General features: G+C 38.0%; 5 protein-coding genes across 8 annotated transcripts; 1 reads left to right on the forward strand and 4 right to left on the reverse strand.

Annotated features, from left to right (window-relative positions):
- Positions 1 to 6,939: 6,939 nt before the first annotated feature.
- On the forward strand, positions 6,940 to 26,201 carry nxph2a (neurexophilin 2a). The gene is made up of 4 exons (XM_030758821.1): positions 6,940 to 7,189; positions 7,261 to 7,449; positions 7,577 to 7,726; positions 23,370 to 26,201. The coding sequence occupies exons 3-4, from the start codon at positions 7,682 to 7,684 to the stop codon at positions 24,114 to 24,116; spliced, it is 792 nt and encodes a 263-aa protein (XP_030614681.1). The 5' UTR covers positions 6,940 to 7,189; positions 7,261 to 7,449; positions 7,577 to 7,681; the 3' UTR covers positions 24,117 to 26,201.
- A 1,034-nt stretch (positions 26,202 to 27,235) lies between these two features.
- Positions 27,236 to 41,322, reverse strand: spopla (speckle type BTB/POZ protein like a). 3 transcript variants are annotated; one of them, XM_030758887.1, is made up of 12 exons: positions 41,148 to 41,322; positions 39,892 to 39,974; positions 36,491 to 36,608; positions 34,316 to 34,437; positions 33,808 to 33,959; positions 33,558 to 33,685; positions 32,461 to 32,638; positions 31,848 to 31,903; positions 31,612 to 31,734; positions 29,450 to 29,592; positions 29,293 to 29,346; positions 27,236 to 28,770 (listed from the first exon to the last, which is right to left on the reverse strand). In XM_030758887.1, the coding sequence occupies exons 3-12, from the start codon at positions 36,566 to 36,568 to the stop codon at positions 28,626 to 28,628; spliced, it is 1,179 nt and encodes a 392-aa protein (XP_030614747.1). In that variant the 5' UTR covers positions 36,569 to 36,608; positions 39,892 to 39,974; positions 41,148 to 41,322; the 3' UTR covers positions 27,236 to 28,625. The 3 variants fall into 3 exon arrangements, with proteins under 3 accessions (XP_030614747.1, XP_030614748.1, XP_030614749.1); XM_030758888.1 differs by lacking the exon at positions 41,148 to 41,322 and adding an exon at positions 40,933 to 41,104; XM_030758889.1 differs by lacking the exon at positions 41,148 to 41,322 and adding an exon at positions 40,886 to 41,104.
- Positions 41,323 to 75,483: 34,161 nt separating this feature from the next.
- LOC115801053 (histamine N-methyltransferase A-like) lies at positions 75,484 to 86,199 on the reverse strand. Its single transcript, XM_030758753.1, has 7 exons — positions 85,952 to 86,199; positions 85,699 to 85,841; positions 81,813 to 81,865; positions 79,926 to 80,033; positions 79,126 to 79,256; positions 78,609 to 78,702; positions 75,484 to 76,666 (listed from the first exon to the last, which is right to left on the reverse strand). Exons 2-7 carry the CDS (start codon positions 85,830 to 85,832, stop codon positions 76,314 to 76,316), a joined length of 873 nt encoding a protein of 290 aa, XP_030614613.1. The 5' UTR covers positions 85,833 to 85,841; positions 85,952 to 86,199; the 3' UTR covers positions 75,484 to 76,313.
- Positions 86,200 to 88,363: 2,164 nt separating this feature from the next.
- On the reverse strand, positions 88,364 to 97,293 carry LOC115801001 (histamine N-methyltransferase). 2 transcript variants are annotated; one of them, XM_030758681.1, is made up of 7 exons: positions 97,239 to 97,293; positions 94,591 to 94,736; positions 92,879 to 92,931; positions 91,923 to 92,030; positions 90,133 to 90,263; positions 89,847 to 89,922; positions 88,364 to 88,864 (listed from the first exon to the last, which is right to left on the reverse strand). In XM_030758681.1, the coding sequence occupies exons 2-7, from the start codon at positions 94,734 to 94,736 to the stop codon at positions 88,503 to 88,505; spliced, it is 876 nt and encodes a 291-aa protein (XP_030614541.1). In that variant the 5' UTR covers positions 97,239 to 97,293; the 3' UTR covers positions 88,364 to 88,502. The 2 variants fall into 2 exon arrangements, with proteins under 2 accessions (XP_030614541.1, XP_030614540.1); XM_030758680.1 differs by having other exon boundaries at positions 89,847 to 89,940.
- A 5,796-nt stretch (positions 97,294 to 103,089) lies between these two features.
- thsd7ba (thrombospondin, type I, domain containing 7Ba) lies at positions 103,090 to 218,676 on the reverse strand. The gene is made up of 27 exons (XM_030758123.1): positions 217,793 to 218,676; positions 214,515 to 214,763; positions 213,362 to 213,531; positions 204,165 to 204,323; positions 190,284 to 190,484; positions 177,118 to 177,309; positions 174,316 to 174,547; positions 168,233 to 168,348; positions 167,137 to 167,269; positions 165,796 to 165,899; positions 157,537 to 157,728; positions 147,942 to 148,208; positions 147,110 to 147,288; positions 132,030 to 132,035; positions 129,908 to 130,041; positions 128,596 to 128,746; positions 120,546 to 120,690; positions 119,381 to 119,496; positions 118,435 to 118,552; positions 116,754 to 116,899; positions 115,878 to 116,046; positions 111,468 to 111,641; positions 108,359 to 108,454; positions 107,138 to 107,220; positions 106,315 to 106,510; positions 105,887 to 105,974; positions 103,090 to 105,585 (listed from the first exon to the last, which is right to left on the reverse strand). The coding sequence occupies exons 1-27, from the start codon at positions 218,674 to 218,676 to the stop codon at positions 105,504 to 105,506; spliced, it is 4,782 nt and encodes a 1,593-aa protein (XP_030613983.1). The 3' UTR covers positions 103,090 to 105,503.
- Between the last annotated feature and the right edge of the window lie 69,682 nt (positions 218,677 to 288,358).

The raw sequence follows: 288,358 nt of genomic DNA on the forward strand, positions 1-288,358 counted from the left end.
TGTGAGAGTGGAGGATCCACTCTTGTCCAGCTGCCAAGTATTTGGAGTTGAGTACTGGAAGTAGTTTATTGGTGTGGGTTTTGGGCTGTCCTCTATAAAGAGGAGAAAAAGGAGGAACTCTGGGGTGAGAGGCAAGAAGCAATAGTACAGGAGAGTACAGGAGCAGCTGGTTGAAGTTGATCTGGATTAGAGACCTCAATTATAAAACAAATAAAATGTCTAAAAACCACTTCAAAAGGCTCAGTTGCTGTTGCCACAAGACAAATTTACAGGCACGCTGTATGCTGTCACCATAAAACAAACCATCATAAAAAATGGAATAAAACTTCATATAACTTGTACTGTGACATAGTTCTAAAGAAAAACCCTGACAACATGATGCCATGTGCCATTTTGGAATACAAGAACCCAAGTTCTGCTGGTAAACTTTGAATACAGGCATTTATTACTTTGACAGATATCACCCATGTAAACATTCTTGCAGACCAAGCACACCTTCCAGTAGTGGCAGTGGCACTCTCTGACAGCAGCACCAGTACAACAGTCTGCTGTGTCACACACTGCCCCAGAAAACGACCCCTAGACATTACCTGAGAATCCAAACTCCCTAGGTAACAATTTGATCCTGCATCTGTGGGACGCTTCAGAACAAACCTGATCCATGGAGGCCACACTGGACTCTGGCTGTGTGACAGAAGGCCGGGGCACTTGATCTTCCCTATAGGGTGAGAAGCTGTCATCCAGCGGAGCCTGTATTGCCAATCCAATCCACAAAAACTGTGAAACAAAGTACTTGGTGAGAACACTCGACACCTCTGACACACGGAGTTGTAGTGAAACTCCAAGCTGAGGCAAGTTATTGGTTTGTGATGAATCTCCCAACTAAGAGAGCTGGTGACAGATTGTCTTGGTTATGATTGTAGTGTGATCGAGTTTGCATGAGCTGAATTGTTTAGTGGTGCACTCCTCACTGGTACCTGAAAAATACAGGGGTTTGTATGCATTGTCTGAATGTTTAAGTAGTGTACACCATAGGTCACACAGAAAGAAAAATAATCAGAGATAGGAAGCAGCCAGAGTAGGCCTGCTGCAGACAGGAGGGTCCTGTTCCCATTATGCAGTGTTTGTTTTAACACTACCCTGGCAGTCTGAATTAAATGCAAAAACGGATGGAGCTGGGATTTCCTGCAAAAGGGAGCCTGAGCATCAACCAACTGAAGCATCTGAGACCTCAGTTGCATAAGTTGGAGTTAAGTAGCGCAGCACAGCATGCAGCATTATTTAGTTGGAGACAAAGCATGGATGTAGTGTTTAAGATAGACTGGGGGCCTTTAAGTATGTGGAAAAGTGAAGCAGAGAGAAGGGAAAGGCAGAAAACAAGAACCTCTGACACATCTAGGGTTGAAAGGATTGAAGTCTTGACTGCATCAACTAATACTTTATCCCTGTCACTCCGAGGAACTGAGGGAACTCAACCTGGAGTCCGTGCCTCCTGCTCCCCCACCCTACTTCACCCAACATTTAACTGTCTACACACCTGTAATGACCTGGAAGGTGGTTTGCCAGACACTAGCTGCTGTTAGGAGCAACAAGGAAGCTCCTGTGACATCTGAAGTTCCTGCTGCAACCACTGTGCCCATGGTTGAAGTGACTGGCACTGAAGGAGTAATGTTGGTGTTTAGACCCTGGTCAGTGGCTGACATGGTTTACACAGAAATAGAAAAGTGGTAGATCATGCCTTACAGTGGGATTGAGTGGGGTCCCAATTTGAGAAAAATGTACTGTTCCCTTGAGATGTGAACTAGATAATCAAAAGGTTAAACACATTCTCCTCGTATCTCCTCGTAATTTTCCTGTGGAAAATGGCAAAAACCTGCCAAAATGACAGGTTTTTGCCATTTTGGCATTATACTGAGCTCAGCATCAGAGGGTATCAGAGTGTTACAGAAGGTCTGAGGGTCCATGGCTTCAAATTATTAAGCACAGTTCAAGCTTTTTTTTTAATGCATATGAAGGAAAGCTAATGAGTAGTGTTGCAGTTGTTTTATGTCAGCCTTGTGGTAGGAGCTTAGATCTGTTGTCTGCTTCCCCTACGAGTTAGAGCCAGTAGCCTCTGGTCTTCCTCACTGGCTAACATCCTGTGATATGGTGGGTTATTCTGATGTAGTTCTTATGGTTCCACATGTTGTGTCACATATCTTAACAACACACATCAATAATTAATATCGCAGCATGTAAATTGGCTATGGGAAAAACTGCCAATATTTACACTGACTCACATTATGCATTCAGTGTAGTGCATGATTTTGGTACCCTGTGGAAGCACACGGGATTCCTCACTTCATCAGGCAAACACATCGCACATCACACCTTTTCCGCCACTGTTATGGAGGCTGTTTTGCTCCAGTGTGCTGTTTCTGGTGTTAAATGTGAAACTCATAACTCCTCCTCTGTTCCAGTTTCTCTAGGTAACACAGCCGCAAATGATGCAGCTCAATCTGGGTCCTTCTTCCCTCTCACAAATCAGCTTTCAACGCCTGTTGACCTTGGCCCGTATGCTGACCTACCCACACTTCAGTCCCTTTCTGGTCCCTCTGAACTCGTTCCAGTGAGCCTAGTGTGGATAGGGTCCTGACAATAAGCCCCCCTTGCACACGTGGTCCTTCCCATGGGACAGCTTACCATACACATGGAAGAGAGCATGTGGCAAAAATGGCTTATTGTCAGTACCCTATCAACCCTAACAAGACCACAAGCATAGGCAAGGTTACCAGAAACTACTAGATTTATGTTGCCAGATCAGACCTATTTAGTTTCTGGTAACCTTGCCTATGCTTGTGTTCTTGTTTTAAGGAGAAGACCTCTTAAAGGAAGATGCTACTGTATTGTAGTCCCTTGATTAGTCAAGCTGAAGTGAGCGTGCCCCCATCATACACAACACTGTGGAGCTATCCCTTTAGGTTCAAGAATTCTTAGCGTACTGATACTGATGTGGAACACACAGGTCCCAGAAAGAGATAATTACATTCTCCATGGTAGTAGAAAGGCATCTTAATAAATCTGTAATAGCCTTTTCCTTCATGCAGATAAAATGTGTGGGAAATTTTTAAACAAGATTGATTGGCATTAGTTTCACAGTGGAATGCTTGCAAAGTTGTGGGTTCCGAATGCTGCACTGATTTTGAAAACCATCCTCTCTGTGGCGAGTCTCCAGCAAACTTGCCAGATTTGTATCCAACCCGACTGGATTCCACCGTATGCTGACAATTCAGAGGAAGAGGATGAAGAACTAAAGAAATGTCTATGATGGACAATTGGTAATGCAGAGCTAAAGATGTGATGTTTGTATTAACATAGCAGATGTCTTGCTCTGAGAAATAGACCCTTGACATTGTATACTTGCTTAGCTTGTAAATTAGTAAATTAGGCAAGACTGTCATAAATGACAAAAAGGGAGGAAATGTAATGGAAAAATACCTAAATGAACTTTCACTTACTTAGAAAATGCAGAATCATTGTTCACCTGTACTTTGTACCCTTCTGTTTTGCGGAGATTATTTTAAAGCATAGGTTAACCAAACCAATATGTGCGTGTACCGTGGGTACTGTGTAAGCTGTGTGTTCGTGAGCTTATGCAGGTTCCCCAGTTGTCTTGCTGTAAGACCTGTCTGTCTGTAGAGTTTAGTTGTCAGACTTCTGCTGCTGTTCGGCAGTAAGAACTCAGTTCATGCTCGGCCAAAGAGAATTAATAGTTTTGACTTTACCTGTGATTCCTACTGCGACTCGTGTGTTGATGATTTTTGTATTAAAGCTGTTAAAATCTTTAATGTACTTTGTGATATTTTTATTCGGAAAAGTTAATTCCACACCATGTCCCGATGGTCAGAGCAATTTTGGCTTGGCATGAAGTGTTAGGCAAGCTGTGACTCAGTTTGTGTTCACATTATGATTTCTGCATGAAAATATATTATTTATTTGATTCATACAAATTGTTAGAATTATGTTGCATGAGAAAAAATTGCAAAAGGGGTCACTTTGATAAGTAAATGATAGTATGAGACATGTATTGCAAGCCCTATAAGACACAGAATACAAAGATACTGTGAAAATGTGTGGTAACTGTCAGTTTGCAGCCAAGTCTGTAACCTTCAGTTATAGCCACATGAATAAGAAAATAAAAAAGGATTTTGTGAAAGTTTTCTACTTGTGACATAGTGACTGACAATGACTTATGCACAATTGTGAAGTGATTCTGTTATTTACCTAAATGGCATCGTGGAAAAGTATTTAAACATTCTCCAAGGAGACGTTTTCTGTTGATTTGCTGAGCATCTTCCTGTGTATGACTAGGTCTGACCTGCACTATGTCAATCAAAAAACAGAAATGTAGAATGAAACAAATGGAAATGCTTTTTTTAGTAAGGGAATGCTACCATACGAATAGTTGGATATTCAAGAATTTTGCTAATCTCAAAATTCTAATTACAGTTTTATTTTTTCATATTTCATCATTTTATTGATAACTTTTTATAACAGGTCTGCTTTTATAACTGCTTTGAACCCTTGTTGATTAGGCAGTGTGGTTGCAACATTGTTGCTAGTTTAATGACTTAATTGGTTATAACATCTTATCAAGCAAGTGCCTCTTTAATCATAATCATTTAGAAGTGTTAGAGTCCTGCTGGCTGAAATCCAGGTCATATGGAAGGTTGCAGGAAGCCTGATAAGTTCAGTGTTTAGGAGAGTGACATTTGCTCCATTTTATGGCAGTTCATGTGTGCAGCTAGAAGACCATGAAAAGTATTTGTAGATGTGAACTAAAGACTGGGAGCAGTGTCTACAGATTGCATATGCTTTTAACATTCATACTTTGTAGATTGTATAAAGGGTCCATCCATTCTCTTCCACTCATCCTGTTCAGGGTCATGGGTGGGGCTGAAGCCTATCCCAGCTCTCAATTCAATTCAATTCAATTCAATTCAATTTTATTTATATAGCGCCAAATCACAACAAACTGTCACCTCAAGGCGCTTTGTATTGTGGGTAAAGACCCTACAATAATACAGAGAAAACCCAACAGTCAAAACGACCCCCTCATAGGGCAAGAGACAGGGTACACTCTGTACAGGTTGCCAGCCTGTTGCAGGGCTAACACAGAGAGACATACACCTGTGGGTAATATAGAATCACCAATTAACCTAACTCCAGTAACTGCATGTCTTTGGACTGCGGGAGGAAACCGGAGTACCCGGAGAAAACCCACACAGACACGGGGAAAACATGCAAACTCCACACAGAAAGGCCAAAGTGGATTCGAACCCAGACCTTCTAGCTGTGAGGCAGCAGTGCTAACCACCAGGGTTAATATGAATAATTGTGTACAGCAGGTGTCCTCTTTTTCTGCTTGCTTGTCTTGAAAGATTTCAAATCAAATGTGGGTGGATCTCCAGTGGGAGGAGTTTGATATACAAACACCAGTCATTGTTCTAAACTGTTCTCTTTTGGTTTTTCAGGGCGAGTCAATGAAAGCATGCATTATCATATGAAAAGGCCACTTATTACTAATATGTAATTCTTTGTAATGCATTTGATACTACATATTCAGTGTAAAAATGGAGAAGTGCATGCTTCCTTTTATTGTAAGAAATATTTTATGAAGAACTCAAACTCATTATGTCTGAAAATGTAGCTCAGTTGTATACTGTCAAATAAAATTAGGCCTGTAACACAAGTAAACACACCCATAGCGTCAATTTATATGCATTCTAAAAGTCTGTGTGTGGCATAGAAAAGAAAGTAACAGTAAGGTGATCCCTGCACACTGAAGTGATACTGCCTTTGTGGCTCACTCAGCAACATTTTGTGCTGATCTGTTCTTACTGTGTTTCATTCTTTCACCTTCACATTTTGACTGTAATTTCTCTGACACAAACTTTCACCTACAAAATTATTGTCACATGTTTATGGAGAAACTTTCCATAGATCAGTCTTGAAAGTATTCAGCAAGATACAAACTAAGGTTTCAAGTACAAACTAAGTCATCATTTCACCTCCGCTTTGCAGCTGCAGCCTTTTCGGTAAAGTGACATTTTTGGCTGTAACCACATGATGGCGCCAAAGTCAAAAATATTTCTATACCGGTATTGGCGATAGGAGAAAAATCTCCTTTGCACAGCGGGGTCCCAATAGTGAGGGCACTGGGCAGCTCTGTTTGACTGCTGGGTGGTCTGGCTCCATATGTGCCATCAGATAAGTTCAATGTAAATCAATACAAAGTTGTCCTGAGTGATCACCTTTTATTCTAAAGTGACAGCTTCCTGTCCAGGTGGGAGTGGTCTCTTCTAGATGAGGGTCACCAAATGGTTAGATGAGTTTAAAACTGACCTGAAATATATGCTATGGAATTTAGAGACACCAGATCTCAACAGACCCAATGACCCTCTCATCACCATCTTTAAAACATCTCAAGAGCTTTTAGAAGGATGTTCCACCCCCAGTAGAGTTTTGGAGACTTGCAATTTAATCCAAAAATGCACTAAAGATGTTTCGGTATCACGTAGTGGCCCAATACCTTAGTAAGAAACTTTTTTGTTGTTGTTTTTTTATTTATCACTCCTCTGTAGTAGCACAGCGATTGACCTTTTGCTGCCTTTACTTTGTGGTCAGGATTGCTACATCAGTTAAGTTTCCAAAGAATAACCATCTCTCATCTCTGTGCTTTTTGAAAGAGTTTTCTATATATGCTGCTAAACGCGGCTCGCATTCACTCTTATATAATTGGACTTACGTATCAGATTCATCATTCATAGCTTCCAACAAAATCACAGTATAAGTGTAAATCACGGTGGGATTAAGCATCTAAACGTTAAGGGGTTAAACACGTGCACATTATGCTGAACAAAACCGGATAACAGTGACATCAAGGTTTTACTTGTCTCCCAGATGGAGAGAGTTAGACTTCAAAGGTACATCTTTAGGTCTGTGTCTCTGAACGAATGCGCGCCGACCTTGGAGTCTCCAGACGCGCAGAAGAGGATTTTGCGCACTGAAATCAAGTAGAGCCTAAAAGCGGAGACAGCGAGCTGACTATTGTCTGTCTGACTGCAGTCCTGGCACTGGGATACGGGCACGCTTGGTTGTGTTTTACTGCGCACACTGACAACTTAAGAACAACATTGCTCCGGATTAAGTAAGGAAAAATATAGCCCACAGTTTATTTCGCTTTGCCTGGATTCTAAACTTAGAGGAGTGTTGTTTCAGCTGAACTGCTTAACGTAGACGATTCACTACAGCAGACGAGCCAAAGAGTCCCAGCTGCTCAGGGGAAAGTACCTCGACATCCTGAGAGACGTTTTGAGGGGATTTTAGGTCTCTTTGCCGAACGTGGACTGAAAGAGGATGATCCCAGCCGCCTTACCGAAATAAGTGAGGTATTGCCTTTGCGAAACGGTAAGGAAAAGTTTATTATATTTCTTAATTAATTGAATGCCGTAAGCTCGGATCTTTCCATATTTAAAAGAGAGATTTTAAAATGATTTAACAATGTAAATATTTCCACTTTTCCCCCCGCTCGCAGGTGATTATAGAGATGTTTCAGTGGCATGAGCGTCTTCACCTCTCCAAATCTTCCAGAGAGGATTTAACCGCCGCTCATCGTGAATAAGTCGACAAGTCGTTGAAGATGAGTCCTCTGCAAACGTTCTTGTTGTTTTTCCTCCTGCACCAGGTGAGGAGTGAACTGAGTGAATGAGAGGAGGCTAATTATGCAGACTCGTGTCTCTGGTCGCGAAAAAAAAAGTCGAGATGAAGCGTTTTTATTATGCTGTAGAACTTAAAGAAAATTATTTGTCCACTTGCGGTTATTGGCTTGAATTTGTTTTCTTCATATTTATTTTATGTTCCTGTCTTTTATGTAGATCTTTATCACACAGCTGTGCAAGACTTGTCTATGTTCACATAGTGCCAAATTGAATAATTTCCTGGCATGAAATTTTATTTGGCACAGTCATCAGGAGCAAATTTGTTTGCCGAGCAGAACTCCTCATTCAGTCTTACAGGGATAAGCTTAATTGTTTTATGTTATCAGGACTTGCACACAATTCAGTGAAATACTTTTTTTAGATTAAAAAATCCATAAAATAGTAAATAATGTAATACCCTTGGAAATGGTGTGATTTATTTCTTTTCTGTGCCCACTGAAAAATGTGGAAGAAAAAAAAACATTTAGTAACCCTGGAAAGACTCCAATTTTGCTTTAGCCATAATCCACATTAGGTATTCTACAATATGCAGTTAATTACTCTCTGAATTTATTATTTCTGTTTGAAAATGTGACTTTTTGTAAGACCATCAGCTTTCTCAGCAATGGAAATTTGACACTGCATGCGGAGTGTTGCAAAAGCTAATGATAGGTTTTAATTAACAATTAGATAGTATTTGCAACAGAGACACATAATTACTGAGGTAAAATAAAATCAATTTAATATTGATGATATTTTATATAACGTGCTATTTACTTCTGTGCTGGTTTGCAAACTTTAGATTTTCATTTCTTTGCCGTGTTAGTTTATATTTACTATAATGTCCTTGGTGTCTGCCTCATTAGACCTCTGTGCTGAATCCCTAACCTGTTTTAAGTGTCTTTGCAGCACTCAAATTGTGGCCAGAGTTGTTTTTTCTTCTTTTTTTTTTTCCAAGACAGCTGAAAACAATGGATAGAAATTGAGAGACCGAGGGATTTTCAAAGCTTGTACTACTGATGGCAATGGTGATGTGCCTGTTAATCCAGAGGAAATTATTTAGTATTTATCAGAGAATGATTGTGGTAAGCTTCTAGACATAATCTTTCTGTAGTCTAGTTCAGTTTTTATTGCGACAAGCACTCTGAAGAAAGTTCATGAGCTTCTGGGAAGTATAAAAACCTTTCCCCCTTTTTTCCTGTCATCTGCTGATATTGTCCCCTATAGATAGATGAATAAAGCGAGGGTATTAACGTTTTCGTCCTTGCTTTATGGATTCGTGCCATGATCAGACTTGCACAGAAAATGCCATGGGATTGAAGAAGTTCCTCACATCTGTGCCATCCTCAAAGAGGGCCTCTTTAAAGATAGCCTTCAACTGTGCAGCTGCAGCAGCAAAGTGCTGTCTGCTTTGGCTGCGGTTGTAATCAGCCTTGTGCCTTTTGGGAGCTGTGCCTCCAGAGAGAGACAGACTGCCTCCCTGGAGAGGCTCTCTTTGTATGCCTCAGTAGCTTCCCTCCCAACAGATTCACCAATGTCTGACTGGGGATGTAGTGGCCCTTATCAATATTAGCCCACCTTCTTAGGGCAAAAAAAAAAAAATCACAAATATCAGGCTGACCCTCACTAAAAGAATGGAATAAGTGCTGCACTACAACATGAAGTATTAACACTTTTTTCTTAGTGTATGATACTCAAAAGAGGCACAAGGATAACGTCCATCAGTGAAAGGCCAGATTTTGACCCAGAGAATCCCCCCATGTCAAAGGAAGCACTGCAGACACCAAAATACCCTTTGATATGAAATTTGAAATTTCTTGTTTTAAGCAAAAATCCAGAGTGTCTAAAAGTGGTCCAAATCCTCAAAGACTCCCAAATAAAACCACTCTTGCTGTCACTCCTCATACACATACACAAATGAAAAACGCTTAGAACATGAATCAAGCAGTGAAAATGTAACCCCAGACCCAGCATCTGTGCCATGCCCCAGGGACAAATAAGAGGGTCAAAGCCATCCTGGGAGAATCCATTCTTCCCCCTGACATCTGCTGCAGTTATCCTCTGTGCAATGACAGCAGAACAATGTAGATGAAGATGAAACATATTTTAGAGCCATGCTCTCTGCCATCTCCCTCAGCCTGTCCTGCCCTGCGTCTATTCCAGAGATTGCACGCAGGGAAAGTAAGGTTTTCAACTCTGCTTGGGATTAAGTGTTAGAAGACGTTGACAAAGTCTATTACGCCTTTATGTCTTATTGCCGGGGTGAGAGCTCCTCTGGTAATATTATGTCACAACACAGCATCTATATGGCCCATGCCAGGAGGATCAGTTGCAGTGTTAGATGTATTGCTACCTTTTCTGTTACCCCCCCCCAACACCACCCAGGGTTGAACTGAGCATGGAAGGGGAGAATGTCTTAAAAGATGGGTGTGACGCACTAGCGACACAAAGCTTAGCTGGTTACTAGTAAGCTGAACATGTCTTGTACTCCAGATCACGCCATGCTTTGGAGTTCATCCCTGCAACTTTGATGTGCAGTGATTTAAGGGATTAAGAGTCATTTCCCAAAGGATTTAGCATTAATTTTCTAGAGTTAAATAATTTATTTAATAATGTGTGTTTACTTATTTGTTCATATGGAGATTTAGAAAAAAATCATTACCAAAAAAAATAAACAAATAAAAATCAGATATGAATTTTAGACACAAATATTGCTGTAAAATTCTGCCAGAGGCCCCCCCCCCCCCCAGATGTTTTTTTTTTTTCCTTTTTTTTTTCCTCTGCAGTGGTAGAGTGAGACAGTGATGGTCTATTCAAAGGGAGAAAGGGCTCTGGCAAGGACAACAGTTTTATCCCTGTCTTCATAACAAAACACAAATTCGACATAAAATCCCTCTCTAAGGGCTCTTTAACCCTTTTCCCCTTCCCCACGCTCAATTAGGTTTGGTTTTATTATTTATTTATTGTATATTTAAAGGCAACTAACACTGGCAAGTGTAATAAAATGTACAGTGGGGGGATTAGGAGCAGCTCTTTAATCTCACGCTTCTGATAATACTGCATGGGCTGATTGATTAGTTTTTCAGGAAGCTTATGTCAGAAAAACCTAATCCGTCTTTGGATTGTGCCAGCCTTGTAAGGTTTTCCGCGCTGCCACTTTATCATGGCGGCGAATTACAGAGCTGCTGGGCTGTGATAAGGTCCTCGTCTCTTTTACAGACCCCACCGCCCAACCCCCTGCACCTCCCTTTCCCTCTGGACAATAAAAAAAAAAAATTGTGTTTATATTCTTCACATCCCTGCTCTGCCTGGTCTTCACATCAACCTCTCCCAGGATTTGCCTTGTAAGAAAGAGAGGGGGGGAAAAAAAGAGTGGAACTTAAGTCTTCAAAACCCACCAGAGAAATTGGGTGGAGAGAGAAAAATATGAGAGAACATGTCAGGCAGACCAGTAGAAATTTCTGTGGAAGTGATTAAACATTGGATTGACAGAGTGAAGGGGCCTTGTATGCATGCGTTGCCTTCCAGGAATCGTTTTGGAGCTTACATGGTGCTGATCTGTATCTGTGCTCATATTGGGGTCATAATCTTTCTAGCCAGAAGGCTTGACTAGATAATCCCTCATAAACAATACTGTCCGTGGCATTTGCAGTCCTCAACTTGTATGTTGTCTCAGACCTCTGAAAGAAAGGTTGCCGCTTCTCTGAGTGAAATCCCTCTAAATGCAGTTTGCAGCCACTACAGGTTGTTCTGACTGCACTGAGCCCTGCAACCTATTGCTTTTCCAATCATCAATCATAATTGTGTTTGTACTGGCAATAAATCCATGATAAAGGTCTTGAAATGAAGAGAAAGAAGCGCCGAGTGATTGATAGCTATGACACAATTGCCCTTTGCTTTGACAATAAGCCTAATCATGCTACGGTATGGCCCATTAAAGACTTTAGTCAAACAATTATAAGCAGCACTATTATTTTCCCGCTAGCTGCTCTTGTGATGTGAACTGTTTAGGATGAAGTGGAGAGCCTCTCCAGTGGTGCAGGAAACATTATGTTTAATATGATGTTGAGTTTCCTGATCTTGGTCCACAGCTATGAATTTTTATGGGCGATGTGCAGCCCGAGGCGGTGTTAGATCTAGAGGCTCTGCTACCTTATAGCATTGTCATTACCTCTCTGCAGTGTCAGAAACATCCAGCACTCACTGATGCACAGCACCACTGTTTTGAAGACTTTTGTCTGTATTGCTTTTTTACCGCTCTGCCGCAAGGAAACTAAATGTCGCAATCAATTTATACAGAGAAGAATTTTGTCTGCCTCCAGTGGGGGTGATGGAATATCATCTGAGGAACTGTGGTGTCACGTTTGCTTTTAATTAGTCAAATATTTACATTAACACTATGTCTGAACTACCACACTGGAATCACACGAAGCCGTGACTTAACAGGTGACATTTCTTCTTTAAGTAATTTCACGTTTCCTGAAAACTCTGGCATACAAACTCGTTAATTACCATCTGTGTGGTTGTTGAAGAAGGCAATCACACCTCGTGTCAAAGCTCTGAGAAATGATTGGCCTCTTTAATTAAAATTGTATTGCTTTTCTGTTAAAGGAAAAGTGTGACAGCTGTAGAGTAAGTACAATAAATCTCCTTTCTGATTATTCTCAGTTTTGCATTTCCTCCTCTGCCTCCAAGCTTTGAGCCCCCCTTTTCTTTTCAGCATGTCATTTTCAGCCATAACAAAGCACTGTCAGCTCCCCTCTGTCTTTGTATATTTCTTGTGAAGTACCTGTCTTCACAGCTACTCAGAGAAAAAGGAAGCAACGTCTTTCCAACTCTTGTTTCTTCTTCAAAGAGCCCTGTTTCTGTGAAATCATCCACGGCGCAATCTGCTCTGAGAACAGAAACATTTTGCTCTGTCAAATTTTAGCGGACGTGCTTTTGAGCAAATCAAGCAAAAAACATTTTGGAATAAAACGCTCCTATCATACGCAGCACGGATTTAAAGAGGAGAAAATGTAAAACTGAAGTTGTCACACGCTCACACACACAAAAAAAAGCTCAAAGAGAGAAACATTTAGATTATGTCTCCTTGAGATGAAAGCAGAAAAACTAAAACTAGAACTTTGAAGTATTAATTTAACAACAACACCCCATGCCTCCTTAAGCTGCAGAGTTTTACAAGCACATTTACCATTGTCATACAAAGTATAAGGTGTTAAAACCAGTCAAGAGAATGGTAATTACACTGAGTCCAATGTGCTTTGTGGTATTATCCTACTCAATCCCTATCAGCTATCAGGCATTCGGAGGTGCGTGGCAGGTGTCAGGAGCCAGCACAGGAGTTGGCGCTCTGACCATGTAAGGGGATTATGAAACTGATGATGCGTTGAAAGGTAACGCCTGCCTAAAAGTGAAGTGTTCAGGGCTTTGCAGCTGTCATATGTGGCAGGTGCTGAGATAACACAAGTATCCAGATTACCTGGAGGCTCTCGTCCCAGAGCCTCCCGTCACTCTCTCTCTCTTCTCTCTTGGTGGGATCTTTGTTAACACTTTTGAAACACCTGACATCATCGCTGAATTCAAAGTTTCCACATCCTATTTTCACCCCCCAGGTTTCATGTAGTTAATTAATAAACTGTCACAATGCATTTTCTCTCAAACTGAGTATTTTATAGCAATAATATTGTGATTTTTTATTGGGGTTTTTTTATACAAGGAGATGATTTGGAACCACAGAACGCAGTCACAGTTTTATGTATTATTTTGTCGCTAAAGTTACTAAAGTCTGCATTTAAATGCATTTTAATTATATCTTACACTAAATTGATCTTGTGGAGTTCCACATTTTTACAGCTGCAAACAGCTGTAAAAGCTGATTCAGTTTGCAGTACTTTGCTACAATTTGCAGAGCTGTAATTTTTTGCTCAAGCCAGTTTAAGGTTACTTTCCAGATTAATTTTAAGGCTGCAAGACCAACATATATGTACAAAAAAAAAAAAAAAAAGATATTTCTACATTTTAAAATATCATGCAGATTGTACAGATTATAATCTGCATGGTATAGATTGGATTATATAGTTAATAAGTGTCCATATGACCAGCATTTGATGTTAACAAATGTGTAAAAATAATTCAATTATACAATTAGAAACAATTAGAAAACAAAGGCAGTTATTGCTAAACTTTTTACTTTTCTTTTTGCTTGAGTAAAGATAATGAATACCTCAAGACTGGCTGTAAATTTATAAAATCTATGAATGTAATTTCATTCCTGAGATTAGTTTTAGGGTCCACCCAAAATGTAACGTGCATAGCCACATTTAGAAGTTTTAATTTAAAAGAGGTTTCAGTTCAGCAAATGAATAATCTAGAATTTGGATGTAAAATTATGTTTTTCTTTAAACAGTCTTCAAAAAACAATTTAACTGAACAAAACAAAAAACAAATCAAATGCAGTGTATAAAGCGCACTTAACATCTGGTAGGAAGTAAAATTACACATGAAATGCATGACTTTTTTTCAAGCTAACCCCTTGTTTAACCTGAATGACACACTCTCCATTATATTTAATAGAAATGTTGCGATTTCAGATAATTCATAGCCTTAAATATAACTTTATAGCCACTGCAAGCAAAAGGTCAGACAAGTAAGCAAACATAATGCATCTCTTGGCACGACAGGCTTTAACATGCCTCTCATAACAATCAAAATACAGCAGGCCCGAACTAACTGTGGTATAATATTGTGTAATTTGTTCAGTTTAACGGGAATCACTGAAGCATGTTTCCACAATGACACGGCAGGAGAGGTAATTGTGTATGATTTGGACAGTTTAGTACATTGCCTCCTGCAGGGCAATAGGTTGCAAGAGTAAATGTCCAAAAGAGTTGAGGCGAGGCAACATTTCAGTCCGTGTCATTTCAGATGCAGAGGAAAAAGAAAGGATTGTGTGATTGAGCCAGACAAGAACAACACTGACACTATTAACATGACTAATGGCTCACATCATATGATTTATGCTAGCCAAAGGAGGGTTATATTACGTGCTATAATTTATGCTAATCATGGTTTGCAAGCAGCCCCGAGTGACATCATGAGCTGTCAGATAATGTTTTGCCACGACGTGTGCACACAAACAGGCACAAATAATAAATTTTGGTTCAATATGCGTTAGATGTTATAATAACTCAACAAGACCAGATTTGTTGCACTGTATTTGTATGAAAGCAAAATAGGACTTGACTGGAGACAAATTCACTACTTTAAAACAAGCCTTGCTTATAATTTTTTGAAGATGAATGTGGGCAGGTATTAGAGTTGCTCTCTTTTGAGACATATTGTCCTTTCTTTTCTCAACAAAAGAGGTTAAGGGTCAAGGACAGCTATAGATCAATAGCATTACAAGGGGTGGTGATAAATGCTCGCTGATGTTAGCTCTAAAATCTAAACCTCATTCTCTGGCATCCTAATAATTCATTTCTAAAAACTGGTAGTGGCACATGACGTAAAAAAGTGATCAAACCTTATTTAATATTTTCAAGCAGTTAATATTCAGTGATGTAACACGCAAGTGAAGATATAAGTAATAGCTGTACTTCTTCCTGTTTTCCTAAAAAGGTGGATGGAGGGGTGAGTCTGAAAGTGTTATCAAAAAGTTTCATATTTTTCATTCACAAAAATATGTATCTACCTATGGGAATAGCAGTCAGATATATTATTTTTCTTTCTCCCGCTTTTTATAAGCAAAGTCTCTCAGTTTAAAACAATTCTACTATTTTCATATGCCTGTCAGTTTTTAGGCTTTGGTTACACTGCATTAAATATTGCACGCCTAAAAAAGATCTAACCTAAAACTAACAAGGATTTTTATATGGCTGGGTGCCTGCATTTTTTTTTTCTTTTTTGCTGCAGGCCAACATGAAGAAACACACAATAATAATCTGCAAAGTCACACACATCAGACTTTTTCTTTCAATTAAATCATCATAGGTTTCTGTGCACATTTCATGTGAAGCAAGAAATCCAATGTTCATAGTTATTATTAACTGTGCTCATGCACCAAAGTTGATTTTTTTTTTTTTTCCCATTTGCTCTAGAGATCCCTCTTTACCCATCCACCAAATATCCTGATAGCGCTAGCTGACTTGTTATATATTATGAAAGTGATATGATGATCCTCTGTGTTTCGGGCAAATCTGTCAACAGTAAGAAGAAGAAGCGATGAGTGTGTAGATACAGTACTGTTGATCCAGCTGGGATTATAGAAATGAAAACATCAGCACCACATCTTTTTGAGCTTGTCTTCCTGCTCTCTTCTCATCATCAACACTTGTACAAAACGTGTAGACAGCCGCAGCCTGGTCTTCTGTAAATCCACTGCACTGGTTGCAGGAGTAGTTTTACAGTCAGTGTGAAAATTACATGACCATATAAACAAAGTAGTCTATATATATAAGATGTACTACTTAGAAATGTAGCCACTAAAGAAATGCATTGAATTTCTACTTGATGCCAAGTGTACCGATATCGCTTCACCACAATGTCAGCAGTGTATGCTGAAGATGAATTAAAATTGAGATCTATAATATCTTTTGCAGGAATGTCATGACACTAGAGGCTGTAGTCTGTCTCATTCTCACAGAGGTCAGGTGGTAATGGCCTAAAGGATTATACTGGGGGGGTAGTAGATATGCTACATGCACACTCACACACTAACTGTAGCCTCCTGTGATTGGTAAGCTGCCCCCGGTGTGTCGATTTGCTGTTGCGATCCACCACAGTGCTGAAGCACCTGCCATGTGATTCCCTGGATGGCCTCTGATTAAAAGTGATGGCTTTGGAGCGTGAGGCTGTCCCAGCGATCTGAGTACCAATCTATTCTTGAGCAGAATGTGGACTCTCTCTGTGGGCTGCTTTAGCGCCTCCAGGGCCTCCTCTCATGGAACCGGCTCTGGGTGTAAATCATTACAAATGATATGCCCTGTAACATCAGGAGGAAGATGGCTAAGAAAGGATTTTGGGCAGGCGATTGCAAGCTGAGAATAGTTTTAATCTGAAACGTGCTACTTGTCATTTGGATGTTTGAAAGCAAGAGTCTGCAGTCAGTCCAGATCTGCTACATTCTGTGGTCTAATGCTAGCAGCACTGGCTGAGCAGCTCCTAATATGACAGGTGTTTTGTCGCAATAGAGCTGGGTAAGTATTACGAAAAGCAGTGGCGAAGGCGGTGTAATTTTTGTGGGGTGTCCAGATTTTTACTATGTGGAAGAGCATCAAGTTAATGAAGCTTTAGACACAGAAAATTAGCAGAGAAATGAATTGCACCACCAAAGTGAGGTCAATTTGCACAGATAAATCCATGAAGAACAGTGGAGTGCATCATTGGAACTGCTCGGTTTGCACTGATGAGCAGGTTAATTGCCCATTTTGTTTATTGTGAGAAAGATGCCTGAAACCAATTTTCCCCAGACGCATATCTCAGCCTTATGCACTGGAAAGAAAAAAAAAAAAAAAGAAGAAGAAGAAAAAAAATGTAAAACCCAAAACAGATGAGTTTTGCTTGCCTCTGCACCAATGTGATGGAAAAAGAACCAGAAAAGCAGATTTTAGATCATGAGTTTGGCCACATTGTCAGCTGTGAAAGGCTGTGAGAGATTTCCATGGTCGCCATTGAAAAAACACTGTAGACTTGCCCACGGCCCAGAAGCCATCACAACCAATCACAATGTTGCCAGCTTCTCACTCCAAATACATTTTAATGGCATCTCTTTAAATGATCCAGAAGCCAGATGTCACTGGCTTCTTAATAATGTTCTAGAGGCTAGTTCTGGTCACTATGGCAATTATCTTTATGTCAAGCCTCTAAAAGATATGTCTACCCATGGGACAAGCAGGCAGCCAACTCCATAATGCTCATTACAGATGAATGTCGAGGCTGATTCATCCTGACTCGCTGTGCGGCTCGCTGTTGCTAACTGTTACTGTCAGGATGTAAGTTTCATGAAAAGCTCTTGATTGTACTGATTGGCGCAACATTAAATTGAATTGCCTTTATCACTGAACTATTGATGCATGTTTGATTCAGCCGTGATTTTGTAAGAAAAGGTCGAGGTGCAGAAATGGCAGGTGTAACATAAAAGCCACAAATTTTGATGTCTGTAAAAATTTTACACCCATTTAAAATCTAGTCTGAGTTGTGAAGTCAAGTAAAAAGCTGGAGGTTCATAGGCAGTCAATCCAACTCTGACAGCTAGAGTAGTGTGTGTACTTTGAGGATGTGGTTGATGATTAAACCTAGAATAATAATGTGAGGCTTGTAACAGTTCCCTTCCTTTCTGCTGATATTTGTACATGTGATGCAAATTAATAATACTGTGAGATTGAAATTGAAACAAATATTTGAGAATTAAAAAAATGTGATTGCCAGTTGTCAGCTAAAATTAACTATTTAATGTAAGTGTGCAGCAAAAATAGAAGTCCCTTAAAGTTGGTTACAAAAAACGGTTTAGGATGTATTCTTTGGAGTGCCGATTATCTAACACATCAAAAGTATCTATTTCAGTATTTTCAGAATACTGATCTATAAATATTTTTTTTTATTATGTATAAGAATGCATTACTTAAACAGTCCAGTAATCTACACACAGTAAACTACACACAGGCTTCAAAATTTCCTACAGTGGAATAAAAAATTGCACATGCAACATTAACGTTAGCACAAAAAAATTACAATGCATATGCATGTCATTCCTGATATTACATATGTGCAAATTAGATTTTTACCAGTCAAAATGTGTTTGTTTTTTTTTTAAATCTCAATTCAGCGTTCTAGTCACTATACTGTGAGTGATGAAGTGTTTATAAAAAAAAACAAAACAAACAGTTGAGCTAATGAGAGTAATTAAGGTGCTCTTTCAGAGCGGAATTGCATGTTTTATGCATGACATTTGATACTGAACCGGAAATATCAGCTATTAGCACCTGTGTCAGGCCTTACTGTTTTTGCTCATCCTGGTGGATGTACATTAAAATTTCTTGCATCCATTTTTATGTTTACTGCTGTATCACTAAACATAGTCTTTTACAGGGCAGAAAGAACACTGACTGTTGTGGTGTAAAAATGTAATATCTCTGCTGGGGTGTGTAAGGTTCATGCACCTCTTTGTGTTTTAATGTAGGACACGCAGGAAAAGGAAGAAGCTAAACCACACTAGCAGATATCTGCAATGTTTGCCACGAGTCACCGTACCTTGTGCTGTTGAAACGAGGTCTGGTGTTTTCAGCTCCATAAGTCTACAGTTATTATCATAATAATGTCTTGTTTCAAGTTGCCCTGAAACGCCTCTAGCACGGCAGCGCCGATTAAGAAATCTTAATTAAGCTTTTGTAGATTCTCCTTCATCAGACCTTGCCTTTTTTTTTTTTTTTTTTTTTTTTGTACAAAACCTCAAAATCCTTTAGTCGGTTTTTAAGAGACACCACTTCTGCCTAAATGAATAAGGTGTGCTAGAGTGTGTGTTGGTGCTGTGGTTGTGCAGGGAGGCAGTGAGAGAGAGAGAGAAAGAAACCAAAGCCTATGTGTCAGTGCCAGCTTTCAAGTTCCTAGTGCTTCATCTCTCTCGGGGCATTTAAGTATTAGATATTCCTCTGCTGATCCCCTTGTTGTCACAGCAATTTCCCCAGTTGCTCATCATACTTAAACTCCTCTCTCATTTCCATTATAATCATCCTATACAAAGCTCACCTGAGATTTACACAGAAAGACAATTTGGTTTCACCTCTGAAGCTGCGCAGCATGACACCCAATGTGTTAAAGATATAACAGTTCGAGCTGGTGAGAAGACAAGTGCCATATCTTCCTTGTTCACAGCAGTAGAGACATGCTCGTATTGGGAGCCTGCAGATTTTATGTTTAGCATCATCTGCTGTTGTGATGTTATAAGAGTCAAATCAAATTAACAGCTGAGCTCACATAAGGTATTACTAAGTGGCAGTATCAGTGGGGAATAATGTCACTGGAATTGGTTGATTAAATGACTCTGGATGTGATGAACTACACGTAGGGGCATTATTACAGAGTCGCCTCATTCATCCATGTTTACAGGGAGCAACTGTCTTAATTAAGCATTGTGAAAGGTGATAGATGGGCCAGGCTCACTGTCCATGGGAGACACATTGATTTCACATTACATATCCAGATAGCCGAGCCATTACCTTCCGCTTTAGGCATTAAAGTGCTACCGCAGTCTCGGACATAAGCAGCACAGTGAAGCAGAGCTGTAATTATAAGACACAGCAGCACAGCTTAAGGTGTATGTAGCCCTGTTACATTTCAGATGGAAAGGTTTGTGAGTATGTGACAAAACAAATTGTGGTAGACAGACCTAGTTTGTTAGCTTTATACACATATGCCTCAGTTCAGCTTACAGCAAAAATATAATTAGTCTGGAAATAGTATGCAGCATCTCTGTGAGAATTCAAACAGCCTCTGCTCTGTTCTTTCAACATCTGCTTCTCTCAGTGATCCCTATAACTAGGCCTGGGGAAAACCCAGCACTACTAATTACTAATAAAACTAGCTAAGCTTATTGCTGTGAATTATTAAAGCTTTATCTGAAGTGCACCAGGAATCACTCCTGAAGCGAAACGGCTTTGAGGTACAAGCAGGGATCACAGTTCATTGCTGCATCTGGATTAGCACTTAGCACTATACTTAGCAGACTTTACGACACTACTGTAGAGGACTGTTTATTCAAGTAGGTGAATACAAGCTAAAGTACATATTCACAGAATATGTGAATCTAAGATCTAAGTTCGACTTTCCCTGAAGTCCACAAGATTTTAATAATCCTGTAATCTATGCACTTGAAATATTAGAATCTGAGTTCATCAGAGCATCATGTTATTAGTTTAATACAAATTTCTTGTTTCCTCCTTTCTGTGGTGCTCCTGTTATCTAGCAGCAGTTTATTACATGCTATTTAATTACATGTGTATGCACCTTTTCACATTTTACATTTTTATTGATGATTACGTTCTATTAATTTAGAACAATCTTTTTGCTGGTATCACGTTTGTGTTTAAGACATGCCCAGTGAATGCTATTTAACTTCTTCCACAGACCTGCCACCTCACAAAAACATCCACAACATCTATAAAGCTTCACACTGAAAACTGTAGATGACATTTTGTGGAACTGGGTTTACAGTAGTATGAGATGTTGTTGTTGAATTTTCTACGTATAATCTTTAATGTTGCACCACAGACTGGCTTTTATCCACATCAATTGCTTTGTGAAAATGAGGCAGACAGCCCTATCTAAACTTTTATCACACTAACTGGACATATTGGATTTTTTCTGTATGTTTATTTTTGTTGACAATTCAGTCACATCTCTAACACAGTGGTTACTTAATGCCAGTATAATAGTAAACTTTAGAGCTTCCGATTGGCAGATTTTATTTGGACAGAGCCAGGCTAGATGTTTCCAATTTTACATTAAATCTACCACACATATGTGAGAGCTCCATCAAAGAAAATATAATTGAATATGATTTTTTTTTTTCAAAGAATCCATGTTGGATAATTTTATGAAGACCCCCAACAAAAGATTTTAGAATATGATAGAAGATATAGGTGAACTGTGCCCACAGTGTCCATAGTCTGGTGATTTACAATTCACCTAACAAGTGAAGGATACCCAGTTTGATCCAGGGAGGAGACACAAACCCTTTGGAAGGGCATCTGGTGTAAAAATCTGGCAAATCAAACATGTAGAGCTACCTGCTGTGGTGACCCCTTTTTTTTTTTTTAAAGAAATTATAGTCAACAGTCAACACCATGGGTGAATATTTCACAGTATGCATTGCACTGCAGTAAAAACACAGATTTTGATTTCATACATAACAAACTCAAGAACCTAATCCTGTCAGCTTGTGAGGTGGAGCTTACTTAGAACTGGCCATCTTAAGGTCTAACATTAGTTATTCAAACGCTCATGCTGTCTACATGCACTCTATCATTTTAGCTCTCTGCGTCTTTGCTGCTTTTCTGTGCTTTTATTCATTATTTGTGTGTGTACTTTGCTCCTCCTCTACTCTGTTACATGTCAGTGAAGCAGACAAATGCAAAGCAGAGGAGCAAAGTGGAATGTATGTGAATGAATCTACTTGGAATTACCAAATATAAAGTTTTTAAAGAACATTTACGATCCATTTTCATAAATGCTTAACCAGCTAGGGTACAAGTGGAGGCCTGCCTACCTACCTGACACTGAGTGAGAGGTAGTACACCTTGGTCAGGCTGCCAGTCCATCACAGGGCTAACACCAAAAGACAGACAACCATTCGCAGCTAAATTCCCACCTATGGCCAATTTAGAAACCAATTAGCCTAACATGCATATCCTTAGCTGTGGGAGGAAACCAGAACCCGCAGAGAAAACCTACACAGGCACAGGGAGAACATTAAATTTCACATAGAAGGTTCCTTAGCTGACCAGGAGATTCAAACCCAGAACCTTCTAGCTATGAGGCAACCACTGTAAAGTACTTTAAAGTACTTGGGGCTAGCTGCAGCCACGTGAAAAGAAAGTTTCCATTGGACTCTGTGCAGTCCTGTGAAAAAATCTAAGTACACCCCATAATTCAGTAGCACTTTTAGCAGCAATACCTTGAAGTACTTCTACATGACTTTATTAGTCTCTTGTATCGTTCTGGCCCACTCTTCTTTACAATGTTGCTTCAGTTCATTGAAATTTGTAGGAATTAATTTATGCAGTTCTTTTATGAGATGTGCCTAAACTATTGTAGATTATAGATTTGTTAGTGTGCTTGAGATCATTGTCCTCTTACATGACCCAACTTGGGCCAACCTGTAGCTGACAGCACATTTGACTCTAAAATACTTTGGTTTACAGAGGTGGTGTAAAGGTTCTGTGGCTGCAAACAAACCCAAATCATAACCCCTCCACCACCGTGCTGGACAGTTGGCATGAGGTGTTTGTGCTGATATGGTGTGTTTGGAGTTTACCAATGATGGCACTGTGTATGGCCAAACATCTCCACTTTGGTCCAGAAAGTTTTGTGGTTTGTTGAGATGCAACTATACTAACCGAAGCCACAGTGCTGCCATGATATTTTTAGAGAGAAGAGGCTTTCTCCTGGCAACCCTTCCAAACAAGTCACACTTGTTTAGACTTTTTCTAATTTTATTGTCTAACTGTACATTTAACATGCTAACTGAAGTCTGTAGAGTCTGAGATGGAGCTCTTGGTTTTTGCAGTTTGTCAGAACATTGTACGGGATGGCATTGGGGTGAATTTGTCCCGAGAGGATTGCGGCATGGTGTTATAAACACCTGAGTGCTCCAGACCCGCAAACTGTCAAACATTCTATTTTTATAGAAGTGGTCACACTTGCTGATGACCAGTTACCCTATATTAACCTCTTAATAGCAATGGAGGCTTAGTTTTTCACAGTCCTGTGAAAACCTTTTCACATGACTGTATCTCAGTTATTGTGTCACATTAATTAGTAAGATATTTAAGCAAAATTATTTTTTACAAATGTTTCTCATGTCAGCTAATATTGTTTTTTCCCCCATCTGCCTGTGCTCTGTTTCCTATCAAGGTCTTGTGCAGGAAAGTGCATGGAGGAGTCACAGAACTCATTGAGTGGAGGGACAGCGATAATCAACAGAAGATATCTCCCACTGGGGCCAGTCCACGGATCCTCAACCCCCTGCGTTTGTTTGCCAGGGGCCCCCCCGAGTTCAAGAGTAACATCAGGGAAATGGCATATTTACACAACATGGAGGACTTTTGGGACTGGTTATCTAACCAGACAGATGTTCAGGGTGCACAGGCCAGAACTAAACGCAGACCCATCGTCAAGACTGGCAAATTCAAAAAGATGTTCGGGTGGGGAGACTTCCACTCCAACATCAAGACTGTCAAGCTCAACCTGCTGATCACAGGGAAGATTGTGGACCACGGGAATGGTACCTTTAGCGTTTACTTCCGTCACAACTCTACGGGCCTGGGAAATGTATCGGTCAGCCTGGTGCCACCTTCCAAGGTGGTGGAGTTTGAGATCGCCCAGCAGTCCACACTGGAGACCAAAGACACCAAATCATTCAACTGTCGCATTGAATATGAGAAGACGGATCGCAACAAGAAGACTGCCTTGTGCAGCTTTGATCCATCCAAGGTGTGCTATCAGGAGCAGACACAGAGCCATGTGTCATGGTTATGCTCAAAACCCTTTAAAGTCATATGCATCTATATAGCCTTTTACAGTGTGGACTATAAACTGGTCCAGAAAGTATGCCCTGACTATAACTACCACAGTGACACACCTTACTCCTCCACAGGGTGACCTAGTTGTTGTTAGTCTGCATCAGCCTTTTGTTTTATCTTCAAATAATGTCAATGTCAAGCTCTAAACTCCTTGTCCCAAAATACCTAAATACCTGAGACATGTTGCAGGAAGTGCAACTTATTAAGGGACACACACACCGGAGGGATTTGGTGAAACTTTTGTATATACTACACAAGTATACAAGTTTAACACTTCAGATAGTTAGGTGTACAGGGACTTGGCTTTAGGGGTTGGCTTGGGATTCAAGAGGTAGCTACTAACTCTGGATGAATCTACCCCATCGCAACAGCACATGTTCTCTGTAAACCACTGGTATAATTAGTATGTTGTCCAGATGTTTCCTTCAAGGCTAGACCATAGGCATGGAGCTCTCCTGAGTTGGAAGTACATAGCTGGCTTCTGCAAGAGCTGCACTCATGCCAACATTTTCAAACAATTTTCTCACCTTATTTAAACGGTAATGGGATGAAGTATGACAAGACTTTAAATAATGTTAACAATTGCAATACCTAAACATTAATAAAGCTATTCAACGGGGCATAAAATTAAAAAAAATCCCATTTGGAACACTACATTAAGAATGATTAGTCAAAATGTTCTGCTCATTGCCATTGAAGTACTGCTAACATCCATTCATACCTGTTAACAGAATACAGAAAGGACAGTGTCTATTATTTCAAATTATTTTGATCAATGGAATTGTTTCATTAACGAATGAATAATTAATATGATCGTACAACTGATCTGTTATGTTTCTCTTGTGGGGACTGAAATCAAATGACTTGATTGATTCAACCCAATTCCTAAAGTGCTCATGACAAAATAAATTCATCCAACTAATCTAATGCATAAAAAACCTTAAAGCATGTTCATATGTTACTAACATACTGTATGTAGGTACCTATCCTCGCTTAACATGGCTGCAGCCTTGTTTGCGCCTTGAAATGTGTTGGTTTTCTGCTACAATTATCATAAGGCATGTGTATGCTAAACTAGTCTGAGATCCAACATCTGTGTTTGCAGGATGCACTTTGAGGCATCAGCCTGCCTAGTGAGCCCCACAGTGGATTAATGTGTCAGGAGAGGTGGGGAGGGGGAAGCAATAATTGCAGGACAGGTGGATTTAGTGAGTCTGGCAGACAATTATCAGCACTTTGTCATGGTTCTGCCACCAGCCCTGACATTACCTGTCTTTAATAGGCTTTAATTAGCCTGGGAAATTTCATTTACCAAGAGTGGAGAAACAAAAAGGTGGGGGTGAAGGCAAAAGTACAAAATCCATCTGCAATTTTAATGAGAAGAGGGACTAAATTTGAAATATAACACATTTCCCAATAGTACAGCAGGCTTAAGTTGACTGACTTTGTGTAAAAGTGGATAACATCCACTCTTGTAGTACATGGTGTGATGTGTTTGACTCGGAAATCACTCACAAGTCAAGTTTTTTAAGGTTTTGTTAAAAACCATTCCCACATTAAATGAGAGGAGTTTTGTTATTTGGAGATACCCAGAGCTTTTAGGTTAGGGCATGTGGCACTGCAGACAAATCATTCATTTTTGTCAGTGTCATTTTATTTGATGTATTTCATGTCTTTCCACATCAGCTGTAAATGATTCTATCACCTTATACATAAGGTGAGGTGTATGATAAGGAACTAAACTCGGAGTTGATCTATGTTGATGTTTTGGTTCTTCTCCTTTGTGCAAATGCTGTGTGTTAATGTGTAATTCTAAAACTAAATGTGTTTATTAATTATGGTTTTAAAGTAAATGATGTCAGATTACCCTCATTTTTCCAGAGAACTATATAAAGTATACTGTACCTTATTTTTTGGTGTTTGTTAATATCATGTAGATAAATGTCATATTTCAGCTTATAGTTAGATTGCTTTGATTTCCATTTTTGTAACTGTAGATTGTACGTATTTCAATTCCTGCTTGCTCAAAATTGTTTCAATAGTTTCCCTTGTAAAATACGAGTAAGAGCTCTTCTGTGTATAGTGTAATTACACCTTTTATTTTGGAATATTTGATTTCAGATTTTGTTAAAATGTAACTGTAAAGATCAATTTAGGTTTTTATGGCATTAAACCTTATTTGAACTTGGCTCAATGCATACTGTCACACTGAGTCAGGTCTAGTCTGTTGGTGCTCGTAGTTGTCTCGTTTCATTCCTGAAAGGACTGCTCAACAGGATAAACACACAATTTTAAGAGGTACATTTCAGGGTAGCTTTTTAATGGGCAATAAATCTGTGTCCACAGGCGTGGATGATACCAGAGGTACACCTCAGGGAGCACATCCATTTTGCCGTGGCCATCAGGGACAGGGGTCTTTTCATTCGCTTCCATTACTCTTATCTGATCAGGGTGAGGCACCTACTCCTTACAGACATCAAGTCGCGCTAGGCTTTCCTGCTGCATGCATCCAAATCCCTTGGAAAACTACAAGGAATGTTAACATACAGTTCACTTTTCAGCATCCGATGCTCATTTCCAACAATCAAAAATAGCAGAAGAAATTTTCAATTTTGACACTGCAGGCATCTTTTCCTTTCAAGCTTTTAAAGTTAGTAGAGGAACACGAAGGAGGAAGATAAAAGGTTGGAGAGGCGTCCTAAAGCAGAGATGGTATCAGGTCTTTTCCTGGGATCTGTGCTGAGAGGGGCGGATGAGGATCAGCGAGCTGCTGATGAAGACTTCTCTTCCAGCAGAAAAGAGTGGCCTCACATTCACTTTAATTAGGGCTTGTGCCAAGCATTCACACATAAAATGAGGAAAAAAAAAAAAAGCAGGTCTTTTATGTGCTGAACAAAGGTTCAACATTTAACATGGTACTATGCTAATGCAGTTAAGCACATTTTCTTTTGATTATCACAGTAGCGTTGTTATCTAATTATTTTTTATAAAGAGACACCCCCCATCCCCCCAGGGAAGAGAGAGAGAGGAAAAAAAAAAAAAAAAAAAAATCACCTCAGCCTGATACCTTCACCCATTAGTACAACCATTAAAATAAACAGTGTGGATAATAACCATCCTTCTACAGACTGAAATCTCTTCACACTGAGCTCAACATTCTCCAGTTTAAAAAAAATAAAAAAAACATTTAAAAAATAAACCTAGGCCACTTCAGACTGCTGGAAAATGTTTTAATGGGTTAATGCAGGCATTCTTGCAGACAACAACTTCATCTTTTTTTTGCTTCCAAAGTTTCAACATCTCAACATGACGCTGAATGATGAGTAATATCATGTAAAAATGATGCTACTCTTAATTTACAAAATCCTCTGAAGTGTCTGTCACGCCACACAACATATAAGACGGACCAAATAAAAATGACAACCCCCTCATTCGAACACAGAATAACATTGCCAGTAGAACTGATGCTCAGCATCCTACAGATATCCAAGCATGTTAGAGGAAGATTTTGCACATACTCAATTAATTTTATTCTGCACAAATATGTCAGATAATTGCAGAAAAAAAATGGTTAAAAACAAAATTGGTACTTGGACACTTTCTTTTGACAATAACATGACCATGCATTAGTCTCTCCACTTTTAGTTAACCACAATATATTGAGAATATATAATATCTGCAAGTTGGCAATACTAAATAAACAAATTCTCAAAATTGAATCTATAACACTTCACAGACGTATGATCTGGAATATGTCATTCCAATGGGAGACTGAGTAAATATGTCCATATACTTCCAATGTTTTAATATATTAGGGCCAAAGTACAGACACTTTTCTGTCTTACATGTTTCACAAGGATCGACACGGTCTTCATAATGACAGATCACTATTTCCCCCCACAAATATGCAATAGGACACACTTTCTTGTACATTGGTCTTTTGAAGATGGTTCAACTGTCATTTACATAGAAATGGTGCCATCAATATGGGGCATACACATCTTTTAAAAAGTGTAAAGAACTGACCTTGCACTGAAAGTGTTCATGCTTTTTAATGTCTAGTCACAAAATGGGCTAAACATTACAAATATATAATATTTCCCATTTAGTTAAACCTTTGTTACGTTCCTATAGAACTCCATATCAAAATGACTATTCATGGGAACTAGTGCAACCTGGAGGAGGCCTGGTCTTTGTGACAAGGCAGGCACAGAGTAAAATAGACAAAGTACTCCAGAGCAGCTCCAGAGCAATGGCAGATATATTAAGGCCATTTTGAAAATTACAGGAAAAATAAAACTGTAGCAGACAGCCTGACTTGCTACCCAGTCTGAACAAAATTCAGTTCGGGTGGCAAAGCAAGCAAGCAACACCAAGTGAACCAATTCCCCCGCCCCGCCCCCAGAAATCAATTGATGTCAGTCTTTCACGTGCCAGCCTCCCCACATCCCTGGCCAGAAAAACCCCACTCTTCTTTATTCAAGTGTGTTCAGTTTTGGTGGAAATAAAGAGTGGTACCCTTGCTAGTCCTTCTTTTATAAACCCATGCTTCACACCTCCAGTAAAGTCCTGGGACACAGTCAGGCAGTCAAGACTGTTTTAGGCGCTTCCTGGGAAGACCGAAGGGTGGGCACTGTGCTGAAGCCAGGGCACGAAAGGCTTCGGCTACCAAGTGAGGATGGGACTGGATCATTGACTTCCAGCCTGCAGTCTCCATTATATCTGTAGCATGACTGTAAGCACATGCAAAATGAAGTCAGACACTCAGACATGATAATCTGCACATTAAAATTCAATAAAAATAAATGAGATTGTAATGACAAAATAAATAAGTGGAATTTGATTTGTGAGTTGTATGCTAAACTTGAAAAAGGGCCATTAGTGTTTTCCGCACACATGCATAAACTAAAATTAATAGAGCACTGGAATGCCTTTGCGCTGTGAATACAACAGACAGAAATAAGTTTAATATTTCAAGGTGTCCTGCAACACTGCACTACATCATCTGGAAGAAAAACTTCCCCACAGCGACCACCTCCCTTCTTTTTAAAATTCTACAAATATTCCATTTCCAGGGTTTATCCAGGAATGAGTCTATTAATAACTTGGATACAAAGATATGGTGCTTCAAACTGAAAAGGCAAATAGCACTCTGTCTACCTGGGCTAAAACAATGAATTCTAATGCATCTGGTTGGGGGAAGAGATAAGAGTGTGGTATTAATCTTGTGTCACATATATCAGCTAATTACATACTTGCTATTCCAGTTCTTTCCATCTTTACAGCCCAGCTGTCTCAGGACACTGCACCTATGGCAAGGAGATAAAAAGGTAAGCATTCAGGGCTGGTAAACAGAAATGGCAGGAGGAATTTATCACTGCAGTTTTTTTTTTTTTTTTTTGCGATACTTGCCTGTTGATAAAATCTATGGCTTGTGCTTTGAGCTGCTCGGCACTGTGCAAGTCAGCCAGGATGAGGGTGTCGGCTACATTCTCAACTGAAAGGCTGTTGCACAAGGCCTCTTCACACATAACCTTTAAACGCTCAAGAGCATACTGGGGTGGGGGTGTGGGGGTGACAGAAAGTAGCAATTATAGTCTACATGTAAAATAAATACCCATGGCTCAGGTTTTTGTCACACTTAGTGCAAATATAGATTAAGGCTACGGATGCAATAATTTATTGAAATGTATAATGACTCAGCAGTTCCAACAGGAATGGAGAAAAACTGACAAGGATCCAAAACGCTGAATCAGAAGGCTAACCCTAATAAGCATTTCAAGAAAACTAAAAGCAATACCTTGCAGTTGTATGCCTCTGTCAACCAGGTAAATTACAGTTTTCATCCAATTTAAACTTATGACGTATGTAGGGGAGAATGAAGTAACTGGTGCTGTGCATCTACAGTACAGCTTGGCCAGTAAAGTCGATTATAATAAAGTACAAATAAAGTGCAAAGATCTTCTCTTAAAAAAAATAATTTGAAAAAAAAATAAAAAAAATAAATCCTTACCACACAAGTGGTAAGGTTCAACAAGGACAAGTCTCAGATTAATGTCTACAATTCAATATCTGGCCAATTGTGAAATGTGGTCATAATTACCCCTTCTGTTCCAGAGTAACATCATTGATTGATAACATAACAGTGAAGACCACCTTTGAGTTTTTGGACATAAAATGCCATTTTGTCATCTGAAGCCACTAAATATTTGTGTGTAATTTTGTAATAATTACAGTTTTAAATTTCTTCATTTATAGGCAAAATCCAAGCAGCAACTTCTGGGGCTAAAATGTAAAAAAAAAAAAAAGGCCTCTCGAGGCTGACGCCAAAAGCGAGTCGATCCCCATGCAATCCTTTGTTAAAATGCCCAACTAAACACACTGAGCAGCATGTTCTTATCCTGGCTCCAAAAAAATGTTTTTGGTATCTAGATATTTTCTTCCCTTCATAACGACTGTATCGTTGGCCTGAATCAGGGGGGTGAGCTGTTTTGATTGGCAGGTATGCCGACACAGGGAGCTTTAGCCAGCAGCTGTCTGTGTGGCATCATCACCTTTGTCAATTCCAGTGACTAAACTGGATCTCTCCACCATGTTTGTGCTGTTAATGCCTGTTCAACTGAATGATTTGAAGAAGAAAAAAGTAATAATACAGCTCCTTGTGTGGTACGAACCATCTGAAAATTCCGCTTCAGTTTTGTTGAGTGAAATTTTAAGATTTTATTGACCTGCTACTTAGCACTAATTGTGTGCCTGGATGTTACACCCATACAATTTCTGAATGCAAACTGACATGGCAGTGTCAAACACACCCACACTGAAACTTCAAAATGGTGGCTACATCCATCTTTTATACAGTTCATAGCAAAATATGTTTTGTGAGGTCACAGGGAGCTGGAGCTTTGACCCAATAAGTGCATCCCTGAGTCAGAATGATGGTTTGTGCAAAATCCCATTGTGAAGAAATTCCCTTCAAGTGGCCCTGAGGCACAGTGTTTACAAGAACGACAGAAAGCTCCCTCAGTACAGTTTTAATTCTTCCAATAGTTTATCCTTTTTCCAGCAGCAACAGCCCTATCAAAATATTAAACAAATCAGTTTCAGCATAGATGAGAATCCAAACAATATTATCAATAAGTTCTGTTAAATGAGCCCTTAAAAGTTTGAAGAGCTGTATGACCTGTAAGTATGTTTTTTTTTTTTAAAGTAAATACTATGCATGAGGATGTTCAAAAAAAAGCTGTGAAGTAATAAAATATCCAGAATATCAATACTAATAATCAGGCCAACAGCTACATAACTACAGAACATAAGCCCTTAAGCCCCGCTGACTTACATACAATGTTGCATGTTCCACTCACTCAACAGCTGGAGGCTCACAAGATATAGTAATGTCCATGACAATGCTGCATCCAATTACCATTTAGCTTTCCTGTTTCACTGGTTAAGTGCTATTACTAACTCGACATAACACCAAGTAGTATCACAATAAGATTCATTTTCAGCTTTTAAAACAGAAACTGGAAGTAGATGTCTGATCAAATATTAGCAGAAGTATATTATTAGGCTCTTACTTTATCTGCAGCTGCCAGCAAATTGTCTGCCATTTTCTCCAAATTAGGTGCTTTCCCCGTATAGATGAAGCCCATCATTTCCTTAAAGACATCAGGATCTACATCACTAATGTCAACACGGTTCTGCAAAAAAAAAAAAAAAAAAAAAAAATCTTTTTAGTACATAGAACCTGGTAAATGTACATACAAAAGCAATAAACTGCTGAGCACACGTGACAATGATACTTTACTCTTACCTTTTTACTCTCCTCCATTTCATGTTCAAACATAGCATTAAAAACTGGTGACCTCGCTGTCAAAAAAATAAAATAAATTCAGCACTGACAAATGATTTGTCAACATAATACTAAGCACATTAGCTAAGCAAATCAGCTGTCGTCACTTATCAGGGCATACCAACATGTCGCATAATGAAACAGCACATAAATTACTAAGAGCTTATGAGACAGATGTAAAAAGTCCACAAAACATCTATAGTTTTAAAATAAAATGCTACAAAATTTACATTGCTGCCATTTTGCCAGCATTTCCCCCTTGAACACTGAGACTTCCACCATGTCTAATGAAGATGAGCTAGAGAGCAGAACCAGCCTCTCAATCTCCTGAATCCTATAGTCATCTGGGTCAAGCAGGGCCAAGCAGGGGTAGTGGGGTGGATTAGCACCCACTGCAGAAGTAGGCCGCTACAAATCAAGCCATGAACACGAACTGTTTGCAGCCTTTCAAGGTACTTATGGCTCTCCACTGAAGCTATTAAGAGGAGGCATAGATGTGTCTTTCTAGGGCCATTTCGAAAGCTTTTCTCTGAGTTGTTATAAACTTAAGTTGTGGGAGCCAGGGAGGTCTTACCTGCAAGGATGGATTTGTGGGCTTTGAACTCCTGCCCTCCCACATAGAGGCTGCAGTCTGTGAAGCGTGAACACTCCCACAGGTTCCCCAGGTCATCAGACAGCTGACACTCTGGTACCTTCAGCATGTTCATGTTGGACTGGCCCGAAATGTTAACAGAATCCTGGACAACACTTACCTGTATTGTAGAGAGAAAAACAAACTGAAGCTGTCGCATCAAGTCAAAACATGCTAAGAAATCCAGCAGCACATACGCAGTAAACACTGCATTAGAGACCAATCTATGTTTGATTTCTTTCAGTGTGTATTTTCCAGTCTAGAGAACCTACACTTAGGATGGCAACTTGTTTCCAAACACACAACCACTTAAAACCAAAATTAATTAACTCTGCTGACATCCCTAATTGATGAGAAGAGGCATTTTTCCTTTAATTTGAATGTCATTTATTTATCAAAGCACCGATTTTTCTGCAACTGTTCAATCCTTCTGGAACTGCTCGGTGGCACACTAATCCTAGCAGTACTAACTCAATTGCATGTACATCAAAATTCATTGCCACCTCACTTAACTTGTCCCTTGAAAGAACATTTCAGTAGATGCTCATTCTTCTTGACACACCAAATTCAATTATTTCAAAAACAAGTTCCACCACAAATGATGTCTTGATGGAGGAAGCATTTCTTTTGCCAACAGTTCAATGTGATTTGAGGCAAATACTAACAATATGTTGCAATACAACATACACTCAGCTGGTCATGTCAAGAGCCTCAATCTATTAAAAAAGGTGCACTTCAGGTATAAAAGCTTACAACAGTGTTCTAATTTTGAGGTCTTCATAAAAAATTTAACATAATGAATGGACAATTTATAAAGCCACATATAACCCAACAAGTGGTACAAAATAACCGAAAGAGAGGATAACTGGGCTCATCTAAATTAGCCAAACACAGGAAAGAACCACACAAATGTAAATTTCAATTAAATTTTGATTCCATTATTTTTTGTAATTTTGTTAAATATTAAAAAAAAAAAAAAAAGAAATGCATAAACAAAACCGCAACACTTTAATTAATTTGAATAATAAAAGACATGATACCTCACAAAACAGGGTGAGCTTGTCATCTGGTAAAAGTCCATTGGCTTCATCAAGGAGGAAATCTCTCCTTATAAATTTTTTGAAGCCCCAGTCTTTGCCTTGGACAAATCTATATGCTCTTTGGCTTTCTGCAACCAGGAGGGGGGAAAAAAAACAAAAAAAAAAAAAAAAAAAATCAGTCTTGTTATTTTATCAAGATGGTAATAAAAAGGAACCAAAAAAAAAAAATACTCAGAATAATTGCACTCACCCATTGCTTTTGTCTCCTCTCTTTTAGCATTCAACAAAGAAAACTTGAACTTTGCTCTGACTTCACTTTTTGGACAGCTAACAAGAAGTAAATACAATGACAGATAATCTTTGCTTTCATCATCAAGTCCCTTTGGATTGACTCGCAGACACCTGCCAAGCAAACAGATAACACTGTACATCATTTATCTTTCAAACTGGAGAAAATAGTACTGCTTTCATTGCTTTCATAAAAAAATAAAAAAAATAATGATGAGCCTTTATGCACAATTTTCTTGTTTTGAGCAGCTGTCTGTAATTATCACTTATGTGCAGAAATCTCACACCAAAATAAAACATACATATTTTTCATTGACATGCATGTTTATGGAAATTCTAGGAATGGAATATGTTTACAGTTACAGAACTCTAAAAGCTACTCAAGACATCAGTGATTTTCATGGCCACAGAAACCAAGGAGAAAAAAAAAAGCATCAAGCAGCAGTAAAAGGGTTATCTTAAGTACAAACCATTTCATTTTGTCATTAGGGCCAGAAGAGAAGGTTGAGCTCTTCAACACTTCTCCCATTTCCTCTCTGCAAAAACTAAAGTTGTTTATGGTCCACATGTAGGAAAACTTCACAACTTTGACCTTGAACAAAGAGAAGAAACATGCAGAACCATCAGACCCGAAGCTGAAAATTAATATACTCCCACACTAAATTCTGATAATGTGGTCAGTGTCTCAGCAGGAAAATAAACAGGTGTAAATTATGAACTTAATGTTTACTGAATTCCATTTATCTGCTTCAGTTTCACAATCCTAATGCTGTGCATGCTGGATTACTGTACTGAATGGAACTGGCATTTAACAGCTGTGCTTTTCCCAACATGACACACCAAACAGTCTGCTCTACAAAGATTAATATCATACTGAGGAAAATAAAATTTCGGAAGGAATACAGAAATATGATTTTTAAACTGACACTAAAACAATCTAAATTTAAAGTGGCAACCAAGAAGATTTGGACAGACCTTCTAATTCAGTGGTTTTTCATTATTTAAAATTTGTCTGCATTGTAAATTAATACTAAAACCATCCAAACTATGAAGAAATACATATGGAAATATTTAGTAAACAAAAAAGTGTTAAACAAACTAGAATATTTTTTATATTTTAGATTCTTCAAAGTAGGCACCTCTTGCTTAGATTACAGCTTTGCACATCTTGGCATTTTCTCAGCTTTATGAAGAAGTCACCTGGAATGGCTTTTAGTTAACAGCTGTGCTTTGTCAAGAGTTAATTTCTTGAATTTCTTGCCCTCTTAATGTGTTTGAGGCCATCAGTTGTGTTGTGAAGAGGTAGAGTTGTACACAGTGAATAGCCCTATTCGAGTAATGTTCTAATCCATGTAATGTTCTAATCCAACAAGAAGAACAACAAGAGGAAGAGAATGGCTTGGGCCAAGGAACACAAGGAATGGACATTAGACCAGCAGAAATCTGTCCTTTGGTCTGATGAGTCCAAATTTGAGATTTCTGGTTTCAAACACCATGTCTTTGTAAGACGCAGAAAAGGTGAGCGGATGGTTCCTACATGTTTAGTTCTGACTGTGAAGTATGGAGGAGGAAGTGTGATGACATGGGGGTGTTTTGCTGGTGGTACTGTTGGCAATTTATTCAAAATCCAAGGCACATTTAACCAGCATGGCCTACCACAGCATTCTGCAGCAACATTCCATCCAATCTGGTTTGCAATTAGTGGGACCATCATTTGTTTTTCAACTGGACAATGACCCCCCCAAACACACCTCCAGGCTACGTAAGGGCTATCTGACCAAGAAAGAGGGTGATGGAGTGTTGCGTAAGATGACCTGGCCTCTACAATCTCCTGATCCAATTGAGATGGTTTCAGATGAGTTGGACTGCAGAGTGAAGGCAAAGCAGCCAACAAGTGCTCAGCACCTCTGGGAACTTATTCAAGACTGTTGGAAAACCATTTCAGGTGATCACCTCATGAAGCTGATTGAGAGAATGCCAAGAGTGTGCAAAGCTGTAATCAAAGCAAAAGGTGCCTACTTTGAAGAATCTAAAATCTAAGACACATTTTGGTTTGTTTGACACTTTTAAGTTTACTACATGATTCCTTATGTGTTCCTTCATAATCTGGATGACTTCAGTATTAATTTACAATGTGGGAAACAAACGAAAAAAAACACTGAATGAGATAGTGTCTACAAACTGGTATTGTATATACACCAACAGTATTACAAATGTAGTGTCTTTGAAGACATACTTTGAATAGAATGCTGTATTATGTTACCACAAATGTAAATAAGTATTTCTTAATGTTGCAGCTTCACATTACAAGCAAACAAGTTGACTATTATTATGCCATACAAAGAGGGTGAATAGCCACTTAGATGAAAAGCTGCAGGTGGCAGGCAACACAACTTCTCATCCCTGATATCCAAACTCATGCAATGTGCATTTACATTTACAAAGGGGAAATTTAAAAAAATATTTTTTTAAAGACAATTTAATTTGCTGCCCCCAGAATTCAGTGACCTGCAGTAGATGTAACTGTATTTTCCATTACTGCCAGTGACTACATGCGAGACTTTAAATATAATTATATAAAACAAAACCGGTTCTATCATTAATATGTGCAGAACAGAATACAAAGAGTGCATTTATGCCCATACCTGTGTGTAACACCAGCTTTCTGCCACAGGTCCACTTGACATCTCCCCAGGAGGAGGAGGGGTGGGAACCCGTGACATCGCTGGCTCTGTGGTACCACTCACTCACGTCCTTAAAGCACTAACATTACAAGAAAACAATAGTCAAATATTTTTGAGTGAATTAACAGCATTAAGTTCAGTTTTTTTTTTTTTAAATAGTTTAAATTGTGTAGTCTGACCTAAATTAATACAAATCAGTTTGTCCAAATATTTTAAACATGTGTAAATGAAAATGAAACCATCCTGGTGTGTCGTGAAATGCATTCTCTGTAGTCTTTTATGTAAAAAGTGCCTGAAACTTTCAGTCACTAGTTATAAGGCCTTTTAAAAGCAAATCCCAAAAACTTGAGTAAAGCTATATTCAGTTTGATTTACTGCAAATATGATTAAGGCAAGAAAATTCAATGAAAACAGCCAAAAAAAAAAAAAGATAAATCAAAATGTTAGCTTTCAGCAGTGGTGGCTAGATAAAAAGGACCAAAACAATGTTGGCTGATTCAGAACAGCTTAAAAAGAAAGCAGGATTTACAGTTCATCTGAACCGCATGTCTAATGTTTGGACACTATCTTGAGGTATGTAGCACATAAGGTATACCAAGCCCTACAGGTAACAGCTCATATTTACCAAAGCTGAATCACAGTTTGTTTGTTTTTTTAAATGTAAGAACATTTAAGTTCTTTTTTTTTTTTTTTGCAGATTGAGGTTCAAAAGTCTCTAAAGCCCTATAAATCCTTATCAAGCTTCCCCGGAGTAACTTATTATTAAAAGGGATGAAACTGGTCCAGAATGTTTCAGAGGTTTAGACAATTGGCAAATATTACAAAACTTTACCTTACTTTATACAAATACAATGCTTTCAGCAAAAATCAAAAAAGACATTTCTCAAAAGTGAGAAGATTTAAAAGAAGACAAAATATGACACAGTTGAGACTCTTCTTCTACCAGCAATGCTTCCTGGCATGAATCGTCTTTTTGTGCCTCTCTCCTGCCATGTGCAACACAAAAATTTGCTTTCATTTCTATCCATTTCCAATACTCAGTTTGAGGCCCAAAATATTCAAATTCTCAGAATCTCCACTGTAGAAAGCAGGGCTGCAACGATTCATCAATGTAATCAATGATGTTGACTACAAAAATTTGTCAACGCGGAATTTCATCGACGCGTCGTTCTTTTAAACCCATCCATTTTGTTCCGCTTATCATGTGATTTTGTAATTTCAATACACAAAATAAGGGGGCAGCACTGCCTCTACTGTCTGCCAATAAAAACAATACTAACAAACAAGAAAGTAACAGAACAGTATAACGATGGTGGGACAGAGAGGAGGGTGGAGAAAATGAAAGAAAATGGAGACAGACTGTCAAAGGTGTGGGAGCATTTGACAGAAAACAAACATAAATCTGAATGCAGACTGTGTAAAGCAGAGCTTTCCTTCCATGGCAGCATCACTGCAATGCTGAGCAGCTGTGATGTCAGCTCGGGATTGGTACATTAGTACCTCACATAGATACCCGTTAACGTTTGTACAGTAATGTTTCTGTTAGTTTACCTGTTGGAACCAAGCTCTCATGGATGATGTTCGCTAAGCGCCGCCATTGCAGTTATGTTAGCTAACGAGTGAAGAACAATAAGAGCAGCTACACTGGCACCTATTTTTTTCCTCACATTAATATCAGCGTTCATTCTGAATAGTAAACCTCTGTATGAACTGAATCATCTGTAAAGCTTTCAGCTGTTTTGGATGGAAAAAACTTTGATTTAATTTGAAGCCTTATTTGCACTTTTGGACAGAGGCCATTTTTATTCATTTGCACATTATATTTTCATTTAAAAATAAAAATTGCATTCACTTTAATATGCATTGTTTATTTGATATTTATTGTGATGTCACATTAATGTTAAAATAATTGGATTAGTTTCAAACTCGTATTTTTATGGGTCATTATTTTAATTGTGATAAGAAACAACAAGGTGACATTAACAGGTGGGCAGGTTTGAACAGGGGAGGTAAGCTCGAAATAATTGTTTACCAATCGACTAATCGATAAAAAAATTGACATTATTTGACTACCAAAATAATCTTTAGTTGCAGCCCTAGTAAAAAGCTGATCTCGTCGCCGCTCCCATGTTTTACTACAGCATATCGATAAAGCAAACTGAAGCTTTGCATAATTATTTCAACTAAAATCTCTACATGTTCTTGCACTCCTGTATGCATCATGTGTGCTGACTTTGCTTGTCCACACTGGCCACACCATAACACATTAGTTATAAAACATGTAGTTTTATCACACAAAAAGAACATTTTGTTAATTAAGAACCAGAAATCAATCATAACCATATCATCCACCATAATACCACTATAACTATATATTAAGTTTTATGTGATATAAAAATGTCATCCTGATGTGATTGCTATAATGAGACAAGCCCAGGCATGTCTGAGGCTGACATGTGCCTCCAATGACGATTTAGTACCTAAAAAAAGGTACTACTACAACAACTTCCAACAAAGCACAGTATTCTACAAAATCTGCAAGAAAATTTTTACAGCTAAAGGTGGAAACAGCAAATGTGTTTCACCACTTGAGACAAAAATACACAATCAAGTACAAGCAGGCTATGAAGGAGGAGATACTAGCAGCTGGTGATGTGTGACCCAAAAGTAAACAAAATGACTCCACTGAGCATCGCTGGAGCACTCTCTAGCTGCACTCCATATGACAGGAAGAGCAAGCAGTGGCTGGAAATTACTGATGCAGTTACATGGAGGAAAAGCAGGGCTTTAAGCAACTAGTTAAAAAGCCTGACCCAAGATACAACATCCCAGGCAGAAAATTTTCAGTTTTATTCAGTGGCAGTATTGTTCAGCTACAAGGTTAAATTACTTTAGCTACTGTTAAACTAATGTTATTAGTTATTTTCGGTTAATCAGTTATTTTATACTTTGACTCAAAATTTCCAGGGAAAACACTACCCAGGCTACTTTTGTCCTTACATTTGAATTATAATGGGTCACTACCATTGCACTAAAGCACTGCCTTGTTTCAATAGAGCCACTTCAAATTAGGAAGTGTGTCATCAGTGACAGTAGCTCACTGGAAAAACAGGATGGAAAATTCCCTTCATTTACTTACACTTAAAAATGCTGCTGCCTGCAAGCATCAAAAAAAAACATTGGGTATTTTTTCCTTTTTCAATATCGTTAAAGTACATTTTCTTGAAATATCATGAAATAATTTTGAGGCTGAGGTGGAAGTGCTACAAGTAATCAAATTGAATCCACAAAATCAAGTCTGCACACATTTGAGCCTACTGGCATAAACAGCAAGAGCAATTAAGTCAAAGTCTTATAATCACCTCTTGAATGGTTGAAATGTGCACAGATGGGTGATTTTTAGGTTATCACAGGATCCTTCATGACCTCATCTTCATGTTACATACTAGGAAAAAAAGAAAAGAAAAACATTAGGCCTTGAACATGGACCTGATCAACCTATCTAAGAGTAACTGAAGATCCTCCGTGCCACAGAAGCATCTAGAAGACTCAGAACAAACCAAACCCGTCACATTTATCAAAATATAACTGTCAGTAAAGGGAACCACAAGAAAATAAGGGCTTTAAAATCAGTCACGAATGCCACGTTATTAAAAACTGAGTGCAGCACTTACGAAAACATATTGGTGGCTTGGATGGGCAATTTAGGCTGTCAGTATTTTGATAAATGTTAACGAAAATTTAGGAACTCTTTATATCGTTCACTCCATCCTTTAAGTAACTGCTTGGTTCACGGGTCAATGAGTTAAAGTTGAGATTCACCTGCAACTTTGTTTGACCAACATATTAGCTGGAGTTGTGCTACCTCGCCTCTAAACACAGATGATGCTATGCGGACTAACATTCAACTAGCTGGCTTGCATTAGCTAAAAGTTATACCACTGTAGTTGTACTGATCCTCACAGTTCACGTTACCCCACATGTTATTCCAAATGTAAGCGGATGCGACTACCAGTAAGTTAGTATGAAATAAAATAATAATAATAAAACTAGCAAATAAGGCAATGGCTCAATGTTAGCTCAAGTGTCAATACAAATTTCCAAACCATCATCTACGTTGCTTCACCACATATCGTCATTTAACAATAAACTTGTTTAAATAAGATCAGTCATAAAAGGAGAAGCACCAGATTTAGCAAATTTATCGATTTTAGGTTTAATGCGCATGTGGCTAACCTTTTCATTAGCAAGCTTAACTTCACTTTAGCATTTAGACCGCAAATACGGCGAATACTCATCAGCTAGCACACAACATGTTAGCAATAAATCTGTTCGCATGTTTCCCAACACACTCACATCAGTTATGTTACTTCTCATCTGCGACACAAACTAACTAAAGATACCTCAAGTTGATTCGGTGCTGTGTTGTTTAAACCCCGCATTAGCCGGCATGAAACAAAAGGGCCTTCACTGATCCCTGAGACAGGATGCTAACTAACGAAGCGCTTTGGTTCAGCCTGCTGGTGGGAAAACAACATCGGCTAACAAGCGGCTAGCCAAAGCTAATCTCTACACTGGCTGCTGGCAAAAAGTTTAAAAAGACGTGGTGACGGCGTACCTCTCAATTTCATACTCCCACATATATCGAATAACGCATAAAGCTTTGTGTTACACCTGCTCCTTTCACCGTCCGTCACTTTGAACTCTTTTTCATTCAGTCTCTTTACAAGGTTTCTTTGTCTAATTTATATCTCTGCTAGCTTACATTTGTCTAGCTGGCTGGGGTAGCTTCAATAGCTATAAAATATAGCTACTGCGCACGCGCGAAATTTGGATAACGTCCACAGACTATGATCATGTCTTCCTCCATTTCAACTATAATAATAATAATAATAATAATAATAATAATAATAATAATAATAATAATAATAATAATGTTACACTTTCAGCTAAACTCTGACCTTATAAACGAGCAGTGTTTATTAGTGGAGATTAGATAGGCCTATTGATTAGGCTATTCAGGCAATAGGATTACACTCAAACACACACACACACATAAATATGGATCTTTACTATTTTGAGACACCAAACAGTAGCACATCAGTATCCACATGGACTCATAATATTCCTTTTACATAAAGTAACAGTTAAGTTCCATGTTTGTAATTGGGCTCTTGAGACCTGGATTACAAATATGTGTACTATGAGTCAACCTGTCTTGTTTGTGCTACATAAATAAACTGACTTGACTTGGTAACTTTGGGAAAGGATTGTGCTCTAATATTTTGATATTTGACAATTGACTAAGAGGTGCTGAACAGCTGGATTTTAGACAGGTTCTTGCATCCTTTTTGAGACATTTTAGCAGTGGCGTTTGTTTTTGCTGGTGAGATTCAAATTAAGATTATACAGCATAGCCCTACAACAAAGTTAAGTACACCCTGGGACAATTTTAGAAAAAGAAGAAAAAAAAGAAATATTCTTTGGGGTTTTTTTTCTTCTTTAAAAGCTCTTTTGTGACTGTGTGCTGGAAAGGTTCTACTTAGCTTCTTAAGACTTGGTCCCATCATTTCATTCAGTATTTAACTTGCACTGATAATGCCAGCTCTTAATGAGATCGCTGCCACTATACAATCAGCACTGTAGTGGTCCTGCCCAGGTGCTAATGGTCCGATCAAGAGCAATACAAGTATGGCCATGCAAGTAATATGGTTTCTCCTATACCTTCTAGCTACTATTGTAATGATGTGTCGGCTAGGGTTCAGCAGCCAAATGCTGAGGCAGTTATCAAAAATGTGCAGCCATTTTGCAGCATCACAAGCTGAAATTGAAAAGGCTGGCTGTTCACAGATTCTTTTATAGCCTTGTTTATGTGGTTAGTCTTAAGGAGAAAGTAACACATGTAATCACTTTTATTGATGCTGTCAGAGTAAACAGATTTTTGTATAATGGTGTGCTAACTATCACAGTGAGATGGGACTTTTTCTTTCAACATTTTATCAGTATTACCCAGGGGTGTACTCAGATTTGTTAGAGTTTAGGTTCATGTGGGCTTGCTTCTTGTAAGAACTGTGTTTTGATGCAAGAGAATTAATGTATTCATTCACGTGAAACATGAGACCACCTGCAATCAATGTGTGCGTCAGGCTATTATAGTAGCCCAACATCATAGGCTAGAGACGCAGGAAAAAACATTCAAAAAAAAGAAATCTAATGTATTTACACCGTAGATGAAACTTCCCACTGCGTCTTCTCATTGTTTCTTCTTTCTACTTCTGATGTTGCTCATTTAGCAAACACAAAGCAGCTTCTGGTAAGCCATTCGCTGAAACAGAACTCTATAAAGGCTCCCTGCACGCCCGTGATAACTAATTCCCTTTCAGATGGATGGACGCTATTCTACAGAATGAGCAATAAGTGGCCTTCTTGCACCAGTCTCGATTCACAGGCAAATATGGTACAGGCTTTGAATGTTTGCACTGCATAATGAGAAAAAAAACACCTAAATATCTGAACAAGTTGAATTTTAGTCAAATATACTGTAAACACAGTAGTGAAATGTCACATTTTGCAGCTCACATCAAATGCCTTTAATATCACAGCGATGATACACTGACCCATTTTGAAGTGGAAGGGATGGATGATAAGATCACAGCTGAAGAGACGATTCTTATCGAGCATTTAAATCAGTTTAATTTAAGGGCAGAGAAACAGGCTGAGTGTGTCCACAGGCAACACAATTCAAGAATAGAAAAGCTCAAAAATAATAATTTCATTGTATTGGTGTGTTAGACTTCTAATAACCCTGACTTTGAGTTAATGGGTATGGTGCACAACGTGTGCGCCTAGTGTATTCCAATTTTCGGTTAAAAGTAGATAATTAAAAGCTTATTTCTTCAGTTTGTCATGTTTTCTGTCCTTTGCCTAGTTTATGTATAGCCTGTGTTGAAACTTGATCTCACCCAATGTTCCATTTCTCTGCTAATTTCAAAGCCTTCCAGCATCCTGACTCTATGTTAGAACAGGATGATCTGGAAAAAGTACAACCACTGAAAAAGCATTGCATTCATCACACTCTCATGCTTCACTACACAAAACACTCTTTTACTAATGTGACTGTTTCTAGGTTTCATCAATGAGCTTTTATAACGCACAGGCCACACTATGGACAATGTATTCCTATTCTATTGACATCCTGTAAAAGATATTCCATGTGTACATGTTGCCAATGGGTTGGAATTGTAAACAAGATTCTCAATATTTTGTCTGGTTAAATAAAGAAAATAAGTAAAACTGATTGTATTCTCTGCATGTTGGGCTTCAGAATGAGCACCTGTTTAATCTCTGTCATATCTGCTATATTAATGTATCTATCATGTATGAATGGGCCTTTGCAATAATGTACCCTTGAACAATGACTATAGCAGTCCTCTACTGCCAATCTTGAGTACTTTTCTAATTAAAAAAATTCTCAAGTTATCAGTGATATTATTACTGACAAGTATTCAATGCCTTGAGTGATGGAGACTGATATAGACAGAAGTTATGAGCAGGAGAAAAAAGGCTACAGTTCCAAGATGAGGCCCAGTGACCTTATCAGAACATGGTGGCGAGAGAAAAATTGATTTTGACATTAGTCGCATACTTTTTTCCTGACTGCCTTGGAAATAAAGTGATAATACTGAACAATAGAGATTGCAGAAAAGCCCAAGGATCCAGCATTTCTTCTAATTTGATTTTAATCTATGTAATAACGTACATAAGAATATTCAAATATTCATTAGATGGATATGGAAAGATTAGTAGTTGTTGTGGTAGTTGATCAAATAGATCAGTAGATCTCAAGAAACTTATTCATGTAGCAATTTTCTACTTTTACACCTTTTGCTAAACAAACCATGCCTGGTGGCTATATTGTATTTTGATCTTTAATGGTTATATAAGAATAAGGAAAAAACCCAAAACTTTATTTATCCCAAAAGTTGGGAAATTACTTATTACTACTACTTACTACTTATGTAAAAAAAAAAAAAAAAAAAAAACTTCACATAGAAACTGATGGCTCTATTCTCCTGAAAGGCTGATTTTGGTATGGGATCACTGTGGCCGAACAGTTATTTTTGATCCACCATTCCAGCGCATATCATCACAAAAGGTCTAGTAGTTACCTCATATTGCTCAAAATATTTGCGTGTCTCCCGTCACACACATATGAACTTGAGTGACATCCCATTCTTAAGCCATAGGGTTTAATCTGATGTCAGCCCACCCTTTGCAGCTATAAGAGCTTCAACTCTTCTGGGAAGGCTTTCCACAAGGTTTAGGAGTGTGCTTATGAGAATTTTTGACCATTCTTCCAGAAGCGCATTTGTGAGGTCAGACAAGAAGGCCTGGCTCACAGTCTCTGCTCTAATTCATCCCAAAGGCAGGTTTTGTTTTGGTTGAGGTCAGGACTCTGTGTAGGCCAGTAAAGTTCTTCAACACGAAACTCACTCATCCATGTCTTTATGGACCTTGCTTTGTGTACTGTTGGAACAGGAAGAAGCCATCCCCAAACTGTTCCTACAAAATTGGGAGCATGAAACTGACCAAAATGTTGTGGTATGCTGAAGCATTAAGAGGAGTTCCTTTCACTGGAACTAAGCGGTCGAGCCCAACTCTTAAAAAACAACCTCACATCATAATCCCCCCTCCACCACTTCACACTCGGCACATTGCAGTCAGACAAGTACTGTTCTCCTGGCAACAGCCAAAACCAGACTGCTCCATTGGATTGCCAGATGGAGAAGCGTGATTCGTCACACCAGAGAACACGTCTCCACTGCTCTAGAGTCTAGTGGCAGCGTGCTTTACACAACTGCATCTGACACTTTGCATTGCGCTTGGTGATGTAAGGCAGCTTTTCGGCCATGGAAACCCATTCCATGAAGCTCTCTACACACGGTTCTCGAGCTAATCTGAAGGCCACAGTTTGGAAGTCTGTAGTGATTGACGCTGCAGAAAGTTGGCAACCTCTGTACACTATGCACCTCAGACCCACTCTGTGATTTTTACGTGGCCCACCACTTCGTGGCTGAGTTGCTGTCGTTCCCAATCGCTTCCAGTTTGTTATAATACCACTAGCAGTTGACTGTGGAATATTTAGTAGCAAGGACATTTCATGACTGGATTTATTGCACAGGTGGCATCACGGTACCACACTGGAATTCACTGAGCTCCTGAGAGCGACCCATTCTTTCACAAATGTTTGTAGAAGCACTCTGCATGCCTAGGTGCTTGGTTTTATAAACCTGTGGCCATGAAAGTGATTGGAACACCTGAATTAGATGATTTGGATGGGTGAGTGAATACTTTTGGCAATATAGTGTATGTTCTCTTGTTTGTTGGAAGACTTTTTTTTATATGTCCCTTGCAGACAACAAAGCCTTTCCTGAGATGGCCTTCCACACAGATCACATTTTTGCAGTCTCTTTCTTGATGTAGCTGCATGCACTTTGGCACCAATAGTTGCAAGAGTTACCCATAGATCAAGCAACTTAATTTCTTTGAGACTTCTTTTTGCACCAGTCTGCTCTTGAGCTCAAGTACTGTAGCAGGGTGACTAGTCCTAGATAAATTGGCAGTTAAAAATTAAATAAATACTTACACGATATATTCATTTAATTTGGAGATCTTTAGGTGTGAATGTGAGTGTGACTGGTTGTTTGACTCTCTGTGTTAGCCCTGGCGACCTGTACAGGGTGCACCCTGCCTCTCGCCCTGTGACAGCTGGGATAGGCTCCAGCCCCCCTGTGACACTGAACAGGATAAGCGGAAGAGAATGGATGGATGGATCTTTTTAAATCCCTTGCCAGACTTTCAAGTGTTCACAACACTTTTGCTTAAGGGTTTAAGATCTTGGCAAGATGACACCGCCCACTTCAGCTGCAAAGTGAACACCAGCATCAGCATGTCAGAGGTTTAAAAACAACAGGTTACACCTGTTACTCCTTGATGGTTTTACTCACTGCCACATAACTTGGTGAGGTTTACTTTTTCACTTGACTTTAAATATACTGACATTAGAGAAATGTATGCTTCAGTCTTCTTGGAGGCTGCTTTCACTGTGGCACAAAAATTTGACATTACAAAAACATTTGATATTATTTTTTCTGAAGGACTGACACCTACAAACACATCCATTCTTATGTAAGGGTGAGTGTGTCCAAACATTTGAGTGGTGCTGTACATGTAACATTATCTGTTGATTTTTGAGAAGAGTAGAATCATTATTCTCTGTTGGTGTTTTAAACAAATCACCAAAAAATAAATAAACTTCAAAACTGTAGGTCCCTTGAAGGGCTGGATTTTTTTGTTTTCATTTTAACATGGTCTTGTAGGATCATCATCTAATCTCAGCTCATTGAAATAATGCCAGCAATTCTTTAGACTGTCCTTAACTTTGTGTACTGTATAACCTCAAGTCACCTTCCCAAACTAATCATACTGGCTGACAGAGAACTGATGGATTATTTCATGAAAAATATGTAAAGTGGAAAATTTGTCTTTTCTAACACCAAGAGCATAATTTTTGCCAAAGATGTTCAATACTTTATTTAAGAGGGCATCAAAATTTTATATTCCAGCTAATTCTGTGATGATTTTTAGCTGCTAAACACTCATTTCTGTAGTGTTTGTGTACTGTGATTCCCTGATAAGTGTTAAATTAATTATGAATTTGAGGCAGAAATTCTTTCTACTGTGGCATTTAATTGCTGCTCAATCTAACTGTTTATAGCAAATAAAAAAGCCATTAATGATATCACAATGACTAACAGAATTCTGGCATCCACCATTAAAAATTATATAATCTTTTTATGTAAAATGAATAATAGCAAGGCAATTGAAGTCCAAGTTGATGCTTTTGTCTTGTAGTAGCCTGCAGCAGATTTCATACATGGGATGGCTGTCTAATCCATGCACACATTTCTTAGTAACTTCATTCATTATGAGCTTGATCCACTGTAATCCATTTTTTCCCACCAACGGTGCACATAGCTCTTTTAATCTCAGTAACACTGCAGTGAGTGTACAATACAATGTCACAAGGATGTCTGTACAGCATAGACTGTATATATTAGTAACCCATCCCTGCAGGCATACATTTTTAAATATATTTCTAATAAATGTAGAACTCACTCTCTGACAAGGTCACCATATTTTCAGTTAATATACAACATTCATTAAATCTTGCTGCATGTTATCAGTCTGTGTGTAAATTTGACTGAGATCTGAAAAACTGCAACTCGCAAAACCATTCCACTTGGTGCTCATATTCAACTTGTGCATTTCTGTTTAAACTGAGCTATGAATTAGTCTGCTTTACTTATATTTGTGAGAAAAAAGTTTGTTTTTGGAATTACCAGGACTAAATGGGCATGATCTTTATATAAGTAGCAATTATACATAAACACAGTCTGACTAAACTAATAACACAGATGCTGTGCTCATTATGTCTTTATTGAACACTCATAGTGCAAGCTGGAAAAGATAGGTTAACTTTTGAATTTGTGGAGCTTTCATTAGTCACATATTATTGGGAGTCCTGTGGCTGAGACTTGCACAGCATCTAGACTAAATAGTTAATTTCTGTTCATGTCAATTTGGTTAAGGTCAGGATCCCAACTTGGTAATTACAAAACTCAAATTTTCTTCATTTTGTACCATTTTGTCACTTGTTTGCTTTGGGTTTCATATAAGGACTGCTGCCTGGAAATTATCGTGTAAAAGTGCTTAATACAGTTTGTAATTCTTTGTTCCCCCAATGATCGCAAGGTCTCTAGCACCCAAAGAAGCAAGGCAGCCCCAAACCATGGAGCTTCCTTCACCAAACTTCACAGCTGGGTTGAAGTTTAAATGGTTTTGTGCAATGTCTTTGCATATGTTGTTTTCTTAATGTAACCTTTAAAGGGAAAACACTCCTGGGGAGAAAAGAAACAATCCTAAATTTCCTCTATTTATAGGAAGTTCGTCACACTGAGGACAGATGAAGTTCAAAGCCTTTTCCAGATTTGTACAGCTCTATAGCTTATTAGAAGATTCTGTGAAAGGTGCTGTATTCAAGCTTTGGTTCACTTCAACCAACCTTCTTGACAAGAGCAGACTTTGTTGGCATATGCCTTTATTTATAGGCACACACACACACACACACACACACACACACACACACACACACACACACACACACACACACACACACACACACACACACACACACATACATACAGTCGAAACTTCAAATCCCATTTCCTAAAGAACCCACCTGACTCTAAGTAGTTACTGAAGAATTCATTAGCACATAACTTCTCTTACTTTTTTCCAGCTTGGACTGCAAATGATTAGTGTGTGTGTGTGTGTGTGTGTGTGTGTGTGTGTGTGTGTGTGTGTGTGTGTGTGTGTGTGTGTGTGTGTGTGTGTGTTTATGACTGTCAACAAGATGAGGATTAGACTACATTTAATAAGTAATTTATGCAGAAATCCTGGCAAGGGTTCACAGGTTCACTTGCAGCATTTGATTACTGTAAAAGAATGAAATAATGAAGTAATATAATGCTAATAAGTGGTTAATGATAAAATATGAATTTAAGAACATTATCTGGATGGTTATTGTAAGGTGACCTGCAGACCCTGATATGGGTGTTCTTTACTTTTCTTTTCGTTTCTTTTTTTGTGGTAGGTTTTGGAACCAAAACTACTTGGTTAGCTTCAGGAGAAATATGAGAGCCGAGAGTTAAAATATGTAACTCCATGTGAAGAATCAGGAATGAGATGCTTGTCACGACTGCTGTGACATGCATCTCAGCACAGATGCCAAAGGACAATTTGTGTGCACTTCTGAGACCCCATTAGCTTTAATAAATTGGCAGTATATGATACCCTGGGAATGAAGACAGGATCATTGATCATTAACAAATAATTTAATATGTAAAATACGATGTGTACATGCATCATGTTACTGTTATTGTCTATAAGCTATGATACAATAATTATATAATTTGAAATTCATAAAGAAATGAGTTTATATGACAGAAACAAAGTACTATAAATTATACTATTAACAATGATTAGTAAACATTACAAATGACTATTTCATTGTTAACAATAAAGTACATATTTACTAAAGTTTGATTATGTATTTACAGTTTATTAACCATGGTGATTGTAAAGTGTTACTAATAGCTCTGAAAACCTTTTTTTTTCTTTTACTAGGTTTGGTTCCATTTTGATTACTGAGATTTTTAGTTGACAGACAATAGAATTTGTTTTACAGCAATGAATTATGTATAAAACATTTTTTTTTTTTTTGGCAGATTCAAAATCCCATTTACAAAATTTTTGATGAGCCAAGTATCACCAATGTTATAACACTAGAGTCTAACACCAGAGTTGGCAGAAAATTAACTGTGAGGGGAGTGCAAGAGTGTGAGTGTAATGAAACTCCAAACAAGATTAAATTACACTTGTTTCCATTTTCGTTCTTCTTAATTAAGTGCTTTCCATGTTTTCTATCTCAGTGTTTGAGGCCTTTCAGAATTTTGACAGGGCTGATTATGTTGCATGAAGCAGATGCTTTGTTGCAAAGATGTCCATTGACAATTATTGCTATTCTTCATAGCTCATTTCCCATGGAGCACTGAGAGAAATTGCACACTGGCTCCATGTTATTAATAGCCCCGCTTGATATGGAAATGAGGCACTAATTTAACCAAAATGCACCTTTTTTTTATTCTAGTTTGATTATCAAATGAACTAAGACATTCTTGAAAAAGTATTACAGTTATTAGATGTGATATTAACATTTTCAGCCACATTCTTTCATCTCGCACTTGATTAGAGAGAACAAATCTAATATGATAACTTGACAAGCTGATTTTGTATTGCACTAGTTGAGCGTTTTTTGCTTGTTTGTGCATGAGTGTGTGTGCGTGTGTGTGTGTGTGTGTGTGTGTATGCTTCTCAAATGGAGGAACACAATTTCATCTGATTAGCCATTCTTATAAAAGGCGTGGATTCAAATGGTGCAAATTAAAAGCTCAGTTTTACCACACTGTAGCTCCAGAAACACTCAAAAGGTAGTAACTTCATTTTAGAGCAGTGAAACGATAGTTAACTACCAAATCTAAATGCAGAAGTTTGAAAATAGAGATAAGACTAAAACCAGCCAAATCCTCCTTAGTTGGTTTGAAGCAGGCGACGGATTAGGTCAGCTGAGACCATTTAACATTCAATTCTTCTTCTTTCGCTCTCTCTCGCTAATGTTGTTGCTAGCTTTCCTTGGCTGTATAGGCCGTGCTGTTATATAAAAAAATAGTACTCTGTTATTGCTGTGTTATTACTCATCCAGACATTTCATTTGAGGCCACATGTATGGAAGCTTGAATTGTAGCACCATTGTTTTAAGCATCTGAAGCAGTGGAAGCAATTTTAATATCACTCAACATTGAAAACATGAAAAAAAAAATCCTTTTTGTTCAAAACTTATTTAGATTTTAGTATCTATGAGTTATTTCTAACTACTAAACAAAATAAGGCAACCTAAGTCACAGCTTTAAAATTTCAGACATTTTCTTTCTGCCCCCCCAAAAAGTAGCTAAATTTGAGCAGGCACCTCTGTACAGTGAGCATCTCATATTTGTAAACAACACCGCCGTCTGTCATGTCAGAAGTGAGGTTGTCTGGGTGCGAGAGTCAAGGGAGAAATAAGACATCATGATTTGATGACGAGGCGTCTCATTTCTCAAGCAGGGAGCTGATGATAACCTGTCGTTCTTCTGGTCTGCTACACCTGCACACTAACAGGCTGCTGGAACCGGCTTCTTTCTGACAAGCTCCTGTCGTCTCTGCCCTTTCATCTCTTTGCTCCACAAAAGAGAGTTTAGAATCCTTTTATCTATGCTTGGGGGTACAGTTCCTTGTCTGCCAAGAGAAGAATTCAACCAATTAAGCCTGTGGTACTATGCTTATGAACCATGCATCACAGGAAGGGCTCTAAATGTTTTCAGTGTTTCACTCTGCATAATTGGTAAGCCCCTTTTGAGTCAATGAAAAATTGTAAAATTTGACGCAACCTGTTGTTTTGTTATATGCAAATGTATATCTTGTTTCTCAAGGTTATAGTCTGTGTCATCGTGTCCAATATAAGAGCTTATGCACTACTGTCTAGATTTTCTTTAATTCTTCTTTGCTCCCAGGAGCATTCAATTTTACTGAAAGGACATTTTCTTCTCTTACCTGAATTTTTTAATCATGCTGATGGAGCTGTCATTACATAGAAATCATTACTAAAATGCTACCATCATGGTGGCACAGCAATCTAGGATGCCTATAAACCTGATACTGTTTGGTCCATCTCACTCACTTTGTGTTTTCCTGTTACTCTTCTTTATTAAAAATTAGAAGAAGGCAAATTTTAAAATCTTGCCTGTGAAGCTTAAAATACTCCTCTTCAGGCTGGTACTTGAAATGCTATGAACTCCCTCCAACTGTCTCCACCCCACCCTTCCCCCTCCCCATCTTTCTCTCACTTGTATTCACTCCTTGTATGTTGCATTTGCAAAGCACATAGCCGTGCTCTGAAGAGATACCCAGCATGGATGCATTACTGAGAGACTGTCGGTGAGCAATTGCTGATTCTGGAGAGTGATAAAGAGAGCCGGGCTGTCTGAAAACTGAAAAAAAGAGGCTGAAGAGTCATGGAGCATACAGACCAGGAAGGTCACCAGCTGCCAAAGAAGAGCTAGACCAACTCCAGATTGTTCCCAGTTTTTCCTCTATTTACTGACACTAATGACATTGGGAACCTGTCATGGAGGAGTGTATCAGAAGAAAGGAAAAAACAAGCATGTTTAGGACAAAGAAAAGGTGCAGTCTCACTAAGTAAGGCGCCCGACTTACTTAAACAACAGAAACTGAGTAAACAAAAGATTGAATCAAAAATCTTGACACAGTGATCTTGGCCTTTACACGAAAAAAGCAGATTGGAAGTGGATTGATTAGAAGATATGCAAATGTGAAAATCCGCTGGACATCCTCATTATCACTACCTTTGCATATGGTCATTTTAAGGACGCTCTTATCTCTGGAACCATGCTAATAGATTTATTTCCTTACAACCCTTGACAGTCATCTCCTCATACATTTGCATTTGTTCAGGGATACTCATCTAGAAGTCACATTTACTGAGCTTGGAGATTCACACCAAATATTCTACAGGTGTTGTTACTATAAAGCTTTATGACTTATTGTCTGAAGTACCCAGCACGCTTCAAAAAAAATCATTGTTTTCAAAGGGGTTTTACATTCATTAGTTTTACTCTTCATTTTTCTGTTTTCTTGGGATTTGATAGACAATTGAATTGGATTTTGGATCTCGTTTCTTGTTCTAGCCACAAGATTTTCAGCAGTGTTTAGTCACTTATTTATCTGCAGGCTTCCCCAATCACATTTCTAAGCAGGTGCATGGCTGCCCTCCACAAATTACGTCCAGGATAATTTCATATTGATTAATGCAGATGCGTTCCTCTTGGCTCTCATACCCTACCTGCAGTCTATTTGGTATAAATTACTGGAGCCATTTTGCTGCACAAAGCCAGCCCTCTCTAATAAGGTGCTGGCTCATGTGTAGACTGGGGCCCCCAAACTACCCTTCTGCCTGCAGAAACCAGTAAAGCTTTTAATTGCCTTCTGTGCAAATGGTCCTTATGCACTTGACAAAGTATCTGGAAAGTCAGGCACGGACTGGTAGAGGCGTGAGGGAGCCTGTGCACTTGCAGCATGTGTGAATGAGATAGAAAGTGTGTGCGAAAATAGAGGGGGTGATATATGTTCATAGATAGTGAGACTTAGGGAGACGGCCGGATGGTGAATCCTATCCATGATGCTACAGCCTTTATGAGTATGGTTTTAAAGTTACCCTTTATGAGTGCAGTCACCACTCAGCAAAATACTTGAATAGCCCTTCTTGTGGCCCACAGGATTATTTCCTTCTGTGTACATTCGCTACAGTAGAGTGGCTGATAACCCTGGGTAAAGCGATAAACAATCAAAGCGCGGCTTCAGTGGAAATGATTGCATTCTGTACCCTGCCCCAGAGATGGGGGCCATTATTAACGTGGGTCCTGTCCTGACAATGCTATTTTCTGGAAGGTAATTGCAGATTCAGATCTCTGAGAGGGTCTGACTGAGAGTAAATGCCACCTCTTTAATTATGGTCTCCTCCACGTCTCCTCTATTGAGCTGCGGAGATGTCTATCGCTCCATGGGATCCTGGGGAAAATGACTCTAATGGGAAATGACCAGTGTCTGGGAAGCCGGCTCAGATTAGAAGCGACGTTTCTAATTGATGGCTAAAGAAATCCCTGGCCGGATGACTTGGAAAAGTCACTTTGGAGCACATGTAATTGGAGTGATTGGAGTTCTAACAAGAATCAGTGGATTATCTCTCCTGAGCTGATGTGTGTGCTAGTGCAGACAATACGCTTAACGAGAACTTCAAAATGTAAAAAATACCAAACCAAAACAAACAAACAAACAAAAAATTCCAGGAAAAAAAAAGCCAGATGTTGACACCATTATGCCTGTTATAAATGTATTATGCACCTGAGACCATTTATCACTGATGGTGAATCATCTTCTTATGTACAGTATATAAGTGAGTTTCTTGAGAGAAAAAAAACATCAGGAATTTCTGTTATGAAAGGCAAGGTCTATTGTATTCTTCCTATAGGCCTCCTCTAATATCACAAAAGGAAAAACACATTAAAAGGCGAACAAAATCTTTCCTCAGTCACAATAAATTACAGTTTAGTCTGCTCCACATAAAACCCAACATGTTCTTGGTACATATAACATTACTGGCATATGACCTAAAATCATGCATCTGTACTTGAGCTTAAAAGTATGATTTCAGCAATGGTTCTCACACTATTACAGAGTTTAAATGTTTGCTTTAATCCTAAAAAAAAAAAAAAAAATCAAACAAATGTCACTTGACTATATTTAGGTGTGCTTTAACAAATGCTGTAGGCTGAGTTAGCAATAAGCTAGAACAACAATGAAGGGTTCTAAAATTCATAACAAATATAGCCACAGTGTTTTTGTTTTTTGTTTTTTTTTAAAAATTATGCTATGTGTCTTATTTCAGTTCTGTCATTATTTATAAATTCTTTCTTGCACAGAACACATACTACTAGTACTATTCTTATTATTATCATAAGAACATTCAATTTATATGCTGAGGTCATTAATAAAAAATGAGAGACATATTGTTGCCTAATGTGAGGGTTCATGTTGGAAACTTTACAGTACAGATGAGGTCAGAGTAGCCATTTGTAAGTCATTTTCTAATAGCCAGGAGACAGATGAAATTAAATCCATTCATTCAGGGAATAGAATGTTTGCAGTTTTCTTACTATGTGTGAGTCAACAGGACAAGGTCAGGAAAAGGGAGTCCACTAAAAATAGTTACATGATAATAAACGAGTAACGTATGCTTTTATTCCTTTAATTCAAACATGATAAATTGACAAAATATCAGTACAGAGTGTCTTCATCTTCAAATGGAAACAGTGGCAGCACTAGTGATGAAAATAATATTTTCTTTATGATAGGTTTGTTTTTAAAAATCTTTAAATTCATTTCCGATTTTTTTTCTCGCAGTTATATCCACAGTAATACATTGTGTTGACACTGTGTCAGTACACCTTTAAGACTGTCTGCAGCGAGCTGTTTTGTGGACGTTCACTCTCAAATCCATCACTGCTTTCTGTCAGTGGTAACAAATATGCTGCTCTTTTCCGAATGTCCGGTCATTAGTTGACATTCTGGCGCAGGGCAACGGCATCTCTGAGGTTCTCCAACTGGTGCAAAAAAGTTGAAATGACAAAATAATAACAACATCTGTCTTGTGTCCGGTGGTATTGACATAACATTACAGGTACCAAATTGTGTTGTGAAGTGTGTCTCAGAGATACCTCAAGCTTATGACTCTTAAAGCTCCAGATGATGGCAGGGTTTACAAGAGGTGATGGCTGATTGCTGGCTGGGAGACAAATATGCAATGACATAACTGATTTTGATTGAATCCATTAAGTAAGTGTCCTTCGCAACATTTGTTCTGGTGCTCTACTGGCTCAAAAATAGCCACTGTGATATTGTTATGTAAAATAAATTGCAGTACAGCCTTGAATATCAAAACATATTTCTCCTCTTTTCCAAAGTGGGCCCTTAAAGGACTGTTAACAGCTGTGGCATGCTCTTTGGATTGGATTTAGGGGAAGTTTACACTCCACTAACCCCAGCCAAAACTGTTTTCTGTGACAGCATTACAATTACTGGTTTGTTGTCATCCTAAAATCCCTTTCCTTTGCAGCTTTAAAAGTGGAGTATACTAATCAGCAAAAACCTCTGTTTAGCTCTCCCAGTGTGTAAACTAAGCAGCTACACATGGTTATGTGTAGGTACTATAAAATATCTAATCATATTTACACATTGTTTTTCTCATGTAATACTAGGGCTTACTACTAGGAATTTGTTGGGGATAATTTTTTATTTTAGCAGAGAAAACTGACATACACAGTCAATATATACATTCAAAGACACAAAGGGCATAAAAATATTGCATGATGTGGTGACATATATCAGTGGTGACAATTTCCACTGCATGAGTTGTCAGGCTATTTTGGCCCTGTGTGCACAGGAAACACCCCTGAAGGACTTCTTTCAGGGCTGTTTCCAGGGAGAAGGAGACGAGTACTTAAACCAGATGCTTTTGAGTTGGTCCTGAAAAACTGCTGTGGTGTATTAAAACCAAGTGATTGGTTTAACTCGGAGAAGATAACAACAACAAGGCCCATTAAAAAAGAAAGTAAGAAAGAAAGAAAAAAAAAGCAAGCAGAACAAAGAAATGGAGCTGGAAAGAAAGGCCTCGAATGGGCTGAAGAGAAGGCTTTGTTAGCATAATCTGTGGCACAGTAAGCCAAACTGAAAGATTGTTATGTCAACCCAACTGGCTGGCCTTGGCATACATCACATTGCAAAGCAGAATAGCTGGGAAAAGCTGCATTCATGTAAGGCTGCAAGTGACTGAAGGACAGCAGCCACTTAGACTGGAAAAGAAACAAATGTACAGCCTGATAGGCAGCCATAGCGCAGGAGCACAGGGACTTGTGCCTTAATAACAAAGTAGCAACAAATGGTCCAGAGGATAATACTATTTAAGTTCAACTTTGGCTTTGCATCATTTTTAGACTCAAAATCTCAAAAGTCCAGTAAGGTTGCCAGTAAGTTTACTTGTTGGCAAGCTAGTCTAGAAGCACTAGCATTAATTCCCCCTTTGTGTTCAGATTAGGCTTGCTAATATTGCATGCTGCAGTATCTAACTTAGAAGCAACCTCTTGATGCAAGACAGTGGGCCTTTGATGGTCTGGAATTTTTCTTTTCTTAAAGATTATGTTTGTTTTTTGCTTTCTTTTTTAGACCAAACCGTGCAGGAGTCTTTGGAGTTTCCTGCAGCTTGCAGCTGACACTGTCCTTCTGAACATCGCAGAAGTGTCTGGGATGAATCTGTACACATACAGTGAGTCATAATTAGACACAGCTTCAATTTATTAGGCATTTTCCAAAGAAATGCCTAATATTAATAATTGTTCCACTTTTGTTCCTTTCACCCAAACAACATGACTGAGCATCCAGATTGATAAACTCAAGTGTGCCGACACTGATATTTGCACGATTTATAAAAGCTGAGGTTGTAATTTAAAAAGTTTGTAAAAAAAGTCTTTTGTGGACATGAGTGTGCAAAGTTGCTGAATGTGGCTGCAATCAATGTGGAACCTGCCACTCAGTACAAAGGCTTAACTCACTTCCCAAACTGCAGGTGAACTCTCCCTCTCAAATAAATATATATTGAAATTATTCTCATTTCTACCTGCTCTCAAAGGTCAACATTCACATCTTATTCAATGAGTATTTACTGACCTTGTCACCTACTTTGTATTGTGTGTGGACAAATGAATTAAGATTCAAGGGCCTTGGTAATGGAAAAGTGTTTTAATTTCCCCCTGACATTAAGATGTTGTGCCTCATAGGCATTTGGTGCTGCATTACTTGGCGCCTGCTCTCTGGTTCTGCCATTGCCCCCCATGTTCCACTTAAACACTTCAATCACAGCAAAAGATCAAAGGAGCTGTTAAACTAATCAAGTGGAGACACAAGAGATGAAACTCCCCCTGTATTTGATGTTTTTCCTATTAGCACTCTCCCCCTCTCTCTCCCTTTGCTCCCTTTCTATAACCCTATTAACAAACACTGTAAATTTAAGGAGGAGGTTTGCTGGCTCAATTGTCTGCAACACATATAGAGCAAACAATGATCCCAAACAAATGGGTGTGCATTCGCTATAAGCTGCATTATTGAAAAAAAGAGTGCAAATCATCTTGGGAGTGCTGCTCCTCTGCAGTGCTTATAGGGGACATTACCCCATCATCCTCTGCACCAGACACACAGCACTGTGTAATACCTTTATACACAGAATGTACTTACAGCTATTAGTGGTGACAGCTCCATTAAAACCAAGTGTATTTATTTCTGCACCAACCCGTATTTTCATCTGCAATTTTGTCAGATTAAAAGAAGGCCCATACTTTACCCTTATTATTAAATTCTAATGACATAAATAAAGGCATGGTCCGTGATGATAAAAATGAAGCGAGTGTCTAGCAGTAATACATTTTTAGAATTTTGATTTATATCACCTCTCAGCTAGCTTCAGAAGTAGACCAGCAAAATATTTCCTTTTTTATAATAACCACAGAAGACGAGACCCAAACTGAATTTGAAGCTGTGTGGTTTCATAATAAAACACTTGGAGGTTGAAGGACACTCTATAGCGCTCCTTAAGAGTCCATACTCCAGCTTAATAACTCCCCAGTACAGACCCTTTGCCACTTTTCACTAGCTTTTAGAAAGCTGCCATATTGGATAATAACTTGTTATCAAGCAGCTGAAAAGAGGTTTGTTTGGGAGAAAAGGTCAGGGGGGTAGCTTCTGCTTATTTTCTTCCAGAAGAAAACACTCTGAGATCTAACACATCTCATTTGCTGCTAACTTAAAGAAAAAAATGTTTAACAGATGTTTTAATAAATAGATAATCTGTAAAAACAAGGACAGTAAAAAAAAAATGGGTAACTATTCATACTATTTATATATGAGTAATATTTTTATTCAGGTTCAGTAATTCTCATAAACTCCTGAGTGTTCTGCTACATTTAATAAAGCAGGAGATATGCTTTGAATATATTATTGATGCTGCAGGCCATCGCTCTCATTCACAGGAGCACATGATGACATCTTTAAACATTCTTTTTGAGAGCCTCATCAAGCCCAGACATATCGTTTTTTCAACTGTGACCTATATACTCATATCTTGCGCCAACCTTGTAGGAATTCATTTTGGTTTAATTCAGAAGTGTAATGTACTGGAAAAAAAGGGTTAATTTGACAGGTCTTTGTATTTCAATCACTAATTAAGTTGTTTCATTTAGGAGCCTAAATAAAGCAAACAGTCGGTGAATATATGCTATTGCGGAAATAAATATCTGCAGAAGAAATGAAATGAAGCAATTAATGGCAAACAACAGAAACTCATTAGTTTAATGGGAAAATAACAAAATTGAATAGTGCCGAGGGTGTTTTTATGCCATTGTCCATTTGTTTGTTTTGACTCATGATTAATGCGCCTGCATTAATAACCTGATCACATTTTTCTTTTTGCGCTTTAACTTTGTAATCGCAACTGTAGCATTTGCTCTAATGCTGAATGGTGACTAGATGAGATAATTCATTCCTGAGAATTTCAGTCATCCAAATATTACATTTATAGCTCAGGAAGGACTTTCAAGGCACTGTTTTCCATTCTGAGATAGCGAACACTAAGAACAACAATTAAAAATCAAAATTTAAAACGCTATATAGAAGAAGGAGAAGTTTCAGTGTGATTACAAAGGAAGGAAAGTAGCTCCTGACAAGGCACATAAACTCTTTGGAGCCCCGCTTTGAGTCTCCTTCTGCCAGTCCTTTCACAAGGAAGTTAATGATGCTGGCAAGAAGATGAATCACCTCAGACAGCACACAGAGCAGCACTGACAAGTGAGCACTGGCGAGTCTGACACCTGCAAGTACCAGAAGAAAGACTAATAGTCATGTCAGCTGCTACCTGTAGGAGTTGAGCTATGTCTCTCTGAGCTGAAAGAAACTGTCCCCATGATTGTAGGTGAAAAGCAACCTGAGGGATACAGCTTGCAGGACTTTAACAAAACATTAAGTCCCGCTGGCCAATGAGAAGAAATCTTGGATGACTTCTCCAGTAGATTTGAAAGGTAGTTTTACGGAAAAGTACATTATCATGCAAGCTCCATTAGGCATTTCACCATATATTTTTGCAGCTTTGCTTATCAGAAGCCCATAACACACAATGTGGCCTCAACAAAGTTGAGCAGACTTATATATGAGACTCTGTTCACTTAGTTAACACTATTGAAATTTTTCTGTCAAAGGAGACTGCATAATAACAGTGACCAATTTCCAAATGACTGAAAGCTTGACTTAAATTGATATGTACCTTTCATATTAGTATAAAATAAGAGATTGTATTTAACCTTTTTTAGCCCTATTGACCGTGGGTCTCTCATTAATCTGTGCTGCACAATAGTTTCACATTTGCTAATTTCCTGCGACTGAATAGGTAGCATTTTCTAGAGAACTTTTGCCACTTTATCTTAGCACACACAAGTGCCTTTTAACATTATCAGTTTAAGCCTATCACTGCATCTGTTTACTTCAGAGCTCTTAATGACGTTATCACACACACACTCACACACACGCACACCTAGGCATACACTTAGCAGGTATGAAAGGTGTAAATGTTTTGTCACAGCCTGACTCATAGACTGCGACAAGGAATGGGAAAACAATACCAGGTGGCAATTTAGAAAACTGAAAATTATGTATAAAAACTTGATTAATCTAAAATAACTTAATAGTGTAAAGCATGTGTGGTGGCAGTATATAAAGAAGACAGAAAGAACGCAAGGAGCGTGCTGTAGCAGAGCTAGTCACATTCTGAGAGAGACTGCAGGAAGGATGGAGCTTTTATCAGTGAGCACACCAGGCCAAGATGTGTCTCAACCAGCCAATTACCCTTCAATCAACTCCTGCAGGACAAAACACAGTGCAGCCAAAACAAAACAAAGCTCACGCAACCTAGGGGTCTTCAAACTTTATAAAATTTTTGCAAAGGTGCTATTTGAATGCGAAACTGAATACACACATCCAGATATACTCTGTTTGCTTTCAAACTGCCATTTTGCCAAATGCATACAAAATTTGGGGTTTTTAATCAGTTTCATTATGCATTTTGTTTCTTTGACTTTTCTACATTTATTTTTCACATCCACATCAGCAAATTCAGGTCAAGTCAATTCAATTTTATTTATATAGCGCCAAATCACAACAACAGTTGCCTCAAGGTGCTTTATATTGTAAATTAAAGACCCTACAATAATACAGAAAAAACCCCAACAATCAGACAACCTCCTATTAGCAAGCACTTGATGACAGTGGGAAGGAAAAACTCCCTTTTAACAGGAAGAAACCTTTGGCAGAACCAGGCTCAGACAGGAGCAACTATCTGCCGTTGGAGGTGAGGGGTAGGAGATAGGACAAAAGACATGCTGTGCAAGAGAGCCAGAGATTAATAATAACTAAGGATTTAATCCAGAGTGATGTATAAACAGGGAAAGACTGAAAAGAGGTGAGTGAAGAAGAAACTCTCAACCCTCCCAGCAGCCTAGGCCTATTGCAGCATAGCCAAGGGAGGGTTCAGGGTCACCTGTTCCAGCCGTAACTATAAGCTTTATCAAAAAGGAAAGTTTTAAGCCTAATCTTAATGGTAGAGAGGCTGTTTATAAAAAGTCATGTATTGCCAGTGACAGAGATGGCATTATGGTTACTTTCACACAGCCAGCTCCTGAGCAGTGTTGAAATGTCTCATTCACGTTCTCATTGAGGTCCTTGTGAATGCCTTATTATTTGTCTTTGTTGATATGACTTCCAAGAGTCATTTCTTATAGTATTCTAACAGACTAAAGCCTGACCCAAACTGAACCAACAAAAGCATGAAACAGACTGTCAGAACCACTCTGTGACGATCTAGTTTTATCAGCATTAGAGGACTTCATCATAGTTAAAATCACAGCAACATTTTAATGAGAAATTTCTTCATGTCATCTTTTAAAAGGGAGCCATTATCAAAAGAAGTAAAACAAATATGACAGCCTCGAGATCGTCCTTTCTCTCCGGACCCTCGTAAAGTCCCCACAGGGATGGCGTGATGTATGATTCAAGGCCAGCTCTAGCCCAGGGATGCTCCACTGAACCATACTTTGATCTATCATCTGGCCTTCCCATATTAATGATGAGGTCACAGCGTCGAGGGTCACGGCATTGCTGATAAAAGCGCAAAGCCTGCTATTTGTTATGAGCCCAACTTGACTGATCATAACTCTTTTGATGAAATGGGACATGATTTCACACCCCCATGCTGTCACTCCCAAGAGATGCCTGTGTTCCTCATAATATAATGTCATTTGAGGATCACAGTGAATGAGGCCTATCATAGGGAATGTAGAACTAAATGAAGTGGTTGTTATCATTCATAGGACAATGATTATGGTCTTCTGGGGATAGTTTGCAACTCCAACCCTGCAGATGCACACACATACTTAGATATGCACTATTGAAAGTGTGTAAGCTGTGATTTGTATATGACAGCGGAGAAAAGCAAAATGCATTTAGCAACAAGGATTTTAGAAAAAAGATGCATTTAAGTACAGTTAACATTTCTTCTTTCTCTCATTTCTTCTTCTATTGGAGCGAATTACTTTTTTTTTACTTGCAGTTTTTCAAAGTGTTTGTTTAAGCAGTTGATATTTTATCCCACTCATAATTTTGAGTGTGTAGTATAGAAAGCAATATCATTGTATTCTACTGCATTCCTGACTTCACAATAAACATTTAGAGTAATTATTAGTAATAGCAATTTGTTTTTGTCATGGAAAACTACACTCTGTAACAATGCATTTGAGCCCATGATAAAATAAAAGGAAAAATTAAACTTACAAATACTTATCAAAGCTCAGTAAACTCTACTTGTGAAAGCTGACCAGAGTACATTTAGTTCAGTTCAGCGCTGAATAAATTCATATGAGATCGAGAATATCTGTGCCATATCCATCATGCAAGAGGCATGTAAGACTGATTGCCTGTTGTCTCATGTTTAATAAAAAGCAAATACTGGCCACAAGTGTGAGTATTTGCACAAATTGTGTGTTTGTGCTGTGACAAGCAGCAGTGTACCTTTACCGCCACCAGGAAGAGGCTCCATGTGGTTGGCTCTGAGTTAACCTAATTGGCTGTCGCTGCGCAAGTGAAAGCAGATGCCACTTGGGCTAAGATAAGATCCGCGAACCAGTCTTGAATCAGTACAGTTGAGTAAATGAGCCACAACTTTCATCAAAACAAGTACACTAAGCAGCTGGCATTCTGATGATGAGCTGAAAACGTCTGTACTCAAAGTAAAAACTGATGTGCGTACGTGGTCACAGTGCGACACTCGTGAATAACAGCTCTATTTACAATATTTGAACTATTAATTTAAACTATTAAGAATGCTGTTGCAAAAGTGACCAAAAGTTGTTCAGACATGAAGCCAACACATTCAGATGCCCTCAGATTAATGGAAAGGAGTTCATGTCTAAAAAGGGCAACAGTCATAGTCAACAGCAGGGGGACCAACTCCAGCTGTAAGCCTGTGACTTGGTCAAGGGCACAGTGATGAGAGAATTAAACTTGATTTTTTTTTTTTTTTTTTTTTTCCTACGGGTGCAGATCATGAAAATATCACACAGAAGGAAGCCCTGTGGGAAGCATGCATGTTCAAACAGCTAAACACTGCGCCGCCATGCTTGGTGAGTCTACATCACAATTTGAATTGTAAAATGACAGCGTGGGAATGAACAAGTGATCTTTCCATTTTAAAGTGACAAAACACACTGCAGAGGCTGTGAAATAAGTGACAGCTAAACGATGTTGTGTTTAGTTGAAAACGTGCTGGACCTTTCGCTCTACCTCCTCTTCCTGTGTTGATGGTGATATTTGAAGGCTGGTGTCTGCTAATGAAAGGATGAACCCAGCAGCTTCTCTAATGACTTGTTGTGAATGTCAGCAGGGACAATGAATTAAGCAGTGCCATTGCACCCTGACCTGGATTCACTTGTCATCAAACAGACTTATTGCAATTTGTACACATTAACTCACTGATGTAAGTATATTCAGCTCTTAACATTATTGTTGTGTCTTGAATGAGATCATGACTATGTCGTTTTTTCATGTTTTTCAAAGTGTTATCTGACAAGATTCAATTTTACAAGCCTCACCAAGGGCGCACAGTGTGTTTGATGCGGTTGCCTGAGACAATTTTAGAACTTGCCTTGTTTTATGCACTCAGCAGCCAAGCAAAATGTTTTTTCTATCTTAATACCTGCTCAGTTTCTAAATCTGAATATAAACTTTTAATGTTCAATAAAATGTGTTCATTTGGATTGGTATTAAACTTAGTCATGAGCATCATAACAATCACTGAAAGTTGTTTCTTTACCCATTCTCTATATTGCATTTCTTGCAGCACAATCTTTCAGATTTCCCATAAACTGCAGCCTATTCTCTCACCCTCAGGGATATATTGGGGTTCATTGAATGAATCTCAAACATCAGAGCAATCACTGTCTTGGTTGAGTGGCATTTCTCTCTGCACTCTCTGTCTAGCAGCCTTGTTCCGCTTCATTTGAGCCCACATCCGGCCAGAGAATGATCGGAGCAGCCAGAGTCTTCCCAGCCGTTTTGTGGGCGTCTGGACGTCCTGGGCTCCTCTGTATTCATTAGCAGGCTAGTCACAGTGGTGCAATGGAGCGTATCCTCTCAGTGGCTCACAGGGACTGTCAGCAGAGTGACGGAGACAGATCGCAGGTGGAGAAGCGAGGAGACCTGCCATAGATTAACTCGTCTGCCAGCAGGGGGACTCTATGGTACCATTTGTTTTCAGCTCAACAGATAATTTTTCTAATTAACCTTTAAGTGGATTGCTCAGTGTTGTATTCACTGTGAAAAAAGACCACTGAGTGCCTGTCGACTTTTCTCATATTCCTTGGTGTTAAGAAAATAGAAATGCTTTCTCAATAATTGACAATTTTACAAGCTGTATGTCACAGCCTATGTTGGTGATATACTGAATATGCTAATGTTTTGTGCAATAGATCTGTGGGCCTCTTTGCAAAATCTCATCTCAGTTTTCTTGCAGAATTAGACCTGAATAATGGTGTATCAATGCAGCATCTTACTGACTAACATAATGATCAATTCTAGATTACTGGTTATAATTTGTTCAGAGGGTTACACAATGCTCCATGATGTCATCATTGCCAAAATCGTTTTTATGTTTATGTAATAGTTAATCTACCAGCGTGCACAAAATGATACTTTTAATGCCAAAATATAATTATTGTTGTCATCCGTGAACTTTCAAATGTACAGTTTCACAAAAAAGCAGAAAAAACAAGATTTTAAACAAGATTTCAACAGATTTCTAAAATATTTTTCCATGACCAGAACTATGACCATCAAATCTCCAAAACAAAATAATGAACAGTATCTTCCTCTGCCGCACCGACATATTAAACAAAGAAAAGATCAGCACATTAGTGTTGACTGTTATTAATGTCGCTGTGTTCAGGAAAGCATTTTGGCTAAAGCAAAAAACAAAAAAAATCCTGATACCGTAGTACTGTAGTATTGAGACTGTAGCATTGAGTGTCACTGAATATGTCATTTACATATCCGTTAAACACCTGTGATTAACAGTTTAGGGTAGGTTAGGGCAGTTTTCTATGCTGGTGGGAAAGGGTAGTTAGACTGTGTGTGAACTTAAGACATGAAACTAGTTTTGAGAGCTAACTACAATTAAAACATTTCTGTATTGGCTACAGCACAGTATACTGTAATCTGTGTGCATTTCATAAATAAATCTTGGGCAAAAAAAGGCTATTGTGTCACCGCTACAAAGGCTGGAAACTAAAGTACTTTTGACAAGTACAACTGCTTGCTTTCTGCACTTTCTGTAAGCTGAAAGCGAAAACAGAATCCATTCTCATGCCCATCAGTATAAGGCAGACAAATAGCCAGTCTAGGTAGTTTTTTGTTTTGTTTTGTTTTGTTTTTACCAAAAATTGAAGCTCAGAATATTCTAATATGATATTTTGGTTTATGAATTATCTTAAATAGTTCTGTGAATGTTTTTCACTTCCTTAAAAAAAAAAAATGGGGATGCTGATTTCTGAACTGGAAAGTCTTAAGCTAAAACACAAACTTGGCACACAGGTTCCAAGCCCTTGAAGGTTCTTATCTATATCAGACATTATGATGTCTCCATGCTGCCTAGCAACCAGCTTGCAATGGGCTAAAGTGACTTGTTTTTAGCATTTATGCACCTATAACACCTTTTGTTTTCAATACAGTAACATCTACTTTACATCCACAAAACGTCAGTCGGGCATGATTATATTATGATGGCATCAGGTTGCCTGGCAACCACCTAGCAACGGGCTAACACAACCTGTCTTTTGTCTTTGTACACCTACAACACCTTATGTAAACATCCTATCATTACAATTTCAAGACAGTAACATCTGATTTAGATCCACAAAAGCTGAATTATACAGACATAGGTTCACACTAGCAACCACTTAGCTAAAATGACCCATTTTCTGCTTTTATGCACCTATAACACCTTATAGCATAGGTTTGTATTAGTTTTCTTGAATATCAAACTAATGGTTTATTGATGTAAGGCAGAGCTCATATGTATATAACTGTGTATAGACTATGCAGATGAACAAAAGATACTGTTTATTTCTGAAATCATCTACAACATGCTGTTAAGGTCTGACTTAACTCTCAGATTATAACAAGGAAATTAAGTTTCAAATTTATGTTAACTGTCAAATGTTGTCCCCAGGGCAAGAGATTTCCTCCTTTGCAAATAAATCCAAAATGACCATCTTAAGATGATTCCCTTCCAGCCTCAAGACATTGTGGCCTAAACCAGAACCCACAACCATCACCCGAGCTCACAATATTAATAGGTCACATTGATACCGACTCATGTTTAATTCCTCTGTGAATTTTTTTTTATGTTTAAAAAAAAAGCAAACAAACAAACAAACAAAAAAAACATGCATTGTTGATTACTACACAGGCTAGGCTCCTTTGTGCTAATCTAACAGTAAGCTAACAAATAAGCTGGAAACTGTATTTAAACATGCCTAAATGTCTACTATTTTCAGGATTTAAGGTGCTTAATTGTAAATACTGTACAGGCTATTCAAACTAACCAAAAAAGACATTGCTTATTTTTTTTTCAAATCACTGGACTCTATTTACAGCATACTGTGAAAGTTTGAGTTTTCTGTCAGAGTAACACCAAGTGGACTCAGGACATTCAGTGTCAAACTTTATATTAACCATCAAATGTTGCCCCCAGGGCAAGAGACTGCCTCCTCTGCAAATAAATCCAAAATGGCCATCCCAAGAAGATTTCCCCAAGCCTCGAGACGTTCATGCTTTAGATTAAAAAATGTGTAATTCCATAGCCATCTGGCTCAAGAAAGGAATTTAAGAGCTGTGTGGATGCCAGCCCGATGCCACATCTTGGAATGGGCTATTGCTTTCCAAATTGCTCTGGGCTGTGTCCCTTTCCATGTATTTGTGCAATAGCATTAGCTTGTTTTCTGTCTGCCCTCCCCTCTTCATAAAGTTTAAAAAGTAATCTTTTCTCAGAGCGTGGCTGTTTCTGATAAGGAATCTAAACTAGGTCAAGGACTCAGAGTAAAGTCATTGAACAGTAATTAAAGCACCCGCCAATGCTACAGTTCAAAATGTCTCAACCATGAGCTTTGAGATAGAAATCCATTCAAGGATTTGGAAAGCCTTTGTTTCACTCTCCTCATGAGTAAAATCATTTTACTCTTTCCTTTTTTTAATTTTTTTTTCTGGGAAACTGAGTAATTAAGTCAGCAGAGTTATTATCAAGCCACTGGAGGGAATCGAGCCTGATCACCTATGAAATGTGATGCCCAGTCATTCAAAGGCGTGGCAGTTGAAAACAATTCATGTGCTGGGTGATCAGGATGCTGTGACAGCCATACGAGAAGTCCTTTTCCAGAAATTTACATTTTACGTTGTTGCAGTGTGAGGGAGTTAATTAAAGCTTAAATTAATGCTAAATCATATTGTCCACAAATTCAGTAAGCAGCATAAAAAAAAGAGAAAGATATAAGCCCTATATGCTTTTTAATTTCTGTGTGTTGAAACTGTTCTATGTAATCCTTAGTAAGCCTTATATCAGGTTTCCTGTGTTTGTAGGCCTAACATTAAAACATATACTGTCCTACCAACAATTAAATTTCATTAGTTACTTACAGTATTTTGAGCCAAAGACACATATGCAACTTTATAAGGTAAAACTGTAGGAGCCTTGTGAAAGTAAAATTTATGGCAGAGCCTTTATGTAAAACTGCATAAAATGACACAGGTGTGCCTAATAAAGTGGCTGTAAATATACATTTACTGCATTCAAAAAAAAAAAAAAAATTACAATTTGCTTGTACAATGTGGCCTCTTTCAAAACCAGACTGCTGCTGGGAAGTTCTGAAAGTCAGGAAAAGAAAAAATAAACAGAAATATATGCAGATCTGGAGAACAATATGTGAACTAATATTCCCACCAATGGGACCACCATTGCCTTGTGAAATACATAATCCCTTTCTGTAAGAAGATGATATTTGGCAGCCACCTCCATCTACTGTAACATTGTGCCTATGGTCTTTTTGCTTCTTTAGGAGAGCCACTGGCTGAGCATTTGAAGTTTTAATCTGGAGCTCCAGAGACTAAGGTCACCTTTCACTATCCCCCCTCTCTCTCTTTTATTTGCTCTTGCTTAGTTCTGGCAACCCTGCCATTTCACACACTATTAAAAGAAATCTGCTAATGCAAGGAATGAGGTCCTTGGCTTGTGGAATGGAAAATTATGGCATTTCTGAATTCTGTCTCTCTAAAAAAGACCCTGGGCATCTTGTGCAGGGTTTATGACCCTAAGATTAGTCACTTTTTGGTGCTGGATGTACTGCCTTGGGCTATTTCTGCCAGAAACTGATTTTCATATTGATGTGCGACGTTGAACCTTCTCCAGTCCACATATTGGCTCATGCATCACCTGGACTCTGCAGCTGTCAAGCCTCAGTGATAGCAAGTGAAGCAGACAATTCCTCTGTTAATAAATAAACAAGTGAGGGTGCAAGTACGTATAATATTCCAAAGGCTCGAGGCATCCAACTACGTACTGCACATTTCATTAACATTAACATTGCATGATGTTCAATCTCAATTTGTCCTGATTTCCTGTTACAAAGCATAATTATGACATGTTTATATATTACTTGTGTCAAGAATAATAATACTACCACATTTTGAGGTGCCTTCACTTTGTCATTGAGTATTGTAGTTTGCTTTTATTGGGCTTGTCCTTTTAAGCATTAGAAACGGGAATGAAAAAATATCTGCCAATAGATGAAATCACTTACTAATCTCTATTTGTACTTTTGAAATTCTTGTTTTGTCTCCTGTGTGTGTGTGTGTGTGTGTGTGTGTGTGTGTGTGTGTGTGTGTGTGTGTGTGTGTGTGTGTGTGTGTGTGTGTATATATATATATATATATATATATATATATATATTTGTGTGTGTGTGTGACCTTTGTGTGGATAAACTAGCTACACGGCCAAAAGTAAGACCATGTTGCAAACATTATATGCAATATACTTTATACTACTGGCCTTTTTACACTCGTCAAGGAACAGAAAAGAGCAGTTGGGGAATTACATGGAGCAGAGCTTTGCATGCATTACGCAGAGAAGACTAAGGAGAGATTATCCAGGGCCAGATGTGTCTCTCTCCAAGGAAAAAACACGCAGTCCACTAAGAAGCAGCAATATCTTGCCACTAGTAAGCGTCAAACAGCGGGGAGTTGACGGTCGGCTGTCTGGAGCATCATGCCGGCTGTCTCTGAATTTGCAAGATTTCAGGTTTAGGAAGCAGTCGTCTTTTAATGTTGTCGACACATCCTCCATCATACTTTAGACAAATGTTTTCCAAGTTGACTGATTGACAGTAATGCAGCATTAACTTCTGTTTGCCAAGAGGCAAAATGTCATCTGTTTATTTCTGAGAGAAAATACAGGGTTCAAGTTTGTCTGTGTACAGAGCAGCTATTTCCCTGCAATGGAGGATGTCTTGTAAAGGATCCTGAACACTGTAGCGCTGAAACCCTTAAAACTAAAATGACATACAGTGTATTACTCTGTATTCCTAATATTGCCATACCCACTTCTTCTGGTTTAATTGGAATAAATGTGTTTGATGTTTTTGATGAGCATCTCAGCGCAATGGCTTTCTGTAGTTCATGAGCTATGACTCCATAGCACAGAAACCAGCATGCTCCTCTAGGTACAGAATTGTGTTTTATTGAACCAGTGCTTGTCAGCATTTTTGGTGAGCTGGTAAAATATAATTGTGTCATCCTTTATAAAGCAGTGTTGGGTTGACAGCACCCACAGAAGCTTCATTTCTCTGCTTTTTATTGGTGTGTGAAGAAGGGACATTCTCTTGGTGATGAATAACGTCTCTCTCGCATGAAGTCAAGGTAAAACACACTCACAGTGGCAGCGTGCTCCACTGGATGTACATGGATCATTTAAAATGAAATCAATTCAGCTGAAGAATTAGAGCTGGTTGCCATAATGGTTTTTATCTGACACCCATCAATATCTATATTGATTTGCAAGTAGAATCGAATTTTGTGAGGACCGAGTGAAAAGAAAAAAAAATAAAAAATTCTGCACACAAATATCTAAGTACTGCTGCAACAAATGTACTGAGGTAGAGAGTGACATCTGTTAATCCATCGTGATTTTCTCTGCGCCCCAACGCTGCTCCAAACTAAGTGTTTGAATATTTAATACACCAAAGCCAGCGACCTTCTAAATCTAAATCCCTTCACGTTACAACATCTAACTCATGTATATATTCTCCATTTGCTTCTCTGCTTAGGTGTAATTCAAAAAAATCAAATTGTTTTCCATAGAAATTAATCACTCCCTGTCTTAAACAAACAAGCTTCATATAGGGAGTTGAAGGAAGTTAGCTTCAGAGTTGTTCTAAATCAGATGACAAATATACCCACACACACACACACACACACACACACACACACACACACACACACACACACACACACACACACACACACACACACACACACACACACACACACACACACCTGTACTATGCTGTACTGAGATCAGCAACCATCTTTATTGTGTGCAGGTTCTTACCGGGGCTGTAAACACATGTTTATGGATACAAAACACAACAGTTTCACCTTTCTTTATAATTGATTTTGTCAGAAACACTATGATACCAAATAAAATTTAAGGACCCGAGGATCCTGTTCATAAGTTATTAAGGCAAGGAGGGGTCGCACGAGGGACTCACATTTTAAATAGAGCTCCAAAGTTTCCAACTTCATTTCCTATGCACAATCAAGCTCAGGCCCATGAGAGAGAGGATATTTAAGGTCCAATGAATGGATGTGAGCCAGAAACGGCATTTAATAAAAGCAAAAGACGAGATACAAGTTGATTAATGCAATGAAGAATAATAAAGCCAGAGCAGATCTGCAGGGAAATGTAAGGTCTTATTTTCCTTTTCTCTTGACAGGGATTAAGTACAAATATCCCTGCTACTGGTATTAACTTCTGGCAGTATTGCTCTGTTTCATGATCAGTTTTTACTGCAAGTCTTGTTTCTCTTCACTAATATAGCTGCAAGAGAGAGAGAGAAAGCGACATCATCTTCAGTAATAACAGTAATAAAACACAGCTGATATCATCTATAGGGTTCAAATGATAAGGGTTTTGAAAGGCCTCTGTCGATACACTGAAGTCACTGATAGTCAGTATGGCAATATTCAGTATCTTTAATTTGGCGTTTTCCAAGCCATGACTCAACGATTTCTCAGTGTTTCCTGCAGATTCCCTTTCTTATCCTTTGCAACAGCATTGCTAAACCTCTAAACATTACTTATTTATTTTCCATTGAATCCCAGACTAATTAAATTCGTGCAGGATGAACAGCTCTTTCAGGCAGACTGACCCACATCACCAGTGCAGCTATTAAGACTGGGATATATTAAAGTTAAATATATGGCTGCACTAAATCCATAGTTAAAGAATTATAAACATTAAAGAAAGTATGCGAATGTTTTTTATATATATATTTAAAAAAAATAGTAAAATAATAAATTAATAAAAGCACAGCTTAAATATCAGACACACCCTATCTAGGCCAAAACTTCAAGAGCAAACATCTTACTCTTCATTAGGTTTTCTTTTTTCTTTCTTTTACATTCCACACAATGACATGCACACCCCCAAATCCTGAACCTTGTGAGGGGCATTTAGTGGGGGTAAACGTCACCGAGTGTAATTAAAGAGAATCTTGCCCTCGGGAACTCTCCCAGTTGACAAAGTGAGTAAGTGACAGTGCCTCGTTTTCTTTGTTTTTTCCTCTCTTTCTTTCTTTTTTTTTTTTTTTAAATCAAATACACAAATATTGACTTAAAAGAGCATGGCTTAGAGAAATATCAAGTTGTTTCAAAAAATTGTTATCACTGTTTGTCAGGCACATATAGACTTCTTCTGAAGTAGTCTGTTTTTCATTTCAACTTTTTCCTCTCAACAGAAGTTTTACCAGTGTGGCAGAAAAACAAATGTTCTAAACTGGTATGATTTATGAATTCACCAAATGTGTTATCTGTAATTGATCAAAAATATGAACAGAAGTGGTCAATTAGTGGCTTGTTTGACCTGTTTTATCTATCACACTACTGGTACTTCTAGAATAAATATGGTGCCGTATCTTATCTGTGGCAATTCTCCATATTCACACCCACAGGAGCAGTCCTGTAGATCAGACTATAAGGCCTTGAATTGCTAGATTAATGAGACAGACAAAGGTAAACTTGATTAGAGTAGAGTCACCCCATTCCACCCTTTCTGATTTGTAGCTAATCGCCTTGGATTGATTTAAGCTGTGATTCTATAACATCACTTCTGTGCAGCAGAATTTGCACTGACTCAGAGAAGAGAAATTTTGCAACAGAAATTTCCACCTTGGTTTATATCGACTACTAATTGATGTTAGATGGAATTACAAAATAAGAAAAAGTCCAGAGAATCATAAATCAAATAGCCATATTCTGCTGTAGTCAGACCTATGGAGGACAGCTGCTATATAACAGCAGCTGCTAAACAGGACTAATTCTCTAGAATGAAATATGCTGCAGAGGACGGCCATTTACAGGACTGGTATCAGAGCTATATTTCAAGGCCCAGCCGCAGCCTCTGCCCATTAAAGTGTGTGTGATGTATTTTAGGGCCGGTTTATGTCCTGCTCTTTTCTCAAAGAGGGCTACACACTGACATGATGGCTGATAGAAGATGCTTCTGAGCCAGTACTGGCTCTCCATACAGAGTAAACCAGAGCAGAGAAGCTATATTGTTAAAGAAGATAGACATCTGAAGAGTCAATTTGGCCAAATCGTGTGAATTCAGATTAGAAAGATACCAAAATGTCATCACTGCTTTTGTATTTATTTGCCTTTAGAAACAAATGTAGGCACTGGTATCATAAATGCGCATTTAGTGGCTACGGTTAGGTTTACCCCTACCAATTTTAGCATTTTAGAATATATTAATATCAGCAAGATTATTGGAAAACCATTCAACAGAACAATGAAAGTACACACACGGAAAACAAGGCACATAACTTGGACATCCACATTGTTATATTTATGGGTTAACACAGCCACGCGCACTATCAACACCTATTACATGTGAAAACAAACGCTGTGAAGATGTCATTAACAAAATAACAGGATTCTTTTATATGTGTTAGGTACAGTAGGGGTGAAGGTGGGAGCTGTTGGTAATCAAGAATAACACTTTTTTTTTTAAATTGTTTTTCTGTTTTACTCTAGTTTTGTGTTTGAACAGCATAAGTGGCACTTTTTTTTTTAGAAGTGAAATATTTGTGCTTTTGGTACCAAAACTTGTTCATTAATTCGTTCCTTCCAGGAGAATTAAGGCAACCTTGATTGAAGTATATTCTCTGCACTTAGACATGTCCCAAAGACGTTTGCTGCAATCAGAAAATAATTTTAAAACAAGCCTACTATTGGGAACAGCACATAATTTATGACATAACAGTAGTCACACTTTGAACATATGGCGTGTTTCCTCATTACCCCTAAAGATTGAAGACACAACTCAGACATTCAGCTCTGATTGCCTGCCAGATGGCCTTACCAGAGAGATCACTTTTCTGAAAAAGACTTTCACCTGGAGGCTTCTTCAATCATGTTAAAATTTTACTCTGACATCTGACCAGTATGCTGTATGGCCAGTATGGGACGTAAGTAGTTATGGATTCAGTATTTCAGGCTCAAGCCACAGTTTTCCCCACATCATCTGCATAATACTGTATGAAGCCAATGAGTTTCACATGGCTTGTCATTATGGCATCAGCTAATAAGCAGGTGGCAAGAAGTAAATAAAAACAATATTCAGCTAATAATATGACAATACCCAGCTGTTTGGCACATCTAAGTATAATCAATCACGTGGACAACATGGTGATCTGTAAAAATTTCATCAATTTATCTAGTGGAAAACTTCTACCTTGATAAGACACCAACTGCCACGTAAAGTAAATAGTTCTTGAAGAACATTAGTGGCAAACAGTGTATTGAGGTTGATTATCTCTGTGACTAATGCTCTGTCACTCTGTGGTATGAGAGGGCCCAGTGAGGACCCCAGTAATGGAGCCTGAGCAGGTGCTGAAAGCCAACTGACATCAGGGGGGAGTGCACTGACACGAATTTCTGATGAATTTCAATTACCGATCTATTAAAGCTAATGAGGTAAATGAACAGCCAGAATGCATTTGCTAGATAGCTTGAGACAAGACCTCAGTGGTTTGGCTGGATTTTGTGCATACGCGGCCGCAGCAGACGGCATAATGCCAATGCTAGAAATGTCTCTGTATTAGCTTGATGAGTGGGAGCTGAAAATATAATAGTCAAATAAATACTGGCAGCACAGGAATTAAATGCTTCGTATTAGGCACAGTGTTATGGTTCATAAAAGTTGGTGCTCCCACCCTTAGCTGTCATGTCCTACCTAAATGTAAGGACAGTATGCCACCTACTGGAGATAGTGCAACAAAGCGCAATGTGGGTTCACCTGCATTCCCAGTCATGTAGTACCATCTGCAGGTTTTATGGTGAACAGCATCGTGAAGAGGTTTAAAAAATAAAAGAATAAAAAATTGGTCTCTATACAATGATTCTCCCCCCCATGCGTTCTACTCAGGAATTTTGCACTCAGTTTGCTTGGTTGTAGAAAATAGGTAAAGTCAGCCTAACATTTCTCAATAAAATTACACAACTGATTTATAAAAAAAAAAAAAAAAATGTAATCCTATCTCTTTATTGGAAGAGACGCACCCAACGAATATCTCTCAGCTACTCCCTATGAACAATTTTGATTAAAATTAGAATTTGGAATATGTCCTTTTTTTAAAAAAATTATGGGCATTCTTGCTTTATAAGGCAGCGACAACCAAGTATGGGCAAGTGAATAACATGCAGTAAATGCCCAGTTTGCCAGTCTTTGAACTAGCCGTTTATGTGAAACCAAACCTCATGGATATCAGTCTACTTAAAATGGTAAATATTGGAGATTGCACAGCCATCACACTAATCGTACCTTTCTGTCCTTATTCAGTGTTTAGCATCAACACAGCTAAACCTCAACACCCATGAGGTGCAAGTTCAGGACAACACGACTTTTTGGGGAATATTAACTTTATTAATATTAATTTTGAAATCTTATTAGCATATGCATCCAGCACAAATGAAACAACACTGGGATCCAGTCAGAAATGAAATCTAACAAATGTAAGTCCAGTATTCTCCTGTCCTTTGGCTGCTAACACTCCTGGAAGTGTACTGTGGGCTCTTGGAGTTTTTAATTTTCTTGCTTGTTAAAGCCAAAAACATTTCTAAGAGAATGAAACAAAACAATTTCCCTGAAGGCCAAAAAATTTCAAACATAAAGCAATAACTGGAGGACTTTCTGTAAAGCTGGGTGATTATTTTCTGTCTCTATCACTAGAAACGACCTTTTCGAGACAGTCATCAGAGCTGTTCTAACTGTAAAGATATAGATTACAGTGACTTTATTATGAAAGGTCACACCTGGATACTAAACTTCCTTACAGATTAGAAGAGGGCCAAAGTTTGATGAAAGCAAATTAGGACTCACTGCATAGCTAGACTTATGTGTCTTCTAGTACAGCAGCAACTTTTACTCACTCAAGATAAACTGAACTGTATTTATTTATTCTTTCTGACAAATACACAGAGTACAGAGTCAGAATGATAAACACTTCTCTGCAGGATGCACTTAAGGATGAACAAGAATGCAACTCATATTACTGATGAACAATACTTTGCCATCTTTCACTGTGCTGCACTTTTTCCTCAGAAGGTCTAACATGCCATCTCTGATCTCTGGGGTAAAGGACTGGTGGAACTTGTCACTTCCTGTCATGAAACTCAGCAGGCGTTCTCCAGTGGAGCCTCCTGGATTTAAACATTCAGTGATGTCGAAGGTGTTGGGAACCGAATGCACCTCATACTTCAGACACAGGCTCTCCAGGCAGGCAATGACCTCTGCTGATGAACGGAACTCTTTGATGGCACCTACACACAGCTCCTTACGGTAAGTCTTCCACAAGGTGTCCCATCCACCTTTGGCTGGATAATATGATATCAGAAATCCCATACATTTGTGAATAAAAACAACTTACATCAAAAGTAGAAGACATTTACTCAAAAGGACAGAGGTGTCAAAAGTACACACGTTCATCTAAAACAGAAAAACAGAGACTTATCTTACAAAAAAAATACTCTGGTTAAAGCTGAAGTACTGATTCAGTTTCTTTACACAAGTAAAAGTTAAAAAACCCAAACTCTGAAAAGTACCCAAAGTATTAATGTAACAAGACCCATCACCAATAGGGATATCCTCAGGAGATGAAAATATGAAATAAATGTAGAAGTCAGGATAACATTACAGCAGATACCTTCTTATCTTCTGCAAAACTATTTTGCCCTAATTTGGAGACCTTAACCTAAACTTTTATTCAAAAACTTTTAGTCACTCATGGGTTAGTAAATATATAATACATATTCCAGCAAAAATATGTATTTAATATTAACAATACTCATTAAATCAAAACAATTTTAAGCATGCTGTAAGAGACTGAAATTCTGTGATTATCTTTAACATTTCAACAAATATGGAGAACAAATAAGAGAAAGTACATACTGTACTGCACTGTTGTACAAGGGTGTATACTACATGATGTATCTCTATTATATAATCTATAACAATAAGTCAGAAATAATGCATACTTACAAGGTATTCACGTGTGTACAGGAATACTACTATATATTGCACTCATATTACATAATCTGCTGATATCAATGCATTAGGTATAACATCTCTATAATCATAAGGCAACCATGTTGTTTACATTTGAGCAATAGTGCTGAGCAGTAGGTATGGCTTTAATATTGCTCAGTGATGAGTCATAGTCTGCAGTCATCCCTGACCAACATGATAAACAATGCTCAGCCAATCAGAAGTTGGCATAACAGATGTCATAATAACTGTTATAATAACGGATGTTATTATCAGTTATAACATACTATCAGTTATAATAACTTATGTTACTATAAACAGACTTTCTCTTTACCTAGAAATATGAAATTCCCCAGTTTCTTACTATCTAGCTACTGCCAGCTGTTCAGTGACTGAGGTCAGTTGTTAGATATCTCTTTCAGTCAATAATGGTCAGGTATAGCCAATCACACAGCACAATATGATCACATGATTAGGCTAAGCCAATCAGGCATGCGAAAGAGGCTACATCTCATTAGCATATATTATCATAGCATAGCAGCAGCCTGAAAACCTCCATGTTGTTAATTCTCCACTTCAGATAAATACAGCTAAAATGTACAAAGGGAACTAAACATCCAGGAATATGAACATCTTTTAGCATATATTTGAAGTGTTAGGAATACTCATGCCAAATTTAATGGCTCTACTTTGTGGTTTTGGAGTCGGTAAAACCTCGCAGACAGATGGACGGACAAGCAGACGGACGTATGACAACAATATCCTCTCGCTCTATTTTGTGCAGGAGGATTAAAAGTAGCTCTTTGAAGCACATTTCTATGCAAAACTAACTGAACCTCATTATTGATATAATAATACAATTTTATTAAGGGAATACAAATTTTATTTAAACTTAAATTGAAACCTAAAGCTTAAACATGTAGAACACAAGCAAAGGAAATCAAAGGCAATTAGAAAAGAAACCTAGCTCTATTTGCTAGGGAGAAAAATTAAAATTTGTCAAAAAAAATAAATTCTCAAGTAAAGTTGCCTACAAATACCAGAAAATTCTAGTACTATGAACTACGAGTTTGTCACTGTAACATAGGGGTACAGTAACAAAATCACTTCACTTAAATGTGTTAAACAATCCTGCTTTTGAGTTATAATAATTATGGGCTCATACATTTACAGTATACTAGATATACAGTTACACAATCAGAATGTGGCACTTTTAAATTGTTGCATTGCAGATTAATTATATAAAGATAATCAAAATCAAGTTCAGCTTACCTGTTTCAATGATGATCATAAGCCTGCCGTTAGCTTTTAGAAGGCTGTGGTAAAACTTGATAGTTTCACAAAGGTTTTCCACATAATAGATCATCTGTACAGGGGAACATTAAGGGTAAAAACTTTCTAAAGATTAAATGAATGATGTGTTTTCATTTACAGTACACCTGCCAGGACATTTTGTCAGAGGTTGAATGACAAATTGTAACACTTTTTACACTCTTATTTGTCAGAATACACTCTGCACCCACTGTGGTCCCCAATGAATTCAAGCAGCAGTGCAGGATTTAGTGAGGACCTAAATATATCTCATTGCTAACACAGAGTGAGACACTGACATTACACTTTACAGTACTTTACTTTATAGTTTACAGTACACTATAGCAGACCCCAATCGTGGGCAAGAGGACAAGACATCGTTGAAAGAACAAGCAAATTCCAGAAGCCAACAAAGCATACCCACTATCTTTTTTTTTTTTTTTTTGCCACGAATGTGCGAAGGGAAAAGTCATAATACCTGAATCATGTGTATGAAATCAAACTTCTTCATGTCTCCCTTGACTTTGACTTGCTTCACATAGTCCTCACTGGTCATGATGTGCCAACCAAACGGGATTTTCTGAAGGCTGGCAGTCTTTGCTACCAAAGCTTTACGATTGATAAAACAAACAAACAAACATCAATAACACTGAGATCTGTGTTTGTGTATACACAAGACACCAGAGCACAATGCTTACTGTAATCAAAATATTGATTACACTTAGTTACAAAGGTGGTAGACATCCATTAAGAGTATGTAATACATTAACAGCATATGGAGAAAAGGAAAATAACTATTGAGAACTGTGACTACAGTCTAAGCTAGAACAGCACTGATTGCTTCATTCTTGGTTAATGGGGCAGTGTACATAAGAAGACCACGAGGCAATGACCAGAAACATCTGATGCATTTACATAAAAGTACTATCAGCAGATGTATCAGTGCTTTGTGGTTTATATAAACACAGACATTACCAAATACAAATAATTTCAGATGATAATGGATGCTTTTACACATTTTGAATACAAGATGAAATTCAAGCTGACTTCACTATAAACCTAGACCAATTTTCTTACTACACAAAGTAAATAGTTAATTCTTTTTAAAGACATTTTGAGAAAACTTTAAATGTCAGCTGATACTGCTAGTAATATTGCTACTGGTACTAATATGACTGCTTCGAGGAAAAGGGAAGAAGAGCCTGAAGAGTTGAAAAAGTCTTAAAATTGTAGAATAAAAATATTTCAACATGTGGTGTGAATGTGAATTGTTAATACCTTTGAAGTTGTCTGAGAGCTCAGAGCTGCCATCCACAATGTCAGCAGTAATAGGAACAGCAGGGAATATAGACTGCAGCAGTGTAAGGATCTGAGCATCCACCTCACCTGGAAGAAACCAGGAAGTAAGAAGATTTTGAATTCCTGAATTCCAAATAATACTTTAACCAAAGCATATAGGAAAAACTATAAATAATAAATCATGTAATTAAAAAAAAACATTTAATTTAGACAAGTCAGATATATAGAAGAAAAGAATGACTGAGAAAGACTGTGTGCTACTTCTAGAGTCTTATCATTCTTATCATTAACAGTGGCTTTGATGTTTGATAACATTGTGTGATAAACCCAGCGATCTCTGACCTATAGTGATCACTTGTGGGGCCAAGTGCAATCTGCAGGAGCTTTGACAGTGACTTGCTTTGATCTATTAATGCTGCCACAGACACTGTTGTTATGAAATCGCTTTGTTGTACCTCTGTGAAGGGCATGGTAATCAGTTTAATTCATAACAATGATTTGCAAAGTTTTTTCTGGCATGCCCCACTTCAGAAACCAAAAAAGGCTGTTTTTTTTTTTTTAATCAATTCTCAATTATGACAATAGATCCAAGATTAACTTTACACTGTAAACCCAGATTTTGATTCCACTTAAAAATATTGAGTTCATATTACTTAAAATTGCCTAGAATGTGAACATTACTTGTTAATGCTGATGGTCTATTTTATTGTAATCATATGTTTGAGTTCAAACAACTTAATATCATCAAGTTTTGCACCTGCTAAAAATCTAGTTCATACCAGTTTTAACATACTGGCTTAATGCACAGCTGCATGGTGGCATGATGGTTAGCAGTGCTACCTCACAGATAGAATGCCTTCTAGAAAGTCCGGGTTCAACTCTGGCTTGGCCCAGGCCTCTCGCTGTTTGGAATAGAAGACATTTGGTGTTTTTGTTCACAACGCTCTCTCGTATAGTTTTTCATTGTTCCATGGACAAATGTTATTTGTAAATATTAATGTACCAGTGTTCAGCAGGGCTGAGTTTTATCATGCTTATTTACCAAATTTAAACAGACACAGTTCAACACTGTAAAAAATATTTGGGCAGCATGGTGGTGTAGTGGTTAGCACTGCTGCCTCACAGCTAGAAAAGCTATCTGATAGTCTGGGTTCAATTCCACCTTAGCCTGGGACTTTTGCTGTGTGGACTCATGTATGTTCTCCCTGTGTCTGTATGGGTTTCCTCCCACAATCTGAAAACATGCAGTTACTGGGGTTAGGTTAATTGGTCTCTCTAAATTGCCCACAGGTGTGAATGGTTGTCTGTGTCAGCCCTGCAACAGGCTGGTGACCTGTACAGGGTGTACCCTGCATCTTACTGCCTTGTCAGCTGGGATAGGCTCCAACCCCACACACAACCATGAAAAGGATAAGGGAATTGATTGATCAAAAAATGTTTTATTTTTTCATGAACTATAAAAGATAAGTTTGGTCAATTAGAACATACAATTTAGTTCAATTGGAAATGGAGTAGTGCTTACTTAACAGGCTGAGTTAAATAAACTGTTTCATTACTTAAAAAATTTAAGGCAACGAGTTACCTTGGTTTTTTTTTAAGTAGATTCAACTTATCCGGGTTTACAGTGTAGTGAAATAAAGGTCAGCCTGACAACACCAGCAAACTCTTTTTTCTCTACAAAATCATATTCATTCAGCTTAGCGTCACCATGTATTTTCCCCTTGGTGCCCATGCTCCATTTGCAGCAGCTGTAATTCCACTGGTTTATAACAAGTAAATAAGCCAAAACTACCACAGGACACATGTACAATAGTTAGTATGTCACTACAATTAAAATTATACCAATTGTTATATTTGATCGCTTACCTGCACCACTTCCAATGCCAAGAACATCCAGGCTGCTTTTACCTTCTCCAATTCTGCAACAACAATGACAATGTTAATAAAAATCTAAATCTGTTGTCCTGTGTGTTACAAGCTGGTTCATACCAACTGTTTTATACCAACTAATTTATTTGCTTAACTTATTAAAACAAAACAAAAACAAACAAAGTAACAGAGTATGCTAGAAAATCATTACAGTCTTGCTAGAACTCAGAAGTATAGCCTACTAACAGGACATTATTAGGAATTAGTATTTTCTTCATGTTCATTAATGACAATGTATCACAGCGAAACTGAAAAGGCCACAGTATTCCAGGAAAACATCGTTACAAAATTGTATTACGGAGCCTTGCAACAGCCTCTATGCTATATCTGGTGCCAGACTGGATCACTGAAAGGATGAGCTTGCAAATCCGTGGGTTGTAGACTTGACTCAGCTGCTTACTTAATTTTTGAAACAGCTTCCCTCCTGAATGGTGGTCGATATAAGCTTCTGAAAAGTGATTATCTGAAGGCATGAAAGCTTTTTACAGGTCTGCCTTTAAAAAAAAATAAAAATAAAAAATAAAAAGGTATTTCCAAGGCTCAAAGTGAGAGCATCTTAACATTGTAACCTTTGCTTTGTAAAACCATCCAATGCAATTTTATTTATAAAGTGCTTTTAATTACTCACAGGGGCCAAAGTTCTGTACAGTAGAACTGTAAGCAGAAACCTCTAAATAATCAAAAACCCTGAAAGGGAAAGAGGAAAAAAAAGTGTACATTTAAAAGGTCCTACTTACAGTATTGCGGGGAATTCAATCTACTGTGAAGTATAAGACTACAGAATATCTCAAAGCCCTTTATGAATTTAATGTAGTAACTAAATCACTGAGGTACATTTAATCAAGTAAAATGATTATATTCCTCTGAAATGCACAGGATGTTTGGGTATCAAGTGAATAAAGACAAGTATAAAGAACAAACTGGAAGTAAAGTAACAGATAAAAACATTATAACCAGTCACAGAGTAGCACCCATCATGCTGATCCAATTTAGCACCAAATGGGTTATTTTGACAGAGTAAGGACTAGCTGAAAGAAATTGATTTGCGTTATTGAATGGAAATTCGGATTGCATGTGCACTGCTGCTTGCATGAAATTGTAGGCAATTTCTTCTCCCTTTAAAAAGACATTTTGAAGTTAGCAGTGCAGACCCTAGTGGGCTAAATTACCCCATTCTCTACAACAGTACACAACATAAGGAAGACAGCAATTTCAGTCTGGGTAACTAAGTAGATAACAACTTTCCATAAACTTGTAAAGACCGTACTGCGGTGGCATCTCAGACAGAATAAAAGATCTACTGTCTATGAGTGGGACACACACAGCTGTGACTCCTGTCCAAATTTTGACATTCCAACCCTTGAGTACAGTCATTAGTGTATTGTACCAGTCAAAAGTTTGGTACACTGTATATATAAAAAAATCCCTACTTGCCCTGTGGGCGGTCTTCATCCTCCAAGCTCGGGTCCTCTACCAGAGGCCTGGGAGATCTCAGATGTCGTTCCTGGAAACTGCTGGAGCTACTCTCCCAGTTTGGGGGTTACCACGGAGACCACTGTTACCTCTGTGCTGTCCTTCAGCCTGGCTTTGTCCATCAATTGGTAGGATTCTTTGATATCAGCCACTTCTATCTGCAAGCAGTACATGCCGTGCAGGGGCCTGTCCTTCCATGATGGTTCCTGTTCTTTCAACCTCTTCTTTTTCAGGTTTCTGCTGCCTGCGGTACTCACTAAGCACATGATCAGCTGTGGCCATTTTCCTGATGTACTAATGGATCTTTGTTGTTTCATCTAGGATAGTGGTTCTGACATTCAGTAGTCCTCAGTCTCCTTCCTTCCACTTAACATATAGTCTGAGAATGCTGGATTTGGGGTGAAACCCTCCATGCATGGTGAGGCGCTTTCGTGTCTTGATGTCAGTGGCTTCTATCGCCTCCTTTGGCCAGCTTATTATCCCAGCAGTGTATCTGACAACTGGCAGGGCATAGGTGTTGATTGCCTTGTTCTTCCCATTCAGCTGACCCTTCAGGACTTGCCTTACTCTGTGGATGTACGTGCCGGTTACAGCTTTCCTAGCGGCCTCTTCTTGGTTCCCATTTGCCTGTGGTATTCCAAGGTACTTGTAGTTGCCCTCAATGTCTGCAATGTTGCCTTCTGATAGTGAAATCCCCTCAGTTCTGACTACCTTCCCTCTCTTTGTTCTCATTCAACTACACTTATCCAGCCTGAATGACATTCTGATGTTGTTGCTGTAGATCCTCGTGGATCAGTAAATTGATATCTCGTTAACTCCTGGTATACAGCTTGATAATTGCTCCATTCTGTAGTCCATAGCTAGTCTTGTTGATGATCTGGTTGAGGGGGTTCAGGCCTATGCAGAACAGCAGTGGGGACAGAGCATCATCTTGTTAAATCCCACACTTGATGGTGACTTGTGCAATTGGTTTGAAGTTTGCCTTTAGTATTGGTCTCCACATTTGAGTAATAGGCTTTCTTGTAATCAATCCAGACGGTGCGCAGGTTGGTCAGTCGGGTCTTACAGTATCGAGTGACTGGTCTGTCTACCAGTAGCTGGTGTTTTGCTCCTCTGGTATCTCTGCCAATTCCTTTCTGGGCCCCGCTCATGTATTGAGCCACATGCCTGTTCATCTTAGCTGCTATTATGCCTGACAGGAGTTTCTATGTTGTGCTGAGGCAGGTTATTGGCACTTGGTACTTGGATGGGACCGGTCCCTTTTGGGGATCCTTAGGAATCAGGACCATCTGAACTTCAGTCATCCATTCTGAGTGTGTCTTAGCCTCTAGCAGCTGGTTCATTTGTGCTGCCAGGTGCTCATAGCGTGCAGTTAGCTTCTTTAGCCAGTAGGTGTGAATCATGTCAAAGCCTGGTGCCATCCAACTCTTCATATTTGAGACTCTTTCTTGGATGTCTGCCACTGTGATGGTTACTGTAGCCTGTTCAGTGAGGTTTCCATTCATACGAATGAGTGAATGTGTCCAAACTTTTGAATGGTAGGCCAAACTGAATTTGGATGTTGACAGAACCCATCCACTGAAAGCCAAACACTATAAACACCTGGCAGTGTTGTGCCAAAAAGTGATCATCTGTCAAAAAATGATCATTAGTAGTTAAACTGTTGTAAATGGGCTATAATTTGTCAAACATATCTCAAAGACATCTCTCATGAATGATATCACTGTTTTGTTTTTTTTTTGTTTTTTTTTAAATATACCGTTTATTGCAATTTTCCTATATTTTTTATTTCTATTTGTATTTATTATGTTGGCACCTGGAGGATGGCTCAGACAAAATTTCATTGTATTGTGCAATGACAATAAAGATATCTTATCTTATCTTATCTTATCTTGTCATTTTGAGCCAGAAGGAACATTCCTGTCACAAGGTAGAAGCTGCAATCAGTTTTTGCCTTTTCCATATCCTTTATTTATCTAGGTAAAAAAATGTGTCACTGACATTAAAAGTGTCTTTTTCAAGAGAAATGTGCCCAAGAGGGCAGCAGAAATTGTAAGAAATAGAAATATAACAGTTTTATAAAGACACTTTAATTGGCCAAACTACTTGCAAAACAGCTGATTTCTTAATTAAATATATAAACACTTTGTAAATCCATCCTGTTGTCTACAGCTTATTTACCACTCTAAGATATTTGATATATCCTCCCCAATAAATAAAATAAAATAAAATAAAATAAAATAAAATAAAATAAAAAAGCAAAAACAAACAAACAAAAAAACAAACAAAAACAAAACCGGCAATCATCTTTTGGTAGGCAAGGATGTCAAAGGTAACGTGTCTACTGTACCTCTTAAATTCTCCTGCTAGGATGTTGTTAAGACACTGGACAATGGCCTTGTGTTCTCCAGAGTGTTCCAGATAAAACTGGAAATTGTGGACACTGTCGCCCTCATAACAAGTGTGCTGTGCTTCTGCAGCCATGACTGATTCCTGCAATGCACAGACATCAAATGCATACTGATTTCTGCTTGAGAACAACATAAAATAAGTTCTCAGCCTGCTTGAATTATTTTAGTTTCATTAGAAGAATGAAATATTACCTTGGATAGCTGTAGCCTTTGTGGAGAACGAGAGCTCTTCCCCTTTGTTTAAGTTGTCTTTTATTAAATTGGGGAGTTTTCCTTCCCTCTCACAAGTGGGCTAGCTTCAAAATTGTCTCTATAGAATACAAATAGTGGACGTTCCTGAACTGTTGGACTGGTTGTGGCGAATGAGAACAGAGATCCAATTGCTCTTTCACCTCTTTTAAGTTGTGGCGTTTCTTTTCCCTCCTGCCGTTGGCTTCAAATTTCTCTCTGCAGAACAAAAATAGCAGGCATTACCCAACCTTTGGACTGGCCTCACTTGCCCCCAAACCTAACCAAACAAATGCAAAACAGAAAGTAAGTATAGTAAGCACTGAGAGGCCTGAACTACTGCTACTGCTGCACAGCAATATGTCCAAACACATGCACTATGTTTGGACATAATGCTGTACTATTTATATTCATCTTAGCTTGTACGGTATGGTTATTATTTGCTGGCAGTGTTGGTGTAAATATATGTGTTAACCCTATCATACACTGCAGGGCTATATGTTTATTTAAGCTGCTGAGAATTCACTCTTCAGAAAGAAAATACATTGTAATTGTTTATATAAAGTCTTAATTTTAAAAAAAAAAATCTAAAGTCTACTTACATTTGTAATTCTAAATCTAAAATCAACAGACAACAATCTACATTGTAAAAAAAAGTAATTTAACAGAATTCTATAAATTTTATAGAATGTTTCTGTTATTTTGAAATATGTGAAATATCAATAAAATCACAAAAACAGACAGTGAAATAATATGTCTAATGTAAAATAATGTGAAAAAAATGACCTGTGAATAAACATGATTTTTTCAATCCATTATTTTTCCACACTAAAGAGTAACATAATTTCACAAATATGTCATGTTCATTTTAAAGATAAAACAGTTAAATTCTAGTTCACTGAATTCATTCTAGTAAATACATTTCTGAAATTGGATGCATTGACTGCACATTAAATGTCTGTATATCTCATGGATTTGTTCATTAAATAACAGATATGTTGTGTCATCATGGAAGTTTTCGTCCTGGTCAGATGCCCGGTCCACCTCAGCTGGCACCTTTGGATGTGGAGGAGTAGCGACAAGAAAGCAGAAAAAATAAAATAAAATAGATGGATGGAGTATATGGCATCGGCAAGTAAACTGTCAAACCAGTTTGTCGCCTGTGAATGCCTGATCATGCCTGATCATGCCCAATCCTTTCTTTGCTTAGAAGAAGCTAAGTGGGATCAGGCCTGAATAGTATTGGATGGGAAACTAAAGGGTTATACAGCTGCCGTTTGGGCAGACTGTACCTCATGTAATAATCAAGCCCTATCTGCACCAATTGGCAGGATTAATAACCCTTTCATTTAATTTTTTTATGGAACGGAAAATTTCCTTTTTTTAATCAAATTTTTCTGGCGCCACAACTTCTGGAATATTTTTGTGCTTTGACAAGATTTTTTTTTTTTTTAAATATACTTTTTAAAAGAGGGCTTGCCCAGATTAGTATGCACTGCTTTAGATCTTCTCAAAGACTGGTTTTCTACATGGTGTAATAATTTCATACAATAAACCATATCCTAATTACACAATTGTCATTGTTTTCCTTGGTGGTAGCTGAACATTAAAAACATAGAAAGGTTTTATCTAATATGAGCCTGTGGGAGGAACATACAAAGAAGGAACAAAAACACCAGTGCGAAAGAAGAAAAACACCAAATGTATTGATTTTGTTTTCTATTTTGTCTGTACCTTTCAATGGTACTGTTTATATTCATCTTAACAAATTTTTTTGTGCTTAAATAGTACATAAAGAAAGTGGTTAGAGAGCAGATACTTTACTTTGGAACTGTACATTTGAAATGCTCACTGTAATTTACATTTCAGTAGATAAAGTTGTCCTCAAGATGGTGCCAAAAGTTCAGCTTTATCAGTGTTTGCCTTCAGCCCCAGCAAAGAACAGCTGCTGCCACTGTGCATGTGAAAATCCAATCAATACATTGTCTTTATAGATACCACTTTATAGATACCAGCGGCATAAATTGTTGAGCTGAAAAGGCAATTTGGCCTCTAAATAGATTTAAGTTCAATAAGGTCATAATGATTTATGTGAAAAATCCCCAAGTCAGTCACAATGCTGTTTATGATGACCCTACTGAGCTAGTAAAATATTAGGTTTTGTAGTTATTAGTAGAGCACTACAGCCTGCAAACTGTAGCACATTAAAAATTATATGACCGTGAAATCTAAAGCTAATGTCTGAAGCAGTTTAGGACTTTTTTGTGGGGCTATTTGAGAAGATCATAACAAATAACAGTTATAAGCAATTACTTTTAAACAAGGCTAGATTTTATAGAACTATTAAGAAATACTCTAAAAACAGCAGTCCACACATTAATTATTTTATTAGTAAGTAAAACAGTTGAATGGACGCAGGTGTGTACAGAAGTCTAGCTTATATACATCAAGTGCAAAATTAATTAAACAATGTTATCCATCTACTGCTTGCATTTACTGTACTGATAGCATATTTTTAGGAGAGCTGGTCTAGTATTATAGCTTCAAGGTTGTTGTTAAAGATAACTTTACCATTGGACTCCACACTACAGTCTGGGTGCCGAAGCATCTCCAGGACTCCAGCTCTGAGCTCAGGTGAAGCTGTATTACTGAAATCCAACACCTCAGTGAGAAAATCAAGAAGCAGCTCTCCTTTCTCATCCCCTTCAGTGAAACACTCGGTGATATCCATCTGAGATGGCAGCTCGTAGCTCTGGTAGCTCATTCCCTTGGAGTCCAGGAAGCTTTTGATGTCTCCAGTGGTCACACACTGACTTATTTCTGGATTACAGAGCTCTGTTTTGTAGGTCCGCCACAGCTTTCCCCAACCACTCTCGCCTGGAATAGATGCCACGTAAATGAGACTATACTACAAGCAATGAGAATTTGACAAGCAGGTGTTTAGCATGGCCACCATATTAATTTATCATGTTAGCATGTCTAGAATTGGCTAGAAGCTGGATCATACTTTATTGAATAAGCATAAATGAAAAATGACTTGCTGGTGGTACAATGCGGAGAGAACTCATCCTCATATGCATCAGAGCAATTCGTTCACCATGGAGATGCTTACATGGATCACGGCGCTGTATCATAGCTCAGGCATTTAATAAATTCAGAGGAAAGACTCAGAGGGAAGAAGGAAATAACAGAAAGCTTTATCTCCTTCTTGAGGATTACATTCAGAGCCTTGTTTACATTTCCTGTTAAAGGTTTTGTCTTGATTGCAGTAAAAGTACTTTTCTGCATCTTCACTTTTATAGATTCAAATTTGAGGAGTTAAAGCTCAACATACACTAAACATGTTGAGGGATTTTGGGATGATCTGTGTGCGCCAGCAAACTGCCTCCCTTGTTGTCTGTTATATTTATGGACTCGTTACTGCTGACATGGGGGAAAAAGGTCAGACTAATATCAAGGTATATTTTTTTTTTAATGAAGGAGTGGCTGTGAAGAATCTCATTTGGGGTGAGATTGGTTTTGGGCAGCATGGCAGCGTGAGATAGTGTCTGAGAGCAGGTGTCTTAGAAAATTGAGTTTTGCCCACTTATTCGTCAAAGCGATAAATTTAAAAGTTTTTACTGAATTAAATGAAAATAAATAAGTTAAAGCGGCAGTATAACTGCTGCTCCATATCCTGAAGTGATATATGTATACTATATGCTAACTGAAAGCTGGAAAGGCTTTTCCCATGTTTGGTTATTTCAGTGAGATGCTGTTTTAAACTTTCATCTCAAAGTGTACTGTAAGTGTAAGCAATATGTTCACTGACTATATGCAATGTAATGAGATCAGCCACATCAGAGAAACAGCCACTTACCAGACACTAGAATTATGAGAAGTTTCCCATTTTTACCCAGAAGACTCTGGAAGAATCTGACAGTTGCTTCGGGATCCTTCACATAGTATAGCATCTGTCAATTTCACCACAGATAATGAGCTACTAACTGCATTTATAGAATGCTTAATTATAATGCTATGCCAAACAGATGTTCTAATTGGATTTATTGCTGCCAGTTGCCAGAAAATATAACCTGGCGGTCTAAAAAAAACCAAAAACAAAACAAAAAAAAAAAAACACACAATCTGTGGTCATCAAGACCAACCTGTATCATGTGAATGAAGTCCACCTTCTTGGTTATCTTTTCTGCTTTCCAGTGCTCCTCAAACTCAGAGGCGGTCATCGTGTTCCAGTGGAACTTGACGTAATCTAAATCTGGTTTCTGCGACACTAAAACTGCAGACAGATGATTACAAGTTAACACTGAAATTAAGAAATTTTACAGTTTACACTGACAGATTTTTTTTTAGGCCATATTGGAGATGACACTTGTCACGATGATAAGAGTATTTGAGTAATTTGCACCCCCTCTAAAAACAACTCAGTTGTTTTGTATCACACTTCATTAATAACAATAGAAACCACTTAGCACAAACACACAGAGGCTTTCGAGAATGATCATGAACACATTAAAATTAAAATGTCACACCGTGACACTTAGCTGTGCACGCACCCATCACTGATTCCCAGCATAACAGTGATTCAACTTATAGTAAGTTCATAGAATCATTTACATGAGTTAATTGCATCTGCAGTCGTAGGCTGGTAGGCCTTTTGTGGGAGGAGTGCTGCTTTTCCAGCAAAACACAGCAGGTTCATTTAGTCTATCGATATGCCTCTGTGAAAAATGCAAATTTTATGCATTTTATTTTGTCTATGTAAATGCTACAGTGTCCTTAGACTGAACTTTTCTACTTTTCAAAGAGTCTTTTTCTTACGTTTCATATTTCTATTTCTTACATGTTGAGCAAACTGCAACAAAGACAGCACCGAGCTTACTAGTAGGGAATAACACAAAGAGAGTCACCTGAAGGGTAAAGGCCATGAAGTACACCCCCCAAGAGAACTGCCCTAATTGTTTCACAACAAATCACCATCCACACATTTATCAACACACACATGTATACTCATGCAACTTCTAATTTAATGAAGAAATCTGCAAATCCTCCGCAAAGCAGATCATGTGCCAAGATTAAGAAATATTGATTTGCATTTATTATTGCTTCATTTATAATTAGTTTGTTTCAGCTATCTCGGGGAAACTTAATTACTTGTGTTTTTCTGTGAACTGCTGATTTAAAGATACCACATAAGATTTTCAACATGCATTGCAATATTTTTTTAAATGGGCAAAAGTGTCTCTCATTTAATACTAAGAACAATAACAGTAAAGAAACCGTAAAAGTCAACAATAAGGAACCAATGAATTATTGCCTTAAATATGGTTTTTAACCAGATACCTTATGTATAGGAATTTTGTGCGAGGAACTGGTTGTAGCTGTAACGTATGCAAGGATCCTGGTCAGAAAACAGCAGACTAGAAACTAACTGCCAACAGTTCAGTGTTGTACTCATATATATATATATATTTATGTATATAGTGCTTATGTATATGTGTATAGTTTTTTGCTATTTTATTTTATTCTATTGAATTTTAGTTTTAGTTTTTAGTTTAGTTATTTGTTCTTACTCATCCTTTTCATTTTTTTTTTTTTTTTCCTCTGTATTGAGCTGCTGTAATGCACAAATTTCCCCGTCGTGGGATCATTAAAGTTTTATCTTATCTTATCTTATCTTAAAGATGCTTCAGATGGGTTGATCCTTGCAGACATTAAGGCTAAATTCTTCAGTAGGACTGTTAGTTAATTGACCATTCCCCTACAAATATATAAATAAATTAATTACTAATGCATTAGATGCAAAAGCCAAGGGCTACTTTAATGTCTTTCCACCATTAAAATTAAAAAAAAATCCCTTTTGCTGTTAAATGCAGAACCCTATTTTCGAGCGCATATGAATACAGAGATTTATTCTGTGTTATATGAGAGACTGTACCTTTGTAGTTATTTATCTGCTGGCAGCTAGGCTCCACCACCTCGTTATCCACTGTCACCTCTGGGTGCTTCTTATGGAGCTCAGAGAGCATCTCTAGGTCAATCTCACCTGAAGGCACAAGCACAGTTTTTATTTGGAAGACAAAGTTGCAGACACAAATTTGACCCACTTTCCCACAGTTCGCAAACTGTTAAAAATACTTGAAAATGAAATTTTCCACTTTTAGCCAAACATATCAACATCAGTTCAAATGGTGCAGGAAACAGCTAACAGCAGGTTTCAGTTTTGCAGAAAATGACTAATTTTATGTTTCGGTAATTACAGAAGCGAAAAAATTTAACTCAACACAACCATGGGAGATAGTTATCACAGTGATACCCCCTTTCACTATCATGTAACCAGGGATCTCGCTCTAATTCTAAGTGGAGGTGACAGGTTGCCATGTACAAAGGAGCTCATCTAGACATGTGTTAAATCTTTTAGATTGAATAATATCTTTCAGGGGAGTTTGCAGTCATTCTAATGCATTTTGCAGTCCAAAAGAGAATCCATAATGCTCCAATATGATTCTGACATGACAGCTCTGTAAATTAAAAAGATTGGTGGAGACATAACCAAAGGGTAACAGCACTCTGGGGGCATGTGCTGGGTTTGCTCAGGAAAAATATTAACCTTGCCATATTACATGCACTGAAAACAATGTGCAGTAAAGCTATAGAAAAGGAAGGTCACGTGATCTGGCCAAGGTTGTAGATTAACCTCAAACTAGGCAGATGTCTGCAAACCCTTGACAGTGATAATTAGGGCAAAGTTTTTTCTGTTGCAGACATAAATGAAAGAGATGCAATAACAGCAGTAACAGAAGGCTTACTCAATGTCTTCTCACTTTCGATGTTGCACAGTTCGCTCAGTTATCTACTGTCACATTAAGACCAGTGGAAACAGTGCGCTCTTACCAGCTCCACTTCCAACTCCAATGATATTCAGATGTGACTTTCCATCTCCAATGCTGAGGGGAGAGCAGATAAAACACTTCAGAAAGGCTCACATCCTGCAACCTGCGACATGTGGGTCACATTTTTGGGCTTGTAACTGTCAGTTCTACCTGACACTTGGGCATGTGAGATGTACTGAAGTAGCGACTGAAAAATCTACAGATACCAAGGCTTTGATTGTTGCTGTGACATGTTCTGTCACTCACGGTCTGATTTTCAATAACACTTCCTTCTACACCTTTTAATTTGCTCATGAGTCATATCTTTCCAGATTTCTCTCTGATTGGCTTCTTAGACCTTCACAGAGGAGGAGAGGGTTTGTTTCGGTTTTCTGCAGCATGTCAATTGCCTCCTGCAGCTTATTTCAACAGAAAATAATACAGGAAGAGATGGGATTTCCGTAGCACTCAGCCATTGTCATTGTATTTCATAATCATGCACATATTATTTGGCTGGTTAATCTAGTATGTACACTTGTGTAGGCAGTTATTTGATTTTGTGGGTGAAGCAGTCCTTACATATTCCATTTTGGGATGTAGTTCAGTCTTTAACACTCAGGAATGCTGACTGTTTTCAGCAGTATTAAGCACACGTTGACTGATCGACACAGCTTAGACACTTAATGGTCTGTGTGCTTCAAAGCTCCCTTTTCACACTGTATTTTATCACATTTCCTTACATATTCAAAAAGGGTCTAAAAATTTAAGTAGGTGAGGTTTATACATGATCAGCAACATTAAAACTAAAGATAGGGGAAGTAAATAATATTGATCATCTTATTACATTGTAATTATCTAGGGTTCAGGCATTTATGAGTGTCTTATTTAGACCTTTACCACCCATCTAAACATTGCCCAACTGCTCAGGAATGCCTTAAAGAACATGACAGAGAGCCTAAAGTGTCTGCTCAGCCTTCAAACTCCCCATATGTGTAATCCATAGAATGTAATTCGGAGAACCTCAGTTCTCCACCCAACCCACAAGACCACAAGGATTACCTGTAAAAATCTCTTTGTCAAAAACCACAGGAAAGTTACTGAAGTCCATGCACTGACAGGTCAGAGCCATTTATTGAGATGATGGATTTAATGCTGTGGCTGATCCTGAATATTTTAAAGGTTTCAAAATGGTTTTCCAATGCTTTGTAGAATAAAAACTGCAAACAACAAAATATATACTTTATAATGCCTGACTGTATATTCTTCATTTAAATCACCTCTTATAAGTTTAGGACAACTGGTTGCCAACTAATGGCCACTTACAAATACTTTTAACCCTGGATAACGTTGATACCAACTGTCTACACATTTTACAAAGTTCTATTTTAAAATATTAGAAGGTGGTGTCCCCTATGATTAATCAGCTGTTCTCAAGTGTTAATAATCAATACTGTAAGCAGTTCTTTGTTTTCCCTGCCAGCTGCTTAAAGGTCAAGACCATCTCCTGATTTATGGTACCCTAGTTTATCAGCAACAATGTCAAGTCATATGTTCACTACAGTTAAACCTTACTGAGTTTTTGAGGCTAGAACCAATGTTTCAGTTTTTGGTAGTGAATTATTGTTGTAACTTTAAATGCTGTTCTGATTCTTACATTCAGCTGTGGTATAATGCATTCCATGTTGAGTAGTATGGTTATGTGGATTCCACTCAAAGCTGTGTGTGGTGGATTACCTGGCCAGTATGTCTGGCAGTTTATTGTGGATGAAGTCCCGCATACACTGGTGTTCAGAGGAGCGCTCCAAAAAAATCTGGAAGGATTTCTGGTATCGGCTATCATCATTAACCAGACTCCTCAGTGAAGATGCCATGGCACACATCTGCCACAAAAATTATTTTATTTGAGCTTTAACACGTTTGCTGTCACATATGAACACTATCCAGCCATGACATGCTACGCAAACACTGTGGGTTACACGTGTCACATCTAAACATTTTTGCTTTTAGTGATTGAAAGATTAGTTTCCATATCTTACACTGATGGCCAATTAATGCCACAACCATTTCAACTTTATCAAAATGAAATTTAAGATTTCTTTCTTCCATTTCTACTTCACTGCTATTGTTCTTACCTATAGGAATACTAAAGCTGAGCATGCCTCCAACATTGGCAGGTCTGAGCAGTCATTACAGAGCAGCCTGTGTTTTTAGAGAAATGGCTCAAAAAGTGAGAGCACAGATTCTACAGCAGTGAGCCACTGCTCTCAGATGGTATGCCACTTGTAGTTTACCAAAACATCCCACTTTCCAGCTGCAGGAGCTGCTTGGCATTGGCTGGCCACCACTGGATTGTGATCAGATACCTCTGCAAATCTGAAAGTAATCCAGGAACCAAGAAAAAAAAAACAAAACAATGGTCTAACTTGGTAACATGCTGCCTGTTATAAATGTGTACCTTTATTGAAAATGACCTAGAAATAAATGGCTTTTAATCAACCTTGAAACAATACAAATATTTAAACAGCAAACAATAGTTGAAATCATTTTTAATCAACAGTCTGCAGTCAACTTAGAGTTAACTGCTGTTGATTCTTGTGCCCTTTTTCACCCATTATCAATATTGAAATAGCACTGACATCACTACTAAAGGTCAACAGGACTTCACTTTCAACTGATATTAAACACAGCAAATTATTAATAATACTGCAAACTACTGTCCTTGTTTATCTACAGCTGGGATAAATGCTGTAATTGTGTTAAATAAAATAAATGTAACCTTAAAATTTAACTTTAGGCTCTTGTAAATAAAAACACACAATGTCACATCAGTTAAAAACAGTTTATTAAATTTATTATCAATGTTAGTTTCAAATAATCTTTTGTAAATTTACTCCTATATTTTCATCCAGACTGAGCGAATGTCCTCCCTCGGCCCGGTCTGGATCGTAGCTGCGAGCTGCCTGGGTAAAGTAGAACTGTCAGACTGCCACGCAGACTATTTGATGAGTCAGACTGTCTGCAAAAGAAAACACAAAAGCTAAACATTTATAAAAGAAGTGAATAAAGCATATGAAAAATACTTTAGAGTTGGACTTCTCTATTTACTCTTTCTTTCTCCTAACTCATCCTAGCTACTGTCATCCAGGTTATCAGCTATATTAACAAGCTACATATAACCTCACAATTAATGACATTTTAGAAGTGTCTAATAATGACCAAATTTCTGTATCACTGCGTAGTGTTTGTCAGTGTACACAAAATATAACTGATTCATAAATCTATTTTCCACAATACAAATACTAGATAATAACCGAATGCTTACCTGATGCATTCACAGTTGAGATCTCTGGGGTGCAGTTATGTTGTCTACCACAGGGTCAGCTCCACGTTAATCAATGACTTTTCCATATATTTTCTGAGTCAGCTATAAATGACTTTCCAACACGGGGAGAATGGGAAATGTGGCAGACGTGATACTATCTTTAATTTCCCCACCAACTATAAATCCATGACTTTTCAACCTCATAGTCATCCCCTGATCGACTACAAATAAATGTTCAATCAATTATAACCAGGACAGCTACGAATCAGTGTTACTCCTGTGTCATCACACTGTAAGGTTTCATTGATATTTTAACGCTAATCCAATATTAATTTAACATTTAGATTTCACTCTCAACCATAACCATGATTCAGATGAAAAGTCAACATTTTTTCAGTCTTCTTGCTGTTCTCAGTGTTCAAATACCGTACAACGGTTTCCTAAATCCAGATAAATGTGGGCTGGGATTACCTCTCTGTTAGCTGAGGGTGGTTCAAACATTGTGGAGCTGCTTGTAAAGGCAGCTCCACAATGAGAAGTTTCAAAAGCGTATAACTAAGCCCCATAAAGAACCAGGAAGTCTCCCCATTCCGGTATCAGGCTAGATTAATCACACTTAAAGTAAATGTTCAGTTGAAACAAAACATTCACACTTGGTCATTGGTATAAAATGAAACCACGTAAAATGGGCGATAGTCGGACAGTCTGATCGCCAGCCAGGAGTGGCCCAACACGATGTCAAGCGGGGAAGTGGGTACTTGTGTTGATAAAATACTAAGTGCATACCATACGAGAGCGCTGTATAATTGGCATATGCCAGCACAGCAGGAGTGGGCACACCATCGGCTGCGTTTGGATCCCGGCATCTTTGCCAATAGCAGCGGAAACACAACAGCTCACAGAAAGAATAAGACTCTGCTGCGTCCCTCGACACGTACGCAGGTGGTCAAAATAATTGAAAGCCAGCTGTTACTCGCTCAACATATGTCACCGAGCCAGTTTTACCATATTTGTTTAGCAGCAGAGAGATTTTAGCTCAAATACGGTCGCTTTCACTTACATGTGCAGAACTGAATCCGGATGTCTGCAGGCTGGAATGAACCCTCCCACCAGAGTCTCCGCTTGGCTTTATGCAGGGCAAAGAGCGAGGGACGGCAGTGCATGTTATAAAAATATTATGTCATTATCTTGTGTTTTATTAAAATACAGTTTAATATCTCTGAAATGCTACTAAAATAATCTATCATTTTCAAACCCCCAGGAGAGATTCTGAGATTCCTTCTAGTTACATGACAGTACTCCAATCCTGCACAAGAAAAATCTGACAATTTATTTCAGCTTCTAACAGTTTCTTCTTTTGGAAAACCAGTGCAGAGAAAGAATTTTACATTTTTAGACATATTTCATAAGTTTTGTCTGAGTTGTAAAATGTAAAATATTATGTATTTTCTCTAAACGACTCCTTATACAAGAAGAGGTTCAGTTTAGAATGAGGCTATATCATTTAATGTGAAGGAAAGGGAACTGAGTAAATGTCAGGTCTTGTTTGTGACTTCAAGATTGCCAGAATAAGGACTAGAACTCAAATTAGACTGTTATGCCACAGATCCCTTTTAATATGCTTTTAACCTATAGAAGAAAATCCTGGGGCTGAGTGCTGTTGGCCTGCAGTGGTTTACAGCCTAATATGGTCTAACGGTCAGACATTATACTAGAACCGCTTTCACTGCAAGGATGCTAATTTGGTATTTTTGGTTTCAGCTATTTTTTTTTTGACATTAAATTCTTATTATTCACACATTTATTTGAGGCATATATTGAATAATCACTTATATGTCATATCAAAAGAAATATAATTATAGTGGTAATATATGCATAATCTTATCCTGAAGTGCAATGCTTTGAAGCATCAAAGAGACTGATGCATTACACGGGTTCATGATGAAAAAGAAGCATCTGGAATTGTACTATTTAGCCACTTAATATCATTCGCATAACTGATTGAGCTAAAGTCAGCTGAACAAGATAATTCTTTGGTCAGTGTTTGTTAATTCATTTTTTTTGTGTGCTGCAGCCTGGCATTGCAGCCAGTGATGGCATGGAGATACTTACTTAGTAATATAAAAATGAGATATTGGAGCTTTGTTTTTGTTTTGGAAAAAACAAAATTGAAGTATACTAATTTTGTGTTATTCAAAGGTTGTATGAAAACCCCATTTTAGTGGAGGTTATACAGGTTAGTTTGCACTATTATGATGACGTTTACAGCAATGCACTATGTTGAACTGGTTACATAAGATGAGATAAGATATTTTTATTGTCATTGCACAATACAGTGACATTTTGTTAGAGCTTCCAGGTGCCAAAATAACAAACACTAAGAGATAGAAAATAAGAAATATAAATAAAACAAGTAAGGATGTGATATTTACAGTGAGCAAAGGGTACGAACAGCAAATTAATAGTGTATTTGCAACTGTATGCAATGTACAAAAGTGGTGCCGTGGTTTAGTTTGATATGGTCAGAGTTCAGCAGTGTAACAGCTCTGTGGTAGAAACTGTTTTTTAGTCTTGTGGTTTGGGCGTACAGTGTCCTGTAGTGCCTCCCAGAGGGCGGGGTGTGTGTGTGTGTGTGTGTGTGTGTGTGTGTGTAGAGTCAGCGTCCGGGACGTGTGCTGTCCCTGACTATGGCTGTGACCTGCCTGGTGCGGCTGGTCCTGTAAATGTCCTCTAGTCTGGGGAGCTGGGTGCAGATGATCCTCTTATCAGTCTTGATGATGCGCTGGAGAGTTTTCCTGTTGTCTGCACTGTAGTGAGAGAACCATAATGATATGCGGTATGTGAGGATGGACTCGATAGCTGACCTTTAGAAGCTCACCAGCAGTTGTTGTGGGAATCATGCTCTCTTCAAGCACCTCAGGAAGTGAAGCCTCTGGAGACCATTCTTGACCGATGCTGTGGTGTTGACGGTCCAGGATGTTGACCCCAAGGCACTTGATGCTCTAAACAACCTTCACTCTCTCGCACCTGATGGTGATGGGGCGATGGGCGAGGGGCCTCAGTCTCCTGAAGTCCAGGATCAGCTCCTTCATCTTTGCTGCATTGAGGATCAGGATGTTCTATTGGCTCCAGTTCTCCAGGTTCTCGGCCTCTGTTCTGTAGGCAGCTTCATCACTAGATGTGATCCTGCCTACCACAATGGCGTTGTCTGCAAACTTTATGATGGTGTTCGTCTCATGGGTGGTTTTGCAGTCCTGTGTGTAGAGGGAGAAAAGAAAGGGGCTCAACACAGCCCTGTTATGCACCTGTGATCAGGAGACCCATCCCTCCCCTGCGCATAGTCTGTGGTCTGCAGGTGAGGATGTCCTGGACCCAGTTGTTCAGGTGTGTATTGAGGCCCAGGAGAACCAGTGTGGTGGTGAGTTTGTGGGGGGAGATGGATCTAGGGTACTGTTAATATGTTACATCAAGGGTAGCAGACATCAGTTTATATTTAAGGTGATGATGCTGATTAGATTCACTCACTAAACTTTACCTTGTCTAGAGGTTGGAAATCAGCCACATAGCTCACGTAACATCTGCTTATATCTTATTGAATTCAGCTGAGTAAATCCACAAAGAGCAGTGGATATCAGAGCAGCAGCACACGTCAGCTGATCACAGTCTGTACACAAAGAAAAATCTACTGGAGCTCACAAACTAATTAATATGTGACTTATTTCCTTTTCCTTACCTACCAAATCCCACTTTAATCCCTGGTGATGAGCAGTCATGCTGTAGCTGGGAGAGATTGTACTTTGGAATGAAACTGGTAAACAATCATTCTGGGGGCCCAATGTCCAGTCTTCAGCTGATTTATAGTGATTCAGACACTGATAAAGGCAGGCTGATTTAGGAATATGCTCAAGTACAGGGTGATATGACTGTAGTATGCTGTAGAGATATAAATGCACCTATCACTTTCTGACAACTGTAACTCTGCCACAGGACAAAAAAAAAAAAAGACTATCATCGCTTTTAATGGAAAGAAGGTCTTTAAACTGGAAGACAAATGAGTTTAACAAAGCTAAGATCAGCAACCTGTCAAGAGAGACAGATGCACTGTCTTGATTTTCTAATAAAGGAGCCCTTCTTTATTGTGTCAGTTGTGTCACTATACAAGATATACTGTATATTGTGTCTGTATATGCAGTGTTGCATAAGTGCACTCACTAACACAATGCATATCCTTGGTTCTTTTATTTTTGTTATATTAGTTGCAATCAAGTATAGTCAAAGTATAAAAGGCTTATTTATGATTTCAGATTTTATAATTGGCACATTTTCAATACATTTATAATAACTGTTCAGGCTATTGTGCTTGAGATTTGAAGTTTATTATTAGTTTGTTGCTCTCATTTTTCCTGTCTGTGCTGCTGCTTTGTGTCTTTCTGAATATCTCTATAACACAAACAATCCAGTGCAGTTAGGAGGAGATGAAGAATAGAAATGTAATTGTTTAATTTTAGGAACGGTGTTTTACAACCTTGGCTTCTTAGCAAGTGTAAGGTAAATACAGGCACAAATAGCCTAATTACTTTGTTGGTGTGTGTCTCAGTTTGCATTTGCCCCAAGAACTCTTGGCATTTCACAGGATTTACTTGATATCTTTTGCCTCTAAACAGTGACTGAGGTAAATTTAAATCAGTGCTTCATCATTTTTCCAGTGCAGCATAAAAGAAAGTCTTATTGCAATCATCCTGCTTTTTGACCATTTTGGAACATTAAAGTTTCAGCTTGAACAAAATACTCTTGCTAACTAAAATGAAAAGTGCTGACCTTATTACAACAATTTGTCCTCACTTCATCAACCCCATGTGGAAACTAGGATTTTTATTAATTACAAAGGCTTGCACCATTTTATCCTTCTGACCTCGCTGTTCTCCATGTTCCAACTTTGCGCTCTAAGATCTCAGTTTGCTGGATCATATAATCATCAAAAATGGAAGTCAGAAAGTTAGTGGGTGGACTGGAATAAAGTCTTTCTTGTCTCCTTCTTGATTAATTAGACACTGAGCCTAACTGTGAAATTGAGTACCAGATATTCATTAATGTGTCTTTCTATTCTTAGAACACCTACCAAAATACACACACAAGCACATGCTCAGTCTAGTGTGCATTTGGTGTACAACAACTAGACAGTGTTACCTATCTAGTGTGATCGTTTATGTGATAAAAGCTACTTTGAGCTGCTTCCTTGCCACAAGCAAGGGCTCACCACAGCAGGTAGCTCAGCATATTTGATTTTGCAGGGTTTTATGCCAGATGCACTTCTTGATACAACCCCAAAGGGGATTTATGTCTCTGGCTGGAATCAACCCAGCAACCTTTCGCTTATCAAGCAAATGGGTTAACCACTACACTACTGGAAGCATGTGATGCCAGGTCATATTTAAAAAGAGCTGCAGCCACTCAGTTCTCAGTTCTGTGGTCTTCTAAGGTACAGTGGTCCTTTGGGCTAAATATCAGTGTCGGCATAACATGTTCACAATTACAATACATATCTACCATGACATATTTGCTATCATCACCATCTCACTTTAATGTGTTAACATGCAAATGGCTGAAAACTGGCTGAAAACACACTCAAGAAAATTCTATACAGAGTCATGTGTTTCAATTTTATTTTTAATATATTTGTTCAACTAGAGAGCAAGTAGCTGAATCAGGCAGTAGTAGTTTTAAATATCTTCCATCCCCAACCCCTAAACTTCAACCTGCAACTTACAAGCTGAATAAATTAATAGAGTCATAGGTAGCTGCCCTTGTGTTCAGTCTTCAAGAAACGTCATAATTTATCAGCTTCAACAGGAGTAGTGATTAATCCTGACTGCAGGGGAGTCTCATGCAATTAAACCCTGATATATAAACCTTGATGTGATTATCCTAAAGGCATGGAGAATACTGGTGATCAAGAGACCTGCAATGAAGCGGGGACATGCAGCTGATTTTGAATGTCTGAGTTTGAATGCAGCTGGCTGTTTCTGAGAGAGGATCTTACACTTCTGTCTTATTTGTTTCATTGCTTTCCCTTTATCTCCCAGAAACTGCTGGCCAACAATGTCTAATACATTCATAAAGTAAGATTTTTTTTTTTTCTGGAAAATACATTAACAGATTCATTTTAGGAAGGCAGAAGGAGGAAATCTCTAAGAATTGCTTCACTTTTCTGGGCTGTAGATTAGAACATAATAAATTAGTAACAAAAGATAATAAGCATTCATTATTTTAAAACATTAAGCACTGATCATACTAAACATTCATTATGCCCTGCCTAACTACAGGATACAGCATTTTATTAGAATCAGCCAGCTTTCGTATGATAGACAAATAAAATTAATTAAAATAGCCATTTTTCATTCTACTCACAAGCCTCCACTAAAATCTGCAAATATGTCTTGAAAGCTACTAAAATGAGATGAATAGAACATGACAAGATCAGCCCACATCTTTGCCACAGATCAGATGGCCGTGACACAAGCATTTGAATTCAACCCTCTCTTAAACAAAAGTGACAGTCTTAAATAAATGAATTAGATGAGACAAAAGATTTAAACACTGTTTCCCTGCAACCTGCTTGCATCCTGCGGGACTATCGGACTGGGAATCTGACTGGAGGGCAAGATGAATCTTATCAGCAGCTTATCTATTCTGGGCTTTGCCTCTGAGCCTGTATCAGTAATTAGAATTTATCAAGACTTGAAAGTCAAGGAGCCAATGGAGATCACAGGAGAACAAGAGCATCCCTCTAAAAAATATTTTAAAAGCTGCACCAAAGAGGGAGGAAGACGGCGCTTTATTTCACATGGTTCCACAATTTATTTGCATTTTTGTCCAGCTCTCCATGTACACACAATAAAAACACAAGTAGCATGATGCTGTAAACAATGGGTGAACATACTTTTTGTTGTTTGGGACATAACCCACAGAGTTCTCTTATCAAGTCAGGCTGTTCTTTGTTTGATATGGTAATTAATTAGTAGGTCATGTTCTCTGAAAGTTTTAACAGAGGTTTTACTTTTATCATTTATCCTTATAATATGTGTCATTTACCATATGTCACTTTATTGGCCAAATATTTGAAACACTATGTAAATTAAACTATTCTAAAATGTTTGGCAACTTGTAAAACAGAATCTTTGCAAGGCCACTTGGAGCATGTTCTGCCAAAATGGATCTAGCATGCCTACATACAATCAGTTCTTGAAATACAGTCATGTAACAACCATATTTTGCACAACCATAAAGATTATAGAGTTCCTGATAAAATACATTCAGAAGGAGGTCAGATAACACGAGACCAAATCTTCAGTTAGTGTTGGCAGAATGAGAAACAACATAAACTCTGGTCAGAGTCAAAATTCCCCAATACTAGGAACTTAATTCTCCACTGGGCTGTATGAATATTGCACAAAAGGAAGGTAAAAATGTCTAGAAGCTACCAAGATGCTATAAGTGGAAATATATATATATATAAAAAAAAAAAATCACAGGGCTGGGGAAAAAAAAGACTTTACAGAGAAAATAAAACAAGAAGTTGCCTGATACGTGCTCACAAATATTTGGTATTTGCCACCTTTTATGTCTACAGCCCTGTATTTATGGTACAAACATGAAAAAAAAAAGAGGTAAAAACACAATATTTTCAAAAAACAGTTTTCTTTGCACTGTGCAGGCCTTGTATTTGGATATAAAATGAATAAATGATGGAAATATGACATCCTTTTTGGAGAAAATAAAGCGCATCTGCTCTGTTAAAGCACTGTGTGTGATCCAGTGGATAATTCGTCCTCTCTATGCTCCTGCATGTTTTGGTGATTAGTCCTTCCTTGCCTTGCATTTAGTGAAAAAGTATATAGTGCTTAACAAATTTATTAAATCACCACTGAGTATAAGTTTTATGCCACAGCTCGCCTAAATTAACAGTAATAAGTAAAACCATTTTTTATGTTTCTGTAATGGTTACTTCACCACTATGGGCAAGTTGTTTCATTAAAATATTTTTTAATGTTAAATATAATTATTCTTGGTATCAATGAATTTTCAAATTTACTATTTTACAAAAACGCTGAAAAAAACAGTAAAGCACATTATTATTATTTTTTATTAAGATGCAAAATTATAGTTATTTACTTGTATCCCTGAAAAGAAAAAGTTTTAGTGGATGAATATTACGCTCGATTAATTTACGACTACTCAGAGAAGTCCAGTGTTCCCACTCAAATTTGGATATAAAAATATGAATTCAGTTTATTACTTGCCCAATAAATACCAATATAATTTTTTTTTACATATTTTTAAAATATTTGTGTTTTCTTGTTTTCAGGTGGTCTAATAAATCTGTTAAGCTCTGTATATGAGGTATGATCTTTATCATACAGTACCTCACATACATGTATTCTGGTATTACAGAATTTAATTTGCATTCCGTGCGATGTCGCAGTCATCACCAAAATAGTCTGCCATTTTTGTTTCTTGTAAAAATTACACCACTCTGACCTACTTCCTCAATTTTTGTCCTCAGTGGCTGAGCATCCAGGGAGAATTAGGGAGGAGAAATTACTGCATCATTGTATTGTTAAACTCAAGGCAAGCCCGCATTTGGTTTTCACATATACACAACATATGGCATCATCAACAAAACACAATCTGACAGCAAAAACTTGCATTACAATTAAAACACTAGAAAAGTCATTTGAAAGGAAAACAGAATCAGCACTAACGTAGTGCATAGACCATCGTGTTTATTGTCAGAAATTCAAAAAAAGGCTGTTTAGTTTACTCAAAAAGGCTTGAGACATTTCCTTTCACAAAGATATTCCCACCTTTGCGGGTCTTTGAATATCACAAGCGACTGCTGACGAGTCAACCAGGGTGTCCCTCGAATTCTTGAAACAAACAAACAAAAAAAACCCTCCAAGATCAACAGCTGTGCATTCTTCTTGTTTCACAGGTTTTAAACAGTGCTTCAACTGTGCGTTCACGTTGCAAGCATTAAAAAGAAAAGTGAAAAAAAAAAGAAGAAACTAGAGGTCCATGTCTCGTTTTTTTTCACTTTGATCAGCTTTGGTTCCTCTTCTTCGAGGAATACAGTTGGCTATAGCAAGATTTCTTACCCTTCAGCAGCAAATCAAGTGTGATCATTGCTATTTGCCGATCTATTTGAGACATTGCAAAAACCGAGCAAACAGTCAACAGTAAGTGACGGATGTGCTTGCTAACAATCGGAACACAGTCAGGAGTCTGTCTGCGGCCGAGCATGTCCTTGTGAGGTATAGCAGCCTGGTTACATATCCATGTCACCATCATAGGCCAGAGTCAAGGGCTTCTGCGGTGGGGGAGATGTCTTAGTGGTTTTCGATGGCTTACTGGAAAAAAAAAAAGCACAGACAAGAAAGAAAAAAAGAAAAAGCTAAGAGTTCATGTGGCTTAGTAGCACAAAGCAGCCCAACTTGATTTCAGTCCTTACAAAGAATTCCATTATCTGATAACAGCAACACAGCAGACAAAGTATAGCGTAGACTATAACTCATACTTGGCAGGGTTCTGTTCAAGGAAAAGAAGTCCCTTTGCTACTTGATGCTCTCCGTTTTCATAGAAAATGTGCACGACCCACAATGAAGCTTTTGTTTTTGAGATTGTGAACATTGAGAAGAGTATGGTACTTACCAGACCAGGAACGATAATGCTATAATGAAGAGTATTAAGATGAATCCAACAGCAGTCACAGCGTAAACCCACAGCTTTACTCTTCCATCTGTGCAATCAGAAAGTGGTTTTTAATATTAAAAAAAGTTTTAAATATATGGAAGTCTACATGTATTTTCTGGATAGCTTTAGAACTTTTCCCTTGCACTTCAAAATAAATAAGTAGGATTCTTCTCTTTTCAAATAGATACAGTAGCAGAAGAGTAACTAGAATTTTAGGCAGGTTTATAGTCTATTGAACATTGTTGTTTCTTACAATATATAATGAGAAATCATGCAAAATAATTGACCTAAAGCACATTCCTCCTCCACCCCAGTGAGCAACAAAGTCAGGTTCAAAGGTCATAACAATACTGGCTGAGCTGTACACATGATTTCCATTTCAGTACCTGGACCAACAGGTCGTAAGGTCCATTCATTGTAGAGGTCTTTGGCCTTAGATGGCCCGGGTTTTAATCTTCCAGAGTTAGTTTTCACATCAGCTTTCTTATTGTTGTCCACCCCTGGGGTTCTGGTGCAGTAGTCCAAGAAACCGTGAGTGGTCATCACCTCAGTGTAACCCTTCTCACACCCACACACTCCACTCTGCATGAGGGAGAAAGAAGGCCAGAAGAACATCATTTACAGCAAGCTGAAGATGACTGCAGTTGTTGCTTTCCAGTTCCTGCAAAGCACTGCTGACAAATGGTCTGCCAGGCATTTGGACCCTTCTGTTTTACTCAACTTGTACAAAATGCTTCCCACTCTAAACACAGGTTTACTTTTTCCAGCATTAAATGGTGCTCCGCTGGGGGTAGATTACACCACTTCCCAGATTTGGAGACATATAAGACTGCATCTTTCAGGCTAAAAGCAGGGACCCTGAACCAAATGCACTGTATGATTTCACAGCTTTGCATTTGTAGGTGCAGTAACATGGGGGTACTCTAAGGGGCAGTAAAACTTCAAGCTAAATCTGTTATTTGTCATTTTCATGCTGCTTGTGTGCAGTCCCCCCACCTCATAGGTGTAGTCTCTAACTGACATGGAGCCCACGTTCTTCTGTATTAATCTGATTATTCTTTAATGGCCTGTTCTGCCGAATTAAAAATGTCATCTGTCAAAATCCATTTAACTCCCCACCGAAAATGCGGAGGCAGCAGAAAAAAACAGAAAAAACACAGTGAGAATCACAGAGATCACAGCTGCCTGATCAAAGTACAATGGTCTTACCGGTGTGCAGTGTGAGAACGGTTTTGTGCACGGAGGATGGCAGTGTCTGAGCGTGGTGGGCCTTTTTTGTGGGAAACACCCCCCTGGAGAAAGACAGTGTGTTCTTATTTCTGTTCCTTTACCTATTGATTGCTAAATTAATGTACTGTCACACCAGATTAATGGGCTCAGTTGCTTATCTGAGACCCTGATCAGTTTGTGAACATTTTAATTCCAACATGGAAAATTGCATGCCAAAATATCAAAGACTAATGCCTTAGGTTGTTGCCTTCTTTGCAGAGGGAGGTTATTCCTTCTGGGCTCATATTTGCCAGAAACACTTCCTTGCAGTGATAAGATCACATTCAACCACTATTTACAGCACATCAATCTTGCCTAAAGCTTTCATTCCCACAATACCATTACCTTTGTTCTTTTTCTCTATGCCTGCTTTACTTCCCACAAATACAAATGCACGTTTATATTTATATGGATTGAAAGCCTCGCAGCTCAGAGTCTGGCTTATTGATTACTTATGTTAAGAGGCAGAAATCAATGGAGGCTCCACTGAGACTACGCAGATCAAATAAGGTGTTAAATTCAACTAGAACACTACACTAAAGCCATGCTTTTTGTGTGAGTGTATATATAAGCACATAAAAGAAACATGTTCCAATGGGAAACTGTGAAGTACCATCAGATTTTTTTGAGAGGGGGTAAAGTAGCTGATCATATTTGTAGTAGGATACATCCCATGGACAGTATATTAGTATTATAAATTCAACAAAAGATTAACAAATGCAAAAGATGTCATATCTGATCTTGTATCCAGCCTTCTTGGATCTTTTCCAGCGTCTCGTTTCCAATTATGCCCTGAACCAACAAGAAAATCCTGATCTAAATTTATTTCTAAACCACCTGCTACAGCCACCTCTGCTAATATTACCAGTGTAATAGCTTTCTTAGATGAATGAAAGCAAATTCACTTACTGTCATGGCAACGCTTACAAATTTCTTTTTGAGCGATCAAATTATCTGATATTGTAGCACATATCCGTGTGATCCAGACTGGATTGAAAAATGATTCAGTTCAGCATGGGGGAACAAAAACAGAACTGGGACACTTTTAGCTACAGCCTGCGTTAATCTGATTTAAATTTATGCAAGAATACGTCTGCGTTTTCCCACGAGAGATTCTGTTTGACCCATCTAGGGTGGCCAGAAGACGCAGCAACTGTTCACCTGTAACATTGACACCATCTGAGCGCTGACACCACACTGTTCTCTCATTGTTGCTCCATCCTCCTGTCCTCCATTGGTAACTGTGGCATCTTCCTCCTGTTGCAGTGGCAGAGAGGCAGAGACGATGCTCATTAGCAGTTTGTGTTGGGCATCCAGACCTGTCGTCAGGCCAAGATTGACATTAACTACCACTCCTCTCTGCCCTGCTGCTTCATTATAGTAAGACATATTGCAGTTTTAGTTGCACCTTTTCAACTAACGCAGTGTGCGATGAGACAAAGGTGATGAAAATGAGCTCAAAATTGGTGAAAGATGCCTGTTCTTTTTCAGGGAAGCTCCTATTTTCCCAGAGGAAGCTCTAGCCACATGTGCAGAGCTAAAAAATGGGATAAAATTAACAAAAAGAAACACCACAAGAAATACAGAATAAAGGCACGCTAGGTTAAAATGTATATATTTGCTATTGCTTACAGTTACCCTATTGTGTTTTTAAAACAGCTAATTAATAAGAGGAAAGAAAGCAATCAAGAGGCAAAAAATTTTGTGGCTGATGAGGTTATACGTACACACACACACACACACACATACACACACACACACACACGGGAGAATGGCAATCAAAAAAGTACAAGACTATTTAATGAAACAATCAACACACCAACAAAGTAATACACAATGAACCCAAAATTAACTGAAACTCAGAGACACAAGTCACACAGGTGTCTTGTAAATACACATATCTCCAATTTGTGAGTCAATAATCAGTCAAATGTATTGACCTCCATGTTTCATCAAAAATTGGATAAGTGGAATAACAGTTATGACCTTTCGATGGTTCAAATGCTGACTGTTTAATCATAGCCTCTTTGTTGCAATTTGTAATTTTGAAGTGCTAACCTCCTGCGACACAGTTTCAATGAGAACTTTGCAATTACAATCACCAAACTGCCATCTACAGCACAGATAGCCATTTAGAAACCATTTTTAGAAACCTTTTAGCCTTTTACTGCCAACAGAAAGGTAGTGCTCTGCTACATGCACGGGATCATAAAAAAAAAAAATTCTTTCTGTGTTCGTTACGAGAAGATATTAAGTTTACTGAATGTTTAACAGAAGGTGATTTCCACTTCATTGACTCGTCTTAGGGATAAGAAGCTTTTGTTCTTAAATATTGAGTGTTTAAAATTGTAATAGACGCACGGTGTAGAAGAAGGAGAAATGTACTTTTTCTGAAGGTAAATGATGACCTTTCATGTAGCCATGCTGTTAATCTTCTCCTGTGTTTATTTATTTATTTATCTGTAGATTTATGGAGACAATAAAGGTCAACTTGAAAGCTGGGAAAAAAAAGAAAAACAGCTTGAGTGGTTCAAAGGTTTTGGGGGCATGCTTTTCAGCTTCTCGGTTACACTTTAAAACTTGCAATAACTGATTTTTTATGCCTACTTAAGGGCAGTAGACGCAAGCTGTTAAAGCAACACAAGACATAATACAACATGCTGGGAGGTAGGGTGGTGGTGCAGGCACAAACACACCAAACCTTTGACGGGGAGCCTGGTGTTTGGCTCTTCTCTGAGGCCATTATTAAAAGGAACCTACAGCATGTTCTCAGTTCCAGCTCCAGATTTCTTTACTTGCAGTATTCTAGTAACTTTGCAGGGTTAACAGTTCAAAAATAGGACCCCAACTTTCTTCGGATTGGCTGTACCTCACAGACAGAAAGTGGGTGGGGCTGCTTTGCTCACATTCAGAGCCATGTGCCAGACGAGACAATGTTAAGGTGTTCTTCTTTCTATTAGTGTATTAAATTTGAAGTCAGATTGCAGCTGTGAACATAAATATTACTAAAACTGTTATTCTGTACTGCCACTGTTGTGTATTTGCAATTCGTTAATTGAGCCATATGCAGAGGATTGACCAGATTCTATTCCTGAATGTGGTGCAACAGTGCAAAAAAAACAAAACAAAAAAAAAACAAGCACTGCACTGTATTGCTAGTGATGCGTGAATGGCTCTACCTTGCTATGAAGCCAAACAAATCCTGTTTTTTCTTTGCTTTTCCGATTTTACTCCCGGAAAGCACTCTACTTGGGAGTGACGTCACTCCCAGCTCTGACATCTGGCTTCCGAGATAAATGGAATGCAGCATACGACATCGCACAAATCCAAGAGGTGGTGTAAAGGTTATGCCATTAGTGTAAACATACAATTACCGCTAGAATCCACTTAACTTTAAAACATAACATAAGGATGTGATAGAACCTGGCACAGAGGACTTATAATTCTAGGGGAGGAATATAAGTCATTACCGTGTTAGTGTTAACGTGGAGAATATTTATCCTTCTACTTTTATTTTGGCGATCATGAGCTTGAGCAAATGCTAACTTTGTCTGTTAAGTACTGAAAAAACAGAGTGCAGGATACTTATTAAACAGGCCGGGGCTGGAGTCCTGTTCCAACATACCAGCCAACATGGGCACTCATCAGAACTGCAGCACAAAACTGGAAATTTTCCATCTGTTTAGCCACAAATATTTAGATAACCTCTGAAAAGAAGAAAAAAAAAACAGATGATAACCTGAAAATTTTGGAATTGGAGTTTTGGCTTATAATCCATATACAGCACTATAACACAGCAGTAGTAGTAGCAGGAGTAGTAGTGGTAGTAGAAGGAAAGGATTTCTGTAGCATTAACAAGTTGATGTTAGTTGGTCAATGCTAATTCATCAGTTGTTTCAGAATCACTGTGATCAAATGTTCTAAGGCAGAAGTAACAAGGAAATCATACATTAAACTATGCAACACAAATCTAATCCACACTTGCTTCCAATGTCAATTTAAATGATCCATCACTGCAAACCTGAAGTCCTGTGGAGAAGGAAGGATTTGAGCTATATGGCAACTGTGAAAGTGCATGAAAGTGCTTTCCTCTAACCTTTGCAAGCAGATGTTAACAAACTGCTGGTATTTGGTGCATTTAAGTTAACAGCTATTGTGCATTTTGGTTAATAATAACAGTCAAGAAGAAAGAAAAAATCCCTGTTTTGCCCGACGTGTGCACTGTTGACGTGACTGTATGAAAACTATGATTACATGGCCTCCTCAGTACCTTTACAGGACTGGGTCTCAAAGACTTGATTTGGGCAGCTGGCCTGATTCTCCATGTCTTGAATAATCACAGCTCTGGAGCGCGCTTGGCGACCGGTGGTTTCAAAGCTCCGCCCTTCCAGGCAGGTCAACTGGCAAGAGCTCCAAGATGACCACTCAGTCAAATGACAGTCTCCTGTGGGAAAAAACAGTAAAACATCAGTGATAGCACAACTTGGTCAATAACACTGTCAGATTCTCTTTTCAGATACTTGCGGGTGGTTTATATTCAGCTTGCCAACACTATTTCAGGGATCGTTTTATTGGCTCCCCTGCTAGCTCCTGGAACATTAAAAAGAGATCGAAAACAACTTCAGCACACATCTGCGGCTGATAATGTAACAAATGCACAAACAAATTACTCAGACAGCCCAGTGGGTATTCAGAAGTAATAGACCAACCAGTGTTATAAATTATACAATACAAGCTATAACTCCAAGCCAGACTGTAAAGGTAAAACCCAGTACTGAAAGCGTCTCAAAGGAGAGGTAAAATTCATTTGGTTTAGTTTGAAATTTTTTTTAAAAGGACAAAGGCTGCTTGGTTTTTGAATGTCAAACACAAATATCTTTTGTATTTCTTGATAGGGTCACATTGTAGTGATAATATCACCCACAGCCTTGGCTACTCAGCCAGAACAACCCTCTGATTCTTTGCCCTGAACATCCATTAGTGACTGTCTGTGGATTGAAGCATCTCATTATCTTTTATCTTCATATGGATACAGTCTATCAGCTCTTCGCTCATGCTGCTAGAACTCTGGAAACATGCTGTGGCAATAGCTACAGTGTACAGCAAACAGCAACACACACATACACACACACGGACACACATACATCACAAGCATGTCAACAACTCCTCTTCTGGCCCCTACTCTGCGTCTGCCACCATCACATCAACACTTGCATGAACACATACACACACATCTGCTCTCGCCATCAAGCACTCCTGAATCTGAGCCAATGCTCAGAGCAAAGGCGGGCTGAGTGATGAATCAAGGAGAGGATCAGAGGAGGGTGAGAGGGATATGAACAAAAGCGAGTATTGCTTGCTCTCGCTTCAAAGCAAAAATTAACAAAAGCCTTACATGGAAATAGCCATGCAAAAGGAGGTCATTTTTTCAGGTTGTGATTTTATGATAATGATTGCCTGTCTTGCTCCCAAAAATAAATAAATCACATATATTCTGTACTGCTTGTTCAGCTGGGATATGCCTAAGGACAGTAACGCTTCATTATAGACTCTCAGGGTGGAAAGGCTGACGGTGACAAGTGAAACAGGTCAAAGCTGTCACCTGGCCTGTAGCTCTCTTGGTTAAGGCATCACATTTGGTCTTAATCGGTGATTCCCAAAGTATGGGCTGTGAAGGTACTGCAGGTGTGCCACAGTAACAACAGAAATTCAGTTTGAAATTATTCACAAGTATGTATAGTTACATATTTACATAAATTTTGCTATTTATATAAAAGTGAATTAAAACTGGTAATAGGAGGTGATTAGTATGTGATATTACTCATTATTCTGGCCTAAATTAACTGCTCTTATTTTGAAGTTTGTGTTCCAGTGGGTCACATATTGGCATTTGCTCTTTTCAGATGACTGGGTACTATCAGAAATTTATAGCCAGCAGCCTGTGTGTCATGGTCCCGGGCTGTTGGCCCAGCATTTTGTGTTTTGTGTTCTTTAATATTCCGTTAAATGTATTATGTAGTGTTTCGTATTTGGATTCCTCGTGTATTCTTTGGTTGTGGATGTTTGTGTGTTTATTGTTTATCCCGTTCCCTGATGTCAAGTTCATGTGTCCTAGTCCTGGGCTTCGTGTTTAGTTACTTCCTGTTTTATTTTGGTGTGTCTTTGGTTCTTGTGCGGTGTGTTTAGTTTTGCTTCCTGTGTCTCCCTCCCAGGTGTTCCCTATTGTCTCGTTACCTGTGTGTATATTTTGCCTCAGTCTCTCTTTGTTTCTTTTCAGGTCATTGTTGTTGTTCCTCCAACTGTGTGCTCTCATGCTTTTGTTCTCCCTTATGCTTATGTCCAAGTCAAGTCAAATTTTCAGTTTAGTTTGTATCTCTGCTGCTGGCACCCATCCAGCTTTGTTCTTGTGTTACATTCAAGTGGTTAAAATTGAAATTTGAATCTTACTCTTGCCTATTGAGTCCTGCTTTGGGGTCCTCTGCCTTGCCTAACACAGCACTACATCACACTGTGTTGTTTATGTTTATTGAATAAAAATTTTAAGCAAATACATCGCTTTCTCTTGTATTTCCATTCGAATGAAGATTTAAGATTTGGCCCAGTTGGATTTTCTGGTTTTAAGTGGGCTGCAGAACTCTTGACTTTGGGAATGGCTGGTCTAAATAAAAAAAAAAACAAAAAAAAAACCTGAGCTGAATATCAGTTAATAATGATATGTTGTCTGTTTGTTGCTGTAGTGACTTTAACAGTGATGAGCTTGACTACGCATAGACCCAATTAAAAATCATGACAAAGGTTTATGGTACAGTTCCTCACCAAAATAGCCAATTAATAGCCTGCTGTGACAGTTTAAATTCAGTGTAAAATGTCTATTATATTGTTGGTTACATGTTCTTTTTGATTTAACACACATGGAGTGTTAATATATTATAAACAGCAAGGTTGAGAAGCTGTAGCAAGCCTTAATTTTGGAAAAGTCTGCAAGACAATTTGCATAAATTGATATGGCGAATAAAACAAGTTTTTGCATTATAGGCTGCTGAGGTAGTTTCACCATCATTTCTCAACTCATCTGTGTGGTACAACAAGCGGCTTGATTCATTAATTTTTGATAAGAACAAATAATCTTAAAAGCACTTCTCAAAGTGCAACCCGCTGGTCAACTGCGGCCCTCGGTGTCATCCTATGCAACCCTTGAGCATGACAAGAAAAGAATCTTAGCAGACTAAACCAAATAAAACTAAACTAAAAATAAAATAAATAAAAATGAATACAAATAAATACACAAGCCATGAGAACTATACTATTATTTCATCACAGTAATGTCAGAAATGATATAAAGACACAAAGTAGTAGTGAAAATTTTAAAATATATGTTCATATTAATTTGATGCAAGCAACAGGGGAGACCAGTTACTGTAGTTTTCACAAGAATTTCTTCCCCCCATTCATAAATGATAAATTTCAGCTGCTCATCAGTTTGAGGACTTCTTTGTCAGAGACAATGTTTTGTTTTTTTTAGTAGTTAACAGGTTTACAGAGCCATTCTACAATACTGTGATATATTTAAAAATTTATTTGAATGTATATACCATTCAGCAATAAAGGGGCCTTCACAGATGTGTAATTTACCCATGCACATGTGCACTAAAGTATGCAATTCAAAATGTATTGGAGCTGTTTTTTTACTAGTTGAGGGCCCAAAGATCATGACCATAAAATCTTATCCTTATCCTTTGCACAGAATGTTTTTTGTTGATATTATACTTAATAAATGATAAAAATGTCCCTAAATTGCAATTTACATTGAAAAATGTTAATATTTAATTATAAATTTTTTTGAACCATACAACTTCTTCAGGTTTAATTCAATGAAACATACATTAAATTCTAAATGGCCATTCAATAAAGAGCTGAAATAATTTGTAAATCATTGCATTCTGTTTATAATTAACATTTTATACAGTGTACCAACTATTTTAGAAATAGGTCTGCAATCTATTAATTTTTTTATCCTGATCTTTTCCATACACTGATTTTGCAGTAAGCACACAAGGATTGTTTTCTATTGGAAAATTATTGCCTTTACATTTGAACAAGCTTTCTCCATGCAGAATTCCCATAGGCATTAAATGCTGTGATAAGCTCAGTGATTGTTCTCAGCTATGCGATCTGCTAAATGTTTCAATTAGCAGATGATGGTTTTTCATGCTTTATGCAGCCATGTGATGTTACAAAATGCAGTGTAACGAAATAAAGTGCTCCCAGGTTACTGATTGTAAAATTTGTCTCTTTTATAGTTATTGAGTTGTTGCTTTTACAGCACTGATGCTCTTTGGTACAGTACTAGCCAAAAAGACATATTCCTTTTTCTTTTTCCTAAATCAAATTGAATATGGTGTCATGGTGTGAACACGGTTCCTTATTATTATTGGACAGGCCAAACTAGATAATGTAGAGTTACAAGGGTCATTAGTAACGCTGTGACTTTTATTGATTCTGCAATTATTTAGCAGCTGAAAATGGCAGCCAATTGGAAAAAGGGCAATTTATTGGCAGATTCCAGCAAATGAGTGTGTGTTCAAAAACAGGCTTATTGATTACGTTGCAAGATGGACTAAATAATTGTGCAATTGTGTGGTGAATCCAAAATGACTAACATGTTTAAATGCAGTGTTACCTGGACAGGGGACGAAGCAGGGCTGCTCCATTTCCTGCTGGACACGCTGCCTCAGTATGTCTCCACAAAGCTCCTCCTTTACTTGCTGACGAGGAGACTCATGCCAGTTTCCCCAGTGGACAAAACATGACAGGTTTCTTCTTCGAAGCCCCTCACCACACTCTGCACCCTGCAAAGACACACAGATATGACGTTAAGTATCTGCAAAGGATTCCTTAACTTTATTTAAACATTTTTACAGCTCGTTTTCTGTTGAATATCGCTGACCACATGGACTACTGTTTCATGATTCATATAATCAGTGAGAGAGACAAAAACAATTAAAATTTTGCAAGCTCCAATTAGAATTACTGAAGCTATTTTTTTTTTACAGTGGTTTAAAAATTATGCATGCACCTTTTGCCTTCAGTCTTTAGAAAATTCATCAGATGGCATTGTGTGCATGATGAATGCAGTTTTTCTAGCACAAAAAACATTTGTAGACCAGTTTTGTTGAGGTTGAATTCATGCTTTTTCATGTTTAGTTAGCAGCATTTCTTCTTGTGCTCTTCCTGTTTTGTTGAAAAGTCCATGTTTTATTGTTTTTTTTGTATGTTATTAGAAGAGTGTGAAACCATTTTTCCTTGTGAGCAAGCACATGTGCGACGAGATACACCTGTAAAATCATAGCAGCTAGTAGCTACACAGCACCACTAGTGATCAAAACTGAGCAGGGCATTTTTATGAAGAGACAGCTATTGCAACATCTTTCCAAACTGCACAAAGTAGACATATACGATGCTGAAAGACTGCTAACCACAGGAATCACACATGGCTGGTGAGTACAGTGGAAAAAGACATCAACACAGGGGCAGAAAATTGTAATGCAGGTCATACTTCAACTGTGCATGGGGACCAGTCACTCAGCAACCACACATAGCAAGGCCTTATGGGGCATGGTTTGGTCTGGGAGAGCTGGTTGGGACAGGGACGACCCTCCTCCTGAGCCTCCTGAAGGATTCTGCGGCTGCGCACAGACTGACCTACATAACATAAAAGCAAACATATAAATGTGAAGAAGAAAAAAACTGACCCAAGTACATTTCCATTGGATGTTGACTTTAAAACAATAAAAACACAGTGGGACTCATCCTCTTAGTTCAGCTCATTCTATCAATTGCATTGTGAGGGACATAAATGGATCACTACACAAACATAAGGCTCCATAAAACAACTGTTAATACAATGAGTGGCTGAAATGAGCGATGATGAATCATTCAGAAATGAAAATAGGCTGCGCCTTCTCTTTAGCTCATGAAATATTTTCCCCATGACAAAGAGGAATTAGTGTAACAGCACTATACATCTATGTCACCGTGCCACTTTATGCTCAGATCCTGCAGTTTCCAACAAAAGTGCTTCATTCAAGTGAGCCATTAATAATGTGTGAAAGGAAAAGTTTGGCAAATGCCAGCAGTAAAAAAAAGCAGCGTGTGCCTGGGTCCTGTAAGCCTCCATGAGCCATCCAGTTGGCAGAAGTTGTGTGTATGTGTGTGTGAGATGCCAGGAGAGATGCCGAGCTCTGTGAGCCCCAGGAAGACGCAGCAAAAAGGACATCCAGCTCTGCCATCTCAAAATCAAACCAAAAACATTAATGCTGCCATGGCATCCTGACAAAACAAGATCCTTGCATCGTCTGACACAGATATGACACAAATCCTTCATCAAGGCAGAGAAATGTGTTTCCCAATGTGTGAGAATGAAGTGATAGTAGCAGAAAGAGTCACAGTAGCAGTGACTGAGGTGTGAAACAAAAGGTTTTGAGTTTAAGTCCCTAGCTGAAACCCTGGGCTACTGTGAGCGTATTGGAAGAAGGGGTTAACTGTAAGTAAACTGCCAGCCAGCAACAAACTAAAATTAATAAACTTAAGAAGAAGACAGCGCTGAGTCTCTCTAATTAACAGAATAACAAGTGTTCTCTTTGGGAGATTGGCTTTTGGAAGCCGAAGCAACAATGTATGCATCCAGGTTAAATCATTAACTTTTGTATATTGCATGAGGTTATGACATGACTTGCTCAAAGTGATACCAAGCGTGCATGTCACAGGTTGGTGATTGCATTTTTGCACTCACGCGGAGGTAGGTTATATATTTTATTTAGGCACAATGAATCATTTATGGTGTCCATAAATGTGAGTTATGTGAAATTTACTTTAAATGCACCTATTGTTAAAACATAACTTCAAAAGGAAGTTTCCAATGTTCATCAAAAAAAATTACTAAATAAACTAGGTTTCATGCATTATATAAAACAAAGAGGAAACAGTAATATAAACATTATTGAAAGGAAAAAAAAAAACTCAGCACACTGTTTTCCTGTATAATAAGGCACTGGATTACACATACGCGTAAATATTTTAATGCATTTAAATGTATTCATGCACAATTCAACATCTTGGTGCATGTCTGAGTAGACGGAATAATGAGGCACTGCATATGTAGTCCACTGTGTGTCTGTTTATCAGGTTGTTGTTCTCAATGGTTTAAGTTAAGGTTTTTTAGCCCATAATGTTTTTACCTTGGCTTCCACAGCTGTGCGAGCATTCTGCCCACAGCGACCACTCAGAGAGTATACAGCTGACGGGACAGTTGACTACGCAGGTCTCGGATAGAATCCACTTGTTGATCAAGCCAAACTGCAGAAAACAAGAACAGATCTGAGAGGAGGGCTAGCTAATTATTTCCACTAAGAAGAAAGAGGGAGCATGCACATTTCCATATTTTAAATATGTTACAGTTCATTTTAGGAAAGTGGAAATGCAGCAGCTGAACAAAATTACCATTAACAAAGCTTTCAGATGTTATTGAGCTTGTAATGTACATTATATTTAACATAGACACAACATTACCACGACATTCATCCCATTAAAACTGCATTAACTGGATAGTGCAATATGATTCTACCATACATTTTGAAGCAAGACTTATAGTCAGTTTGCATCACAAAAATAAAAAATGTTCTAATCTACTGTTATTCAATTACAGTGATGTAACAGCGCCATTTGTCTTTGCACAAATCAAATCAATAACATTAAGTTCTGTTTGGCTTGGTGGCAAAGTTGGTAGGAGATCAGTTACAACATTTTCACTTAATCAAATTGGGCAACTGGGCTTTCAATAATAAATAAGCTTTTGGAACAGAAGGAAGGCTGCAGCATTGCATTATCCATCAATATTTCAGATTTCAAGAAATATCACTTAATTTGGTGCACTCCCATCTGTATTTTTAAAAAACTGTTTGACTTTAAAATTTGACTCGCACCCAAAATATGTGTGTGTGATGAAACGTTTTCATTTTTACATTAACCTGTTCATCACTTTCTATAGTTATATATATTGTACTGTAGTGACACCTGACATCTCCTGCCTAAAAAGATTATGTAGGCAGAAGATGAATTTATTTCCTCAGGAATTTCTGTATTGTGACTGTACGGCTTAAAGATCTTTGTCTACACAGCGATTACCTGCTTGCACTTCTGCACCTCCATAACCTTGCCATCGCTGCGAATACAATCCAGGAGACGAAAACGTGATCCCTGACCACAGATGGCATTTTCACTAAGCTGGCATGTACTCCAGTCTAGATAGACACAGCAACATATCTTCATTAGTCTCACTGTCAAACCATCTTTTATGTCAGCACTACAACAACAGCAACATTCTGTAAGGAAATCCCAGTTCACCCAACATACAAAGCTCACACCTTGTATTATTTTGTTCAGGAAACTCCTTGAAATCAGGAATTCTTTTTAAGAGAGACTTTAAGAGAGACATTGCTGAATGATGAAAATGTCATAATTTTCATCAAGTCAACCCTGACTATGCTGGAAATAATTAACAATAACTCTTATTAATTATTCATTTTTCACTATTAATAATAATGAATAATTAATGGTTTATATTAATTTGGGATCTGGCTGGTTATCATCTGACAGTAATCCAAAGCCTCTGTGAAAAGGTAGGTCATCCTACCACTTGAAGATGAGCACATTATTACAGTTGCAGAAAGTAAGTAAAAATAGCCTATTTTTAAAAAAAAAAATTTATAATCAACATGTAGCCTCACCCTTAGGCTGAATGCGGCTGTTTACCTGCTGCTTTTGTGAAAACGACTAATACAAAGTTGGAATGTCAATGTTGGCTCTTTTTTCTTCTCTGATGAAGCACAGAACAGCATGATAAATAAAGTTTATTATTATTACTATATCACATATATATATAATATTGTTTATTGCATAAAGGAACTTTATGGGCTGAGAGGCGGGTTGCGCCCTGTATAGGTCGCCAGCCTGTCGCAGGGCTAACACAGAGAAACAGACAACCATTCACACCTATGGGCAATTTAGAATCACCAATTAACCTAACCCCAGTAACTGCATGTGTTTGGACTGTGGGAGGAAACCCATGTTATTATTGCAAAATAACATTGATAAAATAACCTTCTCCCGTGTATCATTATAATGCATTCTGATAGCAAGAAAATTTTACCTTTTTCTGATTTAGGTGTACAATGACCCATGGCAATTATGGGGCTAAAAGGCTGTAATCAAAAGTCTCAAAATCCTTGGCTACATTTACAAAGAGTGCAACATGGTATACAGATCAGAAGTGATGTGCAGATCTTCCTACCTGAGACTCTGTACTGGTAGGTGAAACACGTACTATTGAGAACACAGGGCTCTGATTGGACCACCTCTGGACAGGGTGAGTTATCTGAGGCTGCAGGGCGTAGGATATGTCTGCTTCTGTTCCTTGATGTTTCTTGGTCACACTGCTGCACAAAAACAAACAAACAAAACAACAACAACAAAAGATTTTTAGAGTTTTAGAAATCAGAGTGATGGGATAAATCAATTTGGAGCCAAGGCATCCTACAGCAGTAGCTGTCTTTAGCATTAAGTTTTATGATCTACCAAGTAAAACATACATTCACAGCATAAGGTATGAAATCCATTGTAAATATGTCAAATTTTGTTTTGCCACAAGAGTGTGCAGGAACAAATTATAACTTCTTCATCTTATCACAAGAACTGCCTTTTACTGTGCTAATTTTATTTAGGCTTACAGTAATTCAAAGTTGAATGCAATACCATTCAGTATCTGAACAACACCCAGCAACTGTACATCTCCTGAACCCCTTATAATGTATAATGAATCCAAAATGCATACTTTCTGTAGTCGTTCTCAGAGATATACCTGGTCATTATTATAATCACAGAAGAAAATTAAAAAATGAAATAATTTAATCATGTAGAAAGAATATATTTTTCTTTACAATTTATGTTTATTGGTCCCTGATAAACATATTTAATCAAAGAAAAATAACGTGAATGAGTCAGCTCAAACACAGACCCTCTTTTTCTCTTGACGCGAGCGCTCTCAAATTACACAGCACAGCCTGATTTCCACACAGTGTGTCATCCTTGGGCAGAAGCTGCCTAATAAAAGGTTTATGAGAATGAAAGCTACAATTGTTGCTCTTCCAGAATTTGAAAGCAAGATAATTTCTATTGATATGATTATGGTTAATTGCAATGAAAACATCAGTGTTATAAATAATAGAAAGTGTTTATGAATTCTGCAAATGCAAACAAATTAAAAAAAAAACAAAAAAACACCAAAACAAAAATACAAAGAGCAAATGTAGTCTTTCTGAGGGAACCTTTTAACTATGCCTACATATACTTTTATGGAAAATACCCAGGAATTTACTTTATAAATAACCCTTAATTTCAGTAGTGTTATATATTCTCTCTCTTTTTGTAGCTATATATTTTGTATAAACACCTTTTCCACCATCCACTCAGACTGAGCAGTAACACCTGCTTGGAATTCAACAGTAATTGACTCATAAAACACATTCACTATATGGTAACTGCTGTCTTCAGTGTGTTATATATAATATATTTAGCGGCTGGACATCTAAATAATCCTGCAAAGTCGATGGGCTAGGAGAATTTATCGACTTTTACTCCACACTGTTAAAGAATCGACCTCTACACCACACTGTTAAAGGCAGATGAAGACAAGTGTGATAATTATCGAAAAAGCTATTAGTTGAACCGCAAGAGTACAACATTTACTAAATATCTACCAACAAGGTGCGTTAGCTTGATGAAAATCAAGCTAATGTGCAAATCTTTGCAGCCACAATACAGTGGACTTCCACATTTACTCCTCTGTGAACTGAGGAGTAAAAGAACTGTTAGCTTGGTCTTTGATTTAAGAGGTTCTTGCTCCAGCCTCTGACGGGGACGGTCGCATTCTATCTCTCTCCCTGCCCTCCCTATCTTTCCTGCTTGCTGCTTGCTGTGAGAGCGTCTCTTGCACACTGTTCGAATAAGAATAAGATTGAGAGCAATATGGATTTGGCAAACTGGGCCTTCAAGACCATGGATCGAATTTTTTCCACTATGAGATCTGGGAAAGGGGAGCCTGCGTGTCCGAGTGGAACAGACCCGGTTGGATACGTCATCGATTCTTGGAGCTCGTGGAGACCTGTGTGCTTCTCGGCCCTAGAGGTGGAAGACGTGGAAGACGCTTACATATTTGGCTATCTGGTAGCGGTATCTTTTCTGTTTGGGCTTGGAGGATACCTGATTTACCGTGAAATCAAGAAAACCTGGACGGCAGTTCGACATCTGCAGAGGCTGCCGACCCAGGTGGATGGGCTGACCAGAATGGTACAGACTCAGACTCAAAGCCTGATGAACCTGAGCCGTAGACTTGGGGAGTAGCAGGTGTGAGGGGTTCGATCTGGAGATAAGGTACGGTTCTGCTCAGTGAGGACGGTAACTAATGAATTTGGATTATTGGATTTATTGAATGGTTTCCCAGTGAGACTGAAGGCTGTTGAAAAAACAAGCAGCCTGTTCCAAAACAACACCTGCATTATCAGAATTCGGCTCCCTAGCCGGCCTTGGCTGGCAATCATATCTCTCCAGAACTATGTGTGAAGGCCGCTATCCCCCTCAGCCCTCTCTGTGATTTGTGAAGCTGGATCTGGTGTACCAAGGCTGCTGATGAACTTCCATCACTATCAGCAAACTGTTTGCCTGGGAGCTGGCATCTGGGCTCCACAATGCCCCCACCCTCTCGTCTCCGTCTGTGTCCCCTCCTGACCCTGACCCTACCCACCATACTGCTATCCCGGCTTTATATGTGCAATATGCTTTTTGCTGAGGTGTTTTTTGGAACCTCGTAAGGTGTTCTTTATGAACACAGTATGAGATGATTTTTTTGAACCTAACTATCCCAATGTATCTCTTTCTGTCTCTCTGCTAAAGGTAGCGCCGTTGTGAAACGGTTGCATGACCTCAGACATCTGTCCCCCCCTGTCTGTGTTATGTTTTTGTTTTGGATGGATGTTCTGTTAACTGCAATTTCCCCATTTGTGGGACTAATAAAGGCATTCTTGATTCTTGATTCTTGATTCTTGATTCTACTTATAAAAGTCTTTGCATTGAGCTGCATTTGTTTCTCTGCACCTGACGCAACAGAACCCACACCTCAGTCATTGTCACCTCCTAATGAGCTGGCAGTGTGTGAAGCTCATGAATCAGCTGCAGTCATTGTACCTTTAATGTGTTCACACTGACAGTCACCTAACCACACACTTACATTTGCATGCTACATGCAGAGACTCAGAGATTAAGATGTTTTTTCTTACTACAGTATCTCATTTACTGTAAAATATACTAATTGGTCACTTTATTGGCTAAATTTTGCTACCATTGGGCCCTCTTCTGCCATCAGAACTGTCTTAATTCTTCATGGCATAGATTCAACAAGCTCCTGGAAATATTCCTCAGAGATTTTCATACATATTGACATGACTGCATCATCATGTTGCTGCAGATTTTTTGCAGATGATCTATTGGATCGAGATCTGGTGACTGTGGACTGTTACAGTGAACTCATTGTCATGGTAAAGAAACCGGTTTGAGATGATTTGAGCTTCATGACATGGCGGGTTATCCTGCTGGAAGCAGCTCAAGATGGGTTCATTGTGGTCATAAAGGGATGGGCATTGCCAGCAACAGTACTCAAGTATGCTGTGGTGTATAGATGATGCTCATTTGCTATTAAGGGACCCAAGGTTTGCCAAGAAAATATCCCACAAACCACTACACCACCACCATCAGCCTGAGCTCTTGCTACAAAGCAGGATGGATACATTTTCATGTGGTTTACACAGAATTCTGATTCTGACACTACTATTTGGATCTTGCAGCAGAAATTGAGTCATTTGACCAGGCAACATTTTTCCAATCTTCTATTGTCCAACTTTGGTGAGCCTGTGCAAATTTCCTGTTCTTAATTGACAGGAGTGGCACCCAGTGTGGTCTTCTGCTGCTGTAACCCATCTGCTTCAAGGTTTAAGGTGTGTTCAGAGTCTTTTTTTATACCTTGGTTGTAATTAATTATTTGAGTTACTTTTTTAATCAGCTTCAAAGCAGTTTGGCCATTCTATTCTGGCCTCTGACACTGACAAGATATTTTCTCCAAGAGAACTGCCGCTTACCGAATAGTTTCTCCTTTTTGAACCATTCTTTTCAGACCTGCTTGGTTTAAATCACATGCTGCCATGTGATTACCCAATTAGATATTTACACTGACAAGCAGTTGAAAAGGGTGGTCAGTGTAGTTAGTCTGTAGTTAGACTAGCCCAGCAAAGCTACCAAACTGCTAAAATAACACATACACAAAATTACACGCAGAATTTAGTTTTTTGCCATTACTTGCAACTGTAATGAATCATGACATGATCAATTAGAAATATTCAATTGTACAATTAACTATTTTTGAATAGATGTGACGTTTATTCTTATAGAATATGGCTGGGCGAGGTATCGAGTTTTTAAGAAATATTAATATATTTTCATACATGATATAAGATGAGACAATACCGTTTATATCGATATAGTCTATGTCACGTTACAGTCATACTTGTAGATGCACCAGTTCACCGTTCTCTTCTCCCAAGTTGTCTCTGAACAACTTCACACTGCCCCGCCTCTCTCCCTCACTGCTTCACCCGTAAATCATGCAGGAAGTGACAGCATGGCAGCGTTGCCAAGCCAACTTAGCGACTTTGTTGCTAGATTTAGTGGCTTTTCAGACCCTCCTAGCGACTTTTTTTTTCTCAAAAAGCAACTAGCGATGGTGACGTCGGCAGCTTTTGGAGAGTTTTGGAAACCTGAAATCCTCCTCTGTTGCCGTGCTAAAATCCTGCTGACTGAAGGGTGGAATTTTATTCATTCAGTCTGTTTACATGTTTTGTTATTTGCACATAGTAGTGGATGTACAAGAGTACACACAGGAGGAAGCACTTTGGTGAAGTCTACTTCACTGCAGACTGGCTTTTTAAAGAATAAGTCAGCCTTTTGCTATTTTTGCTCTGTATCTTTTCTGTTTACATTTTAATAGTAAAGCTGTGAGTCTTTTGTTATGGAGGGAAAAAGCATTAATTTATTTGAGGACCATTTTTATTTAAATATGCCAACAGTTTAATTTTGAGCAATTTGTCATGTACATCTACAGCTGAATGTTAATAAAAGTGCCTGTGTGACATTTGGGACATGCAGCTTTGACTCAGAAATGCCTTTTTGTTTATACCTTTTGGGAAAAAAAAATATTGAGATATATATTGTATATCGCCATTCAAGCTAATTTGAAATATTATTTTTGGTCCATATCGCCCAGCCCTATTACAGAATATAACCAGTTTAGGAAAAAGTAACAGGAAATATTTATTTTAAGCCATTATTATGATTTAACAATTGAATATTAGATATTCTGCAACCATCTTTTCCAAGATCAAAGTTGTGGTTTCTGACTTTTCAACTTTATATAGCCATTGTTTTCATCAATCCAGAAACCACTAAAACAGATTATCACAAATGTTTGAATGTTTCTTAAAAAATTTTATGTAATGCAATTTTTAACAAGTTTCATAATATTAAAAATTTAAAAGACATTTGCTTTAAAGTATAACATGATCACAGAGTGTCTTTTGTCCTGTCTCTCTCCCCTCAGCCCCAACCGGTCACGGCAGATGACTGCCCCTCCCTGAACCTGGATTTGCCTGAGGGTTCTTCCTGTTTTCCTTCCCTTTCATCCCGAAGAATCTTTGGCACTTAGAAAAACTGAGTAAACCTCTTCTGTGGTTGCTACAATATTTGTTGTGTACTCTTATCTATTTACATTATGTGGGATGGTGAGATGAGATGGTGGGACTAGATTCAAAAATATTTTTCATAGTTAAGGTAGGCTTGTACACTACATGAATGAAGTATTAGGCGACACCCCTAAATTTTCTAAATTAGTGTTTTCAGTCCCATTGCCACAGGTGTATAAAAATCAAGCCAAGTATCAAGCTTTTACAAACATTTTGAAGGAATGGGTCATTCTAACAAGCTCACTAACTACTTTAATAGTATGCCACTGTCACAACAAATCAGTTTGTGAAATTTCTTCACATTTAGATATTCCATGAACATTAACATCAGCGCAAAAACTGTGTGCCAGGAGCTTCATGGTACGGGTTTCCATGGCCGAGCAGCTCCTGTGAGTGTAAAGTCTAGGTGGCCTGTACTTTTGTCCAATATAGTGTACTTAGATTAATAGTTGAGTCTGATTTAACTGAAAAAGAAAACTGTACTGTATAACAAATACTGTATTATATGTATTATAGCACAAAATTGCATGGTGACATTTTAGTTCATAATATTTTACAGTGTACAACTGCCTTGGTGAAGAAAGAGTTCCACTTTGGCCGGTAATGCTGAAACAAAGCCGAGGTTTCAAAGACGTGTACGCAGAATGTCTGCACCTAAACTATACTGTTGATTGACCATGCTGCGAGAATGATGTAGAAACTTATTCATGAATATTGGCATAATAGCATAACCATTCTGGGCTTATTCTTATTGCTCTGCAATTCATGCCTTTTTAAAATAAACTTTGAGCTACAGTTCCATAAAAGTACATTTTCATTGGATTTAACTAAAATAAAACAAGGCTGAGGAAAGGGAAGCGTCACACTGTTATTACCTAGGATGCTAGCTTTCATCACTACGCCACCTTAGGACCCCACTGGAGCACCCATCTCGTCACAAAGCTGTACATACAGCACAATATCTTCATTCTAGCAGAGAGCAGGAATAACCCAGGGCTATAAAACTTCTGCTAATTACAGTGGACGGGCATACTTTGCATAAAATATTTCTGTCTGAGCTAACATTATCATTTACAGAGGAGATTCTTTCACAGCATGGGGATGCAGAATCAGTGATTGTTGCTATTGTTATGTGAAGTTGTTGAGTTTGAGAGAATAACTTCAAGAAGTGCATCAGAACAAACAAAACATCAGAACATCTCTGACTCTCCAAATGCATTTTAAGGTTGACAACAGAGACTATGAATCAACTGTATATCCAGGGTAGGATAATATTTGTCTCACATATTTTATTTTAAATTATTTTGATCAGTTTTATAGCTAAAATGCTAAGCTCACATTACCATTATTTCTTTTCTATCCCATTTAAAAAAGGGTAAAAAAAAAAAATCTCCTATTTAGACACTAGTGTGAAATAATGTACAACTCATCTGTATATTTCATATACCTGAAATCGGCTTCCTAGTGGCCAACTTTAATTAAAATCAGCATTTGACTAAACATATACCTCCATCAGTATGTAGGCTTTCTTAGTTGTAAAAACATGACTGTTTAATTAGCTTCCAGGCTGATTTGTTCTGCACTATTTTTTCACCTATTGCATTACTACATTTAATAAATGCTAAAGTGCTACCAAATTCTGCAGACTGAAACACTGTATGGGTCAAAATGTGCGTGAAGTAAACTAATTAGCTCCTTTCCCATCCTCTGACTCTAATGTTCCTCTCCAATGAACTGTTGTGTTTGACAGGAAACCTATAACGCAGCTAAGAGGCCATGTGACCAATAGCCTGTGGCTACAAACACTAGGAGACATATGCTACGTAGTTGTTGCCTGAGGACTAAGCTTCATTATAGAACGAAGGTATATTAGTAAAGTTAATTTACCCAGTTTACCTTAAACTCTGCAGAAAGTGTTAGGATTATCACAATTTATTTATCACAAATGACTACCAGTGTTTCACTGTTCTGTACTTAGAATGTGAATATGTTTTTTTAACCTTTATGCTGAAGCCATACAAAAAATGCATTTACTGTGATACACATTACAAAAAAAAAAAAATATTCATTTCTAATGACATGAACATAATACATGATAAGTCCAGAAAGCTATTTAGGTATTTATGAGACCATTAATGGCAGATAGTTGATATAATGCATAAATTAATGCACACACACACACACACACACACACACACACACACACACACACACACACACACACACACACACACACACACACACACACACACAAACACACACACATATATATTCTCTTACTTTTAATGACTGAAAATAGCCAAGAATGAAATGCAATATAAGATTAGTTGTGTATATTTCCATTTTTACCTGCACTTTCTACTATAAATGCTTCATAGTATTTGATAATTGCTTTTTTCTTTTTTTTAATTCTGCAGACCAAACCAACAAATCAACCAACTGACATCATCACAAACTGTCAAATAACAATCGAAACAGCCACTAAAGTCTGCTTCTTACCAGAGGGCAGTTGCTCCAAGGTCCCCAGGGTGTCATGACACAGTCATTGGGGCATGCCAGATAGCAGACCTGGGCTCTGGGTGGCATTTCTTCTTGATCACACAGACTATCCTCCACCGTGCTGTCATTTGCTGCTCCCTTGTTTACACACCTGTGAGTGGAGCAGATGCAGCTGTGTAACAAGTCTCCAGAGTCCTAGCAGTATGCTTTTTTGAGTTTTAAAACCCATTTCTGAGTTTATGACTCACACTAGATTACATTTTTTTTCCTTAGATGAGATTCTCAAGGTAGTAAGTTTTTACTAGAAAAATAACTACAGATTGTTCTTCATTTCACATTAATTATATTTCCAGAAGAGTAACATATTGTTTGTGGGGATGGCATAGAATTGTTGTACAAGAGCAAACAGAAAAGATTCCCAGCTGGATGGTTGGCTTCACTTGGCTGTCCTGCTAAAACAAGTCTCTACTAATATGAGGTCACTACTAGCATCTCTCAAAAGTGGGTTAATTAAGACTAACTAATCATTACCTAACTTTTCAGTAATGTAGACTCTCCCAGTAGGTGATGATTATCTTCTACTGTATTAGTAGTCAGTTCAGAGTTTTTAAAGAGTAACAGTTCACTATATAATAGGTTCATTACACAGTAAATACTGGCATTTTTGTAGGTCACAGCGCTACTATACTGTTGTCTAATACAACGGTCAACTCTCCAAAACCTTTAAATGGTTTTAGGTACTGAAATTTAACCGTGCAATAAATAAGGGTAAGACAAACTAGAAGGCTTCCATGTAAACTACTAACACACAATGAATTTTGCTGATTAGCTGTCCTCAGAGAGAGGGTACATAAGGTACTGTAAAAACTTCTTAAAAGGGTAAAAATGGTCCCTGTAAAAATATACTTGAGCACTTCTGTTGGAGGTGGGTGGCTGATTAACTTAAATCTATTTCTGTTCCTCACACTTAAAGCTGGACTTGCACTGGACAATTCCAGTTCAGTTTCTTTAGACACAATAACACAGTTGCCCAAATCAGTGTCTATTCTCTTCAGTGGTGCTTAATCCAATGCTAAGGTCAATACTTCATTGTTTTCCTCTGTGGCTTTTTTTAAGTAGCACTAAAAGGTAGTGCACAAAAATCTATCAACACTCATTAGGAAGCAGTGGATTGGTTTGACTGTTTATTGTCCCTTGGCATTGCGAGTACTAGGACCAGTGAGAGCGCCAGATCCAGGACTGTCGCCAGTCTGCTCTTCCCGCTGTTGCAATCCCAGGCAAATAGTCTTCCAAGCCTAATCTATTCACTGACCTGATCTTGCGGCTTTGGACTCCCTCTCCACAGGCAGGCAGGTCATCCACAGTGTTGATGGTACAAATGGACCAGGGCTCGACCCGCCACTCATATTGGCTGCATTCACTGTAGCATGGCAAAGCTGCATACACCTGTATATAAACACACACGCACAAACGCAGGAGGAAAAGGACACATATCATAAATAATGGATAGAAAATACTGACGCATGTGACCTGAAAAAATGGACATGCATACAAATCAGCTCATACACACACTGACCCCACCAGCCCTCCACACACAAACATGCTACAAAAAGAATAGCTGGTTGTTACAGTTATAGCAAATGGAAACGATGTAGGGACGCTTTTAGTTTTCACACCTAATGAAGCGTCTCTAGACTAGAAACAGTATCCCACCTGAGTTTTCCTTTGGTAAAGAAAGAAATACACACTACTTTGAGCTTTCAGGCTTAATTTCTTACATGTGGCAGCATTCTCTTCATGTTTTGTTTATTTTTAACATCAAGCATTTGTGTTTTCTTGAGATGTTTTGAAGTCTGTGCCGCAGCTTTATGCCAATTGATGTCCCTTATATTTTAGAGTGCAAATGAGGCTAAAACATAATTAAAAGCTGACAAAGTAATAAAAATTAAATGGACAGTCAGAGAAGCTAGAGAGAACGAAGGCTCTACTACAGAGAGGTGCTGAAAGGTGTTTTATATGCAAGTATAGATGAAAATTCTTTTTATCCACACTGAAATAAACCTATGCGTGAAATGGAGAGAACAGCATGGGGTGTGTGAAACGACAACGAGCGTGGCGACAGGCCCTTCAGCTGATGATGTAATTGGCTCGATTTTGAGCCTATTCACTTTTCTCCACTCAGCCAGTGAATCTGGCATGTCTGTTTAACCAAGGGAGCAGCCAGCACAATGCTCCTGTAAACACATGTTTACTCTCAATCTATGTAACTGTCTGCCACAGTTAAAGGTGCACTCTTGAGGACAATTTGTGGAGAAAGCTATGACAAGCTGTAATGGGTGTCACTGTGGTGTGTGTGCACTCGCAAGTGTGTGTGCTGAGATAGAGACGGGGAATGAGTGTTGAGTATTCCCTCCCCTGCGGGCCACACAGATGCCTATTACACACGTCATCATCTCCCATCTGTCCCTGCAGATGCCCCTAGCTGGGTAAACTGGCAACTGTTCTTCTTGCACATGCTCCACTACTACTGCGGAAACACAGCACCAGATGAAGAGGCAATCTTTATCACCCAAAGATTGACTTTTGAGGCATTTTTCTCAATTAGTACACTATTTATTCATCACTAACACCAACATTTTCAACCTGGGCTACGGTGCCACAGTACATATGCATTCAGATAGATAATAAATGGCAAGTTAAAGCAGGTATACTACAACAAAGAATAGAAACTTACTCGCATTTATAGAGCGTATTTCTAGCATTACTGACCAAAGGATTATGATCCATGTTTAACTATACATTCATACACCACTCTGTTCTTTACATTTTAAGCACTTTATTGACCTCACATCCATGACCAATTTAGAATCTTAAATTAACTTAACAGGTATGTCTTTGGACTGTGGGAAGATACCATAGGATCAAGAAGAAATGCACAGAGGAACTGAAAAATCATGTAAACTTCACACAGAAAGACCACAGGATGACCACGAGATTCAAACCAGGAACCTTATTGCTGTGATGCTACACTGCTAACCACTGCACCAAATACATCTTTTGTCACACACATTACAAGAGCCTCTCATTAGAGATCAAAAATAAATAGGCTTTTTTTTTTTTATTCCTTTTGAAAGAAGTTTCAGAATCTTTTTTTTTAAGACTAACAATGTAATAATATTACCTGACTCAACTTCTTTTAAGCACACTTTAGAAAACTATTTACAATATAATGAAGTCCTGACATCTCGTCAGTATGAATTTCTTGAGTTAAAAAGCAGATGATGTATTTTCTAAATGCACTTCGGATAAATTTCTTCCATCCGTGTTGCACTTGACCAGAAAGGTCAGAAGTAGATGTGACCTGGACAGATCTGGCATGCATTTTGTCTTCATTAGCTAAAGCAGATATACGTACAGAATTGAATAGCACTGACCTGAGCCTGCGTGGATGTCCATATTAGCAGTGCATGACAAGCCAGAAGTTGGGCAGGGGAGAGAAGAACAATGATATGATCATTAGTATAGATTTTGCCTGCAGTGACAGAAATGTATAGTTCTGCCTAAATTTGAAATACTGCATTCTCCTCATTGTTTCATTAATGAGGGTAAAGGATGATTAGGTACTTCATCATCTACAGTGAATCTAGGTGTTCTGGATAGTTTACCAAACTGAATGATTAAAAATGCTGCGAGAGTTTTAAAGTGCTGCAGTTGGTTGCAACAGCTGCGCTCCGGCCAGACCTGCAGCTGAAGGCAACTCCAAGGAATTAATTTGTCTGGAGATGGTGAGCGGGAAGTCAGCGTGAATAAGCATATGCTCAGAGAGGCTGTGTGCTCTGTATCTAAACAAGGTTACTTGTTTAAACCCTTTATTGACCTCACCTCCAAAATAAAGTTATATCTTACTGACGAGTTATTGTTCTGGTTATTCTGATTTAGTTTGAATTAAAATAACATTTGAATAAAATAGATCAAACTGACTAACTGTAGATTTAAATATAGGGTATATTCATCCAAAATCAATATTTACTAGACTCATGATGCTTATTTAAGCCAAATACCTTTTGAGATGGCAAATGTACAACTTTATAGGCAAAATAAAAAGAATGTACACCTTCTTTTAGTTCTAAGGTTTTATATAGTAAAACCTATATAAGGTTTTACTATATAAAACCTTATATATAAAATATATATATATATATATATATATATATAAAACAATCTGGTCCTCACCAGGTCTTAAAATTAGGTAAATACTACCTCAAATGAACAACAACATATACCATATTACACCATGTCATGATTTATTTAACAAAAACGAAGTCAAAATGCAGAAGCAGTGTGTGAAAAAGTAAGTACACCCTTACTGCTTCCTCTGGAATTAAGAAGGCAAGTAGCATCCAGGTCCTGCTAATCAAATGCACTTGACTGACTGATCATCAACAAGAATACACACCTTTATAAAAGTAGAAGTTTTGTCAGTTTGTTGGTCTGGAGCTTTCAGGTGTGTTAACACAATGCAAAGGAGGAGAGACATCAGGAGTGATCTTAAAGAAGCAACTGTTGCTGCCCATCAATCTGGTAAGTATTATAAGGCCATTTGCAAACAATTAGTGCTTCATTCTATAGTGACAAAGATTACTCACAAGTGGAAAATATTCAAGACAGTCTTCCTAGGAGTGGATGTCCCACTAAGTCCACTCCAAGGTCAGACTGTGAAATGCTCAGAGAAACTGCAAAAACCACAAGAGCTCCATCTTAGACTCTACCGGCCTCATTTAGCATTTTAAATGTCACAATTCATGGCACTACAATAAGAAAAAAACTGAACAAGTATGGCTTGTTTGGAAGGGTTACCGGGAAAAAGCTTCTTCTCTCTAAAAAGAACAAAGCAGCACAGCTTAGGCTGACAAAGTTGCACTTGAACAAACCACAAGACTTCTGCAACAATGTCCTTAGGACAGACAAAACCAAAGTAGAGATGTTTGGCCATAATGCACAGTATCACATCTGGAAAAAAACCAACAAACAAAGCATATCAGCACAAACATCTCATACCAACTATCAAGCATGGTGGAGGAGGGATGAGGATTTGGGCTTATTTTGCAGCTTCTGGACCTGGGCACGTTGCAATCATTGAGAAGACCATGAACTCTTCTGCTTACCAAAGTATTCTAGTGTCAAATGTGAGGTCATCTGTCTGCCAACTAAAGCTTGGACAGGTCATGCAACGGGAAAATGATCCCAAGCACACCAAGAAATCTACAACAGAACGGCTGAAAAAGAAAAGAATTAAGGTGCTGCGATGGCCCAGTCGAAATCCAGACGTCAACCTGGATGAAGTGCTGTGGTGGAAACTTAAGAAACCTGCATAAATGAATGCCCACAGATGTCAATGAACTGAAAGAACTCGATAGAGAAGAGTGGGCCAAAATTCCTCCTCAATGATGTGAGAGACTGACAAAATCACACAGAGAATGACTACTTCAAGCTACTGCATCATGGAGTGTATTTAGTTTTTCACACACTGCTTCTGATTTTTGGCTTCATTTTTGGCAACTAAATAATGAAAAGGTGGAAACTGTGTGTTGTATTATACCTGTGGTTGGATTTTAATAAGTTCAGAAGCTGAGGGCGTACTTTCTTTTTACCATGACTGCATTTTCTACAAATTCTGTTTAATGGCAATAGAGCCACTTTTTTCATATTCGATCATTCATTTCTTTATGACAAAAAGGTATAATAAGAGTTCACTGGATATAAAGTCCCATACTCACAGAAAAAAAACTACTTTAATTGCCTGTGAAAGACATGGAAAGAAAACACTCAGCTACTCTGCTAAATATGGATTACGGCTCACACCCAAAAAACAGATGCACATGCACACATACCCACTGTACTGTAGGAGTTTACCCAATGATGCACAAGTGTACATACAAAGACAATACACCTATACAGAAACAAACAGATAAAAGACCAACACAAAAAGACGTGAAGCACAAGCAGGCCCTTCTGCAGGGATGGTATTTTATTGTAAACAGAGAGAAAATGGGACACGAAGCCTTGAAGCAGAGCAATCTATTCAATAAATCTCTTTCAAAGTGTCATTGTGTGGCTCCAACTTCAAATAGACTCTGCTATTATTGTCAGCAGGCCCATGGATGAGCTAAAAAAACAATGGCACCTGTGAAAAGCACAGTAGGATCTATAACAGGTTAATGATGACCTCTCAAATATACTCACGAGATGATAACTTAAAATGTGTCAAAATGCAGTATAATGGAGCCTTGCTTTTGAAGGCATCATTTTGTGATTTTCAGACGCGACATGCAAAACTGCTGAAAATGAAAACACAAACAAAAGAGAAGAGATGTTGGGATGGGAAGAGAAAAGAACCAGTATACCAGCAAATGGAAAACCACCTCTCAATAGCAAATTTAAAAAGAAACAGCTACTACTGATAACTTAAAAAAAAAAAAAAAAAGAGTCTGAACCAAGAAAATAATAAGTCAGAGTATATGATCTGCTCTAAAGACTTGCTAACCTTTCACTTTATACATCCAGATCTTAAAAAGAGGTGGAGGTGGAGACCACTGTTGATCTCCAGAGGGAAGCAAGTCTCAAAACCTTCTTATTTTGTGGATTTACTATATTGCAACATACCATATTGTATAGGTCGTTGGCACAGCAAAAGTGCATTGTTTAAATCACTGTAGTTGTTTTAGGTTATGAGCATCACAGAAGCACAGTCGCCAGAGACATGACTGTAAATGCACTTAAATTAATTTGAACACTTGGTCATTGACCATTGAGTTGGCTCTTATCATCCTCACCCTCTCTCTTTTATAACTGACTTCCAATTAGTTTTCTTACTATCAAACACTTCCATGAACCAAAGCCCTTACAAGATTTACAGTCTGTCTAACATCCCCTTTGGACCCACTGCTGTGTTGGCTCTACCGCAGGGCAATGCCGTGACTTTCTGTAATTACACAAATTGATTGCCAATCAAGCTCTGAAATAATCTCCTTTTCTCATTTATTTTGTAATCTATTACAAGAACCTAGCTCAACAAGACAGGAATGCATTAGCAGAAACATTTTGCAAGCACTTAACCTTGCACCGCAATAATAGATGTGGTCAAATGACTTTTTCCACATGCCGCTGAAAAGCACATGTGTACTAGTGGTGTTGTATTCTGTTTTTGCTTCCAGCAGGATTTTTGCATGAGCACATCTGCACACCAGTTTGAGAAAACATCTCCCAGATGTGGGGGCAATGGCCAATTTTTCAGGACTAGTGGTCTAGCCAGCTGACGTCTGAACCAAGAACCATCCCAATCCCATCTGGCGGTTGTGGCATACAAATGCAGACAAATTGTTAAAAACAGGAAATAAATATTAGCCAGTGGTTTTGAGATTGGATTTCAGTAACTAACAGAAAGTCTACAGAGAGGCCCACCCACTTCATCCTTATATTTATTAACACGAATCATTATTTTATCTTAAAACTTTATTTATTTATTATGATATTATCTCTATCATTTGCTTTGGACATGACAATGTTTCTTCTATGAGCTGTATTTGTCATCCTTAAAACACATAAAAAATGGGCCACATAATTCCCACACTCTGTTGTGTGAGCAGCCGAAATACCACAGATGACTCCAGGATGTGTTAGGCCAGGAGCTGGCTTCTGAAAAACATGACCTTTCCACAATATTTCCCATAAATGTCATTATTTTACTTCTATGTGAACTCTTTCCCTTTGACTTTCATCCATTAGGCACAAAAAATAAGCATGCATCAAATAACACTGCAGAGAATTAATTTGTCTAAATCATTTGTTATTACTCGACATATTTCTCAAATGGTTTTCAAATGTTTTTTTGTGCAAAATGGCTTTGGGGAAACTCAAGGTAACACACTGGAAATGTGACACTGTGACTGCAGCATTCTATGAGGCTATAAAAAAAAAGAAAAAAGAAAGAACTGCAAGCTGACTTTTGGATTTTATTTCAGTGTTAATTATTTGAAAGTGTGAAGAATGTGGTTTCATCCAAGACATACTTATTGAGAGGTGCCACCACATTTAACCACACCGTTTAATTTCTGGAATCATCCCGTTTGTTGAGGGTAAAATCTTTCACATTGACCTGCCACATGCATTTGTTATTTATAACCAAACGGTGCATGCAGACAAGTTTATCTCATTAATTTAGCTATTTAGTCATCTTTTATGCATCTAAATGTTTAAAAGGGCTCCTGCACAGTATAATAAATACAGTTATTTGGTAGAAGACTGAAATATAAAAAAAAAGAGATGGAAATTAAATATTATTGTGTTAATACACCGCTCAACGGGTGGCACAGTGGTGCAGTGCTTACCAGTGTCACCTCACAGCCTTTGCCTGCATGGGTTCTCTCACAATACTGACAGTTCAAACACATGCTTGTTAGGTTACTTAATTGGTTATGGAAAGGAATTGATAAATACACTGCTCACTATGATATGCAGCAATCATATTTTTGATTTAAAAAAAAATCATACAATTAGAGGTTAAAAAAGATAATTTTTTAAAAATTATTTTATTCACAACAGAACATAGAAAATATATCAAATGTTTAAACTGAGAAAATGTACCATTTTAAGAAATATATTAGCTTATGCAGACCAGTTCAACACCCAGACTCTTCTACTGTGAAGCTAAGCTGTTGTAATAGATGCAGTACGCGGTCTAGCATTGTATTTCTGAAATATACAAGGCCTTCCCTCCAAAAGACATATACAGCTTTGATGGTGCCTGTCCAGATGTTCAGGGTGCCAGTCTCTTAGGCACTAATGCACCCCCATACCATCAGAGATACAGGCTGCTAAGCTCAATACTGATAACAAGCTGGTTGGTCCCTCGCCTCTGTAGTCTGGAGGACACAGCATCCTCGTTTTCCAAAAAAGAATTTCAAATTTTGATTTGTCTGACCACAGAACAGTTTCCTACTTTTCCTCAGTCCATTTTAAATGAGCTTTGGCTCAGAGAAGACAGCAACATTTTTGGTTCATATTCACATAATGTTCTTCTTTGCATGACAGAGCTCTCACCTGCATTTAGGGATGGCATGGTGAGCGATGTTCACAGAAAATGATTTCTCAAGTGTCCCTGAGCCTGTGCAATGAATTCCATGACAGAATCATGCCTGTTTTTAATGCAATGCTGCCTGAGGGACCAAAGATCACAGGCATGCAATATTAATTTTGGTCTTGTCCCTTGCACACAGAGATGTTTCCAGATTCCCAGAATCTTTTGATAATATTATGTGCTGCAGATGACGAGATATTCAAAGGCTCCACAATTTGACTTGAGAAAAAATGATTCTGAAATTGTTCCACAATCTGTAGACAGTTTATTTGCAGATTGGTGATTCTTTAAAACACTCTGCCTTTCTGAGATGCTCTTTTTATAACCAATCATGCGACTGACCTGCTGCAAATTAAACTAATTAGTTGAAAATTGTTCTTTCAGCTGTTTCTCTTTAGTTCCACTTACTTTTCCAGCCTTTTATTGCCCCTGTCCCAATGTTTTTGAGACACTGCTGCAATCATATTCAAAATCATATTTTTCATGAAATAGTAAAATGTCTTAGTTTAAACATTTGATATACTATGTTCTATTGTGAATAAAATATGGGTTTATGAGATTTGCAAATCATTGTATTCTGTTGGTACTGTATTCTGTTGGTACACAGCGTCCCAACTTTTCTGGAATTGGCATTCTGTGTGGGTGTATAGAAATTTCAGAAAGGCTTCAAAATGTAGCCTGTGTGAGTATAATGGCAGCACTTCAAACGATCTTAACAACTATGCTGGAGTGGTAATGTATTGAGACACCTCACTTATAGGCCTGGCCTACAAGGGGAGAATAACACTTCAAAGATCACTGTAAGCTGCGCCAGAATTTGGCTACAAAAGCCTTTCATTCTAATGAATCAGATGATGAGTCAACCATCTGGCTGCAGTCAGGTAAATACAAGATATGTAACATTTGTCCTGCAATTTGGGATTCAGAAATTCCCTTGAGTTGCTATGGGCTTTGATTATCAACAGATGGGCAGTGTGTAGATGGAGGCTAGATATTTGACTTATCTGTAGACACAAATAATTTCAAGAGAATGAGGTGCACCTACACATTATATATGAATATGGATGTAGTTTTTAGCATTAGAAGAAGTCACACTGAATAGTGTACCATGGGAAAATAATTTTGGTTTCCTTTTACATTCCCTTTATTACTTTATAATCTTTCCTGATTAGTTTATGGTCTCAACCACTAGTTTCAAATTTTGTTCAATACATCATGTATTGAACAAAATTTGAAACAAAATTTCATTTTGTAAAGTCAAAAGGACAATAAAGTGAGGTATGCTTTAGGGCAGGATAACTTGTGACTGACAAGTCACTACAGTGTGTGAGCATGCCGTGTCTCTCAGTTCATCATATCTGGTTTCAAAAAAATGACAATGACCTAAATGCTAAGCTCAGGGTTTCAAAATGAGACTGCTGTGGGTGTTGTCAGCAGCTACACCATGTTCTATATAAAATCTGTTGGTGCAACAGAAGCATTTTGGGTAAATATTATTCTAAACAGAAGAATTTACTCTGTACCATATTTACTGTATTTACTGTGAATTGAAAATTCTGATAAACTGTGGAAGTTTACAGTAGCGAATGAACAATTAAAATCCATGCAGCGTCAAGCTAAAGTAAGATGAGCTAACACAATTACACTGGCAAGGATAAATGCATAGATTATTCTCCAAAATAACAAACACTTTTAACACTTTATGTGAAGAGGTATGGAAATTGCCAACATGACACAATCATAACTATAACATAACACCTGTCACGGAGATGAAGGGAGTCTCTAAGAACGTTTGTGACAATGCAGAACAGCTACCAACATCAAAGCAGCAGCTATCATTGTTTTACAGAGCCTGAGAAGTAAAACGCCTGAAAGTATGAACAATCAAGTTGTTTTATGGTAAGCATAGCCAATGTTGCATTGCCAAATCTCAAATTTGCACTTGAATAAGGTAAGCAAAGCAGCTTATATTTCTGAATACTGTAATTGTCTACTTCAGGTGTTATTTTGCTCCACTGAGAATAGTCATTATTGAAGAGTTTTTAAAACAGCAGGATGGAGGTACCTCTGTTATGGTAAGTCACACAATCCAGCATACCAAGAGCTCTCAAAAGTACTTATGGGTCCACACAGTAGGTAGAGGATGTTGCATATAACGCCTATATTGTCACCATCTTATCCCCATGTACTCTAGGGCAGTGCCACAGTCCACTTGTGTTTCTTGAACACAGGCCAAGGTCGCTGCAAGATTTATTGTATCAGTGCTGATTTATGATATGTTTCATAACATTACGCAGTGGTAACAATTACATCAAAGCTACATTATGCAAAAATCAAGAAAAGATAGAAAACAGGTATACCCTTTCTGCTCAAAATCCCATCCACCAGAAGACCATATGCACACAGTTTGCACAAAAAACATAATTAAATATCAGCTTTTTGCTTTTGGCTTCAGTTTGCATCCTGCTCAGTACATTGCACCACTGCATCTTACATACTATGTAAACAATTTTGCTCGTTATATTCCTTGCATAACCTTGCTTGCTTCAAATGAAGATGGACTTCTTTTGTAAACTAAAACCAAAATATGTTAAACTACAGTTTATATAACATTTCCTGCATGTCAAGGTAGAGAAAAGCAAAAAAATTTAAAACATTTTTTATTATGCGGTTATCCTGAAGCAAATGACATGATGACTCACAGCTGCTGGCTGTCGCAGTAACATGAAAGGCTTTCTGGCTTGAAAATTTCTCGGGAAAAAAAAGTGACATTCTGAGATGACTGAATCTGAGCTGACAAACCCAGCTAAAATGGCTAAAGGCATTATGGGCAAGTTTTGGCTGCTTGTGGAAGATGCATTTCCAACACTGCTCGCAGAGTTGTACACTCCCAATGTCATATGAACATGATGTGGCTCTCTCATCTCTGGGATATATGAAAGCAACCGCCTGTCAGTGGAGTCAGGCCCATGGGTTATGCTCGCTCCACAAATCAGTATAGATTAATTATTATTATAAAATTATTATTTATTAATAAATAAATATATTTAACATTTTAAAACTTTAAATTGTATTAATTGTATTCAGTTGTACAATATGAATATCTATAGCTGAAGACCACCTGGTGGGTTTTATTCTAAGGAAAGAATCCTACAAATAGGTCCATAAGTCTTTTGACTATGAAATAATTATTCCAATTACAATTCTGGTGCGTTCTTAAAAACAAGGAATACACCGGCCAGCTCAGCAAACTCAAAAGGCCTGAAAAACCACAGAATACTAGAGTGCACGATCACAGAATTTTTTCATTGGTTAAAAAAAACCCTTTTTACAAAAAAACAAAACAACACAAAACAAAAACCGTTGGACAGATGAAACCAAGATTAACTTGTACCAGAATGATGATGGAAATAGAAAAATATGTACAAGAAAAAGAACAGCTCATGATCTGAAGTATAGCACCCCATCTGTCAAACATGGTGGTGGCAATGTTATGGCATTGGTATGTGTGGCTGTCAGTCGAACTGGGCCAAGAATGTTTATTGATGATGTGACTGTAGATAGACATAGCAGAATGAATCGTTAAAAGTACATACTTTCAGATTCAGCCAAATGCAGCAAAACTGATCAGGGGGTGCTTCAGAATGCAAATGAATAATGACCCAAAGCGTACTGTAAAAGCCACCCAAGAGTTTCACAAGTCAAATAAATAGAATATTTTATCAAATTATTTAGCTAGATTTGGCAGACAATGATGTATCTTGGAAAGAATGTAGGATTTGATAAATAGGATGATGACCATTTCATTTACTTTGATGTGCAGTTGGTGGGAAAACAGCAACTGATAATTGAGCACATCATGCAGGGTCTAAGGTAGGCAACACTTCCAGAACTCCAGTTCCACAGAAAACATTTGCAGACTAATTTGTTTTTTTAACTTGTTCACAGCATCAAAAGTTTTGGTATGGAGATGTTAATAATGGGCACAATTTCATGAAGTGTGATCAGCTAATCCTGACACGTTTAACAGGAGCTTTGTTTAGGTCTAATTGTATACTGCATGAACAACAGAAACACCTTTTAAACATTAACTAAGTGAACAGAGTTATTGTGACTCTAAAATACAGATATAAAATCTGTAGAGAAAATCTGTTGACCTAAAAAGCTTGAAGCCAATTATACCAAATATATCAAAGGAATCTTATTAAGCAAAGCTAAGCCAAGAGGAAACCCCAAATAAATATCAAAAACTTTGGAGGAAATATCAGCACATGAAAAAAAAAACTAACAGTGCTGAAAAAAACTAGTAGAAATTTAATCCTGTTGTAACTAATAGCATGAAACATTTACATGTGTTCCTGAGGAAGTGACTGAGCTTGGGGATCATAAACAGCAGAACCATTAAAGCTTAGCTTGGCAGCCACACCAACGGACACCATGACATCGCTCACCAGCAGATCTGTGGCTAAGTTTGCAGACAAACTGTCTGCAAATGAAGGCCTATTACGAACTGTATCTCACTATTTGGATTTTCTTTTCTCTAAAGCAGACACCATACCCAGTAGGATCAGCAGCCCCAGTCAGTAGCTTACTGACAAATACATAAACACCCAGTTGTTGACCAAGAGATCAAATCATGCAATGGCCCAGAAAGCACAAAATGCTTTCATTGCTTTTGTCAAAACAAAACACAGAGCCGAGGAAATAATTGTTGATTATTGTAACATATAGGGTTTAGTGTGTAAAATCATTTATGGGACTTGGGAATGATACCAAATCACCAACAGAGCAGAAAAACAACCTTCATCCTTGTAATATGTGCATAGGTGGCCTGAGGGCAACAGAGATATGGAGGCCTAATGAACTGGTTTGGGGCTGGTCATGTGCAATACTTAATAGTTTACATCTGCATATACTTGTGTATATACACATGCAAATTAGTACCCCGTCTCACCTTGTTTGAACAGGGCACACCTTTTGAAACCAATTAAGGGAATTCCTATTTGGACCTTATAACAACTGTCATTTAACATCACTGTCAAAAGACAACATCTGTATTTAACTATGAGATGTACTCAGGATGTGGAGCTGGGAGTGATTTACACAACAAGCCATCTTCCCCTATTCACATCGAGATTCACACAGCACCTGTTATATACATACAAAGCTTTCTCTCTAGCACACACACAATCACACAAACAGATTGATGCATCAGTGCAGACTGCAGACAGGAGCCAAAGATCGAACCACTGACCATTCTTGAACTCTTGCTAATACCCCAGGAAATCTCGCCATTAGGTTACATAAACATAATATATATCCAGACTATATATGCCATTATCTGTTCATGTGTATCTTGTTTTTTAAATAAAAATATCAAACTGTAATGTAACACTGGCTGGCAGCATTGGACCCCAGTGCAGGACTCAGGAGACAGGATGTAGAACTTAAACAACAGCTTTATTTGCTGACTAAACTCGAAACTACAAACTATGACATTTAGAGACTTGGAAACTTGACACTTGACACTGAAACTCCCGACGCACACGGAGGAAAGAAATGACGAGGACACAATGAGGAACAAGGGGAAAACACAGACAATCTATACATACCAGGGAATGAGATAATTGGTTAACAGCTGGGCAGGACACACAGGAAGCAAAATTAAACCCAAAGCACAAGCACCAAAGACACTATCAAAATAAAACAGGAAAAGGCAAACATGCAAACATACACTTGACACATGAGGGAATCAAACATAACTAAACAAGGAACAAAACTGAGATAACTACACTAAACAGGCCTGAGGATACAAATGAACTATAACTAAGAACATTACCCATAACACTGCAAAACCAGAGAATGAAGCAATAAAGGTGAGCAAAACTCAAATTTGCTGAAGTGCAATAAACTGGAAATTAAACAATGACTTAACATAAATAGGAGTCAAGGCTCAAAACCAAAACGCTGGATTAACAGACCCAGGATCATAACATAAATCCTATTTTACAGTTTTTAAAAGCCAGTAAAATGTATTTCTAGTCTTTGTGATCTAGAAATTTATGAGTACGACAACACTGGGTGGTATCTATTGCAGTGTAGTATCAACACGTAAACAATTTGCAGTGGGAGAGGTATGTGCTCTACTGCGTGCCCTTCTAGTCAATGTAATGTAACATATTTACCAACATGAGGACTTTTGTTGTCCTGTGTCAGAATCCATAATCTGCACAGTAGGGAAGACAACTGTGTCGATTTTGCCATTGCTTATTGTTCATACAAATAAAGAAACCAGTCTGGTAACTGCACACATGGGCAAACCACCTACCACACACGGATAAAGTGTAGGCCCCAAGGCCTTAAGAAACAACTATGTGACTGGTACAGAGTCAGTTCTGTTGTGCTATGGAAAATGAATATAGTACTTAAAATCTCAAAATTTAGTGGCAAACACTTGTTGAGTTTTGATGAAATTCAAATATCTCCAGTAATTATAGATCCATTTTGTGTGTTTCCCTGGGAGCTCAGCTTTGACATCTGTGAGCTCTCAGTGACTATCTCTCAGGGCATCTTGTGTTTAGCAGTGCGCTACAAATAGTGGTACTGTTATATCAGTGTGAAGAGATTCATTACTTTGCCAGAATTTGGAAGTTTTGGGGGCACCATTAATATCACAAAGAAACAATAAACATTATATGTGAGTAACTTCAAAATCCACCAAAAATATGTTTCTCCTATCTTCACAGTTGATATTATGTAGAGGGTTAAAGATGGAACTTTTTTAGAGAAAATGAGAGAAGCAGCCACATGTTGAAAGCAGCATCTCCAGTTCAGTCTATGACCAGGTGCCCTTGACAGCAGTCGCATGTTCACTGATGCGATGGTTAAAAATCCTGTCCGTTTTTTTATTTGTAAATTCACATTCTCTGAGAGAAGTGGCATACACATAGTGGATGTCAAGTAAATACTGTAGATTGAAATATTTCATTATTTAATAAAAAAGACTGTAGGTTTACAAGGCCAATTATATAATATGCTGCATGCTGGCTAAAAGTTATAATGTCACACACACACATGTATATATATTCACACACACACACACACACATATATATATATATATATATATATATATATATATATATATATATATATATACACACACACACACACAAGTATAATGTATTACAGTGCAAAATAAGCCTAAGCTTACACTGTTTATCAGCAGCCATACACACAATAATGAAATGGGCACTTAGTTTACATTGTTGAACAAGCAAATCTGACATTATTATATTTTATTGTTTAAAACAGTGTGATTCATTTTAAACAACAGAGGCAGGGCTGCAATGGGAAAGCTATTTATTATCGGTCTTTATTATCGGCTGGTATGGAAATAAGCAGGATGAGGACTACCTTAAATTATTTCAAATGATGAGTTTTAAAGGGATTCACTCAGACACTCTTTTATGTATCCTATGTATAACTGAAAAAAATTAGTATATGCTAATGATAGAAAGATAGATATTTGGACATGATTATGTTTGTAACATGGACTAGAGGGGGCTGACACAAATACATAGTTTTGCTATCACTTATATACAGTCAGTATTACAGCTACATCCACACTGCTTAAACACATGGAGAAAATCAAAAATTTGGCCAAATATGGACTTCCTCATTAACAGCACACTTAGTGAGTTTACTTTACAGAGCTCCTACACACCCTTTTGGACATTCTGGCCATGTTTGCAAATTATTTCCATGGCAGCTCTCTCTTTCTCGCTTTCCTCCTCTCTCTGCCTCTTCCTATTGCTATCTCTCCCCCTATCTTTCATATTTACTCAGCCATGTGACGAGAGGATGATTTGTGGAGCGCTGTAAATTTTATATCTGTCAAGCCAATCACTTCTGGCTGTGGCTCAAGGGGAAACATCTGCTGGTGGGAGTGAGGCTAGACTCTGGCTATAGTGGTTCACAGTTCAGAGTCAGTGATAGGAGAGCAAGTGTTTGTGAAAGAAGAGGGACCAGTTAGGAATGAGAAAATTTGTTGTCATGTCATATCCTAACACACAGAAATGTAAGGGCTAAATCTAAGAATGGAGGTTAAGCAATGAAGTATACTGACTTTAGGATAAAGAAAGGATAAACCAGAGGATAAATCTGTCTTTGACATCTTACTGAGAGCATTTAGAAATTTCCTTGTTCGACATAACACGAGGAAGCACCCATACAGCTCTATGCCTACAGAACTAGCACAAAGGTTATAGTATCTCTCCACCCACACTTTGGACAGATGTACTTCACTTTAAATGGCCAATTTAGCAATGTTAACAATGAGCCCCACTCCACAATCCGGATAAATCCTCGAGGACATGGGCAACGGTGAGCTCCAATTTAAGTGTTGAGGGTTATTACAGGGCATTGCAACAGGGGCCATATAGACCTTGTTAGTGGGCACTTAACCATCTGTACACAAATCTCCACTAGAACGCATTAGAATATTTTTCACAGAGCCATGCCTCATCTACATACTGACCTCTACAAACTAAAGAGTCCTTTCAAGCCCATTCAAGCATACAGGCAGCATTCATAAAACACTTCCCCTCTTTAAACCGTGACCCCTCTAGAGACGTGCTGTCACAAAATATTCAGAGCTGCGCAGAAAACCTGACTATGGAATATCAAAGGCTCCCATCTGTCCACTTCCCCCCCCCCACTCACTATTCTCTTTTTTTTTGTTACTTAATTTTCTTCCATTTTTATGTCAAGGAAAGGGCATGTCTTGCAAGGCCATTGATTTGGTGACTCAAAACACCAGACAATGAACTGATCACCCAGGAGTCCCTCTGCCTAAAGGGTAATAAACCTTGTCATTGAAACGTGAGCAGAATTTGACAAAACTATCCTAAAAATGAGATGTGTAAAAAATTCACATGCAAACTGCCACATGCTCTGTACTGTTTCTTATATAATATAGTGTGTGCCTGTGTAAAATAATGAGAACACTGTTAGCATTAAGCCAACTGTTTTTTTTTTCCACATATAGCATCATTCTGTGTTACGTGTACTGTGGCAGTTACTGTATCCCTGAACATTATTGATTCTGAGAAAAAGGAACTTAAATTAGCAACAAAAATAGCTGACAAGGTCGTCTTTGTGTGTTTTCACTGTGTCTCCATATAAAAAATTAATTTAATAGTTTACTGTCCATAACTGTGAATTAATAAATACAGTCAAAAGTGACTCCAAATGGCTTGGAAGGAAACATGTATGAGACAGGCTGATAACAAAAACCTTCCAATATTTGTTTTTCTCCCCCTTGTGTATTGAATATTCATTCATATACTGTGTATGAATGCACTGGTGCTAGCCTTACCTGATTCTTTAAATCCAGTTTGGGACATGGGCGTCCTCCATTGAAAGCTTTCTCTCTCAGCCACTTGGACCTGATCTTTAACCCGCTGCCGCAGGATGCACTGCAGGCTGACCAAGCTGACCAATCACTGAGCTTACAGTCTATGGGGCAAGGGATGTGGCAAACCTCCACAGTGTAGCCTGAAATTGAAAATTGGCAGACAGAATGGGCAGGGCTGATTCAGGCTTGGTCTGCTGCTGCAGTAAGGCTCACGTTAATTATGTCAGACAGTCATGCTACTGGCGAGTGCTAACCCAGCCCTTGGACTTACTCACTGTGACACCAAGAGCTAATAATCTGACTAATGAGCGTTTAATTCCTGTGCTACATCAGCTTTTTACAGTTTGTTAAAATGCTTTTTGCTCTCTCATTTTGGTCCTTAGCTGGATCTACACAGCAATGCTTCACAACACAAGGAAATAAATAGGTAGGACAAAGATCTACAATTAAGATTTTGCAAGTGACACAGTTTTATTTCATATTGAAGGTTAAATTTTTCTTTATACTTTCATCATGCAGTAGTTCGATCATTCTCAAATTTGCTGTTAAATTACAGCCATCCATGCAAAATAGTGTGAATAAGATACATGGTATGACACAAGCTATAGTAAATCATTGTTGGCACAGTAAGGCCATGTCACATTTACTCAATTAATTAAAATACATAAATAGCAAAATAAAAAAATACCATAAAGTGAAATAAGTTACATATACATTCAGTAAACTATAATAATAATAATACTATTTTGTATGTTTATATATAGTCATCAAAATCAGTCTCAATTAGTCCTACCTGAGTCTGTACAGAGTGCAGGGTTAACCAGGTTCCCCTGCTGGTTAATGCAGGAAACAGCCCTGTAGCGCAGACCTTGGCCACACTCCTTCACCTCCCGATGGCTCATCCAGCCCTGCGTTGATCCCAGGACCGAAGGATCAGGGAGTATGCAAGCAGACCAGTTTCCATAGGGCTGGGACAAAAACTCATCACAAGGACACGTCTCTGTCTCCTCCAGTGGGTACACTTCCTTATTCAAGCAGTTCTCCTTTTTTTTGCTACGACCTAGCGGAAGACGGACAAACAATGCAAAATTACTGAACTGGGTGGGTGAAATATGCTTTGCAAACAGAACATGAAGCCAACTTTTTTCCCCACAGTAGAACAGAGACTTGGGTGATGAATGCATAATTAGGTGCATTGTTTAACATAAACAACAGTAACAGTAATTAAAAACTGTTCATTACATTGGAAAAGAATGTATTTATATTCCTACATTTACTAAGTCAGCAGATGAGCAAACTAAATTACATGTGTACCTACTAACTGAGTGTAAATTGTTAATTGGTATCATTACAAGTCCGAGACCACTTACAGGCACATTGCAAAGTCTACTTCTCACTGCTCTCTTAAATCCAGCATCTCAACAGACTTGTTTTGGGGCCTTAGCTAATAAGATCACTGTTTCAGTTTCTTGTGGGAATCATTGCCTCCACTTCCACTGCTGACTCCACAAGGCACTGGATTGCTTTAGAAACTGGCTTAAAGTTTCATTATTCTCCCCCCACATTTAAGCCTAAACCACAGTTATCTGCAGAAACACAGTACATTCACTAAAGAGAGACTAAGGTGATGTAGCCAGCTGTTAAACCTTCCATCACACAAGAATAGTGCATAATGAATCAACAGGGAGTAGTATTTGTGTCTTGTTGTATAGCTATCAAATGCTACTATGTGATGTATTTGTATAATGCTACATTGTCAATGAGAAAAATATATATTTGGTAACAAGTTTCTCAACATTTTTTCTCTTCCGAGTGATTCCTCCACAAAATACTGCAAGTCAAATGGCAGGCTTTTACATTACATACCACAAACTGCTGCGAGGTTGGATGTAAACCAATTTACTCAGTGGGTCATCTTTTTGCGATTCTGGCCTATGTTTGTTGTGTTGTTGTGAAGAAACACAGCAAATGAAAATCCACACAGTAAAAAGAAAAAAAAAATCAGGACCAAATGGAAAACACTTATTTGTTCCTTTTGTTGTGTTTCCCCCCCAAAAAAAAACATTATTGCATAATTGGTGGTGTTTGCAAATGTATTACGGCTTAATTTTTCTATTTAATTTAGGGATACGGTGCATACTTGCTGTAGTGACATAACACAGACACTTTCTGTGAAGGTTAGACTTAACTAAAATTGCTTTACCTTACTATTTAGACAAAACTGACATTACAACCAAAATTAGTGGTCTATTCAGCTAAAGCATAATGTCTACATTTATAACCTATTGTAGCTCATTTATATGTAAATGCACCATAGTTGGGTATAACAAATTCTTGCACTGTGTGCTACCATGAGGAGTAGGAAGAATAAAAACTGCTGCAGCATTGCAGTGTTCTCCCACTGAGCAGGGAACACAGAAAGATCTGTCATTTAAAAATCTCTTGAATGTTTTCTGGTAATGCACATTTATTCCCTCTCATTATTTTACAACCATGATTTCTCACCAGCACTTAGTGGCTGCTGTTTATTATTAATGATCAAAAGTGCACAGTCTTTGATTCAAAGGGTAGACAACAATGGAGAAATGGGCAGACAAAGCAGCACAGACACATTGTTATATCATTAATCAGTAATGTTCTGTTCAGCTGTTACTTTGCGATTAAATGCTATAATTGTGCACTTGGAGTGCTTACCTTCCCTCAGCCTCTCTTTTTGTTTTATACAATGTAATAATTTTGATAAATTTTGCCTGTTGGCAAGCTTTTCTAACTGTACTACAACAATTTAGTTAATTATCCTTTGTTGCAGCATGCTTACTTACAATCCATAGAACACAACATGTTTTATAGGTTGCCAACTTCTATTCAGGCTTCTTTTAAAAGAGATTATGGCACCAAAATGATTCTAAGAAACAAAAGATAATAATTTTTAACCAGAAACATTATGCCATCAGTATTTATCAGTGGGTATTAGTAAATTAATTAAGATATATACAGTGGATTGAGTGCAAGTATTTCCACAGTGATTCTTTTCCTTTAAAATTTTATTTATAATAAGAGTAATAATGGCATGATGTGGAAAGCAGTATAGTGGTAGTAATATAGTGGCTGGAAAAGCCACTTTCAATATCTGGGCAAGCAACAGATACAACCTGTCAAGCTGTCCAACTACTCAGAAGTCTTCCTTATGACAGATTGTCTGCTGTGTATCATATGATAATATAACACCTGCAAATATCCTGCTTTCAGTGATGCATCAGTATTTGTGTTGTTCATAAATAAATAGATAAATAAAATCAGCAGTCCCCTCTGTTATCACCTCTTCATGTACTTGTCAGTACTAAACAAATGTTGAGTTTGATCAGCCCACCATGCAGGCATTCCATGCAGTTCAAAGAATACAATATTAAAGCTGCAGTGGTGTTCGGAAGATAAAACCAATTACATATCTTAGTATTTCATCATCTTGCAATTCAAAATGAAAATAGAAACATAATTTAGGTCATGATGAGTCACTGACATTGTGTCCCAGTAAAGCCACTAATTACATTAATATTATCATTTTGGGTGTCGCTTAGATTTAAGTTAAACTGTGTGGAGTTTGCATGTTCTCCCCGTGTTTGCGTGGGTTTCCTCTCGCAGTCCAAAGACATGCAGTTAGTGGGATTAGGTTAACTGGTGATTCTAAATTGCCCATAGGTGTGAATGTGAGTGTGAATGGTTGTCTGTCTCTCTGTGTACCCTGCCTCTCGCCTGAACAGGATAAGTGGAAGAGAATGGATGAATGAAAAGATGCTAAACAGATTATTTTTTATTAGTTTGTCCTTAAAATAAAAAATAAAAAAATCAAATAAAACAAATTGGCTGTCACTCAAGATTATTGTACTTAGAAACAGAAGAAACATATATATATATATATATATATATATATATATATATATATATATATATATATATATATATATATATATATATATATATATATATTACTATAGGAACATTGACAGTATATTTAGCACAACTACTTGTCTGCTGTGGCAGGATGATGATATCTGAAGACATGTGGCTAAGGCTTGAAATGGGAGTATGTAATTTCTATGATTGCCTTCCTTACTAGGTGATTTTAATGTGGTACAGAATAGACGTGCAGAGATACAGGGTCATTGGTATAAATTCTTCTGCTTACATACAAAAATGACCAAGCTCCACTGTACATGTACCTTACAGACCTTATAGTACCTTATTATCTGAATGGAGTAAATCTCTGTCAGAGTGCAGATTTACTTTAGGTTCCCAATTTTTTAAAGTACAATGGGAAGTAGAGCCTTCAGTTATCAGGCACCTCTCCTGTAAAACCTGCTTCCAGTTTGGTTTGAGAAAGCAGGCAGCCTCTCTATTTTTAAGATCAGGCTTCCGATTTATTTGATGCTAATAAAGCTTATAGCGGCTGACAACTGGCTAAGAGGGACTTCTTTCCCCCCAGTGTCGCCAGCTGTTTGTTTAGTGGGTTTCTTTACATAATAGTCTAAAGTCTTGATCTACAAAGTGTACTGAGATTACTTCAGTTCCCCGGTGTAGTATGTGTTTACCTTAGGTTCTTCTGTCTGTTACGTGCAGAAATGTACTGTAAGAGCACCATCATGCAAACAGGATCCCCCCCCACCCCCCAAATTATCAACAGACTTCAGTGATTAACATGATTATGTTTTTGTTGTTTGGGGGTCTTTTTTGCATTTAAAAGAAGCTATTCATCCATGGAAGGGAAAAAAAATATGACAAATTTATTTTATTTCAAAAGTCTTGCTTTAAAAAGGAAACAAGTTCAACGTAACCTGCTGTGTAAAGAACAGATGGCATTATAGTTATAATTGTAGGTTTATGCAGTATTGCGTTTGAGGTTATTTCCTTGTTTGGTTTAAAATAAATCCTGTTGGTCCCAAATGAATAGAGCCATTCAGCACTTTAATGAATTGCATTCCCCAAAGAATAAGCAAATTGCTATGCTATTGTTACAATTAAAGTAAACACCTTGTGTACCGCAAAATGAAAACACTATCAGAATTCCTTGACCCGAGCCAAATGGACAGATCACACAAACACACACAACCTGGTGACAGAGTTGCACTGCAGTGGTGCTAATCCTGCTACGCTTGTGCACCTCTGTTTGTTTTGAGGATCCTGGGTGTCTTTAGCCCCCCGTGTGCCCAGTTGGTGAGCAGTCCATCTGTTTCCTGACACGATTTGATTGCAAACGTTCCTTATCGAGTGTGAACTCACTACAGTCACACCGCAATTCACCAGCAATCTGTTCAATCTACACCACCGCTGGTGGTTGATTGAAAAGTGCCAGTACAATATCACTTCACGGGCAACTTCACTTGGCAAGCAAATTTCTAGTTAAAGGTCTGCAGGCAACACAAAGAGTATGCTGCTAAGCTTGCAATATCCAGCTTGTTTTAATAATATCCATTTTGCTTAGAATATTTTTCCTCTAAATGATCCCTATATAATATGTCATAACCTTATGCTCTATTAAAACCCATAAGACTTGGCAGCATTGTGCAACGGCACTGCCAAGCATGCGGATATGGATGAACACCTTTGTTCATTCTGACACCCAACTGTTAAAACATGATGGGTGTTCCATTGTTGATGCTGAACCATATCCCCCTTTTGCATCTGCTTTAAAAAAAAATACATGATTTTGGCTTGTGAGATAGACTGTTTCCTTAATATTTACTGATTGGTTTATGCATATTTGAAAAGGTTGAATTGATTCATGGCTTACATACATTTGTTTTTTTTAAATGTCACCATAAACACTGAGAATATATTAATATTTTCTCATTCTGATTTTGACTAGAACACTCTGACTCTCTGTAGTTGATATGTTTTTCCACAGCAAACCAAAGGAATAAAGGGCTTCTATAAGATAGCATTATATGGATGTTATAATAAAATATTCAATATGTGCTAAGACTGCTACACAGCTTGACTGACTGACTTTATATTCTTACATACAGTATATTATCAAATTCCTCAAGTTACAACAGTCACGGCTCATAATTCATGTCACCAGTCTTATGATGGCTGAGTCACAGATCTCATGAATGGACACGTCTGACTGTTCAATTTGCCATCTGACCTCCAGTGGCATAATACTAAAACGTACGTCATGTCATGATAGAGTTTCTAATAAATACTACAAATCCTGTCCTCTTGCACTCCAGCCCAATTTAAAGCCTTTTACCAGCACACTTCTTTGAAGTTTGAGTGGATTTTAAAAGACTTTTCAAACCATCCCTAAGCAATCAGATCTTTTACCCATTAAGCACAAAAACAGTCAGTTTAGCTTTGCAATGAAACTACTGCAGAGAAAGATTTTGAACATTAAAACAAAAAACATCAAGTAGTGAAAACACAAGAGGGGAAAAAATGAAATGAAAGCAGTTTCTAGATAGCCATTGGCCATGAGCGCAAGCATATTTCTATAAAGGCCTGTCTAAAATGATAAACTGGAGCTACTTAGAAAGCTTAGAGTCAGAGCAATTGTGAATGGTACACTAACAATGCTGGATAGTGTGGCTAAATCATTTAAATGCAGTTACGCTCTTCAGGATACACACACAAACACTGCTCTCTGATAAGTGGGGGAAATAATTCACAGAAGGTAATGTTTGAATACTCATACAACACTCAACATTCTCTTGGAAAATGTGCGGGGAAAAAAAAAGAATTTATGCTTGTATCATTTTCTAAAATGATACAAGCATAAATTGCCCCTTATCCTTACAAGATACTGATCTATTTTGCTACAGCATAACAATAATCATAATAATTACATTATTAGCATTCTTCTTATTAAGACACTATATTTATAAAAGTAGAATATTATCATTCTCTGTGGTGTTTTTTTTTAGAGAGATAATTTTTTTCAGATCTTTGACAAGCAATGCTTTCCTGATAGGTGAAAAACATCAACTTCTGCTATTAAGGTGTTTTATTAATAGACACGAGTTAAAGATGATGTGTTGAAGATGCTTTCAACAACATGCAGTAATCCATTCTCCAATGCTGCTAATGTTGAACCCTAAACACAAATAATGTGCTCTATCCACAACCAGACAGCCAAACAGAGATAAGCAAAGTGACAATGTACAGTAAGATTACTCTGAAGTATCCAAACACGCTCAGCAAGATGTGGTAGTGGTGTTCAGCATATAGTATACTGGTGGACAGTATAGCATCATACTGATAGTAATAGATATTCGCACCTAATGGCATTCTATTAAGCCATGGCACATCTAATCAGTGCGTGTTTTGACTTTTGGGAATTGGAGCACCTGCAGGAAACCTGCAACGTGCAAATTCCTGACAGAAAGGCATCTGCCTCCCTATGGACATTTTCAGGCTGTTTAAAGTAACAGCGCTATAAACTGAGACAACACTGCCTTAACGTGGAGTGTCGTATACACTCCCATTAATGCCAACAGCACAGCCTCTAATTCAAATGGATTGCTATTTTTGTAGCATGTGAAATTTAAAGTCAAAGGTGTGACAAATTAAATCTGCTACTCAAGACAACATGTTTGTGTCCTTTAGAATGTGTGTGTGTAGGACAGAGGGCAGGATGAGGTGTCAGAAGCTGACAAAACAGTAAACAGTGTGTACGGCTGTTCATTTTTATGCCTTTCTCCTTTCAAAGCACAGCCAGTTTGTGAACATATTGTGAACATAAGTGGAATGGTACAAACTAGACTTAAATTATGAGAACATAAAGAACACTGCAAACATGCAAGCTTTGCAAACACCTTTTATAATGGATTTTATTCAAAATAGAGAATTATACCCACCAGCCACCAGTCATTAGGTAGACCTTACTAGTACTGGGTTGAACTCCCATTTGCTGTCAGAGCTACCTTACGTGCCATAGATTCAACAAGGTGCTGAAAATGTTCCTCAGACATTTTGGTCCATACTGACCTGTCAGACATCCCCTTCCACCACATCCCAAACATGCTCTGTTGGAGTGAGATTTGGTGAATGTGGAGGACAAACTCACTGTCATGCTCAAGAATCCACTTTGAGATGATTTGAGCTTTGTGACATGGTGTGTTATCCTGCTGGAAGCAGTCAGTGGAAGATGGGTACACAGCAGTCACATACAGTACCAGTCAAAGGTTTGGACACACTCACCCAAGGATAAGAGTGTCCAAACTTTTGCCTGGTACTGCATGAATGGACATGATCAGCAACAATACTCAGGAAGGCTGTAGTATTTAAATCAGGGATCCTCAAATCCAGGCGTCGAGGGCCGGTGTCCTGCAGGTTTTAGATGTGTCTCTGCTTCAACACACCTGAGTCACATATAGAAGTCATCAGCAGGACTCTGGAGAACTTGACTGCATACTGAGGAGGTAATTCAGCTATTTGATTCAGGTGTGTTGGATCGCGGCCACATCTAAAACCTGCAGGACACCGGCCCTCGAGGCCTGGATTTGAGGATCCCTGATTTAAATGATGCTCAGCTGGTACTAAGGTGCCCAAAGTGTGCCAGGAAAACATTCCCCAGACCTTTACACCACGACCACCAACCTGAACTGTCAATATCAGGCAGGATGGATGCATGTGTTCATGTTGTTTACATCAAATTCTGACCATACCATCTGAATGAGGCAGCAGAACTTGAGACTCATCAAACCGTGATTTGGTGCTCCATCACTTGAAGTACATAAAATAAACTTCCCAGCCTCTCGCTCTCTCCTGCCATTCATTGTGTCCTTGTGCAAAGTTGTGTATGTGCAACCCCTTTGTTCAGTCTGCCACACAATTATATTGCTTGCCATTAAGGCTGGGATATGCTTCACAAGATAAAGGTACTTCATATGGGAAGTTAAAATACATTAACAATTCAAAAGGATATGGGAACAGAAAACATTGCGAATACTGAGAACATTAGTTGTTCAGTACTCATTTTCAAGTTCAACCTTGATTTTAATCTCAGCTACACACCTGTATACTGTCATGCATCTTGAAATGTTGCAATGCAATCATTCTGACAAAAAAAAAAGATGTCACTGCCATCCAGACAAACAGACATATAAAATTCTACCAGTGCACTCAAAAATGCTTTTTTAATAGTTTCCAGTACAGTAATGTCTCAAGGATCACATGTTGTCATGATGACATACAGACAGACAAACACAACCACTGAAAATTCCTTCCGCCCTGATGCCTACATGTATACTGACCCCGTGATCAATCTGATGTCAGTGTTAAACAAGAAATAATCTTGAAAAGGGATCACACACCGGTCACAATGACAGTTAGTTTGTGGACCACACATATCTCAGAAAAAAAAAAAAAAAAAATATATATATATATATATATATATATATATATATATATATATATATATATATATATAGACTGAGTGTGAACTGCTGTAGGCTACCAACTTCCTTAGTTACATACTTGTAGTAAACAAAGTCGGGTAATTTCCAATCAAATGTCCAGATTCATTTGGTGCTAAAAAGTGAAAAAGACACAAATGAATTGAAATATTCACATATTATGACCGCTATGAACCATAAACATGCTAACACACTTCCCATAGCAACCCACAAAAGAGCTATGGCTGATTTCATGTGTTGGAATTTAAGAGCATTATAGAACGAGACAGGACATGTTTACTACAACCCCTCCAGCAACAGATAAAATATTAATGACGACAAATAGTATCCTGTCTGGTCTGAAACCCCAGCATGTAATTCAGATTTTGCCATCTGCACTAAAACGAGATTACAAGCTGTGAGAGATCAAATTTAGACATGACACAGAACTACAGGAACTGTTACACTGTAACAAACACTGTAAAAAAGTACATTTGAGTTTCCACAATATTGTACGATTCTTCATAAATGCATTTACATGCTATATTTGTTCTGTAAATGTTGATGTCTCTGAGCAGAAACATATATATTGGCAAGCTATATACATTTTGATTACTGTTAATGTGTAATGTTATTTCAACTGTTGTTTGTGGCCCTTAGCAACCATGTATTGATCCTTGTTTCTGCCACTGAAAAAAAAATATTGCTATCCATAATAAGAAATTTCGAGTTAGGTATCTCAAAATTTCAAGTTAATGAAAATAACTGAGAAATTTTTCATCATCAAGAAAACTGCCACAAGCTCAGAGACTACAAAAGCATTTATCCTTTCTGCTTTTATATTTATTTCCAAACTAATTACCAGCCATATCGATAAAAATATATAACAATGTGAGAATGTTTGACATGAAAACACAAGCGAATTGTTCCAGCAGAAAAGATGAAACAGTTGCCTTGAAATTGCATGTTTCTCACAATGAGTGAGTAACTCTTTACCTGCAAGTGAACGTTTTCGTATTCGGGAGCTGCCACATCCAGCACATTCAGAGAACTTGGACCATGCAGTTAGCGTGCAGTCATCCTTGCAAGCCACCAGGCACTCTCTGATCTGAAGGGGCAAGGGACCAGCCCATTGCAGGCACTCTGTCATATTGGCAGACTCTCCACTCTCCCCAACACAGCTGACTCCTGCAATTGCAAGAATGCCATTTCAGTTATACAATGCACAAATAACAAGCGGCAGTTCATCAAGTTGAAATTCAGTCACTGTTACTGTAAAATAGTCTTCAAGAATTTTTTATGCCTGACAAAAGGTTCATATTCACATTTTTATGTGAGGTTGCCTGGGCTCAACACACAAAACTGTTTCCATAGTGAAGCCATAGTTAAAACAAATATTCTGGTGGAGCTTTCATTTTAGCATCACATGAAATTTAATGCGTAATTCAACCTTCAAGTTCAACACCCTTATCAGACTTCTTTAGATAACTATGATTTATTGTATTAAAACAGGATATTTATATTAAAACAGGAAATTCATAATAAAAGCCCAACATAAAATGTTAATAACTTTGACAGAATGAGCTACATGCGTTACAATGAAATTATTGGAGTCTGATCAAAGACAGACATAGACACCACAATTCAGCAATGATGCTGAATGTGCCATGAATAGTTACATTAAATGCACAGCAAGAGCAAACGTGTTTTGTCTGTTACTGATACTGGGTCTAGCACTCAGTCGAATAGAAGAAACATTTCACAGCCCACCTCAGTTACTTTCTTTCAGGCCAAAATAAATAAATAAAAATAAATAAAAGATCTAAGTGGTGTCTTTTCCAGAAAATGCAGTAGCTGGCTTTATCAAAGGTCAAGAGCAGAAGGAACAATCAATATAAGAGATAGCTCAGAATGGGTTTTTAAAAGCTGTACTGTGAGACTGCATTTAACTTTGATCTAAATGACTGTCAACATGCTAGCATGCTCATAAATGGTAATATTAACATGCTGATGCTTAAGAGGTTTAATGATAGCAATGTTCATCTGTTATGTTAGTATATCAGCAAAACATGGTAATACAACCTGTACTTTTCAGCCCATTTCCCTAAATATATACACTCCCAACCTGCAGAAAGTTTCACGGATCACCAAAAATAATACTTTTCATTCCTTTGGGTGAAGGCGGAGTTAGCCTGGTAGCATGTCTTAAAACAAGTGAAACCTAATAAATATATACTTCATAATGTCATAATGCCGAATGCTGAAATCAAACTAGTTAAAAGTGCTTTGCAGATCTGTTTATGATTTGCTGACACACATTGGAACATAAATTTATGATTGTCAGCTGGATGGCTTTGAGCATCTTGAATCATGGATAATTGTGATAGCATTTGAGTAACATAATATCCTAACATGGCAAACCAAAGATTAAGCATAATCAATGATCCTAATGAATTTTTTTTTTTTTTTTTTTTTAAAGAATATTCATATTTTATAGGAAGTTACTTATACATTTAATCATCTAATCTACAAAGGGAACATGTTGTGGAAGACTATTTCCATTTGTTACAAACACGTGTGAGTTTTGACAGAAGTCACAAACACAGGCTGTATCCTGCAACACTGATCTGTGGTGGCAATGCAGTCAATCAAATGGCACATATGAATTACCTAGATAAAAATAAATAGATAAATAAAAGCAATAATAATAATGATAAAAAAAAAAAAATCTGGATTACAATAGCCAAAACATCCACGGGTTGGGAAAGGAATCATTTCCCCCCTTCCCATGCACACTGGCTGAATCTTGATTTAGAAAAAAACTGCATGTATTAGTGATATAAAAACAGTACTATATAGAGTTTTTTAAAAAAGAAATAAAGAAGTAAATAAACAAGTATGTCTGTGAACATAATGACTCGAGTTTGCTGGCTGAGAAAGACACTTTTAGCTTTGTCAGGTGCTGCTGACTTTATAGGCAGAGGTGAATGGACTTTAGCGCCTTCAAATAGAAATACCTACAGACAGACAAACAAGCTGCATAGGATATTATAATGTTCAAATACCTTCCTTTGTCACTCTGAGATTTAAATAAATTATTGTTGCCAGTGAAGGGAACTTCTCCTCCCCCCAACGCCTCCATGTCTTTGAGGATTCACTGATCTACAAACATGCCTTTAATCCATTGTATTGATTTGTATTTGACTTTTAAATTTTGCCCTCTGACAAAAACTGTTTCGTTTCTACATGTCTGCTGAGAAGGCGTGGGCTGGTCATTTACATACAAGGCGTCTCCACAGGCAGCACAAGGGGGATCTATTATCAAAGTGCATTTATGTAATGGTCAAATTCATAGCTGTACAAAAATCATCACTTTATTCTATAGGTTAATTCTGTAAGTCAACAGGTCATAAACACATTACAATATAATGAAAAATAAATTGCCATTTATTTCTGTCCTTACCTTACCTAGTCTCACTGAAAACCCCATTCTGTGATCCCCAATGGCTTCTTATTGAGAGTACCAATCATTGTCATCTTATTTTTACTGGGGGCCATCCATTTCACACATGATTATCTCAGTCTCTGGTTGCCTACGCCCATTTGTGTAGCCTTTCACATCATCTCGTCTTACAAATTGTTACATTTTTGTCAAGGTATCCCAGCAAATGACAGGGATCATCTTTGATTATATAGCTACTTAGAAAGGTGAATATCTTTAAGTGCCGTTTAAAGAGGGAATGCTTTCAAGAGGCTCGTCATACTCTACCTTTTTAAAAATCCTGAAGGGCTTGGAGGTAAAATGATATTCTTTAAAATCATCAAGTTTCTTTCTGCTTTATTCAGTCCAATCCAGAAGATTTTATGTTTTATATCTTTACTTAATACAAAGTTTTTAATGCATTATACATCCAACCCACACATCCACCATCAAACACAATCTTCATTTTAATTCAGTCATACTGCTTGTATAATGTTCTTCAGTATAATGTATTGTGAAGAGTAATGTGGACTGGATTCATCATAGCCATTAAGTCACATCTTTCCTGGAGCAAAAGATCATCAGCATGACTCATTTTCTACTGAATAATTACTCACAACCGTTCCAGTTCTACTCAGGAAGGAATATAACATATCCAGCTGGTTATGAGACAAAATCTAGCTGAATTTAGACATAGTGTGTTATATGTAGTGCAATATAGAGTGATTACCTGATCACTCTAGTAGTTATCAGCTACAAATTCACACAGGTAATCTACATTCAGGTGTTCTCAATAGCGAACCTTTTAATTTAGAGGTTTTTTTTTTTTATTTGAAAAGGTTACAATTCATCTTGTCAGATATTCTTTTATTTAGTAATGCCTGTTATCAATGCGTAGTATGCATAACACAACCCTCACCTCATTCTACATGTTATTAGACATTAGCATTCATGCAACATGCCTTGCATCTGGCATGAGCCCAGATGCACACGGACATGAAAGTATTTATTCAAGGCAAGGAAATATTGGTTCTGTAAACCTCAAATCCAATCACAAATATTTTGCAAATTCTAACTCTTATTCTAATCTCATAGTAAAGCCCTGAGCCTGAGGTTTATAACATTCTGACTGGTTTTGACTGGGCAAAAAAGCCCTGGTTGCTCTTTAAACTGTTCTTTTACTATCTTTAAACTATTCATAGTGGCATTTATCATCACTAGTCAGTTTCCAGGGGCTGCGCAGTATTTATATTAAAACATTTCTCACTCCTAGTGCAGGCAATTGCAACCAAAACGCTGCTTTAAAAAGTAATATTGGTTTATACATAGATTGTGTGTCTGTTTTTACCTTTTAGTGGTTAGATAGTATGTCAACAACAAAAAAAAAAAAAGTAATGTTAAAACATGATAAGCCCAAAGTCAAGTGCAAAATTTACTGTTTGGTTTAATGCATTTATATCTGCCACAAAGCAAATATGGAAATGTAATCATTAAGAGATATTTGTTTGATGTACAGATGCAAAGTTAAAGGAAACATGTTAATACGGAAATGATACAGATTTGCACTACCTGGTAATACAAATAGAAGCAATGCAGAGCTGAAAACAGCTAAGTTCTTGTTACTTGGGAAATCTGACTTCCTGCATTGTGCCACACAGATTTGCTGCGTACTGCCACAGTAAATATCAGAGTAGACATACAGGATTAGAAACACTGCTACTGACTGTTCATGACCAGAGGACAGAAACAAATACACAAAATACATTGCTAGTCGGCAGAACCACAACACAATGTTAATACTTTATGCTTAAACAGTTCCTGTGTCATCGAGGAGATAAGATTACAATCATAATTGTTTACTGCCCTGTTTAACAATTTTTACATTTATAGTAACTACACTGCTTAAGCATTTGCTGATAATTACCTATAATTTAAGAAAACTGATGGACTAGTAAACTGCAGACATTTACATGTTTACTATATGGTGTGTTAATAATACATATATATATATTTTCAATATTTAACAGATAGTGCAGAATATAAATAAATGATAATTACTCTTAAAGTCGTGGTCTCACTGCCTAACTAACAACTTGCAAACAATTAGCCTGATATACACTATATGGGCACTACTGGGCCACCAACACATTACACCTATATCAGCCATGAAAACTCAAGCTATGAATCTCCTGGTGCACAGTTTTTGTGCTGATGTTTATGCCACAGGAAGTTGGTAACAGTTATTGAGTCAGCAGAGTGTTGGTGATTTTTATGCACTATCCGCCTTAGCACACACTGTGCACATGCGCTACGCATCTTAGCACTGAGGAGCATTATTAATAGATTGATTCTTACACAGTGTTTTTCTACTCGAGAACTCAAAACTTGTACAACATGCCTCATTCATCCATTCATACACACACCAATGAACACATCGCAGAGCAACTTGGGGTGTAGTATCTTGCCCGAAGATACTTTGACATACAGACTGGGGCAGCCAAGGATCGAACCACCAACTCTTCCGATTAGTAGATGACCTGCTCTACCTCCTGAGCTACAGCCACCCTCAATAGTGAGTTGCCATGATTCCCAAATGCTTCCACTTTGCAATAATACCACTTACAGTTATCTGTGGAGTATGCAGAAGAGAAGAAATTTCATAAACTGACTTGTTGCAATGGGTCCATCATATTACAATAAATACCACACTTTAAATTCAGCGAGCTTGTTAGTACAATGCATTCCTTCACATGTTTGTAAAGGCAGACTGCATGGCCACTGTAGGTGCTTGATCTTATACACCTTTGGCAATGGGACTGAAAACACCTGAATTCAAAGATTACTTTGTTACCTTTGTCCATACAGTGTATTTGAAATCATTATTCATTTCAAGATGCTGTAGAAAGTGAAAGACAAGCAAGCCAAAGCCAGCCAATATTTTGAACTGAAAGAGGATGAAGGTCTGACATACTAATGTTGCAACATTTCATATTCAATTTTTCAGTGAAGAGAAGCGTTTGAAGTAGCTATCATCTCATCTCACATACTCTTACTACAGGATGTGAACATAGTGGCTATAATTAATAGTTAGTCTAGGGGAAGCAATACAAAGTTGAATACTGTATATGGGGCATGCCTTACAATTCATCTCAACCTTCTAGTTCCGGTCATAGATAATTTTGAAAAAAATGTTTATGAACAATTCAATTACCTTCAATAGACCATCAAGGATTTTAAAGTGCTACTTCAAATGCTTTGCATTGGTACGCTTTTTTCTATGTTTATATAAGCGGTTTAACAGGAATAAAGTTAATAAAAACACTTTTTACTTTTTTTTTTACAATAAGAAAAAAGCTTTAATTATAAACCAATATCTCCCCTATTTTTTCCATCATTTTATTGCAACCAAAATTTGATTCTGTGTAATGTTAATAACCTTCTATCATATCTAGAGTTGATTCAGTCCTGCATTAAACCCAAAACCAAAAACCGGCTGCCATAGATCTTACTACATATAGCCTCAGGGCTGCAAAACTCACTTTTCAACCTGTTGGGTGGTTTCTGGACTGTGCAGATTCCTGTGTCATATCCTTGATGAACATCCTTATGCTGCTCTCAGAGTTGTGAAAATGACTGCCACAGGCGCAAATTATTAAAAAGCCATACGTGTTAAAAGGATCATTTTGCCCTCACTACAGGCAAGCAAAACTCCCAACACATTCCAGAAACTGGCTGTTCTAATTTACTTATATAGCTCGAGTGAAGTTTTCAGTGCATTATTGTACTGCCTTGAGAACTTTCTAGCATTTCTGCTCTCAGCGTTACTCATTTCTACATGGCAGTATAATTACAACTGACATTTCTCAAGTGAGTTTCTATGACTTTTCGATGAGGATGGGAAAAGTGTTTGTAGCGTTCCCAGGTTAAGAGCAAGCCTCATTGACCTTTAGAGCTTCCTATTTGAATATGATTAGTTGATAGCTAAGTTAAATACCTGTGACATTTCAAAAACTGTAGTATGAGGGGGAAATTTGCAACTGGTAGAGACACAGAATTTAAATGCAGTATTTAAACAACAAAGACTTTAGAGGTTATGTTCACTCAGTTCAGGCTTAACCAATTCAATTAGAGGGCACATAAATGTCAAATTGCAACACAATTGTAGAAAAGTAATTGGGAACAGAGCCATAGCTTCAATGTATGAAGGCATATTCAGAAAAAGTAAGAAGGTAACTTTAGCAAGTAAGCTATGTTGAATTATTATGAGTCTGTTACTCATGTTGCTTTATGACTCAGTGTTACATCTGCCTTGCATGTAATATAATGCCACCGTTGCAGTCCTCCTCCAAATTCAGGTCCTCTACAGAGGCCTGAGAACTTAAAGGGTCCTGTGCTGTATCTTAGCTGCTCCTAGGAATGCACTCTTCTGGACAGAGATCTCAGATTGCATTCCTGGAATTTGCTGGAGCCACTTTCCCAGTTTTGGGGTCACTGCCTCAAGTGCTCTGACCACTGTTGCCTTCACCTTCCACATATTCTCTAGCTCTTCTCTCATCCCTTGGTATTTATCGAGCTTCTCATGTTCCTTCTTCTTGATGTTTCCATTATTTGGTATTGCTGTGTGACTACGCCCTTTGTCCTCTACTTGTCCACCACTACTATGTCAGGTTGCCATCATTAGTTTGTCCTGTACCTGGAAGTCCCACAGGATCTTAGCTTGGTCATTCCCTCCCATTTTGACTTCCGCACTTCCAGGTCATACTCAGCACAAATGTTCCTGTATACTATATATACAGTGGCTGCCTCAAGTGGGGGAGTTTAAGTATCTCAGGGTTGGATTCGGCGCTGCAGCTGCAGTAATGCAGATGTTGCACCGGTCTGATCTACGTCCCTAACTTCAACTATGGTCACAAGCTTTGAGCAGTGACTGACAGAGGTGGCTGTTTAGAGGGAGGTCTGGGTTTCTTTGTTTAGGCTGCTGTCCCCATGACTCAGCCTCAGATAAGCAGAAGAAGATGGATGGATGGATGGATGGATAATTTCCTCTTTTTAATGCCCATTTTTTTTATTTTAAAGGTAAACACTTAACAGTAGATGCAATGTGTGCAGCAGAAAAATCACTATAATGCATAATTTGCTGAATTTGCAGTTGTTTACAAGAGATAAATTACAAGGATTGTTTTTGTGAATTGAAAATGATTTATGTTTATGAATGTTCTCTTGTGGCTTTACATTTTAAATTGTGTTCTGTTGGCGCTGATTTGCGTAACACACATGAACTAGCCTTCTCACAATGTTAGACATTATAAAGGCAAGGAAAGCTATGAAACACATTCAGAATCTTATTCAAAAACACTCCAATGTGAGCATTCCTAAAGTTTTTTTTTTTTTTTTAACTTAAATTTATGAGTCAGCCCATATGAGTCCTGGTGCTAGCAATGGCTTTGTATTTCTATTTATTTCAAGCAAACACTAAGAAGCTTGCACTGACTGGAGTTGCTGCATATATTAATAAGAGGCTAGTGACATGATGAGATTGTCAAGAAAGCACAGAAAGGTTCATCTAATGATATTCACTGAACAAATTGCTCCCTTCCTTAATGTTTCTGTCATTTGCTTGTTAGACGAGCAGTTCAGAAAGGACTATTAGGTCTCATTAAATAAAGACAATCTATACAGTGCAGATAGAAGAGGAAAGCTGAAAATAGGTGATATGGCAGCAGCTGTCTGGAAAGTATAAAGCGTAGAGAATGCACTTAAACGCTAAAACTTGCCTCTTGTTTCTAAACCTTTTCCACAGGTTTCTCCTGGTCCAGATAATCCACGTCTAACAGATTCAGGAACTACAGTGCAACTGCTCCACTTGTGTGTCCTCCACCTAGACCAAAATGCAAATAAAGAAGAACTTTAGATTAACAGCAAACTATTGCAGTTTCAAGTACAGAAAGGCTCATTTCTTCTCACAATTGTGAGTTTGTAACTGTGGATTTGGACCAATGTGGAAAAATGGATGCGAGTGCCATTACTGCTGCTACAATGAAATAAAAAAATTATGCCATTAAATTTGTCCAGTTTGTGTAGATCACATTGCTGGATTGGTATTTGGTTTCTGGAAACACCAAACAATGTGACACATTTTTTTTATGCTGCTTGAATGTGTCTTTAAAATTACTGTGTATTATTGGTGCAATTTCTTTTGATTTGGATGGTAGATAATGTTATATGAATACTAAAAATAGATGGGATATGAAATCACACTAAACACTAGAAAACTCTCAGTTAAATGCCTGAGGGTATCCATTTTATTACGTATATGTGCAATGCACAGTATTAACTGTAACATGTTTCTGAATATTCTGAAGGCAGCCATAAGGCCATATGTTATCTATGCATCTACAGCAGCCTGGCTGCCCTTATGGTCGTTTGCAAAAACCAAACACCCAGTGTGATGTGTAGCAATGGGTCATTGCACTCCTAGAAGCTCCACTTACACTAGATCTTTTTGTAGGGTTTAACCCCAAGAAATCCATTACAGTAGGAACTGGGGGCTGTATGAATAGCAGGAAGAGGTTCTACTGAAAACAACAACAAAAACATGAAAGCTCAGAGCATTTTAAAAAGGTAAGAAATGAACTAACCTATTGTGGTGGCTGTGAACTCAAAATGTTAAATGATAAACTACTGTATAAACATGTGCCAGATCACTTTACTCTGTGTGAATAGAACTTTGTTCACAGTTTGCAAAACACTGCAATCTTTGAGGCAGAAAACAAAGAAAGTGTTATTTGTCATGTTACACCTTTTTTAATGTTCAGTTTTTGCTTCATACATACCATTGCATTACCTAACTGTAGATTTAATCTAAAGCTCTTTATCTTATAATGAAAGCTGTCAATTACTTCATTATTTATTTTAGCTTAAAAGCAACAACATTTTTCTGTTGCATTACATTTTTACAACATGTAGCCATATTTCACCATGTGTCAAATATCAAGGTTTTTTTTTTTCAAAAATAGCTCACTCCTTACCCTCTGCTCTTATATAGCAGATAAACTAAGTTAACTTGTCCTCGGATTAGAAAAACAAAAGCAGCTGATTATAAATAGTGCTTTTACCTATACACTGGACATAAACGAAGTGATTCACACTCTCTCTCTTCGTAAAGGGTGTCGGGACACTCTTGACCTCCATTAGCAGCCCTCTGAATAATGGTCCTGTATCGAGACTGTGTGGCGGCGGTTGCATTTTCTGTTAAATATGAAAGATAATCCTCACAAAAACGCTGTGTTCAGTGACAGATTACTTGCACAGTTGAATTTAAGTGAACATTTCCAAGGAGGAAGAGGACGTAACACGATACTGAGACAAGTGCCTGACAAATGTCTGGGACACAAAATAAATGATGCCTCAATATCACCACACAGCTCTAATATCTCAAGGAGAAAAAAAAAAAAAACAACAACAAAAAAAAACAAGTGGTCTCAGAATTGATCTGATCCTGATTAGCATGCCCTTGTAGCTGTGATGTCCTCCACTTCACTGCAGTCTGTTTTCGGACACACTGCACTGTAATGGCTTCATTTGGCTCATGCTCCAAGGCTCATTACACAGCACTAATTACTAAACATTGAAAATGGTGCAATTAAGAAAGTGATTACATCATCAACAGACCCAATGGACTATAGCATATTTACACAGATGAGATGCCTGCTCAATTCTTTTAAAAACAATTACATACTTTTTGATTTCCGAGACATTACAGTACACATATTGAAATCCATTAAATATCCATTCTTTCCTCTCTATGTGCTAGGTTAATTTAATAGACAGTTAGCACTGTTGTTTACAATTAAATGTAATACTTGACAACACTTTATATGTATTGTACTTTACATTTTTCTTAAAGGTCTCTCTTGTCATGATTATAACATATTTATTCATTTATATTTTTTGAAGCTTATCTGTACACTGATATCAAATTAAAATCAATTTCTGAGTCCTTTGATGACTTGATTAGCAGTTTCTTTACCTAATATTGTGAACTATACAACTATAAAAAGTATGTTTATTTGAATAGCTAATTTGTGCTACAGGAACCCCAATATACTAACAGTTTGTCTTCATAAAAATGTTACAATTTTAAAAAGATTTTAGTTCAAGATATTGGTTGATTTTAAAACAAATTTCTAGAAATTCATGTCAGTGAGCTACCTGGAAGGCAGGTTGACGGGCAAGCTGTCCATTCACTGAAAGGTGTCACAATGCAGTCTTTCTTGCAGGGAAGCAAACAAGGACGGATGGTTTCTGGACGGGAAGAATCTGAACACCTAAACATACAAACAAACAGTGGTCTTAAACTCTCTTCAGCCCCTAGGTGATGAATGATAAACGTCCTGAGTCTCACTGGTAAGAGGATAGCGCAGTAAAACAACTGCCCCGTCCTTGACATCACACATCTCCCCGCAGAAAACATGATTGATTACATGTGCCGCTGCCTGCATGCTCAAGCAAAAGCTACACAAATATAGAAATTTGCAGTTTTCTCACACATTCAGCTGCTTCCCAGTCTACAAATATTACTCAATGAAAAGAATAAAAATCCTCTCCCAATTATTAATTATTCAAGCGTATAAAGTGCCAGCATGCTTTACAATACATTTTCACTTTTAAATCCCAGTTTTGTTAAAAACTATACTAATCAATGTGTCTTTAGACTAACAATAACAAATTGTGTGAAAAGTGTAGCTCACAGAAACAGAAATCCCCCCTTTTAAATCCCTGTTTCAGATTTCCAGCCCACAGTGTTAGTTCTCTTCAACCAGTAGCAATAGAGAGGTGTTTTAACCAAAGTTCCCCCTAAAAACCGCATGGTGTGTTACTGACACCAAAAAGCAGTCAGAAAAGTTACCAATCAGCTAAATAGGCTATGTAGCTATAAATAGTGGAAACAAATTTATTTATGAAATTTATTAAAACATCCTGGTGAGTGGATTTATTTTACATATAAAGAGCAGCCAGAGCCATCTTTTGTTACTCACAAGACAAGTGAAAGAGTGTTCTAGGAGAAATCAATCAAACATGGCTGCTAATTAACCTGAGAAACAAGGATACACAAACTGTTTACCAATAGATCATTCCTGCTACACCAAACACATCATTACCAGGTTTTAATGAGCATCTGACCGACTTTTACTTTTTACAATTTCCTTGTCTTAATTCATGCTGGCACATCTCTTGTGTAACGTATCTGTAACAACCCTCTGGCTGTGTTGTATTTTGTGTGTTGTGCAACCTTGAATTGGTGCGGATTAATGCAGCTGTGTAAAATCAAGTAAGTCATAAGCTTTGATGTCTTCATCAACCAGCAGCAAACCTCTGTCTTCAATGCACAAATACACACACATGAAATTTCACATTTCAGAGCCAGTGACTTCCTTTGCCCAACAACCAAATCCAGGTCTCACTAGAGACCCAGCATGGCGCCACATCCTACTGACTGCAGAAAGCCAGCACGCACTGCAATGAGATCAAAGTATGCCAAAGCATAAGGAGGATAGATACATAAAACCCATCTTTCCCCAGCTTTATCTCTCCCTTCTCTCTCTCTCTCCCTTTGCAGTGATGTATGCCAGAGGGCATGACAATGCAACAGAGCATCTGGGGTATATTGTGTGGTTTTCCCAAAATGAGGAAGTTAGACTTACTGTCAAGGCCACAGTGTTCCGCTGTGACATTGTGGAAAATATTAACAGACTCTAAAAATTTTACATTAAGATACACATTAAGTACAAGCATTTTTTTAAGGTTTTCAAAGCAGCCAATAAAATAATTATATAAATAAATTCCCCATTTGCCTAACAAGCTTTTTTTGTTTGTCCTCCAATGTCAGGTCCTCTTCAAGAAGCCTAGGAGCTTGAGGGTCCTGCGCTGTATCTTAGTTGTTGCCAGTACCGCGCTCTTCTGGACAGAGATCTTGGATGTTTTTCCTGGAATCTGCTGGAGCCACTCCCCAAGTTTGTGGGGGGTCACTGCCCCGAGTGTTTAATTTATCACGGGGACCACTGCTCCTTTCACCTTCCACATCCTCTCTAGCTCTTCTCTCAGCCCTTGGTATTTCTTGAGCTTCTCTTTTTCCTTCTTTCTGTTGTTGCTATTGCTGAATCTATCAGTACAGCCTTTGTCCTCTGCTTGTCCACCACTACTACTGTTAGGTATGAGCAGCCAAATTTTCAAAATTATTGTAAAATCAAGGTTAGGGGTTATTTTGTTTTATTTTATTGTCAAAAAGAAGCATACCAATATTCAGGTCAATATCTCTAACGGTTCTTGAATATGGCACATATGGTACCATAGGTGCCATTTCTCTCCTATGGTACCATAGGTGCCCCCAAGACCTCAGGACCTCCAGGCCATACTTGGCACAGATGTTCCTGTATACAATGCCAGCCACTTGGTTATGGCATTCCATGTATGCCCTGCCTGCTGGCCTCTTGTACCCTGCTGCTATGTGCTGGATTGTCTCAGGGGCATCTCTGCACAGCTTGCACCTGTGGTAGACTCCAGGTGCAAACTGTTGATCTTGTGGTCTCTGGAGCTTGAAAAAGGCGACTGGACTTCTTTTTGTTTCTTGAAGACGTTTCACCTCTCATCCGAAAGGCTTCTTCAGTTCTCAACCAAAAGAACTGAACCTCTCAACGCCCCCTTCACACCTGGGCACATGTGTTCAAGCACATGATCAATAGAGGGTCATAACCACCTCCAGGGGACTACGCCCACAGGGGTTTAAATACCTGGGTCTCTCCACCATTTGGTTGAGAACTGAAGAAGCCTTTCGGATGAGAGGTGAAACGTCTTCAAGAAACAAAAAGAAGTCCAGTCGCCTTTTTCAAGCTCCAGAGACTACTATGACCTGGATAACTGAGAATCTACACAGACATGTTGATCTTGTGCTTAGAGCTTGTTCCTATGCTGTCATGATTAGTGCCTCTGTTTGTTGTTCAGCCCAGCTTTGTCCAGCCATTGGTAGGATTTTTCAATATCAGGCACTTCTTCGTTCAGTGTTACATGCCATCAGGGGCCTGTCCTTCCATGATGGTTCCTCTTCCTTCTCCTCTTCTTTCTCGGGTTTCTGCTGCCTGAAGCATTCACTAAGCATATGATCAGTTGTGGCCGTCTTCTTGATGTACTTACCGATCTTTGTTGTTTCATCCTGGATAGTTGTTCTGACACACCTTCAGCCTTCTTCCTTCCCTTTATTGTACAGTTTCAGGGTGCTTGATTTGGGTGAAACCCTCCATGCATGGTAAGGAGCTTTCTTGTCTTGATATCAGTGGCTTCTATTTCCTCCTTTGGCCAGCTTACTATCCCAGCAGGGTATCTGACAACCCGCAGGGTGTAGGTGTTGATTGCGCAAATCTTGTTCTTCCCATTCAGCTGACTCTTTAGGACATGCCTTACTCTCTGTAGATACTTAGAGGTTGCAGCTTTCCTAGCGGGCTCTTCGTGGTTCCCTTTTTGCCTGTGGGATTCCAAGGTACTTGTAGCTGACTTCAATATCTGCTATGTTGCCTTCTGGTAGTGCAATCCCCTCAGTTCTGACTACCTTTGTAATTGTATCATCCGACTACACTTCTCCAGTTCGAATGCCATTCTGTAGATCTGCATGGTGTGGATCACTAAATCGATGTCTCGTTCACTCCTGGTGTACAGCATGGTGTCATCTGTGTACAGGAGGTGGCTGATATTTGCTCCATTTCAAAGTTGGTATCCGTAGCCAGTCTTGTTGATGATCTGGCTGACAGGATTCAGGCCTATGCAGAACAGCAGCGGGGACAAAGCATCTCCTTGGTAAATCCCACATTTGATGGTGGCTTGTGTGTTGGGCTTAAAGTTGGCCTCTAGTGTTGTTCTCCACATACCCATTGAGTTCTTGATGAAGGCTCTTAGGGTCCTGTTGATCTTGTGCAGTTCTAAGCATTCCATCATCCATGTTTGCAGCATCAAGTCATAGGCTTTCTTGTTGTCAATCCAGGCGGTGCACATGTTGGTCAGTCTAGTCGTACAGTCTCGAGTGACTGCTCTATCTACCAGTAGCTGGTGTTTTGATCCCCTGGTCTCTCTGCCAATTCCTTTCTGGGCCTTGCTCATGTATTGAGTCACATGCCTGCTTATCTTAGCTGCTATGATGCCTGACAGGAGTTTCCATGTTGTACTGAGGCATATATATATATATATATATATATATATATATATATATATATATATATATATATATATATATATATATATATATATATATATACACATATATATATATATATATATATATATACACATATATATATATATATGAATGAGTGTGGCAAACATACTAGTATTACTAATACATAATACTACTAATAATAATACATTTAGCCTTAACTTAGTATAATGATGGTTAAATGTTTTCATTTAGACAGTCAAAAAAAACCCTGAAATCTGGGGGCTCTGAATTGATACCAACAAAAAAACACTAATCTTTTTGTTGAGCCACTGCTCACTGCAGAGATTACTGCTCAGCATGAAATGCTAAGATGTTTGTTGACTGAAGTTACCCTTTTCAAATGGAGCAGCAACAGCTGTATTCAAAGGCGTTTTCTTACTCAAAACGGAACAACCAGAAATAATAAATGTATTTCTGCATCTCAGTCAAAATTTGAGATAAACCAGTGTTAAAGCCGAATTGCAGCTCTCCTATCTAAGTTTTTCTTCCTTTTTTAATCTAGGGAATCAGCTGCTATGTTTTATGTGTCTTGGTTATAAATATAACTTGTGCCAAATCTCAGGTGTTCAACACAATCAAACAGTCACTGCATATTAAATACTGCAAAGTTTGGAAAGACAGCTGTAAGACCCAGCTTTGGTGCATAAACACACTAACAAACTGACTGTTTCTGACAATTAAAATCATCTATGATGAAGAGCAACATGCACAGCTATGTGCTAGGTGCTGTTCTATTAAACATTCTGCTGCCATATGAATATCAAAGAAATGATTCACAGCATACTGTACAGGCGAGATCTGTTGGTGGAGCAGAAATGACAGCTTTCATTAAAGCCTCTGTGGTGGCAGATAGGACAAGCATTAGAAAAAAGCCTCTTCATAATCTATTTTACAGCCCTGTCAATAACACATCGAGCTAAAGAAGGGCAAACTTTGTGAATTATTTATAAATCTGTCTTCCTGGTGTGGGCTATAACATCATTATAGCGACGGCACAAAAGCCCTTAGCAGAGTTTGATATTGTATTGCTGAAAGAGGAGTAGATAATGGTGGAGCAAGCATAAGCAAAATGAATCTCTGGTTCACAAAAACAAATGAAAAGAAACACTAAACACACAGACAGAAAGGATAAAACCAGATCTCAATACACAAAACTCTGGGATGTTATTTCACAGTGTGCCAAGTCCTCTGGGTCATCTGTTAGTAACTAAAAGCATACACTAGATATCTTCAAGTAAGGTGGTTTTGGAAAATGGAGACTCTGTTCTTAAGTGATTTTTTTTTTTTTTTTTTTGCAAGAGAAACATTCCATCTTCCCCTTGATTTTACAAAGCTCTTTTTCTCTTCACCTATAATTTAGCATTCATTTCTCTCAGGGCCTATTTTCAGCTTCTAAAAATAAGCAGAACAGCACTGTAAAAAGATATTCTGATACAGAAGTGCAATTTTCATACTAAAAAAATAAGTCATCTCCCAGAGCTGAAGAATACACAAGTCGGAGAGTTTCTCATGAAAATTGGTGGAGAGGTTAAGCATGGGTAGTGTCTTTACTGAGTTTTAATTTTAATTATCATAAACATCAGGTGGGGGCTGAAACCATATATTCACCTCATTTGTTCAAGAGCAACTGCATGGAGGTCAAATTATGACTGATAACAAATCCAGTGGATATTTATCACTATGCTGATGACACAGTTAATTAATCTTCAGCCCCTTCACCCTGCTATAATTTGGGACTCCAAAAACAGCTTTTTAGGAGAAGAACTTTATACCAAATGTGAAACACAGCAGTGGAAATGTTACAGTTTAGGGTGGCTTCACTGCCATTGAGACTATGCAGTTTGCGGCTTCTACAGACTATATGCATGAGTATTAAGTGTTTGCTAATGAAATTTTAAAAAAGCCAACAACTTCTACTTGATGTACTTACTTTTTCAAATGATAAATCTATATCAAAAGAATCAACTAATACTACGAAGATGAACTCTGAATTAGACTACAAAAAAAAAAAAAAGATTAGTATTGAGCGCACCTTTTATTTATGACTGGCCCAGCATTCATCTTCATACAGTTGACTCTGCGGATCTGCACACCAACAGCGCAGGTAATGGTCCCATTCTGGAGGCCGGTTCCATTGAGCGCCACAGAGGTATCCTCAATACATGAACCCCATGCTGAGGCCTCCCAGTGAAATATCACACAAGGATGGTCATTGCAGACCCTCCATTGCTCCAGGGCCGGACCTGCTGGACATGCCTTTCCATCTGCATGTCAACACACAGGAGTATAAAGCTGTGCAACACACACAGTGTACAACATGGCATTTAGAAAAAAAGCTTAATGTGTAAGGTAAAGCCTTGTCCTGGAGTTACAAACAAAATGAAACTATACCAGTCCAACGCAGATTCATTAATATGCAGAGTACATGCAACCCCCCCCCCCCCCCAAAAAAAAAAAAAAAAAAATCAAATACATTCTCTTAAACTGCAAGATGTATTTGGTCAATGAAAGTAAAATGCCAATATTATCACTCTACCATGAGCTGCTTATTGACATAGCAAATATTTTTTCGGGCTGGCTGAGCAAGCACTTTTCAAGTTACAACTTCTGGAAATTTGAATTACAAAGTCAGGCACAGTAAGGCCAATGTGAAAGCATTCTCTTACTGATTCATTGGTAGCAGTCTTTGTGCTCTGTTTTTATATTATTTAGATATATTTTATAACTGTAAATTCAGTGATAGTAAAATATTGACGGGAGGTAAATCTACTGATTCTTTTTTACTGCACTATATATAAGTTTATGGTAGCAGCTGGCTCTAGGCAGTAGCTAAGGTAACAGCACAATGTCAACAAACAATGCCAGTAAAGAGCAACTTAAGATATTTGCTATCATTATTTCTAGATATATCAGCATAGTGCTGTACTTCTGTCATTTTGAGAGGAGGCTATAATAGATATTTGCTGGTTATTAACCTAAAGACAATCAGAATTTCATTACATTCATTTCAAGGCTTGTGACTCAATTAAATACATTTTTATTCAAAATCTGCCAGCCCAGTTTCTGTTTATTAACAACCCCCAAAGTGATTGCTTCTTCATTTACAGTTTATATTACATACCTGAGTTCTATGTATGTATCCTTGCTTTCTGGCAAGAAGGTTGTTCACAGTGGTGTTCACAGAATAATTTACTTTTGTTTTATGTCTACAGTGGTCAGGGCAGGGACTCGAAATGAAGGTAAAACAATGGACAGCTCAGTTGATGAAGTATAATAGATGTGTTATCTGGAGAGTGGTAACAGTAGTGCACTGTGACTTATAGAAGAGTAAGGATGAGTTGAACCGCAGCCAAATATCATATATACCTGCACCTTCCAGTCCAATTTGTATTCCCCAGGACTTCTGTTCTGCCCCACACTGTTACAACATGTATTCTTATAAGCATAAATGCAGCATTAATACATACACATACATAGACACATACAAACACACACACACACACACACACACACAACAACACCAACTCTGTCAGTAAGCTGATAGCCAGTAACATTGTAATAAGCAATGTAGTTTGGAACCTGGCTTAAGCTATGAGATTCTTTCATCAGCTGTTATTGCAGATATGCATTTGGTTACAGGGATTAATGGGTGCTAGCTGGCTGCCAAGGTTCTGCTGACTAACTTGAAAAACACAACACTTGGCATGAGCACCGCGTTGCTGGAAAGAGAAGGAGTCCCTGATAATGAATGGTCAACTCAAACCTCAAATGTTTTTGAGATGAAAAATGTCTAAATGAGACTTACCAAAAAAAAAAAAAAAAACATCTGATAAATCCTCTGGCTCAATCAATCTTTACTCTTCTTATTTGCTGAGTCTAGTTTTGTGTTAGCCCTGGAATTCATCAGTTTGAGTCCCTGTAACAATTGCAATATATCCTGTAGACACTGAGCTCCCTCCTAATGAAAATGTTAGTGGAATTTTTCTTTTATATCTGTTTACAAGCTATTTCTTAAAATCCCCAAAGATTAGTGTTTTCATATTTTCTGTCATCCAGTAAACGTAGTACTGTACCGTATAGATATTGAAAGGTACAAATTATTTTCAAGAACTGCCTTTACAGTTGAATATACCTCTTCTTACTTCTGCCCCTTACTAACCTCTGTTTTATTCATGCAGTTATCGATATACAAAAAAAAAAAAAAGACATGTTAATGACAGTTATAATTTAAACTGTTTCCACCAGTGCCGTTAATTTTGTTGACAAACTATTTTCATCATAGTTTTTGTCAACGACCCTTTTTTTCATGATGAAAACGAGACAATAACAAAATAAAAACTATATAAAAGGATTAAAAACGATAACGAGATTGACACTTTCGTCAAAGAATGAAAACGAGATGAAAATGCTTGGCAGGGACATCCATTCAGAACTTATTTAATTTTGTGACAGGGTGGGACAAATTAGAAAAACATCCAATCAAACGCACAGTTGCACAAATTTGATTTGAATCGACTGTAGATTTAGTCGACTATATTCTTACACTAATTAGTCAACTAAAACTAGACTAAAACTAAAACTATTCAGATGACTAAATTTTGACTAAAACTAAATTACCTTTTCGTCAAAAGACTATGACTAAAACTAAATCAAAATTTGCTGTCAAAGTTAACACTGCACCAGTGTGCAATGTATTAATATCGATTTTAAAACTCGGTTTCATCAAAAGTAAAACCAAGGTAAGATAATCCCAGTAAACAAACCGAAGAAGTAGTTCGTTAGTACAGTAGCAGTTGAGAAAGAGTCAAAGACATCAGAGGGAATTTTGGATTACCTTTTCCTGGGATGGCCAACACAGTGCGAGTGCGGCTCTGTCTACCTTCTGCGGTCTTAGTGGCACAGCTGTGTGAGCAGGTGGACCAGGAGGACCAGGGGCCAACCACACAGTCTGCAGAACAGGGCACCTCGCAGGCTTCTTCTGCGGCTGGAGGGCCATCCACACAGTAGGCATCAGGCACATCTTCTTCTGAAAAAGGCAAGATAAGATAACTGAAATCAGCCTTAAAGGCCAAATAATCTATTTTACACTTGCTACACATGGTGTATCTCATCCTGATCTAACAAATACCAGATAGGGAAATAACCTTGTGCAAACTAAACTAAAACACACTGAAGCTGGAATGAAATCCCAGTTCAGGTATACATCAAATAACAAGTATATATTAGAAGCACAAAGTGATATAACCCCAGGCCCTATGACTCTGAGTTGATCAGATTAAAACTTACAGGGCCGCTCTTGCTCACAAATGCAGAGGCAAATGAACCCATAACATACTGCGATCCTAATACATCAGCTTCCTCCAGAGGATAATAGATTTTTCTTCACACCGAATGAAAGTGTAAATGCAGTTTACATAGAGTACAACATAGGAGTACAACACATTGTGTTACTGGGTCAGCTACTTTATATTCTGTGCTTGTCTCAGTTTTAGCCTTTTTGTAAGGCCTGAATTATCTCTGAAGAACACACAGTTGCAATGAGATGTGCACTTGTGATACTGGACAAGATAATAAGTGGATCTTGCTGACACTACCAACACATGCACTCTATGACAAGTTTAAGTCATGTCTACATAAACTGTGAATATGAACACATGGTAATTCAGGTATATGGGAGGACTGTGTGTATGTTACAGTTTGTAGGAGTTTATTCTTCAAAATTAATCCCTAAAATTCTTGTTTTTTTGTATTGATAAATTTTGCCAAGAGCAAGCTGCAGATAGTAAAAACAGTTTTCTTCTTCAATAAAATATTTATACCAAACATAAGCAGGCATCCCTCCTTTGTGTTCTGTCAAACACAAATTTCACTTTATCAAAAGAAATTGTAAGGTCATTCCATTGGTATTCTGAGCCAGTCTTAAAAGCTATCCTTCAGCCTTCATCCATCATCTTCATGTTATGAAATATGTATCAGACCTCCTAGTTAACTGTTCTCTTACGAGTAAAATAGCGACAGGAAACAAAGAGCCATTTCTTTTTACTTTGTTATATCTGTGATCTAGCTTTTTTTTTTTTCAAGTTTATCGAGGTTGCTTTAAGACTTTTTGATCCATCTGTAAGGTCTGCAATGCAGTAAGTGCAATTCTGGAAGCAATACCCCATGAAATTGAACTACCTGCAAGTATTTATGTCACTTAAAATGTAATGGCCTTGTCACTGCCTTTTGCAAACAAGATGGTCAAAATACTTGTCAATATATTTGCATGGTGTCACTATAACTGCTCTCTGCTGATGTAAACTCTAGCTAAGGTTTTGCAGACAAAATACAGAAGGCTGCACTTTTTCTGACACATATCCATTACACTGGTGCAAAATACATATTCTCAAAAAAAAAAAAACATACCAGATGGCTGGAGAGGCTGGCTAAGATGTTCCACATGTATCGCAAGATAACTATAGATTTCACTGCTGTCCTCTATACACTGCTGCGTATTAAGTCTTGCTTTTCTTTTCTATATCACAATGTCATCATCACTGATATGGTATTTTAAAAAAAAAAAAAAAGGTACTCAAAAAAACATAAGAGATGGATTGGGAATAAAACTGAAAAAGACATGCCCTTACACATGTCTGTCAGTTCTCACTTGATTTTAATAAGGTCAAAGATTAAAATGAAAAAAAAAGAAAATATGTTTGATGCATCATGATGAGTGGCTCAAACATTTTGCCTATGACAACATCAATAAGAGAGAGAGAGAGAGAGAGAGAATTATGACATGCAGACGTGACTAGATAACATGGGGACTGAAAAAGTAGCTTTGGGAACCTTATGGCATACCAGTATACCATACTTTTATGATTTCTTGTTAAACACTATGCAGTTTAAATATATAACATATTACTAGATTGATAGATATACAGACAGATACCTTTGTATCTCTTTTTTGATCTCACAAAGAGTTTGCCATAGATTCCTCTAAGGTCTCTGTCCTAGAGAGACAGATCAATTTCAGAAACAGGAATGCCATCCTGTTGTCAAAACAATGCCAGCAGCATCTGAAGCATTGTTTTCTGATATACACTCACAGAGAGCAGAATCATTAACTTGGGTGAACCCTGCTACCAGATCGCGAATATAGTTTAACCATAACAACCCCAGGGCAGATCTGTCATCAATTTGTCTTTTTTTTTTTCCCTTTTCCCCCATTTTTTTTTTTTATTTTTTTTTTTAAATCAGAAAGATGTAAAAGACTCCCTCAGGGAGTTTGGAAACCTTGTGGCCATAAAGTCAAAGCATATGAGATCTCCAGCCATCAAAGCAGCTGATGCATACAGCAGGAGTAAATAATCTGCTAAATGTAATGATAAAGACCTGAGGCTACATTATGGGACACAGTAGCACTTTCCAACACATATCCAAGAAGGCATAAGATGGAAATTTTTCCATCTGATGTTAATGTTTAAAAAAAAAAAAAAACAACCAAACAAATCATGCAGAAACATTTGCTTAGCAAGTTTATCTTCATAACATCTGACAAGTAAAGGATGGTGGATGGTGATGCGGTTATTATTGTAATGTTCAGTAAAATTATATTTTAAACCAGAAATAAACTTTAGGTACTCAGAATACAGTTCTCATGATGATCTATCTCTAAACTAGTCTGCAGCACTTGAATAGAAATTACACTGATCTTTAACGTTATTGTTTTGAACTGACAGTAAGCTGTGTGGGAATTCTTTGTCACTGTTCTGATTTGCCATGACTCCTACCCAGGTAATTATTTCAGGTATGCATGCTTAATGCAAAGACAGCATAAATAGAACAGGGCATGCACTATATATTTCAGTGAATCAACCTCACTGACCCGCATTTAGAGCAATACACACTAAACATGCAAAAATGTGCAATGAGACACAGAAACAACTTTAAAAAAAAAAAAAAAAAGCTTTAAATGGAAAATGCAAAGTAAAAAGTTTCACCTTAAAGTAAAGGTAATATGTATTGTTTTTTGCTACCTTTACAGAAAGAGCAGAAGAATAACAGTTTGCTTTTTTGCCACCCACTATGGGCAGTGACAACATTTTGATACAATGTTCCATTGTTTTGTATTCATACTGTACAAAGACAGAAGTATCATGTCGGCTTATGATAAGCACGCTGGACCAAAGGCCAGTGTGTTTAGCCCTTTTCATGCATAGCGGTCACTGCAGAGGTCAGCTGTTCAAAAACTGTTCTCTTGTATATCCATGTGTTTTGTTGTTACAGTGGCATATCACCCAACACAGTGGATGACTGTGCATCATCCCATACACTGCTACCTATTGCTCAGTCATGGGAAGTTGTTTTTGTTATTTTTATTTGTTATTTGAATGTAATTAACAGGATTGAGATTACTCAGTGCTAGCAATAGTGACAGTGGATCTGAGGATACAGTATAATTTTCTGTTATCGGTTTGTTAAATACATATTTCTCTGGTTCAAAAGTCAAACACATGGTGTTCAGCTGAGTGGACACATAGGTTCATAAACAAAATTTCAATTGCATTGGGTTTTTTTTGTTTTTTTTCATGCCTAAAGAGGAATATAAACACTCAAGGAAAAAAATCTGACATGGGCTTCAGGCTTATAAAAAAAAAAAAAAAAAAAGATTAAAACAGATGCATTATTGTCAAAGGTAGAATTACTGTGCTTTTATAAACAACAGAAAATCAGTAATTCAACAATCTTTCTTTTTGAAAATCAAAAGGGTTTAATGCATATATTAGCAAACAAAAGTAGCAAAAGACTCACAAAGCCTTGCCTGAAAAAACTGCCTAAAGAAAATTGACATGATAACATGAATCCAAAGTCACAACTTATGTATTTTGTCTCTGTGTGAGTTATGTATGAGACTACTGTGTGTGTGTGTGTGTGTGTGTGTGTGTGTGTGTGTGTGTGTGTGTGTGTGTGTGTGTGTGTGGGTGGGGGGTGGGGGGCTCTGCAAATAGATGGTTGCCCTAGGGGTCCTTTTGCATTATTAATACAGGAATCTGTAGTTGGGGCTCTTACTCAGATATAATATCACTGCCTCCTGCATGCAATTTCCACATGATTTCTATTCTGCTCGCCCACCTACCAATTAATTTCTTCATTGTTATTATTCTAGTAGATACTGGAAAAAAAAAAGTCCTCACCTTTGCTTAAAAGTTAATAATCATATGCAATCTGTGCAGGAAGCTTTTAAAGTAGAGCTGCTGCTGCTGCTGCTGGTGGTGGTGGTGGTGGGGTAAACAAGGCGCACTGGATGAAATGAATATCCAACAAACTAGCCTGGGTCACTAATTATTTTCTATGCTTTACCCACCTGTCAAATGTGTAGCTTCAACATTTCACCATCAGCAAAAGTTATAGTCACTTTTAGCACCTGATTCCAGAATGTATTATTATTACCTGAATATTGCTGACCTTTTGGTTCAACAGAGTTGGGTTAGCATTATTAGGTCAGAAATGACTGGCAGTTGTCATGACACACATTCTGCAGATCTTTGGTGTGTATACTCTTTAAAGCTACAGATTGCCTGTCATAGGTACACAGCATGCACCGTGTTCTGTGGTTACTTTAAGAAATTGCACCAGCTACTTCAGTCACCGTGCAATTAGTGGGAGCTGTCAAAACAACTTCACTGAGTCAAAAAGCTTGAGGGTGCCGCTACTGTATCACATCCCTTTGTTGAGCTAGTTTACAGCCCAAAATAGAAACTGTAGAATGCAATAAATGAACACATTTAGATTTGGCACTCAGTAACAGTTTTACTATGTTTAAAAAATAATAATTAAAAAATGTGAAGTGGTACAAGGCTATGAGACACAATGTCAAAAAAGATACTGATACTGCTGTTCATTAAAGCAGTTAAAAGGTGGATAGGAAAGATACTGACTTAGTTGCAAATAATTTTTACTTGATTTTTATTTCTTTAAAACTGTGCTTATTAGTTTACAGGAATAGTGTCCTTATAAAACTTTGGTATTCTGACAATTTGTTTTGCTAATCCACAAGTTGAACACGTTGGACCTCTTAATTACAAGAAGTTAATGTGATGTTCAGGAAGTGAACAGTAAATGTTGCTATAAATGTATATTTCTTTACAATATTTTTTGAATAATGGGTACAATTTCTGTTATTTTACCAGTGTAACTGGTTGACTGGTCACATATAAGTATAGTCAAACACAATGGGATTAAGCTAATCGTGTGCAAATAAAGATAGCATTTTAAGTTTTTATTTGCAACAGATTTAAAAATTTCCACTGGCATTGCCAATGACATTTTGGTTTTTAATAACAGTACAAACCAACTTCAACAGCAGGTCCCTCCAAAAAAAATATAGTTACTCTCAGATCAGAACAGGTCAATGTCTGGGATGAGTTTCTTCAGATGATGTTCTTCAGCTTTGCCAAACTCTTTGTAATTCCACAGCACTGGGTCAAAATGTGGGCTCAGAGTGGACCAATATGATTCTATGCGTTAGTTTTGTCAGTCCACTTAACTTTTTCACTGGAGCACTGTGGCGTGTCAGTGTCCTCATTTACGGTTAACAGCGATCACTTGTGTGCCTCAAGAAGCAGTCAAAAGCATTTAGATGTTGAATTTCTCAGATCTATGAGATTTTTCAGTTTATGCAAAACAATCATTCTTGTTTACAGATTTTGTAAGAATCATTTTATGTGCGTGGGTAATCAGCAGAATCTTGTGGACAGCAAAGCCAAATTTGTCAAGTATTTTTTTAGAAGTCAAAGTAGCCCCAACTTACACTTCAAATCTACCTCCACTGATTGGATTCCCCTGACTCCAATTAGCTTTTGTTAATATAATTAAGCTAGAAGTTTGCATGGTTTTTCAGTCCATAATGGGAATATCTGTCTCTGTCTTCCACAGAAATCCTTAAGCATGCAGTTGTCATGTGCTATATAATAAAAAAAGCCACTAAGACCAAAACATATTTTATACAAAACATAGCACACTTATAATATTGATTGTAAAAATAACCATATCATATAACTAGACTTCAAATGCAATAGCACAGCTATTCAGCCACTAAACCTTTCTGCGTTTGCTCTCTGTCTTATCTGCTCAACCTGAAGTGGCTCGACACATAATAGATGTCTCATGAAGCGAATGATTACTAAAAGAGGGCTAGATATATTATCTTAATATGCGATGCACTCGAATGATTCATCAGAAAAGCAACAGTGTTCTATGTTTCTCAACCTAAAAACATTCCTCTGGAGCATCTTTTTGGTTAGGAGCCAAATTGCCCTTGAACACCCTTGTATCACTTAATTCCACGTCATTCATACCTAAATGATTTCTGTTGCACTAAAATCCTGGACTATCCTGCATGGGAAACACACATTAGGTGATATAGATTTTTTTTTTTCATGATTGCTTGAGCAGCCCTAGATAATCATATATATCTCCATCAGATAAATGTTGTCAGAAAAGTGCAGTTTGTTTGCTCTCTATAGGCTCAGACTTTCCTCAAACAATTTCATGCATCTTCAGACTTGGAATGCAGATTTGCTTTAAGCTGGGAAATTGGGAACAAAATGCTTACTCAATCAGGGAGAATTTTATTTATTTATTTGACAAATCTCTGGGGCACCTGGCACATCACTACATTTCACAACATTCCATTTGATGTTTAGCTTGACAGAAGTAACCCCAGCCACCTTATTCACAAGATTCATCCTCTTCTCCAAAGTGGAATTCGGGTCAAATGTAAGAGATATTTAAATTAAACCTTTTTAATTGCTTTTTTAATTAAAAAACTGGGGACAGAGCACTATTGGTGGAAGGTAGACTTTGTCCAGCAAAATGTAACTTATTGCATTTTACCATGCTTTATTGTTTGGCTCTCGTGTACACAGCTTTTCTGGTTTTAAACATAACAGAAGGGAGCATAGCTTGAGGGGTTTGGTTGTATATAATGTCCCAATGATGTATATATCACCTTTAATGAGAGGGGGGAAAAAAGACTTCTGCTTAAAATGGGGACACTCTGAAACTAGACAATTGAATGGGCACTGACTGACTGACTTGTGAATTCCTTCCAATCTTCCAATTAAAAAGACAGGGTAAGACAGGATAAGATTAAGTGTAGACAGGGTCTGTTTTCTCTCTTTTTTCACCAGAAAACTTTCACTTGTTATCCATAAATAACTTAAATCCAGCTCGAACAGCAGAGATGAAACTGAAGAGTTCCTCAAAATCAACACCACCTCTGTAGACAAAGATAGCTATGTCAGCTAATGTATTTATGATTTAATGATTACAAGATAAGCTGCTACTATTGAAAGAAAATGCATGTGCATCTACAAATATCACAGCTAGTTACTGTTTCTGACAGCATATCAGATTATTGCAAACAATCCTTTAATCTCTGCTGATATGTTACTCCTGCCTATCCATTTTCTCTGCCTATCTCAACCTGTCAGAACAAAAATGATTGAAACCCAGGCAGCAGTGAATACGTATGCAGGTATTCTCCGCAGTCGGTCTAAATCTTCCTACATCCTAAGCTCCAGATCCCCATTGCTCTCTCCACAGGACTGAAGAAGAACTGTAAAATTCTACTGCAAAGTTTCTTTATAATGCACTGCAGGAACCCGAAGATACTGCAGTTAATGTCATTAACCATCCACCTCCTCTGCTGGATTTTAGGTGCTTTGATTAGAGCTTTAGTTAAATATATGTAAAAATACTGCTTGAGTTCAACTGATAACCATTACAAATAAATAAATAATAAAAATACTGGTGGCCACCAGTGCTACCTCTCAGCCTCCTCGCAATTGAATCTTTAGTTTACCAGGACTCAGTAGATCATAATGCGGTGCATATGAGCCTCAGCGAATTTATTCACTATACCATGCTAAAATCATAATAAATACAAACCACTGACAATACAGTCACTTTCTGTTGGTATTATTATGGTAAGAACTATAGTTGGACATTCCTTTATGACCATTGAGGATTTTGACTAACATTCTACTCAATTCAGTAACATGCTAGCTTTTATAGGTTATATGCCATGGAGTGACTAATCAGATGAGCGATTGTACTTACATCCAGTAGATTCTTAAAACCACTTGATCATCCCAAAAGGGTTAGCTGTGTAATATTTTATTATATAAAACATAATAATGTGTATGATGTGTGATATTTTACCTCAAACATACAGCATTGTCTTCTTCATTACAAAAGAATATTGAAGAAAGGCTTTCAAGTTGAAAAGTAATCGAGATTCTTGGCATATGGGAGGGAATGTACAGTATATGATCAGTCTACGGACAATAATTGACACCACGGTGCTTTGTGGACTTTAAATGATCATGCAGTGATTTTTCTGTTACTGGCATGTTTATTAGTGCATGCAGGAACATAAAAATATGTCCTTCCAACTCTATAAGGAAATGAGTACTATTATTTTGTTTGTCCCAAAACAAGCTTCACTTCTGGGAGCTCTGGTGGGTGAGTTTCACTTAGTATTGGCAATACTAAGTAACATTCACAGTCATTTAAAAAAAGGATTTTATGTGTTGCAGTGGCCACAAATGCTGTTGAAACACATATCAATGTAAATTTTACATATCAATGTAAAAAAGAAAAAAAAAAAAAGATTACTGTCTGTCAGTCACCCCTGAAATACCTACATATGTGACCAGAAGCAAACACAATTTATTAAGCCTTAATGTGCAAACGCTGTCTTAATCACAATATATTCTTACGTGCATTGTCATGCCAGCATACATGACCAAACAGTGATTATACTTCATTGTCTGTTATTTGTCAAAAGTCTATTTAAAAGCATCAACTCTCCCCATTTGGTAACAAATAATAATAAACATTTCATATTGAAATCTATGCATCATTTGAGTCAGTCCTTTGAACCTCATTTTATTTGACTACAAACTGCAGCAACATTGACAGAACGTTCCAGGCCATGTTCCCATAAAAGACAAACAAATCTAAATTGAAACAATAAGCGTGGAACATCTTTTAACAGTTCTGTTATCAAATTGTGCCCTGGCCTGAAAATCCATACACTTACAGCAATCTGACAGCCAGATGGTTATTATCATTATGAAAATTCACTGAATGCAAATTGGGAAAAAGCTTTGGAATGTCATTTTGTCAAAAGACTGGAAGAGTGGTGCTGGAACATATTATACTGCACCATTGAGAAACCTGCCAAATAAAAAATGCATGAATTGTATCAAGGTTGCCACATGCCAAAGTGTCAGTGTCAGTAGATGCAGCTAAGCTATCAGTATGAGAAGGCTATATGATATCCTTCCTGAGTAAATGCACATATCACATGGTTTAAAAAAATCCTATATGACTTCCTTCTCAAGCCATAGCTTTCACAAGATTTTTTAGTAAACTTGACTTCTGATCTTGATGTCAAGGTCACCAAAATTTGAACATCATCCAAGATTTTTAGTACATACAAGTATGGTATCAATTGGAAAAGATTTTCAGGAAACGTGACCTCTGAAGGTTGCCGACAATCAAACTTGTCTGAGATTTTTAGCAGATGCACCTATGGTATCAATTTGAAAAATCATATGTCGCATCTTTCTCGAGTTATCATTATTCACAAAGTTGGGTGTCCACACCACCTGCCCAGCGGGGTGACAACAATACCCCTGTACAATCATTCCAAGTTCAAAGAAATAACTAAACGCCCAAAATTGCCATGATATTCATGAGTATGATGAGTGGATGTAAACTTCTGACCACAAATGTACATACAAACACTTAAATATAGATATTTCATTAAATTGAGCTGACCTGCTTCAACTCTTCTTCTGTAATAAATTTTGGTGGGGATACTAGTGGAAGCTTTGTCTAGTGGAAGCTTTGAAGAAACTGTGGCATTATCAATATTAAATACAGTTAGTCCAGTTTTTGAGACTGTTGGAATCTTTATTTAGCACTTTATTTTTCAAGCCTGCCTTTATGCCTTTTCTTTCCAACAGACAAAGTGTCTATCATCTTTATTTGTGCAACAGCTTAGACGCAGAGCTTGAACGTGATGAGTCTGAATGTGCAGACAGTCTGGTAATTAGCAGTTACTTTCTCCAAGGTCTGCTAAATTTTAACAGCTAAGAACATTTTCTCTCTGGAGAGAAACCTGGTCACGATCAAAGAGGGAGTCACTTAGATCTTTGCACAAAAATAAATAAATCAAAATAATCAAAGCAACAAAACTTGTTCTGTCTGTCTAATCGTCTCTTTGCCATCACTCATTCAAATAAGGAAAAACCAAGCAGTACTGGGTTTCACTACATTACTTGGTGCCATTATTATGTGATTCAGTAAACACATAAGAGCAGATTTGAATAATGTAAATGTGATATAATGTGAAAATGTAAGATTCTTTTCATTGTCAAATCCTTTACACAAGGATCATCTTTCTGCCAAAACTATTTTTTGTTATACATTGTGTTATACATTGTACACATTTTCCAGAGGTGTTCATTTCTCTAACATGTATTTATCAAATAAAAAAGCAGGCCATTTTCTCATACTTGTGCATTTGTTTTATGTTAATATGACAAGCAAATTTAGCTCATCTCCGAACCTACCTTTTTCAGATTCAAATGCAAGAATTAGAAATTATAATAATGTTGTAATTTTATCATCTTTTCTTCCATACAGTATTAGCTATGAGACTTTTTTCAAAACAAAGTGCCATGCTATTAATTTCCTGTATCCCTGCTGTTCTTCACTGTAGTGTTGCATCACTTAAGAACCCAGCCGGGACATGGCTGTGACTTTGTGTGAAAATAATTCAAAATACTTGAATCTTAAGCCAATTAAGGAAGCAACAATGACCAACTTTTCATAGTTTCCTCAAAAATCCACCACGGATAATTTCATGAGTCTTTTTCCTAAAACCTGGCAAAGCTCCCACTCTTAGCTATCCTGTCAAAACTCATTAGACTCTCCTGTAGGCTAATTTATCTGGACCTCGCACTGCCTTCCTGAGAAACACACACACGATCCATTTTGACAGAATAATAAAACACAGGCAAAAAGGGTGCAATTAGATTTATAATCTGTGGAGATGATCAATTAACGCTTGGTAGGAAGCTGCAATTCTGACTTTTAATCAGGCCAATGTTTTCTGAGCCCACAAACTTGATGATGGTTCCTAATGAATAATGCATGCTCCGTTAATGCTGATTTCCCCACCAAACATGAGGATATGGCTGATCACAATGGATCACATTATACCTGATAGTTCCTGCATAGCTGATAAGATTACATGTCATGACCATAGCACTAATGGCTCTACTATGAATTTGATGAATTTCTAGTGTAATTATAATTATATATTTTTAAAAAGTATATTTATATGTAGTTTATAGTTAAAGAAAATACAAGCGCCTATACTACAACTAAACAATAGCAAATAATCATATCAAATATAAAAGGATTCTGGATAGTTAGTACTGTTTTGTTTATTGTGTACAGTAATTTGTAGAACACATTTGATAAGGATGGTCAGAAATTGTTACAGGAATATCTTGACATTGTAGTAAATATGATCATTTGTTTCCTTGCCAACCATGAGACTATATACTGTTATGTGACATACTGTTACGGTCCTAACAGGCCTACTGTGTGTGTAGTGCTGCTCTCTAACCTGACTTCGCTGATGCCCCTTTCTCCTGTGGAGCCAGTGCACAGTTGGTTTCACTCAGCAATGAACCACCTGGCGGTATAAAAACTGGAGAAGAGTTGATCTCTCTCAATGTGGGCCAACTAGTGTGGTGAGCTTCAGTGGCATGCTTGCTTTGTGCTTTGATAGTGTTGAGTTACTAGTGAATAGTTGGTGGGGTTTTTTGTTTTGCTTTGTTTTTTTTAGACCAAAAGTTAGCCTTTTCTTTACCAGCTAACAAATGGTTTGTTGATGTCTTTGTTTTAATAGCAGCACAGCCATGTCTTTAAGTTGAACTATAAATAACAATTTTTAAGATTAGGCAATAGGCCTAGGCTGCTGGGGGGTTTCTACAATGCAGAGTGTTTCTTTTCATTCACCTCTTTTTACTCTGGTTATACCCCACTCTCCATTTAATCATTTGTTATTATTAATCTCTGGCTCTCTTCCACAGTGTGTCTTTTGTCTTGTCCCTCCCCTCAGCCCCAACCGGTCGTGGTAGATGACTTCCCCTCCCTGAGCCTGGTTCTGCTGGAGGTTTGTTCTTGTTAAAAGGGAGTTTTTGCTTCCCACTATCGTCAAGTGGTTGCTCATAGGGGGTCATTTTTGATTGTTGGGTTTTCTCTGTAATTATTGTAGGGTCATGAGGTGACTGTTTGTTGTGATTAGGTTTTATATAAATAAAATTGAATTCAATTGAATTGAACTCTAATTTCATAAACTGGCTTGTTTGACTCTTTTTCTCACCTGGACATTTTGTAGTTACTCCCTACATCCCTACCCTATTTTGGGAAAGTAACAATTTGGGGGCTCATCTGGGATGTGAAAGAAAACTCAAACAGCTTTGAACTTGTGTTAAAGTTTGCTAGCCACTGCTTTGGTGATTACTGCTGCCTGGATATTTGTTTAACTTTGTGGAGTTCTCTTGGAGTTCTTCTCTCTGTCATTGCGCTTACTTTAGGCAAACCCTTGTTATTTTGTCTTTTTTATTTTTGGAGTTATGAGTCCGGTTTCTGTTGACTAGGCAATTCGGGACTTTAGCCACTAAAGTCCTTGCCTTAAAGATGCCTTGGGCTTGGCATGCTCCAGAAGTTCAGCTAAAACTAAATCTAAAGCTAGTAAAAGGTGGTTTGGATATTCTCTCTATTCCTAAATATTAATTATTCTTTTTAGTAGATTTTACTACCTAGAAGAAAAAAAAACTGAATTAAATGGGTAATTTTCTGTCACAATGAGAAGCATTTAAAATTTGACAGGATCAGTTCCTCTATGAAGAATATCTGAAAGATTACCTTTAGTGTTGACACAGGTCATATTCTGGACCGCAGTTCCAGGACCACAGGAGTTTTTGGTGGGAATGCACCTTCCCTCTTGTTGGACCTGCCACAGGTAGCAGGCAGGATCATCACAGGGAATGAACTCCGTCAGATGAGGGCATGTCCCCAGAGTACCACTCGACTCCCACAGCACTTCTCTCCTCCTCTGTCTGAAACCTGATGGAAACAGGCAGTGAGAGACAGGGTACAGAAAAGTTTGCCAGAGAAGCATTGCTAATACATTTACAACAGTATTCATAGATTTAAAGTTTTTATATATACACTAGTGCTCAAAAGTTTGGGATCACTTGCAGATTTCTTTGTTTTACAAAGAAAAACAGATTTTTATGCAATTCACAAAGAATTTTATCAATTTCATAACAAACTGTATCATTTCACAAATATTTAAAATTAATCAGATGATTTTTATAGACTGATATACGTTTTTGCATAGAGGCCTATTATCAAAAACTGTCAGTCCTCTGCACCAATCTCCTGGTATGGCTGCTAAATCAATCATTTTATAAGGCTAACTGATTAGTTAAAAAAACCTTTTTGCAATTTTTGCTGCACAACTGAAAACTGTTGTACTAATAAGGGAGCAATAAAGGGAGCGAGGCATTCTTTAGGTTAGTTCGCTCAGTGTGGCCAAAAAGAGAGAACTTTCTTTAGAGACCTGTCAGTCCGTTGTTGCGCTTAGAAATAAAGGCTGCTAAATGCTGAATTGCGAGGAAACCTTAAATCTCTTAACATGCTGTTAACTACTCCCTTCAAAGAGCAGCATCTAACAAGGACAGAAAAGGAGACAAATATCTGAAAAAGGAGACAATTATCTGAGAGTGTGTAGTTTAAGATAAAGATGCCACACAGGTCATCAACTGGCAGCTGCTCTAAATAGCACCTGTCAAACACTAGTGTCAGTATCAATAGCGAAGAGGCGACTTTAGGATGTTGGACTTCATGGCAGAATTGCCAAGAAAAAGATATATCTCAATAAACAGAAAAGACTGAGATGGGCAAAGATACAAATACTGGACACTGGAAGACTCAAAGAATGTGTTGTGGACAGACGAGTCCAAGTTCGAGGTCTTTGGATCAAACAGAAGAACATTTGTGCAACAACTGAGCTTAATACCATCAGTCAAGCATGGTGGAGGTAACGTGATGGCCTGGGGATGCTTTGGAGGTGGTAAAATAAGGGATTTGTACAGAGTGGAAGGGACCTTGAGGAAGGAAAGCTATCAAAAGATTTTGCAACACCATACCCTGGGGACAGCACCTGATTGAGGCCAGTTTCATCCTAAAACAGGATGATGACCCAAAACAAAATGTGTCAGTATTCAAAAAATAAGTAGTCAGCCAGAATTCTGACTTTAATGGCGTGGCCAGCAAAGTCTTTGAATCTTCACCATATTGAGCTGTTGTGGGAACAGCTTGACCGTATTGTATAGAGGAAGACTCTATCAAGCCAATACGTCTTGTGGGAGATGCTCAAGGAAGCATGGGGTGAAATGTCATCAGATTACCTTAAAAAAAGACAGCTAGAATGCCTAAGGTCTGACATGCTGTGATTGCTGCAAAATGTGGCTTGTTTGTTTGTAGACAAAGTTTGAAGAACATGTTGATCATTTCCATTAAAATCATTATTTCTAACTGACAATTTCAGCATCTCCTGTTCATTTTCTATTTCTTTTCAGACAAATTTCATGCGTGTGTCCATGGAAAACAAGAGAGTTTCCAAGTGATCCCAAATTATTTGGCTATATCTGTACATCACTATTCTTCTCATCAGATGGCTCGCTCTGATGGGGAGTTGAAGTCATTACAGTGAACCCTAGTTTATCACGGGGGTTACATTCCAAAAATATCCCGCGATAGGCGAAATCCGCGAAGTAGTCAGCTTTATTTTTTACAATTATTATACAGTACTATAGAAGGAAACCAAAGATCAAAACCTGTTTTCAAGCTGAACACATTCTGTGCTGGACAGAGACGAGGGACAGAGGAGATTGATTGACAGCCAATCAGGACGCAGAACACGATGCGCGTTCATACACTGTTAAAAAAAAAAAAAAAGGCATAAAAAACTGGTGAAGCACGTTATAACGAGGGTTCACTGTATATCCACTGATTTTACCTTGCAGAAGATGAGAAAGTATGGTCTAGCACTGTATCAGTCAAGTGATGCAGGTGAGCAAAAACACTCAAAAGGATTTGAAACTTTGACATCATTTACACATCTAACGACCGTGTAGCAGAGTGTTTGATTTCCATGAATGCCGAAAAGGCATTTGATAGAGTTAATTGGGATTATTTGTTTTTCACTCTGGAGAAGTTTGGTTTTGGCCCATTATTTTGTTTTTGGATAAAACTGTTATACAAATGTCTGTGGTGTATTTTTATCATTCGACATCAGTATTTTCTATCAATATTTTTATATCATTTAATGTTACATATATAATCACACACACTGGATTAATGGTCACACTATATATATATATATTATTTGTCACATATATTAATCACGCACACTGGATTAATGGTCACAATATATATTATATGTCACCTATATTGTCACTCACACACTGGAAAACTGCATGCCTTAGGTGAGTGGAAAGGACTGAGGCCTCCTAAGCCAGGTCCTTGGGTTTTTTCCACTGGTAGTACTGCACTCATTCATATTTAGAGGTTCACCTTTGTACACAGTGCACTTTTGACACAGTATTGCCAGTGTGGAGGTCTGGTAGCGGGGAGTGTGTGTCCTGAAAAGGGGAGTTGAAGTTCCACCTGAGCTACTGTATTAATGTAAGGGAGAAATTGTGTATTGAGATAAGACTGCCCTAAAAGTGTTTCTAGTAATGTGAAAATATGGATAGAAGTGCTCCGGTGGGAGGTGTTTTCACGTGGAAAAGTTGTTTGTTTATGACAGTCCGGATAACAGCCTTGGAGCCAATGCATGAGGATCAAACTCATTGTGGATTGGGAGCATCCTACTATGCCCATTGTTCCTGATAACAGCAGGGGGAGGTGTGAGTTTGGGCGATAAAAGGCAGAGGCAAAGTTGGGAGAGAGCTCTTTTTTTAGCTCTTTTAGCTCTCTTTTTTAGTGCACTTTTTGCTCTTCCTCTCTCCCCTTTTGCAGCGGCTCCAAGGCACTTACTTCCGGGGGGCTTCTTTGCTTTCTTATACTCTGTTAAACTCTGGACTTTTACTTTTTTGCTTTTCTCTACCACCCTTGCAACGGCACCAAGGCACTCACTCTCTGGAGGGCTTTTTGCTTTCTTGTGCTTTGTTTAACTTTGTGCTTCAACAAATCCTGGAAACGAAACCTGCTCATCTCCAGTAAGTTTTTGTAAAGTGTGGAATTACTATCAAGGTGCATTTGCTTTGATTGGTCTCACTGCTGCCTGGTAAGAGGGGCAGCGGGAGAGAGCCGCAACCACGACCCGACATGTCCCTTTGCTTCAGTGCTAACAAATGGCCAATATTCAGAATATTTTAGGCTGTATCGTGGAACAAGGCAGGACTGTCCTTTAAGCCCACTCCTGTTTGCCTTAGCAATTGACTCAGTTGCTATTGGGATTCGTAGCAGTGGGGAGATACAGGGCACTCGTAGAGGCAAATTTGACCACAAGGTCTCGCTTTATGCTGACGATTTGCTTTTATATATTTCTGACCCGTTTAAGTCATTACCTGTAGTACTCCAGACGCTGGATAATTTTGGAAAAATGTCTGGGTATAAAATAAATTTAGACAAAAGCGAATTGTTTTTGATTAACAATAAGGCAATAAAACTCAATTATGGCAGTTTTCCCCTTAGGATAGAGACTGAACAATTTAAATACCTTGGCATATGTGTCACTGTGGCATATGGATCTCATCTCTGTACCTATTGGCAGTCATGCTACCTCTGGCGAGCACATGGAGGGCTGTGCGGCCCTCCAAAGAAATGCCACCCCACACCATTACTGACCCACTGCCAAACCGGTCATGCTGAAGGATGTTGCAGGCAGCAGATTGCTCTTCACGGCGTCTCCAAACTCTGTCACATCTGTCACATGTGCTCAGTGTGAACCTGCTTTCATCTGTGAAGAGCACAGGGTGCCAGTGGCGAATTTGACAATCCTGGTGTTCTCTGGCAAATGTCAAACATCCTGCACGGTGTTGGGTTGTGAGCACAACCCCCTCTGTGGACGTCGGGCCATCCTCATGGAGTCGGTTTCTAACTGTTTGTGCAGACACATGCACATTTGTGGCCTGCTGGAGGTCATTTTGCAGGGCTCTGGCAGTGCTCCTCCTGTTCCTCCTTGCACAAAGGCGGAGGTAGCAGTCCTGCTGCTGGGTTGTTGCCCTACTACGGCCTCCTCCACGTCTCCTGGTGTACTGGTCTGTCACCTGGTAGCGCCTCCAGCCTCTGGACACTACGCTGACAGACACAGCAAACCTTCTTGCCATAGCTCGCATTGATGTGCCATCCTGGATGAGCTGCACTACATGAGCCACTTGTGTGGGTTGTAGAGTCCATCTCAGCTACCACGAGTGTGAAAGCACCACCAACATTCAAAAGTGACCAAAACATCAGCCAGAAAGCATAGGTACTGAGAAATGGTCTGTGGTCCCGACCTGCAGAACCACTCCTTTATTGAGTGTGTCTTGTTAATTGCCAATAATTTCCACCTGTTGTCTATTCCATTTGCACAACAGCATGTGAAATTGATTGTCAATTAGTGTTGCTTCCTAAGTGGACAGTTTGATTTCACAGAAGTTTGATTTACTTGGAGTTATATTGTGTTGTTTAAGTGTTCCCTTTATTTTTTTGAGCAGTGTATTTTTGTTAAAGAGTCTAGTAGTTTTAAAGAGAGCAATATTGTGCCTTTCATTCATCCATTCATTACAGTAGGTTATACACCAACAAAAGACCTTCTAAATATCCTAGAAAGAATTTTTAAAAAGCTATATTGTTCTTCTAAAACCACAAAAATTAAATGTGAATACTGAAAAAGTAGCTTCAAAAAAGATTAAAAAAAAAGTTCTAGTTTTACCACCAATTCCATACTGACATTTTTCTCCTAAGGATGTAGCATATTGGACAGTAAGATTTGCCCTGTCTCCATCTCCTAGGAATATTTTTATTGTTTTTTTTCTTTTTTGATTTTTTTTTTTTTGGAATTAGTTTTTTTGGAATGCTATTAATCACATTTAAATCTGGAATTAAAGAGCTAAGTTTCTAAAAGTGAATGTTTTACATTGATGGAGAATATAGTTCTCTACTTCAACCTGACCTGCCAAACAGTAACCACAAAATCTGTTCTATTTTGACTTTCATGTTTTCCTTTTCAGTTACAAATTCAGTCTAAGTGTGTAAATAGTAATAATCTCTTTCTGCTTTTAATCTCTGAACGTAGAGGGATACTGCATCTTAAGTGCCTTTCTAATCTACTCTTTATTACTGTTGTTTCTGTCACTAAATTGAAGTCTTCTTTCTGATCTGTATTGACTCCATAATGGTGCCTACTGAAACTAAATGAGGCAGAATACTGTGATCTTGCATGACATATTTCCACACTAGTATTGTGAGACTCCATACTGAATGATTGCCTAGTTGTTAGGATCTGTAGGTTTGCACAGCTTTTGTTAATAAAAATCCCAACTGAGGAGTTTTGTACTGAGCATAAAAATGCAGGAAATCACCAGCAGATTTCCTAGAAGAAATTCTAATAAACACAAAGACAGCAAGATGTTCTTCATACATTAAAAAAGGCCAACATTTTCCAAACCAAGAAGGCTTTAATTTTATGACCTTAGAGAGCTGGAAGATGTAATATCATGGTACCTCTTATCACAAGTAAATTCAAGCAGAAGAGTAAAGCTGCATCCCTGCCATGATATCAGCATTTGAACTCAAGAACCTTCTATATTTTTAACATGCATTAAACTTAAAATAAATTCATAAATCAACATAAAGTACCTCACATTCTTAAGGACAGCACTGCCTAACAGCACCTTCTCAATTAACCTTAAACCTGCTAGCACCAACAATGTCCAAATAACAACTAAAGCCCTAAAACCCAGAGTAAGACCATGGTAATCGATTTAACAGCATGGACATGTGACCATGTGTTGAACATTTTGATCAAGAAAGACTGAACAAAGAATAGAAGAAACACCTTCTCTTGAAGTACAACCTTTAATTTTATTCTAAAGGCTGAATTACAACTCACTTCAGAACAAAGAAGTACAAACTAAAATGCAGGATGATCTTTGGTATTTCTCTTGCTTGGCCTTACCTGTCTCTGTGTCATAGATAGAGACATGCTGACATTCTATTCTGCCCCTTTTCTCATTTACTTAAAAACACCTTTTCATAAAGAAACATATACTCCCAATGATAGTACTTCATTAATTTTTGTTTGTTTGCAATTGCTTCAATATTTTAGAAGCTTATTTGATAACTGAACTTTAATGTATATGCAAGTACAATCTTGATGAATAAATTTGTAATATTTGGTATTATAAGAATCCTAATGATATGAAGAGTCCAACCCATGGTCTAATTTATTTGTACCGAAAATCATCTTAAAAGTCACATTTTTGTGAAAACCTTCTGACCCCTTGATTGGCAGGATATCTTTCTATAATACACAAAATCTCTGTCTGTGAACTTCTCCTACACAACTGGGAGGTGAGCAACCAAACTTGGCACACAGGTATATCTTAGGCCATGAAGATTCTTATTCATGATGTCATATTGTCAACCAATCACTTACCAACAGGTCAAAATGACCCGTTTAACAAACAATTAAACCATGGTATCATTTTCAGTTCATTTTAAATTTCCAAATGTGCACCTTAGGACAGCTTCATATTGTTTTAATCTCATGACTTTAACACCCAATTTAAATTAAAAAAATCTGAATTATCCATCCATCCATCCATCCATTTTCTTCCGCTTATCCGGGGCCGGGACGCGGGGGCAGAAGCCTAAGCAGAGAAGCCCAGGCTTCCCTCTCCCCAGCCACCTCCTCCAGCTCATCCGGAGGGACCCCAAGGCGTTCCCAGGCCAGCCGAGATACATAATCTCTCCAGCGTGTCCTGGGTCTACCACGGGGCCTCTTCCCGGTGGGACATGCCCGGAACACCTCACCCAGGAGGCGGCCAGGAGGCATCCTAATCAGATGCCCGAGCCACCTCAACTGGCTCCTTTCGATGTGGAGGAGCAGCGGCTCTACTCTGAGCCCCTCCCGGATGGCCGCACTCCTCACCTTATCTCTAAGGGAGAGGCCAGCCACCCTTCGAAGGAAACTCATTTCTGCCGCTTGTATTCGCGATCTTATTCTTTCGGTCACTACCCAAAGCTCGTGACCATAGGTGAGGGTAGGAACGTAGATCGACCGTAAATCGAGAGCTTCGCTTTTACGCTAAGCTCCCTCTTCACCACGACGGACCGGTGCAGCGTCCGCATCACTGCAGAAGCAGCCCCGATCCGCCTGTCGATCTCCCGTTCCCTTCTCCCATCACTCGTGAACAAGACCCCGAGATACTTGAACTCCTCCACTTGAGGCAAGAACTCGTTCCTGAGCCGGAGATGGCACTCCACCCTTTTCCGGCTGAGGACCATGGCCTCAGACTTAGAGGTGCTGATTCTCATGCCAGCCGCTTCACACTCGGCTGCGAACCGTTCCACTGCGAGCTGGAGGCCCCCCCCTGATGAAGCCAACAGAACCGCATCATCTGCAAAAAGCAGAGATGAGACTCTGAGGCCATCTCTGCTTTTCTCTGTAAATTACTATATCATGCATAATCTGAATTATGCATGATATATTATGATGTCACCATGTAGCCTGGCATCCGCCTAAAAAGTCAACAGTCAACACCAGCACATCCCCTGAGTGATAAACACATCTGTGATTATCACTCAGGGGATGTGCTGAGTGATAAACACATCTGTGATTGGTCAGATGTTTTTGTTTTTTTTTTTTTTAATTATTATTAAAACAATAGAAGTTGTCCTGCTGCTGTGGCTGATGCTGATTTTTAAACATATTGTAAAAATTTTTCAATAGGGTTGAGGTCGGGGCTTTAGGAAGACCATTGCAGAAGCTTAATGTTAGCCTGCTTTATCTATTCAGAATACAGTTTTAATGTGTGTTTGGGATCATTGTCCTGTTGTAACACCCAATCCTTCTGCATTATTATATCAACTTTGTGCAGTGTACCAGTACCACTGGCAGCAAAACAGCCTCAAAGAATGATATTACCACCACCATGCTTGACAGCTGGTACAGTGCTCTTAGGTTTGAAAGGTTCACCTTCACGCCTCCAAACATACCTCTTGTTATTGTTGCCAAAGAACTCAATCAGTTTCATTTGACCATAAAAGTTTTTCTACAGAAGACATTTGGTTTGTCCATGTGGGCAGCTGAAAATTTCAGTTGAGCTTGAAAATGTAAATTTTGGAGCAGGGTACCCTTTTAGTTCATGGTGATGCAAAACTCACTTGACTGTGAGCAGTGACTCTAGTGTTCCAGCAGTTTCCAGTTCATGGCAGGCTTGAGCATTGGTGGTTCTTGGGCCTGAATATCTTTACCAGTTTCCTTTCATCTGAGAGTGAGTCAAGTGGTGACACATCTGAACGACTTGTATTTACATGCAGTTGTCTGAACTGATGATATTGGAATTTGCAGTTGGTCCAAGAGACCTTCCCAACTTTTGTAACTCTATAATAGTCCTTCTTTGATCTTCACGGTTACTTGAACCTTCCCATTGTTTTACCCTGCCATGGACTGAAAGGGTGCCTACCAAGAAAGAAGACCCTGCTCCAAAATTGTCACATTTAAGCTCAACTGAAATTTGCAGCTGGCCACACAGACAAGTAAAATGCATTATGGAGAAAGGTTTTATAGTCAATCCAAATAGTGCTGTCAAACAAATCCTTTTTATGTTGGTACAGAGAAATGACCAGTTATAGTCAATCATGATCACCGACAAAAGGTTAATAGGCTCTGGTCTTGTCAAGTTAAAACACACTGTAAAACCTATAGCACCACCTATTAAAAGAATGGTTTTCTGTCTCTCTGTGTTAACCTGCAAGAGACTGGCAACCTGCTCAGAGGGAACCCTTCCTCTTGCCCTATGGCAGCTGGGATAGCCAATAATAATAATTTAATCAATCTTGTGCACAATCATGATGAAGAATCATGATGAGTGTATGAAAACTTCTGACCACAACTGTGGATGGATGGATGATGGATGGATGGATGGATGGACATTTATGTTAAGACATTGCATTTGTTTTTCTATTGTTTATGAGAATTAAAGATCCTTTGTTACTTTACGCAAGTTCCCTAAAATGAAATGCCTAAAGTTACTTTCTCATTCACTTATACATGGTTTAACAGCTTAATAATTTTGAATAATTCTTTATTTCCCCTATAATCAAGCAAAATCCTCTACGCATTTTTATTACTATTATTATCAGTGGTGCTTAATAATTTCAATCCATGCAATATTCACCAAATTGAAATAATTGCCATCTAAAAGGCAATGATTGACAAGATTAGCACCTGAGAAAAATCAGTAAAACTCTAAAGCAAGAAAAATTTTGCCAGTGTGTCAACTTAATAAACCTGTATGGTTTCCTCTCTCAGCTTATATTTTTTTAAGTGCCAAACAACAGGAGAAAAAGGCAGACAGCGATACAGCAGTTAGACTTAAATTGTGGATGTCACAGTTTCATGGTCTAAAAAAGTCACATTTGCTGAACCTAAACTGCATATCAGGAGTAGGAAACTTGGTGTCACTGCAAATTTTTCACTTTAGCAGGAAAGGAAAAGATGCAGTCTTTTTGTTGCTACCCTTTCAATGTTGCTCAACAGGCAACATAAAGAGTTAGAAACCAGTGAGGGTCCTGATTGCTGTCCTTTAGAAGGCAAATGTGTATCTGTTGAAATATCAGCTCGGTGTAACTAGACGTCTACCTTTACTTTTCAACCCAATTTTAGCCTTGATGGCTACAGTCCATTCATACATCTTCTTGGTTAAGTGCAACAGTGACACAACAGCAGAGAAAAGAAAGAAAAGAATGACAGTAGCAGAGAGATATTAAAGAGGGTGCAACGTGATTCATGCGACATGAACAACACAGTGCTCTAAAGATAGTTTACACAGTAATTAGCAAATTGCAGCATGATCAACGTTTTGACACAGTCATTATTATTCAGCCAGTTACCCAATCACCCGTCAAATTGCATTCTTGTTCCTTTTTAGGGCAAATTTTCCTGGCTCTAAAATATTATCTCAGAAATGGATTATTCTTAAAATATTCATTTCTTTATGCTTCTTTACTGATTGAACACCTCGTGATCCATATTTATAATACATATTTTCCGTTGACTACTGAGTTCTTCCAGTTCCCTCATGATTCCGAGAAATGCTTTTGTGGATAAAAAAATTGTAGGATAAAAATAATATTTTTTAGCTGCTGCAATTTCTCCAGTAAATGTTCGCGACACTTGAGCTGGAGCAGCTTTTCTTTTTGAGCAATACTCAATTTACACGTGGCTGAAAGGTCTCATATTCTTTCCCTTCACAGGTGGACCTGTCAAACCCCTGGATGCCCACTCTGCAAATTACATCCCCCAACCATCTATTGGTGTGAGCCACCAGTTCAGCGGCCAGATCCGAGTGATGCTGCCCAAGTGTGCTCTCGAAGAGCAAAGAGACTGTGGATCGATTGCAGCATTGCCCAGAGCACTTACTGTTACTCACATCTAAACCACAAAAAACAATTTGGCTGGGCTTGCCCCCATGGATATTAATAATTGAAAGGTTTCTTGGTCATACCAGGTTTATTTCAAGGAAACAAGGGCCAACTGGTGATTTTTAGCACACAATTGTTTAGAAATACACCTCCCTGCAGCTCTCTGAATTCTTGCAGAGGCATTACCAAAATTCTATTCAGTAACCTCCCATGTTCAATTCATTTTTTTTGTTAAGGCTGCAAAATGTGACAGACCACAATAATGAGAAAAATGTGAAAAGCACATAAAGTGCTGTGAGATTATTTAAATTTGTAATTTTCCAGAAAGCAAAGCAGGGGAAGCATCAGCTTGGCTCCTCTACCTGGAACATGGGATCCTTTCAGTTTGAGATAGATCACAGTTTATTCCAATATTGTGAAACACAAAAGCAAAGTGTGCCACAAATTCTTTGCAGCTCGGAGGCTATGGTCAGAGACTTTGATAATAACAATACTACTACATAAGTGTTCATTGCATCACAGGCAATATTGCTCTAGCAAGTGGTTTTGTATTGGTTCATATGCTCTCTGTTGTGCACTCATAGTCTTTATGAACACCATCAAAAGACAGTGTGCCACAAGAGAGCCCTGTGCAAAACAGCAGATGCTGTGTTTTCCACTCCTTGAAATATATTAATGACACTGTCTGCGAGAGGGGCTGCCTCATCCCATTGAGATCCAGTGTTGGAGAGTATGGGCACTGACCTGAACAATGCACACTTCGCTCACTCCCTGGGGCGCTTTCATGCGCATTTACTCACGGCAGGGACGAGGTCATGCTGCCCTTTTAGCAAAGCACTAACACACTAACAGTCCCGACACTACCAGCACACTGACTGAAACACACACACACACAGATACTCGATGCACAACCTTTTTAAAGCAGTCAGATATGACACACATTCACCTGTGCAAAAAGACAAGAACATCGACAGCAAGAGTGTGTTGAATACTTTAGTACACCTACTCTCTCACACACAGAGACACACTCTTGCACACGCTTCACATGAGCAAACACACACACAGACAGGAAGCGTCTTATCTGCTGATACTCCTTCCAGCCTCCTGAGGGCTGAGAGCTGAAATCTAGGTGTCTCTGTCTTTCGTCTGCTGCAGTTTAAACATGTGGCACCTTCTTCCAAAGCCAATTTCTTCTCAGACAAGTGCTTATCAACAAACAATTTAAGATCCAAACATATACTGCCTCTCTATACTACTCTGACAACACTGGTCTTTTTCACTGACATTTTCTCACTTAACCTCTGTCAGGGACAATAACTCTTCCTCTTTAAGTTTCAGGATTGCTGAAGCACTGCACAAACAGTCTTTGAGACAATCAAAGCACAAAGTGCATCACATTGGTAAAATAAAATGATGTACATGTATGTGATAGCTTTCAGGTTACTGTAAAATCACTTCTTGTCTATATTTAAGAACACAGGTAATTTACATGTGCAACATTCCTGAAATAAAACTGACATTTTTTTTATTTTTATTATATATTTTTAGTTATGATTTCACCACTGTCTCATCAAATGAAACTCTCACTTTTAAATCATATCAGCTTGTCAGCCAGTTATATGTAGACTTACATATATAGGATAAGGTATCTTTTAGGATGTTTTGTAGCCATCCTTCTGTTTGCCCATTGGTCAAAAGTAATTCTGAGAAAACAGTGCTTTACTTTTGAAGACAGCTGGAAGCACAAAAAAAAATGTTCGTGCATTTTAAGAGGACTCGCTAATGCACTTTGGTTGTTAGATTTTGTTTCTGGAGCTGTTGTGATCACTAGGAATAGAAGTCCTCATGTTTTGGCTGAAGTCTAGTCATTGCCAGACTTCATTGTTGAAATATAATTGCTGGATGCATGACTAAATTATATTTTGAGTTACAGTGCAGCTATTATAGTAAACATAAAAAGTTGGATGGATACATTAAAAAATACAATTACTGCCTCTCTGTCCTTGGAAGTGAATATGGGCAATCAAAATCAAATGCTACCTTATTCTGTTTCTACCTCTCTTTTCACGTCAGTCATGAATGATTATGATGTTTTTCTACATGGAACATGCATTTTGAGACATTGTGTCTTCCATGATGTCTTCCATGTACTCGAATCACATAGTCATGATAGCTTTGGCAAGCAAGCATAGCCTGTATCTCTTGGGCTTTGAAATGAAATTATTTAATCACGAACATCTACAGCTATCATATTAAAATTTTTTTCTATAATAGCTTAACATAATTCCTTTAAGGTAAGCTTTGTGGTACAGACGTGACCATTGTCGCCTCCAATGTGTTTAACTCGACAGCGTATTTGGCCAAATGTAAATTCTGTTGTGACTGGCCCTGTGACACCAGCTGCACTGGCTGCCAATAGGTAAGAAGGTCAGCCCAGCCCACCAATTAGTAGATCCAAAACTTGTCGATGTCTTATTTAAGCCCACTGTGGATGTCGATGGGAGTGGTCCACCTTTTGTACCTTTTGCTTAAATCTCCTATTTGGCAACACTACGAGGAAACACTGAGAGGATGTATTCTGCTGATACAGTCTGCAAGGCTGCACAGAGAAACCAGGTAGAATTAATTCTGTGTTTGAAGTACCCATTACTGTCTGTGGCTAGGCCAGGCTTAGGCGCATGCATTACTTGTTTAGTGACATTTTCTGTAAGGATATTGCTGCTTTGTGTTTTGTTTTGGGCAACGAGTTAGTTGTATTTGAGTTCTATTTTCTTTTGTAGTTAGTATTTTTGTGAACTATGCTAGCCTGCATTTGGCTTTGTTCCTTTCTTTGATTTGGCAGCACTCACAGGCTATGTTTTTCCTGCAGTTTTTCTCTTTTTTTGACTTATTTTATCTTGTGGTTCTTATTTTTTGTGTAAATATCTTCACAGAAACCAAAAATATTTCTATGTTCCCTCCCTCCATCCAATTTGAGCTGTGACGTAACGCTTGTGACAGGTAAACACATGTAGACATGGAAAATACAATGATTCTGCAAATCCATATCTTTCAAAGTCCAAAGCTTGTTCATTTTTATATCAATTTCTGTCAGCATACCTTTCTTCCCATGTGGTTCTTCGCAGCTGTCATATAGACAGGCACCCCAGGATGACCACTGGGTGAGCAAGCAGTAGTGCTGGCAGGGAATGGAGCAGTGCTGGACAGCCAAGGGAGGCTCTTCACCATCACACAGCCGAGCATTTACAGGCCTGGACACTGAACAAGCAAAAGAAACAGGCAAGGATCAACCAAGTACAAGTCAAAAACACATACAGGCAGTTGTAATGGGTGTGTGTGTGTGTGTGTGTGTGTGTGTGTGTGTGTGTGTGTGTGTGTGTGTGTGTGTGTGTGTGTGTGTGTGTGTGTGTGTGTGTGTGTGTGTGTGCGCGCGCGCGCATGTGATTACCAAGTAATATGTTTGGGAATGGAATCCAAACAGAAGTTTGTGATAGTTTATGTGAGGGAAGTGAATGAGATGAGGAAGCATATCTGTTATAAAAGCATGGATAGCTGTGACTGGCAAGATAGTATTGCATTAATTAGTAAAGATTACAACTTCAAATTTCATACACTGTGGTGATAAGCAGGTTCCATGTACAGAAAGTTACTCATGTCTGACTTCAGACATTATAAAGTGGAAGATCAGTTCAGTCTCACAGCAAAATCTGCAGCAGCTGGGTTGTGCAAAAGTAATATTTTCTCAATAAATGTTGTAAATCCATATGAAATCTCTTTTGGACGACCCACTGCAAAGAAAGGAAGCATCAACCTTGCATAATGAAAAATTAAGTTTTGTATTATGTGGGGAAGGCTGTGAAAGGGTCTACTTTAACCCAACATTCCAAAAAGAGTAAAACCTAAACAGAAATTAGAATTACACTAAATCTTGAACAATATAAAATATATCAATATAAATCAATATGAAACTAAGTAAGCTAAAAAGTAATTGGTCCACAGTGAGAACAAAAAGTCTGAAAAGAACAGCTGAAAAGTCATCGTTGCACACAGAACCAAACCTCGGTCTAATGAGGGTAGGCCCTGTGACACAACTTAACTGCCAAAAGGAAAAACAAGGCACACACACACACACACACACACACACACACACACACATATGAATGTCAGAATTTTAGTGCCTTTGTTGTAAAAGCTATGATGTTTTGTGCTGTGGAACAATGTAGCTTTTACACATTTTGCCGCGTGACTCGACTGGGAGGGCAGTGCCAGCTAAAGGAATAAACAGCAGCTCAACAGGGAGATATTAAGTCTAGACACGGTACAACCAATTCACTGCTAAGCATGGCTGACATTATTTGAAGATCACAGTCAGCTCAGCCACCTGTAATGGGCTCTGACATTAGTCTCTCTCACAGAGTGAGAGGGTTTTTTTTTTTTTTTTTTGCCTGTCCACAACACAGGGATTTATTCAATCTAATATTCCATTTTGATGCACCTCCGCACATTACTGAGAGGGAAATTTCCATTTAAATGAGAGCCCATAGAGATATTCACTAAATGTCCACTGTGCATTTTGTCTTTTTACCAAAAGTAATTTACATGGTATTTGATCTCCTTTGTAAAATGAGATGGTTGCCTAAACACACTGATAAAGTGCAGTACAGATCTTTCTGCTTTGCGCCCTAAATTGTGTTTTCATGTTTGTCAATTGTGTTACAGTTGTAGGCATCCAATAAAAGCAAAATGCATTACGCATTACCTGATTGAGCTCTCTATATTCTCCATATGCCTTGCAGCCACGTCTGTTTATCATCTAAAACTGTGCGAGTCATATCAAGGTAAACATTGCAGTTGAAGTATTGATGTGGTCTCTCACATCCAGTGGTTCAAAGAGCTGCTTTCATTCATACTCTACATTGAGCTAACATATTCACAAATACACTTCTGATCTTCAAGCATTTCTCTGAACAATGCCTTCTTCCAGCAATGCTTCCACCACATAACCCAGGACTCAGGTCAGCACTGTAAGAAAATATGGATGGAGGGAAACTTAATTTGTTATTATTTTATAAACTGTTATATTTGAAAGGGAGGGAAAGATGTGATTTACAAAAGAGAATCTTACAGTTGGCAGCCATTAAAAACTACCCACTGTGTTTAATTAAAAAGATAAATTAAATACTTAGTATGCATGTTAGTCTTTTCTTAAAGTGATTTATAAGCCTAGAACTTTAATTTTGCTAATTAGAAAGTATTGGTTTTTTGTTCATAAATATTCAGTAACAGTCTGTGTCCTCCTGCTGCCACAACTCACCATATTGTGTGTGCTGGTGTTTGCTGAGCCACATGTTCTTAGGCTGATGTTTCTAAAATGTTGATAGAGATTTTCGTTCCTTTGTTAAACTTTTTTTTTTTTTTGCATCAAGTTAAACATGGGCAATATGCCAAATGTAAAAACAATGAAAACACACAGGCAAGAACTTCCTTGTTCTTGTAAGCCGCAAATAAAAATGTTCTGCGATAATAAAGGGATCCAAGCCAGCTAAGCTGATTAGGTTCAGGGGAGACCCCCGAGGTCATTACATTAGAGATCAAATTTAAATCGGTTTAACCAACAAATAAATAATCATCAATGTTGTCTAGCATTATTTGGCGGTATATCTCTCGGCGAAACATGTAAAGCCTTTTTTTTTCATTGTTGATGAAGGGAGTTACCCCGATTTCTTTCGTTTCTGCCCTTCGACAACTGAGTCAAAACCTCTGTTGTTACTGGAAGCTACTGGAGTTCAGCTGATAAGGATACTGGTATTAGCAGACTGCTAGACTTGAACCAAATTAGTCTGACTGAGTTTTCCTTTATTTAGGCCCATTTGCACATTTTCAGGCTGAAATTTCATGTATATATTTGCACTTGTACATTTTGGCCATTAAATAATGATGGTTCATTCCTCCTTTCAATATTATGTTACTCTGATGCATTGTGTAAGAAATTTATTTTCCTCCAAACTCTTGTTTGGTTTTTCATGTGACAAAAAAAGTCTTTACTGTTGCCTAATGTTAACGTCTGAACAACAAATTGTTCTGCTTTGTATTTAAAACTGTCTGAACCAAAATAATAAGAATCGGACTAGATTATCTGTTAATATTTGTTTTTTTTTGGTCATATTTTAAATCTACACTCTAGCTCATCCCTCTGAATAAAAGGTAATAAACAAGATGCAGTAAATGTACAAACTAAATCATTAGTTGTAGTTCATATTTTTAAATAACTGCAGCAACTTCCTTATTTTCTACCAGTCTGCACTTTGACTAACTTCAGAAATGTATGCCTCTGTCTACATTTTATTACAGGGTTTAATATCTGTACATTTCCTGATATTGCAGCTATGGTTCACAGTGGGAGGGATGATAAGTTCTACTCAACATTTAAATTAAAGTAATATTTCTCATTTAATACTCCAGCTCATATGCCACATTTGAAAACTGTGAAAACACACTTCTCTGAGGTCAATCACACTTTCAGGTCTCAAGCTGTTTTACTCGTTTCCTGAAAATATCGATTTTGCAGAATATAATGCAGTTTAAGTTAGTGTGCATCCGCTATATTGAATTAGCTGGTCAGAGTTTTCACACTAACATGGTGAGGAGAAAAAGGTCACACTTCTAGAGTCTACTCTAGTGGTATGTAACTACAGTGTTACTACACTTTATCTCGAGTTGGTCATGGTGCTTTCAATGACATTTCCAGAAAAGAAAAGAAAAACAACAAAAAAGTGAAATCATGTGCACAGCTAGTTAGTAATGACCAAAGACTGTTATATATTTGCTATCTCTTGACCACATCATACAGGGAAATAGCAATTCATTCCACTGCTATTTGTCTGATATTAAGAAATGAATGTGTGCATTTTTTTTTTGTAATTAAACTCAGATAAAACAGAAGTTCTCATCATTGGTTCAGACAAGGTAAACAGTCATTCATTCATTCAGGCATCTAAGCATCAAATCCTCCCTTGGTCCTTTAACTGTTCATCAGCTGTCAGCTGTCTTTTATTTCCTCTTGGTTGGATTATTGTAATGTTCTTTTAAACTTGCATCAATCAGAAAGCATTACAAAGACTTCAGATGCAACATGCAGCATCCAGACTTCTTACAAGAACCAAGAAAACTGAATATATTACACCAGTCTTAACGACTCTACGCTCACTGCTCATTGCTTTTAAAATTCATTTTAACATTTAACTTATCACTTTTAAAGCCCTTCATGGCCTGGGCCCAGTATATGTACTGGAACTGCTGCTCCTGTACCAACTGGTGCACAGCCTCAGCTACTCAGACAGGAATCGGTTAACTGTTCCCACCTCACACTTAAAGACAAAGTGTTGCTGTGGGGGTCCTCGGTTTTTGAATGATATGCCTGAGAAAATCTGGCTTGCCTCATCAGAGTCTTCTTTTGAATCACTGCTAACGATTCATTTATATATTGTCAGGCTTTTTTTGTTGTAAATTTTAGTATAAATTTGATATTTTTTGACATTCTTACCTTAAGCCTATCTTGTTATTTTAACGTCTAGATTTTATGTTAACTCTAATTAACTCATTACAGAGGAATCAGATTATAACTTATTTTTAGTCTTATTTTGATGTTGTACATGAGTCTCCTTATTCTTCCTTTTATAGCAGTACTGTATCACAATGAAGCAGCCATTGCCATAGTTTTTTTTTTTTTTTTTTTTTTTTATTGTGAATACCTAAGGACATTTTTATAAAGATAACATATGAAGATATTCCTGTTTTTGGCTTGTTAGAATTATCATTTATTTTCAAAGCATTTTACAGTTTGTTTCTTATTCACCTCAGTAATTCTCCAAAGAAACTTTGGGAAAATTTCCTTGCCCAATTACACTTTCTAATAATCCTCAGTATAATCTTTGTAACATACAGTGTCATGTTCTGTACAGTGTGAAATAAGTATCGTAATGGAGAAAGAGCTCTGTCCATTCTTCATGGTTAGAGGTGATTATTTTAACCTTAGCCGGACATATCCTGACTAAAAATAGATTTTCAGGCTTGTTAATTTTCACAGTACAGTGGGGCTATGCCCAAACACACACTAGTGTGTTTGTTGAAGAGAAATTTTCACCTAGTCTTAAACAGCAGTTTGTAAAGTAGAAATGTCAATCAAAAATTGTTCTGCTTGCATTTTATATATATATATATATATATATATATATATATATATATATATATATATATATATATATATATATATATATATATATATATATATATATATGAACAGCCTCTTTTCATTGAATATAAAAACAGCAGAAATTCAGATTATTTTTTATTAAACAAAAGCAGCAATTCTGAGATATGGGACACATGCCACTTGTTAAATGTTAAATTCTTGAGCAAATTTATTTATTTATTTATTTTTTTGCTTTACTCATTTAACTGCTGTTTTATTTTTGCTGTCTCTGAATTTAATAATAATTCAGTATTTTATATTAAAATGAGATACAAAACTATAATAACTAACCAAAAAGGCCTGATGCTTGCAGTTCTTGAAAAACATTGCACTTTTAGAGGTAAAATTAACCATTTGACATGCAGAGCAGCATCCCCTTGTTCAGCCAAACCATAGTGAAAGACTCTTTCATTAAGATAATGCTGTCTTGTTGTACTTAGAACACATATTAGTTATGTTTATGACTTTTTAGTTTTTTCCGAAATTACAAAACCGCATCCCTTGCCCACCCCAGATTCCCTATGTGCTGATAAAAAAATCTAAAAAATCTAAAAAAAAAAATCTAAATGAAAAAATAAAAACAAACATTTGTATTTTTTGTATACCCTGCCTCTCGCCCTATGACAGCTGGCCCCCCCACCCCCACCCCCACCCCCACCCCGGCCTTGAACAGGATAAGCAGAAGTGAATGGATGGATGGGTGGAAAATGTCAATAACTTATCAATTGTAACTGTTTATACCTGAGTATCAAATTGTATCACAATAGATGAAAAATTCACTGATATGAATTTTAAAAATTTTGGTGACCTTGACCTATTACCTTGAAAATGAAATTTTATGTTCTTTGGCTCTTAAGGAATATTTCCATAAAGTTTCATGAGTTTTTGTTCAACTTTTCAAGATAAGGACAATAATCAGATATTTCCTCTAGCTCACAATTGTGAAGAATCCTTTTAAAAATTCCTGGATGCAGATGGTGATCTGGATAACAACCAAAATGTAATGAATTGTTCCTTCTACCACCCCCAACAACTCCAGAATTTTTTATTGAAATCGGTTCATAATTTTCCAAGTTACCCTGCTAATGGACAGACAGACAAACCAATGACAAATGTGACTGAAAACATAACCAGTACACATATCGGAGGGTGACGTAATTATGAAAGAATTGTGACATTGAATAAAATGTAAATAAAAACAGAAAGCAATGATCTGCAAAAATGAGGGAACCAAAGCTAAACAAATTGTATTCACAGTAGAACATAGAAGACATATCAAATGTTTAATCTGACATATTTTACTATTTAATGAAAAATATTAGCTCATTTTGAATTTGATTGTACCAACATCTCTAAAAAGACTGGAAAAAGTAAGTGGCATTAAAAAGAGACAGCTGGTACTAAAATTAACCTAATTAGCAGCAATGAACCTAATTGCTACTAATTAGGGTAATTGGCAACAGGTCAGTAACATGATTGGGTATAAAAAAAACATCTTAGAGAAGCAGAAGTTTTTCAGAAGTAAAGATGGGCAGAGCTTCACCAATCTGCAAAAAGCTGTCTACAAATTTTGGAGCATGTTCCTCAATGTAAAATTGTGAAAACTGTGAATATATCATCATCTACAGCAGAGGTCCCCAACCCCCGGGCCGTGGACCGGTACCGGGCCGTGGGACATTTGGTACCGGGCCGCACATAAAGAATAAATAACTTAAATTATTTCCGTTTTACTTATTATCTGCGCCTAAACTATATTTTATTTTGAAAAATGGGCGGATTCGCTCCGTTACTTCCCTCCATGACTTCCTCTTGACGTGTCAAGACGTTTCTGCTCACATGATACGTCACCGCTAAAATTAAACCCAGAAGCTTCAGGCCTGTCTAACGAAATCGGTTGGTTGACCTACATAACGCTTCTTTAAATTTTTGAGTGCTCAACAAGAGTAGAAAAGCGCTATGTAAGAACTAGTCCATTTACCATTTTTATTTATCAACACCGGGGATAGCAGTGAGGTAGACCCAGCCATCAAACTGACTCTCCAGCGCTTGACACCGCGGCTCTGCAGCCACGCTCCATGTGAAATCGGCCGAACCCAGTCAAACCAGAAGCCAGCAAAAATGAGTATCAGAGAAACAAGCTCAGGGGGCTTACACTGATTCAGTGTTATGGTGAGTTGTATTTTTCATGCGCTTTATACAGTAAAAATCACCTAAGTCGAAGTCGCACAAATCGGGTTTTCGCTCTAGTTGGATGGCATCTGCAGGTCCTGATTTTTCCTAACATTAATTCCAATAAAATCATCACATAAATCCGTCGGATATTCACCTACCTCGGATGAAAAATCTGGTCCCATTGTAATAAATTTCCAGTTAAATGTGATCGCATAAACTGGATGAGTTTAGCGCTAAAACCCTCCTCAGCTCCTGTCCGCCCACTTCCATGCATCGGCTCGTTCGTGCACAACTACACACACACTAACAACGCCTGGAAATTGTTTTAGTGTTTATATCAGTTCATTTCACCGGGGACAATCGTGGCAAGTGTAAGCTACAAACTTGCACTTACGAGTAAAATTTCAGATTATAAAATTTGCAGAAGCAAATTCATAGATGAAGCAGAAGCCATTGCAGCGAAATTCGATAATAGACCCCAAACTGGGCCATTTGAATCCGACTGAGGTGATTTCTACTGTATTTGTTTTTGCGGTGTATCTTATTTTGAAGGCATGTTTTACCATGTCTCTAACAGCTGACCAGGGAGCGCTGTGGGCAGAGAGCCTGTTATTCATGTTGAGGCGGGATGTTACGAGGACGCTGCTGATAGAGTTGCATACGAATACAAAGTGGATTCCCGTTTTTTATTATTATACGTAGAAAATATCACACTTGTTTATGGTCGTATCATTTATTTTGACGTATTTATTCGCCACACCTTAAAAGCCGGTCCGTGGAAATATTTTCTAACACTAAACCGGTCCGCGGCTCAAAAAAGGTTGGGGACCACTGATCTACAGGACATAATATTATCAAAAGATTCAGATTCAGAGCTCGAGAAATCAAGGCAAAGGGGTGAAAATCAACATGGGATACCTATGATTTTAGGGCTCTCAGGCGGCATTGCATTTTAAATGGATTCTGTCATGGAAGTCACTGCATGGACTCAGGAACACTTGCAGCTTAAAGTTCAAATGCAGGTTAAAGCTCTTTCATGCAAAGAAGAAGCTATATGATCCACAAGTGCCACCATCTTCTCTGGGCCAAAGCTCATTTCAAATGGACTGAGGAAAGGTGAGAAACTCTTCTGTGGTCAGACAAATCGAAATTTGAAATCCTTTTTGAAAAATATGGATGTTGTGTCCTCTGGACTAAATAGGAGAGGGCCCATCCTGCTTGCTATGAGCGCTTACTTAAAAAGCCTACATGTCTGATAGTATGGGGATGCATCAGTACCTCTGGAACTGGCAGCTTGCACATCTGGAAAGACATCATCAGTGCTAAAAGGTATATACAGGTTTTAGAGCAACATGTGCTCCCATCCAGATGATCCATTTTTCGGGAAAGCCTTGCATATTTCAGCAAGACAATGCTAAACAGCATGGCGTTGTAGAAGAAGAGTCCAGGTGCTGAACTGCAGTCCAGCATTTTCATCAACTAATAACATTTAATGCATCATGAAATGAAAAATATGAGAAAACAATCACCTGGGATTGTTAAGCACCTAGAATCTTTTATCAGGTAGAAAGGACAACGTTCCCCTCCCAAAGGTCCAGCAACTGGTTTCCTTAATTCCCCAATATTTACAGGCTGTTGTTAAAAGAAGGGGGGATGCCACACAGTGGTTTAATTAACATTTTTAAAATTTGCATTTTCCACAGTGTCCCAGCATTTTCAAATTTGGTTTTGTATGTTCTGTTCATAGCATTCACCTGAATAATTTAAACCACAAATAAACCATGGAAATTATTTATGGTGTACTTCTTGAGTCACAGCGTGTTTCCAGCAAGCCCAGGGTCAACTGAAATAAAGGCTTTTTTTTCCCCCTTACCCTCCTTTCTGTGATGTGGTGCTGAGGCATCAGTGACCTGAACACAGTAGGTCTTCCTGGTATGGATGCCCCCTCCACACAAAAGGCTGATGTTTGCCAGTCTCCGGTTCTGTTGGCTCAGTAAGGGTAGGATATGACATTCACCCCAGTCAGTGGTCCTCCACATATACCTGACAGAGCATGCAGAGATGCAAATATGTTATATTTGCAATGTTAATGAGTTAAAAGCTGTTAAATTGAATCAGTGATGGTGCCACTGTTTGATATCTATTACAAAAAGTCTACATGAAAAAAGTGTTTGTGTGTTTTCCAAAACAAAGCTGTAATCCATTCAGAAACAAAGTGATAAATGATTGTACTTAAAAAGGATAAAGCCTCAGCATACACACAACATTACCAGTTGCTTTCAAAGAGTCACACAAAGCAAAAGACAAATTAGTCAGAGCAGTCTCTGGCAAAAGCTTCTCTCACAGTATGTCAGGAGAAGGGGGGGGGGCATGCTTATTTTGATTCCAAAACTTCTAAACAAATGTTTGGTTTCATCTATGAAAAATGCAGTGATGCAGAAAGCAATAATATTTGAGGAGTTTACCAGAACAACAGCCTGTAGTAATCTATCAAATGCTTAATTTCCGTAATGAGTTTTCCCTAATCATGTAAATCCTCTGCTCTCAGGCACTCAATGTAGATTCAGCAAATAAAACAAAATCTACCAGCAGGGAAAGTGATTCTCCATTGACTACTTTGTTTTGTGCATGTTATATTAGCTAAATCCTATCGTAACTCGAATGCCCTAATACAATGGCATTCTGTCAAGCCCTGTTTTTTTATCATGTCATGTCTATTGGGTCAGGAACTCCCAACAGTACATGAGATTATTGTGGCTGCCACAAGATAATTAAAATAATGCCAAAAAAACAATATGCACAAATCTATTCAATTATAAAATCATAAATATTTGCAGCCTCTAGGCTTTCTCTTTAATTATTCCGGTGAATGTGCACAAAGAAGCAAAATTAAAAAATCATTACTGGATTTTTCGCATTTGTCATGTTATGTGTAACCACGTGCATCAGGAGATTACACACCAACAGAACTTTTACTTGATTGTGACCTTAAAAAAGGACTAAAGATCATCTCTGTTAAAATTTACCTGGGACAGTTTGCAAGCAAATCGCCTATGATATTGCAAGCTTCTTTTTCCTCAAGGGCAGGACACCGTTTCCCCCCACCAACTGGGATCTGTGTCATGATCCGTGACCGGAGGCGGTAGCCAGGAGATAGGTCGGTGGACCGGCAGGTCTTAGAGCAGGGACTCCACGATGACCATTCAGATGTCTGACAGTCTTTGGGGATCACACATGCCTGGAAGGTCAGGGGGGATTTGTCCTTGGTACAGAGGCTGCAGATTGAAGAGAGTACGTTACTGACACATCAGAGAAACTTTCTTTCATAACATGATACCTTTGTGACCTCTTTAGAGTTTGAAAATGCAGTTGTAAGCAAAGCAAAATATAAATAGATGTCAAGTGTTGTTGGGATTTAATTAGATTTGTTGATAGAGAGCTTGGAGACCCTACAAACGAGTGGTTTTGCTGATGAATAAATGACCTTTGCTGCTTCCACTCAAACATTTAAAACATATACTTCCTATTAACACAGATCTCAAGACATGAAGTCAATGTTTTACACAAGTGCCACAAAGAGCTGATATGCTCTCTTGAAGATATTAACCAAGCACATTAGTCTACATGATTCGAATGCTATTAACCCATTAAATCGCTGGGGTTGTCCAGCCAATGATAGCGCCAAACCATGTAGCTGGCACATCAGTCCACTACAGGATACTGGGTCAGTCTGACATTTGCTTAGATTGCCTTTGAAACAAACAAGCAAAAAATTAAACCAAACCCTGACATTTGTATTCCCAAATCTAATAAAAAAGCTGTAATTGAAACCAAAAACTAAAAAAAAAAGTCAAATGGGACACAAACACTGGGTAAAAGTACAGACAAGGATCTGTGCTGTAAGCATGGAGTTTTGTTGATATATCAGTAAAAGCTTATATATGAGATCGATGCCACCACCACCATATAATGACACCATATAATGAAGTCATAACCCACTCAGCCATCTAGGTGGTGAAGGAAAGCCCCTACTAGCCATATCTGTAGCCACGCTAGCCATACAGTGGCCAATTAATGGGCTGATAGCAACCACAGCAGGTGATTTCTCATGTGATTATTGCTTTTGTTGTTTAATTTGGGGATCTGGATTAGTCAGGTTATTAAGATACAACATAATTTTTAGACTTTCACTTTGTAATTAGGCTGTAAGAAGTGTAAAATGAGGCAGAATGCATGTGGGAAATCTATTTCAAAAGCTACACTCCTCTAATCTTGCACAGCAAAATAAACAGTTCTTTTCAATCAACGGGACAAATGAACTGTAGATTATAACATGTGAAAGACAGATGCATGACAAGACACACAATCTTTAAATCACTGTACAAAATGGAAAGAGACGAGCAAAAGTAATCACAGCAAAATGGCTATGATAATTAAATGCTGTACAACTTCAGTGCGATATACTTTCCTATAAATAAAGAAAAATAAACAATGTGACAATAAAAACTCTTAATTGAAACAACGTGATTGAAATGTGGTCTCTGAAACACTGAATGGCAGTCAGAAATGGATTTAAACAGCCAGCTAATAGTGACACTTTGCACCAAGAAAATGGTATTGTGGCATTTAATCAATGTAATATACATGCAGTGATTTTCTCTCTATATAAAAAAAAAAGTGAGACAGAATGCTGTTTGCGTCTGTGTGTGTGTGAGTGTGAAACACAGTATGTGTAGGTGTGCATTTGTGTGTACTGTGCATCTTGCTTTGTGTTTGAGTATGTTTAGAAAAATCCATTCTTATCAAATCCAAATACCAAGGTTAGTTCTAACAGCAGAGAATGGGGAAAGGGAGTAGATGGGTGGGGTGGGTGGGGGGGGGGCAACACTTGACATTTAACACAATAATGCCTCCCTTCCTTGCTGAAATGCTGGTCAAACATCAGCCCTCGCATAATCTAGTTATAATTGAATAAATAACCACCATCAATACAAAGCATTTTATACCACTGAATACACCTCATGAAAAGGGGTGACCACTGATTATGCTCCTCTCATATTACAAAACAATTGACAGTAGTGTCTATTAGGATTATTTTGCCAGTTAGATAACAACATTTAGCTCCTATATTTTTAAAAACTTCCCACATTCTTCATCAGTGGAAAAATAAACTGAAAAAGGATAAATCAGTTACAGGTGTTTTCTTTTATTATTATTAAACAAGGAAACATTTCCTCTTTGATACAGTGTCAACAAAAAAGATGATATAGTACTGTTGCTTTCTTATTTAAAAAAAAAAATCAAACGAACTACGACATGTATCACACCTTCAAATCCACAAAATTAGAATCAGGGGTTCTGTTTGGTGCCAATGATTAGAACCTCCTTAGGTGGTATCAGGTGGAATAAGTCTGCCTAGGCACTTGAGGTAGGTGGTCTGATAAGAGGAAAAAAGGTTGTGGATGCCAGTAAGGAAGGGAAGAAAAAGAAAATTATGTACATGTGTAGTTGATTTCAAAGAACTGCCAATATGTCCAGGACAGGCTGCCCAAGCAGTGTCAGCCCCAGAGCAGACTATTCAAAAAAACAGTTTCTAAAAAAACTCAAATTTTATTCCAAGGCACACAGACTGTTTTTTGTCAAACTGTAAGTGTATTCTAGCAGATAAATGTTTCAAAAATTTGACCTACATGGGAGATGTGTCAAGGGAAAATATTTTGCTGTCTGTAACACATATAAAAGCAAAACTTTATTGTGCCAGTGAACCATAGGGGAAGACAAGGATTTTTATTTTTTCATTTTTTATTTTTTTGCAAAAATGTGCTCTGGACAGACAAATCCAAGATATAACTTTTTGGCAGTGGTTAAAGTAGATGTGTTTGGAGCAGAACAAAGACAGCTTTGAAATACCGTAACTTTGAACCAACTGTGAAGCATGGTGATGGAAATATAGATTAGGAATGCTTCACTGTACTGGGGACCTGAAGATTTGAAGTACAGTGGCTAATCCACGAGGAAAAAGTTTCAAAGATCTTGCAGCTGATGAAATTTTGCATTGAAGAGTTGTCTATAATTTCAGCAAGCCAATGTCAGAGACTAATGGACAATTATGCAAGAATAACTGTCTGATTAAAATATTAGAACAGTTTATTTTGTGGACATAATAATTAAAAAAGGCAAAACAAAGAGCTTATAATGTTTGTCAAAAAATATGTCAATATATCAATTGTCATGGGATTTACTTTTATTCACATCAAGCTGATTTCTTATTCTTTGGGTGTGAAGTAAGCAGCATTTTGCTTACCTCAGCATGGCATTCTTGCCGTCGCTTCTTGTGCAGCGTACATGTCTTGTCTGGTATCCCACCTCCAGTTCCCATGACATGGGGTACTTAATGTGTGCATGAGCATAGTGGTGGTGGTGGTTGTGATAGAAATGCTGTTGAGAAGCTAGTGTGTGCAGAGTGACTGTGTTGTTCTCATTGTTGCTAGTGCTGAAGTCGACTGTGGTCCTTCCACTTAATAGGGCATCCTTGTGATGGGGTAATCGGCACTCACTCCAGGCCCCTACTTTAAGGCTGTACTGGTACTCATCCTTCCCATTTGGGCAGTCAACATGTCCAGAACAAGTCCTGGTCTCAGTTAGGTTGGGGCAGTTTACCCCCCCATACATTGGTGTGGCCAGAACATGTCGAGTCCGATGCTGCAGGCCAGCACCGCAGGTTTTGCTGCAACTTGACCAAGAGGTGAAGTCTGAAACCACACAGTCCTGGGGGCAGGGGACTAGGCATGCCTGCTCCACAGGTGGTTTTTGGGAAAAGAATTCACATATCTTTGAGCTGACTGTGGTTCGATTTGAAGTGCGCACACAGTAGACTTTGCGCCTCTGTATTCCATGCTGTGCTGTAATGCACTCAGGCGTCCTCAGCTTCAGCTCATTGGAAAAGAAAGGAACAAGAACACAGCTCCCCCACTCTGACACCTCCCACTCGAAGAGATCCTGGTGCCAGTCGCAAACCTTAAAGCACTGTCTCTGGCTTTCTGGTTTTTCCTTGTGCTGGCAGTGGGAGTGGTGGGTGGTCCAGCCCTCCATGTGGATGCACCATATTGTCCTTGTCTGAACCCCACCAGAACCACACTCTTCCCCGGTACACTGACCCCACTGGCCTGCAGCAAAGAAAAAACACATGGAGAGGGCATTTTCATTAAAAACTGAAGCTTTAGGGAAAAAATGATTTAAATTGCAGCAACCTGGCAGCTTGCAATCAAGCAGAATTCAAGGCCATTCACTTAACCTCCATGATTGCTTTATTCATGAACTGAGGAAGAAAGGAACAAAAGAACACAAAGTAATCAAACCAGTGGCGGACATCAATATAAAGAAAATAGGTCAGTTTCTCAGTCACAAAGGATTAGATTCATTTTTAGGTTCTTGATCTCAAACTGATCAATATTTCCAGTTGTGTATGGTATAGTTGGGAGTTCACTCAGGTATCAAGATAAGATATTTAACTATTTAAATATGGCTTTATTATTATTAATTTCTTCTCAACAAAGCCTCTTCTTGAACATTAAAAGCATGTGGTTTGCACAGAGGAGACACTGTACATTGAAGATTTTAGGAGGGCTTTCAAACAAAAAAACAATTGATTAGAGGTATTTACTTTGTGCAACACACCATAGGTTTGAGTTACTTTAATGTGCCAATCAATTAAACAGTGCTAGTAAAATTTAAGAAAGAAATTTCAGCTTTATAATAATGTAATCCTACCTTGATTACATAATGCTCACACATTCAGAAAGGTCATCTGACAAATATCTGGTCTGAAATTTTTCATGTCTCACAAGTTCTGAGCAACCGTCTCTCACAGAAATATGTAAAATGACCATGACCTCTTAACACCACATTAAGACGTGGTGGGAAATAATGGGTTCAAATTAGGTGCGACCACAATAGAAATACTGACAATGAAAAATCAGCTAAGACCCTTGTCATTATGGACACACAGTTTCACTGGTTTGCATGAGGTAACTGCCAACAAAAAATCCACAAAGTTAAAGGTTAAAACATCCCCAGCCATTTTAGAAATGTCACAGGAGAGTTGAAAAACTGTCTCCTTGGAGAGTGCTGCATTTGACTCAAGCCTCTCTAACTCCACTTCACCTCTGAAGACTTCATTACAGTGCCTTCACCTTGAAATGTAATGGCTCGCCAAAACAAAACCCATAATTGGCCTTTTATTTGCATTTGTTTTTCACTGTTTCCACATTTTAACCTTTTGCACATTGCCAGCACTTAAGTGCAATGCTGATACATCACAATTATTTCACACTTTTCTCTGAGATCAACCAACTTCTGACTACTGATTCAGTTGAGACCTAAAAAAAATCTGTTTCCAAAAACAGAGAAAGTGGTGAGTTAACAGTCAGGTTGATAGGGTATTCCCTTTTTGTTACAGCATATAAACTTAGCACAAATAGTAAGGAAATTTCCCTTTGGTTGATTATTTCTTTGTTGCAGCAATGCTTCTTGACAACAAATCTTTCCATTTTAAAGCACAGCACTGCTTAGTATTCATGATTAAAGCATGACCACCAGGAAAAGAAATCTGGTGGCAATCAGATCATCCTTATGCTACACGGAGGGACTGTGGGGTGATATAATGAGCTGAACTCATTATGGGAACAGAAATGGAGGCCTTAGCATACTATTTAGCCTAACCAGGTCTGCCTCTCACTCTCTCATATATGAGCATTGACCCTGATACAGCGGTCAGACTGTTCCAAGCATGTCACATTTGACTGATCTGTATAGGGCCTATGCCATAGGGCAACTTCAAGCTGGTGTTCCACAAAACCAAGTTACACCATTATTTGAAGTGAGCCCTAGTACCATCTTCAAATTGAAGGCCAAGTTCCATATAATGGGGGGCGTCAGAGACAGGCCGCAAAGTGGGCGTCCGAAGAGACGACACTACAAGAAGAACGTTTCCACTTCCTGTCAGCATTTAGATTCTATAGACAGTCGTCTACAGATTTGCAGTCAAGATTTGCAGGACTATATGGCTGACAGCTCTCTATCCAGAAAATCTGGTGTCATAGGGATGCTATGACTGCCCTTCTGTTTGCATTGGTGTCATTGGCTGGACTGGCTTTAAAGAGTCCAAGTGTCTGATTCCAAGGGGAGTCTCACCTAGCTTTAACTGCCTGCCATCTGATCCTCACTCTTGGCAAACTGGCTACTGTACATTATTACTTTAGTGCTTTTTTGAGGGCTAGAACAACCTGTAAGAACAATTAAAAGATGTAATGCTCATTTAAATGCAGACAGGATATTTTATTTAACCAAATAAATAATGTTACTCTAACAATAAGAAGGCTGGATGTTAAGTCCTTTATTTTAACACTCTTACTGAGATCACGCTTGACTCCAGTGGGACCATGGCCCTTCTTATTTTCTATTATTTTTCTGTACATCCTGACCTATGTACGGAAAGACCTCTTATTTATGACATCATTTGTTCAGAATCATTATATGATGATTACTCTCACTTATTTTGTTACATTTATAATGCTGCATTTCAAACAACATTACTATTAGCACAATCACATATAAATTTAGCACAAAATGTAAGCAAATGTTTCTTTAATCAATTATATCTTTGTTCTTCTTCTTCTTTGTTCTTGGCAATAAATTCTATACCATTGGAAAGGCTGTTTATTTCCCCTTAAATGATGCCAAAGCAGCAGCAGAGTATGTGGGCTGCACCCATGAAAAACTTGCCAAATCATCTTTGCCAATGCCAAACAACTTATTCTGTTGTTGACTCTTGTTTTTAGCTTCTGGCGCCCCAGGTGCTGACAGTCAGGCTTGTCATCATTGGAGGAAATCTCAATGCAGAGAGATATCAAGATGAGATTCTGCAACCAGTGGCAACTAACTGAGAAGCTAACTGAGAAGCCACGTTAATCTACACTCTTATGAAAATGTTTTTTTCTGCAAATTAAATCATGACTGACAATAGCAACTTTAAAAAATAGGCATTCATCATATTTGTAGTGATATTTCTTGCCTTTGGGCTTTAAAGCAGAGCTGAAACTGACAGTCACTACTTTGTAACATTGTTTGTTTGACAAAAAGTTGCTTCAAGTCCTTTTCCAGCAAATGGTGGAAAGTACTTTGAGGTCAGAGCAGGAAAAACATTGTAGATTTCTTTTTTCCATTGTGAAATATTCACTCAGCTTCAAATTGCAGCTTAAAATCTCCACTCAGTTGAATGGAAGCTGACCTCAGCTTCTATTTCTGTTAGTATGGGAAGTACAAACCTTCCTCTAAGCCCAAGTTTATGAATTGGAACTAAAAAAAAAATGGTAGAGATGTCAGTTCTGACAGTGGCAAGAACTATATTTCACATTTTATTGATTGAGTGATTGAGAGCTGTATGTATGTTTGTAAGTATGTATGTATGGACGGATGTATTTATTTATATTAGAAAACTTGGCATTTTAAATGAGCTTAAATGTGGCAAGCTTCAAAGACAGCTATTTATCATTTGCAGGCAACTGCAGTTTCTTTTAATTGATAAACATATTTCACACAATCACACAAGGAGATTTCGTTTTGGATACTCAGGCTAATAGTTTTGCTAGAATTGCATCAGACTTTGGGATCATTTTATTCTTCTATATCGCTCTCATATTTGCAGTTAAATATGTGGCAAATATACAGATGAATGTTACCAAAAAGGGTAGGTGACTGTCAGTTTCATAATATGCTAAGTTTTGAGTACAAAAGTCCAAAAAACTCTTAGATATAGTTTTTGACCTTTTGTCCTCATCTTTAAAAGAAATAGATATAAATCAGTTTACTGATATGATGTGATTATCTTCGTCAGTCACGTTCTTAGTTATTTTGCCACATGATATGAAAAAGATAATTTGATTCATTTCTTCTAATTGGAATTAAATTGATGTAATAATGAGATCCTACTGCTTCCTAAATTGCTTTCAAATGACAACCTGCTCGAACTGTTTTATGCCTTTATATCCTGGAGAAATCTGTTGTTAACACTTTGTTCCCTGGCCCATGTTTAGCATTTCAAGGCTCCTTTCTTTGTTTGTGTAAATCAGAAATAGTCTAAACTAAAGATTATTTTTCACAGTTCATGGAAACACATTGTTGATTTCTTTGTCCTGGCTTTGTTATGTTAATGAGACAATGTAACTAATATGTTATGATCTTTTTGTCTAATATATTAATATTATCATTACAGGCACAATGTATTAAAATGAAAATGATGCTGATGATGACAAAGCTCCAAATGCAGAATTTTACAGTGGTTTATTTATTTATTTATTTGGTTTGTTTCATTTTGTTATTCTTGTGTTTTATTTTTGTACAGTTGATGAGATAAAAGCCAAAACAAGGACATTATTTCCTTTTTACATTTGTTGGCAAAAAATACAAATAAAATTAAAAAAAAACAAAAAAACAAAAAAAACAAATTAGATGTTTTCTTGGCCTTGAATGCCTCATAGCCTTTGATCAACTATGTGCTTATTTGTGTTTTCTCTGAATTCTTTGTTGTCTTTGCCTTGAAACAGTGCAAAAACACAGGCAGGCAAATTCTGAAACAAAGACAGACCAAGTAATTGCTTCAGAATTTGATTAAAAAAGAATGACAGAGTGTTTTAATCTTCCACAGACCCACTCCCACAACCACATCACGTATTGGCCATTGTAAATTTAACAAAGAGCTCCAAAGACTCACATGGCGCACTTAAACTCAACATATTATGTAACCTTAATTTACAGTGAAATTTTGACAGTGCAAATATGAATAAATGAATTGCTGATTTGACTAAAACCCAAATGAAAATGCAAATTGCAACTCTAGGTGGAAATAAACATATAGAGTTATATATATTTTCATGTAAAGAGGTGCAATTACCTTACCATCTTTGCCTGGTTTAGTAAACACACAGAGCTTATTAAAGATAATAAAATGTTCTCTGCATATTTTTAATTTAAAAAAGTTTGTATCGTCTGTCATCAGAGATGGGGTTGGACCGCGTTTGTATATCATAGACCTTTTTAAATCAGTTTCATTTGAGACACACCAGAATGATTTGAGATGGGGTGGACAAGCTGTGGTTGCTTCTAACGGTTAAAGAGCTACTTACTACTTTTCTTACTAAAGTAAGTGGTGCTGGTGTGGATAGCACTAAACAGCAGTCCTGACTACTATCCATAGCTTGATTGATATGTTTTTGGAGGAAAATAAAAGTCATAGTAGCCTATAGTTGTCTTTGCAAACAAAGGATCATTGGAAAATGAGCTTGGCTATTAGGATAGCTTGAAAATGACCTTTAAATTCTCAGCAGTAAACACAGGGCCAAACACAAATAGAAAGATAAAGTTCAGATTGGGTCATCAGTGATTTAGTGTGAAGAGATTTGATATGTGTTTATGACATAGCCCACTGACAACAGTCTTAAACAAACAAAAAACTTTAAATACATTTTAAACACCCTCACAATTTTAAGATTAAGTTTAAAACTCACCTTTTTCATCAAGCTTGTAGTTAAGACTGGATCAAGTGATCCTGAACCATCCCTTAGTCACACTGCAATAGACCTAGGCTGCTGGGGAATATTTCTTTTTCATTCACCTCTTTCACTTTGTTTATACACCACTCTGCATTTAATCATTAGTTATGCTCTCTTCCACAGCATGTCTTCTGTCCTCTGTCCAGTTGGTCGTGGCAGATGACTGCCCCTCCCTGAACCTGGTTCTGCTGGAGGTTTCTTCCTGTTAAAATGGAGTTTTTCCTTCCCACTGTTGCCAAGTGCTTGCACATAGGGGATTGTTTTAATTTTGGGGTTTTCTCTGTAATTATTGTAGGGTCTTTACCTTACAATAAAAAGTGCCATGAGGCACAGGTTGAAGCATTTTGTATTTAATATAATGTAAATTAAAACCTTGCTCAAGCTTTAATTGATAGTTCTGTTTTATTGATGTGAAATTGCCTGTAATTGTCAGCACAATACTGTCGAGACACTTTGAATGGGTGATATATGTTGTTTTTAAGTTACAGAAACAAGAAGATATTAGAATGTTGCTACGGGGTTTTACATTTTTATTTTTTTCATTTTGGGTAACCCTATACAAATTACTCCAGTGCTAAAAGGGACTTTTCCACTTCAGTCAAAGCTAAAAAATACTCCAAAAAATTATATAAGGGTAAAACGTCAAAGACTCAAGACAAAAATAAGATTTGAATAGTAATTCAAAACTGAGTTTAAAGATGTTCACGGTCACAAATCCTCAGATTCGTTCCATTCCCTCAGCTGAGCATACAGTCTTTGTGGTCACTAAAGGCACTCTTTTATAATAAACACTTTCATCAGCGTGCCCACCTTTGCTCAGTAGTGCTGTTTTCAAACTGTGCCTGGGTATGAGTACCTGATTTATGGAGGTGTGATTGGGAGTGATTCTGCTGCAAGGGGAGCCAGCTAACACAAGCACTAGTTCATCTTCTAAGCTCTGAATAATCACTCTCTCGATCTGTCAGCATCAGCATCTGTCAGCCCCTCAGGAGGAACGAGTTGCCCACAGCTCCTTCATTCCTGTCGCACTTAGTTGCCCTACTTGGACCTCTGGGGCCTCTGGCACCCATGGAGCTCCTGCTATATTTACCATTCATTTTGAAAACTGAATTTGAATGAAGAAAAAGAGGATGGGCAGACTTCACTACATTATGGGGAAATACAGAAATGAAACTTAGCCAGTGTAGTGTGACTGAACACGTATTATCTTTCTCAGCAGTGTTCAGTTAAATCCTTAAGTTAGACAAATGATGGTAAAGCTGTACGATAATAGCAAGTAACACAACAAAAGCAATCTCTACTATGCCCTGAAACCAGACGGATGAGGGACAGAAGCAGGAAAGAAAAGAGCAAGAGACTGTCTTCTAAACAGTAGCTGCACTCACCACTGTTGAATCGTTTGCCTCTCTGATCCATTTAATTACATTTGGTATCAGTGATTCAGATCAGTGAAAAATAACAATACAAAACAAAAAACAAAATGTAGAATGACAGGGTGCTACACTCGCTGTACCAGCTTTATTCTGCTATTATGGGTCTGTTAATGTTAATGATTTATACCAACATATTTTGTTGTTAAATTGACACCACAGCAATTGTTTCAATTTTATTAGTTTAATACACTAATTATGTATTATTTTAGATAACCAAACACTACTCTGCAATTACATGGTGGCTTTTTTGTCTTCCCATACTGCTTTTTTTTGTCTTCTGGACTTTTAGGCAGTAGTAGTATAGGAAACATATCAATAATGGCAGCTCTGGACAGGCTTCCCGATTAACCTCCTTCAGAATTATTATTATTATTATTATTGTCAGTAATTTGATTATGGTTCATCAGCATAGTTTTCTTTCCACACTGCAGCTTTACGTGCATTTCCTCACAAGCATGTAGTGAATTTACTTGGCATCCATTTTCAACTTATCTCCCTGAGTTAAGCTTCACTGTTTGTACACATGCATTCTTTGTCACAACACTTTTAATTAAATACCTATGCCACTGAGCCTAATTATGCGCAAAGCTTTCCCCAGTGACACACTTCCATCAGTTGTAATTTATGAGCACTGAGGTTCCTATTCAGTTACGACATTAATGTATGCAGAAATTCATCAAATTATCATCAGGCAGTCAATCAATTTCTAGAAGCCCTGAATCAGCTCATTTTTCCTAATATGTTACACAAACACATGGCACACAGTGTTTATGCAGTATGTTAGGAAGGACATTTAGAAAAATGTGAGCAAAATAAAAAAATCATCATGAGGCAAATTAATTGACAATAATACCACAAGCTAAAAATAAACTTTGTGGGATGATAAAAACAAAATGAGCTACTTATGAGAGAAGTTTGATCTTCTTGCTTGAATATAAATCATATTTTTCCATAAATGCTCAATAAGTGAATGCATTATACCACTTTTGTTTTGGATTGACAATGAGATACTTAATGTGCTTGCACTGTCTGCAGGCAAAAAGCATCATATGCAGCTTTAACATTCCAAACTAATGAATTATCTTCCTTGGGGCTGCAGTACTATACACACTGCCCCACTCAGCTTTTGTTATAATTTAGTATTCAGGCCCACAGCATCCATGCCAGACCTACTTGAATGGCTAATCACTATTTAAACGGCCAACAGTATAAACACTAACACACTAACACATGTCGTGCCCACTGAGTGATGTAATCCCCACTTGGGCCAATCCATAAAATAAACAAATAAATAAACACTGTAATACAATCCCATCTTTGAGCAAAGAGTATACTTTTAAAATAAATTAAAAAAAAAAATTACAGATAAAAAATAAAAACAAAACAATCCAGCATATTACTGTAAAAAGAAACCAACTTACATTCAGTAAAAACCCTAAAGTGGGGACCCCAATGGCCTCTGCTCTGATTTATTTTTTAAATCAATACTGCTGCAAATCTTAACGATGAAGATTTCTAAGTGAATGATCAATAAGTGGTATTAGCATGACTTCCAAGAGTTATCACACTGTGGACAAAGGAGACTTTCCAAATCACACAGCAGACAAACAGCAGTGTAAGGTCCACCTATGAGAAGTAATAAGCTATGCGCTTTCTGATATATTCTATTTCTATTTCCCAGGCTATTTCATTTATTTATTTATTTTTTGCTAAAGGAAAACAAACAGCTTAGTATTGTGTCAGGCTCTAGAAAAAATAGTACCTTATGTTCTAAGGAAAATAACTTTGCAGAACATCAGTTACAGGTATACAGCTACAAAAATAAATAAGAGAGTTCTACAATATTTCACATAACGCACTTATGTCCAAAGATGAATTTTGTATTATCTTTGTTTTTAGTTCAAACTATTCATTCATTCCATTCATTCTTTTCTGCTTATCCTGATCAGGGTCGTGGGGGGAGCTGGAGCCTATCTCAGCTGTCATGGGGCGAGAGGCAGGGTACACCCTGTACAGGTCACCAGCCTAATTACATATAATTATAAAATGACTGGAAAAATTGTGCAACTTTTGCTAACTGGTAGCAGAAAAATTGACTACATATGCGGTAGGTCTGCCAATAAATATTCCAAACTTGATTATGTAATCAAATTTTTAAAAAAGCAAACAAACAAAAAAGCACTTTCCATCCGCATTACTGTGTGCTATGCAGAGGTGGCAAAAGTACTGACATTCTGTACTTAAGTAGAAGTACAAGTACTTATGTTAAAAAATACTTTAGTAAAAGTCAAAGTACTGGTTCAACTTCTCTACTTAAGTAAAAGTAAAAAAGTACAGGCTCTGAAATGTACTCAAAGTAAGAAAGTAAAAGTAGTTCTTTGGAGGATGTTTCTACCTGCTATTTTTGTGTAAAACAAACTGAACCTTATTATATATTATTGTAATAATATAAAATAAAACATGAGAATACAAATGTTATTCCAATCTAAATTTTAATCCTAATGAATGCACTCAGCTTGAATCTGTTCTGTAGGACACAAACTGTGAAAGGGAATTTAAACACAGCTCTGTTCTCTGTGTCCTCCATAGTAGAGGGTGACTGTGCCTCCACCTAAACACAAACATGAGGATACTCAGGGGTTACAGTGGGATTCAGAAGGTGGAGGAACCCTAAGATCAGCTGTAGTGTCTCTGTATGGGGAGAAGAATCACAGCTTTCTATTGTGAGCTGCAGTAAATGATGTTGGTGTGCAGGCTGTGATCAGCTGACCTGCTGCTGCTCTGAGGTTTACTGCTCTGTGTGGATGAACTGAACTCACAAAGATGTAACCCAGTATTTCACAGCTATCTGAGCTGATCTCCATCCCCTACACTGACAGCATACAGGCTGTAGAAATGTTGGATTCAGTGAATGAATCTCAGCATCAGCAGCTTTGATTCAAACTCATCTCTGCTGCACTGATGTAACCTGTAACTCTGACCATGAACACAAACACTGTGCTCCAGTCCAACACAGAGCTTTACTATAAATACAGTACAACAAGCTAACCTATTTATTACACACTAAACTGCAGTATTTTCATACAATCTTTGAATAACACAGTCAGCATACTTCAGTTTGTTTTGCAGTCCTTACCTTTAATTCTAACCTCTCTTCTTCCTCTCCTGTCCTCTTTCTCCATATCTGAGTGAACTTCTCTCTCTTTGCTCTCCCTGAAATACAGCAGCTCTTCTTTTAGCTAGCAGACACACTGTGTGACAAACTGCACACACTTTGTGTGTTTGCTGATATTTGTTGAGCATTTAGAAACGTTGCATTTACCTGCCACACGTTACTCCCTTTATGCTCGCTCCTCTTCAGTAGCGCTAGCTAAGCTGTTTATGTGCCGCAGCGCAACTTACGGACTCGGTCCGGCCCGATTATAGCGCTATAAATGATACATTACTTATATGGGTTTGCGTATTTAATCCCTTTGTACGAGATAAGCCCCGGTGATGGAGGATACGCAGTACGATTGTCTCTTATGTTATTATTCCTCCATTTAGGCTCAGATCGTTTTATGTTTGACGGCGCACTGACAGGAAATGCAAACTTCTCTCTGACGTTAAAAAGTAACGAGTCTGTTTGAAAATGTAAGAAGTAGAAAGTACAGATACTTGCGTAAAAATGTAGGGAGTAAAAGTAAAAAGTAGTCAGAAAAATAAATACTTAAGTAAAGTACAGATACCTGAAAAATCTATTAAGTACAGTAACGAAGTATTTGTACTTCGTTACTTCCCACCTCTGGTGCTATGTGGTGCTTCAGCCATCGCACAGTTACTGCAGATTTGTCTGCTGCACATCCATGATGTCAGTATCCTGATCCACCACATCCCAAAGGTGCTCTATTGGATTGAGATCTGGTGACTGTGGCCTCCACAGTCACCAGATGTGTGAGTACACTGAGCTCACTGTTATGTTTAAGAAAAAAAGTCTGAGATGATCTGAGCTTTGTGACATGGAGCATTATCCTGCAGCCATTGGAAAATGCATAAAGGGATGGATATGGTCAGCAACAATACCCAGGTAGGCTGTGGTACTTAAACAGTAGTCATTTAGTACTAAGGGGCCCAAACTGTGCCAAGATAGTACCCCTCAACTATTACACTAGCAGCAGCTCAAACTGTTGATATATGTGGGATGGAGCCATACTTTCATGTTGCTTACATCAAATTCTGACCCTACCATTTGAATGTGGCAGAAGAAATCGAGACTCATCAGACCAGGCAAAGTGTTTTTTGTTTTTTTTTCTAGTTTTGATGAGCTAACTATAACCTCAGTTTTCATGTCATAGCTGACAAGAGTGACACCCGGTGTGGTCTTCTGCTGCTCATCTGCTCCAAGGTTCAACATGTTGTGCGTTCAAAGATGCTCTTACACATGCCTTGGTTATAATGAGTAGTTATTCGTGTTATAGTTGCCTTCCTATCAACTCGAAGCGGTCTGGCCATTCTCCTCTGACCTCTGACATCAACAAGGCATTTTCACCCTGAGAACTACCCAGAGATGCTCAGTTTGAACGTCAATGGGTCATCTTGATGATGTCTGCATCTCTAAATGCATTGAGTTGAGTTGTGATTGGATGATTAATCTTTTGCAGTAATGAAAAGTTGAACAGGTAAACCTAACAAAGTGGCCAGTGAGTGTAAGCAGTTAAGTCATTTGTCTTTATGTTGTTTTGCCCTTATATAGCTGTACCTGTGATGAAACTCAAACGTAATTTTTCACTTGTGATGGCCCTAATATATAAAAATGAACAATAACTTTGCAATTCTTATTTTCTTCTCTACCAGTGATTTTTTTTTCCATGCCACTGCTTTAGTCATTTTTCTAAATGGGTGCTGCTTTCTTTTTCGTTAAGTCAAGAAAGCAAACAAGTTATAGGTTTTATATATATATATATATTCAAAATAGCAGGCACAGAGATTATTTTCCTGGCTTTCCATGTCTTCCGGATAGAGATCTTGAATTATTACAGGTTGTCTACTGACTGAGTTTTATGAATAAGGTTTCTTTCTATCAGAGTTTTAGTGGTGTTATTTTTGTAGATATGACCATTTTGTAGATAGGCCAGTTCCTCCTTAAGATGATGATAACAGTTAACTTTCAAATGTAATTTCTGGTATCTGTGCATATATGATGACACTGTTAGACAAGGGGTTTATACTTAAATAAAGCTTAAAAGACTGTTAAACTAGGAATTTTAAAGCAGGTATTAAGCAGAAAAAAACACTGTCGTTGCTGTTCCAGAGAGGCTGCTATAAATAAGTAAAATATTGCTAAAACCAAAAAGTGCAATGTCCAAAACTGAAAAAAAAGAAAACTGTTCAGGTGGCCAAAGGGTATTCAGTTATGTGTCATATGATGTCAGAACAGCACAGCAGGAAATGCATTTTTTCTATGCTCAGGTTCAGCAGTGAATCCAGTGACATTTCCTTTTAGCAAGCATGGCATGTCATGCTGTCTTGCTAAAAATATGCTGATGGTCAAATTCAGAAAGGGCTTCTTCTCCCCTCCCAAAATCAATGTTTGGTCATTCTATTAACTAGCCTTGAGAGACATGGTAGTTCATCTACCAAGCGGATATTGTATTTCCTCTAAGATCTCATTTATATACATAGATCCCACTTTGATTTAGCCAGGAACACCCCTCTGGGGATCTCACGGACAATCAATGTGTTTACACTTATAAATGCCACAGTACTTTAGTCAGTATCACTTTAAAACCTGAAAACTACAGTGGGAGCCTTGAGGTGTGCTATACCTCTGCAGTGATCAGAATCTTTTTCCGTATAATTGCTTGTCTCATGTGGTCTTCTCAAGTCCCTGTGCCAGCCTGTGTAGAGGTGACAAGTAATTGGATAGGATGTCATTCACTCCTCTGTCTCACCGCCTTCCGCTGACCTGGGATTTCTCTCTTAAGCACAGGAGCAGGACTAATGGCCGTATCTACAGACAGCAACCTGAGGAAAGACCCCGGTGTTTAGATAATGCAGGTGACCAGGGCATGAAAGAACAGAGATAAAATGACAATTGTATTACTGACGAATTCAAAATTGCACCCATGACAACTGTTATAATGCAGTCCCCAGGGGAATTTGTGTGTATCTTATAATATTTAATTCCCTGACCAACATCAAAAGAAAATCCAGTCGATGATACAAGAATAAGAGCAGGAGGAACTGGGGATAAACTGGATTTAAGAGTATGAATAAATACTTATCTTAATTGGTTGAGGGGAGCCATGACAAGGTTGCCTTCATGGCTAAAAACATCTGCTGTAACTTAATTTGAGAGCTGATTAATGATGTACCCAGGTGGCTTTCCTTGAGGTGCTCTTAAACTGAGCAGCAAGCAGCAATTCCTGAAGTGGTGCTCTGTTATTGTCCCTATGTGAGAAGAATGCGCTCCAAATTGTGGGTTTAACTTTAAGTTTAGACAACCAAATTATCCGATAATTGTCAACAAAATTAAAGCTAATTCATTTTTAATGGATTCTTGCAACATGTAGCTGCTTTTAGCCACTGAGCATTTTGAACCTCTGACGTATTCTTTTTATGGCTGTAGCTTTACTGTTAGCTTCAGTCTCACCTCTTTTATCAACCAATCTTATCAGCTCAACCTTTTTCCATTTGCAGCAGACAGCTTCCTTTTCAGGGAAAAGCTTTGATACCCACTGCACACTACCTGCCATGTACCAAATAGCAATCAGACAAAGTTACAAGAGTTGATGGAAAGCAAAACAGAGGTAAGAGCAGAGTGAGCTGTGGACTTATAGGTTGCTGCAGTCAGTTCAAATCACTGCTAATATGCTTTCATGTGGCTAGATGTGCAAATAGGTGAGCGCATTCACAATAAGTTTTATATGGTAAGAGACCTTTTAGATTTAGGAGTGGATCAACGCACAGAGCACAGGACCACTGCCAAGGGAATTTAACCATTATTAAAACATGCGTGCATTATTATTTTAGGTTCACTGCAACTTGCAAAATATTAAGTCCTCACATGCAACTTCAACAACACACTTATGTAGAACTAAGCAGTCAGGTGAACAAAGACAAAGCAGCCACCATCCACATGAGAGTGTTTGACTGGTGAGTTCAGTTTTGCATATCCTAATTTTGCACATCAAGCTGTGTACCGTTGGATGTACTGACAACTCTCACTGGTTTACTTTGATGAATGAATAAATGAATCAATCTTAATAACCAAAGAATTCTAAGGTAATTAGGTACAGTTACATGTGTGTGTTGCAAACTAGGCAACATTTGTCAACTTTATGTTTAAATATTGTTAAACCTGTCAAATCAGGCTGTTCTCTGCAAGCTGAATTCAACTTTGAGAGCTGACTCCTGCAGTAATTGCCAGACTTCTCATAAGCATAGCAGCTGCTTTGTGCACTTTGTTGCTTTTAGTTCTACATGCAAGGTCTTCTTGGATTTGGACACAAGTATGAGTGTCAGTGAGTATTTGCATCAGCAAAATAATACTATTTGCTTATGACTATATTTTATGGACTTTGTTACATATGATATGAATGTGACACTGTTGCCCCAGCAAATCTTCCCCAAGAGTTGAACAAAAATGCCCTAAAATTTCATCCAAGAATTTGCAAGCTAATCTTGGTGTGAAAAATCAAACCTCAATGGAAGGGGTGTAGATAAAAACCCTTATTTACTGTCCAAAAACAGCAAAACTACAATCAAACTACAATCTCCCAGTGACAATATAAGGAAAAAAAAACAGGCTGTTTAAAAAGTTATTTTCTATATAGTTAGTGGCCAGAGTGCCAAACATATTGCATCATAGACCAAAAGACACACACACACATATAGTGGGGTCACTTTAGTTTGCAGTCACTGGCTAGGGTATTTTTTCTGCATCATAGCAAAGAGTGTTTTAAAACAATGTAAGACTGTCTGTCCAAGGATTGAAGTTAAACTTTCACCACGATAATGACTCTATGAACAATGGCGAATATACCAAGAAAGGGACAAAACTAAGGAATGAAAAAATATGGAATGGCCTTGTCAAAGCCATGACTTGAATCCTATTTCAAATCCCAATGGGAGGGTGGGGGCAGGGGTTAAAATGAACCCAGTTGTGCAAGAGGCAGCATGTGCAAGAAATTCCTGACATGTATTGCAAGTGAGGAGATTTTGCACGGCAGAGTGGTCAAACATTTCAATAAGTAATGTCAGAGACCGGTGGACAATTATGCAAAAAGGCTATCACAAGTTATTTCTACTACAAGGGACAGTACTACAGCAAGGGTACACTCTTACACATAAGAATATTGCAACTGTTGATACATTTTTAAACTATATGATTGAAAAAGAACATTTCCTTGTAGGGTCAGCCACCTTTGGCAGGATGTGGCTCAGGAGGTAGATTGAGTTGTCCACTATTCAATTAGATCCCCAGTTCCTCCAGTGAGTGATTCTTAGGTAACATACTACCCCTGATGCACGTGCAAAAGTGCCTTAAGCCAAGAGTAAGACTAGAAAACCTCTATGTAAAGAACACCAGCACCCCTTTTTACTCCTTTCCACGTGACAGTACTTCCTAATTGGAGTGGACTGGTATTACTGAAAAGGATAAAAAATTTACACATTAATTCTCGTTGGTTGCCACTGTAAATTTTTCACTACCGTTAAGTGCATTCAAGAATATATGGAAATATCCATTTCTTTTTATTCTGCCATATAACAGGGCAGCACATGGCCCGACATTCACAATGATTGCCACTGTTTTTTCTGTGTTTCACAGTATGAGCCTTGAATAGATAAAAGGGAGCAAATGGGTATTGTTCCTGACTCACATTATTATTAGCTTCTCTTTATTTCATTTTGCACTGGAACTAAAAAAAAAAAAAAAAAAAAAAAGTGAGTGCAATAAGAAAAAGAGAAACCCAATTTCTGGAACCCTTGATTCATCTTCACCCCCACCCCCAAACACATGCACACACACGCACACACGCGCACACACACACACACACACACACACACACACACACACACACACACACACACACACACAAAAGCAAGCAAACAAACAAAAAAACATATTCTCACTGTCACTAAATGTAATGGGAACTTGTGAATTCATTGTTATTTTTGAGAGCTTCCTTGTCAACTGAGTGTTCCAGAGTCATTTTACTGTACAAAATTATATCAGAGCAGTTTGTTTGTTCCTTTAATTGAGGGAAATAGTACATGGACCAATTCTGTAAGGACCCAAAACCAAGAGATAGAAGTGCAGATTACCCGAGCCAGGCAGCCTGCAGAGTGTAGCCTGCGGAGGCTAAATACTTTACCTATCCTCCATCTGTCATTTGCATTCCCTTTGTCCCTCAGTTATTAATCAGATGCTCCCTTGTTTTATGGCTATCTGTGGGAGGTTAAATAAATAATTAGTGGTCAAATTATAGTTCCCAACCTCCCTGCCACTGCTCATCTAAACTTTGCCGATTTCAGTGTAGCTGGATTTTTTTTTTTTTTCCACACCTCATCATGAAAGTACAATAAAGTTAAAAAAAACAAAAAAAACCCCAGCATGCTTTCACTATACTCCGACAAAGCTCACATTTGCTGTTGTACCCACACAGTCACCTTAGCCATAATAGAAAACCTAAAAGTCTCCGGTGTGTCTTTACTGGAGAATTGGAGTTTCAGACAAAACCATCAACAAAATCATGAACCATGGTAACAACTACCTTCCAAGTACTAAGGTAGTTGTTATCAGTGTGTCTATTACAGATATGCAGACACCTCATATTTCCTTCCTGCAGCCAGCTTACTGGAATAGATGAAAGACTAATGGATAGTTTGAGAGTTCTGATGGTTGGTAGTGTCTTTATCGCTCTCTTACAAAAAGGAGAACACTGTGACTGTATCTTGCAAATAAGCCAAAAAACTGAAGGTAGAGACAAAGCACTTTTCGAATGGTAAAGAAAGTATGCTATTCTGTAACATCCAGCATTTTGTTCTAGGCTGAAACATCTCCATAAATAATTGGATTAACTGGCATAGAATTTTGTGTAGACAGTAATTGTTCCCATTGATTCTGATTTTGTTTTGTTATCCCCTGGTTTTTCTCGTGAACACCACAAGTAGGCTGAAGTGTTTTGATTGAGATCAAAATGTCTGCTGTATGGATTGCTGTGAAATATTGGACAAACACTTAGCTCTAAGAGCTCTAGTGATTTTTTTTTTCCCATAGAACCATTGCTGGGGTATTATTGGATTCAAATAAAAATAAAAAATAAAAAAAATTCTCCAAATGCCTTTTGAACTTATGGTATTCTGTCAGAGTTGCATTGGGAAAATATCCAGCACAGGACATAACCAAGAGGCCAGCTTTTACATTACTGCAACCAATAGGGACTGAGCAACTTTGGACCTCAACTTTTATTCAGCTTGTTCTATAGATGTTTTCATACATGCACTGCAGTCCTGAACTTTTCAAGACATTACCCAATGGATGTGAGAATGCAAATGGGCAGTGCAGTGAGACCGGACTTTTAACACTCTTTAACCTTCTAGCAGTGATATCTGATAGCACCTATATGAGAATAGCACATGTAATAGAGTATCAACAGTGAAGCAGTGGGCATCCTGTGTCCTGCCTACTGCATGCTCTATTCAGGCAGCTTCCCCATCTAAACCGAACAGTAGATTTCCTGTAGTGAAATTTCCTGCTTTGTCTTGTGGTTCAAAAGGTGAACTTCCGATGATGCTTGGACTTGATTCTCCCGACACCGTCTACATTTCATGCTTAAAAAAGCCTCACCTAAGCTGTAGTGAAGGTAACCTGGTACTAGCAGGAGAAGTGAAAATCTTTTGTCAGCGTGTACTTTTGATACATTCAAGCACAACAGACTGGAAGCAGAGACTAACAGTTACTGTTATTACAGACAGAAAACAGGAAAAAGAGCAATGAAATAAATAGAATTCTGGTTGGTGTTATGTGCCAAAAGTGCAAGTAAAATGCATGCAATCACAAAGTCAGTGCAGATGACTGTGCAGGTTAAAAAACAAGATGCCTATCTGCTCCGTCAAATACACATAAGAGGGAGAGCTGAAAAATGAAAATGAAAATCCTTGGACTTACAGCAGCACTTATTCTGGCAAGACCACTTGCTCCACAGACTGTTTTTCCTGTAGCTTCAAGTGATCCTGGCAAAATTGTTGACTGAATCAAAAAAGAGCAGTCAGTCAGCTGTTCAGAAATTTAAAAAGAAAGTCAAACTGTTAAAAAAAGCTTGGCTTAGCTATTAAAGACTTTCTTTCATCTGCACTACTGTAATGCTTTTTAATGTAATTGCACTACTGTATATATTGAGTCCTTCACTGATTAGTTCTCACCAGAACCAGGGCTTCTTTTTTTCCCACGCTATGTGAAAAAAAATGAAAAAAACTGTTAAGAAGTGTGCTCTGACTGTGTAAACAATATAGTCAATGCTTGTGTCATTGCCGTCTCCATTTTTGGATACAAATAAAATAAGAAGGGCAGTTATGTAAGTGAACATCAGGGAGGGAGATGTGGCTCATAACTGAACCCAACATTCATTTAAGCAACAATTAGCATTCACTGGTCTTAGTGTGAGTATTCACCAATGTAACAGTACACTGTGCAGATTATTTGATACATTGTAATTTACAGTCTTACTGTTTGGAGTTCATGGTCCAGTTGAATTGTTTTACATTGTACATTATATATATATATATATATATATATATATATATATATATATATATATATAAGAGAGAGAGAGAGACCTGGTTAGGCTAAAAAGTATGTTAAGGCTATCTTCCATTTCTGTTCCCATAATGAGTTCTGCTCATTATATCGCACACAGTCCCTCTGTGTAGTATAAGGATGATCTGATTGCCACCAGATTTCTTTGCCTGGTGGTTGTGTTTTAATCATGAATACTAAGCAGTGTTGTGCTTTAAAATGGAAATAAGCTAAAAGTCTTTTTATATGACCTGTTTAGGTGTCATGTGTAAATATAGATAAGATATTTAGCATAAAAATGAACTGTTTTGAAACTTTCAGAATATATGGTACCATTACCAATCAAAATTTTCAACCCAACCCTAACAGTTCCAGAATGGAAAACTTTGAGTCAGTGTGGTGCCAGTTCTTTGCATTACAAAAACAAATGCCTTCCAGCTGTAAAACTAAAACTAATTTAAGAGTCAGAAAGAGATTCTTTTTTTACTGGCATTTTACAGTTCACTGAACATTAATCAAGGGTATTTCTACTTCTATTAAGAAATAATCCCCTGACCAATTTTCTCATGCAGATTAGTTTTTTAAAGGCTTATCCATTGAAACCTTTCACAGATCCCACCTGTCCTCCACCTGCAGCTATCATAATCATAATAAGTCACACAGATTCAAAGACAGCTCAATAATTAAAATATATGCGTTTCCATTTTGAAGGTACCAGCTGTTTTAATGATGGGTTCCCCCAAAAGGAACATGCTAGGTCACAACCATTTTCAATTTTTCCCTAATAAAATTATTAAGCTCATCCATTACACAATAGAAAAGATGCAATTTAAATACAATAAAAGTTACTGATCTGTTACAAGAAACACAGGGAAGATCTATTTTGTTTGTTTTTTTCCTGGATGACACATTAAAAAACAAAACACTAATCAGTGCATAACTGAAAATTAGCCATGACTGTTGCTGTGTTCTTCCTCCATATTGCAGGTTTATACTGATATTAAAAGTGGATGAGTAATAACTCAGGTAATACACTTGTTTGATGTAGAACTGTCAGTTGTAGAAGGGGTCTTCTTGTTTGGCGGGTTAATGTTTACAGCTAATGGCTAATATGCAGAAAAAGACAGAGGTAATCACATTACCTTCAAAGTGAAGGTAATAACAGATCAAACATGACTCCAAAAATACTAATTAAGAGTTCAACTGGCTTATTTCTTTATGATTAAGTGCTGGGCGTCTGGGGTAGAATATGATGCATGGCATGTCAAACTCATATTAATTATATTCAATAAGTTTCTTCTGCAAAACCGTAACTTAAGCGTCCTTTTTAGCACTTCTCGTAAAAATTTTTACTTAGCGATCACAACAGTTTTTTTTTTTCAGATATTCTGATAAGCACAAGATGTTGTCACTTAGCAGAAACACATCTCCAGAGTTAATATAAAGTACATTATAATAATGTGATAATTTGCCTTTAATAGCTATAGAAAAGAACCTTTCCAACCTTGAGAAACTGAAGCATTACTTTTTTCCCCCTTATTTTTCTTTTTCATTTCACAACAAATAAAGTGACTTATTCAATCTTGGTTTTCTCGAGTCTTGTCTGTGTCTCCTGCTTTATTTCATCTGATGTTTAAAAAAAAAAAAAAGAAATCTCAGCTGAAAATGTGAGCAGTGTGAGCAGGCTATAGTCTATTTTCATTTCCATAATGAGCTCAGCTTGTGACAGTGGCAGTCCCTGTGGCACCTGTGGTCCGCTAATGGCGAGAATGACTTTATTGCCACCAGATATCTAAGTCTAATGGTCGTGTTTTAATCACGAACACTGAGCAGTTCTCTATGTCTCTTTTAATAAGAGGATCACCTGAAGTAAATGCAATTATGCTCATGCTCTGATCCACAATGTAATTGGAGTTACTTTCTATTGTTAAATTAGCTAGATCTCATGCTTATATATATATATATATATATGTTCTCCATGGCCGAGCAGCTGCATTCAAGACTTACATCACCAAGCACAATGCAAAACGCCGGATGTAGTGGTGTAAAGCATGCTGCCACTGGACTCTAGAACATTGGAGATGTGTTCTCTGGAGTGACAAATCACACTTGCAATCTCTTGAATGAGTCTGGGTTTGGTGGTTGCCAGTAGAACAATACTTGGCTGTCTGCATTGTGCCAAGTGTAAAGTTTATTGGATAGGCAGGTTGTTTCTCAGGAGTTGGGTTTGACCTGTAAATTCCAGTGAAAGGAACTCAGTGCTTCAGCATACTAAGACACTTTGGACAATTTCAAGCTCCCCCTTTGTTGGAACAGTTTGGGGATGGCTCCTTCCTGTTCCAACAGCACAGGAACAAGCAGCACAGGAGCAAGCTCTGAGCACAAGAACAAGCTCTGAGCACAAGATTGATAGAAGCTGGGGTCTACCACACAAGGCAAGACAACAAATGCAGACTGTGCAGAGATGCCCCTTAGACAATCCAGCAAATAACAGTAGTGTGCACGATGCTAGCAGGCAGGGCATATATGGAATGCCATAATCAAGTGGCTGGCACAGTATACAGCAACATCTGTGCTGAGTATGACCTGGATGTTCCGAGGTCAAAATGGAATACGCCCCCAAGGCTTGTTGAGAATGACAGAGCTAAGATCCTGTGGGACTTGCAGATACAGACTCACAAACTTGTGATGGCTAACCAGTCGGACATAGTAGAGGTGGACAAACAGAGGAAGAAAGCCGTAGTGATAGACTTTGCAATACCAGATGATGGTATAATCAAGGAGAAAGAACGCAAGAAGCTCAATTAATACCAAGGGCTCAGAGAAGAGCTAGAGAAGATGTGGAAGTTGAAGGTAACAGTGGTCCCTGTGGTAATCTGAGCACTAGGGCCAGTGACACCCAAACTGGGAGAATGGTTCCAGCAGATTCCAGGAATGACATCTGATATCTCTGTCCAGAAGAGTGCAGTCCTGGGACCAGCTAAGATACTGTGCAGAACCCTCAAGCTCTGCACAGCTTCGAGGACAAAGTCCGCCTGCAGGGTGAGCTGTGTTGGCCAGGTGCTCTAGAATTCTTGCACAAGGAGCCACTGAGCCACAGTTTCCAAATACTATATATATGGTTTTTAAACAGTACTATGGATGGCTGTATGTAAGCTCAACTGAAACATCAGGCTTACATATAACTTTAACAACTTTTCCACCCAAGAACTTCATTTGCAGTGAGTACCACATTTGAATAGTCTGACTTTGTCATCGAGCTGCTTCTGCCATTCAGTGGCTCAGGCCTCATGCTGCCGAAAAACCAGTTTGAGAGAGAGCATGATCCCTGATCAAGGGAAGCCCCCCAAGCAGCCCTACAGCAAAACCCACCAGCACCCTTTTCCCACCACTGTCTGTTTATCATTACACTAGTGTTCTCTCCCCTAGTTACATCTTATTGAAATGCAACTTTGTAAGAGCCTTATTTAAATCTCTGTGAACTGTGCTCCCACTTGAGTTCTACACAAGTTCAACAAATTCAATAATATTTTTTAATATAACCCTGAATTTGAAAGCTGAGGATTTGTAGTCCTGAGGTGAAGCAACTTTGTTGCGATGAATAATTAGAAAAATATATAGAACTTACTACTCTATAGAAATTTTGAGCCTTCTAAATATCAACAACATGGTAAATTTTACAAATTATTGGTCAAAATTTATTTTAGAAATATTCAGATATACAGTATATGCCATAGAGGCTTGTTTTAAGCTATAAGAGTTGTGTGGTTTATGGGATAACTGTTTGACTCCATATTAAAATATTTCAACAAATAAACAGAAATACATTCATCTTCACGAGAGGATGAATTCTTACTGGACTGATGACACTGCCAACTGCCTTAATTTTAATTCCGTGCTAGTATACTTAAAATAGAAAAAAATAGAAATAGACTACTGTGAAAATGGTTAAAACATCCATGCTCCCCTCTGTGCAGTAGAATAATAAATATAACATTGCATTTTTGTTCTTGCTCTCATATAACCCTGAATATCTCTCACTAAATATAGACCAGTTTTAGCCCAGGCAGTTTAATTCTTTCTTACATAATTTATCACACCAAACCACTGTAAATATGTAACGTCAACACCTGGCCTATTTTTTTAAAGACAAAAATCATATCACTAAATGTATGTCTATATGTAAATTATATTCCTGTATCTTTATGTGCCACTTGGCAAGATTATTACTACTGCCTTCTAAACTGTCACAGTGCATAACGATTATCACTTTGCCCATCCAATAGATGCAGCAGCAGCCTGTTATGTATTTCTTCTATCTTTCCCATTAGCTCAGGTTAGGCTAAGTGTCAGCATTGTTTATTATAGGCACCAACCCTACTTGGTCTATTGTGTTTTCCCCTTAAATCTTAGCAAGGTTTAATGTACTTCTACTTCATTTTTGAAGCAAAGTTAACCAGATTTTAGCCTAGAGTTATGTTCTAGGCTTTTAAGATGTCCAGTGCCTGAATACCTGAAAGTTACTTTCAGCTCCTCCCTTGTCACGAGGGGTCACCACAGAAGGTAGCTGATTGTTACACTTCCTGATGCAACTCGAAAGAGATCTGTGTCTCCTCCCAGGATCACACCGGGGGTCTTTTGCTTGTCGTGCAATTGTGTAAACCTCTACACCAGGGAGCCACTGTACCTGAACAACTGCAAAACCAATAAAATTTCTCTGTCTCACTCCATTTTGTGTGTAGTAAAAATAAGGATGCCAGCACACTAGACAATTAGCTTTTGCTAAATTCAAGAACTTGATAAGAGACAGTTTCTAAATTCATCAGTAAATTTAGAAATATTTGGGAAATAAGTTGTGGATAGGAGAGCAAATGATGAGTATTTATTGAGCTGGCAATGAGGCCGCAATGCACGTGATGGCTCCGTACAGCACGTGTTCAGTCCATTAATAGTCTGCTATCAGTCCTCCAGCTAATCAATAATAACAATGACTCATTCTTTCCCTATAAAATAAGCCAAGCAATCCTGAAATTACATATAGAGTACCGGTCAAAAGTTTGGACACACCTTTTCATTCAATGTTTTTATTTTTTTAATTTATTCCAACATTGTAAATTAATACTGAAGTCCAGATTATCCAGATTTAATATCCAGATTATGAAGGAACACATAAGGAATCATGTAGTAAACTTAAAAGTGTTAAACAAGCCAAAATGTTTTAGATGTTAGATTCTTCAAAGTAGGCACCTTTTGCTTTGATTACAGCTTTGCACACTCTTAGGATTCTTTCAGTCAGCTTCATGAGGCAATCACCTGAAATGGTTTTCCAACAGTCTTGAAGGAGTTCCCAGAGGTGCTGAGCACTTGTTGGCTGCTTTACTTTCACTCTGCAGTCCAACTCATTTCAAACCCTCTTAAGTGGTTTTAGATCAGGTGATTGTGGAGGCCAGGTCATCTCACGCAACACTCCATCACCCTCTTTCTTGGTCAGATAGTCCTTAGGTAGCCTGGAGGTGTGTTTGGGGGTCATTGTCCTGTTGAAAAACAAATGATGGTCCCAGTGAAAACTAGATTGGATGGCATGTTGCTGCAGAATGCTGTGGTAGCCATGCTGGTTAAATGTGCCTTGGATTTTGAATAAATCCCCAACAGTACCACCAGCAAAACAGCCCCATGCCATCGCATTTCCTCCTTCACACTTCACAGTCGGAACTAAACATGTAGGAACCATCCGGTCACCTTTTCTGCGTCTTACAAAGCCATGGTGTTTGGAACCAAAAATCTCAAATTTGGACTCATCAGACCAAAGGACATATTTCCGCTGGTCTAATGTCCATTCCTTGTGTTCCTTGGCCCAAGTTGTTCTCTTCCTCTTGTTGTTCTTCCTTAGAAGTGGCTTCTTGAAGTGGCCGCAATTCGACCATAAAGTCTGAGGCTGGTAACTCTGAACTCATCCTGTGCAATCAGAGGTAACTCTTGGTCTTCCTGGGATCCTGATGAGAGCCAGTTTCATCATAACCTTTGATGCTGTTTATGACTGCCCTTAAGGATACTTTCAAAGTTCTTGAAATTTTCCAGATTGGCTGACCATCATTTCTTAAAATAATGATGGACTGTCAGTTTTCTTTACTTCGCTGAGTAGTTCTTGCCATAATATGGATTAAAACATTACTTGAATAGGGCTATTCACTGTACACCAACTCTACCTCTTCACAACACAACTGATGGCCTCAAACATATTAATAGGGCAAGAAATTCAAGAAATTAACAACTGACAAAGCACAGCTATTGACGGAGAGCCATTCCAGGTGATTGCCTCATAAAGCTGAGAAAATGCCAAGATGTGTAAAGCTGCCATCTAAACAAGAGGTGCCTACTTTGAAGAATCTAAAATATAAAACATATTCTAGTAAACACACTTTGTTTACTAAATAATTCCATATGTATTTCTTCATAGTTTGGATGACTTTAGTATTAATCTACAATGCAGACAAATTTTAAATAATGAAAAACCATTGAATTAGGAGGTCTGTCCAAACTTTTGACTGGTAGTGTATTTTAGCTTTTCCACCTAAAAGGGCCAACAGAGTCCACATAAGGAGCCACGTCCGGTTGAGGTGAGACAAACACATCCAACTTAGACTGGAAGTCAGATCCATTTTCATCTTTGACCAGTTTAAGCTTTTTCATCTTCTTTTACTTTTACATAAGTAGCCCAATAGTCTGGGTAAACAATTGGGTACAGATTTTCAGTGGTACACACAGATTACAAAGTTCTATTCTCTTAGTTTCCTGATTGTCAGGTTCCATCTACACAGGTGCCAACAGTTATTCACGTGGCCAATACAGGTCGCTCTACCACCTAACTGGCTTATATACAGAAAAGGAACTAAAGCAACAACAATGTGTGCATCCAGAGTTAATATGAGGATTCAGCAGTCAGAGTTAGACACATTAAACACATATGTGCATGAATGGAGTGTATGTTTCAGAATCATCATGAAAACACAACATAATTACAGTACACAGCTGTCCTGAATTTACTGAAAATGATTATATGTTTAGAATGTAGAAGCAGTGATATCTTCTGGATTTTATTTTCTCATTTATGAAAAACCTTTTTCGCCTCATAAGTAAAACACAAAATTGAAAACTGTGAATTCTAATGTGATTAAGAAGTCATTCAAAAAAAGAAAAAAATCCAACAGCCCGGCTAAACAAAAAGAGAATGAAAGCCAAGCATTAACAGAATTAATTAAATTGGTTTGTTGTGTCCATTGAGTCCAATAGGTTGATCCAGTTCTCCCACTGCTCTCAACAACAAAGAATTATTCAGCTGCTCATCCCAGAACAGGACAATTGAAAATGAACAAAGTGATAACACTGAATGAAAACAAATTACATGCAGCTGAGAAATAAGTGGAAAATCTTATAAAACTTGTGGACTAAATAATGCTTCATAAATCTTCAAAACTACTAATATTGGTTTTTCTACTATTGGCATTTAAGAGATCTGAAACTTGGAAAAGTCATTAATGTTTAAAGAAATTAGCAGAGACATTATGAGGAAGGACTTTAGTCTCAGTTCCTCCTACGCTCAGTTCTTCTGGTCTTGATTGAGAGGGCATTCCATGAATCTTTTTTCAGCATGATATGAAGTTGTGTTCTAAACTGAAAACACATTACAATGCTGTAGATTTATTATTTATTTATAAAAGGTGAATGTATTTCTGTCTATGACAGCTGATCATGGGTTTTGAGCATGGGAACAAAACATTTTTAGAAATCAGTTAAAAAAAAAAACATTTTAACTATTGATTCAGAAGTCAAAGCTACATAACAAAGATCTTATCAGACTTAGTACATAACATAAACTCACCTTCACAAACTAGTTTATGATCTGACCTTTGTGTTAACTTGCTGGAAGAAGCCATCCAAAGATGGTCATAAAGGGATAGACAACCGACAAATGTTCAAATGACACCCAACTGGTACAAAGTGTACCAAGAAAACATTTTCCACAGCATTACACCACCATGACCAGCCGGAACTGTTGACACAAGGGTGAACGGATCCATGCTTTCATGTTGTTTACCATCTAATTGCTGCAGCAGAAATTAAGACTTATGAGTGCAGGCAAGAGTTTTCCAACCAGATAATCTACTGTTGTCCGGTTTTGGTGAGTCCGTCCGATTTGTAGCCTCAGTCTATCTGGCACTCGGTGTGGTCATCTGCTGCTGTCCCCCATGTGCTTCAAGGTTCAGTGGGTTATGTGTTCATAACATTACAATGTCACACTTAACTGTGCTCTGAATACATACTGCATTTGAAGAGTTAATATGTGGAAATTTTTAGTACAATTTGAAACTATTCCAGGAATTATGTTTCCTCCAAAATGATCCTGCTATTGCCAATGATTGAAATATAATTATAATTTCAAGGAGACATAATTGGAATAGAGTCACTGAGCAAAGACATCCAAATAAGACTATACACCTACTTCTAGAAGCAGAACCCAGATCTTATAGCTGTAAGCGTGATTTTCAATTTTCTGTTAAATGTGACATACCATAATTAAACTTGTGTGACTTTCATTGGCTACTAGTGCTGGCAGAGTAATCCATCTGCAGCTCCTTCCTTCCAGCCTGTATTCACACTTTTCCACTCTCCTCATGTTTACCCTCTGTTTTTACTTGTCTTTTTTCAGCACAGCAGTTGATCAAAAGGTAAACTAAAACAAGTGGTCCTGATAGACAGCACTCTGCAATCAGAAAATGACTCATATGGGAGTGTTTCTCGGGTAAGAATGAAATCAATTTGGTTTCACCTCGCTGTCTCTCTAGTTTGTTCCCCACCGGGTCAAATACACAGTAAACAGACGAGGCTATTTTAACAGGTCTCAGTAGTGGCTACTCTTTAAACACAAAGAACATTCTTAGCAGTTTCCTTTTTCCTTTTTCTTTTTTCTGTGTGCGTAATGCATTACTCAGGAGTTCCCCTCTTTTGTAACACAGATCATTTTTGTGAAGTGAAACCTCCAAATCAGGAAACAAATATTGTATCATTAATTATCAAACAGTGGGGGGGATACAGTGATAGAAATAAGTGTAACTTGTGTGGGAAATGGAAAATCGTACCAGTTGGTAACCTATTTGCTTCTAGCTCTGTCTGCAGTAGGGGGTATAAACAATTGTGCTGACAAAGATAGAGCACTCTAGTATGGAGAGCAGCTTGTCAAGGAAAATGCATCATGAAGAAGATGAACACAAAAGGGTTTTTTCTTCTTTTTTTTTTAAAAAAAAAAAAAGCAGGTTTTTAGGTTTTAGCTCCTCCACCATATTCTGGTTCGTTCTGTATTCATAATGCCTCAGTGTGGTTGAGACTTTCAGGCTATTTTTTTGCAGACCAAAGAGTTCATCTCATTAAAGCTAGTGTAATTACAACAGGCGTGTCATGTTTTGTTAAGGCTGCAAATGGCCTTCTATTTTTTAATCTGGAATTACAATGAACCTTCCTCAATAGAGAGCATTTATAGAGCATATTAAGAAACCCAACAAAAATGAGGAGCAGAACGATAGAGTAATAATACTCTGTGACACCAAGGCTTAATTCATTTTGCAGTGTTCAACCAAGGATATCAGATGCTTTGTCCCAGTATTCCATGCAGGGACAGATTACTTTTATGGTCTCTTTCTGTGCCTAACCTGTACACAGACATATATAACACACAATGTACAAGGTCACCAGCATCAGTCTCAAAGCTCAATACTACCAACATCCAGTAAGACATGAAAGAGTAGGATGTGCTCCTGCCTGACTCTCCTCACTGCTGATTTACTGAAATCTTTGCGCTTAAGCCAGTTTGCAGCAGCAGAGCAGTAGAACCTCCTGTCAGCAGGTTTACTTCATTTGCATTAAAGAATCTAAAGTTGTCGACTAATCAGATTTCACTATTGTGACTTAATGCTTGTGGGGTACAGCTGCATTCTCAAATTTTATTCTAAATGACTAATTTAGTTTTGCTTTTATTTCAGTTACAAATATCAGCAAAAATAACTCTTTGGGCAGCACAGAAGTGCAGAGGTAATTTCACCTCATGGCAAGTTTGACTCTTCTGGTTGGCTCTTTCTGTGTGACGTTTACATGTTCTCCCTGTGCCTGGGTGGGTTTCTCCGAGGTACCCTGGCTTTCTCCCACAGTCCAAATACATTTATGTTAGCTTAAATGGTGATTCAAAAGGTTGGAAAAAAAGTCCTTGAAGTGCATGTGAATGAAGAACTCAAATCCTAAATATAACCCCAATGCCAAAAAAGTTGGAAAGCTGCGTAAAAAATGTAAACAGAACAGAATGCAATGATTTGCAAATCTCATAAATCCATATTTTATTCACAATATAACCTAAAAAAACATATCAAATGTATAAACTGAGAAAATTTAAGAAAAATAAAGGTCTGTAAAGCATCCCCTCTTCTTTTAACAGCAGTCAGTAAACATCTGGTAACTGAGGTGACCAGTTGCTGGACCTTCAGCACCTAGATTCTTCTACTATGAAGCCATGCTGTTGTAATAGATGCAGTATGCAATTTACCATTGTGTGGCTTAAATTTACAAGGCCTTCCCTGAAAAAGATGTCATCTTGATAAGACCATATGTTGCTCTAAAACCTGCATAAAGCTTTCAGCATTGATGATGCCTTTGCTGATGTGCAAGCTGCCAGTTCCATAGGGATTAATGCACCCTCAAACCATCGAAGACGCAGGCAATAACAAGCCAGATTCAGGAAACTGCTGCATCCATGTTTTCCAAAAAGAATTTCAAAGTTCAATTTGTTGGACCACAGAACAGTCTTCTACTATACCTCAATCCATTTTAAACAAGAAGCACTCCGAGATCGCAAACCTCCTCCAAGGCAGCTCTGGGCAGTGTTGACTTTTAAGGGAATAGTATTGTATCTTTGTATATATTTTCTTTGTTATTTTTAAACATGTTTTAAGAAGTTTGTAGTGCAGTAAAAATCAGATAAGGGTAATATGTGGGAGTAGATAATGGATAATAGGTACTAATTTGTAAATGATTGGACATGAATAACTTGAGCTTATTATATAATATTATACTATAGTATATTTCTAACTAACTAGGCAGCTCATTCTTTCTCTTTATTAGTTTCTTTAAAAAAAATAACACATCTTGGGCTTAACTTGAAAGAAAGGCAGGTGTGATCTATATAGCATTATTATCACTTTGACCTTCAGAGCAATCTATTGACCTTGAATAGATTCAGAGATCAAAGGTGATATGATATTTAAAATCTTTATATGGTACTTTCTATATAGTAACAATACACAACACACTTGTAAGAATCGTAGTTTCTAAGTTGGGAGTATTTCACTAGTTCTAAGGTTTTTTGTTTTGTTTTGTTTTTTTTAACAATTTTTGACCAATAAATCATTAAGATGACCTTGAAGACCTTAGTGAATGTAAGTGAAATTGTTAATGTGACCCAACCCTACAATCCTATAAAGTTTGTCAGAATTCATTCAAAACCTGTTGAGCTACTGTGTTTAGAGACGGAATGCCACACAAATGCTAGCAAAAACATAACCTTGGTGGAGGTAATGTGGTTTTGGCTCAGAGAAGACGGGAGCATTTCTGGATCATGTTCACATATGGCTTCTTTCTTTGCATGCAGCTTTAACCTGCAAACTGATGGCACTGCAAACTGTGTTCACAGAGAGAGACCATGCAACACATCATGTCTGTTTTTAATTCAGTGCCACCCGAGGGCTCAAAGATCACAGGCATCCAGTATAGATGTTCAGCCTTGTCCCTTGTGCTCAGAGATTTCTCCAATCTCTAAATCTTTTAATTTTATGTCCTATTGATGATGAGATATTCCAACTCTTCACAATTTCATGTTGAGGAATATCATTCTGAAATTGTTCCACAATTTGTAGACAGTTTTTGGTAAACATCTGTCCATCTTCTGAGAAACTCTGCCTCTTTAATGCTCATTCTGTACCCAATCATGTTACTGACTTGTTCCTAATTAACCTAATTAGTAGCAAAATGTTCCTCCGGCTGTTTCATTTCAGTCCTGCTTGGTTTTCCACCATTTTGTTGGCCCCATCCCAACTTTTTTGAGACTTGTTGCTACCATCAAATTCAAAACGAGCTAAAATTTTTCATGAAACAGTAAAATGTCTGAGTTTAAACATTTAATAGGTGTTCTAAAGTCTTTTGAGAATGAAATATGGGTTTATTAGATCTGCAAATCACTGCATTCTGTTTTAATTTATATTCCACACAACATCCCAACATTTTTGGAATTAGGCTTGCATAAATGTCTGAGAAATTTCCATAACACTTTGCCCCAATAGAGCCAATGAGCAACTTAACTGGAAAATATGTTGTTTTATCCACGTGTGTTTTTCCACTCAGCTGAAGTTCAGGACAGTGGTGGTGGGCATATCCAAATTACTTTAGCATAGATGTAGCTTGTGTAATCTATTACTTCTTTTATTGGTTTACTATGTCCATAACATTCAATTGCATGCCATTCTCTAAGATCTCACAGGCGCTGATTACTTCTGCTCTCTGGACTGAGCTAGAGATTGAAATGTACTTTGTGAATGTATATTACAATAACTTGCATAAAAAAAATCTTAAACCTTAATTTTTAGGCAAAACCATTAGTCTTTTAAGCTTTTTTCATCACAGTTGAATAATTGATTACAATCAGTGAAATCTGATTCAATGATTGATTCTATGAATGATTCAATAATCATATAAAGTGCATGCAGTTTTTACCAAAATGGAATGAAGTTTCACCGGCCTTCATACTATCTTCATTAATATGGGAGTCGCGTATTAAGGAAGTTTGCACACATGGGGCTTCATCTGACACAAAATCAGAAACCCAAGACATGCCTTTTATGTATTTCAATATCAGTATTAATTGAAGCCGCAAGAGCTATTCAGTTATGACCTTCTAAATTTGATTCCCATCATTTCTACAGTGACACTCCAGGCTGGATATATCCAGTAGCCACAGGAGCTCTTTATAATTTCTTCTGTCTCTTGTTACAAACTAGTTATGGCTGTGTGTCATTGCCAATTCCTCCTTCAATCCTCTTATGGGAAATTTAAACTGGGGAAGATTTGTTCAGAATTGGAACATTTTGTATAAGAGTGATGTGAAAGGCCTTTGCTTCGTTTGAAAGAGACTTCAGAGAGGAGAGCTGCTCTGAAAGCTAACTCTTCTGTGAGAATATTCTCATAGGATTAAGGATCTGACTGCTTGGATTCTCCTGCTTTGTGGCTCCCATGAGACTAGCCACTGGCTTTTATGATAACCTCAGTCAGTTCCATGCCAGTTGGAAGGAAGGACACAAGTTCAAAATGAGATCTCACTTCAACGATCAATGGACAAAGAGTTGGACATCTCACATTCTGTCAAGGTTGCTTGATAGCTGGAATATTGTTTGCGGCCTGCCATTAATAAATAAAGTTCTTTTGATTAATTCAAAGTTGATAAAGCAAATAATAGGTTTGCTATTAACTTTGTTCTTGCTGTTTTCTGTCAAAGGTATACCAAAGGCATGTTTAAAAATGCAGAGTGGATTTAATAAAAATAAAAAAAATAAATAAAAAAGGTAGTTATTCAGATCAATAGTCAATACTTTAATTCAATATCATCCTAATCAAGTTGACTTTGTGTCCTAGACTTACACAACCCAAGGGACACGTGTGAAGACAGAAAAAAAAAAACCTTGATTTCAATTTTTAATGAAATAACATCTGTGCATATTTGTACTAATTTGCTGAATTGTTTTCCTAACCTGCATAACTGATAGCATACGAATAGAATAGAATAGAAGGATTTTGAAAGTTTGAGAGTTTTTTTTTTTTTTTAACCAAAGGCAAACAGAGAAACCACTTAGATTAAGTACTTTCCACAAGAAATTAAGTTCATGCATAAATTTAGTAAGGAAGGGCTGCATGTTCTTTCACATTCTCCCTCTATTCCTCAATGTGACATGAGCTATTTGTGCTGGTCTACTTTGTTGTCACTTCCATTTTCCCCATGCTGTAAATATCTCCTCATTGTCAATTTCAGTATTTTGGCTAATGATCAGTCAGCCTGTGTTCTCCAAGGCCACCAGACCTCAGTCCATGTTTTTTGAATTCATTATTATCTGTCACACTGCCTTTCTGGACATCTAATGATCATTTCTCTTCCACGTTTTCTGGTTGTCCATAGCTTCTCAACCAAAGTTTCCTTCAGTCATTTGCTCACTGTACTCCACTTCTATCAGTATCTCTGGGGGGTGCTATCACTGTGTCTTTATCTAGGCCTATGTTGTAAGACTTTGCTTCTCATCAGGGTCCAAAAGATTTTGCTTATTTCTTGGAAACAATAGTTTGTCGTTGAAATTATCTTATGAGAGGACACTGATTTACATATGTTTGTATGTTGTATGTTGCACTGGGTATTGGTTTTGCTTCCAAAATTCCCACCCCAGCCTGCCCCGCCCCACCCTGCCCCTGGGTTAATTTTAACTTTTAGGTGCTAAAATCTGCTTCATTAGGTTTAGGCACTAAAAGGTTCTTGGTTAGGTTTTGGCAGGTAAAAACACTTGGCTTAATTAGACACTTACTTGGTTAGAATAAGGAAAAGATTGTAATTTGCATTAAAAAACATCTCTTCTTGTCAGTATTACTTTGTGTTGAAAAATGACAAGTTGGGAGTGACAGCCATGTCTAACTAATGCCATAACCAGGCACATCACGCACCACCGCCAAAGGACACCTTGTGCCTAACTGAAACATCTCTGACAAAACAATATTTAAGCACACAAGCGCTGTTTTTCTTTTCTGCACAACTGTATGGATGGAATTTTAAGTTAGAAAGGGACCCGCTTAATGACAGGCTGTTGCACAATGTTTATGTGATTGCAATAACAAAAAAAAAAAAAAAAAAAACATGCTGTGGCTTATCTGCTATTATTAAAGAGGAGTAATCTTGAAGTTAAAATAAAATATTTTGTTAAATCACTACATTGTCACAGAGCGGCGCATTACCAGCAGTTTTCTTCCCTGTGTGAATCACAGCTTATTTACTTTTAAAGCTCTTCATTTGTGGCAGAAGAAATCCTACTGTGACAACGATTCACAGCTGTTGTCAAACTGCTGACAACACCAGAGCCCACAGGACAAGTCACCTGGCAGTGGTGATTGTTTTGATTGCATTAAAATAAATGAGTTCTGTGAGCACATTTTCAAAAACCACATTAAACTTTAGGAAACCTGCCATCTCCAACACATTGTGTATCTTGCCTTTAGATTGTTCATAACAAACAAATTGAGTCTAAATAGTAAATATCTGTATGTAACCCATAAGTAGTAGCACAAAATCATATCCCTGCTGGATCTGAGAAATAACTGTGAACGAGAGATGATTTGTAGGACTGTGCTTAGTCTCTCTATCTATCTCTATATAACACTCTTCAGCAACTGTATACATAAAACACACACTTAATTATTTTTACACAACTAAACAAGTAATTAATTTTAATAAATCAAAAGAAACCATTGATTCACACATATTTACTGTAGGCACAATCTAGTGCATAATACATCCAGCAAGGAGACAAGCAAGCCATTAAATAACAAGTAGGTTTGTTAAATCCTGTCAAAATTTATGTTTGATGCTATAATGAAGTGAGCTTGTCCAGTTTATTGTAAAAAAAAAAAAAAAAAAAAAAAAAAGAGTAGAGTACCAGGATTGTCACTAAATCCAGTCACTGAATTAAAACTTAGTTCTTTCCCATTTCATTGAGTCGGCTTTTATGGGAATCTGCTTGATTAAGGAAGAAGATCTGGGTTTACCCTTTCTCTTGGAATTTAGTGGAGTCAATTTATCTTTTTGTCATCAACATAATACAAATATGTCACTTGTAATAACTACATTGCTAGGTTTTTATTTTAAGTAGGTCTTCAGTTTGGAAGTGTATTCTGACTTAAAAACCTTTTGATTTCAAATTATGCTCAGAGTTTAGTATATTTTTCAAGAAATGTGATTGGCACATCAATTTAAGAGTTAACACTCTTCAAACACCATTCACTTTCTGATTGTGTATTGTTAAGGGTTCGTCTCTGCAGGGAGCTGTTTTTGGGCTCTCGAGCACTTGGTGCTACAATACAAAAATCACCTTCTTCAAAGTTTGAATTCATAACTCATAAATAATTGAGACGTTACTGACAGCCAGGCTATGTTTCACATCCACCACTGTTGACAATTTTGATATTGGACGTTCTATCACTTCTTAATTTTTGATTGGTCTGCGAAAGTGAATTAACAGACAAGTACAGCGCAGGCACATGGTACATTCAGCTGCTCCCTTATTTTCTGAGAGTTTTCCACAGTCCATTTATCCAGGCTTGGGGCTACATCCATCCATCCATCCATCCATCCATCCCCGCTTATCTGGATTTGGGTCATGGGGCAGCAGTCTAAGCAAAGAATCCCAGACCTCACTATCCCTGGCCACCTCTTCCAGTTCATTTAGGAGGACAACAAGGTGTTGCTAAGCCAGCCAAGAGATTTCATATCTCCAGTGTGTCCAGAGCCTTCTCCTAATAGCACATGCCTGAAACACCTTGCCTAGGAGGTGTCCAGGAGGCATACTATTCAGATGCACACACCACCTCAACTCCCTCCTTAAATTGCCACCTTATCATGGTGGATAGTTTGGGGTGTTTACGTTTGCCCCTGGTAGGGTCACCCAAGGCAAACTGGTCCTCGGCCAAATGAATTCCGAGCAATTCAGAAAACACCTATGATGACAAAGAAACCAAGTGAGCAGTTCACCGTGCCTGGGACATGGTTACCAGGGTTCCACCCTAAAGTCAAGGGCTCGAGATCTCGAGGACAAGCCCCTTGCCTGGTGGCTGGTCTTTAGCCGATGGGGCCCAATCATGTTTAACCAAACTACTACAAAGGTCTTCTTCTCTGTGGGCCTACTACCCAAGGAAGGATTGGGTGTTGGTCATGTACAGAGGTGCTTGCTGTTCAGTCCCCAGCTTCTAAAACTGGCTTATTGTAAGATGATTTTTTTTCTTTAAATATTACAAACCTGTTTAAATTGCATTCAAGGTAAAAGTTATGCATAATTAAATGGTAAATGGACTAGTTCTTATATAGCGCTTTTCTACTCAATCAGAGCACTCAAAGCGCTTATACAACCTGTTTGCATTCACCCATGCACTCCCATTCATACAAGCACTTCCATCATTAATTAAGCTAAGTGCTTTTTTGATTAACTAGCATTCACACACATTCATACTCCGACAGAACGGTCGGAGAGCAACTTAGGGTTAAGTATCTTGCCCAAGGATACATTGGCATGTAGCCTGGAGTAGCCAGGATTCGAACCGCTGACCTTCCGATCAGTAGGTGACCTGCTCTACCTACTGAGCTACAGCCACCCCGTAATTAAGAGCATGACTACTTTCTGTTACAGTTGTATGCTGTTTCCTCACATTCAGTTTTTGTTTGTATATTTATTTATTTGTTTGTTTGTTTGTTTTAAAGCTCATTTTGCCATCACGCCCCAAAAATAGCATCCTGGTTATGACATTGTGATCACATTAATATGTGCCACATAATTGCAACTTAATAAGCAGGCTAGCTAGTCAGCACTACCACAGACAGATGTTATCAGAGTGGTAGCCACTCTGATAACATCTGTTTGTGGTTTGAATAAGTCATAAATTACCAGCAGCATTAACTAACAAATCAACAGTCCTAAGATGAAGATTTGTTCAACACACAATATTTAATCAAGATCATATCTGGCGATGTTAAAAGAATTCATCGTACATTTTTTTAACTTAATGTAAATTTATTTTGAGGCAATCCTCCACCTCATACTGTTTGGCTGAAACAGTGTTATTTAATAGTGTTACTACCTTATGTTATCACTTGACTCCAGGGGGAAATGATCTGTTTCAGTGGATTAGGAAGCTGTGTTTGGAAAAGAGAGCTGACCTCCTCCACATGCACCACAGTTTCAGGTTTTAGGGAATAAATGACCATTATTATTTCTAATGCTGATTAGAAATACATCAAATCTAATAGCATCCCTGTCAGTTCCGGTAGTGCAGCTGATCATTTCTGAGTAATAAGACCAACATGATATTTACGTAGCATGGATAATGTGCTAATGGGTGAGCGGTTTTGCTTTTGTTGTTTGCAAACATATAAGATTGCCTGGTGTTGGTTACTACCCTCGACCTCCTGCCAGAGCTCAGCAACATCGCATAATGATTTTTCCACTCTTAGGCAAATTTGTTTTTTAGAAAGAGATCAATATTACTTAGAGGTAAGTTTTTTCCTTTTATTATCCATCTTTCTGATATTCATTCAAAGGGGGATAAAATACATTATGTTAAAGCCGCCATGTGGTCTGGAATAGCTATAATAGTATATGTTATGTTTATTAATGTCTAATATCAGAGCGACAGTTCCAGTTTTGATCCCATTTTTGAAAAACATCTTCTTGAGCTGATTAGTGAGACTGCAACGCAGCAGCACATTTCAACGACAAGGCTCAGTATACTGCAGTCTAGGAGCATAGCTAGATGAACTACAATGACATCTTTCATAGATGCATCTAGATATTCTGAAGTATGAATAAATGGGTGTTGAATGTGGAATGGCCAGATTTATGCACACCAAATGGGTTCCACACTGTTTGGATTCAGCTTATGTGAGTAATCAGGTTACAGTGGGTGCATGTAAATAGATTATCTGATTCCCAAAAAGCTTTTTTGTTTTTCTTTTTCTTTTGAATATGTCATCTACAGCTTGTCTTCTTTGTGAAGGCCCTTTTGAATCAGTGGCACGGGGCACACCAGAGTATCTACAGTTTGTGTCATCCCCTGTTGTTACTTGCAAAACTTCAAGGGAACACATCTCGAGCCAGTTCTGCACATAATAATTACTGTGCATATTCACAAAGAGTCCTTGATTGTTCCTCTGGCCCCTCTGTTAGGCCAAGCTTTGATGCCCAGTAAAAAAATACAATTCTACCACCTACACGCCATACGACTGCCTATAAAAGTAATAACTAACAGGTTGATGTGTTTATTTTTCTCCTGCAAGAGAAAACTAGTGCAACAGAGTGTAATTTCATACTGTTGAATGACAGCATCTTATCAACTGATGTTAACTGCTTCAAAATTCATTTGCCTAATGTGTTTTTTTTTTTGTTTTTTTTTTGCCACTGTAAATCAAAAAAGACCTCTGTAAATTATTCAGTGCCATTTGGTTAAAAGTGAATCCCCAAAGATTTGATCCTTGCTCGCTGCCTCCTTTGAGCTTATTTTTCAGAAACAACAGAAGCTCTGTGCAGCAGTGATGTTTGATTTCAGCTTTGATGGTGCAACAGTGTGGTGAAATTGCAAATAAATACACTCAGACCCTGAAATGAAATGTAAATGTTGCCTGACTGTTTCAAAGCACATATGAGTTTATTTTTTTTTCTTACAGTCAAACATCACACGTATGCAGCGATGTAATGATTGTTTTAACCGGAGTTTGTCAGCAAAGCCTTTGGGTCCCCATATTTATGCAGGAATTAAGCGGGGATTAGCTGAGGTGAATGTGTTCTGTTGATTTCAAGTTGAATTTTAAATATGTCTGTGTTGTCTTAGGGGAGTTTGTTTTTGTTATTTTAGCACCATTTTAGAACCTTTTTCTTCCTTTGACTTGAGGTCTTTTGACTTTAAAACAATGCGCACCTGAAAGTCTCACCATCGCACTTTGTTTTTGGGAGCTTGATGGGGGGAAAAAAAAGACGTTTGAAAACAAAGCTGTTATGATTCCACCTGAATATCTTAGGTTTATTAAAGTTGACACTCCAAGTTCCATTAACTCAGCATGGTTTTAAAATTAATTATTCTACCTATGTTAAGTTATGTCACATTTTTTAAAGCAGCAGGGACTCTTACGCTTTTAAGCTGAACCCATTTAAGATGATTTACAGACTGGATCCTGGGGCTTCAGCCCCATAAGCCCTTTAAATAATCCAGCGGCAGCCAAGATTTCTCTCATTAAGGAAAACCTTTATTGATTTCACAATCTTTTGAAAATCATTGCCCTTCAGCTGAATCTTACGGCTGAAAGTTCCCACGTAATTTAGATGAACAGTAGATAGCTTAATTAGTCAATTTTCCAGAAGACTCCAGGCAACAATACAATAAAATAATATTTTTATAGCCAAAAAAAAGGGAAGAATGATGAGGTGTAAATGGGGAAATACATATTTGCTATACAAATAGAAAGTCATACTTTTTATAGTGCTAGCCACTGTACGCAGTCTCCAGTGTATTGTTAAAATATATTGGAATATCAATGTTTTCTTCTTGGAGATAAAGATACCTCAATTTCCTGAAGCAGCTCGATTCCCCCGGTCAAAGAAGGAAAACAAAAACTTAAATAGGGTGTTGTTGTTTTTAGGGGGGAAAAACAAGCTTTGATGTATAATACAAATCCATTTGGGATGAGCTCTCATATGTACCTAGGTTTCTTTAACACAACTGTTAAAAAAAGACACATTTTGAGAGTTGAAGCCCAACATTTTAGACCATCTTTGGAACAATTATGTTAATCTCAGTGATGACAACTGAAAACTTGGAAAAGAAGAGGTTACTTACAGACTAAAGCTGACACTGGATGAGCATGGTGGCATGTTTAAAAGAAGATACTTAAATAAATCCTACTTAAAATGCTACATTCGTGATATCTGCATCCTGACGCAAACAGGACTGTGCCCCTGGATGTGCGTAGCTTACTGCCAAAAAAAAAGGTGCCTATAGTTGTTAAAGGGAATTTCTTTAAGCAATTTATTTTAAGGGGGAAATAATAGTGCCATTAGCAGCAGTGTCTCACTGCTCTATTTTATTCTTCAAGACACTGATGAAGGTCAAGCTTAAATAGCTCCAGCTCCCTGTTTCAGCCTGCGACTCACAGCTTAGCCACAGCTCTGGGAACTGGCTCACACAAAAGACTTACCCCACAATGCTGCTGGCCTAGATAGACACACCAAACATACAAAAGGGTGGCTGTGCTAATTGAGAACAGATTTTCCCTACGTAGACAATTCCAAAATAAAAGGGTTTGCCTGTCAGCCAAATAAAGTACTGAGAGAAATCCTGTCAATATTTGCCAACATGAACCTAATACTCTGAGTGAAGAGATTAAGCTGAAGATGCTGCTGACATTAAGACAAATGGGTGGCCCACATCAATGAAATTCATCCTCACAACACAACATGAATAACTGTACAGCTGTTCAATCTGTATTGTACCACGCAAGTTTGTGTCATTACACAGTTCAAGTCAAAATCACTGCAATACCAGCAATTTCAGACAAGCAGTTTTCCTGCAGTCAAATAGACATTAGGAGGATTTATTTACAGGTGAGGTATGTTAAGTTTGAGATTTCCTTTCTTCTTTGTAAATTGATTTTCCATTTCCATTTAAGAAACAACTCATAAGCCATCTTAGCTCTGCAAGGTTGTCAAATCCTCACACTTGGTGTCCCGGTTACATCCGTTTTTGAACATAAGCTCTTTCAAGTGAAATTAATCAATCTCTTTATCACTTGGGTAGTGTCATTACCCAACCACAGAGTGAGAAATGAAAGTGCTAATCGCACAGCAAGTGGGGCTTTTGTGTGGCAAGGCCAAATTTTCCTCCTCAAGCTGCTTTGGAAAATGTATTTTCAATTGAATTGGTGAAGCGAACAATTGACGAATTGTGAGTTTTGCTCAAAATTCTCTCTAAACCAGAATGGCATGTGCTTTCGGTACAGTTTTCCAAAGGTGATTAATTTACAAAAATGTTAATAATTTGCATATAAATTACCAGGTGGATGAATCCAACACGTAGTAGCAGATATGAAACACAATTCAGGTGTGTATGCATGTGCATGTGTGAATAAGGGATTTGTACCAAACATTTCAACTAAGAATTCAGAGTTCAATACACAGCATGTTTTCTTTTACTACAATGTCCACAAGACATAACTGGGGCCATAAATCCACTAAACATGTCAGGAAGACTATTTCATGTGCCTCAGCATCTTAATAACTGTGTCACTCTACTGTAACAATCAAAGCCCTGCTTGTCATTTTGGGACTGTGAGTGAATACTCTGCAAAAAAAAAAGAAAGAAAAAAGCCATTATTAGGCTCTCCACCCCAGGCATTTGGGCTTGCAGGCTTGATGATGTCCAACTGCAGCCCATGTGTGTCCGAAAGAGGAGGAATTCTCTCCCCCACAGAACTGTTTGCATTGAAAAGAATGTGTGGTAATGTGTGCTTCCACATGCAGCACATCCCTCCATGATCCTCAACAGGTTCAAAGAGATTTGGCTTGTTAAATTATCACTGGGAATAAAATTATGTTATTTTACCTTTTATCCCGTGCCAGCAGATCAACTAAATTCAATTGCATGTCTTAATTTGAGGATGAGTCAAAATGGGACCTTTATTAACACATTTGTAACACAATAAAATGAATAAGTATTTTACCTGTTTTCCATGAGAAATGATGGTCTCTAGGATACACGTTGTCTGAGTGGACGGAAATGGAAAAGAGAGACAAGAGGAGGAAGAGGCTGACGTAGTTCCCAGCTTGCCGTGTCCAGGCAATGACCCCAAAGTCATCTTTCAGAGTCATAGTCCAGCCCATTGCTTCCTCTCTTACTCCTGCGGGAGAAAAATGAAATTCATCATCAACTCATTCATAAATATGATCAGAAACCTGGGCCAGAGAAACCAGAAGAAGAGATTGTTAAAGCAGTTGAAAAATGGGGAAAGCAGCGAATGTCACTCAGACATTCAGGCTGCTGCATTTAAAAAAGTCCCACTGAACCCTCCATCCCAGAAATGTAATATTTGGTGTCACTTTCCAGAGTGCATCACACTTTGGCTCACAGCGCTGGATGGATTGCATTTGCTTTTCTAAATTATTTTATTGCTGTTGTTGATTATGTGATACTTTGGCTTCTTCTCCACCTACATAGATCAAAAATAATTAGAGAGAGTGGCATGAGTATCTCAACCTCCCAAGGTAGGACTGCAAACAAGTACTGATGGAAGGGGAGAATTTAAGCTTGGAGTAATATAGGGTATTAGTACCTTTTTATTGCAGCTCATTTATTCCTATCTCCTGCTACTGTGATTCGTGTCCTAGGAGTGTTAAGGATTAGTCCTGGATTCACTAGGCCTCTAATTGTGTTGCACCAGCAGCAAAATTAATGAATATGAAATTAAATCTGTAACACCTGATGCTTTGAGAGACTGGAGTTCATGACTGCAGTGATTCATTTTCCAAAAACAAATTGTGCCACACTGTAGCACTTGGGTATTGAGAGATTTGTTATTATTGACTTATCGTCCCACTGAGCTCCCCTGCAGTTTTTTGACATTCTGCACTCATGGAACATGAGACAAAAGCGATTTCTGTTACACAAGTTTAACAAAGAATTTGGTTTTAATAACAAATGCAGCTGATCTGGGCACCATGGGAATTTATTGCACATAAAGAATAGCAAAAACATTTTAAATTTATGCAAGCTGCGGTATATAAGCTGGTGATCCACACATCTATCCACACAAATACTAACATTACTGTTTATTTTGGAGTTCATTTTCCTTCAAAGTTTGATTCGAAAATGTAATCTGTGCTACTGTGGCAAGCATATTTCTAATCTACTGAACATGAGCGTGAACAAGTTTTTAAGTTTTCTTTTGACATTCCAGATCACTACAATACAGAGGGTTTTCTACACTTTGTCTCTATAATATATGATAGTAAGTATCATAAAGAGTATCTAATGGTAGATTAACTTCTGAGAGGCAGCAGCCATTTGAGATTTAAGATTATTTACACATGGTGTGCCTGTGAAAGCGCTGGCAGCTGAATTATTTTTGCTTGATTTCATTCAGGGAAATTAGATTTTGACTTTGCCGCTTTAGCTGTGTTTTGGTGGGGGTAAAATTTGTTTAATGAGAAAGAAATGCTTGAATGGAGATGGCTTGGTGCCCAGAAGTGGGCTGCCAGATGCACAGTTTTTGATGGACTGTCCAATTCTCCTCTGGCTTTGATGAGTTATTCTATAGTCAAAATGGTTTGCTCTTTTTTTGTGTTGGAGGGTTCAGGCCCAAGGGTATGGCAATTCAACATATAACTATTGTTTGTATCCATTCTCAAGACCAATCTGCCTCATGGGGTTCTTTCAGGCAAAGAACAGCGAGTGCTCTCCTTCGCTCCCACTCTGTCTCTCTCTCTCTCCATCTCTTTCACATTCTCCTTTAAATAACACATACACTCTGAAGATAATGTATTCACAATTTTTATTAGAACTGCCTTTGTCTCACATTTTTTGATGGCTAGAAGATGTATTCTACTTGGATGAGTGAGCAGACCAGTCTGGCACTCACAGAGCCATATGCCAATTAGACACCTCTGGTTGCTGATTACTAGCCATTCTCTTGGGCTGCTCTGCTCTGGAAGCTATACCTGACTGCACCTATATTACATCCTCCCTCCAGCCACTCTAATTTGACTATGCACAGGACAAGCAGCACTCTTCATAGGCTGACAGACCATGTCACAAGTGATTGGAAAACATGGTCTTGAACACAAACAAGCAATGGAAAACAAGCATGACCCCCAAGGCATGCCTGTTTTGTTTTTCAATGTACAAAAAGGCGGACACTGGAGATCACCCTAGTGTCAGATATCTTTACGAGATGTAGCAGCAATTCTGCTCACACTTGCGCTCATCCACCCTGTGCATCTCAGGATGAGGAGGAGTAATACAAGCTATCCTGAAAAATCTTAAAAAAGAAAAGCTCTTAAGCTGCTAAATATCTGGGTCAAAGGAATCATGCCAGGCTCTCAGTGGCCGCAGAAAACCTGGCAAACAGCAGCATGGCTCAGATGCTGGTGTGAGTCTTATTAGATACTCCACGATCTGATGGAATGCAATCTGCTCCTCTGTCTCCTGTGGTCCTTGTTTGGGGCCCACTCATTGAATTCAGAGAGAAAAACCCTGCAGCTAGCATAAGGGAGCAGATGAGCAACACTCTACAACCCTCCCTTTCACAGGTGGTCACAATAATTAATGTTTGATTAGATGTTTCCAAATGAATGGCAAAAGCTAATTTGGTATGCCAAGGCTCTGAACAATCACCATGCGATCCTCCAGCCTCTCTTTAAATAAGCCAAACACCCTGTTCTGTCTGGAGTGAAAACAAAGGCATTTGATCCCAGTCTGTTTACCAGAGATGCCACCCTCTTCTCTGGATTTCCACATAATTATGTAGCCAACCAGCTCATTCTCACTTCAGATTCTCAGCTTAAACTCCCATCTATGTCGCTATGCTCTTCTTTGTGTGCTGCATCCAGCAGATTCAGGTTAACGCAGCTGCAAGTATTTTTTCCACGTTGCAGCGCATGTAATTGTTTTTGATTGGGTTTGGCAATATAAAAACAGAAATCCATCCTCATCCAAAGGAGCTGATTTTTGCAGATGTTTTCCTTGGCAGAAATGACCATGACAGCATTGAAAGAATCATGAATGCAAAGCACAACACATTTTTTGTACTCCTTTGATCCAAGGCTTATTTTAGCAGTTGTTTTCCTTCTGTTTCAGTATAGATTGGTATTTAAGAATACTGCACTGCATTTGATTCTTCAATTCCTATGACACCATAAGTTTTATTCTATTGAGAACTGTAACAAAGACAATGTCACTGTTTTATTGCCTGAATGAATGGTGACAGCTCCATAATAGAAAATGTGTTTATTGCTTTTTTTGAATTTTCATTGCAGCTCAAAAAAACTGCTGAAAACAATCAGAACTCAGTCCAACTGAAATATTTCCTTGGTACAAATCTCATATATCCAATCCTTACATTCAGTTCTTATTGAATTTTGAAGGTCAGCAACTGCACAGTTGAACATCAGTCTTAAAACTAGCACTAAGCTCTGACAAAAATGTTATTTACACATACAATAAAGAAAATGCAGAACTGAATAACTAATCCATAAGCAACTACAATCTTAATTGCACACAATACACTACATCTTATGTACATTATACCTGAGCAAGATGACTGCCAGTCATCCCTTTTGGTGATCTGGTTGGTACAGTAGCAGGTGCTTTTTTTTTTACTAGTCCTTCCACTGAAAGCAGGAACAGGGCAGAGGATGGTCCAAAGATGTTAAGTCTGACAGGGAGAGTAAATCACCTGCACCAGGCCTTCAACCTGAAGCATCATGCAGTGGCATAATCCTGTGTGAATCAATGTATTGTGGGCTGGGACTGTGTCACACCTCCAGCAGCAGTGAGTGGTATTAGCTCCCTGGTGCCGGGTCTGTCAAGCACCCACCCACTGATGTTTCTACTCTGGTTGGCACAAGTCAGCCTGAGCTTCTGTAAAGAATCTGAGGAGACAAAAACAGACAAGGAAAAAAGAGGTGATGATGTTCACATCTTTCAACTACAGTGCAAAATCTGTCGCCTCATGCAAGAACATTTTATTATATATATTTCACATGATACACAGTTGATAGCTAGCGAGCCGCAAAAGGCAAGAAGTAATGAATAACAGTGTGAAAATGCAGGGAAGCTCTATAAAGATGCATGACATGAATGCGACGTCCTTTTTTTTTTTTTTTTTTAAAACACTGTCAGCAAATACTAGTCCAGAGGTATGACTTTGCTGTGATTTATAATCCACTCGTCTGTTCTCTCTTATTCGCTCTACTCTTCATCTTAGCGCAAAGATCCCTGAGAAAGTTTCTGTGCATAAGAAAAAAGGATTATTATGTTTCCCAGTTTTCAGACCTACTGCTGTTACAGAGGGGAAGGGCAACTTTGTGTGTCATATCAGCAGGCGTTGTTTGTTGTCGGCAAATTTTACATAAATCTGCAAGGCTTGCAGCGGTTGTTTGTCAATCCCTGTGTCCCCAGGAGACTCCAGAGACAATGGCAGCTGATAAGTTGAAGTTGCTCTCCTAGAGGTCATCCAGATGAAAATTTTATTCTATTAACACCTTCTGCCTTTGTCTGAGTGCCTCGATGCTCTCTTAGTGACCTTCCCGGTCATGCTCCTGAAAACCACAGATCATAATGACCTGATTTCCCAAGGCCTTTTAGTGTTTTGCCTTCCCATTCCATTGTGGCTCAAATGAGCTTGTCTCTTCAACTGTACTTCTTCTCCTCCATCAGGCAACTAACTTAATAAAAGCCAACAAATAGGACGGAAGAAAGGTACTCCTGGTCCTGGTAGATGGAGCAAAAATCATTGCAAACATTTCAATTTCACATTTGGACAAACAATTCATTTATTTTTTATTCAGTCTCTTCTTTATTACAGTTCAGATGAATGTGCGACTTGTCATTTCCTTACTGCTTGTGAATGTCGGCTTTGGGTTGAAAATGTAATAATTACTGGTGTGCACTTACAAACACAACAGTAACTTCAAGACAGGTACAAGAGTATGCCATCTTATTACAAATCGGAGAGTTTTAACAGGACTCCTCATGTAAATAATCCTGGTAACTTTGTATATAGTGCCACAATGAGATGAAAATTTTGTGTTTCAGTGAAATGTCTCATCGAATTTTTTGATAGAATGTCTTCTAATGTGTTATACACATTTACATCACATTTAGATAAACTGTGATAACCTCATCAGTGTCTTAACTTTTTTCCTGTGGCTCGATCATTAGTACATTTCTTATTAGCCACAATTACATTTTGGGTTTAGTAATTATGAGTCATTAAAGTAACTCTGTTTTAGCTTAAATAAGTAAAGAAGTTCAAATACTAGGTTATGTTACATTACCCTAAGCTACCGTATCTATTTGACACTGGGACCATGTGGTCTCTTCAGCATTCTCTGCTTACCATTTTTTTTTTATCTTTAAGTTAAACTCCAAGGCAGAAGTGTTTGCCATCCTCTCTCCTGACAATTGCCTCCAACCTTAAACCTGCCTTATGCTTTTCACCTCCCTTCAGGAGCTTACCTCACCTGGCTTGGCACGATCCTCCAGTCCTACGGCTAAAAGCGCTCTTGACATAACAGAGCTTTTGCCCTGCAGTGTGTGTGTGTGTGTGTGTGTTTATTTAAATTACATCATAGTCTTTTCTCATATATACAGTTTCTGTGTTGTGTCTAGCCATCTCAGTGTACGTGCACTGTAATTGGACGATTTTTCTTCCAGATTTAAAAAGTGAGAGGCATCAAGTTTGTACATAGTGATCTGATAAAATATGAACTTTCCCCAAATTGGATTCTCATGATAAAAAGCTGGTAATATGACAACGTGTACTATTACCATAAAAAAAACTGTAAACAAAGTGAAAGTTGGTATTCCTTCTTCTGCTACCTTCCTAACTACCTAAAATCAAGATCTTGCCAAAACTGGGCTAGATTTATATAAAATAAAAAATGATGTAATCATCAGTTGATGTTTCTGGAAACTGAACTTGGCCATCCCTTGTGCTTTGCAATCTGTTAAATGATTTCTTGTTACTGTTACATTTTACTGTCAAGACTTTGATCCAAACATTAAATGAATTAAATTGTGTGTCTTAAAAGAAACTCCACATTTAATAAACAAGCCTGGCAGCATCTGTAGACCCAAGCTTTTCTCTATATCATAAACCAGTTCCCGGCTCTGTACCTTGGCAGACAAACATTAGAGACAGCTGCACTCCTAAGCCACTAATCGCCTCACTAAAACAGACTGTATATTATGCAATGCGTACATGAACTCAATCCCAGACTGTTAAGATGCTGTATGTGGCAGTATCTGAAAAAGAGAGGTATCTCAACTCTGCCAGCACCTCAAACAGTCTGGCAGCCCAAGCAGCTGCTTCTGAAGCCAGGGTTGTGAACTCAATCAGCTGCATGTTTATCACTGTGGCACCAAACTTACTATGGCTCTTTTTTCCCCTGCCTCCATGAACTATAGATGCAGTGGTATGGCCAGCTATGCAAGCGGACGGGGTCAGAGTATTGATAACAGGACAAAATAAATATATAAATAAGCCATTACCATCTAGTGAGACCACATGAAGCTGAGTAAAACAATATCATCCATCTCAGTGCTGAATATCTATTTGTTGATTTTTTTTTTAAATCTTTTTTTTTTTTTTATCACAATGTGTTGATTGTTTTTTTCCCCCCCTCAGTTCCTATATGGTTATAAACAAAAATAACTTGAAGCTGGGCTGGAAAATGAAGTCAGTAAATTTATCAGCCTGGAAGATTAATTACAAAATAAATGTGATCAGGCAGTGTAAATCTGAAAAGGGCAAAAATGTGCCACATGATATTTAAATATGGACAAGCTGCAGAGAATCTCTTAATCAAATGAGCTATGTCACGTGCAATTTAATGTAGAGATGTACTGTTACAGAGAGGAAATCTTTTCACCAGTATGGCTAAGTCTAGTTTAAATTGAGTCATAATATGCACAATTTAATTGACCTCAGTTGCTGTATTCCTGTATCTGATGAAAGAAACAATTAAACCAAAACTGTCTGAACATAGAAGTTCTTCTACAATACTCATCAAAATCCGACAGAAAATTAGAATTACTGGGCCTCAAATGTTCATCAACAATTGACAGAATTTCAAAGATTGTCTGAAATATTTTACTGTTAGAAGACCCTTAAGTTTAAGGTAAAAGGGCACCTTTGGGTATCAAAGTGGTTTTAGGCATCTAAAAGCCGTTAAATTTCACAGCTAGATATTCATGCACTTTTTAATCATTCACAGATTTCCCTGCTCAAAGTGAATCAATGGCCATTAGAGAAAAAAAATATTCCAATTGATGGAATGTCTAACACAAAGCCACAGAGCATTGTGTTGATAGCCAGATAATTCTCTGATTATTTTTTCCACACCATACATATTTCATTGCAGACTTGAAAAAGGACCTCAAGAATGTGAAATTAACATGACCAGAACAAAGCTGCAAAATAATGAGCTTTTTCCTTTTTATTCAAATGAACATGCTTGATGAGATTAAGACAAGTCTCCTGCAAAACCACTGTAAAGAACTTAAGTTGCTTTACTGTACAGTGATCCCTCACCTATAGCGGGGGTTACGTTGAAAATCCGCGAAGTAGATATTTATTTTATTATTTATATATATATTTAAGGCTTTATATACCCTTCCCACACTCCTATAAACCTTTCCCATTCTCTTACTACAACTTGAATAATGAAGATGATGAATTATGTTGCTGTGCAGTAAGGTGGCGCAGTATCTTCGCCCTTGGACATTACTTCTACTTGTGCTAAAGGTGTAGGCGTAACTCATCTCTTCATCTGAGTAATGAACATAGTAATGAACATAGTTATGAGGTGTTACAGAAATACCCAAAATCCTGCAATATAGTGAAAAGAACAAAATTAGTAATTCTGTAATTTTTTTTTAAAATCTGTGATACAACTGAACCGCAATATAGCGAGGATGACTGTACCCTGTAAATTTCAATAGTTTTCCTAGCTTACATAAATGATTTAACTAATTTAACTAATTAAAGTTAACTTTACTTGGAAGATTAGACTAAATTAAACTTTATTAATCTCTTTGGGATGGTTTCGTAAGGAAATTAAAGTACTAGTGGCACTTTTACGTTGTAGGCACACAAGCAACCTCAACAGTAGTCAGAAATAAACAAGCAAATGAATAAATAAATAACCCTGCTCCACCTAATCAGTCTGTCCAGCCTGGATGTGTCCTTGTTGGATGTGTCATCAGCAAACTTCTGAATGTGACACAGCTCAGAGTTGTACCAGAAGATGTGCTTTTACTAGCTTTCATTAAGTTACTGTCAATTTAAAGGGTTGGACAGTGAACTACAGCATTTTATCAGGTGGCATGTGGTTCATTGCTGTTGATAACAATAAACCTGTGGTTTATCCCCTCTTCTGTCAGTAACTGTTAGCGATATTGTCAAACATGATGGTGTTTTTATTGCCTTTGTGAGCTAATTTCTCCTATAACTTTTGAATGTTTCATAATATTGCTCTCTATTTGTTCACTGTTCAGTTCTACAAGTCAGATGTGACAGAAATGTTCACCACTGTACTGTGAGGCCGCCCTGTTCTACGTGGTGATGACAGTCATAACATTTACAACACTGGCAAGGTTTTATAGTTGCATTTTAAAGGAGCACACAGAGTTGTAGCGAAATTTGCTTTGGATTTGCAGGTTTCACTTTGAGTTAGATGAAGAAATTAATACTGGTTGCTTACATGTGAGTCCAGTATAAAGATGGATAGTTTTTTGTAAAGCACTTCAGGGTTTCTATCAGGAGGAAAGACAGGTGGGAGAGAGGGGATTTTTCCCAAAGAGGAAGCATCAAATCACAGATTGATACCCACACTGTTAAAAAAGATCTCATCATATCACGAAAATGATACTGGGGGGGGGGCACTCCTCCACATCTAAAGGAGCCAATTGAAGTGGTTCGGGAATCTTACTAGGATGCCTCTTACTAGGTGCTACTGGGAGGAGTCCCCCGGGCAGAACCAGGACACACTGAGAGATTGTATCTTTCGGCTGGCCTGGGAAGCCTCTGTGTTTCCCCAGATGAGCTGATGGAGGTACCTGAGGAGAGAGAGGTCTGGGCTTCTCTGTTTAGGGTGCTGCCCCCCCCCCCCCCCCCCCCCCCCCCCCCCACACACACACACACACACACACACACACACACACACACACCTAGCCATGGATAAGTGAACAAAGATTATAATTTTTTCCCCACGATTTTTCTGGTGAAAACTTCTATGATGAGACAAAATATCTGTTATTTAATTAACAAATCCATGTGAAATTACAGACATTTTTTTAATGTAATTATGCACTCAATGCATCAGATTTCAGATATGTATTTAAATAAATAAACTAGAATTAACAGTTTTATCTTTAAAATAAACATGACATATTTGTGAAATTATGTTACTCTTTTATGGTCCTCTTGTGTGGGAAAATAATGGATTTCCTGTGAAAACATGAAAAAAAATCATGTCAAGTTGTTTGTTAATGTATAAACATGGTTACTGTGAACAGTTGTCTAAAAACTGATCATCTGTTGCTTTTGCTTACTTTAAAAAAGGCTTCAGAGACTGAGGAGGCCTGGAATCTGCTGGGGGGGTCTGATTGTCATTGATGAAGCTATGCCCATCTCTCCAAATCATATTCAACTTTATCGAGAGTGTACTGACATAATTTCTATGGGAGATATTTTCATGGATGGTCTCAAGGACTTACCTCAAGTACCAGGGTTATTATAGTTAATGAAAACGAAAAAAAAAGATTGTCGTTAACTGAAATAAATAAAAACTATAATTAAAAGGAAAAAACGATAACTAATTAAAACTGAATTGTGAGTTTACAAAACTAACTAAAACTAACTGAAATTATCGATAAAATGACTTTAATTTACTTGTTTTTTTGTTTTGTTTTTTAAGCCTTGTGGATTGATATGAAATCATTTTTTCCGCTCTCCGAGTTTAAGCTGGGAGCACCATAGGGCAACTGTGTGAGTGCGTGCGCATGTGCGTGCGCTCACCGCGATGGTCCGCAAAGTAATGGCTGCCGTCTGCCGAGAAAGCGGCAGAGTCCTGTATGGAGGCTCTTTGAGTACAAGAGCACAGACAGAATCGAAAGTCTTGTTTTGGATGATGAAAAATGTGCAGAACACTTCTCAGTCAGGAAAAACCAGTAACATCAAAGTCCACCTGAGAAGCTCACAGCGGCTACAGAAACCGCTCTGATCCTACCAGGTAACCTGGCCTGCGCCTCTGAGAAACGGGACTACTTGTCGGGTCCACGCAGCTCAGAACGTTGTGACTAAACTGTTGCGTCCTTGTGCGTTTCCAGCTACTTTATCAGTGAGAGAATAACAATCAGGAATAATAATCAAAGCATCAATATAAGGACTCACAACTGTCAGCAAATTCCTGGTAGGAGACTGCTGAAACTATCGGAATGGACGTGAAGGAATGAAGAAAGTGAAAAAAAAAAAACAGGGACAAATATGTTTGCAGCCAAAAAACTGAGCACAAAGAGCGAGGACCAAAAAAGAAGTCCCAGCCTGCGCCGCATATAAAACACCTGCACACGACCACAAGGTAATTAACACACACAATCCAGCTACACAAGCATAAATGTGGACATGAGGTCGGCAACTTCCATAGGTTATGTAGAGAGGCCGCAAAGACCCTGCAAGTTTAATTAGCAGCATCTTACCAAGCTAGCTCCAAAACAGAAGCAGCTTCAGGTGGAGAGAACATCAGGATGCAGCTGGATTTGAGCTTTGACTCCTTCAAAGAGTTTGTTTTTGTCAAACACCACATGTAGCTGTTGTTAATCTACTGCACTGATGCTGAACTTTATTGTGGAGTTTATTGTAGAATTTATTAAGTTTGGGAATTCATGTTTTTCTTTGTTTCTTCCTGTTGATGTTCAATTCAATTCAATTCAATTTTATTTATATAGCGCCAAATCACAACAAACTGTCGCCTCAAGGCGCTTTGTATTGTGGGTAAAGACCCTACAATAATACAGAAAAAACCCAACAGTCAAAACGACCCCCTATGAGCAAGCACTTGGCGACAGTGGAAAGGAAAAACTCCCTTTTAACAGGAAGAAACCTCCAGCAGAACCAGGCTCAGGGAGGGGCAGTCATCTGCCGCGACCGGTTGGGCTGAGGGGAGAGAAAGACATGCTGTGGAAGAGAGCCAGAGATTAATATCAATTAATGATTAAATGCAGAGTGGAGTATAAACAACGTAAATAAGGTGAATGAGAAACAGTGCATTATGTGAACCCCCCAGCAGACTAGGCCTATAGCAGCATAACTAAGGGATGGTTCAGGGTCACCTGATCCAGCCCTAACTATAAGCTTTATCATAAAGGAAAGTTTTAAGCCTAATCTTAAAAATAGAGAGGGTGTCTGTCTCCCGAATCCAAGCTGGAAGCTGGTTCCACAGAAGAGGCGCCTGAAAGCTGAAGGCTCTGCCTCCCATTCTACTCTTAAGTATCCGAGGAACCACAAGTAAGCCAGCAGTCTGAGAGCGAAGTGCTCTGTTGGGGTGATATGGTACTATGAGGTCTTTGAGATAAGATGGTGCCTGATTATTCAAGACCTTGTATGTGAGGAGAAGAATTTTAAATTCTATTCTAGATTTAACAGGGAGCCAATGAAGAGAAGCCAATATGGGAGAAATATGCTCTCTCTTTCTAGTCCCTGTCAGGACTCTAGCTGCAGCATTTTGGATCAGCTGAAGGCTTTTCAGGAAGCTTTTAGGACAGCCTGATAATAATGAATTACAATAATCCAGCCTAGAAGTAATAAATGCATGAATGAGCTTTTCAGCATCACTCTGAGAAAGGATGTTTCTAATTTTAGAAATATTGCGCAAATGCAAAAAAGCGGTCCTACATATTTGTTTAATATGTGCATTGAAGGACATATCCTGGTCAAAAATGACTCCAAGATTTCTCACAGTGTTACTGGAGGCCAAAGTAATGCCATCCATAGTAAGTATCTGGTTAGACACCATGTTTCTAAGATTTGTGGGGCCGAGAACAAGAATTTCAGTTTTATCTGAATTTAGAAGCAGGAAATTAGAGGTCATCCAGGCCTTAATGTCTTTAAGACATTCCTGCAGTTTAACTAATTGATGTGTGTCATCTGGCTTCATTGATAGGTAAAGCTGAGTATCATCTGCATAACAATGAAAATTGATGCAGTGCTTTCTAATAATACTGCCTAAGGGAAGCATGTATAATGTAAATAAAATTGGTCCTAGCACAGAACCCTGTGGAACTCCATAATTAACCTTAGTGTGTGAAGAAGACTCCCCATTTACATGAACAAATTGGAGTCTATGAGATAAATATGATTCAAACCACTGCAGTGCAGTACCTTTAATACCTATAGTATGCTCTAATCTCTGTAATAGAATGTTATGGTCAACAGTATCAAAAGCTGCACTGAGGTCCAACAGGACAAGAACAGAGATGAGTCCACTGTCAGAGGCTCTAAGAAGATCATTTGTAACCTTCACTAATGCTGTTTCTGTACTGTGATGAATTCTGAAACCTGACTGAAACTCTTCAAATAAACCGTTCCTCTGCAGATGATCAGTTAGCTGTTTTACAACTACTCTTTCAAGAATCTTTGAGAGAAAAGGAAGGTTGGAGATTGGCCTATAATTAGCTAAGACAACTGGGTCAAGTGATGGCTTTTTAAGCAGAGGTTTAATTACAGCCACCTTGAAGGTCTGTGGTACATAGCCAACTAATAAAGACTGATTGATCATTTTTAAGATTGAAGCATCAATAATTGGAAAGACTTCTTTGAACAGTCTAGTAGGAATGGGATCTAACAAACATGTTGCTGGTTTGGAGGAAGTAACTATTGAAGTTAACTCTGAAAGATCAACTGGAGCAAAAGAGTCTAAACAAATACCAGCAGTGCTGAAAGCAGCCGAACATGAAGAATAATCTTTGAGATGGTTATGAATAATTTTTTCTCTAATGTCTAAAATTTTTTATTTGTAAAGAAATCCATGAAGTCACTACTAGTTAACGTGAAAGGAATACTCGGCTCTACAGAGCTCTGACTCTTTGTCAGCCTGGCTACAGTGCTGAAAAGAAACCTGGGGTTGTTCTTATTTTCTTCAATTAATGATGAATAGTAAGATGTCCTAGCTTTACGGAGGGCTTTTTTATAGAGCAACAAACTTTTTTTCCAGGCTAAATGAGCATCTTCTAATTTAGTGAGACGCCATTCCCTCTCCAGCTTTCGGGTTATCTGCTTTAAGCTGTGCGTTTGTGAATTATACCACGGAGTCAGGCACTTCTGATTTGAAGCTTTCCTTTTCAGAGGAGCCACAGTATCCAAAGTTATACGCAGTGAGGATGTAAAATTATTGACGAGATAATCGACCTCACTGGGAGCAGAGTTTAGGTAGCTGCTCTGCACTGTGTTGGCAGTGTCAAGCTGTTCATGTGTGTCCTTAATATTACACAAATTTAGCATGTCTTGTGAACAGTTGGTTGTTGAATATATTTCTTTAAACGGTATCTTTGTCAAGTTTTCATTACACAATAGTCACTTTTGCGCCTTGAATCTTGCACCTGATTAGGTATGAAAATACTAAACCTAATACTGAAACTAACTGAAACTAAGCATGAAACCAAAAATAAAAACTAATAAAAACGAGAAAAAACACTCTGAAAACTAATTAAACTAACTGAATTAGAGAAAAAAAAGTAAAAACTAACTAAAACTAAACTATAATGTAAAATCCAAAACTATTATAACCCTGTCAAGTACTTTGCCTCTTGTTTGGGCTGTTAATGCTTTACACTTGGACTAGCCTAAAGCAGTGAAACACTTTCACTGCTTTAGGCTAGTCCAAGTGTAAAGCATTAAAGCAGTGAAACACTTTCACATTTATTCAAAGACTGATGCTTGGCTTGAGAAAGAAAAGCAGTGACTTCTATCAAATCTGCAAATGTTTAGAATTACAATCGTTTAGAGTTTGAATGCAATTAAATAAATGCCTCTGCACAGTCTCCTGAAGTGGTTTTAAACCATCACATGTGAAACTAAATTATGTTTTGTGACTTCCTATATGTAAACAATGCCAGCTTGGCAAAAGTAAAACCTGTTTTCTGTCTTTTGGGCCTCATCTACAAATAATGTGATCAAAAAGTGTGAAACATAACTGTCATACTAACTGTTTTGTTACCTAAAGTTGAGTATAAGTAAGCTAAAAAAATCCATTGTTAATACCACATGCATTTCATATTCAACTTTACTAACTTAACCCTCTTTAAAGACATTAGTTTGCCTGCTTCTTCTTAGTAAGGTCAACAAATTAGAATCTACAGCGGATGTGAAAGGGTCCTGTATCTGTCATGTATGGAGAAAATGAACTGGTTTATGTTACAGGTAGGTCATTCTCAGTCAAAATAAAGGAACTACACAGTCTTAAGGAGCGCTAACAGTATGTGCAGGATTTGGTACAGAAACAGACTCTAAGAGCAAATGTCTGTAGTTTCTGAAGCAGATCTGAAACATTCTACAAAAAGCAGCGATAGACAGAGAGGCTAAAAGAGAAAAAAATAAAAGGCTGGTGGATAATCGGATTTGTTTTGTGCAGCTGTTCCACCTGGCCTCCCAGCCCCTACCTCCCCTTCATTAAAAAAAGCTTATAATTATCTCAGCCGTGGCTGTAATCCTGGTCACTCCATCTCCCCTTTTCAATTGATAGGCACATCTCGTGGGACTGGGTATGCAGGTGAGCGTGTCTGAGTCCCGACTGCTGAGGATCCGGAGGGGATTGTCGCACAGAAAGGGAGCCATCAGTGTGAGCAAGAAAAGTGGCGTGACGGCGTCAGGATTAATTTTGAGGAGGCCTGGTTGCTGAGGTTGGCTGATAACATGGGTCAGCAGCTGCAGAGACACCTGGACCCTGAAGCTACGAGTGTTACCCTGGAAAATAACTGTTAATGTACTGAGAGCTGTGTGTATTTATGTGTGTGTGTGTCCAAATATGTGTGTGCAGGCAAGGTAGAAGAGCAGATACCTGCCTAGCCTGCAGAAGATGTCCAGAGATGGCTGAAACCTGTAAAAAGTCAATTATACAGAGGGGTGGGCGCAGGGGGTGTGTGTGTGAGGGTGGGGGGTGGGGTGGGGTGGGGGGGTTGGAGAAGAAGGGGAACCATGGGTGAAATTAAAAGCCTGCTTCTTGTGATAAGTGGTGACGATGTGAAGTCTGTTCCTTTTTGTAAGTGGTAATCTGGGGTGGTGGAAAAAAAAGTCAAAATGTTCCAGCACCTTGAGGAAAGAGGAGGTTGCACGCTGTTTGAAAGATGGAACTGAACATGTAGTATTCTAGTTTGACACAAAACTTAGTAGTTTTCATTGCAAAAAAATGAAATTTTAACAGTTAACAAAAAAAAAAAGACTTTGCTGGTTTTATTATCAGCAGTTTTTAGACACTGACCTCAGTATGTCAGTCAGCCAGTAACAAGTGTAAAAGAAAGCTGCTCTATGACTAAACTCTCTGATGGGACTACAAGTAGACTTTGCTTAATAAATGAATAAAATTTTCTTTTTTTAGGCAAAATTGGACATTTTTAGAGCAGTACACAGTCAAGAGGTTGCAAAGATTTGATAGTTTTCTCTGTCATAATAAGTCAATCAGCACAAAGAGCACAAAGCACAGACAGTAAAAACAAAACAAACAAAAAAACAAACCAAAAAAGAAAAAAACTGGAATTAGCATTAATTTCTAAATATCATTCAGAAGTCTAAGACAAGGATTTAGTTCCTTTATAAAGGGACAATTTTTGTATTTTTAGTCATCAAAAAGATTATTATTATCTTTCCCCCTCTCAGATCTAAATGTCAGAACACTATGTTCACTTTGTTCACTGACCTTTCCAAACCCATCAACACTGCCAACAGACACTCACCACTGTTTCTTTCTCACACTGTTATTTACATATTTAAAACAATGAGATCACTTTTATACACTGAACTCTTGTTTTTATTAATGTGCCAAAAGACCTCTTGTGTATAACTCCAAAGCTGCAGGTGCGACTAAAAAAAGTAATTATTTTACACTTAATAAAAACACATTATATGGGGTTTGCTATTTACAGACATTTAGACCTAATTTCTCATGTTTATTAAAACACATTAAAGCACCTGCCCAAGAGCACCAGCTACTCAATTTTTTCTTCCATCAAAGAAAAATTCCAATAAACCATAAACAACAGAAAGTTATTAGGCGAGCGCAGTTCTACACACAGACAACCACTCAAACACTCACAGCTTTTTGAAGTATCCTCCATAAAATACTCAGTATAAGCTCCACTGCGTCACAACTCAAAGTTCACATTTTAGGGTGTGAGGGGGAACAAGTTGGTGTTTTGTGCTTTAAGGTGGCACCGGCACTGTGCCGGGAGATAAGAGCTCAGGACAATAGATAAAGACTGCCTGAGAGACAGCATGCTGAGCCTGTAGCCGTATGGATTATCAAAGTGCAACCATGGATGGAAAAGAGGAGGGCAGAAGATGCAGAGGCTGGTCCAGTGTCTGTTACTGGGAATTATGGTTCCACACAGAAGAAAGGCACTCAAATGGCTGACTTCCTATATTGATTGGTGGGTGTTCCAGGGATTAAACTTTAACCTTATATTGATCCAGTTCTCTTTGTGAGTGTGGCTATAACAGAACAGCACTGGTCATGAGACAGCTGTTACATTTCCCCTCACTGATTTCTTAATTTTAATTGCTACATAGAATTCAGCTTAATAACACACACACACACACACACACACACACATATATATATATATATATGAATAAAATTTGGATCTACAGACCAACAGACAGAAGATCCAAAGGAGTAGAACAGCTGAGTAAACTGTGGTGCCACATAAACTATGTTGGGTACTTGAACAAAGAACAAAAAAAAAAGCTTTTATTTTAAAATGTTTGACCCACATCTGACAGGCAGCCATGTCCACTGAAAAAAAAAAAGGCAGTGCTATTAGCTCACCATTAGGATAACTGATGTCACTCGCAAGTGTTAGTGCCACACAAGGCTGATGAGCATGGACTCGAGAGGCAATTTGTCACTCACTCCTTGGGTGTTTATGTAGGGTATAGCATGAAAGGAAATAAGTACCTACTTTGTTTTGGCAATAACAATGAGGCTCTCTGCTGAGTGGGTGGCTGTTCAATAGAGTTGTATTCACCCAATGCAGGCTTTCAAAGAATACACAATAATCAGAGATGATTGTAATGGCTGCAAAGTGTACATTGAATAATTCAACTCTCCCTGGTACATGACTGGCTACTGTGCTCCATGAGCACACTTCAGCATTCACTATAGCTAAATCTCATTTGCAAGAGAAAGTGGATTGTGATTGTGATCATGCTTTTGCAGTTGTCGCCTCAAGACTTTAAGCCTCCTTCAGAATAAATAGGAGGGACAGTTTGCACATTTTAAAATGTATTTTCACACAAAAGTTTGATTTGTTTAACTTTTTTTGTGTGTGTGATTTGTACAGTGCAATGTGATTAGTGTCAGTTATTTGGTTACATCCTGCTCCATCTCTTTCTGGGTTTATTTATAAATAATTTTATGATAACTCTTTTGAAAAGTGCAATGTACAATTTTAGAGATAAAGTGAATGTGGAGGTGTTGGGTTTTTCTTTATTCCATGGCACAAGTGTTTTGTTTATATCATTTTGTACACAAAAGTGCAGGAACCATGCTGCATACCCACAAATATTTTCACATTCTCTATGATATGTTGTAGAAATAACAATCACTTTTTTAGGCTAATGTTGTGCATAGGCTCATGTGATATTGCATAAACCAGCTAGATGCTGCTCACATGTCTGTCAAATCATAAAATTTGTCTTTGATAACACACTGTGCATTTAGAAATAAAAGATTAGGTTTAAATAAATCAGTCTGATTGATAAATCCTTTTTAATATCAGCATGGTGGTATGGTGGTTAGCACTGTTGCCTCACAGCAAGAAGGAATTGGGTTCAAATCCACCATCTGGCCAGGACCTTTTTTGTGTGGAGTTTGCATGTTCTCTCAGTGTCAGCGTAGGTTTTCTCACTTACTTTGGTTTCCTCCCACAGTCCAAAGATATGTAATTAGTGTGGTTAGGTTAATTGGTGATTCTAAATTGGCTGTGTGTGTGAATGGTTGTCTTTCTCTCCGTGTTAGCCCTGCGACAGGTTGGCGACCTGTCCAGGGTGTACCCTACCACTCGCCCTATGGTAGCTGGGATAGGCTCCAGCCCCCCCTGCAACTCTGAAAAGGATAAGTTGAAGAAAATGGATGGATGGATGGATTTGGTATTAAGAATTGTGGACTTTTAATACCACTAATACGGACAACCACAAGATCTAATTAACTAATTGGTCTGGAAAGAGTGGTGAAATACTGCAGTCAAGCAAAAGCAAATTAGCTTTGTAGGAATCTAATCAGATAGAAGTAAAAAAAAATAAAATATAGTGTAATTATTTGCTGGAATAATGTTATACAAGCTGCTACTTCAAATAATCCATTTAGTCTAGCAAACATATCATTCTGAAATATCAGTCTATCTTCTGGCACATTATCATTGGATCGTTCTGGATGAGCTGCATCAGGCTCTTAAATACAACCCAGCTATAAAAAGTAATTTACAGCAGGAGCATATACAGTCATGTAAAAAAGAAAGTTTTCACAGGACTCTCTGCAAAAGAGCTAAGTAAACCTTACTGTTTTCACAGGAATTAAGAGAGTAAGTAGCAGTCTGGTGCTGCTAAACAAATACACTTCATTAGTTGATCAGAAAGTGTGAGCTGTTTGCTGGTCTGGAGCATTCAGGTGTGTGTTAATAATATGCCTCAATCTTCCCAGGATTGGGCTATTCATCCATCCATCCATGCGCAGTGGTTGAGGGGTGACAATTTGGGTTTGTTTTGCAGTCACAAGACCTGGGCACCTTGCAGTCACTGAGTCAACCACAAACTCCTCTGTATACCAAAGTATTCTAGAGCCTGTCTGACAGCTAAAACTTGCACAAAACTGTGTTATGCAACAGGTCAATGAGCCCAAACACAGCAGAAAATCTATGACAGGATGTTGAAAAAAGAAAAGAATCGAGGTGTTGCAATGGCCCAAAGTCCAGAACTCAACTCAGTTGAATTGTTGTGGTGCCAATTCCTTAAGAGAGCCATGCATAACTAAAAGCCGCCACACTTCAATGAACTGAAGCAACATTGTAAAGAAGAGTGGGCCAAAATTCCTCCACGCCAATGGGAGAGATTGATAAAGTCATACAGAAAACCATCACTTCAAGTTACTGCTGCTGCTGAAAGTGGTTCTACAAGCTAATGAATCATGAGGTATACTTAGTTTTTCACAGGAAATCATTCTTCTTCATGGCTGTAACTGATTAACTAAACAAATAAGATGACCACCTTTATCATACCTTCACTAATTAAACTGAATGGAGAATTAGATTTTTTATGTACAAAAACACTGTTTAAAAAACAAAGCATTTATACTGTATTAATACAACTTCTTTTTTCATCCTGTCACACTGCTCCAAAAAAAACATTTTTCCCCATATACAGCTTTTCGAAGAGAAAAAAAAAAATCCTTTAAACTATGAATACACAAGAAACATATGATTCTTCAGTGCTATCATTCTCAAGTGTGTGGCTACAGGGAGTCATCTGGGTTGGTTAGCAAAAGTCTTAGAGATGCATGCTGAACTAAAGAAAGTGCCCAAAGGCATATATGTTTATGCTTTTTTGATGTGTGAAGCAGATGTGCAACTTTGATAGAAATGTCATCTTTGAAGGCAATATTCAGTTTATGACAAACATAGAGCAGTGGTCTCCTGCAGTTTCTTCACTGCGGCAGCTGCAGATCAACTCAATTGTTTTGTTCCATTTTAACACGTTTTTCCCAGAGTTTATATTTGCATTATACCAACTGTGACTTGAAATATAGAAAACAAAAGAAATAAAAAGTATTGCACAAAAGACAACACCTTTGCTGAAACGTGTTATAAATATGTATATTAATAACTTATACTTTGCTAATGTGTTATAAATATGTATATTAATGACTTATACTTTGCTTGTAAGATTGGCTTAGCTAGTCCTTTTTGAACAGGGTACACCCACAAACTACATATACTTTGTAACTAAACTCACTAACTGTTACCATGATATTTTTGATATTGTCATTTGCAAAATGGCTTTAGGGCTAAAAACAGGGCAATCTAATTAAGTCTGATATTCAGTGAGCATGATAAAGTCTGACTGATTTTCCACAGCTGTTATGTTTACCCCATGATCTGATGAAGACTGTGCTGCAAGTAGTGACAGAAGATGGGATAGCCAAATGGCCTCATGCAATTCAGATTCATACTCTCCAGCAGCTGAGTCTCTTTCCATTTTTAATTTCCAACACAAAATTAAGAGTTACAAATTTTTATTTAGGCTCAGCTTGGGCTTTACTTTCCATGTGGGGCTTATGTGTTCCAAATTAGTCAAATGACAATCACAAGGAAAATTACCAGCTTGTTCCTTCCCTGTTTAAGAATGTACACCCCCACTCCATACTTCAGAAGTTAAATAAAAAGTAGCAAAAGCATGCTTGAATGGCATCAGGCACTAATTAGCATGTCCATGATGCCATTGCATCATACTTGCATTCTGCCTAGTGTCAGCTGGTGTCACTTTTTTACATCTGTTTGTTTCTTTTACTTTCTGTGCTCATATACATATATTTTCCAAAAGTTCCAGTGAAGCTATTCTCTTTTTTTTTGTGGATGTTTCTGCTTTTAGAAAACAGAACACGTATGCAGTGACTCAAACAGCCCTTTAAGACTATATTTCTACCTCGTTGTCAGATCCAATTTCCAGCCAGCCGGCCTGCACTGTTAGAAAGACTTTTTTTTTTCTAACCATGACATTTTTTGATAAAATCAGTACGCAAATAATTAAAGATGTTACGCTGTGACTTTGACTATAGTTACATATTAAAATGATGAGTAAAGAGATAGGTCATTCATAGTTCAACTGAATGTGCTGCTACCACTTAATAAGCAGAGTATAAGTAGAAAAATAGAGATATGTCAGCTGCTGGAGTTTAGTGTTGTAGTACGCTCTTCTACGGAAAGCAGTTAAGGTTGTTCCAAGATGAGTTTCAAACTTGGCAACAATGAGAAGAACTTGTGAGCAAATATGACCAGGCTTTCATGTGGACGCAGAAGGAGAGAGCAGGAAGGTCTGACCACAGAGTAAGAGAGAAGAAATGGACTGACATGGTTTTGCAGAGGTAACGGCCTCTATAATGCAACATTCAGCTATTTTAATATGAACCCTTTTGTCAGTCCATGTACTGCCCAGAGCTAGAAGCCTAGTGTTGTGTCGTATCTTTTCAGAAAGATTCATAACAAAAATAATATATATATAAAAATAAAAATAAATAAATAAAACATTATGGACAGGGCTCAGAAGTGACTCTCTTTACTCCGTGCCTCTTCAGTCTTGTACTAGTCACAATGTGCAAAGCACTTGGTTTGACAGGCAGCTGTCAGCCTTTTATTCTGTGCGTAAAACTGGGTAAGGGATAAGGAGGAATTTCTGTAATTCAATTCAAAAGTGCTTTGACACAGAGAAATATGGCTTAGGTCTAGCTTAAGGAAAATGACAGTGAATAAAACTGCTAAACCTAGCAGCTTGTTGAGCCAAGCATACAATAAAGAGACCTTACATCAGCACTACTGTGCATTTCAAGGGCACAAAAGAACAACTGACATCTTCATATATGATGCTACACTGAACTCAGGGTATTGTGGTATTGTAAAGGATAAACCTCAGAGATCTGTGCCAGTACAGTATTGAAAGTGTTGGTATAAAACATCATATTACATTAGTTTCAACATGATCATGGCAGCTAAAGTTAGAAATTTTATTATTTTTCAAACTAGAATTAACATCAAATGTTACTTTATAATAGCCACCAATTCATGATTTTATGTTTTGGTTACAACCAGTATATATCCCTGGTGTAGGAAAATCAAGAGAAACTTCACTTGACCTGCTAGAGAGAAGGATTTAGGAAGGGGTACACCAATTCTCCGCCAAGAAAGGCCAGTTATTTTTTCCCCCCTCCGTTTGTACTTCGTGCTACAAAAAGAACAGTTACTGTATTTGCTGTTGAGATTTGTACAAAGTAAATAAGACACACAAAGAAAGGATTCCTTTAGTTAATCTGCTGAGTGTGAGCCGAAAGGACAGAAACTGAATACTAAACAAAATTGAGTGTTTTCGGTTTGACAAAATGCAAAAATGAAACATCAATATGGCATTGTTTTGATATTATACTGAAAGAATGAAAATACATGCATACAGTCCATTGTATTATGGCTGGCAATGCAACTTTAAAATGACCTTTACTTTTTCATTTCACTAAATGAATATGTCTGCAATGATTTAACAAGATGTTAAAATGCAATAGGGACGGAAACTTGTATCAGCTTGTGCTTGCATTCATTATCTGATGAAAGAATTTAATAAATCACAATGCATTGATAAGAGCATAACCTTTGCATAGGATATTATGAATCACTAACTCGCATCATCTTAAAATTAGTGGAATTTCTTGCCAAATAATTACAAAACATTCTTCTACAAAGGACAAAGCATGCTGTATCACACTACTGAATAAACCAGAGGAGCTGAACCTGATTTACAGTTAGTTTCCACCATGGAATTGCATGTACATGTACATGCCTTATTTTAAAGCTTTAAAAAATATTTAGCTATATATTTCTTGAGCACATCCAGTATTTGATGATCATGGAAAAGTAAATCTTTATCTACCTCACAGCCTTATAGCTTTTGGCAACAGAGAAATGTTTTCAGCATGACCTCAAGCCAGAAAAAGGCAAAACAGAAAGAGATTTAGCTGAGGAAATATAGCATCTCTTGGTCCCAGTCTGGAAGCTACAACTTGCAATGGAGACATAAGGTCAATCACAAGAACACAGCTTATACTTGTTTCCAGTTGACATACATTTTTCAACTAGGTCATGATCAGACATCTAAGAATTTCATTTAGGAATCAGGTTGAAAGGAGAAAAAAGGATTAAAATATCCCCACGTCAGACTTAGAAATGACAACTTAGAGGTCCAACTGCACAGCATGGTATGGGACTCATCCATAAAAAAATACCAAATCTGCATCTCCAGTTCAACTCAAACCAGGATCCCCTACAACGTCATAACTCAGAGTTGACAATACAACCAAGATTTCATAGGATCTTTCATCAAAGCAGCTACTGTTGTAAAAAGAAGAAGCTCTGAATGCCGGTGACACAATACAGAATCAGTTTCAAGTAGCCAAACAATGCCTGCAATAACTGCACTGTGTTCAATAGGATTGTGGTTCTGTGATTCATAAAACTGCCTCTCTGATCTCCTGCCAGTGATCCATGAAATCTTTTTTGAATCCTCAAACATAAATAGAGCTCGGAGGATAATTCATGGTGCTCTGAGGTGTGAGATGAATGGCTATGCTATTGCTGGAGCAAACTGCCTTCCGAGATAGGACACCCACCACAAAGGTGAGAACACATAACTGTGGAGTACACATGAACCTTTATATGAATCTATCAAAGTAATTAACAGATCAAAAAAATATTATGATTATTATGATTGTTTATTAAAGAGTTAAAGAGAGAGAAAGCCAACAAAAATTTGAAGAACAAATGTTCTGCATTAACTGCAGAACACTAACATCGGGCTAGCATCAACCACATGAAAATGAGAGTGATATCCTCACATTAGTGTTCTAGGGTCAAAGCAAAATCTGGCAGCACAGTGAAAAAGAAATACTCTCCATTGTTATCTCTTAATTAGGGATTATTAAGATTACATGTTTTTAAGTAAACCTGCTTAAATTGGCAATTTTAGTATTACTTACGTAAAAAGATAACAATTGACTAACATGCCTGCTTGACGGAAGGTGTAACACAGGAGGGGGTGAAAAAGTTTCTCTGAATACTGTATATATGATCAGACAGGGGCTGTGCATCAGCAGAGCGCTCTGTCTGACCTTCCCTGCTGTTGAGCCCATTACGCTTCAATTAACGACAGCAGCCTGCTGCGACCAGCAGGAACAGCTGCTCTGCCCACATGGCGGTAATTCAATGAGAGTCACAGACAGGGGGACATAAAACTTGATCTACCAATCAGACACACCAATGCACAAGGGGATACAAATTTACTCTGCTGTATTGGGCCTTGAGACGGGGGAGTGAGAAGCATGACCTGGACACTGAGCCTCTCACAGTACGCAAGACCTAGTCGGAAATAATGCTGATCTTCAGCATATGTATAATTCAATTTCACATGCATCAAAAATTTGATTAGTGCTATGCTTTCAGTTAATGGATACTCAAAGTTCATGTTGACCACAGAGATTCTTCTCAATTATACTTTTATAATAGTTTGAATGACCGATTATGGTTTTGTCTTTTTAATCTCTTTTTAATGTCCAGGCACTTTTAGTCATACAAAAATTCAGAAATTTTTCTAATCAAACATCCAATGCCTTAAATGCACGCAATACGCCCTCACAGAAATAAAGGGCAGAGACAGCATGCTGACGGAACAATAGGAAGTCCCATTCAATAATATCCACATCTTTATAAAATAATTGATTAAAAAACATTCCTGTTTCATAATGGAGGAACAGATATTATTTGTGTGCATCATCTACTGACTTCTCTTTAATGGATGTGCTGGACTTGCTGCTTAGTTGTCTTCTCAACACAAGGCTCTAAAACTATTAGAAGACAATAAAGCAAACTGCAGGTGCATGTGCATTCTTGGAAGCATCTTAAGGAATATGAGACCTAATGTTTGTCATGGATCATCTGTGTATCTTAGGACCCAAATGCAAAATTCAGGAGACAGGACACAGGCTCAAAATTCAACTTAAATGCTGTCAGCGCAAATCCGAATACTAGAAATCTCATGAAACACAGGGCAAGGTGACACACAGCAACAAGGGATGATGCGACAAAGGACAAGGGGAGACTCCGATCATAAAGACAGACACCAGATAATGAGGGACAGTTAACAGCCGAGAACACCTGCGAGGACAGCTGAAACTAATCCTAAAAACAAGACAAAGGAAGTAAAACCTAACACAAGACACAGAGAGAAACAATTACCAAACAAAAGCAGGAAGAGAGACACAGCTGAACGAGGAAACAAGACTAACTTGATGCAACAAAACAAGAGAACAAAAGAGACAAAGAGACAAACACAGAGACAAGACTGAAGGACCAAAACACAGAGATGAGACTAGAACAGAATGGAACACAAAAGGGAACTCACTAAATATTACTAAACAAAGACACGCAGAGATCCAACCCAAACACAAGCAAAGATGTAGGACTTAGAAGGCAAAATACAAACAGACACTGCTGGAAGCTATAAATGACATAAAGGGAAAATATAAACAATACAACCTATGTTACAAACAAAACAAGGAGCAAAACTCATACAAAAATGATTCTCAAAAACAAAAGGAATCATGAACTGATGAAAAACTATTTCTAGATTGTGTTAAATATACTGTATGCACACTCAACACAGATTTTTTTTCAGAGAAGAATTTTGTTTAATATCTTTTTTTTTTTTTTTTTTTTGTGTAATACCAAAATCAATGAGTCAATCAATGAGTAACATGAATAAATTACTTAGAGGGAAAACCCTTTACTGGATAATAATTATAATACTGGATAAATAATGCTGGGGTAGGAGGGGGTGTTTTAGTAAACATGGGTCAAAAGGTGAAAAACTTTTTCCAGCACAATAACAGCTATAAAAACAACTTGACAACCACAAACGTGAAAAAAAGAAAGATTAAAAAAGGCAAATATTTCTTGTTAAAGTCAGGTATTTCTTAATCCAGTGAGATCTAAGTCATCATTGGTGACCCTAACCCTAAGCTATTTTTTTAATTGCTCTCCAAAGCACTGGCAATCAGTGTACAAAGAAAATAATCTTTCTAAATCACACACATCAAAAACTGTTCATTTTTTTTTCCAAAAAGTCCTTTTTTGCTTTTATCCAAAACACAGAGTTAGAATTCTTGGCTACGATTGTTGGTCATCACTGGTGATCACTTAGACCTCAGTGGGTTAAAATACATGCACAAATACCTTAACTATGAGACTTGCATCATAAAAGGCTTGCATTTATCACACTAGGCTTTCCACACCATAATCTTTAAGCTCAAAAAGTCACCTTGAAACTTTAAGCTTATGATGCAAAGCAACACCAAATCCTGACAATGCAATTAACATGAAAAATGTGGAACAATATGTTTGTGTAGACAAGGCTTCCCAAAGTCCCCTAACAATGCCCACACCTTATCTGTAACTTCACCAGGCGTCTTGGAGTGTGTAATTACACCAGGACCCTCCAGCCTGGGACAGTGCTGTTGGCCTGATTGGATCTCACCTTGGCTTGACCTCTTCATCCCAGGGTGACTCAACCAACTCTCTACATCTTGACGAAGAACAATGCATTAGTTAATCATCTGATAAAACCTCCAGATAAAAGTGTCCAGATCCCATTAGCGCTGGAAATAACTCTCCACTCTCTGCTGGCAGTTTTACTGTTGCTAAGGATGTAGTGTAGCATGGAGCCAGTATCTTTCATGAGGGGCTTAATGAGTAACTTCTTTTGGATGCAGAGTCAGCAGAACTTGTTCAGTGGACAGACAGATGCAGATATCAAACTTTATTTTTGGAAATCTTGTCTGTGCCAGGTGTTGGTCAACTTAGAAAAGCATAATCGTCTCTGAATATACATTTTAAATAAAAATGGAAAGTAGTAAGTTCTCTAAACTGATTTATTGGGTTAAATTCCTTTCATTATCCCAGACTCATGTCTGCAATGGGATGCAATTTTAAGTAATGTTTATCACAGTTTTAACACAATAGTAACATATCAGTTGTTACTGAAAAAAAAACAACTAATGAATTAATAATATGTCTCTTAATTTCCAAAATTATTAAGATTAATTGGCCAAGTAGAGGCTATTAAATATCTAATATAAAATTGCAATTTTCTCCTGATTAAAATATATAATGTTAGTATCTGAGTGCTTTAGTTTACACTCCCACCAATCTTTAGTGCAATAAAATTACACATATGCAGTTAGTAGCCAACTGGTTATTTTGTAGCCTACATAGAGAGGGTGTAAGATTCTAAATCTCTAAGCAGGTGTTATGAAGGCAGATCTAGCCTTGCTGGAATATATTGCAGCCCACTTCTTCAGGAGAGAGGGCATCTTCTGAGACCAACACAACAAATGTGAAAAGTAAAGAATGGCTTGTCAGAAATTCCTGGCTGCCAAGAGAAGTTTTGCAATAGCTACACAATTCCCTGAAACATTTACGTCATCAGACACCACTCTGACCCAATAGATATTTCAGAGGGAAATAGCAAATCTTGTAGCTTTCCCTGAGCCATGCCATTCCAAAGAGTTTAAATGGCATCATTGGGATACTGCCCAAGCATATTTAATTCCCTTATGATGAACAACATTACAGCAAGGTTAAGAGGGAATTCTGTGGCATTGCTGGAATGCCAGAAATTACTGGAGAAATGTACTGCACCCATGTGTGCTCCATCTGCCAACTTGATGTAATATATGCATCCATTTTCTCAACCACTTATCCACCTTAGGTTCATGAGGAGGAAGGGGTGGGCAGAAGCTGTCATAATGCAGGGTACAGCATGCATAGGCCGCCCATCTATCTCAGGGTGAACACAGACACAGACTGACAAGCAAACTCTGACATGCACACCTACGGCCAATTTTGATTCACCAATTAACCTAACAATCATGTCTTTGACTGATGGAGAAGGCCACAGCACCCAGAGAGAACCCACACAGGCTTGAAGACTGTGGAAATGCTCTAACTTGGCCAGCAGGTTAGAGCATTCTTTATGTGAGGCAACAGTGCTAACCACTGCACCACTGTGCTACCCTGCATGTAAAATACCATATGAATCAGAAAAATTACCATTGCTCCATCATCTAGTCAGGGCCTTTCTGTGTGGAGTTTGCATGCTCTCCCTGTGTCTGTGTGGGTTTTCTCTGGGTACTCTCGCTACTCGTCTTCCTCCCATAGTCCAAAGACACGGATGGGGTTAGATTAATCGGTGATTCTAAATTACTGTAGGTATGAATGTGACAGTGAATGGTTGTGTGTCTCACTGTGTTGGATGGATGGATTACCATTGCACCAATGCCCTGGAGGTACCCACAACCACACATAAACTAAACAATGTGCAG

The sequence above is a fragment of the Archocentrus centrarchus genome, chromosome 21 (genome assembly GCF_007364275.1).
Source record: "Archocentrus centrarchus isolate MPI-CPG fArcCen1 chromosome 21, fArcCen1, whole genome shotgun sequence".
NCBI classification, from domain to species: Eukaryota; Metazoa; Chordata; class Actinopteri; order Cichliformes; family Cichlidae; genus Archocentrus; species Archocentrus centrarchus.

What these genes read in the sequence shown, in the direction of transcription:
- LOC115801053 (XM_030758753.1), bottom strand. Translation starts at nt 85,832, where the DNA reads ATGGCTGCAGAAGCACAGCACACTTGTTATGAGGGCGACAGTGTCCAC. An exon ending in CTAGCAGGAGAATTTAAGAG is followed by an intron (nt 81,866 to 85,698) that starts GTACAGTAGACA and finishes TTGTTGTTGCAG; the next exon opens with AATTGGAGAAGGTAAAAGCA. An exon ending in ATTTCATACACATGATTCAG is followed by an intron (nt 78,703 to 79,125) that starts GTATTATGACTT and finishes TCCCCTGTACAG; the next exon opens with ATGATCTATTATGTGGAAAA.
- LOC115801001 (XM_030758680.1), bottom strand. Translation starts at nt 94,736, where the DNA reads ATGTGTGCCATGGCATCTTCACTGAGGAGTCTGGTTAATGATGATAGC. An exon ending in GCAGATAAATAACTACAAAG is followed by an intron (nt 90,264 to 91,922) that starts GTACAGTCTCTC and finishes ATCTGTCTGCAG; the next exon opens with TTTTAGTGTCGCAGAAACCA. An exon ending in ACTTCATTCACATGATACAG is followed by an intron (nt 89,941 to 90,132) that starts GTTGGTCTTGAT and finishes TGAAATTGACAG; the next exon opens with ATGCTATACTATGTGAAGGA.
- thsd7ba (XM_030758123.1), bottom strand. Translation starts at nt 218,676, where the DNA reads ATGTGTTTTTTCTTTGCTGCAGGCCAGTGGGGTCAGTGTACCGGGGAA. An exon ending in AGGTGCAGAAGTGCAAGCAG is followed by an intron (nt 118,553 to 119,380) that starts GTAATCGCTGTG and finishes TGTTTTCTGCAG; the next exon opens with TTTGGCTTGATCAACAAGTG. An exon ending in TGAGACCCAGTCCTGTAAAG is followed by an intron (nt 108,455 to 111,467) that starts GTACTGAGGAGG and finishes CCACTGCAACAG; the next exon opens with GAGGAAGATGCCACAGTTAC.
- nxph2a (XM_030758821.1), top strand. Translation starts at nt 7,682, where the DNA reads ATGAGTCCTCTGCAAACGTTCTTGTTGTTTTTCCTCCTGCACCAG. An exon ending in TGTTTTTCCTCCTGCACCAG is followed by an intron (nt 7,727 to 23,369) that starts GTGAGGAGTGAA and finishes TTTCCTATCAAG; the next exon opens with GTCTTGTGCAGGAAAGTGCA.
- spopla (XM_030758887.1), bottom strand. Translation starts at nt 36,568, where the DNA reads ATGTCACGGGTTCCCACCCCTCCTCCTCCTGGGGAGATGTCAAGTGGA. An exon ending in AAAGCTGGTGTTACACACAG is followed by an intron (nt 34,438 to 36,490) that starts GTATGGGCATAA and finishes TCTTTGTTCAAG; the next exon opens with GTCAAAGTTGTGAAGTTTTC. An exon ending in CCTAATGACAAAATGAAATG is followed by an intron (nt 33,960 to 34,315) that starts GTTTGTACTTAA and finishes TTTGCTTGGCAG; the next exon opens with GTGTCTGCGAGTCAATCCAA.